This window comes from Adiantum capillus-veneris, chromosome 13, assembly GCF_014529385.1.
Source record: "Adiantum capillus-veneris isolate H3 chromosome 13, ASM1452938v2, whole genome shotgun sequence".
Taxonomy (NCBI): Eukaryota; Viridiplantae; Streptophyta; class Polypodiopsida; order Polypodiales; family Pteridaceae; genus Adiantum; species Adiantum capillus-veneris.
In genome coordinates this window covers 380,724-669,081 of record NC_140943.1, presented here as the reverse complement: position 1 = coordinate 669,081, position 288,358 = coordinate 380,724, and the positions used below count along the sequence as shown (strand labels likewise).

The 288,358-nt window shown below is 44.2% G+C and overlaps 1 protein-coding gene and 2 pseudogenes across 5 annotated transcripts; 1 reads left to right on the top strand and 2 right to left on the bottom strand.

Moving 5' to 3' along the window:
* Positions 1-91,664: 91,664 nt before the first annotated feature.
* On the bottom strand, positions 91,665-264,170 carry LOC147443491 (uncharacterized). Of its 4 annotated transcripts, none has more exons than XM_086526302.1 (14): positions 263,392-264,168; positions 262,836-263,279; positions 210,940-211,234; positions 210,736-210,860; positions 178,083-178,262; positions 177,749-177,997; positions 177,406-177,658; positions 177,228-177,332; positions 177,013-177,085; positions 160,353-160,623; positions 159,785-160,257; positions 159,553-159,664; positions 159,259-159,450; positions 91,665-94,923 (listed from the first exon to the last, which is right to left on the bottom strand). In XM_086526302.1, the coding sequence occupies exons 1-14, from the start codon at positions 263,584-263,586 to the stop codon at positions 94,672-94,674; spliced, it is 3,219 nt and encodes a 1,072-aa protein (XP_086382428.1). In that variant the 5' UTR covers positions 263,587-264,168; the 3' UTR covers positions 91,665-94,671. The 4 variants fall into 4 exon arrangements, with proteins under 4 accessions (XP_086382428.1, XP_086382429.1, XP_086382431.1 ...); XM_086526303.1 differs by having other exon boundaries at positions 160,353-160,602; positions 263,392-264,167; XM_086526305.1 differs by lacking the exon at positions 91,665-94,923 and adding an exon at positions 158,872-159,086 and having other exon boundaries at positions 263,392-264,170.
* LOC147443493 (uncharacterized) lies at positions 121,244-125,444 on the top strand (annotated as a pseudogene).
* LOC147443492 (uncharacterized) lies at positions 140,363-142,356 on the bottom strand (annotated as a pseudogene). The gene is made up of 4 exons (XR_015189961.1): positions 141,806-142,356; positions 141,338-141,704; positions 141,010-141,171; positions 140,363-140,866 (listed from the first exon to the last, which is right to left on the bottom strand). The product of XR_015189961.1 is annotated as an uncharacterized LOC147443492 (transcript).
* Positions 264,171-288,358: the final 24,188 nt, after the last annotated feature.

The following is a 288,358-nucleotide window of genomic DNA, read 5'->3' as shown; positions in this document are numbered from 1 at the left end:
TGGGTGATAGAAAGGTTACACCAGTTTCCTCTTTTTATTGGCACACACACACACACACCCACACACCCAAGAAGAAGAGAGTTTTAACGTAGTAGGAAACTATCCCAAGAGACCTTAAAGATCTAGCCGACGAGGAGTTGAACTCAAGACCTGTTGAAGAAAGAGAAAGAGAGCTAGAGAGAATAAAAAACCAAAGAGAGAGAGAGAGAGAGAGAGAGAGAGAGAGAGAGAGAGAGAGAGAGAGAGAGGGCGAAGACGAAAAAGAGAGGTAAGGGGAGAAAACAAAGAAAGAAAGAGATTATGTTAAAATTTAAATTAGATTAGGTTATATTACATTTAAATTTATGTTTATGTTCAGTTTAAGATTTTGTTAGATTTAGATTTACGTTAGATTAGATTTAGGTTTATTTAAGTTAGATTAGATTAGATTTAGGTTTATTTTGAGTTAGATTTTTGTTAGATTAGATTTAAGTTTATTTATGTTAGATTTAGATTTACATTAGATTAGATTAGATTTAGGTTTATTTTGATTTAAGATGAAATTTGATCTAGATTTATGTTCGATGGACCATGCGGACTAGCAATTCCACCTGCATGTTTGACAGCTGCTGCTGAGAGAGAGCGAGCAAGAGCGAGAGCGCGCACGATCGAGAGCAAACGACGAATTTGAAATTTAAAAGCATGTTATGAAGTGAGGCCCATTCACATCTATGCAGCTAGTAGCCCCATTGGTATGTCTTTTACCCTTCAATGGAGCGAATCACCACATGTTCACTTAGGTTAGATTTAAGATTAGATTTTGGATTGAGTTTTTATATTGGAGTCTACCTTCGAGATTATGATAAAAAAATTAAAGTTAGACGAACGGTGATCCCTCTCTTCCTCTCTACGGGTGCGACCTTAAGCCGGAAAGCTTTCAACAACATAATACTTAGATTGGAGGCCAACATATAATGTGTTAAGTAATCCTTCGAACAAAGATCTACTTTAAAAAGATGTTAAGATGCCGTGAAATGCTACAGCTAGAGAAGAGGCAGAGAGGTTTTGTCCACTACATGCACTATCATGTAGATGTGGGTGTGTAGATTTCTTGTACCCACAAATATAGGCATTGACCAATACAGACGAGATTATAACCCTATGGTTCTGATCTCCGAGGTGTGCGGGGATTGGAAATGAGTAGAGAATGTGAGGTAGTTTACAGTGTGAACAAAGAGAGAGAGAGAGAGAGAGAGAGAGAGAGAGAGAGAGAGAAGACGGAGAATGCCAATAGAAGATTAAATTTGTTGTCCAAGTTATAAGGTTTTTACCCTCATTATGAGTAGTGAGGAGGATGTGGGGCCGTCCAACCAAAACACCTATCTCTCAACGAGGATCTTATGTCCTTGTAATCAATGCAAGCATGCTGTGCGACGGACAAGACATGTTTCTTTGCAACACGTTGGCGAATTTGGTGAGTTTGATCCATCTATTATAGATCGAGTTGTTGCCAATTATAACTCGTCGGACTCTGACGTTGGCCAACATGAAGCAATCTTGCAACCCAATAGACGTGTTCACAGGCGCTTTGGTCAAGCAACATATGTGAGGCCACAAAATGTAGCCTCTGACAGCTCGAGGAATGATCATGCAGACCACATTCCCAACGAGGCAATGTTTGAGCTCGAGATCAATGAAATGATCGAGACGATCATGGATTCAGAAAGGCTTATCTATGATGATATGAAAAGTGAAGCCAATACGCCATTGTATGATGGAGCACGTGTGTCTAGATTGAAGGCTCTCCTGGTTCTTCTCAACATGTAGAAAAAATTTGGATGGAGTGACACTAGCGTCACAATGCTTTTCAGGTGATCTTCTACAATGTGTTTACTTTAATAAAAAACTCTAGATGTATAATGATCTGATAGATTTTTGCACAATTGTACGTATTTTTTTCGTTGTGTAGATTGCTCAAAGAGCACATACTGCCAACTGATAATGTGATGCCAGATTCCAGAGAGGAAGCAAGAAAGATCTTGCAAAAATTGGGGATGGATTACAATTCGATCCACGCTTGTCCTAACAACTGCATTCTTTTCAGAGGGGAATACATAGACTGGAGAAGAGTCCGAAATGTGATTCCGAGAGTTATTGAGTAGATCTCCACGGAACAAAAATTCCACAAAAGGTTTTGTGAAATTTTTCTCTACTTCCTCGCATCAAGCATTTCTTTGAATGTAAGTCCATGGCCGCCCTAGAATCATGGCATGAGGAGAATAAATCTTTGGATGGTGTGCTACGGATTCCTGCAGATTGCGCAGCCTAAAAACATATAGATGAAACATGGTCGGATTTTTTCGGGGAAGCTCGAAATTTGCACCTATGCTTGGCTATGGATGGCATAAATCAATTTGGTCAAAGATCAACATCTTATAGTGTATGGCCCATTGTCAACATCAACTACAACATTCCCCCGTGGTTGACTACGAAGAAGGGGCACCTATGGCTAAGCTTGATTGTGCCTGGGCGGTATAAATTGAAGAATATGGATGTGTATCTTCGTCCACTATTGGAAGAGCTACAACAATTGTGGATTGGCATAAGTGGTGGATATGAGCCGACACACAGGTCGACGGAATGCTTTGATCAGAGGAATTCTAATGTGGACCATGCATGTCTATCCCGAACTAATAGAATGCTCAGGCGATTTCCACTTAAACTCAAACACTGTAAATATTGGTTTTTCTCAAGATTATCTATTATCATTTATACATGCAGGGCTTCAAACAAGCGAATACAGAGCATGTGTCACATGTGGACCTAGACTGAATGCACGTTCGGCGCCCTCATTGAAGAAGAAAATTTACGAAGGTTATCAAGCGTATCTTCTAGAGAATCATGTGTTACATAACGTATTTTTGAGAAGAGAGCCACCGAGGATGTATGGTTAGAGCAGAAGGAGATGTGTGATGACGGTTTGCCCCCGGGGATGAAGAGACTCTCTCTATGGTACGAGTTACTATATTGGCCCCGACTCATGATCAATCACTTGCTCGATCCAATGCACATATTCAAGAATGTGGTAATCTGCTATGGGACCATCTGACCGGCAAGAAAGATACTTTGGGAGCCAGGGTTGACCTTAGAAATGCGGATCGTATGGAGCAATATTGGCCGCAGACAACATCCGATGGATAGATAAAACTCCCTAAAGCTCCATGGATTTTCAATGGAGCCCAAGAATCCAAAGTAAAAGAGACCATTTGATCTGTGCAGACCCCCACTGGCATAATGCACTCGCTTCGAACGTGTTTTACTAAAGAAGGAAAGCTTACCAGTTTGAAGTCACGCGACTGGCATAAAATGTGACAGGTATGTTCATAGTGGAATATATCATAGTGGGAATTGTGTAACAATTCATTTGTGGACTTTAATATCATTGCTGCATGTGTTTTGCAGTTTATTTTACTGGTGGCCATTGAGGGATAGTTGTCTCTTGACGTTAGTAAAATAATCTACAAACTTGCAAAGTTGGTGCAATGGATCTCACAAAAGGAGATCAACATAGACTCCATACCATTCACCAATGGATATGTGCGTCAGAAGGCATGTCTGGAGGGTAGCATGGCAGAAGGTTGGTTGGTATCAGAGTCCCTAGTGTACATTGGAGAGTGGCTAGACGGATTTGATAAAGCCCGGGACACGCTATGGCGAACCATAGATGATGAGCGCATATCTGGGATTGTCATGTGCAATCTCGGTGTTGAGAAGAAGATGACGGAAGATCTAGAGGCTAAAATCAACCGATTTTGAATGCTTCACAATCCAGTCATGCAGAAGTGGATTTCACAATATGAGGATGCAAAGCAAGAGCAACAAAGGGTACGAATCGAGTGGAGATGGAAAAGACGACCACCGATGCACTATCCCACGGGTCTGGAGAGCCTACCAACATTCATGAGCTTAAGATGGTTGCACAACCAATTGAAAAGTGCACAACAGTGCGGTGAAGAAGTGACTGAGGAGGAGTGGGAGTACTCTCGGGGTTGCGCGACCAAGGTAAGTTTGCAACGTACGACTAGTGACTTTCTAGATGTTTGAATAGCCACTCATAATCTTTGTTGGTTTTAGTATAAGTCATACACAACAGCATGGTGTAAAGGTCGACATTTTAGGGTGGAACGGATCGACAAAAAGCGTTTTACTCAAGATTGTGGAATCATGGCAAAATTTGAACAGTCTAGTCGACGACGGTCCTCTGATGCAGATCCTGTGGTGGAGGAACTCACTTACTTCGGCACGCTATAAAAGATTTTGAGGATCGATTATAGAGGATTTTTTGTCGACTTGTTCAACGTGCAATGGTTCAAGATAATCATGGAGGGTCGCAACGCTACTGTGCGTAGAGGCCTGAGTCTGGTTTTCTTGAGGCGGATTCAACTAAGAAATGGACTGACCTAAGAGACACTTTCGTACTACTCGAGCATTGTGAACAAGTAAGTATGTAAAAAGTTAACATCCAATTTTAGAAGTTATGTGCTTGGAAGCTCTCATGTAAGTTATGTGGCTCTGGCAGGCGATATTTCATCCTACAAAGTCTGCATCAAACTGGTGGTACGTCATAGAGGTAGCCCCTCGTAGTGCACGGACATATGAAGGCTACCATTTGCCAATCACAGCGGCATCAATGGAGGAGATCGAAGAAGATTCTCAGTCAGAAGCCGCTGAGGTGGTACCAGACGAGCATCAAGCTGCTACTCTCTATGGGGTGCATGCAGAGGATCTACAAAATGAAACGGAGGACATCTGTTTAAACGAAGAGCTCTATATAGATATAGAAAGTTATGCTGAGCTTTGCGAGGATGAGAGAGAGACCTCTTAAAGCCATAAATATTTTATTTGAACAATTTAGCTCCATTTTATAATATATATTGTATTCACATGGCTTTTTGTCCATTTCTGTCTATATGCGTCATTGCATCATTTTATTTAATGGTCTTTGCGTCCACTCCAGGTACGTATGCTCTAGGTATGTTTTCACAAGTAGGGACAATGACCACTGCGCTCCGAGTGGGTTGGAGACTGAAGTTGCAATTGCGAAGGTCTGCTGAATATAGATGCTGCTCGTCCCACAGCTAGATCTAGCTAATCGGGTGAAAGAGACACTAAGAAGCACTACTACTGCTTGTCAGCGTCTCTTTCACTCGATCAATTAGATTTAGTGGTGGGGCAAGCAACTTCTATGAGCAGACCTTCGATGCAGCTTCAGTCTTAATCCCACAGCTAGATCTAGCTGATCGGGTGAAAGAGACACTAAGAAGCACTACTACTGCTTGTCAGCGTCTCTTTCACTTGATCAATTAGATTTAGTGGTGGGGCAAGAAAATTCTATGAGCAGACCTTCGCGATGCAGCTTCAGTCTTAATCGCACCAGAAGCGTAGTGCTTTTACAAATTCACAAAAATTCAACGAAATCTTTCTACATAGAAATCCCTCCCCCTTTATGAGTCCCCTTTCTCTCTCTCTCTCTCTTCTTTTCCATGTTTTCTTCTCCATTCATTCAATATTAAGATTAAATGTTCGTGCGTTTAATGCAGGTATGGATGATGGGGAGTTTCTTTCTTCTTTGTCACCCCAGCAGAGACAGTGGTCGTGGAGTGTCATCGATATGGAGCACCATCATGCGTTCCTACTCCTTTAGCATCTCCCTCTATTTCGGAGCATTCAACACGCTTTGAAGCTTCGATGTCGACGAGACAATCTTCACACTCGTATAGGCACCAGGGCTCTAGGGTGGCGGCGGTGGTTGTTGTGGGGATGCCACCGCCGATGCCTCGACACTGCCTCGTGTTCAACGAGGCTCTTTACCCTCCCCTTCTTTGCCCACCTCCACACCAGCCATGGCATCGCCTCGTGTTCAACGAGGCTCTTTACCCTCCCCTTCTTTGCCCGCCTCCATACCAGCCATGGCATCGCCATCTACACCAGGTTTTATGCGGCTGACGGCCGTTCCTAGCAGCTACACACCACTAGCTACTCCTCCAGAAGTCACTCCAGTCGATACTCCTCGCTTCGGGGCCCAGACTCTAGTGGAGACACCTGACGTTAGTACCCCCACCGATACGCCGCTAGAGACCTGTGCCGGGACACCCAGGTTCACGCGTCACCGGCGAGAGGGCTTGCCTTACTCCGTCGACTTCAGTGGCGGCATCATCTTGGATGATGAAGACAAGAAGGTGATCGCGTGCATGCGCGGTCTTTGCTCTCAGGTGTTTAGACACTACATAATAAACACATGGAGTGAAGAACCAAGGGATTTAAAAGACAGAGTCATCCGCATGCTGCATGACGAGTTTCCCATTTCAACACGGGATGTCCGCTTCAATGAAGACTTGATGAAGGTTTGAATGCACAAATACTGCAAGCACAAGCGTTCCAAAGTGCAAAAAGCAATTAAGCATGGGTGGAACACACCAGATTGGATGGCCAAAAAAGATTGGAAGAATGCGAAGAAAGCAGCGCGCGAGAATCCCGACAAGTGGAAGCAACAAAAGGAGGCAACCACAGTGCAAGTAGAGGCAGGGAGCTTGCACCACTTGAGGAGTGGCGGGTGGGCATTATTTGAGGCCGATTTTGTAAGTGTTTTCGCATTGCTCTTTAGGTTTGATAGTTTAGGGTTTAGGGGTTTTTAAATTCTAACATAATGGATTCTTTGTATGTTTTGACAGTGGTCGATGAGACAGGACGTGACCCCACACCGTATGAGTGCGAGTACGCAGGCAGGAAGGGCTTAAACGCCCCGATGGACATTCTGAGTTCTCACGACGGTATGGTTAGTATTAGGGTTTACTCTTTTCTATTTGTTGTATTGTTTTATAAATTATATGTTTATACTTACAAAAAGCTGTCTTATTGTTTTTTTTTAAAGGATCCGACAGATACGTCGCTTGGACACGATGAGACGTCTGATTAGACGACATCAGTCTCACCGTAGCTAGATAGCATTAGTTTCCTTTTGTCATAGCATATGTATCATGAGATGATGTTTATACTATTGAAGCTATATATACCAACCCCTGTGCTACATATAGCTAGGAGTCCCCACTATATAAGTGTACTCAGTGTGTGCACTCCACACACTTTGGGGATTGCATATGATGGTGTCGTCTCTCTCTCCTCTTGTCTACATGCGCTCTCTCTCTCTCTCTCTCTCTCTCTCTCTCTCTCTCTCTCTCTCTCTCTCTCTCTCTCTCTCTCTCTCTCTCTCTCTCTCTCAACATGGTATCAGAGCCATCCTTCCAAGACAAGGTTTGTTTTGCAAGACATCTAAGGAGAGGCTGGATGTTCGATGATGTGGTGCGCAACACAGGGCTTCCAAGGTAGAATTTTGACCAAGGAAAGGGTCGATGACTGTGACGAAGCTTTGGGACACAGCAATCATCATGCAATCATCGCAACACAGATCATCAAAGATAAGTCATGCTTTTCTTGTTCGTTCTAAAAGTTCTTTGCCAGTGAGTGTGACGAAGCTTTGCGACAAAACAAAGGCAGTTCTACGTCAATCTGCCTTGCTTTCAGACGCTCGTAATAGCTAGCTGGTGGTTATGCTTGCTTGTTTTTCTTAAAATAACGCGTTGTTTTTCTTAAATATGGGGCGGTCTGCTCGAGGCAGCTCTACGTCAATATTTTGCGTTGCTTTTAGATGCTCATAATGTTTTGGTAGACCTGCTGCAGAGGCTTACGTGGCTTACAAGTAGAAATCTTACGCAAGCATAGAGAAGCAAGCAAGTGCATAAAATTGCGACAGGGTTGGCGTTTCAGTAGAGAGAGTAGAGAGAAAGAGAAACAACTTGAGTTGGAGCACGCAAGCTGAAGCACGCAAGCATGGATCAATTGAAGCGGTGGAGGTGTAAGACGGTAAAACAGACCCGGATTTAAGCGGCTCTACACAAAACGAGCGTAAATTAGACACAGAGAGGATCTCTCTCTCTCTCTCCACACAAACAAACCAAGGTGGAGACGCAGATCGTTGCTGTGAGTGAAAAATCTTGTTACGCGTTTGACGATGGCTAGCATGGGCACCAGCAACATGCAGGAAAAACTATTAGCACTCTAGTGTCTGGGAAGCGTGATGATTACGTAGTGCAGTCTGTTATAATATCTATTGTAGGTCTAGCCTATGCTTGATGCTAGTTCATGGACACTTGAAGCAATTATATTAGGACTAATGCATAGCAATGGCAAAGACCACCTGATTTGTGTCTTGTGAAGCCCGTGCCTCACGACGGCGACAAGCCCCATGCGCCCCTATTTTTGACAATTGGCAGTAACGAGCAAAGGTACGATGGTACACCGGCTGAGGAAGGTAATTAGAATGCTGCTATGTCATGTCGTGTCAGTAACGAGCAAAGGTACGACGGTACATCGGCTAAGGAAGGTAATTAGAGTGCTGCCATGTCATGTCGTGTATGCGTCCGGTTATTTTTGTTGCCATAATTTGAACGTACTAATCTGCCTACTATATTTAGGGCGATAAATAAGCTCGTCGTCCAAAGCGAGCACTGTCATAGCAGTTCAAGAATAGCGTCTTAGGTGTTTTTGCTCGCTTTCTTTATAAGCGCTTTGCCATGTTTAGCACTACCCTTCATGTTCGCCAAAGAAAAAGAATTTGTTTACTAAGCTTCATTTATTTCATTGCTTTGGGATGCTCATATTAAATAAGAGGTCATACAGGGATGGTGGTCGTCTATTGCATGGCATCAAACGATGATAAGGTTTAAGAGCACAAAAGCATGTCGCTTTATGTTGGTATTCATCCATGCCTATCACAACTGACTGTTACACGTTTTTATTTATTTATTATGATCATATATGGTGTAGTCATGGCGTACCTGCTTGTCACCCCCTGCAGACCACCATAAAACAATTTCAAATTTACACTTGTTTTCATAAGTGATTGTACTGATTATTTTAGATGCAGGATGAAGTTACATGATGTGTCTTCATCCACGGTTCAAGAGATGACAAGATTTACCAAGCCATTATCTATTGACTAGTCATTTTCTTGAGGTTTTGCAGATTTTGCACAAAATTAGCGTCTCTGATGCCATGGTATGTAAAGCCATGATGATTGCTATTTCGAAGTTTTTTCTGAGCGTCTCTAATACCAAACTGAATACTGTGATTCCAAGGTACGCAAAGCTATGATGATGATTATATTACTATTTCAATATTTTTATTTGTTGAAAGCGTCTCTGATGCCATGGTATCTAAAGCCATGATGATTATTCTCATTTCAAATTTTTGTGAGCGTCTCTAATGCCATGGTCAGAATCATGATGCCATGGTACATGAAGCCATGATGAAAATAAAAATAAAAAAATTGTTCCGCAATTTGTTAAAAGCGTCATTAATGCCATGGCAAGAACCATGATGCCATGGAACGTGAAGCCATGATGACCATAACTGTTCCACAATTTTTATATATATATATATATATATTGGAAAACGTCTCTAATGTCATGGTACGTGAAGCCATGATGATGGTTACTATTACATAAATTTTCTTAGATTCGTTGAAAGCGTCTCTACTATCATGGTGAGGTGCATGATGCCATCGTACGTGTCCCCATCATGTTTATTTTGTGTCAACATTGTTTATATGTGTGCACATATGATTACATCGACATTATGTTTGTTTATCTGTTGTCTCTAGAGCGGCGTCGCGAACCGTCTCTAAGGACAATGTGGAGTGATTATTTCTAACCTTCACATCTTGATATGTTTCTTGAGTTGATGTTGTTTACAGGATAAAAATCACATCAAGCAGCATGTACAGGCACTCAAAGATATTGAAGTTGTTCAAAGAGATTGAAGAATTTGCATCCTCGAATTGTATATATAGGTTTATTAAACTTCCAAAGATGCTTAAATCACACATTGTATATTATGGAGTGATGTGGCTCCTGAAAAATGTATTTTGAAAACTTTGATAATTATTAATATAACAGTGCATGTATATGGTGCTGTGGGTTTTTCCCTTGTACCCCCAAGGGTTTTTTCATCCACGGTTAGGGACTCCTATTTGAGTGGGGGTGTTGAAGCTATATATACCAACCCCTGTGCTACATATAGCTAGGAGTCCCCACTATATAAGTGTACTCAGTGTGTGCACTCCACACACTTTGGGGATTGCATATGATGGTGTCGTCTCTCTCTCCTCTTGTCTACATGCTCTCTCTCTCTCTCTCTCTCTCTCTCTCTCTCTCTCTCTCTCTCTCAACATATACGTCTTTTTGAAAACCATGTATATTTTTTAAATAATGACAATGGTGTTGTAACTATTACATTTGCAAAGTTTAACAATCAAGTGATTTTGCCTATGATGTGTACAATTGTCATTGATTTACTTTCATCAATTTACTTTTGTCAGTTTTTTTATTCTGCAAACAATACTATGGATGATGGAGGTTATATTGTCTTGTGGGTGACTACTTTGGGTCTATATTTAAGCTTGCACTTTCTTTCAAAGGTGAATTTGGGCTTATCTTGGATTCATTTAGGTTTACTCAATTATTGAAACATTCAATATGGCTGATGGGTGAATGCGCTGCCACCAATTTTTTTTCTCTCGGGCGTCGTTATGACCGTCGCTATATAAGGCTCTGCAACGTCGCTATAGGTGGCCTATAAACATTGCTATGATCATCGCTATAGGCGTTGCTATATAGCAACCATTATAGCGACGCTCATAGCGACATTCTCGTATCGACGCTGTTAGCGACGGTCTTAGCGGCATCGGGGAGTATAAAAACCCAATGTATTTCTGTCGCACAACCTCTTGTAGTGTATCTATTAGAAGTCACTCTTCTTCTTCCGTAAGGTTTGTGGCAATGTATGGTGGTTTAGGTTCCTTGCCTAGTTCTGCTAAGTTTATGCATTTGGCTTTTTCAGGCCCATCATATAAAGTTCCAGGCTCTTTTGGGTCTTGTTTGGGCTTCTGTACTAGAATTTTTCTATCATGAATAGTATATTTTTTGTACCGAAAAGGTGCATCAAAATTATCATCATTTGATTCATCATCAGTTTCCAACTCTGTCATCCAAACTTCTTTCAAAGTTTGTTTCAATTCATTGTATTTGTGTTTGCGCTCAGTTTTGGACAACTTCGTGGCCTTTTCAGAAATACTCTTTGTATGTGGCTTTTGTTTGTTCTCCTTTGTCAGTTTTGTTTTGGTTGAGTCGGGTTTTATGTACCTCTTCGAGATCCCATCTTTAAGGCAATCAGTTGCTTCAACCAGCCTTAATACTTTGTTTTGTCAATTAATAGAGGTGCTTACTACTGAATATTCTTTTGTCTTGTTTTGTTTGTTCATGCATTTATACAAATATCTACGCTATCCTCGAGGATTTTGGTTTGAAAAATCATAGTAGATCACTTGTCGATCCTTCTGTTTGATGTCCTGATCTAAAATACTAGAAAGCTTGTTGTCCGTGTTGACTTCTAAAAATTTATCCATGGAGTCTTGGAATGCTTTCTCATCAGCTTGGTCAAGGTCCCTTACGAAGATCTCATCCACTATGCATCGGCAATCTGCAAACCCTTCTCTGTCAGAGATTTCCAATCCTGATTTTGGACTTAGGCTGACACTCGTCATCTGGAATGGAATGATATTGTATCCTTCCTCATCACACAATTTGGTCAGGGTCACCTCATTCATGTACACATCAAGAGTGGCCAGTATCTACTGCCATCCAAAAGGTTCAAACCTCTCTTTTGGAAAAGGCTTTGGTACATATGCCTTGTGTTGTATTGACCTATCATGAATGTAATTCTCTTTTTTCAAACTGCCACCCTCGGAAGCTCCACATGTCTATATTGTAAGCTTTGTTTTGTAGCCAAGTAGGTATTTCTCCTTCTTGGTCAGTTGTGGAGTTTATCTCCTCTCTCGGGGTTTGATCCACATCTCTATAACTATGGTCCATGACCCTGATCTTCAAAGTGACATCCTTGTTTCTTAGGTAGATATAGTCGTAGCCCCAATCTTGTACCATTTTGAGCTGACGTATAAACCATCTACCCAATATGATATCAAAATAGCTGCTCTCATCAAAATTCATAATAGTCAATGTGTGTTCATATGTGATCCCGCAAGAGGTTACTACGATTTGCTCCAAAATGCCAATAGGTCTCTCTAGGTACCCATCCGCTAATTGAATTTTCATTCTAGTTTTTTTAAGAGCAACTTTTCCCCATTTTTCCCACATTACTTTGGTGGCTATGGAAATTTTGCCTTGTACTATCCAATATTGGTACCGATTTCACGTCCTTGTACTCCACAAACAAGGTCGTGTTTCCTTCTTCACCTTCGCAATAGTCTCCTACCTTGTTCATTGGCATTCGATCATGTTTAGTTTGTTTTGAGGTTTGGTTGTTAAGTGTTTTTGGAGAAACATTTGGTGGTAGAATTACCAGCCCTATTTTGTCCAAATATTTTCCCACCTCTTCTCAAAGATGAGTTCTTATTTACAATAACTTAGATAGAGCTAGCGTACAATGGATAGGAGACAATAGTAGCTCATGAAGAGTTTTTGTATCCATCATCTTAGGATTAGCCTTCCATTGAGATGGTAATTTATTCATTTTTGATCTGGTTTCATGGCTACCAAAAAATGAAGGTAACGTCTTCAACGAGTGAGGTTTGTTGTCTTTCTATATCTCGATACCTGCATCACCATACAATGATCGGATATCATTTGGGTAGAGCGCATGTTGAAGGTGGATCTCCATGATAGGGGCTGACTGAAGTGTTGCACGTCCATCTTTTCTATTATGGATATGCTCCCACAGATCGTGTGGCTGTTGTTCTTCCACTTCAGGAATTGGCATAGGTGCTTGTGAATACATTCCATCTATCATATTGGCTGCCATACTCGTATCCAAGGGTGTTTCCTTTACCGATCCCTCTCTCCTTTAACCCTTGATTTTTTTTTGCAAATTAACACCTTAGTTTTTGGAGCAATCGGAACTGGTGGTTCCATAAACGCATGAGCGGCTTGGATGAGCTCCTTGCACATCTTTAACCTCTAGTTTTCATACCTCGGGTGAGGGTACATTAGCCATCTATCCTCCTGGGTTTGGTTAGGCTTTAACCTAGCATCATAAGCTTGTAAGATCACATCCAAGGGTTCATAGACCTTGTCCACCAAGACAGATCCTCCCGACACAATCTCATTGATTGCCCCCGGTTTATCATTTTAAGATTCATTTTCGTGGTCCAAACTGCTTTCAAGGTCCATTTCAGTTCCTTCTATTTTTCCTTGCCTTCAATTTTTATCATTGGGGGTTCTTTTCCTTTAGTCCTATCAAGATGACCCGATTTTTGTTTCTTTTTGGTTCATCAATTTGAGTTTTTCATGTCTAGATATCGCCCTGTTGTCTTTTATGTAGTCCTTTGCATCCACTTTCATGAAGAATTGAATTTTGTTTTCCATTGTAGGTTTTGATGTTTTCCTTTTCATGTTGTTTTCATGTTTTCTTTGATATCTTCGTTGGCATCTACAATGCTAGTTTGAAAATTCACAAAACTTTTCTTCTCCTCCTCTTTCTAGGAGTTTTGCTCTTATGTGTACTTTTTTAGAGTTTGATTCCTTTGTTGTAAGTGTTTCTTCTTCCAACTCATTTGTGACATCATAATAGTGATAAGAGAAGACCTGTTTCTCCTCAATCATTTCAATAAATACCATTGGGATAGGATAAAAGTGTGTAGGTGTAGCTTTTTTTAACACACATATCCATAGTGGATAAAATTTGAGTCCACTTAAACGGTACAAATGTTCAGAGAATGGTTCAGGTATATATTCCTCATCATTCACTTCTCTATCTAAGGCAAAGTCTTCTTGCTGTAAACTGCTTGATTCAGAAGCCCCACACACAACTTGGAGTGTTTTTTTGTATCCACGATGATAGCTTAGTCTCCATTGAGGTTTCACAGTCCACTTCCTGTATAGGTGTCCTCAAGACATCCTTGTAAGAATGGTTCTTCAAATTTACTAGAGTAACTGCTCCCACTTGTTTGAGGTAAAGGTAGTCATTTCCCCATTCCAAGATCAATTGTATTTGTCTCATGAATGGTCCTTCCAATATGATTTTAGAGTTGAATTTTTTCCAACATCTACAATGGCAAAAGTGTGTTGGTAGTCAATTCCACAGGAGTTTTTGGCTTCCCAACTATAGACTCCAAGCCTAGGGTTGTCAGTCGATATTCTCTTTAGAGGTTTATTATCTATCTAATCCTATCCTTCTAACTCTAGACCAGACGTGGTCCTTCCTTCACGGTCTTGTTTGGAATTAGAGTGTCAACTTCCAATCCCCATTTGTCTACCAAATCAGGATCTTGTATCTTGAGGTATTGCACACCATTTTGGTCCATATAAAAGGTGTCTTGTTTATTTGTCCTAATCTCCTCTTCAAACTCAACAATATGGTCATCTATCATTACGAAAAACTCCTTATTAGGATCCAAACAAATATGTGCTTCATACTAGTTAGTCTTAAAGAAGGTAAGAATATGCTTGAACTTGAGTGAGGTCCCAATCCCTGATTGAGTAAGGGGAAGTGTGGTACTTCTTCCGCTATGATCTATAAAGTTCTCCCTTGGTTTACACTTTCTTCTCTCAACACTCTGCTCTTAGTTTTGTGATTATAGCCTTGATTTGCAACAAAATGTCCTCACCTAGGATACATAAAGACTTGAACCATCAATGAAAAAGAATATATGGCTTCCCATACCACTACTAACCCTTTTTAGATGCAATCCTCTCAATCTAAGACAATGACTTGAAGATTGATTTTCCAACTTTTAAAGAAAGTGTAAAAGATGACCCTTATGTTCACATGAAATATTAGAAATATTACACTGACCTCAAGCATATTGCAAAAGAAGACTGGAAGGTTATTTTTGTTGTATGTTGAAAGGTGTACCTAGAAAGTTATATTACCTCCGTCCAACATGTAAGTTGAGAACCTACTCTAAACTAAAGAAGGATTTCATATTGGAACACAATGAGAATAGAGCTATTGAAGACATCCTATGCGAATTGGGTAAGATACAACAAGGGAGGTTATCTGTCAAGAGGTTGTGTGGAAAAGAGTAAGGATTTGAATAGGAAGCTAAATGAATTGTCAACCAAAAGAAAGAATGCAAGGTTTTGTTTTTAGTGGATTCAAAAGAAAAAATCTAAGAGTTCAAGAGGTACCATATCCAATTAAAAATTTCAAAATCCCAGATTAGATGTCTCTAAACTTAAAGCAACCCGCTAAGAAGGAAGTGAGTCACAAAGCCAAATTCATCTCTAGTTTGAGTGAAAGCTCTTTCAAAGGAACTTCATCAAACTCTAGCTCACTTGACACTAAGAGTATCAGAGGATGAAGAATAAGTAAAATCAAAGAAGAAGGGAGCTTGGAACAAAAAGATCAAATCAGTAGATATTTGAGACTTTCAAAACTAGACCATCTTTGGGCAAGGTGGAGACCTCGTGTGTTAGATGCAACACATGCCAACATCACACTAGCAAATGTGTCTAGTACGCTTATTGTGCAACTTGTGGTCAATTGTGAACTAACTGCAAGATAAGGATACATCATTTTAAACATGATAAAGATGTATTTCTCAAAGAAGAGAAGTGTTAGTAGTATCTTAGCTTACACAGGATGATCTGGAGACACAATGAGGATGTATTATTTTATTTTTTATACAATCTAGACTCTTATAGCCATGAGCCGTTCTAATTGATTGATTCCCAATGCAAGTACTTTATTAAAAATGTAATTATGAGTCTATTCTAGCGGGGTTATAAGCTTCCAAATTGTAACTTTTGATGCCTCAATTCCTTACTTTTGACCTAAAACCTTATGGCAAGGTATAGAAGCCACCTTTTGTAAGGGTTTTTTGAAAGTTCACTTTGGAAAAACGTTCATTTATAGAGAAAGCTGCGTATTCTTTATCTTCCTTCTGAAGCTCATATCTCCCTCATGGATGGTATGTTTGAAGTGCCAATTCTTGCATTGCATTTGCAGGTGAAAGCTCTACGTGGCATTGTAAGTTTATCCCGAGGAAACACTGATTTTGTTATCATCAAACTCTTCCTGAATCTACTCATAACTCACATTTTATGTATAAGAAGGGTAATAGGGAATCATTGCTAAGCTTATAGGTGTATTTTGGATAAATAATAGTTAGGTTGAATATGCCCTACAACTATTAGGTATTGTATACTCGTCCTATAAGTTTTGTCTCTTTTGGACTTCGTTCGCTTGGTGAAATGATGAGATTTTCTTGCAGTGTCGTAACTAGTTTTCACTCCTTGATATGAGATTGAGTGCTATTTTGGATAAGTAGGGATTGAATGTTCTCTTTAACAACCTCTCGTAGCCTCCATGCACTAGTCAAATCAACTCCATCACACGGTATGACATTTGTGTTCGTGGTTCTCACTATCATTACAATAAGATAGTAGGCTTGGTAAACAAAGGGCCCAACATTATGGGGCCGTTGTCGAGGATGACATGACCTAAATTTTAATTTCCTTGCCTTTGTAAGTTTTCAATATTGCTTCAAAATGTCTAAGTTTATGTCTCCTTGATTTGTCGATACTAGTGATGGCCTCAGCCTTGTATTTCTTGAATGAGTGTTACGAATTGTGTAAATGACAGTGTCTTTCAAACCTTTTTGAATGCGCTATTCTTGATACCTAGATTTCCATAAATCTCAATGTGCTTCAAGTTCTCTGTTACTTGGGTCCATTTTTGTCTCCTCACTATTGAAGCGTGGCTGAATATTATCAAAATCCTACTTTGATTTTTCAACAACAGCACTAATGTGACTCCCTGGCCTCTTCAAAAAATGATCAAGTGGATCTCCTTTATCTTACTGAACAGTGTTTGAATGCGCCCTTCTTGGAAACCCAAGTGTGGTTTAATATCATCAAAATCCTACTTTGATCCTTTAACAAAAACATTGATGTGGCTTGTCTCTTCAACAAATGCTCTAATGGCTCTCCTTTGTCTTGGTGAAAAATGTATAGGGATGACATATAATAGGCATTGTGTCGGTAATAAACTCTAAATATATGTCACAAGCTTTAGCTCACCATTATTATTGCCAAAATGGAAAGATTTGAAGCTTGGTATCTTTCTAAATTTGCAATTATAACTAATAAAGGGGAAATTTGAGTATCAAATAAGCTAATCAAGTGTAATTAATTGTTCATACCTTTAAATACAATATGATCAGATGACATAGAATTTGATGGGATAATATAGACAACATAGATTCAAATGATTCTGGTATGAAACTTTAGATTAATGGAACAGATGATCAGATCATAGAGCATCAAATTAGTATAGCAAGAATCACTTGAATGAATAGACAAGTTTAGATTATAGAGACATTGAATGAGACATAATTGAAAATGTCATTCGGATTACAAATGGATACAAACACTTCAAGTGACATAATTGAAAATGTCATTCGGATTACAAATAGATACAAACACTTCAGTTCATACTCAATACATTAGATGGAAGACTTTGAAAATGATTGTCTAACCACTTGAGATTAGGTTCTAGCTAAAGGCAATACAAACTATTCAAATGGTTAACAATAGTTTCACATAAGCTCTTCTAGAAGTGGTAAGGAAATTAGGGTCTAAGAGGTACCATAATGAGATTAGTGGGTTCTATTTATATGCATTGCCACTAAGTATTTGACTATTCCATCAACGTACAATGTAGAATCACTACCAAATTTGTATGGAAATTGTTGCAAGACCTCAAGGTTCTGGGAGTCATTCTTGAGGAAAGACAAATATCCTTAAGCTTGAGGTTGACAAGGAGACTATTCCCACCATCTTCCTAAAATCTAAAAAATATATTTTGAATTTCCTTAATTCATATTCATCATGTAATTTTTACAATACAAAGAAGGCGTTATAATACCATAAATTTTCAAGGCTTCATCATGTCATCCATATTCTATGCACCAAATATTTCCATTTTGTTTTAGAATATAATGATTTCAATAATGAGAAAATAAAAAATTAAAAATGATATACAATGGATTTGTAAAAAAAAAGCTAAACGTTCTTGATGACACTTCATATTTAAGTGCTTTAACTTCAAATACATAGATATTGTGAATACATTTAAAACTCTAGAAGAGTGTGATGTATCCTGTATTGGGGCACACACAATTACACTAGGAGATAGGGTTCATGGCTCGGTCAACCACATCTTATAGTTTTAGACAATGGGGCTTCAAAGTAATGAAGCCAAGTGTGAATGGAGGAGAGAGACTACCCATGCATGAGGGTAGTTCTCATCTAGGGCCATGAGAGGTGGTGGCAACATAACATGCTACGTGTGTCATCTCATTGTGTGTATGTGTGTGTGTGTGTGTGTAGTCTGAGGGAAGTTTGATTCTCACTAGCTCACCATAACTCAAGCACACCACGGCTAGGGAAACCTAATACTAGTGTGTGTGTGTGTGTGTGTGGTCTGAGGGAAGCTCGATCAATTCTAACTAGCTTTCCATAGCTCAAGCTCGACATGGCTAGAGAAACCTTATACCTATATCAAAGCCATGTTCCTTAAGTTGCAGCATCAGAGGCCAAGTTTGCCATTTTTTAACTTATGATTATTGGTTCCAATAGCTTCTAGGTCAAAGTTTAGCTCTTGCACTCTGCTTTTATGGTTGTGACCCTCTCTTACTGATATGATACCATGCACAAATCAGGGTTGTTACCTATTTCTACGCAGTCAACCAGGGAATGATGTTCAGCCACCAAGGATGTCCTACTGTGAGCTCTGCAAATTATTTCAAAACTGCCCCACCTTGCCACCATTTCTCTTTTAATAAATCATTGATATCCATTACTTTATATTCCCTTCCTTGTTGGCATCACATGTATTATTGTTAGCCATAATTAGTAATACCGATAATGGAATTATTTACGCACACAAAATGAAAAGAAACCATGATTTTTGCTTGATGAATCATAAAGGGAGTCAAAGAAAAGGCATCAATGTCGATACTTTCAAGACATGCAACATAGTTGTAGTTCACAAATAGAGAAAATCTCTCACTTGTACAAGATTGGAAATACTCGGGAATCTAGTGCATTTGTCGAGAGATTTCGGTCACCAACGACACTCTCTATCAGAGCCATCTTTGGCACACTTTAGGAAGTAATCTGTATATTTGTGCATACCTTTCTCAACATACTTTTTCCATATTTTTCAAAGCTTTTAACACTAGGTTGGTAACGTAACAGGACATAAAAGCATCCTTTCAAGATTTAAAAAAAAAACCTCTAAACTCATGTAAGATCCATTATAATTTAATAATAACTTCTTGTGATTGAAGTTAAGATATCACTACTTATGGAAAAAATGAGAAGATTTGAAAATTCTTCACTATTTGGTCATGGTAAGCCTCCAAAGTTAGTGTACCATAGCATTTCACTCTTTTTGCAATCAATTTCATACTAACAAGGTTGAGGATTGTTCTAAACCATATCCTAATTCCCCATAAAATTCAATGAGTTAGTAATCATATTTTATTGTTCTTTTAACCTCACCAATTTTGTTTTGAGACAAAGAATAAGGTTATAAAGAGTCGCATTTTTTTTCATTCTTCTAACCTCTCATCAAAGATTATATAGCTATGTTCATTGGTGCTACTTAGTGCATGTTTTCTCATGTCCCCATGGGACTTTACATTCATAATTAGCCATGGACCCCATTAAAAACATAAAAAGAAGTTTCACCATTGATAATTTTGTGCATAACACAAAATTACTAAAACAACAAACATGAAAAACTAGGCTGCACATTTTGATCTTTTCAATTTCCCCCCTAGAGAATGCTCAATATATAGGTAAATTTAGAAATCATTATTAGATATGGATATAAGATACAAAGTTTGCATATTTGGTCGTTAAAATTAGCAATACATGAAGATTAAACTGTTAATGTATAATGACTCCAATTCTTGTTAGATCAAAAACTTCAACCATGCTTGTATAGTTTGATATATCAGTGATTGGGTGCCCAAAACCCAAGGAAGAGTCAAAATATACATTCATAATAGAAATTGTCTTTAGATTTTATTAAAGTCCCTAAAAAAATCATCAAACTGCAAGATTTGGCAATAAATCAGGAGTAGGAAATTCTTGTATTTAGCTCATAATCTGAGATTGTGGGGAACAACACATGCAACTCTCCACCCAACCTCGCTATATATAGGACCGTAGCCATCTAAATATACCACCTCTTGATCGTGTGTGAGTTTTGGCACTTGGCCTTGCATTACTTCCCCCTTGAAGAAGCGTTTTCATATTCAAAAACAGAAGTGGTGTTATCTTCGTAAGAGCACTAGTGTTTTCCACAGTGGCATCCTTCATGGATCCAGCTGTCCATTTGACTGGAACATGGCTCAGTAGAAGTTTCAATGAAATGAAGAAGAGCATCTTGATTTTTCACATTGTTGTCCCTTTGCAATCATCTTGTGTAACTGGCCCATATTCAACATAGCATATAGACTGTTAAGTATGGAGCCTGATTTACCCCTTGTAGTTTTCTATGGTAAAAACGCACATTTGTAAGGCCCCCATTATGAGGAGAAGCCATTGTGCATGAAGAAAAATCACTCACTGGAAATAAAAATCACTCATCGGAAACCAAAATTTTCACGGCCAATCTCGAGCAAAGCTCGAGATGGGCTTCGCCGGAATATTATGGCCGGACGGCGGTCGGAAAGTGGTCGAAAAATGACCGGTCGGTTGGTCGGTGGCCGGTAGTCAATGGCCGATGGCCGGTGGTCGGAAGTTGATGGCGGGTGGCTGGTGGTTGAATTCATTGGCCGGTGGCCGAATTCAAAAGCGGACTTGTCTTCTCAAGGGCGGCCACACATGGGCAGATTGGAGGGTCCAATTTGGACTTATCTACACAAGGGAAGCTACACATGGCTGCCTCTCATGAGAGAGGGCAGCCCTTTTGGCCTATAAAAGGAGGCCATTTCTGCACACATTTTACAGTGTGTGAAGTTGATGCAACAAGGTGGGTGTGAGGTGGTGAGAGTGAAGCAAGGCAGGAGCTCCAAAAGGGTATAATCCCCTTGTAATCTACTTCTTGCTTTGAAGTACTAAAGCCATTGAGTGGCTTCTTTCCCGTGGACGTAGCCCACATTGGGTGAACCACGTATATCATGTGTACTCTCTCTCTCTCTCTATACTCTATAATCTCTTGTGTGTGAAAATTATCTCTCTCCATTCAGCAATCTACTCAATTATCTACTTAGCTACGTCATATTTCCTAACATAGACTGCATTTAGAATTCACTTGAGTATGCTAAATGAGTTATTACAACTAAGATGTGTCTAAAAGAATACCTCTTCTCACTTTCCATGAAAATAACTGGATGACATAACTCATCAACAAAGTACAAGTCCTTGCCTTGTTATCAATCTTCTTTAGTAAAGAACCCCACCATAACTGGTGATTGAGGATGAGAACCTGACCTAAACACGAAGGGACTAAACTTAGTCATAACATGCTTTGCTTAATGCTAAGAAAACTCCAACTATTCCCAATTGGATTTCTTGGTGCTAACATTTATGCTTAGCATATCATTTAGCACAAGATTATTAACACTTGTAATTCTCCCTATCCTCAGTAGTTCTACCAAGAGAAGACCCCTGGTTCCCCACTATCCCACAACTCCAGACTTTCCTTCATGCTGTCCCAGGCCATCTTCTCCCCACCATTGATGACCACTCCTTTGCCTAAAAAAATTTAATGAGAATCTTCCACCATATTGAAGTCTCCTACTATCACGACATCTCTCCTCAACTGAGAGAGGTCCGTACCCTTTTGGCAAGAGTCAATGGAGGGGGGTGTTTGTGTATGAGTAGGTGAATCATAACAGATTTTTCATGCCAATGTGAAATCTGATATAAAGCCACATAAGAAGCATAGCCACAAGATCCAATAATGCTTTCTATGTCTAAGATCCCTTTTTCTCCCCTCTCAAAGGTGAAGGGGCCAATGATATTGTAGTAAACTTGAGATAAAGTGGTGTTATCTCTCATAAGATTTTTACATGTTTTGTGCACTTTGCATGCTTCGCTAATTCTCTACACTTGGCGACGAAAAAGCCTTGTGTATTGATCATCATTAGCTTAAGAGATTGAGTGACTAAACGAGGCCAAAAAGTAATGTTGCACCAAGGAAGAGGAGGATATGAGCCCTGGACTCGAGCATCGAGGAAGATACTGATCAATTGCTTGGGTAGCGTGTGTTCCATGTAATGCATTTTCGCATGCAATCATTATAGACCCACAATAGCTCTTGTAAAAGCGGTCTCTACTATATCGCTCTCCTTACCTTATAAGGATGTTTTGCAATGTCAAGGATGAACATGTTTCAATGCTAGAAAAAACCCAAGGTCTAGTGTAAACCCACCTATTAATTTTGAATTTTAATTCTACATTTTAATTCAGAAAAGTAGATAACCTTTAAAAATTAGAGAAAAATAGTGTAGATACTTAAAGTACGGTCAATTTACAAAGCTACAAGCCTACAAGTTCAAGTTTTCAAAAGAGAGTTTTTTCTACTTGGAGCACTTGTGAACAACCATAATTTGTAAAATGTAAAGACATTTCGTCCCTGTGAGCGTGAGGGACGCATGTTAAAACATGTACTGAAAAGTTAGACATGCTTGCATGCTAAAGGGGAGACAACCTGGGGACAATGCTGGTAGCAAAAGTACAAAGGAGCCTAGACAGCAAACAATCTAGTCCAGCAGCCCCTAAACAATTAGCATTGTGGCAAATAGTCGAAATACATTAAATTTTCTCTTGTCAAAGTTGCAAAGTAATCAAGAGAAAATTTAGAGTCAAAATATATGGCTCAATTATCTTTGGGATGAATGAGAGAGAGAGAGAGAGAGAGAGAGAGAGAGAGAGAGCAAGCTACAAAGGAGAAATTGAATGCTGTCCGCAACAGTTAACGTAGTACATTAAGATTAGACAATGGAAGGTTCTGGTTTTTCTTTGTTACGATGCTACATTATGCAAAAGGTATTGTCAATTATATTCCAGGACGGCGTACCTCGCTCATGAACGTGGCCGGAATGTAAGCCCTTAGCAGCTGCGTCTGCTGCTGATGATGATGGGCTTAATAAAAGGAGGAGGACTCTGGGTGCACTACGTCTAGAGCTTCCTCAATTAGGAGCTGCCCCTCATTACTTAATTTCCATTCCTGCGCATATTAATGTTCCATCACTAACTACGCATGTTGCTCCATCACTAACTAGGCCTAGCGGCATAAAATTGCAAAGGAAGTCACTATCTATCTCTATGCTCCCCTAATTAATGATCTTCGACACGAATTCTTCAGCATCCCCCGGCGTCCTCACTGCATGACGCCTCCACAATATGCAGGCCCCGATATATCAACATCAGCAGCTTAATTAAATTCTACAGCAGCTCTCGGCAAGAGCTTCAACCTCCCGTGGTCGACCCTCCCTCCCTGCAAGATTAATGTCCATGCCTGCAGCTGCAGGTGCGAATCACCTCCTCCTTTGTACTGTCATGAAGATCCTGCTGCTGCTGCAGCTGCTTGCTTCCGGTCAACTTGGCATGTCCGCACGGATCAATCTAATATCGGCATCGCAGCTGATCAATATTATGCCTGCAGTATTAACCACAGCTATTGACCCAAATAATTATGCCCCGCAGTATGTCCCACCCATTTCAATTAATTCAGGCACTCATATGCGGACGCTTATAACGTCAGAAGCAGAAGCGGGCTCTGATCACCACCATCGACGTGCTCCGGCCTCAAAATCGTACACAGCTCACAACTATATCTGGCCCGGAATTAGTCGCCTGAATATAAAACATAGATATCATCAGTACAAGAGATTCTTCTCCTCAGTGCAGGTGGATGATGATATCAACGGCAGCACCAACGTCAACGATTGGATAAGGGGTTACAAAATCAGCAGGCGTCCTCCGGTGCCGCCGTCAGGCCCCAACCCCGCAGGCAACGAGAGCATAGCACGACAGCAGCCTGCCCGCATTGGCCAACCGTAGTATGGCCCCTCATACCCTGCTAGCTGGCCTAATATAAGTGCTGCCATAGGCGTTCCCACCACATCCCACAGACACACATTACATAGCCATGCGTATAAATGCAAGCTTCTTGCAGTTTTTGAACAACTTATATTAGTGTTAGCAACTCCAAGTACCAGCATTCCTCAATGGCATTCTCAATATATGCAGTCGTCTAGATTTCCAATTTGGGTTAGAAGATGCCCATACCTCGATATGTTAATTGCATAGAAGTCTAAGGTACTGTATAAATACGCCTCCAACAACATTGCCATTCTTTCATACATATATTCTGCGACCCCTGTACACAAGAGCCATTTTTGAATCTAGAACATGTGAGTCTTTCTCGGCTACTCATGGATATTGGTGTAATTCCATCGTGTCAATGGCACAAATCTTTCAGCTATCCCTCTTCACAAAAAACTCTTCTTCGATATTCTTGCCTACTAGGATATAAAGAGCTAGAACGATCAACACATTTATTTACCGAAGAATCCATTTTTAAGCCTCCATATCAAATAATTAGATGACTTAAATGTTTTCCTTCGGCATGGTGGACACCAAGAAAGAAATAAAATGCCAACATTGTTTTAAACACAAATAATGCTCAATGTTATCTATTTACATGCGCACCGTGGAGAAATTGGGGTTCCAAAGAGTGCCAACAAGGTAGATCATCTGTTTTACTACAATCTCATGCCCATGCATATATACCCCTAGTATACCATTGGATAATCTAGCACACTCATCGAGTGAAGCCTTTACCACTATGTCACTCCCTCTAGCATGATTTCACTGGGTCTAGAACAAAGTGCTTCAGAGATGGACATGTATCATCTCTCTCATGTACTGCTAGTACTAGTGATCATATGTGGTGTCCAACATTCACTTCCTCCTGAGCTTTGAACAAAATTTCTAAATGGCCTTTATCTACACTCATGGTCCCTATAGAGGTCTTGCCTTGATGATTATGCCATGTCAAGGTTGAAGCTCGGTATCCAATGAGATGGAGATAGAATGACAAAAGAAAAAAACAAGAGTGCTCAACAAATCAAGGAAAAAATATGATGAAGTCAGGGTGCAATTATGAAAATGTTGCGGAAAGCCTGATTCGGTCAATTTTTGGACGAAGTCTAAATAAAGAAATTTTTGAGCCTAAAGTGCATTTCATGATGGGACAGGACCACATGTCTAATTTCATGACAACTAGCCTGGGGACCTCCTATATAAGATATTTTGAGCCCACTTATTCTCTCATTTCTACTATTCACAAGTTAGAGAGAGCTAGAGAGAGTTAGAACACGTGGACTTTCTACAGCTTCATATGACACACACAAGAAACCATCTGGCTCTAGATATGAGAGGTAGGCTCCTCACCGTGTTTTTTCCTTGTTCTACACTAAATTCATCGTGAAAAACCTACGAAAATGGCAATGAGGCATCATCAGGAAGAGACTGAAACAAGGCCGCAATACAACAACCACTAGCCCGATAGCTATGAGACTTGATAAGGGGTTAACCCTAGGCTAAACATCTCAAATTTTTTGTTGAAAATTAGCAATTAGAGCTTAGGCACAAGCACAAAACACCCCAAGAAATCAAATTCACTTTTTATCAAGAAAGACATCATACGCGTGTGATGTCTCACAGTCAAATTTTGCACAAAAATTGCTCACTTGACTTCACAAACACATTGTGCATACCCTAAATATGAAGCACACAAAACTTGATAAGATTTGAAGCTAATTAGGGTGCTCAAGATCCCAAAAACACAAAGTCTTGGCTTAATTCCACAATTTGGGCTTGAACCTACCAAAAGTGCTCCAAACCAAGTGAAATTTTACAAAAGGCACTCACATAACATATATATCACGTCTCCATGCTCAAATATCCAATTTTCAGGAAGAGGCATCATACGTAATGTCTAGACATGTCCCAAAGGGATTCTCTCAACATATTGGGTATCCAGATCTGTATAGCATGACACATACAACCTCTACACCAAGTTTGGGCACCATCCAGCTTCAATTATAATCACACCAAAGCAATGTACATGTCATAATCACCTTCAATGAGCTTGGGCACATGAACCTTCATCCAACTTCAATTATAATCACACCAAAGCAATGTACATGTCATAATCTAGCTACACACCAAGTTTGAGTAGAAATAGAGCAGATAGACATCATATGTGTATGATGTCGAGCCCCTATAAAATGGCAGGTTGTAGAGCTTGTGAGGTTACCAACTCTTTCCACATATCCTTGTGAGCTTGTCAACCAATCTTCACTATGTCTGGATCTCATTTGACCTTATTAGACCCATTTAGTGGAAATCTAGATGCACAATTCTCTATTATGGCCGTTGGTGTCAAAACGCATGTCCAATTTCAAATCTGAAGCTACCCAACACATGCACATGCTATGGACATATTACCCCATATATTTTAACATGTTTTGCATCAGAGACATCATACGCGTATGATGTCTCAAGGTGTTAAATTGTCAACCAGAGAAGGTTTGAGCCTACCCAATGTTCTTACCATATGCCCATGAGCCTACCCACCAAGTTTCATCCCATTTGAACCTCATTTGCCTAAAACTAAGCCAAAATAAAAACTCAAGGTCTGAAAGGAGCTATATTGGTCATATCTTGCCCAAATGCCATGTAAATTGAAATACAGGCATATATCCATGATGTACATGCTAGGAGCTATGCACATATGAGAAATCACTCAATTCTAAGCACTTAGATATCATACGTGTAAAACGTCTCACAGTATGAATCTGCACCCAAAATGCACTTTTGACCACATGCATAGCACCCTTAGGCCCTAATTAGCTTGTGTCAAAGTCATTTGGATAGCCAAAAACTGAGAAAATGCTAGATTCTGTAATAGATTTAACCTCTGTACTTCGAGTGCATACATGATCTATGGATGCTAGCATGCCGCCAACAAATAAAAAGAGACTCTCATAGAAAGACATAACACTATCCCTGACAAAACACTAAAACCGACCAAAGCTTGGATAGATGAAACCACACTGGAAGATGAAGGAATCAGACTTTACCAAGGTACATTCAGAGATCCGCATGACAATATAGTCGATGTGCCCATGATCTTTAGAGATCCTAGTGAGTATCCCAACAAGCAAGGTATCCTCAACCACCTAGAGAGGGCTGATTTGCACAATTTATTTGTAGCAAAACCAGTAGGTATGGACACACAGAGAATCTATGAGCTAGCAAGCTCAATTCAGAAAGACGACAACCCAGTGATCACTACTTTGGATGGCCAGAAGACCAAGGTGGTAGTCACACCTCAAATCATAGCAGATGCATTGGAACAACATAATGAGGGAAGCTCAATCAAAGAACAGAGAGATGATGTAAAGGTCTATGCTCACAAAAAGACAAATCCCACATTCGAAGACCTAATGGATCCAAGGGCTACAAAGATTTTCAAGCTTTACAAAAAATACTTTCATGTTTTCAACCAAACGGCCGCAGAAGTATATCATACCACCACATACAATGGCCACCACAATCACATGGACACTAAGAAGCAGTGTGCCCAAGATGTAAACTATATCCAGTGTCTGCAAGAGCAAGTGCTTGGAATGGGAACAGATAAGCCAAGGTACATAGTGGTGTATAAGTTCTCACAAAGATTGCCTATGAAGTAATAGGAGCAAGAGGGCGCATGTCAGAAGACTATCACTTATGCTTCTTAATTTCCATGGGCTAGGCCTGGGGAGGTCCAATGAGATGTGATGATGAGCAAATAGCTTGCAAGAGGGGTCGACCAAGAGAGAGAGGGGGGGCTGATTTTTCAAAGGCATTATTGACTTACACACTCACACAATCTATGTGTGAAGCAAGAAGACTCTCCCTCTCTCCTTCTCAAGCTTTAATGAAAAGCTTACCACCTACTCCAAGCTTGTGATAAGGGAGGCATACACCAACAACTCTTGGCTCTGTGATGCAAATCCAACCAAGAGCCAAGCTTCAATGCATGATCATCTCCTCTACCATGCTAATTACTAAGCTAAACTATGCTAATAAGAGTGATTATGTGAGGAGATGTATATCTTTATCGTAAGAATACTCCTTCTTCCTCTCAATCTACTCTCATACCCCGCTAGCTCTCACCATCTTTGAAGGTGTGTGAGGTCTTGGCTCTGAGACCGTGAGGGAATTGATGTTGTGTTTAATAAGTGCTGTGCTTAGTGCATGAAGTTTCCATCTTCATAGCACTAGCTAGTATTGAAGGAACACAAAGAATTGTATTGTAAAATGTCTCTCTTGATGGGAGAAACCATAATACAAGGCCTTTTGGAGGGGGGACCGGCTTCATGTAAATCCGGTCCTCAACTGTTGTCAATGCTTAATTTCTCTCTCTTTTGAAGTATTCTTCATGCTATCTAACTAGGTGTTATGCTTTTTGTTGCTCTCTCCACCCAAGCACTCTTGTTATTCTCATTAGGAATCTATTCTAATGAAATGCTCACTATGTTCATGCTATTTTCTGCTACACACAAGTTACTAGGCCTTAAATATTACATTGGTATCAGAGCACAATGTTTCTCTTTTCTTGCTCAAGAAGGGAGGTCCTCAAGCTAGCTATAAATGGTTGGTATTATTAATTGCATGTGAGTAAGTAGAATAGGGATTTTTCATCCTTGTAGTGCGTTTACCTTTGTGCAGTTAACGGGGCGTCACCGTCGAGAGCTATGGTCTTAATAGTGGAGTCCTACGGGGCTTGCCTACGGCTTAACCACTATTGAGATATTAGAACGGTGCTGTTTTGGTGTTGGACGACCCTCTCTTCTATTCCTTGCAATTAATGGTATTCAAGCCATGGGTACAATAGCTTGAGTGCTTTTTCTAAAGGGGTAAAGAGGAGTAGCAACCAGGGCTTGAAGTGCCAAAGTACACCTAGAAAGTTTACACCTAAAAGTTGTTAAAGTGGCTGACAATAGTAAGGAGAGTGAAATGATTGTTGATAACTTTGATTTTGCTAATGAGTAGGCTACTAATGATGCCCCGATGCTTGTTAACTATCTTGTTTCTAGGATTCAACAAGCCATGGGCAATCCATCCCTCCAAAGTGAAGTGCAACGGCAACTTAGTGCTCATGGGATTCTCCAAGCTCCCCACCATGATGAGAGAGCACCTAGGAAGCCTCCTTGCAAGACTTCCAAAAGAGGCCTCTCTCCGATTCGGGAAGAAGAAGAGGATCCATATAAAGGGCTTAGAAATTTGCTCCTTGATGATGCATCTCCTTCTCAAAGGAGAAATCAAGAGCCTTCACCGAAGGAACGAGAAAGAAGTGAGTCTCCTGCCACCTCGGCGGAGATGGCTCCACGAAGATGGCGGGCTAAACGCTCTCCATCACCTCCAAAACGGAGAAGACCATCGCACACTTCTCCACACCATAGTTCAAAGAGGGAGGATAAAAAGCAAGAGAAGAAAAAGGTGAAAAAGAGGACACCCTCTTCTCCATCTTCTACATCCTCTTCCTCTTATGAAAGTGATGGTGAAGACCAAGAAGATCAAGGCATGAAAAAGGCAAGAAATAGGTCACCATCTTCTCCACCTTCCTCAAATTCTTCATCTTCTGAAGAAAGTGATGGTGCAACTTTTGAACCATCAAAAGGAAGAGGCCATAGGAAATCCTATGCCGCGTGGAGGAGGTCGTCCAAGCTCAAGAAGTTCAAAGAGGGAGGGAAGAGCATCTCTTTCCTTGCCTATGATGACACCTTTGGTGCTACGGACAAAGTTTTGGCCTTTATCCAACAATTTGATGAGGCGTTTGGAGATGAGGGCTTCACGGAGTCCTCTAAGCTACACCATGTAGCTATGCACTTTCAAAAGTCCGCGAGGCAGTGGTGGTCTAGCCTACGTGCCAACGGTGAAGATCCACGAACATGGAAAGATTTAAGAGCTTCCATTATGAAGCAGTTTTTGGCCACCGATACCAAATACAAAGTACTCATCGAATGGCGAAGCATGAAGCTCTCTCCCTATGAACCAAGCTAGGCATACAAGCCTACGAGATGGGAGATGTCCTACCCGCAGATGGTGCTTTCAAGGGGCAAGAAGCTTCAGTTACTCCCTTAATCGGGAAATTGAGGCTCTATGTCCAAAGCTATGTGGACAAAGAGGACTTCTTTATCTCTCCTCTCAAGCATGAGGATGTAATCCTAGGGGCACCATGGTTTGATCGCATGGTTGACAATGTCAAATTCCTTGAAAGGAGAATCTCCTTTAAGTTCAAGGAAAAAGATATATACATAGATGCTAAGGAAATGGGTAACACCATATCCATTGTACATACACCAGATTTCAACAAGTCAATAAAGAGCTCTATTTCTGTGTACATGATTTTTGTTAAAGACTCTCAAAATGAACGTAATGTTTTAGCAAAAGAAAATATACACAATCAAAAGGAATTAGAGTTATCCAATTTTCTTGAGGGGTTTCAACATATCTTTATTGATGACATCCCTTGTGAGCTACCTCCTAAACGAGGCAATGATGACCATGCAATTGAGATTCTTCCAGGAAGTTCACCCCCTAACAAACCTCCTTATAGAGTTTCTCAAGCTTAACAAGAGGAGATTATGCGGCAAGTGCATGAGTTAGTCGAGAAGGGCATGGTTAGGCCTAGCTCATCTCCATTTTGTTCTCCTGTGCTACTAGTGCAAAAGAAAGACGACACATATTGTATGTGTGTCGACTATAGAGCACTAAATAAGATCACTATCAAGAATAGACTTCCCGTTCCACGGGTAGAAGACCTATTTGATAAGCTACAAGGGTCCACCTACTTCAGTAGGATTCACCTAAAAAGTGGCTATCATCATATTAGGATAGTTGATCAAGACATTGTAAAGAGTGCATTTCGCACTACATTTAGTCTTTACGAATACATTGTCATACCTTTTGGCTTGACCAATGCACCAGCCACATTCAACCGCTTGATGGAGAAGCTATTCAAGCCTCACCGAACCTTTACTGGAGTGTTCTTTGATGATATTATCATCTACTCTAATTCATTAGACGAACACAAGCAACAACTCCACGTAATATTTCAAGTTTTAAGAGAGAATAAACTTTATATTAATCAAAAGAAAAGTGAACTTTTCTTACAAGAGATTCAATATTTAGGTCACATTATCTCTCAAGATGGCATCCAACTGGATCCATCAACGTTAGAGGTAATAAAAGGATGGCCTAAACCAAGGAATCTTCATGAGCTAAGAAGATTTATAGGTATGTGTGCATACTATAGATGCTTCATAGAAAAGTTCTCACTAATAGCAGGACCATTACATGACCTAGCAAAGAAAAACTTTAGGTACACATGGTCTGGCAAGGAGAAAAATGCTTTCAAAAAGCTTAAAGAAAATCTTATCTCTCAACCTATGCTTACACTACCGGATCTCTCAAAGCCATTTGAGGTCCAATGTGACGCTTGTGGTGATTGCCTTGGAGCTGTTTTGCTCCAAGAAGGGCACGCCATAGGCTATGAAAGCCGAAGGCTCGACCCTGTTGAGCAAGCTCTAGGCATATATGAAAAGGAGCTCCTCGCAGTTCTACATGCTCTAGACTCATGGAACCACTATTTATTGGGGGCTCCTTTCATTCTGCAAACGGATCACCAAAATCTTAAGTACTTCGTGACGTAGACCAAGCTCTCCGACAAACAAATGAGGTGGCCAAAATTTCTTTCGCAATTTCATTTTCATATTGCTCACATTGATGTCAAGCATAATCAAGTAGCTGATGCACTCTCAAGACAGCCGAGAGTGAATGCGGTTTCCATAGCAACTCACAATGATCTATCTTCTATGATAGATGAGTATGCTATTGATCTTGATTTTAGAGATGTGATTTCAGCCCTTGCATTAGGGAAGAAAGAGGAACCATTTACTTTACAAGATGGTTATCTTCTCTATGGCACTAGACTATGCGTTACTAACTCACTACGTGAGAAAGTAATGTATGAATCTCATGCTTCTCCTTATGCGGGGCATAGAGGGATTCAGTCTACCCTAAAGGGGATTGAAACATATTTCTATTGGCATACCATGAAATCAAACATACAAGAGTATGTTTCTAAATGTGTGGTATGCCAACAGACGAAGTTTGATAGAGGGAAGCAACCTGGATTGCTTCAACCTTTGCCACCTAATTCACCATGGGAGAGCATATCCTTGGATTTTATCTTTGGATTTCCTAAGTCTATCCATGGGAATATAGGAATATGGACAATAGTAGACAGGTTCAATAAACAAGCTCATTTTATACTTGTCAAAAAGACTATCAAAGCCCATCAAATGGAAACCCTCTTCATTTCACAAATCTTCAAGTACCATGGCTTGCCAATGTCCATAGTGTCGGATAGAGATCCTAGAATGACCAGTAATTTCTGGAAGGGTCTCTTTGAGAATTTAGGAACAAGGCTAAATTTCTCTTCGGCCTATCACCCGCAAAATAGCTAACCTAACAATTCTCGATCTACTAAAAGCCTATGTAATGGAAGTAGACCAAAGATCCCAATGGGAGAAGTACTTACCCTTAGTGGAGTATGCCTACAATAACACTGTACATACTTCCACGAGAAAAGCGGCTTTTGAGGTAATAGAGGGAAGATCAAAAAGTCCATTGCTACTTAAGCTACACGGGAAGATCTTGGCTGCAGATGAGGATAACAAAGACCTATAAGAATCTTTCCAAAAGATTAAGGATACTATCTCTATCTCACAGAGAAAAGGCAAAAGGCTGCTGCTGACAAGCACAGAAGAGCAAAAGCCTTTAAAGAAAATGATTGAGTCTTACTCAAATTTCCCAAGGCTCGATTAATGCACACAACAGGCAATAATCCTACGGGACACCAAAAGTACTATGCTAAGTTAGCAAAAAGGTAGTATGGTCCCTTCCACATTTTAAAGCCAATCAATGAGATCGCCTATCAACTCAAGTTGCCCAGCTGTTGGCTCATACACAATGCCTTCCATATGAGCCTACTAAAGCCTTACAAAGGAGAGCCACCTCAAGAACCAACTATTGAAGACCTACCGGAGATCAAGGACCAAGAAGAGGTGTTGCAGCCCGAGTCCATTCTCCGACATGAAGACAAGGTACTAAGAGGTGGTAAGACTATTCGACAATATCTTATTTTGTTTAAGAATTATCCTTTTGAAGATGCTAGATGGATGCAAGGCATATAATTAAAGGATAACCTAAACCTTGTCAATGCTTACAATGCTTCCCTAGAGTAAGCAAATGTACAAATGTTAAAAATGAACAAAATTTTTGTCTTATAAGACTCTCTTTTTCTTTATTGTGCACAAAAATGAAGTAGTATGCATGCTTAGATCAAGTTTGCGGAGACGACGTCTCCCAACACCAAGTAGAGCTTGTCACTCTACTATGGTACATTGATAGGACTAATGTGCAGACATGCTTGCGGCAGCTTAGGCTCTCAAGCGCCAAATGGACTATTCATCCATTCTAGGGATCCTCTACCCGCTAGGAAAAAAGACTAATGAATATGCTTTAGCTTCTCTACCCCGTAGTCGAGGACGACTATGATTTCAAGAGAGTGGTAATGCCATAATAATCCATATCTAATTCTTGTAAATTATTTTCTCATGTTAAACTGATCATTTAATATGGGGAAGTTCCAAGGGAGGAAAAGCTAGAATATTGGTTAAGTTAGCAGACCGGCCATAATAGGGATCCAAAGGAGGGAAATAGGGATCCAAAGGGGGGGGACCATCTGCAAAAGATCTATGTGCATAAATGGGCTCAAAAGACCCTAAGGTTCAGCCCATTAAGTCTTCCAAAATTCTAAGGTTCCAAAATTCAAAGGTTGTGTCCAAAGGTCAAAAGCCTAGGGAAATTGGATGCTTTGTGTGTGTCCCAAAAGTCTTCAACCATGCCTACATAGGAGGGGGCGAGCCCTAGAAGTAGGAGATGAGAGAGAAACACACACACACACACACACAAGCTCCCTTTACATAAAGGGAATGAAGGACACATGTCATCTCCCTAGCCTAGATGCCCACAAGGTGTACTCAATTCCCATTGGATGGCCTTGGAGGTGGACCAATGAGAATTAGGCTAGAGTAAATCTAGTTTAATTAATTTAAAAACACTTAACAAAAGAACCAATAAGAATTAAGCTCTCTAGAAGACTATTGGATAGTCTCCCAAGGGGTCCAGTTAGCATTGAACAGCCTAATGGCTTGCCTGATTCCTATTGGCCAGGATGCAAAGGGGTCCAATGAGAGTTTAGTTGAATTAAGTAATTACCCAAAGCTCTCACAAAAGGGATAAGGGGGACACATGTCAGAAGACTATCACTTATGCTGCTTAATTTCCATTGGCTAGGCCTGGGGAGGTCCAATGAGGTGTGAGGATGAGAAAATAGCAAGAGGGGTCGACCAAGAGAGATAGGGGGCTGATTTTTCAAAGGCATTATTGACTTACACACTCACACAATCTATGTGTAAAGCAAGAAGACTCTCTCTCTCTCTCTCTCTCTCTCTCTCTCTCTCTCTCTCTCTCTCTCTCTCTCTCTCTCTCTCTCTCTCTCCCCTTCTCAAGCTTTAATGGAAAGCTTACCACCTACTCCAAGCTTGTGAGAAGGGAGACCTACACCAACAACTCTTGGATTTGTGATGCAAATCCAACCAAGATCCAAGATTCAATGCATGCTCATCTCCTCTACCATGCTAATTACTAAGCTAAGCTATGCTAATAAGAGTGATTATGTGAGGAGATGTATATCTTTCTTGTAAGAGTACTCCTTCTTTCTCTCAATCTACTCTCATACCCCGCTAGCTCTCACCATCTTCGAAGGTGTGTGAGGTCTGGGGTCTGAGACCGTGAGGGAATTGATGTTGTGTTTAATAAGTGTCGTGCTTAGTGCTTGACGTTTCCATCTTCATAGCACTAGCTAGTATTGAAGGAACACAAAGACTTGTATTGTAAAATGTCTCTCTTGATGGGAGAAACCATAATACAAAGGCTTTTGGAGGGGGGACTGACTCCATGAAAATCCGGTCCTCAACTGTTATCAATTTCTTAATTTCTCTCTCTTTTGAAGTATTCTTCATGCTATCTAACTAGGTGTTATGCTTTTGGTTGCTCTCTCCACCCAAGCACTCTTGTTATTATCATTAGGAATCTATTCTAATGAAATGCTCACTATGTTCATGCTATTTTCCACTACACACAAGTTATTAGGCCATTAAATATTACATTGCTCATGCACTACTTCAAAACATTCAAGTCCACGAGAGAACATTTACATTCCTTGACTTCTTCTTCAAGTTTCATCAAACGTGTTGTTTGCATCTCAAGTGTCCTCTTGAGATTCTCATCCTCAACCACAAGGACCCTTTGTGTTCCATACTCCATTGCAATTGCCCCATATGTCTTCACCTTAATGTTTGTTTACGGTCTCTTGCAACGATAGCAAGTATGCCATGATCATGGTTTTCAATGTCGTTGGCTGAGTAATTATGTTGCTATCTCCAAGCTTAGGAATCTTGGATCATCTTCTACAATAGTTGTGGACCTTGTTGAAAAGAAAAACCCTTGCGAGTGCCAAAAGACATTGTATGTAAAACAAGAGATGCGAGTAGTCTTTCACGAACCTATTCACTTCAAAAATGCTGTTGCAAATAATCCTTCGATAACTCTGATTTTTTTAATTTTTACATCAATGTGTAGAGGGCACCGTGCTCTTTGATTAAGGCTATACATCACCCAAACCAGAGTTCAAATGAAGAATTTACATTCAAAAGAGTAAATTGTTGTCTACCAGGTCAAAAACGGTTGCACGAGAGAGAGAGAGAGAGAGAGAGAGAGAGAGAGAGAGAGAGAGAGAGAGAGAGAGAGGGAAAACAAATCTTGCTTGAGAAGCTTGTTCGAAAAACTGTTGGAGGAAGGTTTTTTTTATTAATATGAAATTTAAGGAAAAAGAGAGAAAAAATTTATCCAAGAGGAAAACAACTCGCTCCAAATTCCTAGTCCTTTCCAATGTAGTTTCTAGAGAACGTAATGGCAAAATTAACCAAGGTGAAGATGGCCGAACTAGTTCTAGTGAGTGTGATGAATCGGATATCTTGTGTTGTCATGATCGTCTAGGATTTACAAGAGGATTCAATCAGTCAACCCAAACAAAGTGCAGAGGGTTAGAAGTGGGAGAACCAGAGGGTTGTGTGGAAAGATGATGGAAAATCCAAAGAAGTGGAAAAAGGCAAGAGCAAAGGGTTTTTGCTACTCAAATCACTCAAGAGATGGAGCAAAGAAATCCAGAGAAACCAAAGTGCTCAAAGGCCAATATCATTCAAAATCTTTTTCTAGTAGCTTCAATGACCCATACCAAACTACTCTTTCCAAGAACTTGTCCCAATAATTAGAATGCTCAAAAGGAGGTGTTGCAAGTCAAAGTTGACTTAGTGCACATTGATAAATAGAATCTAGAAATAAAAAAGGTTTAAAAAGAACTAATTGATGTTTCACTCAAGTATCCACAAATAAGGACAGAAGGAAAGCATAGAAATGGTATTGGGAATGCAATTATCTTGAAGGAAGGCCTTCCAATTCTGAGATGAGTTCAAGGAATGCGGAGGAATGAAATATATGTAAAGTGATGAGATTACTAGGTCTAGTTATGGCTAGGGCTAGACTAGGTTAGGGTTAGTCTATGGAGGTTTAAAGTTTGTGGATTTCATGTTAACCTAATTTTAATGCTAATGACACAAGGATGCAATATAGTTGATGCAAAGAGTAGATTTGATTACGAAAATGCACCATGATTGTACAATCAGGAGAGTGTCAGACTATATATCACAAGTAGAGGGTTCTCTATCTTTGTAAGGAGTGATGTAGGCAGTAGAAAGAGAGATTCATGGATGTGGAAATACATGGGATGGATATGGAAAAATGTGTACCATATAAACATATCGATAATAATGTCATAGAGAGAGAGGCCATTTCCATAGCACTGCATGACTAGGTTAATACCAATAAAGTCCTCCTTGAACTAGTCATGGATACTTTAAGGTGATTCATCTAGGGTTTGTAATAGAGTTTCATCCCACCATTGACTTGCATAGGTTACTAGACATAAAAGCCATGCTCTGTAAAGAAGCCCAAAATTTGGGAGACACTCAAATATAGCCATTTTTTGTAGCATCTATTGCAAAGCACTACTGAGTGTTGGAAGTCTTGTGTATTTTTTCAAACCTTATGGGGGTTCTAGTACTTCAATAAGCCCCTATAACCACTACATGCGCTCCATGGGACCAAAATCTTTGGTGGCTCGAGCCCCATAGCTTCTGCAATTGCTAGGTAGGATGGGGCTCTAAGTCCTTTGTTAAGGCCACAATAGAGAAGGTGTATGAAGAGAGAAATGTGGATGCCACTTGGGGTATAAGGTGCAAGTGGATGCCTCCTACTATTAAGGTTTTGCAAAAGATGAAGCCTTATTAAAGTTAGCCTTTAATTATGGCTTCTCAAAATGCAATGTCTCCAAATTAACCTACTTCTTAGCATTTTTCTCATTTGAATTTACATTTGAACTTTGACCACAAAAAAGAGGCAATAAACTATCATAAATGTCCTACGAGCTTACATTACTGTCTCTACTACATGATAGTAAAGGCTGAACAAAATCTTCCACAAACACAAAACATCTTGTGAAACCAAGATACACTTTGTTTGCGGATGGTACATCCTGTAACCTTTTTTTTGAGCACTGTAACCAACAAAAATGCACTTGACAGCCTTATCATCCAATTTTTTACACTACGTTTGTAGCACCAAGGCATAAGCCAAACAACCAAAAACACGCATGTGCTCAATAGAAGGCTTTCTATCATTCCAAGCTTCATATGGAGTCATAGACTAAAGAGCTTTTGTAGGACACGTATTAAGTACATAAGTAGCACACATGATAGCCTCAAGCCAGAAAAAATGTGGCAAAGCTTGAATTTTGACCATACATCGTGCCATTTATGTAAGTGAATTATTTTTCCTTTCAGCAACACGATTTTGTTGAGGTCTATACAACACTATACTCTAGTGTTTTATCCCATGACTAGCCAAAAATTCCTTAAATTCACGACACATACACTCCCCCCTCGATTGAAACAGAGGGTTCCCATAGTACATTTCAAGACATTTTCAGCTATAGCCAAAAATTTCTTAAAGCACATAAACACTTTGGACTTTGCTTTGCATGCCTCAAGTAATCATAAATGAAATTCATGAAGTAAAGGTAATTGTCCAAGGACAGAGTTTGCATGGGCCCACAAACATCACTATGCACAAGCTACAACCTACATGTAGCCCTAATTGAACCATCCTTTGGAAACTTTGAACGTTGTCATGTCTTACCCAAAATACAGCCTTCACAAACATGTTCGACAGGTGCTTCAAGAGGTGGCAAAGAAGGAACCATATCATATTGTTGCAAACGCAACAAACTAGAAAAATTCAGATGCCCAAAATGTACATGCCAAAGTTTTGCATCTGAAAAAGCCTTAGAATCCATATCTGCATTTGCAAAAAATTTCCCACACTTGCCATACAATGTGAGCTTATACAACCCACACCATAGAATACATGATGCAACAATCTCATCACCAAAACTGAGATCATGAATTGTACATATATTATCCACAAATTTCACAACAAGACCAAGTCTAACAAGTGCAAATATAGAAAAAGGATTCTTCTTTATCCCAGGTATATAAAGTGCATCAACCAGTGTGAAAGAACTACCGTTTGCAGCAATCAACACAATCTTTCTAACTCCCTTGACCGGATAAGAGGAATTTTTTGGACAATTGACTGAATTTCCATGAGGGATATCCTTGAGAGAGGTAAATAAGTCACAATAAGAGGTAATGTGCTTTGTAGCACCATTGTCAAAGTACCATACATGAGCTTCTGTAGCAACTGACATACATGCATCATAGACATAAGGATCATTAGTGCACTCTACACGAAAATCCCATATTACATAACATCAACATCACAATATCCTTTCACAGAAGACTCAACAATAGCTTGATTTATAGTGGAACCAACCTCTTTCTTCTTAGCCTATTTTGCCTTCAACTTAGGACACTGCTTGATCAAGTGATCATTAGCTTTACAATAATGGCATTGAATCTTCTTTTTTCCCTTTCCACCAAAATTTTTAGAAGAATTTATGTCAATAGAAGCATTAGAAAGACGTGATTTACCACTCACAGAAGAACCATGAGAAGTGGCTACATTATTGTTACCACCTTTTCTTTGAACAACAGTAAAGGCCTGTTCAAGTACACACTATTTAGCCTTATTTTTTCTGGAAAGTAAATCCTACAACATCAATGTGCATAATGTATCAAAATTTAAAACTTCTGGATTTCCTTCTAGCAAAAGTCTGGTAAGAATTTGTCAAAATATCAAGAACAGTCTACACAAGAACATTGTCAGATTTTTATGCAAAAATAAGTTTCTCATTTATATCCTTGACACCAGCAAGGAAAGTGAGTATTTCATCTTCCTCATGCATAATCTTTGACTCTAGATCTTTACACAAAAATGCAATTTTAGCCTCATTGCCACTTGCATAAAGACCATCCAGAAATCCCAAGCCTGTTTTGCAGCTTTTGCTAAATGAATGTGAGGAGTAATAGTGCACCTCATAGATAATTCAATCAATGCATGAGCCTATGCATCTCTTACATTCCATCGAGCCTACTTAGCCATAGGCAAAACAGTTCTAACAGTAGAAATCCTGCCAACAAAACGTGCAGCATCCTCAACATTGCATGTATCCACAGAACCAGGACATACATCAATGCCCTGCACAATATTCCAAACACCCTTTGACACAAGAGGGTGAAAGCATATATTGGTGGTATCGCTATTTCACTTTTGGTGGTTGGCTTAGCAAAAAGTAGAACATGATAATATTTTTGCAAATCTTATCAAAAGTTTGTGGAAATTTCACTTTTGGATTCTCCTTGTCAATATCTTTCCAATGATATACAACATGGTTGGTATGTTCATATGGGACACATGAAATTGGGAACTTTAAGTTGCTATCAAAGTAGTGGTCACCACTTTTTGGACCACCAATACATGCTTTGGCCCAAGAACATGCTGCATTATATAAGCCCACATAAGGTAATTGTTCCCATCTAATCGATCCTCATCAGAAAACATCTAGAACACATTGGGTTGTTGTTAGTTATGAAAAATGATGCACCTGATGTGAAAACTACCCGAAAAGACGAGAAACAAAGTGAGAAAAACACGTGCTATATGTCACAAATCGTAGAAGACTGTAGGGATCCTGTTATGCAAAAAACAACACTAATAGCAATTTTGCACAAAAGGACAAAACAACATGTGTAGTCCAGTCTGTCGTGGAAAAATAGGCCAAAATGAGCCCGAATAAAAAATCTGAGCAGACTGAGATCTACGAGCACACCCAAAGTATTTGTCAACCTGCTAATGCTCACCAAAGCTTGCAAAAACTGGAGAAATGAGCAGGCGCGTGCTGAAGCTGCTAGCGACTAAGTCTGAGAGGATGCAACCTGCTCTGATACCAATTGTTGGAAATAGGGTTGCAGAGAAACACATACATCTTGGATAAGACAAAGGAATCTCAATACACACAATATAGATATGTATTACTAATAAGTGTGCAATGGAAAGATAGGATAGCCCTAGAGTGATGAGCATATATACAATGCACGGGGGGCGGGGGGGACTTCCTAGTGAGGGAAAAAATGCCCCGACGGTCCTAAGTGTGTTCACACACATGGTAGCATAAGATACAATAGACCACACAAAATTCACTAGTAACATATTCATCATCAATAATTATGAGGTTACAACTTCATTTTAATACAGTTGCAGGCAAACACAAAGAGTGCCTAGCTATATAACCCTACCTAAATGTAATGGTATAAAAGGTTGCATTGTTTCCAATCAGTGTTGTGAATACAGACATACACTAAGTTTTTCAATAGCCTAACATTTTATATGGAGAGAGGACCTAATCCCACATACAAAGAACTAACCACCATCAAAAGAATCAGGATGTGGAGGAAAAGGAGGAGGCAGGTTAGAGTTGACGTAAGGCTGCAAGGCAAAAAATTATGGTTGGTATTTTGAATTGTGCCACCTTAACAGGTTAGAAGCCTCATTCCACCAAGGGCGAGTCAAAGGGTTGTACAAACTCAAAGAATTGACACACTAATTAAGGCAAAATGCAGTACTTTGAGTTTCTAGCTCCACCTCCATCATTCAAAGTTCCATTTTCACATTCTTCAATCAATTAGTATTGTCTGCATCATATAGGGTTTTTAAAACTAGCTCTTTGTGGAATTGGGTCAAAATCATGAGCCTTTTTCTTATCTTGATCTGCCAAAGCCAAAAAAACAAATGATCCATTCGGTTGAACTTCTGGGTGTGAGGAATCCCAAAATTCAAGCAAACCAAACCGAGAAAAACCCACAATGTTTTTGACATCCTTGTGCAATATCATCATTGCATGACTTTGTGATTTTTGTTTATTGGAAATACATCCATTGTCAATTTCTATCCTTAAGAATTTCCTTTTGCTTAGAAATACGGGCCACAAACCTTGCATGAAGGATTTGTATTAATAAATAGAAGCTCTTCTTACAATGGTAAAGCAACAATAAAAATGGCAAAAAGATCATTATGAAGATATCAACCAAAACTTGTTCTTCACCATCAAAACTACTGCAATGATGAGCATATTCAACTTAAAAGTTAAGGCCCATGATTACAAAACGTTACAAAAATCTCTCCCTAGAATAGTTGCAAAAATCTCTTCTCTCTCTCTCTCTTATATATATATATATATATATATATATATATATATATATATATATATATATATATGTATGTATGTATGTATAGACACACACACACACACACACACACACACACACATGCATGCAAATTCTTCATATAAAAAACATTTGTTATAATGCACACCACAATGACCTCTCGAAAAACTCTATGGTCATAGTCCATCCAAGTCAAAATTGCTCTAAAATTCCTTTGCTAACTTTGACCTCGACTTTACTATCTTTCCATCTTTGATTTGGGGATGGAAGCCACTAGCAAAGCTTTGGGTTATTGTAGCAGTTTCATGGATTTAGCAGATGTGCCTCTTGATTACAAAACATAGCCATTTGGATTGCAATAATTTTCCTCTTGAGGTTGCAGAGTTGTTCCCTCCATGACCACTCAAACATTTGGAGCATGACCTTGTGGTGCCTCAACCATGTCATGAACTTTCAAACTTCCAAGTGTGCATATTATTGGAGTTTGAAAACCAAATGAACCCTTGCACAAACCCAAAAGCTCGATATTTCCTAGAACCCCAAAAGCACAAAGATACGTCCACCCCGTTTTTGAAATCCATTGAATTCTCATTGATGAACCACCCACATCAATCACCATCATCTTTTCTACATAAGACTTTGGCCATGGCTCAGACCCATCACTACATGCACTTGATGTATTACGTTTGTCATCAGTCTTACTAATTGAAGTTTAAATTGTAACAAATTCTAGTATGCAATTATCCTCCTCCAAGAAAAAATCTATGTCAAAAAGATTATTTCCTAATACTCCTCTCAAAGTATTGTTCTGTTCATTTTAATATCCATTTCATGCATTGACAATTGTGTGAGGTCAAGTACTTTAAAATTCAATAAAAGCAGTTTACTTATTTTTATTCCTCTATCTACGTATGTGGAATTTTACCCAAAGAGACTTTTTAAAATGCCTTTAAAAAAAAAAAAAACTATTGTAGAAGTAATAAGAATAGCAACATGTATTATTCATTGCAACTCACCCATGATGTAGATTTTAAAGCTTGCAACAATAAAAGACCACAAACTACGTGAGTTTGTACACTTGAAGTACACAACTGAACCAATGTTATTTTATAGATGAACTTGACCTAATGCCTCATAATATATGCCAACTATACTCAAAATTTCCAAGTGATGTGCCAAATTTAGAATCTAGCATGAATTTACACCTCAAAATATGAAGAAATGGACTTGAGTTCAAGTTAGTCCTCTTGGGTTAGGTCCTACAATGTAAAAACTAGAGCTATCTTGTGATGATACCTATAGGCTACAATTTCTCTTCTCTACTAATTTTCCTTCTTCTACACTAGTGGCTATTTGCAAATAGCATTAGGCTAGTAGATACACAAGTAACACGACAAATCTATGTGTGCCCATCCTTGTTGGGAGTAGGCATGCTATACATACTGCGAGTCTTATTTTATAAATTTGGACGCATGTGTTAGCAAGGTAGGGTAATTTACTAGTTGGAGCTCAATACCAAAAGCTCAACCTTCACCAACCGTAGGCCTCCATGTTTACATACCCAACCTTGGGCGGGTGATGTGTAACCAAGCTAAGGCACATGTCGTAGACCATATGTAACAAGGCCTGAATTGGATGGTCGATCTTGGACAGATTCCCTATAGGGTTGTGTGACAAACTAAGTCACATTGGGTGATAATTTTCATGTCATCGTCACAGGCCATATGTAACGAGGTCTTACTTTGATGGTGCCCTATAGGGCAGCAAACGATCCTCACCAACTTCAAAAAAATTGAAAATAATTTCCATGTCGTCATCAATCAGTATGGCATCCTGGGCAAGGACAAGGGGAAGATGTCGGCGCAGGTGCTACGAGAGAGGGCCCATGGGGAGATTGAACTTTGAAGTTTGAAGTGTGGGATCATGATGATGAGCTGCCAGCGTCGTGCAAGGAGCACAAGCAGTGGGGTGGTAATGGCTGACGAGCAGGACTCTATTGAGTGCAATGGATACGCTGATCGAGAGGCGATGAAGAGCAGATTGACCAGGATAACGAGGGGAAGAGAGCAAAAGACTGAAGACCGCTTCTATTGGGCTAGCTGTAATTCTCGTCCATCTAGACTCGTCCGCCATGGGCTCTATGTACTTCTCTTTTCCTTCTACAACAGTGAGTATGTGCAAATAAATCTACCTCTATGTATTTGACTTATGTTGCCCCCCATCTGCTAACATCACCGAGGTGTACCAGGTACCTTTACACACCCCTAAGTATGGTGCAACTAATGCATGCAGTTGTCACCTTACTTTGCATACGATGTCTCGATTGGTGAGCACTAACGAGAAGCTGTTTCATTATTTCTTTGGGCATTAGAGCCCCGTCCAATAGAAAGTCAGAACTCGGTCCTTGTCATGCTCGTGCGGGGCACCGTTTTGTAGGAGCTATCGGGTTGTGGTTGAATCCATGAGAAGTGATTTGCACTGAATCAAATTATGAGTCCCCTTTCATGCATACAAAGTTTGTGTTGAAGGACAATCATGACATCGGCAGCTTCATGCCCTGAAGCTTCAAAGTTCACCTACACTTTTGGCACGGATGGCTAGAGGCAGTTTCATATGCTTAAACATAGTCTTGAATTTTATCAAATGTAGGTTTGAATTTATCGATGAATTTTCCTCTAGAAATCGGCAATTTGACATGCTCAAATAGTCTTGAATTTGATCAATGAAATTGCCTCTAGCCATCCACGTTGGCGTGGACGGTTGAGGCAATTGCAAGAGATAGAAAACAAAGATTTTGAACCAAAATAGCATGCTTTTGAAAAGTCAAATGTTAAGATTTTGAAGCTTGTCCAATGATGACTTTTTGACTCCTTAGCAGGGCCATAGGCCTTGAAAGTGAAACGTGGCAAGTCTTGGCTTTTGAGTTGTGCCTCTAGCCATCCACATCGACGTGGATGGCTAGAGGCAATTTTTGATAAAATTTAGGATTATATTTAAGCATGAGGAAATTGCCTCTAACGGCTTGAGGCAGTTAAAAAAAATCATAAAATGAAGATTTGAGTCAAAACAACACGCTTTTGCAAAGTCAAACATCAAGCCTTTGAAGCTTTTTCAATGTTAGGCTTTTGGAATCCTTAGAAGGGCCATAGACCCTAAAAGTGAAATGCAATGAGTTTTGGCCTTTGAGACTTGTGCCTCTAGCCATCCACGCGAGCATGGATGGCTAGAGGCAGTTCTATTTGCAATCAACTTGAAAATAGACTTCAAAGAAATTATAAACCTCAAGGAAAAGCATGTATTTTTTTCTTTTAAAACCTTGATTTGTTTTGTATGATGAAGGTGAGTATCCAAGAAGTTTGGGTATATGCTACCACAACTCTCTTTAAGGTAGATCTCCACATTCAGCTTTTAAGGTCATTAGTGTCATAAATTGCTCAAGATTTGTTTCATGTGACTGCGTTTAAGATGTCATTTGTGTTTAGCTAGACAATGGTATGTGTGAACATTTCCTTTCCAACAGTTTCAAGAGGATAAATTTGTTTTGGATAGGGTAAAATGAATTATTAATTTCTATTTATATTTAACTTCCCCACTAATGCTAATTGCATCAAAATATCATGAAAAGAAGCAATCATTCTAAGTAGGCCTATAAGTCCCACTTTCATTGCATAGTTGCAAGAAGGGTCTTAAAAAGAGATGCTAATGAAACTACAGCTAGTGTAAATGCACCTAATATTTACTAAAATTAGTGGATTTTTGAATACATAAAAAGAATCATCCTATCACCCAATCAACCTAGCAGATATACATCAGTAGATTTCTTTATGCTCTCATTTGGAAAGCTAATAATATCAATGCTTTTTTCATGTCATGTTTCACAGCTTCAAGTACTTGTGTTTATTGCATAAGATATTACATCTACCCACCCACACCGGCATGAATGGCTACAAAAAATTTTCCTTCAAATTAACAATGGCATTTTGAACCAATCAGTTCATTAGAAACTTGATAGAGAGAAAGCTCTTGCAAAGTTATATCGAGCTTTTTTAGCATCATGTGTCTTTTGTACATGCATCATTGCTTATTTTCATTTATCAAAACGAAATTTAAGTGGATGTGTGTTGTTGACCGTTATTTACAATGGCACGGTGACTTACAAAGAGCACAAAGAGATAAGATAATGATGAAATATATGGAAATGAAAATAAACACGATGTGATCTTGAAATGAGTCGTTGTCAACATTTATATTGCTCTTTGAAGGAAGTGCGAAGTTCAACTTTGTTTGTTAGGAACATGGTTGAGGGCTTAACAAACAAAAGATAGTAGCAATAGAGAGGTGCTTTTACATTTATATGTCCAAGATCTCAGTTTGTTCTTTTTTTGCAATGTTTGCTAGCATTGTTCCCTATTCCAATGCGAATCCTTACCCAACATCAAATTTGAAGTCTTGGAAAAGTATTTTGTGAAAGTTTAGTCTTTTTTTATATAGTTTTTACTCTATGAATGAAAATTGGGTTGATTGAACTACATATCTATACAATCAAGTTTTTCTATCTTTTTCAATAAGTTTTAAAAAATAGTATATGAATTTCAATGTTTTTTTGGTTGTGATGTTGTCCTTTGCCAATTCATCTCCATGTGAAGAAGGGCTTAGAGAGGCAAATCTCCTATTTCAAGATCTTCTAGTATGATGGAGAGTAGTGATCAGGTTAGTGCAATCCCTATCATATATATTAGAGATATTTTAAAGAGGCAAGAGGACCAGATGCAAAGTAAAGACCCATATATGAGGTCGATGAATCTTTTGCTTCGCAAGAGGCATGCTTACAAATAGTCCCTTATGTGGACAGGGATGAGGTGACAGCAGAGATAGAGATAGGATATGAGCACATGCTCTACATGTATTGTGGGGGGGATATTCCACAATCCACTTATATGTTTAGCTGCCTTTTAGATTGGCCCCTGCTCCTTTAGGTTGATTGATCCCCCATGTTAGAGTGAGAGGTTTGATCTAGATGATGTGAGAGGCTAGAAAGCAGCTTTTGCAAACGATAGCTATATGCAAGAAAAATAAGCATATATTGTTCCAGAGTGAACTTACAAGAAGGAGGAAACTATGGTGACATGTAACTTTAATTTCTTGGTAATCTTCCTTGTCATCATGGATGCTAGATGATCTTTTTCACTTGGTTGTTGTTTTCATTTATGTGATTTTTCAACAGATGTTCTTTCTTCATGGGACCCAATATGGGTTGACATTCACATAGAGTTTGAGGTAGATTTTGTGAAAAGAAATGTCCTTGAAATATCAAAAAAATATTTTCTTTAAAAGGATAGTAGTCATAAGATAGTGTCTTGGTTAGCCACTAGTAGAGATATATTCTCTAGTAACAGAGATATACATTGATCCTGCGGAAGTGTCACACATAGCCTTGCTTAGTACTTTACAAAGAAGAAATTTGTGAGAAAACACTCTCTCTATCTCTTTAGTGTTAGAGCTTTCAAATGTCTCTTGTGTTTTTGACTTTTTTGGGTGTATTGATGCCTATGTTGGATTATCATGAACACACATATTCAAGTTGTCACTCACCTTAGGAATGAGCTTATAAATTGTTCCCATATATGTGCAATAGATCATGAAGCCTATGTAAGGAGTCTTCACGAGAAAGATCAAAAGTTGATCGATGCGGTTTAGAAGAAGTACTCAAAGGATGCAGAGCCTTGGTATCCACTCACTCATCAGTATTTAGAAATCTTTTATACATATGAATATTTTGTTTTCTTTCTATTGGAAGCAACTTAGTTGTGTGTTTTTTTTTACAAAAGTGTTATTTTTTATTTGTGTCGTAGGTTAAAATGTCCTAGAGCATACAAGACACACAATGATTTGATTTGTAATGTTTAGCATGGTTTCTATAGAACAATGCATAAGTATGTGGCCAAACATAACATTGAGCAAAACACTTAATACCACATAAGCCATAACCATCTCTTCATTCGATCGAGTTTTTGTTTGCTCGCTAGATCTCGCTCGAGCTATGGTAAGACTCTAGGGTGCAGGTAGAGCTGGTATTCAAGATAGAGTCCTCAGAGTTGATTGTCACTTCTTCATCTCACCCACCCATTGAGCTTAGATATCATCTTTCAAGAGGGACACCACCACATTTGAATCATCAAATTGGCCTTTTTGTAAGCAAGTTTGAGAGAATATTTTGTCTGATATCTTGTCGACTCCTCTAAAATGTTTTAGGCAAACTCCTCTGAAACGCTTTAAGTGAACGCTACTTGCTATTTCTCTAGTGTTTTAGCCACTTCCTAAGCATCAAAGACTTCTCCTTGTGCTATTTCAAACAAAAGGCACAACACTTAGCTCGTTGCAATTGTTTTTCCATTTCCTCAAGTCACTCCGTCAACATCTGATTTTGTGTAGCCAACTCAAATATTTGCTCCCTTTGTGACGGGATCATCTAAAACTACTAGCTTTGTTCTTGCAACTATGAACTTTGGTCCATAACATGTTGCACTTATAGTGTGTAGCCGGGTTGTAACCAGGGATAACATGCACTCTGCTCCAAACTAGTCAATCTCTACTGAGACTCTACAAAAGTAGAGATCATTCCCAACACCTACATTTTCTCTTGTGACTAAGGCACTGCTCTCAATGTAGACACCAAAGTGGACATCATAGAAACCACTCTTGTCATGACATGCACCAAAATTGTAGAGGTAGCCTTAATATAAAAATATGGGACTGGCACCGTCTGACTTGTCTCATTGCTTGCTCCGACACAAACAACCTGACTTGCCACCAAAGCTTGCAATTGTCTCTTTTGCATTTCCAATTTCCATCATTTAACAAGATGTTGTTGGACTCCTTCTACTAAACGAGAAACGACAAACTGATTGGGAGGTAGTAGTTATTGGAAAAATGCTATTGGTGGATGCAATAGAGGCAGATCCCTATGCACCACCCATACTTACTATAGCCAAACAGTTGGACTCTCCCTGTCCAAATGTCATCAGCATAGAAGGAATCAGAAATCAAGAGCCAACAATAAAATATATGTCATAGCAAGCACAAAAGGTCAAAAAAGAGGGCCCTCATAACCTTAGGGTCCAAGAAACAATAAATGCAAGATTTTACCCACTTTAGTGTTTACAACCTTCCGCCTATCCATCGTGCTAATAACATGCCTGGCTTTCACAAATAGCTACCTGATTTTTAAAAAAATCCCAATGTACTCCTGTTAATTTTGCATCAAAAATCATGGCATGGACTGCCCTAGAAATATTGTAGACTTTAGCCATATGCCACACTCCTTACACCACCCCTCTTAGGCATTCCAAAACTTCCAAATCTAGCACCCGTGTAAGTGAAACTCGTTGTTGATTGGGCTCCAATACGTCGACACCATATCCTACATTGATGTCTCCTCTACTTGTGTCGTCAGTCCTATGGTAGGTAAGTGGCACTTTTCTGCACGACTAATTGTGCAGAAAGCTTGTGGGGTTCACCATGAAGGTGTACTAATCCTTGGCTATCCTTGGCGGCGAGATCCTATAAAATTAAGAGGGTATGCAAGTGAGGTTGTACTTGTGTCCAATCAATGAGGGTGTATGCTAATAAATTCCTACTCTCAAGCCATATCTTTATGCTCTCTATCATTTGATTTTTGATAGGAATGAGAGCCTTCATGCCTGTTGATCCTACTGCTAGTGCCATGTCTATATCTACAGAGAGCTAGAGAAACTACAAAAATATGTAGAAGCGCTTTGCAGTAGCTTGCAAGTAGAAAAATTGGTCAATAAAGTGCCAAACTCTCATGTAGGGAGCAGAGAAGTGTGCAATATGCAAAATTGAGTAGTTAACGGACCACAATGCCATATCATAGTTACACTACTTATTCTAGTATCACATGATGCCTCAAATATTACCCTCAAGAATAGACTCCACATTCAAAGTTGCTTACCAACATAATTACAACGACAAAAAGAATGTTGGTGCCATCCAAATTTTGCAAAATGAATGCATTGGCACTAACGCTTTCATGAACATAGTACGAGCCTAGTCACTGCAACTTAAGCTTTTCCCTTTGCTTTCCTTGCCATGAATCAAATATCAGCACCAATTTTCTTGGTATAAATATCTTAAACCGCATTTCACAATTGACTTGTTTCTTTTTCTTGGTCTAAAATTTTCACATCAGTATAAAACTAGTATAACTATCCTCCTCCAGCTAAAGCAACTCATGGTCGATATGATAGACCATCAAATCTTTTGTTGGTAAGAGTTTCTCTGAAGCCGCAATCTGCATGCTGGGTACAAATGCAAATTTGAATGGAGTGAACCATGTTGCCTTTTACAGGAAATGTGATATGCTCATAGTGTTGTGAAACGTTTCAGATCCCAATCATCTCATTTTACAGCCACCCATTAACTTGGTCAACATCCACATAATGTACTTATTGTTTCTTCTAGTCAAACTATTTGCTTTGTGGATAATAAGGATTACTCTTCGTATACATGATTTGAAAAGTTTGTAACAACTCCCTTATGACCTTATTCATGCAATGTGTACCCCAATTACTGAGTAATTCCACCAGTAACCCAAATCATGGAAACACATCTCGGCATAGGTATTTAGCAACTGAAAACGCATTATCTTCCTTCAATACCCACGCTTTAATCTATTTTGTACAATAATTTTTACAAGTCAAAGTGTATCTGCATTACAATCATTTGGATGTTATTTTGATGATTGGTTCTAGAAATACAAGGCTCCGATTTTGAAGTGGCTCAAGTAGTAGGATTGGATTCAATGGTAATTGATCATTTTTAACGAGTTGGCCAATTCATTGGTAGACATTGCACCGGGCAGCAAACATAATCACATCCGCATGAACTGTTAGCCACCATAGTCTTCCTTGAAACACTTTTCTTGCAGCCAACCGTCCAAAAAAATGTCCACTGGCAATACTTTCATGAGTCTCTTCAAGAATTGCTTGTTGTTTAGGTTCAAGAACACATCAAAGTGATACACCCTATAAATATCGGTAATAGATCTTATATAATAAGAATTTGAACCTATGGCTCTTCAGTGCTACTCTCTTGCATTGGTCAACCATCAAATGGGCTGGCATAACTTCTGTTTTGAGAAAAATCATCATCTCCTCATACCAAGTCCAAGGAGGAGGTTCCAGAATTGGAACCACTTCCTATTCAGCTTTTGATCCAAACAAGTGTGTATCCAGGAGGAGGTTCCAGAATTGGAACCACTTCCTATTCAGCTTTTGGAACCACTTCCTATTCAGCTTTTGATCCAAACAAGTGTGTATCCAGAAACACATGTTGCACACCACATTGATACACCACCTCAAAATAAAATTTTTATAATAGAATCATCCATCTATCCAATCTCCCAATCAAATTTTATTATTGGGCCAAAAATAAAAGTGAAAAATGATTGACATGAAAGTAGAACAATTTGCCAAGCAAGTAATGCCAAAACTTCTTTATCATACCATACCTAGATACTCTCTCTCCATCAGTGAATAATTCTTCTCAGCTATGGAATGTCTTCTACTAGAATAATACACCGCTCTAAACCAGTTGTTAACTATCTCTTGCATCAATACACTTCCAATTGCAAAATCAGATGCATCCACAAAGACATGGAAATATTTTTCCCCAATCTAAAGATAAAAGAACAAGCACTCTAGTTAGCATCAATTTAAGGCGTTGGAAGGGTAGATCGCATTCAGGATTCCACTTAAACTCCTTCTTGTACAAATGTGCCATTACATTCAGCAACATTTGCATATGTGCCAAAAATTGTAGATGTCAGCCATGCTATCGAACATGAACAAGAAACCTCAATGTTGCCTTTGTTGCTAGGATTATATGGCCTAGCAGCATTCCACTAGCCATCGCAAACACACATATCATCGGATTTAGACTCCATTTGGTTTCCTAGCATTTCTCAATATAAAGCCACAAATGATGAAAATGCTTCAATTTATTCTAAAAAATGGATAAAATCCACAAAAATGCACATTAAATCAGTAAGGTACATACCAAATATCTGATGCATATCCCTCTGGAAAGTACTGGGTGCATTCCTCAAACCAAACCACGTCACTGTGTAGACAAAAACTCCCCATGCTATTATGAATTCGATCTTTTTGTTACCATACACATGTAGAAGTGATATGTATGAACACACTTAAGACCATGGGGGAATTTTTCCCCTCACCAGGAGGTTTTTTCTCCCTGTGCATTGCATACACATCCATCATTCTAGGGATGAATTATCTTTCATTGTGCACTAAGCAATATAAACTCTCTATTGTGTGCCTTGATCTTCTTCATCTTCTCCAAGCTGTGTCTGTTTCCATGTAACCCTATTTCCAACAATTAGTATTACAGCAGGTTGCGTCCTCTCGGGCTTAGTTTCCAGCATTTCCAGCACAAACCTACTCACTTTTTCAAATTTTGGTGAGCTTTGTTGAGCTTCAGTAGGTTGACAAATACTTCAAGTAAGATTGTAGAGCTTGATCTACTCATAATTTCCATTCAAACTCATTTTGGCCTCTATTTCCACTACAAGAAGTACTATGTAGGCAATTTCATCCTTTTGTGTAGAATTTTTGTCAGTGCCATTTTCTACATAACTGTTGGACGGATACGCCGCGACGGATGTTAGCACAGCGAGAACTCACCTAACAAGAAATGTCAGCTAAGGACGAAGCTCGACCCGCAGGCGCGTGGAAGCAAGCATAAGGTGTCAACCTACACTCGACCGACTCCTAACTAATTCCTACAAAGGTCCCTACCAATTGTCTAAGTCACAGCCTTCAAGAGTGCAAAAGAGGATACTTCCTACAACGCTTGCTAGAGCCGAACACCCATCAAACACTTTCAAAACACCATAGAACTTGAAGGAGACCTTACTAATACCTATAGGCCGCTCTCCCTAAGGTCTATGAACCAAAATCACGACCCAAAACACCCGATGTAGAAACACGTAGGATGTCTAGCCGAAATCTGCAGGTCTTTGTTTCCAAAATCTGAAGTGCCTAATGTGTAGCTCTAATCAATGTGAATGCGTGGATATGCTGCAATGCGAAATCAGATAACGTATGCTCACCCAAACAACAGATGAAGCTCGTAGAAGGAGCTCCCAAAGCCGGACCGTACGCGCGCAATGTTGGTATCGGCTCGTAGCTCTAGTCGGGGGCAACACACTGCACTTCTCCGCACTCGATTCCGACCACCGTAGCACACGTAGCGTCAAGACGAAGCTCACACTCTCTCTCACGTACAGAGTACGCTCACTCACAGACTTCAAACTTGTTTTAAAATGACAAAAGGTCCTTCATTAAGGTCAAAAAGTGGTATATATACCTTACAACTTCTCAAACCCTAAAGTTCCAAAATCAACCATCTACTCAATCTAACTATCAAAACTGGGATACAATCTGGAAACTTCTGTAAGTCCCAATATTTACAAGGTGAAAAATCGGGTTTTCCTCAATGAATGAATAATTACAAAAATAATAGTCCGCCGAGTAGTTAGATGCCGTGGGGTGTGTCCAGCTTCTAACATCCCCCCCCTCCTTGTTCATGTCGTCCCCGACATGGCCTTGATCCTTTGCTTCATCTTATGGTCTCCCGCATCTTTAGCAGTGATTCGTACCTTGCATGTAGATTCAGCATTGTTGGGACAAAGATATCTGTATGCATGGTGAAGAACCCCGTGTAGAATGCTTCTTCAAAAGCCTGGAGGTGATAGGATGGTAGAAACATAATTCTTTGATACAACGCATGTATCACCTCCTTGGAAGGCTGACCTGACATATCATAAGCACATCTGTATGTATCCTGGAAGAAGAATATGCTGTCAGTCACCTGGCCTGGCTTGAAGATCTCGAACACTGCTAGGATGGTTCTGCAGATCTTTCTCATCATAATGTATGTAAGGTCAGGTGAGCCAGTGAACAACTTTATGGCGCCCGTTAGGGTTTTCACCATGTATTGTACACTTATTCTCTCACCTGCCTTCACGCCCGGCAGCTTTGGGTAGTTCAGCCAAGTGGGTTGGCTTCTTTGTAAGATTTCTTGTGTCTTCCACGTTCTAACCCGTGGTAGAGGACGGAAGCTAAGGTTGTCCCTGATATGTTTAGGTGCCTCTACCAAGTGGATTAGGTATTGTGGGTACTTGGTAAGCCAAGCCTTCCTCCACTTTGGCTGAGAATCTACTATGAGCTTAACTCCTTCGGGCCTCGAGGTGTCTGCATTGTAGAGAGGGACCGTTGGCTCTTCTTTGATTCGCCTGTTTATTGTTGCTGTCTCATATTTCAGCAATGGATATGGGAGAGAGGGTTGAATCCACTCACGCCTGAGATTTCTGGCGTCGATCTTCTGAATGGTCATAGATTTGAAGACCCTCTGCTCCCATTCCAAGGCTTCCTTTGTGCTTTCTCTTAGCTCTGCCTCTATTGCCTTACACAATTTTTCCTCCTGTTCTTGTGTTAGATCCTATGGCTCTTGAGAGGATCCTGCTGTGCTTTCCTCTGGCATGGGTGTGTCCACAGGATCTGCCACATTGTCGAGGTCAATGCCCTCATTGGCAGTTGGCCCTGAGCTTTCTGCTTCAGCTTGTTGCCAGCCTTTCAACTCCTCAATTTGCTTGAGGAGTGTCTGCTTTTCCGCTTCGGCTTCTCCGCCCATAGTCACGAGGAGGTCATTGAGTTCAGCGTTTACTTTTTCAGCCTCCTCGAGCTTTATCTTTATGCTCCCCAATTCTTCTTGTAGGGCTTTTTGGCTGTCCTCCATTCTTGTTTGCATTGAGATAGAACCTTCAGCCATCATTAACCTCTGCTTATTCTCGAGAGTCAGTTGTTCTGGAGTTCTTTCATCTACTCTTCATATATTTGACTCTCGGAAATGATTTGAGTCGAGCTCGTAGCTCTAACTCTAGCAGGTGATGCTCGCAGCCTCTGGATGGTTTGATCTTTGACTTTTAACTGGTCCTTGAGCTCAAGGACGTCATCCAGGCTTGCTTCTTATTCTATCTCTGCCTTTTCCTTGGCATTCCTCATGGCCTCTACTTCTTTAGTTTCCTTTGCTAGCTGGAGTGTCAGATTATCCCGTTCTTTTTTAGCATCTCGGAATGACTTGCTGAGTTGCAGACACTCTTCTTCCGCTGCTTGTAATCTTTTTGTTGCTACCTCATTTGATTCTTCCTTTGCTTGGCAGTTTTGTAGAGCCGTTGCCAAGCTGGCCTGGAGGTCAGCTTCTCTCTCTTTTTGTCCTTGGCTTTGTGCCTGTAGAGTATCCCTTTCCATCTTGGTCTTTTCTTCGGTGGCCTTTAGAGTTATCAATTCTTCTTCTGATGCCATAGATTGTGCTCTTATTCTAGCTAGCATTGTCATCACCACGTCCCAATCATTAGAGGGCGGGTGCAGGTCTACCGTGTCGGTAGCAATTTCCTTTAGCTCAACTAGCCGGATGCCTGGCATCTGTTCTTTATGCCATGTCCTTGCCAAGTCGAATGCGACTGTGGCGGCTTCTTCCCTTGTATAGCCTGCAGCTAGCAGGTCCAAAAATGCATAATATGCCTCATCTAGTCCTTTTTGCTCAGACGCAGGCTTGGCCTCTTCTTTGGGCTTAGGTTCTTGCCTTTGCTCTTGCTCCTCAGCCTGGTGTTCTTCTTGATTGTCCTTAGCCTCCTTATCTTCTGGTGAAGGGCTGCTAGGAGGTGGTGATGGCTGTGCGCTGGGTTTAGGGCTATCTGGTAAAGCTGCAGGTTTGCCCTTTAAGTCTCTGTCTGCTTTCGTTTTTCTTTCCCTTTCTTGGCTTTCTTGTTCATCTAGCAATGTCTGCCTTATCTGCTCCACTTCATCCTCGGTGAAAGGGACATGGGGAATGTTTTCCGTTGTAGCATCAAGAATCTCAAATTTCTGATATAGTCTTCAAAGTGGTCCCTCTGCACTCTTCTGGATGATCCGGACATAGACTCGAGAGAGGGCTTCCATAGTTCGTTTAAATCACCCTTGAGGGCTCTTTCTCCTCGGAAACTCTCCATCAGCCTCTCGAGTCTAGCTGCTTTTTGTGATCTTGTCTCTTTGGCCGGCACTTGAGCAGATTCCTGTTTTCCTTTTTTCCTTTTTTCTGCTTAGGTTGCTCCTCTGCAACTGGATCTAGCCGTCTCTTCAACCTCGAAGCCACCCTTGGTGCTCGTTGTGGCTCGTCTTCTTTGTCTTCCCTTACCCTTAGCCAATCATTCTGAGATGGGGGGTCAGGCCACCTTCCCTTGGCGTGTAGTGCTGCATAAATTACCTTGGTTATCATTTCTCCTGGCACTATGTAGGTTGGCTTTTTGTTGCCCATTTTTACCAAGCTGTCATGTATGTATGCCGCATAGTTGATTATCTTTGGGGTGACTTTTGTCATTGCCCAAGTAAACGTTGTGGCAATTGCACCTGGCGGCATCCTGTACTTCTGTGGCCTCTTCGTGCACATGTGGAAGTACTGGTTGTACAATTGGCTCATGATCGCCACCTTTGGGTTGGCGATGTCTTCAAAGGTGTAGATGACCTTTTTCTCTTTGTACACATTGACTTCATCCCTTCGTTTTGTCACACTGTCTCCCGGATTGGAGAGATCTAGTGCATGGGCTACAACTCGCTCCGTGATAATGATCTCTGTATCGGGTCTGCCGTGCAAATCCGTCACCTTGGCCACTCCATCCTCTTTGATGCTTGTTACAAACTTCCATACTCTTTTGACGTCCACCCCTGCTGGTATTGCTTCGAAATAGTTATGGAGGTCAATTTTCTCCAAGTAGCCGGCCATTTTGCTTCGGACAAATTCATTGAGCTCTCTTGGCAGCATTGGCAGCTCTATTACATTGCCTTCATTGTCTTTGACCACTCCCTGGTAGATCTTTAGGTAGTTTGACTCTAACAGATCTTCCTGTATCCAGGTGCCGGTGGGCTTTAGTGTTCCCTCTGGAATGACAAAAGGTTCCACCTTGTCCAGATAATCTTTGATTGTCATTCTTTTCTTCTTTGCCAGTAACTTCAAGGCTGCCATAGATCCTGTTGAACTCAGTAATCCAAAGTTAGCGTTTTTTTTCATATTAACTGCGAAATTGAGTTTTACTTATCCAAATGACTTGAAAATTGAAATTATAGCTTAAAAGGAACTTGTGAAGCTGTGCATGTGCTCATAGTGCAAATCTGGCCAAAAAATTCCATCTAGACATCCTACGCGTAGGATGTCTTTTTCTTCAGAATTGGTTCATACTTGACATGCAGGTAGTGTAAGGCTCATGGAACATGGTTATAAGCTTGGATTTGAATTTGGATGTCAAAAAGTGGATTTTTGGGCTGATTTAGGCTTTAGGTCACAATTTGGGTAGGTTGTCCATAATGGGTAGCAATTGATGTCCAAATGGGTTGAAACTTGGTATTTGGGCTCAATGCATCATGGTATTGGCTCCTATGATGTCATTTCTTGTACAGAAGGCTAAATATGTGCTGAAGACATCCTATGCATAGAATGTCTTTTTCATCAGAATTGCATGAAACTTGTTCTGTGGGTTGTCCTTGGCCTATGGAACATGGCCATGTTCTTGGATTTGAATTTGGATAAGATTTGATGCCTATAGGGCTCTGTGAGGTGTTTTTAGGCTCAAAAAGTGTATCCTGAAGGTGTTGGGGGTCAAAAGCGATTCGAATGGCTTCAAACTTGACATATGGGCTCTTGCTGATGAGGTTATTAAATCTGGGATGACAAAACTTCCCTTCCATGCCAAAAAGGTCCATTAGACATACTACGCGTAGGATGTCTAATTCATCATTTTTACTCACTGACCACACAGATGGTTTGTTGATGTGTATGTGAATGTGTTGTGCAAGTTTCATGAGATTTGGACAAGATTTGGTAGGTCAATGGCCCATTATTGCCTCTATGCCCTAACTTTGCGTTTTTGCATGCATATGAGGTCAAATCTGGTCCAAATGTGATGAAATTTGGTGTAGGGCTTGTAAATGTCATTCAGAACATGTGCATGACAAAAATTGTTGGGTTTTGTGCCAAAAGTGCCTTTGAGACATCCTACGTGTAGGATGTCTCCTGATGATTTTTTCAGTGTTAGTGCTCCCAGTGCTTGCCCTTTGCCCCCCTAAGTCCCTTTTGAGCCTAATTTCAACAAAAAAGTCAAATGGATAGAGTATAACTCCCTGTGTGGACTTCAGAGCCTCCGAGCCATTTTCTGACTTTTGGAGTGCTTTTTGGCGATGAAATTTCTCGATGTTGGTCTCCATAGCTTCCCAATCCCTTGGGGATCCTTGTCGTATGGTTTTTGTCGACTTTGGCTTCATCGGAGCTCCATTTGGCAATTTGTCGCTCTAGAAGCACCCGTGGTTGCGTTTACATACCTTTGATGATTTATGGTGGTCTACCACCATAGGACTTGGTTGTTGATGGTCTAGGAAAGCCGCTCGTGAAGTTTGGTGGCAAACGGACTTGCAGTTTGGCCGCAAGTGCCTTTTGACGCTTTGTGTGTCCGATGTCATTTCTGAGGTTTAGTGCCGCTTCGGGTCACTTTTTGGTCATGCGGGTCATATGGACTTTGTCGAGCATGTCGAGATGCTCCTACCCATAAATTTTGGTAGCATTTGGTCGCCGTTTCGCCGATTTCCCATTTGGTGGCCTCTTGCGGGTTTCTGGGAATTAGGGTTTTTCCTGATGGTTTCCCACTGCCTTTGGCTATCCAGGACTAGTCTCCTAGACTAGGGTAAGTTGCCGATGAAGTCTTGTTGCTTTCAGGTTAGCCGTTAGGCCGCCGTCTCTACTTTTAGGTCTCTACCGCTCGCTTTGTGTGTGACCTCTACACTAGTTTTCCCGACATAATGACAAACATGCGCGAAAAGCTCAAGGTGGTGAGCCTACCTCTCATGTCTGGAGCTGGTCGAGTAGACGTGCGAGTCGTAGAAGCTGCTGGAAGGTCGATCCGCTGTAGGTGGCAGAAGCTCTCTCCACAAGGTCAATAGTGAGAATGAGCTAAAAATGGGGTGGAAATTTCTTATAATGGAGGTCCCCGAACCATTTTTCATGAAATTTGACATGTGCTCCTATCTTTTTGCGAGATGCAGTTTAGGCTCAAAAATTTCTTGATTTGGACTCGATTTGTCCTGTTTACCAGAAATTTGTCATTTCGGTCAAAACCTGGCCAAAACACGCTTTCCGCTCCAGTCTCATAATTGCACCCCCACTGTACCATAGGTTGTCCTTTAGTCACTGGTCATCCCCATATTTTTTTTTTCATTACGACTGTTTTTCACCTGCTTTTTGTATTTTTGAAAATTTTCGGCGGAAAATTAGCAAAATTAAAAGGAAAATAGCAAATCAAACCCAGAAAATTCCCAAAAATCATAATAGATCACAAACATCACCGCAACACATTACATACACTCACATGCAATTTTTATGGCCGAATTTCTCCGTTTTACCAATATTTTGCCTGAAAATGGCTATTTCTACTTATATACACACTCCTAGGGGCTTGATTTGGCGTTTGGCCCCCTATACCTGTAGCTTCATGCTGTATAAGGGCATATATACTTGGGTTACTCCAGAAAATTTTGCAATCAAACGTCAACCCTTGAAATAGTCGAAAATCATGCCCTTTTTTGTTGTTTCTGTTATTGGTTCCGCATTGAGAATGCCTCCCCCCCTCCTAGTCGGAGTCCTCCCGGATGACAAGGTTTTGCCTCGGAGTATGTGCCGTGCATAGGTTGAAAAAGTTGTGCTAATGCCTGGCCGATTAATGTGGCCCTATTTTATGCATACTCGGTCAATGCATGGAAAAACTAATGCTGTGCAAGAGAAGGGAATAAGCAAGATGCTTATTGGCATTCGCCGTCGAGGCTTCCTGCTTTCTTTTCAAGTAGCAGCTGTAACTCTACTGCTCTCTGTTTAATTGTCTTTTTGCCAAGAGGCAATTGCTTTGCCGACACGGTTGATGGAGTCGTAGCTGTTTCTGAGGATAGAATTGGCTGGGATGTGATAGCTATGGTTCTTATGGCCTTGGCTTTCCATTGGTAGTTTGGTGTTGCTGAATTTTGTAGATGGTCTGGCACTTTCTTGTTTGCCACTGGTTTGTCTGTCATCGGTATCCACATATATCGGTTCTCCTTGTTGACCTGCAGATGTCTGCTTTCCATTGTTGCTTGTACCGTAGGGATTTCCTTTGGCTTTTGCTTTGGTATCCAAATGTGAGTGACATTTGGGTTATGGCTAAGCATTTTCTTTGGGATCCATATCTGTTTTATGACCTTGGTTTTGGGTTGCACCGTCTGCTTTGTTGGAATCCGGTTGTTACATTGTTTTTTTGTCGCCATTGCATTTCTATCCTTCCGCATCCATACTCGTTTACCTTGTTTTGGTAGCCTAGATTTTTGCATTGTGGCCAGTGACTTCAATTGTCTGTGATTAGCATGGTTGGATTTTACCTGGTTGTTAGTCTCAGGTTTCATGGTGGTCTTTGATGGTATTTGTTCTTTTGTCTTTGTTGCCAGTGATTGCATGGCTTGCAGTTGATCATGATGGTATTTCTGAGCAAAAGCTATCACCTGTTGTTCATGTTCGTGCTGAATTTTGACCACCTTTGCTTTCCAGTCTATCTGGACATTGCATGCTTTTTGCCAAGGTTGCCCTAGCATCATTGGGTGTTGTGTGCTTTCATCTGTCACCACATAGAATTTGTGTGGGTAAATATATTGAGGTAGTTGTACATGCAATATAGTCCATCCTAATGTTTTCAATGGGTGTGATGTGCTATTTTCCAGCACTTGGGGGGTAGGATGAAGTTGATCTGTGACTTTGAGCTGTTGGTATAATCCATAAGAGATCAAATTTGCTTGAGCACCTGAATCAAGCAAGGCTGTTGATTCAACTTGATTGTTGCCCACTTTGACTGTAATTATTGGCTCTACTGTTTCCTCCTCCAAGTTCATCAGTCGAATGGCATTGATTCTCAATGGTGGTTTACTTTTTTTTTTTTTTGTCGCAGAAGCCGTCTTTTTGCAATGCGTTCTTGTGCTTCAGCTTGAGCTTCCTCCCGTACTCTCTCTTTTTCCTTCATTCTTTGCTTTCCTTGATGAATTTGTTGGAGCATCTCCTGTGTGCGGGGTAGAAGATATTTCCTTAGTCGACACCCACTAATCCAGTTTGGCATTTCTTCACCTGCTAACGTAGCAAGCTTGATAGCTCCACTTTGTGATAGATCATGAATCACAAATGGTCCCATCCCTCGCTTTTGAAGTTTCTTGGCATGTTGCTTCAAGGTATAAACAAGTACGTAATCACCTGTTTTGAACTCTTTGGTACGCACATGTTTGTCAAAAATTTCCTTTTGTCTTCTCTTTTTAGCATAGATTGAAGCGACAGCTCGTAAGCGGAGTTCATCTAGCTTTTCAAGATCATTAATTCTTGAAGAGAGTTCATGCCCTGTCCATTCCAAGCTTGTTGCTACTCGTAGAGTTGGGATTAAAAACACTATAGGTAGTATAGCATTTAGCCCAAACACCATGTTGTATGGTGTTGTTCCTATTGATGTTTTGTAAGCTACCCTGTATGCCCATAGTGTTGAGTGTAGCTGTTGATCCCAATCGGTTCTTGATGCTGACACTATTTTAGTGAGAATCGTGCATAGTGTTTTATTTGCGGCCTCAGCTTGCCCATTGGCCTGTGGATGGTATGGTGCTGATTTCCTATGTATGACCATGAATTCCTCTAGTAGATATTCAATGACTTCATTGAGGAAGTATGTTCCACGGTCACTAACAATTTCTATTGGTAACCCGTAACGTACAAAAACATTCTCATACCAAAATTGAGTCGTGGTGCGTGCATCAGCTTTTTGTGTTACTTTGGCTTCGACCCATTTTGTGAGATAGTCCGTAGCCACAATGATATATTGGGTATGGGTGCGATATGCAGGGGGTGATATAGGTCCTACAAAATCAATGCCCCATTTTGCAAATTCCCTTGCCCCCATCATTGACCTTAATGACATCTCATCTCTTTTTATTGGTATCTTGGTGCGTTGACACGCATCACAACGCTTTACAAACTCATCGGCATCCATGTGCAATGTAGGCCACCAAATTCCTGAGGTTAAGACAATTTTTGCCGTCTTATTGTCCGAAAAATGGCCTCCACTTACTCCGCTATGTGCATGTTCTAGAATCAGCAGGTATTCGCTTTCACTTGCACAGATTCTAAGTTGATTGTCCTTTTTCCGCTTATAGAGTTGATTTTCAATTAACTGAAAGTCACGAGCTTCCAGCTCTATAGCTTTTTCCCGTGCTCTTGTAATGTTCTCACGGAACGTTCTAGTGGTTAGGAAGTCAATGATATATTGACTCCATGCAGGTGCTATGTTCACCCAAAACAAAGTTGCGTGATCCACTGGTCGTTTGACACTACATACTGTACAATTGGTGACATAAGAATGTGTATCCGCATACATAGTTGGCCAATAAACCCCTACCTATTTCAGTCTCTGGTGTGTTTTCACTGTCGAACAATAAAATGCACAACCCTAGACATGTGCCTCTTCAAGGTAGTACTCAAATTCTTCCGGATTTATACATAATCGTAGGATTAGGTCAGATTCAAGATGATACAACCGTCCTGCTATCAACTGGAAGTTTTTTGTTTGTCGAATTGTTTGGTGTTTGGATCTGTATCCTGTATTATCAAACTCACTTCCGAAGGAGAGAATGCTAACTATTTCCTGAGACCATTTGGGTACCATTTCAATGTTGAAAAGATAAGCATCTGGTATGTCATCATCTACCCCTTGAGGAGCTTCCCCGTTGTGTATTCTTGAAAGATGATCAGCTCGCAGATGGGTTTTACCCTTTTTGACCACCACTCTGAAGTCAAATTCTAGCAATATAATAAACCAACGTACGATTCTCCCTGTATTGCAAGGTTTATTTACTAGGTACAAAAGAGCTTGATGATCTGTGAAGAACACAAATTTGTTTGCAAGCAAATAATGCCGAAATTTCTTCAAAGCATAAATCATTCCTAACCCTTTCCTCTCGGTGGTTATGTAGTTCTTTTCTGCACTGTTTAATTGTCGGCTCGCATAGCAAACTAGAAAGTCCATTGTTCTGTCTCCAGGTTGAGCTAGAATACTTCCAATGGCATATGCTGAAGCATCAATGTGCACATGGAATATCTTTTTCCAATCTTGTGCCTTTAGTACAGGTGCTGATATAAGGTTTTCCTTCAGCTTTTGGAATGAAGTTTCACACTCCTTGGTCCATTCAAAATTGACTAGCAAACGATACAGAGGTTGTGCGATAACCGCATACATGTATATGAATCTTCGATAATATCCGCAGTGCCCCATGAAGAATTGCACTTGTTTCGCATTAGTAGGCCTGGGCAGGTCTACAATGACTTTAACTTTGTCTAGGTCTGTGGTTATGCCGTTTCTTGAGACAATGTGTCCTAAGATTCGTCCTTGCTTAACCATAAATACACACTTTTCCGGGTTTAGACAGATTCGATATGTTCTGCACTTTTCAAAGACCTTTTGCAAATGGTCAATATGTTCCTCTCGCAGAAGAGAGTGTACACACAGGTCATCCATGTAAATTTCTAAGAATATTCTTAGGTATTCCTTGAAAGCGTGAGTCATTAACCTCTGGAAAGTGGCCGGTGCATTTGTTAAGCCAAATGGCATAACTCGATATGAATAAATCCCCCATTCTGTGGCAAACACTGTTTTGTGTTGATCCTCCCTTGCTATTGCCAGTTGGTTGTATCCTGAAAACCCATCCAGAAAGGAATAAGCTCGTTTTCCGGCCACTCGCTCAAGGACATGTTCTGTAATTGGCAAGGGATAATTATCCCTTATGGCTGCTGCATTCACCTTTTTGAGGTTTACACACACCCGCAGTTTTCCATTCTTCTTGGGAACTACCACAATGGGTGACACCCAATCTGTATGTTCAATCTCATAGATGAACTCCGCTTCCATCAGTTTATCAATCTCTTCTTTGATTCGTTTGGCAAATGTGTCATTATAGGTATAAGGACGTTGTTTGCTAGGTTTTGTATCTGATTTCATAGGAATTGTATGTTGGCATATCAATGGATCAACTCCTTTGAGGTCTTTATAGGACCAAGCGAACACATCTTTATACTTGGTGAGAAGTTGTGTTAGCTGTGCTTCCTCCTCAGGCTCTAAATCGTTAGCTATATAGACCGGCTGAGGCTTTTCACCTGGTTCTGCGAGGTCTATTCTTTTTGCATTTTTAGGCCCATCGTAAGATTCTTGGTTGGTTCTCTCCCTGATTGGTGGTGTCATGATGATTTTTCTATCTTGGATAGTAAATTTCCGATAGTGTGCTTGTACGTTCATGTTGCCCTTTTCTAACTCCCCTTTACCATCACTATCTTCTTCAGTAGTCCATATCTCTCTCAAAGACCGTTTCAGTTCTTGGTATTTCTATTTACGCTCCAGTTTGGTCCACTCTTGGTCTTTCGTTGGTTCTTTTTTTTATTTTTCAGATTTTTGAGATTTTGTTTCGGTTTTAGCTTTTCTTACCTGTTTTATTTCTTCTCGCGTTCGTTCTTTTCGATTTTTTGAAAATTTCCTTGAAATTTGATCTTTCACACAATCCTCTGCTTTTACAAGCATCAAATAGTGAGTTTTACCTTTTATCCTGGGCATCAGGTTCTCTCTCGCTTTCCTTCCTGCTCTTTTCCTCCTATAGCGTTCTTGGCGTCTAGGGAGTTGATTAGCAAAATCATAAAACTTGATATTCTCGGCTTCATTCCCACGCTCACTTGAGGTGTCTGAACACTCATTATCTGCCTCATCATTTACTTCCAATTGTTCAGAGGAGTTGTAAAACTCTTCTTGTTCTGGAGGTTCTACCGTCTCTTTTTCTGGTACAATGCTTACCATGTAATAGGGTAGCACATCGTAGCCATCCTTATCGCAAAATTTTGTTGTTGGACTGTCGGTAATGGTACAAACATCTAATGTTGCCAGTATGTGTTCCCATTCTAGAGGTTCCAAGGCATCTTCAGGGAAAGGTTCCGGAATATACTCCTTGTCCTCAATTGTTCTTTCTAAGACGCATTCCTCTTTTTTAAGCTTCCACAATGTGAAGCTCCGCACATCCATAGCTCTTTTGGTTTCCCTAACCATGCTGGTAGTTCCGATCCTACTATTGTAGCCAAATCAAACTCTTCCACTGGTGTTTGGTTTACATTTTTGTAACTATGGTCTTTCAGGTGTATTTTAGTTGTCGTCTCGCCATGTCTGAGGTATATGTGGTCATAACCCCAATCTTGGACCATCTTCAGTTGTCGCATGAATGGTCGTCCCAAGATTATCTCATAATTGTTCTTTTTGTCGAAATCGACTATTGCAAATGTATGCTCATACTCGATCCCGCACAAAGTGACAATTACTTTTTCTAAGAGTCCGAGAGGCTTCTCCATGAACCCATATGCCAGCTGTAGCTTCATTCTGGTAGCCCTCAGAGCTGGTTTTTCCCATTTTTTCCAGATATCCTTGGTGGCGATAGCAACTCCCGCTCCACTGTCAAGAATAGCTTTGGAAACTACTCCTTGGAATTCTACCGATAGCGTCGTGTTTCCGTCTTCTACCTCGCAATATTCTCCAACCTTATTCAATGGTACAGGTCTAGTGTTCAGGTTAGGTCTGTCCAACTCCCTGATTCCTTCTTGTAGCTTCAAGGTAGGGTCTTTCACTCCAAATTTTTCTAGGCATTTGCCTACTGTGGTCCACATGTTTGGCCTTAACCTTAGGAGTTCTGCTAACGTGATTGTGCATGCCACCGGGGTGGATAACAGCTCAATCAATCCTTGTGAATCCATCACCTTGTTAGAAGGAAGTCTTTGAGATGGGAGTGCTCTCACTTCCGACTTAGCTTCATATTCTCCCAGGTAAGAGGGTAAAGTTCTCAAAGAGTCTGGTTGGCTGTGCCCTGAACTAATAGATCCTTGGTCTCCCCCTTGTGAATGTATCTCAAAGTTCATTCGTGATGTTACCTCAAATTCTTCAATAGGAGGTAAGATCACGTTCTTTTCTTTTTTCGTGCTATTCATGTGGTTACTCATCCTATTAGCCTCGTTGGCCTCTCGGATTTGCTTCCACAGATCATCTAGACCGTTACCGTCCTTTCCCATTTCTGCCAATATTTTAGGATGGACCCCGTCACTTGCCCCATCGGTTGTATTTGGCACTATGATAGGCTCTCCTCTGGATTCATAATCATTAGTGAGTCTTTTCTTTGTTTCTTCATGTTTCTCTAACGTTGGTTGGATAGGGGTTGGAGCTGGTGCGTCATGACAATTTGCCGGTTTACCCAACGAGTCTTTCATCAATGATTGAGCCGTCTCGATCATCTTTTTACACATATCCAACCTTTGTTTTTCTATTTCTGCATATGGATAAGTCATCCACCTTTGTTCCTGGGTTTGGTTCTTTTTAAATCGAGCTTCATAAGCTTTTAGAAGCACATCCAGTTGCTCGTTTACCTTGTCTGCTAGTACAAATCCTCCTGATCCTGCACTTTTGGGCTCTGCTATTTCCTTGGGTGCTATGGCTGCTATGGTGTGTGAGCGTAAGCTAGCTAGATCTTCTAACCGCTCCAATCTGTTCTTTGTATGTTTCAACTCATCGGATAGGGCTGTTTGCTCTCGTTCTTTCCTGGCTTTCCTACGCGCCTTTCTCGCTTTCCAAGTGCTTCTCTGATTTTTCGTTTCTGTTTTTGGTTCTTCTATTATGGGTTCGTTCGTCCTTCTTTGGGCTTAGGCTCGTGTTACCGCCCGAATAGGTATGATTGTTTCATTTTCCGATCCTCCACTGGAAGGTACTATTTCCAACAGGTTCAAGGTGGTTTTTGCTCCTTTGCTCGGGTTCTTAGGGAAATCGGGAATCAAATGAGTAATTCCACATTCTGGGCAATACGCATTGACTCTAATGATTTCATCATGAAGACAATCTCTCAGCCAATGGTCTCCACCACACTTGTAAGAGGGTCCCTTGGGTTGTTGAGGTGCTCCTTGAGCCCCTCGTTGCTGGCCGTAAGCCTGTCTCTGTCCGCCCATGCCTCCATTGGCTATGAACAACAATGTTCGTTCATCTAAGCTATATCTTCCTTCTCCTACGGCATGTGCAGCAGTTGGAGGTCCTTGATTCCCTATCATGCTCCATGGTTCTGGTGTCGAGGGTTCTTCCGGTGGATAATAGACAGGGTTTGCCGCATATCCATTGGGATCTTCATAATATGCATGCATAGGCACCAAAGCCTTTTCTTCTGATTCAGTTACTGTTGGTGTGTATCTTATACCAACTGGTTGTAAACTTGGTAGGGGTGGTTGTTGCCCCAACACCGGTTGTGGTCTTTCTACACCTACAGGTCCTGGTAAGTTTCCTGCTTGATATCTAGGCATCGGTGGAACTTGAGGGGAAGCTACGGGAGCTTGGGGAGCGTAAGGTCTCTCCCTCACATATCCCTTGTTATAGTAACATTCCTCGGTCCCATGGTTTGTCCATTTTTGTTCAATAGCACACCACTTGGGCTGTTTAGCCTGAGGTTTGGCGTACAAGTTGATCTTTTTTAGCACTTCATCTATGAGCTGCTCATGGTTTACCGCTATTTCTCCTTTCAGTGTTGTCCTGGAAGACTTTCTCCCACTTTGCTGTGAAGATGAATCGTCATCAAGGTCGTTGAACTCCCCTTCTTTGTAGACCGCACAATTGTCCACAAGGTACAGAGCCTCCTTGGTCAACTCATTCAACGTCGTGCTCCTCTTCATATGTAAGTCTTTCTGGAGATCTGCATTCCTTAGTCCTTGGATGAATATCAGCATAAGTCTGGACTGAGTTGGCAGTTCTTCAACAGGACAGAACTTAACATATCTTTTTAGTCTTAGGGCTACCTTCCGTACAGATTCTCCATCTTTTTGTTTGAATTTATGGATTTGTGAGACGGTATTATGAGCTATTCCCCTTTGAAAGAATTCCTCAATAAACTCGTCAAACACTTCCTCCATCGACTCAAAGTCTCTATGCTCCATAGAGTCAAACCAAGTTGCAGCATCATCCTCTAGGGTTAGTCCAAACCCTGCCAATTGGGTAGGAAAATCTAACACCTCTTCGGCTCTAATTACACGCACAAAGGCTGCCACATGATCTCTTGGGTCTCTGTTTCCTGTGTATTTCTTGTTTACCCAATTTTGCACTTGAGAAGGTCTAATTCTGCGATGGTCTACAAATCTCATCATTGGATCACCCCGTCCAAGTCTATACACCTCCTCAGGTCTTCTGTAATAGGCTGGTTCCTCTCCTAACGGTGCTCCTAAGACATAATTTCTAACGGTTCTTGCTGGAGGTGGTTCTTCTCTTCGAACTCGTTCGATGGGTGGTCCTCCAAGCTCGGTCGACCCTTGTGTCTTTGGCTTACTCTCTGCTTGATACCTTGAATAGTGTGGTGGTTCTTGCAAATCCCTGAGCCCTCGTGCGGCTTGATAACCATATCGGTTTCGGTCTGGTTTCATTGTTACACTCTGTCGAAGCCATGCCTACAATGATGGCTGGTTTGCTGGTTGGTCTTGGTTGTTGAATACTTGCTGTCTAGTGGAATGTGAGGTAGTGTCATACTCATCTGAAAATGGATTTGTTGACTTGCTTGGGGTGTGGGCGGCTCTCGGCATTTCCTCAGGGGCATATGTTGATGCTCCTAGACCTGTTGCTCTTTCTACTTCCTCTGGGAGAATACGTTGGTATTCTCGCTCGTATCTATCAACAAAAACTATGCCCTTCCCCGTAGCAGTTTCATAAGAGAATAAGTAAAGAACCTTGTCTTTGCTTAGTTCGTTTACGTATGGTTCTTTGCTGCGAAAGTAAGAGACAATACCCTCGCTCTCGTGTTTGTAGATTCCCACATTCTCGTTATAAGTTGGAATCCTGATTGTTTTCTTATCGTACATAAAAATAGCTCCGTGCCGATCAATGTTTGGTGGCGGCTCTTGAGTTTCTGAAACCATTTTCCCTTTAGCCACGTTATCTCCATATCTGTTGTAATCTTCAGGGTTGCTAACTATTAAATAGTGGTTCCCCTTTTCGTCTCGGAATCTATCTTCATCATCATACACGCGGATTATCTCCAATCTTTGTGCTGGCCTCTCTTTGATACAAATGCACTTGCAGCCTCGATAGTCAGAATAGACAAGGGCTCCTCTTGAGTTTGTTCCCTCTAAGAAGATCACCGTAAGCCTGGGATCATTCAAATGATTTTGGGAGGTGCTTCCTCCTCGCATAGGTCCATCATAGGTGAAATCTCCTGGCTGTTGACTACCCATCATGAAGAAAGATTTGTCTGACGAAGTGTCAGTATCATTACCTTCCTCAATAATCGGTGCTAGTGGATCTAGCCTTGCCTGAGTTACACTCTCTTCGGTGGACACTAAGCTACCTTGGTCACCTGTCACCTTCTGGTCTCTAACAATGTATCTTCCTGATCTTAAATTCATCAAACTTATCAATGCAATTTAGCACAAATTCAACCACTCACCTGGCAGCGGGTCAGTTTCTGCACAACTTCTTGCTTTGTTGCTGAATATACCTGTACACAAGAGTTTTAATTTCGGCAATTGAATCAAAGCATTTATCTGCTAAAGGTTATTTTAGTAATGATTGGTATAACTGGAGAGTTAATCTCAACCACTACTGTATTTTATACACTGCTGATGTTCTGGATTAGGTTGCTAATCTGAAACAGTACTTCCTTCTGGTGTTGGCCAATTTACGCGAAAAAGTCTGAATTCAGTCTTTGCTTTTTCAAATGGGCAACCAAGGTCCAAATTCACTTCTGAAAGAAGTTCTGGAACCCTCAAGCCAAATGGAACCTCACTGCCTAGGCAAGGTCAAATTTTCTCTGCAGTATGCCCCAATAGACATCCTACACGTAGGATGTCTCCTATTGTATTTTGCCTGGATTTTTGCACTGTTGTTTCCCCTTGTTGTGCTGAGCTTACAGCTGCTTTTACTTTTTTAATTTGGACTTCTATAAGCTGGTCAATGAGTCAGGAATCTGTTTCGACGGCCTGTTGATGGTATTGATCAGTCTAATCAACTCCAAATTGGACCAAAATTGACTAGCTGTCTTGCCTTAGGCTATATAACACCTTACAATGCTCTAAGTCAAATTCTGGCTTCATTTCTTGCATTAGACATCCTACGCGTAGGATGCCTTTTTCATCAGAATGGATTTAAACTCAAGGCTTAAGCTCCCCTTGAGTTGCTAATCACCTTGGTATACTCAGATTTTAGTTTGGAGTCCTAAATCACTCAGAAGACATCCTACGCGTAGGATGTCTTTTTGGCCTGTTTGACCCCAGATTTGTTCCACCGCTTCCCCTTGATGTTAGTATCCCAGAGGTATGCTTAGATTTTGATTTGCATGTCAAAAGTCTCAAACTTTAGCTTTTTTTGTTTTTTCAGTCAAAAGTGCTAAAGTCCACTTTAAACCCAATTTTCTTACCCAAATGAGGTGAAACCCTTTTCAGTCACTCAATATATCATGCAAGACACACTCATGCAGCCATCTTATGGTTTTGGTCTCAAGTTAATGTTTTGGCACTATTTGGGTAGGATGTCTTGCAATTTCAGTCTATCTGGCCTTCTCCTGTCAAGATATGGCCAAATTTCCACTTTCCAATTGAAATTAGGGTAAATCCTACCTTCTGAACACACTGGTCAACTCAAATTCCCAAAATTCCTCCCAGATTGGCCTGTAGACATCCTACGCGTAGGATGTCTCCTGGCTTAAAATTAAAGTTTTTTCTGACAGGAATGCTCCTGATACTCTGAAGACCTATTAGAAACACTCACAGTAACTTTTGGACGTCAATTAGGCTTTCAACCACACTTTTGCGTCTTTTTGCGTCTTTTACAAACTTGTAATGATTCTACCAAGCAAGTGTACATGCATGAAATGCTCTAGATCTGAATCATGATGTCCTACTTACTTTACTCCTACCTATCATGAAGAAATGGTGATAATGGTGTTTTTGGTTGCTTTTTGGCCTCTCCGGAGTCTCAAGCTCTCCTCTCACCGCTTCTACCACCCCAACTCCTACTCTAGAACTCGACTATTACCTACAACTACCTAAGTCTACCTCTTCTACCTAAGTCGAAGGATCTAGGCCAGACACACGCTTCCTAGACTCCCTCTAAGACCTAGAGAGTCCTCCACCCTCTGATCCTATCTAAATGTAAGGCGAAACTCTTGGCAAGCCAAAAATCCCAATCCTCAAGGATTAGTCTCGGTCACCTACCTAAGGTTTTCGTCCCCGGCAGCGGCGCCAATGTTGGACGGATACGCCGCGATAGACGTCAGCACAGCGAGAACTCACCTAACAAGTAATGTCAGCTAAGGACAAAGCTCGACCCGCAGGCGCGTGGAAGCAAGAATAAGGTGTCATCCTATACTCGACCGACTCCTAACTAATTCCTACAGAGGTCCCTACCAATTGTCTAAGTCACAGCCTTCAAGAGTGCAAAAGAGAATACTTCCTACAACACTTGCTAGAGCCGAACACCCATCAAACACTTTCGAAACACCATAGAACTTGAAGGAGACCTTACTAATACCTATAGGCTGCTCTCCCTAAGGTCTATGAACCAAAATCACGACCCAAAACACCCGGTGCAGAAACACGTAGGATGTCTGGCCAAAATCTGCAGGTCTTCGTTTCCGAAATCTGAAGTGCCTAATGTGTAGCTCTACTCAATGTGAACACGTGGATATGCTGCAATGTGAAATCAGATAACGTATGCTCACCAAAAAAAAAGATGATGCTCGTAGAAGGAGCTCCCAAAGCCGGACCGTACGCGTGTAATGTTGGTATCGGCTCGTAGCTCTAGTTGGGGGCAACACGCTGCACTTCTCTGCACTCGATTCCGACCACCGTAGCACACGTAGCGTCAAGACGAAGCTCACACTCTCTCTCACGTACACAGTACGCTCACTCACAGACTTCAAACTTGTTTTAAAATGACAAAAGGTCCTTCATTAAGGTCAAAAAGTGGTATATATACCTTACAACTTCTCAAACCCTAAAGTTCCAAAATCAACCATCTACTCAATCTAACTATCAAAACTGGGATACAATCTGGAAACTTCTGTAAGTCCCAATATTTACAAGGTGAAAAATCGGGTTTTCCTCAATGAATGAATAATTACAAAAATAATAGTCCGCCGAGTAGTTAGATGCCGTGGGGTGTGTCCAGCTTCTAACAATAACAGTCTCTTACAGTCTTCTTTGGGCTGTGCTATATAGCACATACTAGTCTTGCTTCGGTTCTCCTCTTCTCGGGCAATTTTCACATAAGGTGTGCAGGCACTTGCCATGGCTGACAACAACACAAATGTGTTCAAGATGTTTACTGTTGGATGGGGACAATTACCTAATGTGGTCTTACATGATGAAACATGGTCTTGTGTAAAAGGGTGTTTGGAATTTTGTATAGCGTATTGATGTACATCCTGGTTTTGTGGATACATGCAATGTTGAGGATGTTGAAGGTTTTGGCTGCAGTGTTGTGATTGCTAGAGTTGTTTTGTGAGCATACTCATTGGGATGTTAGATATGTGTAGGCTCATGCATTAATTTCACTATCATGAAGTGCACTACTATTCCTCACAGTATCTTGGCTAAATCAGTTAAATAGGCTTGGGATATTATGTCTGGTCTTTATGGAAGTTGCAATGAGGCTAAACTTGCACTGTTGCATAAAGAGTTGGAATCGAAGATTATGCATGAGGAAGATGATACGAAAACTTTCCTTGTTGATATCAAGGATATAGATCACAAAACTGATTTTTATAGGTGGTCATTTTTTAGAGTTCCCTTGTGCAAATTATTCTTGATGCTTTGTTAGATTCTTGCTAGAATTTTGCTAGTACTTGGAGACCTATGACCCAAGGAAATCATGATGTTTTTAAGTTTGTTGAATCATGCACATTGATATTGTGTAAGAGTCACTTTTAAGAAACAACAGGGCTAAACAATGTGTGACTGAATAGGCCTTTATTTCTACTCAAAGAAAAAGTGGTAACAGCAATGTAGCCACTTCTCATGGTTCTTCTGTGAGTGGTAATCATATGTTCCTAATGCTTTTGCTAATAGCAATTTTCTAAGAGTTTTGGTGAAAAGGGCAAAAGGAAGATGTGTTTTCATTATTGTAAAGCTAATTGTCAATTCATCAAGCAGTGTCCAAAATTAAAGGGAAAAGGGGCTAAGAAGAAAGAGGATGGTTCCATTACAACTACAACAATTGTAGCATCTTTTATGAAAGAAGATTGTGATGATGATGTAGATGTAGAATGGACTTTTAGTGTAGAGTGAACTTATGATCCTTCTATCCATGGCATATGTATGTCAGTTGCTGAAAATTCACATGTGTGGTACATTGATAATGGTGCTACAAAGCACATTACCTCTCATTGTAACTTGTTTACCTCTCTCAAGGATGTCCCTCATGGGAATACAGTCACGTGTGCCAACAATGCCTCTTATCCGGTCAAGGGAATTGGAAATATTGTATTGACTGCTACAAATGGAAGTTCTTTCAAACTTGTTGATGCACTTTATGTACCTGAGATAAAGAAGAACCTTTTTTTTGTATCCACACTTGCTAGACTTGGTCTTGTTGTGAAATTTGTGGATGATAGATGTACAGTCCATGATATCAACTTTGGTGACGATGAAATTGTTGAATCTAGCATTTTATGTTGTGGGCTCTATAAGCTCACTTTGTATGACAAGTGTGGGAAAAATTTTGCAAATGCATTTGTGGATCAAAGTCCATTTCAGATGCAAAACTTTGGCATGCATGTTTTGGGCATCTAAATTTTTCCAGTTTGTTGCAATTGCAAAAATCTGATATGGTTGCTTCTTTGTCGCCTCCTCTTGAAGCCTATATTTTGTGAAGATTGTATTTTGGGTAAGATGTAGCATTCAAGTTTCCAAAGGATGGTTCATTGAGGGCTACATACAGGTTGCAGCTTGTGCATAGTGATGTTTGTGCGCCTATGCAAATTTCATCCTTAGGAAATTACCTGTACTTTGTGAATTTCATTTGATGATTACTCCATGCATGCATGGGTGTATCCGCTTAGCTAAGTCAAAAAAATTTATGTGCTTCAAGCAAAATTTGGCTATGGCTGAAAATGTCTCTAGATGTACTATGGGCACCCTCCATTCAAATTGAGGGGGGGAGTATATGTCTCATGAGTTTAATACATTTTTGGCTAGTAGTGGGATAAAACACCAATGTACTATGTTGTATACATCTCAGAAAAATGGTGTTGCTGAAAGGAAAGACAGGTTTCTTACAAAGATGGCAACACGTATGGTCAAGTGTCAAGCTTTACCACATTCGTTTTGGCTTACTTAGCACGTATCCTACAAAAGCTTTGCATTCTATGACTCCTCACAAATCATGACTTGATAAGAAGCCATCTATTGATCACATGCACATTTTTGTGGTTTGGCTTATGCTTTGGTGTCACAAACAAAGCGCAAAAATTGGATGATAAGGCTCCCAAATGCATTTATGTTGCATATAGTACTGAGAGAAAAGATTACATGTTATATCATCCACAAACAAAACGTATCTTGGTGTCACGAGATGTTGTGTTTGTGGAAGATTCTATTCAACCTTTTTTCTCATGTATTTTAGAGATAGTAATGTAAGCTCACAAGACATTTATGACAATTTGTTACCTCTTTTTAGTAGTGGAAACTTGAACGTAAATTCCAATGAGGCCAATGTATAGCCTATGGGGGTTTCAAAAAAATCTACGAATCAGCCTCTTTCTAATGCAAATGTACATAATGTTCTTGATGTGGAAAGGGCTAAGAATGAGTATGCTAGAGGTATGTCGATATGGTTGGTGCATACTTTGCATGACAATAAATTGGATGGACCTTTGTTTGGTCATACTCGTGCAAGTTCTCTCCATGCATCTTATGCATCAAATTGTTAAGCTTTGGTTGCTTCTAGCTTGTGTGATGTAGAGGAACCTTTGACTTTTGATGAAGCACAAAATTTTGAAAATTGGATGGACGGCATGCAATCAAAATATGATGCACTTCTAAAAAATGACACATGGATCTTATGTGATTTGCCTCCTGAAAAAAAGTCCATTGGTACAAAGTGGGTTTACAAGTTGAAACGTAATCTAGATTGTGAGCTTTGTCCTCGATTTGTCTTATAAGGCTCAACTTGTTGCAAAGGGTTATGTATAGTAGAAAGGCATTGGTTATGAAGCGACTGCTACTTCCACTTGTTGTATGACAACTATGAGTTTTCTATGTACATTGGCAACTCATTTTGGATGGAATGTACATCAATTAGACATTTTTACAGCTTTCTTGAATGGTGACATATTCAAGGAATTTTATGTAACGCAGCTTCACGGCTTTGTTTAGAAGTACAAGAAGGTAAAGTGTGCAAATGTAAGAAAGCTTTGCATGGATTGAAGATGTCTCCTCATGCTTGGTATGAGAAACCTATCACACATTTGGTTTAACGAGGATTTTGTAATACTCCAACAAAAAGCACTTTCTACGTAAAGTGTGAGGGTGATGTACTTCTCATTTTTGCTCTTTATGTTGATTATTTTTTGGTCACTAGACCAAATGAGACACATATTGCTTAATTTAAAGCTAATATGACTGCTAATTTCAAGATGAAATATTTGGGGTTTTGCATTATTACTTGGGCATACAATTTGAGGAGTGTCATAGTGGTATTGCCTTGTGTCAAACACGTTACATAGAGACATTGCTATGTAAGGTTGGACTTCAGGAATGCAAGCATATTTCCAATCCCATGGAAACAAGATTGAAGTTGAGTCTTCATGATGCTAGTGATCCTGTTGACGTCACTCTTTACCAAACTACCATTGAATGCCTTATTATGCACCACATCAACACTACCATCTAAGGGAATTTGGATTTTCATCAGATTGCCCACAAATTTATCGTACTTGAGATCATGATGCTTACTTCCTATTCTTGTCATATCAAAATCTCTAGAAAGATATACGGTCCAATCGAAACAGGGACTACCGAACCCCTAGGTGGGACTCTCCCAGATGCAATTAGCTCCCTCATCAGTGCCACCCCCACCAAGATCACAACAATTGTTGGGATTGTACTTGCAATTGTGGATGCCATTTCTTCAAGGATAAATCCCACTGGCAAAAGTTGTTTGGGAAGGCCAAGATCTATTTCATAAACTCAATCCGGAGAAGGAGGTGTGGTTTGCAAAAAAATTGGAGTGGAATTAGATCCGTGTCGTATGTCGGCAAACCGACCCAATTCAATAGTGTCTACTTCAGTGAATGTATTCATGACTTCAATTGTATCCACTTCCAATGCCCTGTCCCCTCTGAAGGAGTACGAGTGGAAGTGCGACGCAAGAGAGAGTGCGAGAAGAAGAGCACGACGATATGGTGAACTCGCTCTACTGTAATGTGTAGAGCATAGTGAGTTCTTATTAGGTTTTAACAAAAGAATATGTGTACATACCTGGCGGCCCGCCCACTTACCTGGGCGACCACATTGGGCTTTATACCCCAACAACCTCCCACTTAAAGTCCAATGTGGTTCTTTAAGTGTGAGAGAAGCTACTATACAAGCTAATATACAAGAGATGTAGAGAAGTGATGTACTACCCTACACCTAACTGCTTGCGAAAATGCGCAAAGCTCTCTGAGGGAAGTCCTTTTGTAAGTAGATCAGTAGGATTTTCTGTGGTGTGAACTTTGACAAGCTGAAGTTGCTTATCCTCGAGAATTTCCCTGATGAAATGATACTTCACATCCACATGCTTTGTCTTTGAGTGATAAACTGGATTGCGAGCCAATTGTATAGCTCTTTGATTATCACAATATAACACAGGCATCTCTTCTTTGATTCCCAAATCTGTTACTAGTCAATTAAGCCAAATTGATTCTTTGCATGCTTCTGATGCTGCAACATATTCAGCCTCTGTAGTAGACTGACTAACACAATCTTGTAATCTAGAACGCCATGATACTACTCCACCAACCAATGTAAAGACATACCCTGACGTAGACCTTCAGTTGTCTAAGTCACCTGCATAATCTGATTCTGTAAAACCCTTTACACTTAGCTCCTGACTCCCATAGCATATACGCATACTCTTTGTAGCTTTCAGGTATCTCAATATTCCTTTCACTCTCTCCCAATGTTTCTTGCCTGCGTTTGACATGTATCGACTTACTACTCCCACTGCAAATGCAATGTCTGGGCGAGTAGCAATCATTGCATACATCAAACTACCCACTGCAGACACATATGGAATCTTATCCATTTCAGCCTGTTCTTCCTCAGACACAGGACAATCTTGTTTGCTAAGTTTCACATATGGTGGCAATGGAACACTCAGTGCCTTTCCCTTCTCCATATTGAAACGTTGCAAAACCTTGTCAATATACTCTGTTTGAGATAACCAAATCAACTTCTTTGATCTGTCTCTCTCAATGCGCATACTAAGTATATGACTTGCCTCACCCATGTCTTTCATGTCAAACGATTTTGCCATCTTTGACTTCAAAGCTGAAATTTCTTCCAAGTGCTTGCCAGCAATCAACATGTCATCCACATACAAAATAAGGATCAGCCAACTACCATCCTTAGCCTTCTTTGTATATAGACAGTGATCGAACTCACTACGTTTGTAGCCTTGAGAAAGCATAAACTTGTGGAATTTATGGTACCATGCCCTCGGTGATTGTTTTAAGCCATAAAGACTCTTTAACAAATGGCATACCCAATCTTCCTTGCCTTTCTCAACAAACCCTTCTGGCTGCTGCATGTAAATTTCCACATCTAAACCACCATGCAAGAACGCTGTCTTGACATCCATTTGGTGCAACACCAAATCTAATATGGCAACCAATGCAAGAAAGCATCTCAATGTAGTCATTTTGACCACCGGAGAGAAGACTTCATCAAAGTCAATGCCTTGTTCTTGCTTAAAGCCCTTGGCAACAAGCCTTGCTTTGTACTTTGGCTGACTATCATGAGCGGTGATCTTATACCTGTAAACCCATTTACAGGGTAGAGCCTTTTTGCCCCGTGGTAATTTAACTAGCTTCCATGTCTGGTTTTTATGCAGAGCTGTCGTCTCTGACTGCATGGCCAATTGCTAATTCCGGAGTCCTTCATTTGCACTGCTTCCTTGTAACATGAAGGCTCATTGCAATCAGTCAACATGACATAGTTCATAGATGGAACAAACCTATCAGGAGGTCGCGTGACACGTCCAGATCTACGCACAATAGGTGGCTCAGGCTCGGCCACAACCTGTGGTTCCACTCTATCCTATCCTTGCTCCTCTTGAACCCTGACATTTTGTCTTGCACGTGTAGGTCCATCTTCTTGGAAGACAACTCTTCTAATCTCCTCAACCCTCTCTGGTTTAGAATGATATTTGGATTCATTAAAGTGAACATCATTGTTGCGGACAACCTTTCTAGATTCGGGATCCCAAAGTCTGTACCCCATCTCACCAGAATTACCATAGCCTAGAAAGATGCACTTTCTACTCTTTGGCTTTGGAACGTGAGTATATGCCTCACAGCCAAAGACTCTGAGATGCTTGTATGAGGGCATTTTGCCTGACCATACCATCTCTGGCACTGAATCCTTCTGCAAAACCTTGCTAGGAGATCTATTTACAAGATGAACAGCTGTTGATACAGCTTCAGCCCAAAACCCATTTGGCAGCTGTGCATTAGACAACATACTTTTGACCTTCTCTTGTATGGTCCTATTCATCCTCTCAGCAACACCATTTTGAGGAGGATTGTAAAGAGTAGTAAGTTCACGTTTTATACCTTTTGACTCACAAAAGTCCTGAAAGGCCTTTGAAACATACTCTCCACCATTGTCATTGCGTAAGCATTTAAGCTTCTTGCCACTCTGATTCTCCACAAGTGTCACAAACGTTTTGAAAACACTAAACGCTTCATCCTTGTGCTTGAGAAAGTAAACCCATACTTTCCTCGAGTAATCATCTATAAATTTCATAAAGTAAGAAGCTCCCCCTAGAGATAGGTTAGGCATAGGTCCACACAAATCACTATGAACAAGTGCCAACTATGTATCTCTTCTACTGCTTCTATGCTTATGTGGCTGTTGTGTTTGCTTACCATACAGACAATGTTCACAGAATTCAAAATCATTAAATGAAAAGCCAGGCAAATAACCAGAACGAGACAAGATTTCCATTGCCTTCTTGTACATATGTCCTAACCGGCTATGCCACAAAGAAACGTTCGGCTGCTCGGTTACATTGATTACATTTTTAGAGACATTTGATACATAAATCATGTAAAGTCCTCCAGACTTTACTCCATGTGCTACTATCATAGAACCCTTGGATATCTTCCACATGTTCTGTCCAAAAGTGGTGACGTAGCCAGCATCATCAAGTAAACCTGTGCTGATCAAGCTCTTTGTAATTGCGGGAACATGTCTCACATTCTTCAGCGTGAAAGAAGAGCCATTCTGAAACTTCAATTGAACATCTCGAACACCTAAGATCTCACATGTCTACCCATTGCCTAGCCGAACATGATCTTTAGTGGTCACATAAGAGGTAAACCACTCCTTGTTTGGAGACACATGAAGTGATGCCCCTGAGTCTATAATCCAGTCACTCAGTGCATTTCCATCAGATGCTGTAAGAAGAGTTGAGTCCATTGTATTCTTCAAGAAGTAGATGTCTCCTGACACTAGACTGTCATCCTCTGCAACAGTGTTTGTCACATTTATTTCTTGAATCTTCACTGAGGACTTGTTCTTCTCACTATGGTCTTCAGCTTTCTCTTTGCCTTTTTCTCCTTTCCATTCTCTGCAGTCTCTTTTCATGTGACCCTTCTTTCCACAATGGTAGCATTCTATGTCACTCTTGCCTTTAGCACTGCGAGACTTGCTACGAGACTGATTCCTCTTTCCACCTTTGTACTTTTCTTTGTTCCTTCCCCTGACAACTAAGGCTGTTCCTTTGCTTTTGTCCATTGTCTTTCTATTGGTTTCTTCAGTAAGCAGACTTCCTTCTACACCTGCTATGTTCAAACCATTTGGAGGTGCAGAATTACTCAAAGCTGTGCGAAAAGTGTCCCAACTTTTCGGCAATGTGATCAACAGGAACATAGCTCTAACAGGTTCATCAAACTTGACACCTTGAGCTGACAACTGACTATAGATTGTGTTGAATTCATTCAGATGATTGGACATAGGTGTCCCTTCTTTCATCTTCAAGTCAACAAGCTTCTTAAGCCAGTATACCTGTGAAGCTGCACTCTGCTTCTCATAAAGATCACTCAGCTTTAATCATGCTTGATAAGCCGACATCTCGTCTGCTACATTGAAGTAAACGCTTTCTGCCAAAGTCAGCATAATGGTAGAAAGTGCCAATTCATCCATTTCGCTCCATTCATCTTCGTCCATATCTTCTGGTTTTATCCCCTTGATCTTTATAGGTTTTATCTGCTTCTTTTGTACCAACACGTGCCAAATCTGCTTCTTCCACAATGGGAAATTGGTTCCATCCAGCTTCTTGATATTGTAAAGAGCAGTGTCCTTTGATCCAGCCATAGCTACGCTTCACAGTAGTTTACTTTCCTAGGAAAAATTCGACAGAGTTTCCCCTGTAAACTGACCTCTAAACCAATATCAACCTGTCAAATGAACCAAGAAAGCTTCAGATTCTGCATAAATTTTGGCAGAGTCTCCTTTGTAAAATGGCTTTGGTGTACTCAAAAAACAGCTCAAAACACACTGTCTCTCTGACACTGTAAGCTGTGGGTAAACCTGTCCTGCACATGTACTGTCTGTGACTGTCCTGTCACTGTCCTGTAAGCATAAATTGCGACAATGCCTCAACGGCAGTAAAGCAAAGATGCAATCCCAACTGTCTAACTCACAGTCAATACATCCTAGCTGCCTATCTAAGGGTGCTCGAGGGATCGCTCCAAGACCTGTATCACCGAAAGGATCTCAACATTCGAGAATCCCCCAGCTCAATAAAACCTCACTTGACCCTCAACAAAGGCTGCAGTAAATCTGACAATACATAGACTTCCCACAAAGTTATACATCCACAAATTTCCCACTGTATGCTGTAACCGTTGCGGCGGTTGTTTGCTGCGTGACTCACAACCAGCAAACCCTCAACAGACATACATCATCTCTGACAATACATCCCATGTGGAAGTACCTGCAATGTCAGGATGAAATCTGGAATATCAAGCAGCAAACACAAGCTACCTGATGAACTAGTGGATGTCGGCTACAGTCTGTGTAGATGCGCCCGTGTCGTATGTGACACGCCTCCAAGAACTGTGAGCCGTCCTTCGATGTGTAGACAGCCACAAATCAACACTCTGGGAGTGTCGATATCCTTAGCACCTGCAGTCGTAGGCCGAAAACCCCAAATTTGCAGAGTCGGATCTGCACCCGTCGAGACCACGTAGTCGAAAATGGCCTGCGCAGACCTTTGTCGAAGCCGAACGGTGGCCGAGATGACCTCAGAATGAAATTCTGACAACACCTAGCCCATCGGGCTTTCCCACGAGATTTGGGGCCGTGTCTTCGCCTGTCGAATTTCACTCCAATCTGAGTTGGTGACTCTAGCCTCTTGCAGTGCTGCCCCGAGCCTCGATCTGAGCTCTGATACCAATTGAAGGAGTACAAGCGGAAGTGCGATGCAAGAGAGAGTGCGAGAAGAAGAGCACAACGATATGGTGAACTCGCTCTACTGTAATGTGTAAAGCATAGTGAGTTCTTATTAGGTTTTAACAAAAGAATATGTGTACATACCTGGCGGCCCGCCCACTTACCTGGGCGACCACATTGGGCTTTATACCCCAACACCCTCATGGGGCCACTTAAAAATTATGTGACTTTCACGTGAGGGCAGCAAAAGGCGTTATTACATTTTTTTTTCTCACATTTTTGCATATATATAAAAAGATACCATAAATTGGAATTGGAAAAACAAATTACAGATTGAATAAGAAAAGAATGTATTCTATTTGTCAAAAATTCACAGATAAGGATCTTAATAAATAGTCCTTGAACACACATGATATACACAGTTTATACATAGTGCCCCCCCCCCCCCCCCCCCCCCCCCCCCCCCCCTTTCCCAAGCCTATCCCCCCATTGGTCTTTCGGTTCCGCCAGTGGCATTGTAGGTTAGGCAAGAGTGATGTAATCAATGTTGCTGCAATGGTGAAATAGGAAAGGGAGAAGGTGGGGCCTGAGACCGTGACTGTCAAGGCATAAAATCTCTCAAGCCTTATTGGTCAACACCATGAATAGCAAATCTGCAACTACCACTAGTTCAAAGTCGATCATGGTCACCAATGTTATCTGGTGTATAAAGATGCTTACAAAAAAAAATTGCGATCATATCATTATACACAAATAAGTTACAAGAGACCACAAAAAATTCACCACTACCATCATCATCATCATTAATCATCACATTACAACTTCATCTTTATACAATTGTAGCACACATAGAGAGCGCCTATCTGTATAACCTCACCTATAGATAACGATCCAAAAGGTCACACTATTTTCAATCAGCATTCCTACTTAACAAGGCTAGATACTCACAATATAAGGCCAAAACAATGATATCGGGACATGGAAAAAGTCTATGCCACCTAAATAGTTGTGCAAGAAGCATGGGACAAAGAAGAGAAAAACAATATCAATTTGGCCTCGATGAAAATATTTTGCATAGTTGAAATTGACATGCACATAGTCCTTTTAGATTAAGAAAGGGGTTAAGAATAACAAGGGTAGTATCCCGAGAGTTTGGAATTAATGAGAGGTAATGGCCAATAAGTCTAGCTGGTAGATCCTCAAAGGAAGCAACAAATTATACACCTCTAATAGCAAATTTCTCCCATTCTTTCAAGAAACTTGAATATTCATAGCTTCAATTTCATGTAGTTGTTCATTCTCAAGTCTATATATAAAAATATGAGTCACATAGATAGGGGCTAAGTGCTTCCAAGTTGTATTAGCTTCATTCTAGCTGCATATGGGCTAAGGGATCATTTATTTTAGTCGCATATATTTTGGCTAATCTATTAAAGATATGGCGATGGAGTAGCCTAAACTAGGGAAAACCTCAATACTTGGATAGCAATGTTCATTACTTTCTCTAGATTTACTTGGGGAAAAACATCTTTAGAAATTGCATAGTTGGGGAGTGTCATCTTCGGTTGTGTAGATGTGACTTGGGAGTAATTCTACCCTAGGAGGACCTTGTAGGATTAGATTATGTTGTTTCTTGAGCGATTGACGGGCTGGACTGTGAGTCTGAAATTTGAAACTCAAATCATAAAAAACAAGAAAGATTAAATGTTTGTGGACACCTCCCACTATCCCTATGGCATTTTTTGATTAGGAGAAGGTTAAGTTATCATCAAAAGAGATTTCCAATCTATCTTTCTCTCTAAAGAATCATCAATGAGGTGTTTCTATGATTTTCAAGGTTTTAGATTTGGACTCGTAAGCAAGCACAAAAAGGCACCAAATAGTGGTTTTGGTCAAAATTTGACCTTATGGAAGCTATATAAGTATCGTGGTTACATTTCAAAGGATTGCAAAAATAGAGATTATTGTCTCCTCTCTAATACGTGTATAAAAAATGGTCTTCTAGCCACAAGTATTCACGTTGTATAGAGCATGTTCAACATCAAACTTGCAAAAAGTTCAATTCCACAGCAAAAGATAATAATTACACTTATTTTCTTGGTGGTGATTTTGAGCTTTGGGTTAAGGCTTAACTTTGTCAAATTGAAGTTAAGAAGTTTTGTGAAGTCTTAAGAAGTTTTGATCATATTTGAGTGGAATTTGATGTCAAATCTTATTTGGTCTCTAATCTAGTAAGTGAAGCTAAGCATAACAATATTAGTAGATCTTAATACACTCTATATTAGCTATGATAATCATCATAATATTGAGAACCTGCAAAGTTAGGCGCCTAGTTAATAATTGTGCTTATCATATCAGGGTCCTTAGAATTGCTAGAGATTCATTAATTGATTCTACTACATGATAGACATTGAGCCCATGTTTTAAATTTGATGTCTTTTGGAGCTATATAGAGCGTTTTTTATGCCAAATTTTCTCTGGAATCCAACAACAGGTACAAAAAGTGGGCTAGAGACTTAAAATTTGGTCCAAACCTTGTCAAACTTTCCAAGTGACCAGCTCATAGTGTGTGCAACTAGTGAGGGTTAGAAATCTTCAAAAAGATCTTCATTTTGGATCAAAAGAAAATAATCGTGCTTGTTATCTTTTGATAAAACACAAGATTTTTGAATTTCAAGGTACTTTGAGCTACGATAGTTATAGAGTCCATATGTCACATTTCAAGTGATGTAGAATATCTTTGTGCGAGGTTAATATCAAAATCTACAAACTAGTCTAGTCAATAAGCCATGTGACATCGATAGGATTGTGACATGGTTTGTCATTTTACTAGAATTTGACTTTCAATGGTTATTCGAAAGGGTATCACACTCAAAAATGGACTCTAATCACTTGTTCAAGATCACCTTAAGAGAACCTTCCAAGGGAGTTGACGATGATTTGCCTGATACTTATATATTTTTCATAGAAATGATCCCTAGATGGTTGGAAAGCTTACTTATTTTGATGACCAATACACAAGTAGACTCCCAAATACATCTTCCTATAGCACCATCATTGATCAAGCAATCGGCTATGTATCAATTTTGGAAACTAGAAAAACAAGGATGGAGTTTGTCTTTTGTGCTTAAGCCCAGGAGAACAAGCTAGCTCCTTAAATCAAGTGTTTACCCTAGTAATTGGATCCATTTTGTGAAAGACCAAACCATGAGAAGGCTTACATGGTCGGAGGTATATTGACCATCCATGAAAGGAGATGTTCATGTTTATGTAGAACAATGCTCTCAATGAGAAAACAAATCTCTTATGCTCATGCTAATTTGTTCCAAATATCCATTGTACCAAAATGGACTCAATATGTGGTAGAGTACTTGAAAAATTAGATTATACTTAATGATATGAGTAAACATCGTCAAAATGTCTATTGAAACTTAAGAAATTAATTATACATTGATTGGAAAACAACTGTATAAATGAGGCAAAGATAAAAAAAAATGACTATGCACCGATGAATATGGAAACATCACAATCCTAGAGCACGTGCATGTCGGTCTTTTGGGTGGGGGGAGGGGGGTCATTTTTCTCATGAAACCACTGTAAGAGAAATATTGATGGCTCTCATTTGGTGGCCAACATTGTTTGTCAATGGTAAGGAGTTTGTACAGAGATATGATGCATGCCAAAGGGTTAAATTTCTAGCTCAAATGCATAGCATGTCACTATGGCCCATGATGAGAGGTAGAACATTTGCAAAATGGGGAATAGACTTTATAGGCCCTATTCAACCACCAAGATACAAAACATAGGCATAATATATCCTCTCAACTATAGAATATATGACCCAGTTGGCTAAAACAAGGGCTACTAGGAAGAATGATACAAGAACCATACCCGCATTCTTGTGTGAATGTATCTTCACAAGGTACAAAAGTCTATTCAGTATTGTGAGTGACCGTGGTACTCATTTCTTAATGAGGTGATAAGAAATTTACTAAATAAATTCATGGTTATCCACAATAAATATGCACTGTATCACCCTCAAGTTAATGATCGAGTAGATCATATGAATAAAATTTTCAATTTTGATGATTGTAGGTTTGGACGTACATTCTACTCTGTGAGCTTATAGAGTTTTGTTTGAAATGCTTTAAATGCAACACTCTCCAAACTAGTCTATGGATTAGATATAATATTGCCCATGGAATTCTTGCTTCCAACACTTAAAGTTGCAAAAGAACTAGAGTGTATGGGCCACAAAATTTTCGAACAACTAGAAAACCTAGAACAGTTGGATGAGAAAAGACTTATAGCTGTTGCACACATATATACTTAAAAAAGGAAACAAAAACAATTCTTTTAGTCATACCTAATTACCAAAATCTCTAAACAAGGAGATCTTGTGTTGGTGTACTCCTTACACTAGTTTCGTAACCTAACAAGACATAAAAGTGTCTTTATTAGGGTTTTGGAAAAAAAGCAAATACTCCTCTCATATATATGTATTTGTGGACAAAGCTAACAACACACTTTACGTGGGAAAAATAAGAAACACTCACAACTCTTGATAGTATGGGCATGAGGAGCTCTCAAACGGTATATTTGCTAGGTGGACCCCATTCTACACAAGGTAGAAAAATCTATAGACAATGAGACTATTTTTTCCATAAGCATCAGTGATTTATTGGCCAAATTCTATGGTTAGTGTAGGCGCAAAAATTTTCTTTTGAACACATTATTAAGTTAAAAAAAAGGTGCATTTTTTAAATTCTCCTAAAGTATCATCAATGTTTCTATCTGTACGCCCATCATTATCTTTATAAAGGCTTCATTTTACAACACTTGGTTACTTACTTCCATATTTAGGCAGAGGAAGCATCAAAACATGTCTTCCTAAGACAATTTGGAACGCGCCTATGAAGTATAAAAATTGCACGGATGAAAAAACTAGCTTCGCCAATGTGGTCTTCTATATGGCATATAAACCTATCAAGCTAGTGCCAAATTGGAATTACACACTTAAATTTAGACTTAAGCTTGAAGTTTATCACCTTGTTGAGTGAAATTTAGCAATTTGAAGACAACATAGTATTAACTCAAAATGAGTGCGATTCTCGTAAGATAGAAAATCACTTCTACCTTTGTGTTGTTTGCTACTTATGATATTAGGTGCCCCAAAACTCAAGGAATAAGATTTACATAGTGACAAGTCCATTCATAGACCCAAAACTGCCTTTTGATTACAAAGACACTTCCAACATATTCATCAAAATGTGAATTCTAGTAATTAATCAGCAAAGGAATTTTTTGTTAATGGAAATAACTTCCAATACATAGGATTTCCATTTTATAGAAGCACAAGAGAACCTTTAGAAACACCTGTTAGCTATGTAGCACTTTAGAGGTCAGTAAGTTGTGCTTTAAGGTTATCTAACGCCAATTTCATGAAAATTGGCCAAAAACACCACTTTTTTTTTTGCTCGAGTTAGGTTTGAAAAATTTTATTCAAACCCGACTCTAAAGGTGGAATCAGTAACCCCAAAAAGTTCCAAGTTTTTTTTTTTGAGTCATAAGCTAGCTTTGTGGATTTAGAGCACTTTAGAACCTCCTTGGCATCTCAAGCAATAATTCTAGGAAGTTGCTGAGTTAAGAGGACATAACAGTGTCCAAGAAAATAAAAGTCTCCTGTCACCAATCACTCTTGAAAGCAGCATATTCCCAAACTCAAAAAGAAGGGTCAAGATCCATTTATGATTGTAAGTGTTTCACCTAGTGGGAATGCTAAATTGGCCACTCTAAATGGGGAAATCATGAAAAATTGAATAAGTGGTTATCGATTAAGTAAATATAATCAATGAACTCCTAGAAAGAATGCATGCAACCAAAGAACATAGGAGAAAATGCCATCATATCGTAGATAATGCTAAAGAAGAAGCTCAAATCAAAGTATTGAAGAATAAAGAAGTGATGCAACCTGTGCAAGAACCAATTCTAAACAACACATTGCAGATTTATGCTCTACATTTCATTCAAGCTCTAGTAGAAGATAAAGTAGAGATGGATGACAAATGGTTGGATGGACTTGACATGAGGATAACAGTGGCGTTAAAAGATGGAGTTAATACATTAGTGGATACAGGTGTTACGATCGATGCGATAAGCTATTCAACATATAAAAAGACCACTAAAACTCTTGGAATATTGTAGACCCAAAATAAAATCTTGTCATAAGGAATTGACTTCAATTTTCGGTATGATTATCCTCAACACTCTGGTGAATGGATTCCTCTTGTGTGTACAAGTTTATTTGACCATATGAATGAAGATATGGTAGTGGGAGCTCCTTGGATAAGAACGTACAGGGCACTTTAAGATGGAAACACTAAAATTATTGCAAGTACCGTTTGCATACACCAAGAAAGAGTGGAATGCTTTACTACGGGATTCTGAATAAACACTCATGTCAAAACACACCATCTACATCACACGAGACTCTGCACTACAATATCCTACCCAAAATATATATTCTCACAAAAGAGGCATGTAAGGAATTAGGCAATATAGGTAACAAAGTCTCAATTGTAAAGAATTCCTAGATAGGTTTGCATGCCCATAGAGCTTAACTCCAGTTACAAATAGGATACATACAAACTTCAAACTCCATCTTGTGGAGGAAAAAATAGGTAACGAGCACCACCACTTGCAAATAAATGGGTTTGCCAACCAAAGAACCATCCACAAGTCATAGCACCACCCCAAGCATCATACAAGTGGTGCCAAATATTTAGCAACCAAATCATTAGCCAATTTCTCAACCAATGGAACATTACCACAACCACAATAGTGTTCAAAGTTGACTATCAAAGAGCAAATGCATGAAAATTTTGGTGCCAATGGATTGATCTAAAGAAAATTCGAATCCCATGATTGTTAAATTGTTTATGGTTTATAATTTTGAGTATTCAAATTGTGTCGAAATGTAGTCATAATTATGTTACAATTTTGTGTGTGTGTGTGTGTGTGTGTGTTTTTTGTTGAGTGATTGTGCTCAATGTGCAAGTCTATGCACTTCAAAATTGCTTTGTATGGGTAAATTGATGTGAAAATAGAATGATTGATACATTGACTTGATAGTGTGTTTTATGAATGTGCATCTCTAATAAAACCACTAATTAAACTAATTTTTGGATGAAAATTGAGTTAAAAGTGCTAAAAATAATCCAAAACCATTCGATTTTGGTAAGCACTTTTGTGAATGATTGATTAAAATCTCTAAAAACATTAATAAGTACTGCATTTTGAGTTGAATCGTCTACATATTTGTGAAATGTTTTTGGTGATTTCTCTTGACGTTGTTTGTAAATTTTTGCTAATTTTATTGCTTAAAATTTGTTTTTTTACAAAAATATAATGAAATTAGAAAAACTTGATGCAAATGGTCAAACAATCCAAAATGCGCACTGAAAATTGGTGATTTTTCACTAATTTTATGGTGAATTTTTTCATTTTGCATATTTTTTGGAGTCTTGGGCAAAGTTTTCTAATGTTTTTGCATTCAACAAAAAAAGCAAAAAAAGAGCCACCACCATAACCACCCAGCTTTTATGTTTTTCTGTTTTTTATTATTTTTCTAGTTTTTTGGCATATGTTTCAAATTGTTTTCCTAGTTTTGGGTTTTATTTTCAATTTGCGCAATTTTCTTTTGTTTTTTGCATTTTCTTTAGTTTTATTTTTAAAAAATTCATTGAATTAAATCTCTCATAGAGCTTTCTGAAAGAAAAATATGTTTAAAAAAGAAAAAATAACAAAAACGAGAAAAACAAAAGAAAAACTTAAAAAATAAAACTCACACACCCACTCATGCATGCGCACCAACCTCTTTCTCTCCCTTTCTCTTGCACAGAGCCCCACAACCTCCCTTTTTTTGTTTTTTAGTATTTCACTTTATTTATTTGCCTCATTTTCATATCATTTCAATTTTTTAATTTCATTTTATTTTATTTTAAGTTGCATTTAATTTAAATTTTATATTGCTACATTTTCTTCAGTTAGCGCTAATTTTTTATTTCAGTTTGCATTAGATTTAGATTTTGTTTAAATTTGATTAGTCAAGATGTTTTTGTGTAAGATGCAGTTCAACCCTTGTTAGCATGTTGTATTTTTTGCTTAGTTGAGATGTCGTTTTTGTGGAAACCGCAAATCAGCCATCGTTCACATGTACAATGTATATTATACATTGTAGCCTCTATTTAGTCGTGTGAATACATACATAAATCTCAATGAGGCACGTGTGCAACCTATGCAAGTTTCAAATAATATTACAGATCATCCAATTTTTAAAATAGCTTTACAAGGCTAAAAATGAACAAGCAAGTGTACGCCAAAATAGTTGGCATACACCTTGTGTGACAATAAATTGGTACACCTTTATTCCAACTTGTTTAGGTCTTCAACATGCCTCTTGCATCAAATTGTTATGTTCTCATTATGTTACGTATGTATAATGAGGAAGAGCCTCTGTCAATTGATGAAGCACAAAATTCAAACTTTTGGTTAGCTATGATGCAATTTGATTCTGATGATTTTTTTGATGAATGCATGTTGGTCTTTATGTGACTTACCTCTTGGAAAAACGCCATTGGTACAAAGTGGATTTTCAATTGAAACATAAGCCCGATGGTAGTGTTAATTGTTATAATGCTGAACTTGTGGCAAAGGCCTATGCTCAAGAAAAGGACATTGATTCTAATGAGAGTTTTGCTTCCACTTGTCATTTCATTGTAACATTTGTGGATTGGAAGATCATAATGGCTAGAATGCATATCAGCTAAAGATACAAGACTACATTTTTGAATGGTGATTTACATGAAGTCGTCGATGTATCACAACCTCCTAGTTTGGTTGAAAAAGGGCACGCTTTAAAACTATGTATGGTTCAAAGCAAGTCCCACATACTTAGTATGAGAAAATTCATGCTTGTTTGACTCAACATTATTCTTAGAAAAGTCCAACTACGAGATTTTCTCATGCTTGTTTGACTCAACATTATTCTTAGAAAAGTCCAACTACGAGAACTTTGCATGGAAACCATGGGGATGATGTACTATTGATTGTTGTGTGCTATATTGCTGACATGTTTCTCACTGGACCAAATGAGGATTGATCTCAAACCTCCTTTGAGATGTCAAATTTGGGGCTTTTGCTTCATGATATGGGTCCGAAAGAGCGGGGGAGACTCCTCATCACTGACTCACACGGGCATGGACAAGTTTTGCTAAACCCGAATTTACCTATTTTTCCAAATTTACACACAACATCGGACGGCTTAGATCGCACCCGATCTCCGAAATGGGCGTGGGCCATTGATCCCCTCCTGCCCATGCCCGTATGAGATAGTGAGAAGGCAGAACACCCTTCCTTCACACTACTGGTGCTAGCAATGGTCTTTGTCATCTGACATCCTCTTAGTCATCGGACTCTGCCAACACGTCCAAAGCATGTCTGTCCCATTTCATTTCTTCCTCACTTCCAATGGCATGCAATTGCACAATGACTATCACACTTGTACGCCGCTAAGGCACGCTGACGTTATTCTTGTTCCCGATCACAAGGTGATGTGCTTAGATTTGGTAGTCGTGTTTTAGTGTTAACTAAACAGCGCAACTTGCTCTGAGAAAGCATTTGCAATAGCGCGCGCGCACACACACCACACACCAGAGAAAGAGAGAAAGAGAGAGAGGAGTTTCATGCAATTCCACTGTTCTGACATTGCGGCATAGGCCCACTATAACATGCTTGGAAGCATTATTTTGCGGAGGGTGCAGTAATGAGCTTTATGATCTTTTTTACTTTTCAGCAGTAATGAACTCAACTGTGGGAACAAATCTTGTCAGTCCCATGAACTTTTATACAAAACTTTGCTACAGCAATGACGTATGAAGGCAGAGAACTTTTTTACAATGATGGGCATGGAGCGCTTTCTGTATGTTACAATGCCCTCAGCAGGAAGCAAGCCGGATAAGATAATGAGGAAGACTTTCCTGGAGCCCTGTTTTTTGTCAACGCGACATTGGGCTGACCCTGTGTTAATGATCAAGGCATTTGCCAATACTACATGCCTGCGTCATGCACAGCACATTTCCATGCCCCCTCTTGGAAGGGAGAATTTGTTTGCAAATGCCCCACAAGAGCCGAAATCTGAAACAAAGATAGACATCAACGTTGTTTGTCAACACTGTACACATTGATCGAGCTGGTGGCTACATATTGCAGAAGTTCTTGTAGCTTCTTCGCATTCAAAGGTTTGGTGATGTAATAATCCATGCCAGCTGCAATACAATACTCTCCATCTCCCATCATTGCATGAGCCGTCATAGCAACAATTGGCGTGTTCCTTTTCTTTTGGGCTCTTTCAATCTCCCGTATCTTTGCAGTGGCCTCAAAGCCATCACAAATAGGCATTTGAACCTATGTAAAGAAGTTCCTCTCTCTCTCTCTCTCTCTCTCTCTCGGAAAACCCACAGATTTTTTTGTAAACAAACTTAAGGAAAGAACCCCACAGATGCGATCAGAATTGGAACTGTGCTACGTCCCTCAGTGCAGCAAAGAGACATGCAGTCTTTAGAGGCTTGCTACCACAGTACTTAAGTGGCATCTCTCTAAAGCCTTCTTATATGTCTTCAGTAGGGGTATGTTTTGCCTGTAGCATAGGTAGCTCTTTTCCCTTGCGATCTACCTCAAATCCCTGCAGCTTTGTCGGATATTCCACCATCGTCTGGTCTTCTTTTACTAAACCCTGCCTCTTTTGAGTGCAAGTCCTCCTTGTATATTCTTCGCCGCTAAGGCACGCTGACGTTATTCTTGTTCCCGATCACAAGGTGATGTGCTTAGATTTGGTAGTCGTGTTTTAGTGTTAACTAAACAGCGCAACTTGCTCTGAGAAAGCATTTGCAATAGCGCGCGCGCACACACACCACACACCAGAGAAAGAGAGAAAGAGAGAGAGGAGTTTCATGCAATTCCACTGTTCTGACATTGCGGCATAGGCCCACTATAACATGCTTGGAAGCATTATTTTGCGGAGGGTGCAGTAATGAGCTTTATGATCTTTTTTACTTTTCAGCAGTAATGAACTCAACTGTGGGAACAAATCTTGTCAGTCCCATGAACTTTTATACAAAACTTTGCTACAGCAATGACGTATGAAGGCAGAGAACTTTTTTACAATGATGGGCATGGAGCGCTTTCTGTATGTTACAATGCCCTCAGCAGGAAGCAAGCCGGATAAGATAATGAGGAAGACTTTCCTGGAGCCCTGTTTTTTGTCAACGCGACATTGGGCTGACCCTGTGTTAATGATCAAGGCATTTGCCAATACTACATGCCTGCGTCATGCACAGCACATTTCCATGCCCCCTCTTGGAAGGGAGAATTTGTTTGCAAATGCCCCACAAGAGCCGAAATCTGAAACAAAGATAGACATCAACGTTGTTTGTCAACACTGTACACATTGATCGAGCTGGTGGCTACATATTGCAGAAGTTCTTGTAGCTTCTTCGCATTCAAAGGTTTGGTGATGTAATAATCCATGCCAGCTGCAATACAATACTCTCCATCTCCCATCATTGCATGAGCCGTCATAGCAACAATTGGCGTGTTCCTTTTCTTTTGGGCTCTTTCAATCTCCCGTATCTTTGCAGTGGCCTCAAAGCCATCACAAATAGGCATTTGAACCTATGTAAAGAAGTTCCTCTCTCTCTCTCTCTCTCTCTCTCTCTCGGAAAACCCACAGATTTTTTTGTAAACAAACTTAAGGAAAGAACCCCACAGATGCGATCAGAATTGGAACTGTGCTACGTCCCTCAGTGCAGCAAAGAGACATGCAGTCTTTAGAGGCTTGCTACCACAGTACTTAAGTGGCATCTCTCTAAAGCCTTCTTATATGTCTTCAGTAGGGGTATGTTTTGCCTGTAGCATAGGTAGCTCTTTTCCCTTGCGATCTACCTCAAATCCCTGCAGCTTTGTCGGATATTCCACCATCGTCTGGTCTTCTTTTACTAAACCCTGCCTCTTTTGAGTGCAAGTCCTCCTTGTATATTCTTCGCCGCTAAGGCACGCTGACGTTATTCTTGTTCCCGATCACAAGGTGATGTGCTTAGATTTGGTAGTCGTGTTTTAGTGTTAACTAAACAGCGCAACTTGCTCTGAGAAAGCATTTGCAATAGCGCGCGCGCACACACACCACACACCAGAGAAAGAGAGAAAGAGAGAGAGGAGTTTCATGCAATTCCACTGTTCTGACATTGCGGCATAGGCCCACTATAACATGCTTGGAAGCATTATTTTGCGGAGGGTGCAGTAATGAGCTTTATGATCTTTTTTACTTTTCAGCAGTAATGAACTCAACTGTGGGAACAAATCTTGTCAGTCCCATGAACTTTTATACAAAACTTTGCTACAGCAATGACGTATGAAGGCAGAGAACTTTTTTACAATGATGGGCATGGAGCGCTTTCTGTATGTTACAATGCCCTCAGCAGGAAGCAAGCCGGATAAGATAATGAGGAAGACTTTCCTGGAGCCCTGTTTTTTGTCAACGCGACATTGGGCTGACCCTGTGTTAATGATCAAGGCATTTGCCAATACTACATGCCTGCGTCATGCACAGCACATTTCCATGCCCCCTCTTGGAAGGGAGAATTTGTTTGCAAATGCCCCACAAGAGCCGAAATCTGAAACAAAGATAGACATCAACGTTGTTTGTCAACACTGTACACATTGATCGAGCTGGTGGCTACATATTGCAGAAGTTCTTGTAGCTTCTTCGCATTCAAAGGTTTGGTGATGTAATAATCCATGCCAGCTGCAATACAATACTCTCCATCTCCCATCATTGCATGAGCCGTCATAGCAACAATTGGCGTGTTCCTTTTCTTTTGGGCTCTTTCAATCTCCCGTATCTTTGCAGTGGCCTCAAAGCCATCACAAATAGGCATTTGAACCTATGTAAAGAAGTTCCTCTCTCTCTCTCTCTCTCTCTCTCTCGGAAAACCCACAGATTTTTTTGTAAACAAACTTAAGGAAAGAACCCCACAGATGCGATCAGAATTGGAACTGTGCTACGTCCCTCAGTGCAGCAAAGAGACATGCAGTCTTTAGAGGCTTGCTACCACAGTACTTAAGTGGCATCTCTCTAAAGCCTTCTTATATGTCTTCAGTAGGGGTATGTTTTGCCTGTAGCATAGGTAGCTCTTTTCCCTTGCGATCTACCTCAAATCCCTGCAGCTTTGTCGGATATTCCACCATCGTCTGGTCTTCTTTTACTAAACCCTGCCTCTTTTGAGTGCAAGTCCTCCTTGTATATTCTTCAGTTCTTGAAGCCAATAGAGCTCCCATGACAATGGCTTGCTAGTGCATAGTGGGACAGGCGAAGGGTTGTTCCTTAGAGCAGTTGCAAAGGTTACAAGAGTACCCTTACTCTTCATTGTGATGTTATTGTTGCCACGAGGGTACTATGCTAGGGAGAAAAGAACTCCCTCCCCTTCCTCCTGCTTCCAATCAAGGGCACTCTTTCTGGAACCCTCTGTAATGTGCTACCGCCCAGGGGTGTTCACAAGCTGGCTGCCGGCCAACGTGGAGATGAAAAGTGTGCAGGCTATACAACTCAAGGACTGCAAAGAGAGAGAGAGAGAGAGAGAGAGAGAGAGAGAGATGAAATAAAATGAAATGATATATTATCGTCTTCAAAAGGCCAAAGTGACCAATGGGACCAATCCGTTACAATCTCGTGAATGTGATACAATTACAATGTCTGGGTACAAGAAAAGAGATACTAAAACGAATCTAGAATTACTACTAACTGTAATTGTGTGGGATATGTGTGACAATTCATACAATGGGTGCCCAATACAAGAGGGTGATATAATGGGTCATGAATCCATCCTCATATGTACTCTGGATGTTGAGATAGTATGGCTCAAATCCTCTGTTGTAATCTCCGTCGATGCTGTGAAGCTCCTCTCCTCAATCATGGGCGTCTTGATCTCCCTAGCTCTAACGCTCACTCAATGAGAGTATCATAGGTGTGAGCTGCTCCTCAAACTCAAGTAGATACAGTCCATGATATCTCTAGTCCTCATGGCTCATGACTATAGAGAAAGGTCCAAAGCCCTCTCTAAATAGCCATTGGACGCAACCCCGTATCTCGTAATACATTATGCCATAGTAACATGGAACGGTAGGTCGGGGTCGGGGTCAGGGTCAAGGACGGGGACAGGGTCAAGGACGGGGACAGGGACAAGGACAGGGACAGGGACGGCAAAAGTTAGGGAACGGGGACACGGTCCGAACGGCAAAAAAAAACACAGTTTTTTAGGCATTTTTTGACCTACACATGCCACACACATAGATATCACTTTGACCACAAATTTACACTAAATAGACCAAAGAACATAAGTTATATAGAGGCAAATGTGCCAATAAAACATCGATGGCACGAGAATCAAGATGGATACAAAATGAAAAGTACATGCCACAAGGGCTCAAAATGAATCAAATTTCAGTGTCATCTCAATGACAAGGATAATAAAAAGACTAAGTAAAAGGGGGTAGACTTTGAAGTTTAAACAAAAGTGTAAAGAGCTATGTAGAGGAGTAGACTCTAGACTCTAGAGTCTAGAGTGATCATCAAACTCCGGAAGTGCTCGCCTGCTGAATCTCCACATCATTGTTGTAGTCGAGGTTGTCAGCGACATGTGAAGACTTGCGGTCTTCCCCTAGCTCCTCCAAAAGTGTCTTGGCCGTAGATGGATTCTCTTGTGCCATCTCTCACTCAGTGAAGGGATCTGCGTTGTGTGACGCTCTTGGAAAGCATTCGCAAGTTAGCGCTCACAAACACCAAATTATTGGTCCTCTCTACCCCAAGGCGATTCTTCTTCTTAGAGGCAATGACTGTACACATTCCATAGTTGCTCCAAGAAACTAGTGGTACATGCTTGGCTAAGGACACGATCGGCCAAGCGCTGCAAATGTGGGCCATCTCCTCCATAGTCCTCGCACCACAAAACCGAGTCAATCTTGTTGCAATCAACCTATGCTTCTACACATCCATAGGAGCTCTTCTTTTGCTTGTAGTTGAGTAGCTCATCTCTAATCTTGCGCCTAATGTAACTGCTAGGCTCAAGGCGCTCCAATGCAAGCCGCCATCCTTTGCTCACTTTCTTGTCGGACTCTTGACGTCTTCCCTGAAACTCAGGATCAATCACATAAGCCGCCGCATGAAGTGGAGAGTAGTATGCATTCCACCTGGATTCACACAAGCCATGAATCTCCGCATACTGAATAGGGTCAGGCACAAGCTTCTCAAGTGCCTCTATCATCCTATCCATGGCCTCGTAGACTTTGGCAATGCGTGGTTCCAAGCTATCCACAGCTCGAAGTACGTGTAGAACGAGCTTGACCATGGTGTCAAGAGTCTTCACCTCCTCCCACCAAGGGGCGTCGTCGGCCCATTCTCGGCATTTCAACCCTGTTGTTGATGTAGACTCCGGCATGGCATGGAACTCATCACTGAGAAAGAGGCCCCTTAAGGCTCTGCCACATGTAGACAACCGGCCTAGCATAAGCAAATTGAATGCAAATCTTGTCTCTAAATATTTGAGCAAGAACAAGTGGCTCCTCTTTGAGAACTCGTGGCGCACTTTCTGATGGTTGAGCACAAAGGACACAATTTGACTGGCGTCACTAATGGTGGGTGAAATCCATGACAAGCTCCCTATGTCCTTGAGGAAGTTGTTGAGGCAATGCGCCATGCAAAATGTGACATGGATAGTGAGATACATGCCCTCAATGATAACCCCGGCTGCCCTATTTGACGGCTCTCTATCTACAACCATACAAAGAACATTCTCCGGACCTATGATCTCTATGGTGCTTGTCCACTCCGCAGCAAGCATCTCCACATCATGTGCCTGCACAAAGTACCTCTCTCCCTGAGAGTAGACCGCCATTCCATGGATTGACTACTTGCGGGTGTCGACCGCCTAGAATTGTAATGGATCTATGCATCTTAATATGGGTGCTTTTATGGATAGTTTTACTTGAAGAGACATCATCTTCTACTCTGAGACACAGCAAGCCCCTGGGCAATCTATGCCTCACATCAGTGGATACAGATGGGAGACGCAATCAGAGCACAGAGGATGGGGCTCAGGGGGAGTGGCAGTGTTATTGAAGGGAGGAGTTGCAGCCATCGATACATATAGCTCGCAGGGATGAGCAAGCTAGGTACATGTGGGTGAGATTGAGAGCAGAGATAGGTTGATATCTTTACGTTGTTATTTGCTACTTTCGCCCGAGTACGTCAGTCTATGCATCACCCAGAGGACAGTCCCCCTTTTCTATTTTGAATGATGACATATGGGAGTTCTCTAGAGACGATGAAATTATCATTCTGGCGGACTTCAATGCTAGGACGGCCCATCACCACATAGTATTTTACGATACTTCAGAGTAGATGCTAAGAGAGCTAAATGTTGTAGAGACGGGCCTGTCCAGACTATCACAGGATGTGGAATATACTGAGTATGGGCGACACTTGATAGACATGGGCACTGCACATGGGTTGGCCATCTTGAATAGCCTACAGAGATTTCCCGTTGCGGGAGGTTTCACATGCTTTCCACACAGACATGGAGCCAGCACAGTGGATTATGTCATGGCACAACCAAGTCTCATCTCTAGTATCCAGGATCTCACAGTTGGGCCCAAACCGGTTGGGGTGGCAGTGGATCATGCTCGTGTCGTTGACCATCTCCCTTCCAGTTCAGTGTAGCACACAGGCCACAGGTAGTAGTCCCTTCTTGCTACACCTTCACGCGGGAGACGGATTTTGTATATATAGACAGGATCTACAGACGCCTATGCATTGAGGAGCCAGGGCGACCTCTGGAGGAGCTTACTACTATACTGACACAGACATTACATGATGCAGCAGCAGAGGCATACCCACACACCCACCCTGAGCAGACACCCGTTTAGGGAGCATGCCTCAGAAGAGCTAGTATGATGAGGAATGCCGCCAGACTAGAGCTAGACTTCAAAGGGAGGTGCTTTTGGGGGACATCATTCACAGACAGTCACAGATTGACTTCCGATGCCTACTGCGACCGAAGAAGAGGGCATTTTTGGCTCGACTAGAGCAGGATCTATACCAGCTATCCTTGAGTCAGGGCTCCCGTGAGGCGTGGGCGCTCTTTCATGAGCACTCCCCCCCCGGCCATTACCTCTACAGAGACCTGGGGTCAGTACGAGTCATCTTTGTACACAGTACCTGGATAGCCGTCCCTTTCCAACCCTCCCGATCCATGCCCACACACATCTGCTTTTTTCACCGCTGAGATGGTGAAGAAATTCATTGACAGGATGAGGACTGGGAAAGCATATGATCATGATGGCCTAGTGGCTGAGCATTTCATGCATGCTAGAGATCTACCAGTAGAGCTTCTGGCAGTCATGTTTAACCGTGCCATGTATGAGGGCTTGCCTGATACTTGGAGCCTATCTACGATTGTAGATATCTTCAAGCCAGGAGACGCTATGGAGCCTGGGAATTATCGCACTATCATGATTGGACACACACCGACACGGTTGTACGCATCCATTCTCGAGTAGCAGTTGAGTAGATGGGCGGAGAGGCAAGGAATGCGTGCAATTGGCAGGCAGGGTTCAAGAGAGGCTTTTCTACTCTTGACCATATGTTGACACTGTAGGCCATCATTGAGCACGGCAGATCTCTTCGGAGACGGATTTATTGTAGCTTTGTGGACTTCCGCAAAGCCTTTGACACAGTACCCAGAGCTAGATTGATGCGCAGATTAAAGGAGATGGGAGTACCCACAGAGCTCATTTCGGGGATCATGGCATTGTACAGATCAGTAGTAGGGCATGTACGCACCTCTGAGGGTATATCTACACCGGTTCACTCCACTATTGGGGTGAAGCAGGGCTGCCCACTCTCTCCTACTCTATTCAGTATGTATGTGGATGAGGTTGCAGACTACATTGAGAGCGATGGTGTCACATGACACATCCCAACCCTATGTGTCCGTGGACAAGCTACACCACAGCAGGGTTCAGTCAGTCCGATCAAGTTAGATTAGCAGTGATCGGGCACTTTTGTGAGTCTATTCATAGACCGTGCATGCCCAATCACTTAGCATAGATGCATATCCTCTAGTTGCACACAGCATGATCATCGGAATTCCCATCAGAATCCATTAGCATCAGTTAGGGGAATTTTCCAGTGCATTTAGCCTATTTTCCTATTTATTGGTATTTTCACTTATTATTTTTAAGTGACTTTCCAACAAAAGTAGGTAGGGCAATTTTGCTAAGTTAATATATAAGCAAACCCAAGTTAGCACTAAATGGCAGAAGAGGCAGTAGGAGCACCTTGCTCAACAGGCAACTTCTCAACAAGACCAACCCCCGCGACTACTCTGGCGTTTTCTCCACAGAAGACCTAGCGTTTTTGCATCAGATCAGCCTTGGCGATTTGTGCACAGCAGATCAGCCCCGGCATCATCACGACACAGCAGATCAGCCTAGCGTTTTTGCATTTGCAGAACCCCGGCGACAGAAGGAACAATTTCAGCCCCTGCCTTTTTGGATTTCAGCAGCAAATTAAGACCGGCATTATTCACCTAAAGTGTAGCAAATTCAGCCCGTAAAGACCATCAGTTTTCAGCCCTAAGAAACCTCATTTTTCAGCCAAGAAAAGGCAGCCAAAACAGTCATTTTCAGCCACCGAAACAGTCCCGAAATTCAGCGATTAGAAGATCTCAGATTTCAGCCGTCGTCGTCGTCGTCATCGTCATTGTCGTCGTCGTCACCGTCGTCGTCATCGGCATAGACCAAGTTGCATAGTCCATTGCATACGCATTGTACACCTTTGTGCAATCAAAGAATAGACCACTCTCGCCGACGAGAGTGGGGCCTTCGGAGGAGGGTTTTACAAACCTCTCGGTGTCGTATCTCTTCTCTCTCCTTCCCTTAGTCTCATTCACTTGCACACATAATCCACTCACTTTGTTCGTGACCACAGCACTCTACAAGACGGAAATCTCTCTCTTTCCCTAAGAATTAAAAGGAACCTTGAGCAGTAAAGATCACTAATCTTGAGAAAATACAACATTCATTCCGCAGCACCTAACATTGGTATCAGAGCTTTGGAAGTGTTCTGCATTACTCAAGGAAAGAACCACATGAATTTTTTTGCTACTTGTGATCGCACGAACCCAAGTTTACTTGGGCGTGGCGATTCCTAATCGTGTTTTGTTGAAGAGTGACAGGAATCCCAAGAAAGAAGGGCTTGTCCAGCCTCCCCTTGTGTCTCTTTTAACTCATTGAGAGCGGATCGTGCACTTAGCGGCCGGCCAATCGACGTGAGGTGGGAAAAAGGCTAAAGCAACCTAGCGTTTTTGCATCAGATCAGCCTTGGCGATTTGTGCACAGCAGATCAGCCCCGGCATCATCACGACACAGCAGATCAGCCTAGCGTTTTTGCATTTGCAGAACCCCGGCAACAGAAGGACCAATTTCAGCCTTGGCGTTTTTGGATTTCAGCAGCAAATTAAGACCGGCATTATTCACCTAAAGTGTAGCAAATTCAGCCCGTAAAGACCATCAGTTTTCAGTCCTAAGAAACCTCATTTTTCAGCCAAGAAAACACAGCCAAAACAGTCATTTTCAGCCACCGAAAAAGTCCCGAAATTCAGCGATTAGAAGATCTCAGATTTCAGCCATCGTCATCGTCATCGTCATCGTCGTCGTCGTCACCATCGTCGTCATCGGCATAGACCAAGTTGCATAGTCCATTGCATACGCATTGTACACCTTTGTGCAATCAAAGAATGGACCACTCTCGCCGACGAGAGTGGGGCCTTCGGAGGAGGGTTTTACAAACCTCTCGGTGTCGTATCTCTTCTCTCTCTTCCCTCAGTCTCATTCACTTACACGCATAATCCACTCACTTTGTTCGTGACCATAGCACTCTACAAGACGGAAAGCTCTCTCTTTCCCTAAGAATTAAAAGGAGCCTTAAGCAGTAAAGATCACTAATCTTGAGAAAATACAACTTTCATTCCGCTGCACCTAACAGATGGTGATAGGGGTGCGCAGTTGGCAGGGACATGGATTCCACTATTGTTATATCCTAATAATATTGTGTTGATCTCCGACTCTCCAGAGGGAATACAACGTCACTCGGATGGTCTGCATAGGACGTTTGCCCACGAAAGTGATTTGTCTATCAACCTTGGTAAAACCAAAGTTATGGTGTTTAATACCACCCCACAGTGGATCAGGAGGTCGGCACCTACATTCACATATGGCCAAGAGACGGTGGGGTATACAGATGCTTACAGTTACCTTGGAGTGGTTTTTAGCGGACCTACTTTTTCACTGAGGAGAGCAATAGAGACCAGATTGACTAGAGCCCATGCAGCATTGGGTAGATTGGAGAGGATGTGTTCACAGGTTCAGTTTCAGGAGCCTCGGACAAAGCTCTGGCTCTTTGACACTTTGGTGGCTTCCGCATTGCTCTCTGGAGCTGAGATATGGGGACCTTCATTGGATCATCACGGGAGGTCGGGTCGCACTAATGGATGGGGGAGCATGGAGAAACCTCTTGTCTCTATGATCTCGCAGCTCATTAGAGCCAAGGCTTCAGTACCACGTGCCATTATTCGAGCAGAGCTAGTGGCCCCTCCACTACTGGTTGAGGCGCTCACCAGATTAGTCTCCTTCATAACCGCATGTGGGAACTTCCCAGAGACAGATATGCCCGCCTTGCACTTGAGTCCTCTCGACAGTTTGGAGATATAGCATTCTGGTATGGGGAGATGACATCATGGTTTTAGGCACATGGGTTCAACATAGACAGGTTGCCACCCTTCCAGTACTCACTGGATGCACCATCTCTCACTCTTACACAGTCAAAGATCACCAAGCTCATCCGCCAAGACTTGACTCAGCTAGAGACCAGGAGGACATGGATACACCCAGCACAGGAGTTGGGCACGAAGGTGGCTTTCTACAAAGAGCATCTTCTCCAGCTTACGGAGGACGGTCTTTGTGACGAGACCCAGATACATGGACACCCACCTGCTATTGGCCGGATACGCACATCTTCTCACCAGCTACGGATTGAGACTAGGAGATACAGCGGAGTACCAGCAGAGGCCAGGACATGCCCCTTGTGTGACATGGAGCCTGTGACAGCGTTGCATTACACATGCCGCTGCCCCGTCTACTACGAGATACGAGGCCGCTTCCATTGCTTGTTTAGAGAGGGTTTTGGACCACTCTCCATGGGATACGAGGATCAGAGATGCCTAGGTTTGGTCTTGCTCGAGCTGCGCAGACACAGAGCGGGCTCGTGGGATGCTAAGACGCGGTTTTACTCCACGCAGACCACCCCACTGAAGACAGTGCTCGTAGGATGCTGAGACGCAATTGCACTCCACGAACACCAACCCACTGAACGCAGTGCTCGAGGATCTATGTGCTCGGCTCGACTGCACAGCCAAGGCATTGCGCGTGGGAAAGGGAGCCACCAGTACTTTTCCTTCTGCCGAAAATTTCGCCGTCGAATATAGCAGGCTAATAAATTAATGGGCGCGTCGTTAGACCCAAATATGTTGAATCATTGGATTCAACATATTTAATGGAGATTATGCATATCCATGGGGGGTTGAGCTTGCACTTTGACTTTTGAGTTTACAAAACTGACATTACTTACTTATCCACACCTCCATATAACAATCATGTTTGACACCACCGTCGGAGGCGACAAGAAGTCCCATTCATATGAAATAAAATGTGTTAAAGTAAAGAACATGACATGTTTGTTATGGGAAAAAAAGCTCACTTGAGATGGACCAACTCTCGCTAAGAAATGTTCACCAAAAAATGGTGTTCTTTGACATCCTTGAAGCTCCTCTTTTTTTTTTTTTTTGGCAAATCTCACATGGTGTGAGAGATTACGTTATAAAAAGAAAAACTCCAAGAGCACCATGCTCGACATGAACCATGGCCAAAATATTTCCAAGAGTCAACATGGATAATCAGGGAGCCACTCGCAGATAAACATAAATTGTTCAGGGGCTTATACAGGGAGCCCACAAACCCTGGATACAAAGAAGTAACATATGTCAGGCTTTATAGGGAGCCACCCTCACATATAAAAAAATCTTGGACACAGTTGCCAATGGTAAGGAACCGATTTCCACTCTGAACCTCACCACCTCCACTTCATCTTAAAAAAAGACCAAAATAGTGCCGACGGCGGGGCACATAGGCCCCTCTAGAAGCCACCAAAGCGTAACCACCACTAACACGACCAAGCACTCCTACGCGTAGGAGGAGGGGGCATCCTACGCGTTAACGAAAAGAATTTTACCTCCTACGCGTAGGAAACCTTGGGGGACATGTTACGCGTAGAGGAAGGGGTGGGGCCCCGCTGACGCTGAAACTGGGGCCCACCTAGTCCCTGCACGTTCCATGAGATGATCCTCATGGGGAGCGAGAGAGATCAGATGTTGCCGCAGCAGCTAGACAGGCTATCTTTGAGGCTGGCTTGGCTAGGGAGTAATCGGTATCCGAGCGTCCTCTAGATAGGCGTGACTGCAGTGAGTGCCTAGCCCAAGCCCAAGCAGAGCGAGCCGTGCGTAAAGCAACCTCCTCTATCCAGGAGTCCTCATGAATGTATACATAGCATGGCCCGTAAGAAAGGCTGACCCTCTCTCGCTAGGCGACTCGTGGCAAAGGCGCTACCAAGAGATCTCCTAGCCGCCGGCGAAGGCCCTGCCCCCTGGGTCGACTATGGAACTGGAGTAGGAGGGGGGGGAGAATGAGGTAGGGGGAGCAGTGGAGATGAGGGGCGGGAGGGGGCGACAGAGGTAGAGGGGCGAGGTGAAGAGGCGACGGGAGCAGAAGGCAGGGGGGAGGATGAGGCAGAGGGAGGGAACTTTGAGGGGGGAGAGGCTGTCGAGGGTGAAGATGGGGTGGGGGCTAGAGCAGGGACCTCCTCCTGCTCAAGAGGACCAAAGCGGTTCCCCGTGGGAACCCACTGCTGCTGAGAAGACGCTTGAGGGCCACTCTGAGTGCCAGGCTGACGTTGTGGCCCTTGTCGTCGTCTACCACGGGCCTACTGCTGCCACCCCTCCTCCGCTCGAACCCCAGGCTCGGAGGGTGGCTCTGCATGTGTGCGTTCTGTGGCTGTTTGTGGCTGCAGGCTAGCCCTGGCAGACTGGGGCTGAGGCTGTGGTGCAGGTCTAGGCCTCCTCCATGGACAAGCCTTTGCTAGATGGCCCATCTGTTGACAAATGAAGCACTGATTGTAGCGCGGATAATGTGTCATGCTCTCTACAGTGAGTGGTCCTCAGTGCAATGTGCGTGACAATCTCACTCAAACAGACTGAATCTTCCTCAAACAGACCGAACAGAAAGGAAACAATAGACGTCAACAGAGCTCGCAAAGACACAACACAGCAGACCAGAACATATGACTCGACTATCTCAAAGACTGATACAGACTCTGGCGTGGCAGCACACTCAGCTCCAGCCCAGGACTCTCAGGTACAATGGGGGTGTCGAGCCTCAGATGTGGTGGGATGGTGAAGACGTGCTCTGTGTAAAGACCCACTCTAGACGACTACGTACAAGATAATCCCACTGTCCCAAAACAACTACTCATATCTACCGTCATCAAGAGCCACCAACGGCTCATAAAGAACATCATCTAAGTCTATCCCCACTGGCGGTGGTAACTTGGCCACGATGTCCACTAGACCACCTTGCCACGTGTCTGCCCAAGTGTGAACCGACCAGACCAAAGACCAACTGACCAAAGCCCAACTGTAAACTACTGTCATATGAAAGTGAAAGTGACACTGTAGCAGGCTACAGGTTGCCCGCCACAAGACCGCTGCCTGTCCCGAAGAGTGGAACTGAAGAAGTGAAATATCGGCGATCTACTGTTGGTGGTCGGATGATGGAGGAGGAGGTGGAGGAGGTTGATAGTAAGGTGGGTAAGGCGATGGAGGCCAAGTGTACGGTGAGGGGTAGTGGCCATGAGGAGGGTACATCGGGTATGGAGTAGCCACCCCATGAGCAGCAGGCTGCGTCATGTGAGACGGTTGAGGGTGAGTAGGTGAAGCTGGTGGAATCCCAGGAAAAGACTCCGCATGCTGCGAGGGTGGAACAGGTTGTTGGAATCCCGGGAAGCCGTATATGTGCTGAGGAAAGGATGGAGACTGGGACGGGGAGGCCATAGAGGCACCCTGAAATTGTGATGAGACCGATCCTGTTGGTTTAGACTCCATTTTGGTAGGATCTGCTTTCTCTGCTGTTTGAGAATCCCGTGAATGTGCTTTGGAAACGTCCGTCTGTGTCGGTACCTGTGTTGCCATAGTAGGAACTTGCTGAGAAACCAAGGTTGTAGTTGTAGCTGTAGCTGGAACTGCCTGTGAAATGGCTACAGCTTGGTATTTTGCGCAAGGACATAGTGTATGTACCACCGGAGAGAGGTCCTGAACTGCTGCGGTCATATCATTTGCCTCTTTTAATTGTTTTTGCTGAGTGTGGACAATATGTTTGAGGTCCACTGCCTGTTGAGTTAAGATTCTTATGCGATCTTGAGTTGTAGCAATGAAATTGTCCCTATCCATCGCTCGTTGAAGATGCGTTTGCACTTTCCTTGTCATATCGTCATAGCAAGCGCGATGCATACCGTTGGTACCTTGCAATGAGAGGGCTACATTGATAATCGTCTGCCTCTAAAAGTCTGTCGGCCTGGGGCGCAAAAGTATCATACATGTCATGCTTGTCAAATGTAGGCGCCCCAGAGCTAGATGCCCCTGCAATATCCTTCGGTGCCCCAGCAGTAAGAGTAGTACGTGGTGCTGGCGACACAACTGGAGGTTGTGTTTTAGTGACTGCAACACTACTCACAAGAGGTGGTGTGAAAGTGGAGGTGGCCACAAGAGTAGACATACGCTCTGCAGGTGTTGTAGTATGGACGTCCGAGATTTTGACCTTTGATTCTGAGAAAGATAGTGTTGCCAGCTGCTCAAATGAATCGTTTTGTACCTTTGCCCTCTTCCACAAGATGCCTTTCCCTTTGGCCATTTTGGAACGTTCTTGCTCTTTTGGATCATCTTGAAGGGTGAGAACTACTTTTGCATCTGTCTTTTGCTGCATAATCTATAATACCCAATACATAATAGGCGCTGCATAGCAATTGAACCTTTCCGCTTTGCCTTTACGATGAGTCCGAAAACGCTTTGCCCTATCCTGTAGCGCTTTAAACAGCAAATTGTGAAATGGGTATGGCAGACAGTGGTAGAGACAAAAAAGAGCATCGCATATTGCTGGAGAACCTGGAGAAGATGGAACCCTTGTTCTTTCAGGCGCTCGCAATAAAAAATAATACTATAACATTGAATACAGTTGCTGACTCTTGTGATAGTCTGGATGTGAGTCCAGCAAAAGTTCCTGACAAGCATTTGCAGTTTCTTCTGGTGAGAGATTCAAGAAGGTTTTTGTTGCGGGCAGAGGTGCCAGCACAGTCAATATTCCCATAGCCTGTCCGATATCCTCCGCTGTAAGTGCAGTATCATTCAGCTTTGGAAAAGTAAGCAAGAGGGAACATAGCTTGGCAGTAGAGATATTGGCAGACAAATCGGTCTGAGCCAAATTTTGAAGACCCAAGTGTATCAGTTGTTGCTGAGAGAACACATCCTTGAGTACTGGATTCGGAGCCTGTAGATGATATACCATTATTAAAGGTACCTTGGAGAGGGCACCAGACGTGCGAGGCACCTGGAGAGTGGTGACTCTGTCAGCAGTGACTGACTGTGGTGAATCTTCCTCTGAAGATTCCTTTGAAATATGCTCTGAACTAGGTGTAGTCTGATTTACTGTCAGAGCTATCCCCAGATACAAAGGACTCTTCCTCTGATTGCAGATGCTTTTCCCTATTTCAAGTACAAACCATCTTACTAAACTGTGCGGGGACTTCCAGTGAGAAATTTGAGTATAGCAGTGCTCAGAAGCTTCGGAGGCACCGGAGGCACTTGGCGCTGGGAACTGTGAAGACTCTTGGCGCTTCTGATATGAAGAAGTGGAGACTGGTTTACTTTTAAATTGAAGCTAAAGTAGCTTTTCAGTTTTTTAAAAGGTGCTTTTTAGGTTTTTTGCTTTTGCGCAAGCCAAGGTTGAGGGCGGGCAAGTACCAAGGCCGAGAGTGGGCAGGGCGAGGACCAAGGCCGAGAGTGGGCCAAGGCGAGGGGCTAGGGGCAAGGAACAGGGCAGGGGCAAGGGGCGAGAGGATGGAAAGGGGCTAGGGCGAGGGAAAAGGGGAGGGCGAGGGCGAAGGGATGGGAGAGGGTGAGGGCGAGGGGGAAAGGGTGAGGGGGTGGGAGGGTTTAGGCGAGGACGAGAGGGAAAGTCGAGGGGCGAGGGGATGGCAGAGGGCGAGGGCGAGGGGGAAAGGGCGAGGACGAGGGCGAGGGGAAGGGCGAGAGCGAGGGCGAGAGGGTGAAAGGGGGAGGGGCGAGGGGATGGGAGAGGGCGAGGGGGTGGGAGGATGAGGGCGAGGGCGAGAGGGTGAGGGGGGCGAGGGCGAGGGGGAAAGGGCTAGGGCGAGGGAGAGAGGACGAGGGAGAGGGAGGGTTAGGGCGAGGGCGAGGGGAAAGGGCTAGGGCGAGGGAGAGAGGGTGAGGAGGCTAGGGAGAGACGGTGAGGGGGCTAGGGCGAGAGGATGAGGGAATTTGGCGAGGCATAGGTAAGGGGGTCTGGGGGAGGGGAAAGCTAGCGTTAGGGGCGAGGGGCGAGGAGATGGGAAAGTTAGGCGAGGGCGAGGGAAAGGGGAAAGGGAAGGGTTAGGGCGAGGCTAGGGTCTAGGGAGAGGAAGGTAATGGGTAGGTTTAGGGCTAGGGGAGGGGGTTGAGAGGAGAGACAATCTGAGGGTAGAAAAAAAAACAGGTAGCTCTAACGCTTCGGAAACTATCCGAGAGACCTTAAAGATTTAGCTAGACCAAAAGAATAGAAAGCATTGATAAAACCGAGGTACCAGAAAGAATCAGCAATTCCAGATAAAACGCGAAGTATCATCCTACATAAATACCCCACTCAAAGCATTTATGCATCTCCAAGAACTGAGTTTAACTTGAGAGCAAAATCTGAGAAAAGGAACTTAGTCAGATTGAGGAGATTAGGTTATGTCCAAGAAAGACAAAGAGTGAAGACAGAGAGAGTGAAGGATAGAGTTGATCCAAGTCCAGAATCAAATCTATGAGCTTAACAGTCTGTAGAAGGAGAGCTGCCTAAGGAGAGGGTCTAAGAGATAAGATAAAACGGAACAGCAAGAGGTGGAAGATAGTGATTCCGAAGCTATTTAAAGGTTCAGGAGTCGGCGAAGCTCAACACTAGACCCTTGAGCGGCTTCTTAAGCATGATAGCACTTGATCCGAGATCCATTGACTAAAGGCAACGTAACTCCTTCGAGAGTGGCTAATTGTACAGCGCCGTGGGGTAGAATCTCCATCACCTTATATGGTCCTTGCCATGCTGGGACCAACTTCTTTGCTTTTTTCAGAAACTTGGCCTGATAAAGTAGGACCAGTGCTCCTTGCGTTATTTGCGGCTTCCTGAGATGGCGATCATGCCAGGCTTTACGATAAATCTGCTCTGCTTCTAGAGCCAGTGAAGCCAAACCTCGGGTTTCCTCCAAAAGGAAAAGACGAGAGACAGATGCCGACCCCAAATTTCCATTGGCACGAAGAGTCCCCACTCGTGGGGATCCTGAGTTGAATTCGAAAGGTGCTATCTCTTCTAAACCGAAAGCCAATTGAAATGGGGTGTGATTGGTTGTGGCTTTGAAAGAAGTTCGATAAGCCCAAAGTGTAACGTGGATAGCTTGAGCCCAAGTCGAGGGATGAAGATGACATGCTTTCCGCAGGAGTGACATCAGAACATTATTAGTGCTCTCTGCTTGCCCTTTTGATGTAGGGTAATAGGGACAAGATTTTCTGTGAAAAATCTTGCAGTTGGCCAGCAAGGTAGAAATTGTTTCATTCACAAAGTGACTACCCCTGTCACTGGTGATTTCCAAGGGACATCCAAACCTGCACAAAATATTTTCGTAGAGAAACTTGGCTACCGTAGTGCCACTGCAGTCCGTTGTTGCAAGTACCTCAGCCCACTATGTTGCATAGTCGGTAGCCACCAAGAGATACTTCCGATTGCAAGGTTGGGCAGAGGGAGTAATTGGGCCTACAAAATCTATGCCCCATCTCTCAAAGGATTGCCATGCCATAGAGACCTGCAGAGGACGGTTTGACAGTTTGCTTGGTATAGGGCCACAACGCTAACGTACATCACATACCTTTACATAGGCAATTGCATCGCGGAAAATATAAGGCCACCATAAGCCACACTGGAGAATCTTTTGTGCAGTAATATGGCCAGGGTAATGGCACCAATGGAGCCACTATGGGCATCCTCTAAAATATACTCGACTCCATGAGGGGAGACACACCGCCTCAGAACACCATCCTGCCCTGATTTGTATAGCTGGCCCCCAATGAGAGTAAAAGGCCTAGACTTCAGCAACAGGCGTCTCTTCTGCAGAGGAGAAGCATTCTCTGGGTAGAGTCCAGTAGAAAGCAGATGCAAAACATCGCCGTACCATTCCGGTGTGGTATCCACCTTAAAGAGACTGCTATCCGGAAAGTCGTCAGCAACCCCTCCTGTTGCTTCTTCACCAGTGTGAACGCGAGAAAGGTGGTCGGCAAGGACATGATGTTTGCCAGGCTTGAGTACCACTTCGAAATCCAACTCTTGAAATAAGAGTAGCCATCGCCATACTCTACCTTCAACCTGCGGCTTGTTGAGCAGATATCGCAAGGCATGGTGATCAGTAATAACGGTGAAGTGGACCCCTAATAAGTAGTGCCGAAATTTTTGCAGAGCATACACAGTAGCAAAACCTCCCCTTTCTGTCGTGCTATAGTTGCACTCTGCCTTGGTGAGTAGGCGACTTGCATAGTGAACAGGGCGATCCAGGTTATACTCCTTACTGGGTTGAGTCAACACCGCACCCACAGCCAGTTGATTGGCATCTGTATGCACATGAGAGGTGAGAGACCAATCGGGAGCTACTAAGATAGGCGCTTCAATGAGGCGTTTTTTAAGGTATGCAAAAGCTTCAGCCTCTGCCTTTGACCATTGAAAGGGAACAGCAGCACTGGTTAGGCGGGTCAGAGGGGTTGAGCCACCTGTGCATACATGCGTATAAATCTGCGATGATACCCTGTGTGGCCTACAAAGCTCTGTACCCCTTTTGGGTTGATGGGAGGTGGTAACTTTAAGATTGCCACAATCTTCTCTGGGTTAGGCGCTAAACCTTTAGCAGACACCACATGGCTTAGAAGTGTGCCTTCAGTAACCAAAAAATGACAGTTGTTAGGATTTAGCTTTAGGCGTGCCTCTCTGCACCTGAGGAAGACAGCAGAGAGCTGATCGAGGTGTTCCTCTAGGTTTTCCACTAGGGTTGAACATTGAGCACCTGAGAATGTCGAAAAATCGTCCATGAAGATGCGAAGATGATCCGTAGGCAGAGGACAAAAGATGAGATATACCGCCCTATTGAAGGAAGGTGAGGCATTTTTCAACCCAAAAGACATTCAAGTGTATATAAAAATACCCCAGGGAGTCACAAAGGCCGTTTTCAGCTGATCACCTGGATGGATACCCAACTGATTGTATCCACTAAACCCATCCATGAAACTGTATGATACATGCCGTGCTACATCTTCGACCACACGCTCAGTGAAAGGTGTTGGGAAACCATCTGGGATAGTTACCTTATTCAGAGCACGGTAATCGACGCACACGGATTTTGTTGGATTGCTTCTTAGGCGCTATCACCATGGGTGATAACCACTCAGAGTGCTCCACAGCTACTATGATCCCTGCTTGTAAGCTCGGCCTCTGACAGGCTTAGCCCCTTCAACCAGAGGTATAGTGTGGACACCCAATTCTGGTGGAATCCCCTCTAAATCCTTGGAGGACCAAGCAAAAACATCTTTAAAAGAGTGTATGAAAGAGACTACCTGATTAAGTAATGCGGGATGCTCCCATAACCAAGTTGCTAACAGTATGTGTTGAGGGTTGTCAGGATCTCCCACGTTGACTTCTCTGACCGGGTCTAGGGTTGTAGTTGGAGAGGGTGCTTCTGAAGATGAGAGGTGAGCTGCCTCTTGGAGCTTCAAGACATCATGTGCAGGTGTTTGATCGATTGGAAACTCTGCATACTCTTCTTGTAACCATCCCTGTGGGAGCTCCTCAAAGGGTAAATCTTCAGATGCAGACGACATGACAGAGTGCTTTTGAAGGGGGTCCGACTTGGGAGATGTTCCAGGAAAGGGAAATTCTTTGGCGAGTGCATGCAGAGGAGATTTCTTCCCCCTTCGGTGATGTGTTATAGGTTCCCCAAAACCGAGGGCTTCCATCGGCGGGTCATTCGAAGCATGAGAATTTGGGGTTGACACACTTCTTCGACTGTTGTACTGTTTGCTGTAGGACTTTAAACATCTGTGTCCTCCTGAGGATTTTGAAGAGAAAGTGTTACTGGCGGCACAGGTAAGTTTTGAGTAGAGACCATGTAGCATGGCATCGAAGTGGTAGCTTCCAACCACTCTAGCAGGTCCTCGTCAGACCCATCAGGTGGGATGGGCTGCTCAGGGTCGGGGTTGGACTGTACTAACAATGAGCTATGCTAAGCCACTGGATCCATCCCTCCTTCAAGCCGGATTGGTTGCATTTGGGAGCCGGGAGTGTGTATCCACATGGCGTCGTTTTCCCAATCATGAAGTGCCTTAGTATGCCACAACCATGGTCTACCAATCAGCAAAGGAAATCCTCCCTCCACCTGAGGAAGACTGACCACCACAAAATCCAAGCTAAATGTGAAGTCTTGTACCTTCAAAGGCACCTTCTCTACTATGCCCACAGGATAGACTGTCCTTTGGTCTGCCAATGTAACAGTGAACGGAGCACGGCGAGTAGGCTGCAGACCTAAGGCTGACATGGTAAATTCAGGCATTAGATTGATTCGAGACCCACCATCCACTATCACGCCTGAGAATGACTGCCCAAGAATAGATACAGTAAGACGTGGACTTTTATAGTCGGTGAGGGGAGCAGCTGGATATGAAATCATGTAGGACTCCAGGGGCTGCACAGGTAGGTGCCCGCCACTAGGCCCTGTACCAGGGTACAAAGACTGAATTATTGAGAGGGTGTCACTTCTAAAGGTTGCATCTAGCCGGAGCATCTCATAAAGAGACACTTGCTGAAAGGTGTTCTTCAAGATTGCTTCCGATGTGGGCCTAGCTTCTACAACCTGGGTCTCCTCGGAAACTTTGACCTGTTGCAAGTCACCTACTGCTGCCAGGAAGGCTCCATCAATGTCCGAAAGCATAGAGATTGGCCTATTCTTTGCACCACTTACGGGTGCGACATTTTGAACAGGTTGCTGAAGTGTTGGACCGGATGGTCCCGTTGGAAAACTTAAACCCCGGGCTGCTCTTTGTGCTCGAGTGAGCACCCAAGTAGGCTCTGCTGCTTGTTGTGGCTGAACTGTATGTGTAGCAGGTGCTGGCTGAGGGGTGGTGTTCACTGTGATCAGATTGATTTTCGGGAATGTAAACTCTTGTTGATTTTGATTTGGGCCTGAAGATGAGGATGCCCTTTGTTTGGGACAATCTTTACTGTAGTGGTCCTTAGACTCCGGACAATGTCTGCAAGGAGAAGACCCTTCAGGTAAAGGACACTTACTTTGGTAATGCCCATATTCACCGCATCTGTAGCATAGGATTGGCCTATTAGACGGACGAAACGGGGGACGAGGTGGTCGCTGCTCTTGTTGTTGCATGATGCTGGAGGCTGAGGTGTAGAAACTTTGGGGAACTGAGGGCGTACTGGCATGATAAAAGCTGTGGGGTGCAAAGTTATTGTGCATACCTTGCTGCATAGGGGGTGTTGTCAGCAAAGGAGGCAACGGGTTTTGATGGCCGTAGGGTGAGACCATGTTGGATGCAGGTGCTAGCCCTTGTTGGAGAGAAGGACCTAGATTATGTTGTATTTGCCGCAATCCTTTGATATAGTAACAATCCTTATCTTCGTGCCCAGATTTTTCGCAGAAGTGCCAATAAGCCCAAAGGGGACAGTCCTATGGAGGATGTCCAGGAGAGCGACAAGAGCTGCACCATACCATAGCTTTGGTCTCCTGCTGAGACCGAAGCTCTTCTAGTTCTCTCTTGATTTGATCGAAAGCCTCCAGGTGCGATGGTTTCTCTTGTCTCAGAGAGATTAATTTCTTTTCTTGGAGGGCGAGTTGTAGTTTGAGGGCTTCGAGTTCCCTGCGCAAGGAAGTCAAAGGATCAGCAGGGCTTCCTTCAGAGAACACAGAGGGAGTATCTATGTGAGGAGAGTTGTTGAACAGCTTCCTAGCCCCCTCTATTCTAGTAGCAGCTGCGATGAATTCCTCCAGAGTGGCGTCAGGTCGGAGGCTCTTCCGGAGTTTTTGCTGAGAGGTTTTTGGAAGCGCCTTCTCCACCCACTTCTTCACCATGAATTCACCGGGTTGCTCGGGAAGCTTGGCAACCAGAGACTTGGTTTTGGTCATAAGCTCCGCAAAAGTCTCCTCTTGCTAGAGCACCATGTTGGCCAACTCATCCAACACTTTCTCTTGGTAGTCGCCCGGCTTGAAAGCTGCACAGAACTGTTGTCTTAAGTCTGCCCAAGTTGCAAAATGATTCTCTGCAAACTGGCTGTACCATTTGTCTGCTAAGCCATCCAAGGTGGATGGAAAAAGTACCAGATAAGAATCTTCCCTGTTAAGACCACGTCCTCTACAGAGAGATACGAACCTCCGTGCATGGTCGTCCGCATCTTCCGAGGAGAGTCCTTTGAAGGTGGGGAACTTGATGTTTACCTTGGCCAACACGCTAGCCAACGCCTACATGGCCCCTTGTTGTAGCAGAATAGGAGAGGCTTTACTAGAGAAGGTGATGAAGATGTGGAACCGGATGAAGGAATGGGAGAAGAAGGAATGGGGGATGGCGTATGTGGAGGTAAGGTTGATGAGTTTAATGGACTTCTACTAGATACCACCGGGCGTCTTCTGTTATAGTGCTTCAGAGGGCTTAGAAGTGCGCTTTGACGCTCAACTGACCGCCTTGTATGTGTCATGTAGTGAACAGTGAACAGCACAGGTCTAACACAGAACAAGTGAGGATAGTGGCTAGACCACCTAGTCCAGGACCAGTGACTAGACCACCTGGCTGGCAGGACGAGGAGGACTGGACCAGGGCGAGGACTAGACCAGGATAAAAGACCAAGGACCAGGGACGAGGACTAGAACGAGGACCAGGACTTGGACTAGGGCGAGACAAAACCAGACTTGCAGACTATCTACACAGTGTAAGCAAGTGTGCAGAGCCAGGTAACAACCAATTAGCTTCACGATTTTATCCCCACAAGAGTGAGCCTTCCTTTGAGGTCCCACCGTGATCGCCAAAATGAGAGCACCTATAGCACGGATAACGTGTCGTGCTCTCTACAGTGGGTGGTCCTCAGTGCAATGTGCGTGACAATCTCACTCAAACAGACTGAATCTCCCTCAAACAGACTGAACAGAAAGGAAACAATAGACGTCAACAGAGCTCGCAAAGAAAAAACAACAGACCAGAACATATGACTCGACTATCTCAAAGACTGATACAGACTCTGGCGTGGCAACACACTCAGCTCCAGCCAAAGACTCTCAAGTACAATGGGGGTGTCGAGGCTTAGATGTGCTGGGATGGTGAAGACTTACTCTGAGTAAAGACCCACTCTAGACGACTACGTACAAGATAATCCCACTGGCCCAAAACGACTACTCATATCTACCGTCATCAAGAGCCACCAACGGCTCATAAAGAACATCATCTAAGTCTATCCCCACTGGGTGGTGGTGGTGACCTGGGCAGGATGTCCACTAGACCACCCTGCCACGTGTCTCTGCCCTAGTGTGAACCGACCAGACCAAAGACCGACTGACCAAAGCCCAACTGTAAACTACATGTGGCTCAGGCTCAGGGCAGAGACGGGAAAATACCTTTACATTGCTATCTGTTACTTTCCTCCTAGTACGTCAGTATATGCATCACCTAGGGGACAATCCCCCTTCGCTATTTTGGATAATGACATATGGGAGTTTTCTAAGGATCGTGACATTATCATACTAGGGGATTTCACTGCTGGGACTGCCCACCCCTAGACAATATTTTATGATACCTCCGAGGAAATGCTTAGGGAGCTGGACGTTACAGAGATGGGTCTATCCAGATTATCACAAGATGAGGAATACACGGAATATGGCAGATACTTGATAGATATGGGAACCGCACATTAACTGGCCATCTTGAATGGCCTACAAAGATTTTCGACAGCTGGATGTTTTACTTGCTTTCCACACCGACATGGTGCCAGCACAATGGATTATGTTATGGCCCAGCCAGGTCTCATTCCATTCTTTCAAGATTTCATGGTGGGCACTAGGCCCGTTGGAGTAGCAGTTGATCATGCTATCCTGTCCTTCACCTTGACGTTTCAGTTCAGCACAGCTCCATTAGGAGAGGTCCCTACACACATCCGGTATACCTTCATGAGGGAGACGGACTCTGAGTATATGGATGAGATATACAGGAAGCTATGCACCCAGCAACCAAAACGGCCACTAGATGAACTCACTCAGATACTGACAGAGACGTTCCATGATGCAGCATCAGAAGCATACCCCCACAACCACCCTACACAGAGACGATCTAGAAAAATGCCCCAGAACAGTTGGTATGATGAGGAGCGTAGAGAGATGAGAATCAAGTTACAGAGGGAAGCTCATGGGTATTACCACACAGAGACAGTCACGGACTATCTTTTGCCGCCTAGTGCGACGAAAGAAAAGGGCTTATTTATCCCAGCTAGAGCAAGATCTGTATCACCTATTTATAAGTCGCGACTGAGGCAAAGCATGGAGGCTATTCCACGAACATTCACCACCACCAGCGGTCACCTCCACCGAGACATGGGGGGAATATGCCACATCTCTCTACACAGCACCAGGAAAACCACCTCTGCCGGACCCACTAGAGACATGCCCGGAGACATGTTCTTTCTTTACTGCCGAGAGGGTAAGGAAAGCTATTGACAAGGAGAGCACATGATCATGATGGTCTGGTAGCAGAGCACTTAATCCATGCCAGAGATATGCTTGCAGAGCTCCTGGCTATGATGTTTAATAGAGCCATGTATGAAGGCTTCCCCGAGACTTGCAGTATGTCCACGATTGTGCCTTTTTTCAAGTCAGGAGATCCCATGATTCCTCGGAATTATCGCACTATCATGGTTGGTCACACACTAGCTAGGCTGTATGCATCCATTCTTGAACAGGAGCTGAGTAGATGGGCAGAGCGAGAGGGCATAAGAGCACCAGGGGAAGCAGGTTTCAGGTGAGGTTTCTCCACTCTTAACCAGATTCTGACACTCAAAGCTACTATGGAGGAGGGTAGACACCATGGCAAGAGGATCTATTGTAGCTTTGCGGATTTCCGAAAGCCTTCGACACAATGCCGAGAGCCAGACTTATACGCAGATTACAGGACATGGGTGTGCCTACAGAGCTGATTTGGGGGATTCTGGCTCTATACAGGACAGTGATGGGGCGGGTACGCACCACTGAGGGAATGTCTGACATGGTCCTCTCCACTATTGGAGTAAAGCAGGGATGCCCCCTATCACCAACTCTTTTTCGGATGTATGTGGATGAGTTTTTGGACTATGTAGAGCGTCAGGGGGACACGGGGCTCAGCTCGCAGGGACATGGATTCCGCTGTTACTATATGCTGATGATATTGTGCGGATTTCTGACTCTCCAAAGGGGATGCAGCGTCATTTGGATGCTCTGCATACATTTGCTCGTGACAGTGGATTGTCTGTCAATCTGGGGAAAACCAAGGTTATGGTGTTCAACACCACACCACAGTGGGTCTGAAGGTCGGCACCCACATTTATGTATGGCCAGGAGAGAGAGATCACCAGACTCATATGTCAGGATCTGATTCAGCTAAATACCAGGAGCACATGGATACAACTGACACAGGAGTTGGGCATGAAGATGGCCTTCTACAGAGAGCATCTTCTCCAACTCACGGAGGACGGCTTTGTGACTAGGCCTGCATACATGGACACACTTATCTCATGGGATACGATGCGCTATTGGACAGATACGCACATCCTCACATCAGCTCCAAATCGAGACTGGCTGTTTTCGAGGGGTGCCGACAGGAGCTAGGATACGTCACCTATGTAACTTAGAGCCGAAGACAGAATTGCACTACACATGTCACTGCCCGGCATACTATGAGATACGCGGCCGCTTCCACTACTTGTTCAGAGAAGGGTTCGGATCTTTTTCTTTTTCTAGAGTCATGAGATACAAGGATCAGAGGTGTCTCGAATTGTTCCTGCTAGAGCTGCGCAGACTTAGGAGAGCTTGCTAAGGACATCAAAGAAAAGACAATCTCAGAGACGAATCACAGATTTCTTTACACCAGCCAGAGAAGAGCCAACGGGGCAGTCATTACAGTAGATCTCAGAGCCTACTCATACTAGAGGTACACTGCTTGATAGAGCCACGGAGCTTGGCAGATCCAGACGTCCACGACCTCGGGGGGTCTCCCGCTACCGACGAAGGCTCCAACAAAAGATACACATCCCTCTAGCTCGACATGCAAGACGCCCAACCAGAGTACTGACCATGGAGGAGGTCGATGAGACCCGACAGCTACCGATGAGAGATTTCATATGAACCCACAACCCCCCCCCCCCCCCCCCCCCCCCCTCTTTTCCTTTCTCCTTAGTGTTTTAGATTTGGTTCTTTGTAACTCGTAATTTTCATACTCATACATGGTATCAGATTCACCAATTGTAACTTTTTGGTCTCATAGGTCATTTTGGCCTTTTGAAGACGTTAATATAACATTTCATCTCTCTCTCTCTCTCTCTCTCTCTCTCTCTCTCTCTCTCTCTCTCTCTCTCTCTCTCTCTCTCTCTCATTATATTGACACAGGAGGAGATAGAGGTGCTCAGCTTGCGGGGACATGGATCCCTCTTTTATTATATGCGGACGATATTGTGTTGATATCAAACTCACCAGAGGGTATGCAGAGACATTTGGACGCATTGCATAGTTTTGCAGAGGATAGTGGATTGTCTGTCAACCTTGGTTCATGGTATTTAACACCACGGCACAGTGGGTTAGGAGATCAGCACCTACTTTCACATATGGGCAAGACAATATGGAGTACACTGATGCATACACATATCTTGGGGTGGTCTTTAGTGGACCGAGGTTCACACTGAAAGTGGCAGTAGACACTAGATTGACTCGTGCCTATGCAGCCCTAGGCGGTTTAGAGAGGATTTGTTCGCAGGTTCAATTCCAGGAACCTCGAACAAAGCTCTGGCTTTTCGACACTTTGGTCGCTTCAGTTATGCACTACGGAGTTCAGGTTTGGGGACCGTCTGTTGACAATGCTGGATGGAGTAATATGGAGAGACCATTGATATCTATGATTTCTAGGCTGATTAGAGCCAAGGCCTCAGTCCCACATGCCATCATACGAGCGGAGCTGGCTGCCCCACCTATGGAGGGTGAGGCTCTCACCAGATGAGTATCATTTGTACACAGCTTATGGGACACCACCAGGGACAGGTATACCAGGCTTGCTCTCGAGTCATCTAGACAGCTGGCATTACAGGGAGATACATCATGTTGGTATGCACAGATGAGCTCATGGTTTCAGAGGCATGGTTTCAGCATGGACAGGCTGCCCCCTTTCCAGTATTCTCTTGATGCATCATCTTTGGCTCTTACACGGATGGAGACTACTAGACTCATTCGGCACGATCTTATCCAGCTTGATAGCAAGAGGACATGGATAGAGCCATCACGGGAGTTGGGTACGAACAGGGTTTTCTATAGAGAGCATCTTCTCCAACTCACGAAAGACAGATTTGTCACACGGCCCAGTTACATGGACACACATCTATCTCATGGGTTACGATGTGCTATAGGCCAGATTCGCACATCTTCACACCAGCTTGGGATTGAGACAGGTAGATTCAGAGGCATACCAGCAGACAGTAGGATATGTCAGTTATGCCATGCAGAGCCAGAGCCAGAGACAGAGTTTCACTACATATGTCGCTGCACAATCTACTATGAGATACGGGGACCCTTTCATTGTTTATTCAGAGATGGTTTTGACTCGTTAGATAGAGTCATGACATATCAGGATCAAAGATGTCTCGGATTATTCCTACTTGAGATACAGAGACATAGACGCTCTATTGAGTGGGCAAAGACAGAGACAATCCCAGAGACACATCTCAGATTTCTTCAGCCTGAGTACCACAGAGGCAGAGGGGACACCACCATCACAGAGCTTGGTTCCCACCCATACACACACCAGCGGTACGCTCATTGATCGAGCTATAGAGTTAGGGAGATCGAGACGACCGTGACTGAGGGGGGGAGCCACGCAGCACCGACGGAGATTGCGGCAGAGGATCCACAGGATTCTAGCACGACACCCAGAGTGTCGATCAGGATGGGCTTCATGCTACTGCTATATTGTATCATGGTGACACTTATCCCCACTTTGTACCTTTATGGCATGATACCATTGATCAGCCTACCAGCCAGCCATAGGAGTCGGTAGCACTCCTATCAGTTTCTTTGTTTGTAGTCTTCTTTGTTTGTACCCAGACTTGGTACTAGACTCATCATTGTAATCAGTTGGTCTCATAGGTCATTTTGGCCTTTTGTAGACGTTAATATATCATTTCATTTATCTCTCTCTCTCTCTCTCTCTCTCTCTCTCTCTCTCTCTCTCTCTCTCTCTCAACACCCTCTTCTCGCATGTACAGATGCCATCTCTCTCTCTCTTCTTCTTCTTCTTCTTCTTCTCTCTCTCTCTCTCTCTCTCTCTCTCTCTCTCTCTCTCTCTCTCTCTCTCTCTCTCTCTCTCTCTCTCTCTCTCACAGGCTCGCGCCACTCCCCCCCCCCCCAGCTTGCGCCAGCGCCACCCTCCCCAGGCCCCTACCTGGTCAGCAGCGGGCTCACTTTTTAGTACCTGCTGCATTTTTGACTGCTCACACCAAGCTTGGACAGGTCCTACACGCAGGCCCTTTTCCATGAATGCAGGTCCAGCCATACACACAGGAATTACACACAGGAATTCTGTGAGAAAGAAGTTTTCAAAAATACAATTTCTGCAATTTTTCACAGAGATTTTGCAATTCTTGCAACTTTTTCAGAAGTACAGAACAGGTGCTTTGTGCAAACCTACACCGAGACGGGCCCGACATGGCGAAAGGAGTGACCAAAGAAGAAATGGCCAAGATGGACGACAAACTCCACACCGCAATCAAAGAGAACAAGAAGTTGGTGGACTCCACCATCAACACTATCATCAACCGCCTCTCCAAGCTTGAGAAAGAGGTGGAAGCCTTGCATAAGGAAAAGAAGAATGGACCAAGGAGAAAGAGACTAAAGAACAAGAGCACAAGAAGGAGACCAACAAGTGGAAAGGAACCCAAGAGGAATGGAAAAAGGAGGAGGAGGAAATGCAAGAACAAATGGCCATCCTCAAGGCCTCCATCGCTTCCCTCACCCCCGAAGAAGGGGAAATCAATAATGAAACCAAAGAGGCCATTAAAGAGGAGCTCACTAAAGCCCTCACCGAACGCTTGGAAGACACTCTCGAAGCAACGAAAGAGGGATGGGTAGAAGTGGTCAAGAAGAACATCAAGAAAGAAGCAAAAGAGGATGCACACAAGGAATAAGCTCTCCTTGTACACACCACCTTCGAAGAGGAAAAAATGCGCCATGCCCGTCGCCTCAACATACGAGTCACCGGCATTGAAGAAGTGAAGGACTCCACCCCCGAGAAAGATGGCAAGACTTTTATGTACCACTCTTGGATACAAAATAGAGGAATCAACCCCCTTCACCAAAGCTTGGCGAGCCGGCAAAGACCATCAAGACAATGCCTCTTATCCTCCAATTTTCATCGGAGGAAGCACGGACCCTTTTCATTCGAAAGAGGGTAATTTCACGAGGTCTCACGGGGCCCCCCATCTACCTAGATGATGACCTCACAAGGATGCAAGTAGAGCATAGAAGAGCATGCATGCCTCGGATACAACAAGCGCGCAAAGAAGGAAAACGGGCCTCCTATCGCGACGGTCGCGTCATCATTGATGGCAAAGCCGTAACATAGGGATTCGCGGCCTATGAGACACTATACGAGGAGATACACATGGCAGTTTGGAACTGCAATGGCTCTTTGTGGACACATCCAGGGAGACTGGAAGAGGTGATGCATGGTAGAGACATCATTCTCCTCACAGAGACACACGAGAGTTCATAGAGAGGCCTACCCCGAGTACAGGATTACCAATGGGAGTCTACACACAGGAAGTGTACACGGCACAACACTTCTAGAGGATCTGGCAGAGTAGCAGTCCTCTACCGCCACTCACTTCATAGCAGGATACAGATAGTAGCACGCGATCCAGAGGCACACTACATGTGGATACGGATTGAGCTATCTGAGGAGCACATCCTCTACATCGCCGTATGCTACTTTGCACCTAGAAGCACAAGGTTTGCACAGACAGGTGGAGGGGAGACAGAGGAGGTACACACACACGGAGGAGAGGAGGAGGATGATACACACTCACCATATGCATGTCTTAGGGACGAGATCATGGAGTACTCTAGACTGGGTGAAGTCTTCCTCACGGGGGATTTCAATGCCAGGACACAGAGGAGACAGTGTGATATTTACGACTTCGACGACTATGGAGGACACAGGGGCAGAGAGGATCTCTAGTGATACCACCACACCCACACCATATGGGAGGCACCTACTTCGCTTGGGATCACAGCACCGTCTCGTTATCTATAACGGGATGGCGCAATGGCCATCATCCGGCGGCCTGACTTGTATACCGCCATCAGTAGCCAGCGGAGGTACTACAGTGGACTACATCATTGGCTTCAGAGAGACAACCCACCTACTCACATCCTTCACCATCCCACCATTGCCTATTGGGGCTGACCACGCATATCTCGCCCTCTCTCTCACTGGCTCACCAATCTCACATACACCACCTACATCCACACCATACACCACTATACACTTCACACATGAGCTAGCCCACGTTTACTCATCACATGTATATGAGGGGATCTACACTCTCGACCCACACACACCACTCTCTACACTCACTAGCCAGCTCTCAGCAGTTCTACACACCTCAGCCCTCAGCTGCTTTCCACACACTACCCACAGTGGCCGACCCCCCCCCCCCCCTTCTGGGACGATGCCCCAGAATTGCTGGAACGACGGGGAGTGCAGAGATCTATACAGACAGCTACGGGCTCCACGAGCCTTAGAGGAGATTACTGAGAGCGAGGTCAGACGACATGTCACAATTGTGACTTGTTACACTCTTCTTGATTCATTACAGATGCACATGCGAAGTGTGACTAACCCAGGAGGACTCCTGTTCTCGAATGGTCACACCCCTTCGCCCAAAAAACATACCTCTTCGCCAAAAGCCACACTCCTTCGACGACTGGTCACACCCCTTCACCATACGGATGCGACTCTTCACCCAATGGTTGCAGCTCTTCGCCGAAAGGAAGTGTCTTTTCGCCTAAAGTCATGTCTCTTCACAAAGAGACATGCCTCTTCACTGACGACTATTCAATTCCTATAAAAGGAACCCTTGTATCACACTTTCAATCAATCAAACACAGAGTCTTCTAAGTCTTGTTCTAAGTTCAATTTCAGTTTCTTAAGTCTTAATCATGAGTTTAAGTACTTAATTAAGGATTAGTGACTAGAATCCTTACAGTGGTATCAGAGGAAATTTTTCCCGGGACCCGAAGGTTGTGAGCCTCTCACCCTCACCGCTACTCTCCCCCTTCCCGGAGTTGTATGGAAGCCGAAGAAAGATGGCCATGAGGTAATTTTTTTTCTCAAACACATACATAAAGCTAAGCAGAAGATGGCAGAAAGCATGGGTGTTGCGGCATCCCAGTTGCACTTCAAGAGTAAGTCTCTCCAATAGTAGGTGACGCTTCGCGTGGATCTCCCTTGCGCATCAGCCGCGAGCCCATGCATCCAGGCCGCCCCTTCACCCGGCAACTCGCTCTCACGGCAGCCCAAACATGGCAGCGCTGGCTGTTTTTCCAAGAGGCAGCAGCGTGCGTTTTAAAAAGCCAGCAGAGCAGCGTTTCACATAAAAAAAGCCAGCGCTGGATTTTTTTTAACCAAGGCCACCCTTTTACTTTAAAAGATTTTGGCCGGCCGCCCAACTTAATTTTAAGTGGGCACCCTTGGGCAACCCTTTGTGGAAAAATTAAACAAAAAAAAATACCAAGAGGCTAGCGGCAGCCAGCGCAATGGCCAAACAGCGCCATCATGAGAGAAATTCAGCGCACCCTCTTCTGCTAACTTCCAGCGCCACCAATTCTGGCCATCAACAGACGCGCACGCGGGCTTTTTCAGAGTCATGGACGACGATGCCTTCGACGTTCCCGTCAATTTTCTCTCGTACATAGACAAGGTACCCGAAGAAATATTGCCAGAAAATCCTTCTCCGACTCCCGAAGTGATAATTATACCAGATACCCCCGAAGCAGAACCCGTACCCGAAGTGGAACCTGCATTCGAACCGGAAGTCATTCTTATTTCGGATTCCCCGTCTCCACTTCCAGTTCCAAAGGAAAGACAGGTTCCCGACTTCATTCCGGCACCCGAGCCTGCTCCTATACCTGCTTTACAGCCAGCAGTGTTGCCCCAAAATTACCTGGTTTATGTCACTCATCGGCATGCCTCGCGCTCAATCACAGGGCTGGGTGGTGTGGCATATCATCGTTACATGCGAGCCTCTTCATTTGCCACACTACGAGCACATACTGAGCCGGTACCCCCACTTGGCCTATTCTCTGACGGAGTGTCGCGTAGATTCAGTAAACGACATCCTTTCCCAACACCCTTTAGTTCGGGTTCACAACGAGTTACAGCTTCCGGACTACACGCCTTTGACGCCAGACGACACACCTCCTATCGACGAGGTGGAAGATATCGAGGATTCGGATCTTGGACCAGATTTCTTAGAGGAGTGGGACGCAGCATCAGCAGCAGCTTCACCTTTTTACGGCAACCACACCTCTCCAGCTTCTCCGAGATATTCCCTCTGAGCCGTCAGAATGTCAAGCCAGGCAGTGCTGCACCAGACAATCCGATAGCCATCCTCAAAGAACAAATGTCCATCCTCCAGGAGGCCCTCTCCACCGGTCTTGCATCGATGACCGCACGTTTGGATGTCCTGCAGGCCTTTTCTTCTTCGAGGACGCAGCCAGCTACCCGTTCAGTTTCTTCGGTAGCAGAGTCAGTTCCTAAGCAAGTCGACGCTCCAAAACCAGAGGTAGACAATCCTGAATTGAAATATCTTTTTAAGATAATAAACACAACACAAAAAAAGAAGATAGATGCAAGCCATACAACGGTCGTCGCGATAAGCGCGTGCTGGACCATTGGCTTTTCAAAATGGAGGTCTACTTTTCAAATACTGATCTCATTGAAAGCAAGAAAGTTGCTTTGGCTAGCTCTCTACTAAAGGATACTGCATTCCTTTGGTGGCGTCGCCGCATCAAAGATGGAAAAATCACCGCTACTTGGGACAAATTCCGGCGCGTTCTTTGCAAGGCTTTTGAGCCTGCAAATGCCGATTTCCACGTTTGGTCTTCTCTCCGCCGCTTGAGCCAAACTGGCTCCTTGGCCGCGTACATCTCAGAGTTTCAGAAATTAACTCTTGAGATAGAGACACTCAGTCCTTCCGACAAACTCCACAGTTTTGTTGACGGACTTGAGCCTTCCCTGCGAGATGATGTCCATAAATTTAACCCTGCCACACTGAATGCTGCAATCGCTTATGTTGAGCGTCTTGGTGACAATCGGCGTCCACTCAGAAGTTTCCTTCCTGGTGATCGAGTTTCCAATTCTGCAAGCTCTTCACAACGTAATTACCAAGGACAAGGTGGTCAAAATCAGCGTTCTTTCTCAGGAGCTCACTCTTCGAGACAATACTCTGTTGGACAAACTTCTTTCCGACCCCAATCTTCTGGACAAGCAGCCACTTCCAGAGCCTCCTCTTCGGTAATTAGAATCGACGAAACCATCGTCCCAATCATAGAAGGAATGGTCGTCGTAATTTTCGGCCGAATACGTCCTCTAGACAGCAATCCTCTTCATCAGCTCCTTCAACCTCCAACTCCAACATTATGTACAATTTGTCATGGAGATCACAGATGGTATGAATGCCCCAAGAAGCCAAATCCTTCAAATCCTCGCCAGAATTCTCACATGGAGACCACAATTGCAGAACCTATCCACAACCAACCTCCTGCCCCATACAAACAGGCAGCACGTTGTGTTCGAGTTTCCAAGGTTGTAAGTGCCTTAATGATGAATGCTCGGAATCACATTACTACTCCAGTGGATCTTTCGAATCAGATTCTCAGCCTCCTTGGCTTTGTTGGCAAGCAGCCAATCAACGTTCTTGTGGACAGTGGGTGTTCTACTAATTTCGTCAACACATCTTTGATTACTAAATTGCGCCTTCAAACTCAACCTAGTGAGGCAGCTTACCAAGTAGAACTTGCTGATGGTTCCTTCCTCGAGTGCAACAAAAGGATTGAAAAGCTGGATTTTCAGATACAGGATTACCAAGATCAGCTTGGTTTTTCAGTTATGCCCTTGTCACATTACGACTTGATCCTTGGCCAATCTTGGTTATTTCAGTATGATCCAATAATCAGTTTCAGAGATCACTCAATTCGGCTCTTTCACAAGCAACAGGAAATAGAGCTTCGTGGTCTTTTCAGTGCCAAACCCATTATATTGGTATCTGCTTTACAAGTCAAACGGCTGGTTCAAAAATGTGATTGTGCTACTGCCTTAATCATGTTAAGAGATGTTAAACCCGGTGCAGAAGAAGCAGAAGTTAAATCCTCCTCAAATATTGCCTATTTGCAACAACCCTTCTTTCAACCACATTTGGACTTGTTTCCCGATGAGCTACCAACAACTTTGCCTCCTCGGCGTCCCGTGGATCATCCCATTGATTTGATCCCCGGCCAACCTCCACCAATTCGAGCCCCTTATCGAGTTTCATACTCAGAGTCTCAAGAGATACACCGGCAGCTAGAAGATTTGTTGGATAAGAGTCATATTCGCCCAAGCAAAAGTCCCTTTGGAGCTCCTGTTCTATTGGTCAAAAAGAAGGATGGATCTATGCATCTTTGCATGGACTATCGTGCTTTGAATAAGTTGACGATCGAAAACAAGTTCCCCCTACCTCGCATTGACGAGTTATTTGATCAGTTACTGGGAGCAAAGATCTACTCCAAAATTGATCTAAAATCAGAGTATCACCAAATTCGCATTTGTATTGGTGATGAGTACAAGACAGCTTTTCGCACAAAGTATGGTCACTATGAATTTCTGGTATTACCATTCGGGTTAACCAATGCCCCGCCTCTTTCATGACGCTGATGAACGAAATATTCGGACCATACTTGGACAAGTTCGTGATCGTGTATTTGGATGACATTTTAGTTTTCAGTCGAACGATGGCTGATCACAAGGAACATTTGAAGCTTGTCTTCCAAGTTTTGCGAACCAATGTGCTATACATCAATAAGAAGAAAAGTGATTTCTTCAAGAATCAGGTGGAATACCTTGGTCACATTATTTCTGCCAATGGCGTTGCAGTCGATCCCAAGAAAATACAGGTCATAGTGGATTGGCCTTTACCGCTCACCATCTCATATGTGTGCTCCTTTTTGGGACTTGCAAACTTTTATCATACCAAGGTCCACAAATTCTCCGACATTGCAGCTCCTTTGACTGAACTTACCAAGCAGGATAAACTTCAATGGACTGAAGAAGCAGAACAGTCGTTCAAAGCCCTTAAACATGCCTTGACGACAACTCCAGTTTTGGCTATTGCAGATCCTACTCAACCTTTTCAGGTCATGACCGATGCGTCAGATCGTGCTTCTAGAGGTGTTCTTATGCAGAATGAGCGTGTCATTGCTTTTGAGAGCCGCAAATTTTCAGCCATACAAATGAGATACCCAGTTTATGACAAGGAATTTTTAGCCATTGTTCATGCTTACCGCACTTGGAAACGTTATCTTCTTGGCGCAGATTCCGTGGTGCAGACAGATCATCAATCATTGACATACATTTTTACTCAACCGGTGATGAATCCTCGTCAAGGACGATGGGTTCAGTTCTTGGCAAATTTTCATATGATTATTCAATACGTGCCAGGCCTTGCAAATGCAGTTGCAGATGCCTTAAGCCGTCTTCCTCGAGCCATCAACTTCGCCATTTCCGGTGTGCAGATAGAGATACCTGCTTGTTTCAAGCATGAGTATTTGACAAATCGAGATTTTGGGGATGCATTTCAAGCCCTTAAATCCTCTACTCCGACTCCTGCAGAGATGAATATGTTTACAGCTTACACCATTGTCAATGACTTGCTGTATTACATTGATCGCATTTGTGTTCCACACAATACACCATTGCGGAAAATTTTGATCCAAGAACATCATGAAGTCCCTTTTGCTGCTCATCCAGGCATCAACAAGACATACAGATTGTTATCTGCAACATATTTTTGGCCACAAATGCAGCAAGATGTTATCAAGTTTGTCAAAGCTTGTCATTCCTGTCAAACAATGAAGGCCTCTCGACAACTCCCTCAAGGGTTACTTCATCCTTTGCCCGTACCTCAAGAAAGATGGGAAAGTGTCAGCATGGATTTTATCACTACATTGCCTCGTTCTCAAAAAAGCAATGCACAGATTCTCGTAGTGGTGGATCGGTTTTCAAAGATGGCACATTTTATTCCTTGCAAGAAAGCTGCCTCGGCACCGGACGTTGCGCAATTGTTTGTGCAACACATTTTCAGATTACATGGATTACCAAAGTCTATTGTTTCAGACAGAGATCCAAAATTCACAGGGCATTTTTGGACATCCCTTTTCAAATCCCTTCGTACAAATTTGTTATTCAGCTCAGCATACCATCCTCAAACTGATGGGCAGACAGAAAGAGTGAATCAAATTTTGGAAGAAATGCTTCGACATTACATACAAATTCGATTGGGATCATGGGAAGAGTCTTTGCCACTAGTAGAGTTCGCATACAATAACTCTATCCATTCAGTAACTGGCATGACTCCATTCCAAGCAGCTTATGGGCATACTCCTCTTATACCGACAAACTTTATTCTTCAACACAAAGTAGCTCTAGCAGATCAGTTGGTTCAAGAAATGCAAGATGTACTTATTCAAGTACGTGACAAGTTCGTTCATATCCAACAAAAGTACCAGAAACAAGCCAATAAGCATAGACGACATGCAGATTTCCAAGAGGGAGATTTGGTTTTATTATATGTAGCACCTCATCGCTACAAAACTGTGAAATCGGTCTTTCCAAAGTTGCGCCCTCGCTTCTATGGACCTTTCAAAATAATCAAGAAGTACTCAGTTGTCAGTTACAAGTTGGAACTTCCACTCTCATGGGGAAAACTTCATCCAACTTTCCACATTTCTTGGCTCAAACAATACATACAAGGAGATTCGCCAATTCCAGACTTATCTTCTTATGTGCCAGAAATTGAAGATGAACACATAATTCTTGTTCCAAAAAAGATTCTTGATGTAAGACAAAAAGAAACAAGACGAAAGATCACAACAGAATTTCTTATCAAGTGGATGGATCATGATGAGTCAGACTCAACTTGAAAGACGGATAAAGATATGCAGCAGTACCCAAACCTCCTTCAAGAATTCTTTGAAAAGCGGAAGACGTTCATCTAAACACGGGCTTTTAATGTAAATGGGAGGGAATGTCACGATTGTGACTTGTTACACTCTTCTTGATTCATTACAGATGTAGATGCGAAGTGTGACTAACCCAGAAGGACTCCTGTTCTCGAATGGTCACACCCCTTCGCCCAAAAGACATACCTCTTCGCCAAAAGCCACACTCCTTCAACAACTGCTCACACCCCTTCACCATACGAATGCGACTCTTCACCCAATGGTTGCAGCTCTTCGCCGAAAGGATGTGTCTTTTCGCCTAAAGTCATGTCTCTTCACAAAGAGACATGCCTCTTCACTAATGACTATTCAATTCCTATAAAAGGAACCCTTGTATCACACTTTCAATCAATCAAACACAGAGTCTTCTAAGTCTTGTTCTAAGTTCAGTTAAGGTTTCTTAAGTCTTAATCATGAGTTTAAGTACTTAATTAAGGATTAGCAACTCGAATCCTTACATTAAAGGGGAACTTGCAGCTTGCAAAATTATGCCCAAAATGGAGGGGGAAATCAACCCTCGATGTTAAAGGAGCTCGAAGAAATTAAAGAGCAGGTGAAAACTCTGCGCGAAGGGGAAGAACAAAACTCGAAAGAGGCTTCCTCATGGGCGGAGCGCCTTTTTAAAACACAGGAGAAGGTTGACGAAGCAGAAAAAATGGATTGAAGGTGCAAAGAAAGGGAAGGCCCGGATGCCAGAAGCCGCACAAAATTCTACCATCATCAATATGACCATTGAGGAGGAACAGAAGAGGAGAAATAGAGCCCTCCATGTGCGTATTACTGGTATCGAAGACACCAAAAATGTAGAAGAAGTGAAGGAACTCTTGCAACGCATGGGCATCCCGGAACCTATGCCCACAGGTGCTTGGAGAGTAGGAAAGAAGGGAGTGGATGAGAAGGGAAACGTCAAAGAGAGCACTTATTTTGCGTTTCCCGACTTTGGAAACAAGGAAGGAATTCCTGAAGAAGAGACCAGCACTTAAGAAAACTGGGATATTAATGGGGAATGACTTTACTTTAGCACAAATAGCACATATGCAAGAGTTGATGCCAGAGATCAAGGCAGCAAGGGAGAAGGGAAAAATTGCCTTTTATAGAGGAGGAAAAGTAGTGGTTTGCCTTTGAGGATAGCTTCAGAGATAGAGACATTGTCTTTTACACAGAGACACATCAGAGATCTGGACAGTTGATGCCAAGTGTGATTGGTTATTCATGGGAGACAACTTGTCAGCCAGACACTAGATCCCAGCATGGGAGTCGAGGCTCAAGAGGGGTAGCAGTCTTATTCAGGGAGGAGTTGCAACCGCTATTACAGATTGTTCGGAGAGATGACCAAGCGAGATACATGTGGGTGAGACTGAGAGCTGAGACGGGCAGATTCTTATACATTGCTATATGTTACTTTCCCCCTAGCACATCAGTCTATACCTCACCTAGAGGGCAATCCCCTTTCTCTATACTTGATGATGACATATGGGAGTTCCCTAGAGATGGAGATATCATTCTCTTGGGAGACTTTAATGCCAAGACGGCCAACTCCCAAACGATATTTTATGATACCTCGGAGGAGATGCTTAGAGAGATGGATATATCGGAGATGGGGCTGGACAGACACTCACAGGATAGAGAGCACACAGAGTACGGGAGATATCTCATGGAGATGACGACTACGCATGGTTTGGCCATACTTAATGGTCTAGAAATTTTTCCTTCGTCTGGGGGATTCACATGCTTTCCACGCAGACATGGGGCCAGTACAGTGGACTATGTCATGACTTCACCGAGCTTCACCTAGTATTCAGGATCTCAGTGTGGGACCTAGACCTGTTGGAGTAGCAGCAGACCATGCTCTCCTGACTTTTTCAGTCTCTTTCCAGTATAGTGCCTCTCAGACACCACGGAGGATTGCACACACACGGTATACTTTTACACCAGAGACGGACTCAGTTTATGTGGAGGAGATTTACAGGCACATGTGGGTAGCCGAGCCTGTATATACCGTGGAGGAGATCATCACTCTATTGACGGAGATCTTGCATGGGGCAGCAGCAAAGGCATACCCACACACTCAACCAGATCAGAGAAGACGTTCTGGGAACATGCCTCAGAATAGTTGGTATGATGAGGAGTGCAGAGAGATAAAAGTTCAGATTCAGAGCGAGCTTATACTTGGAGTCATTACATATAGACAGTCTTGGATTGCCCTTCGGCGTTTAGTGCGAAGTAAGAAGCGGGCCTTTTTAGCCCAGATGGAACGTGATTTGTATCAGCTCTTTTTGAGTCGAGATTCAGGTGAGGCCTGGCGTCTCTTCCATGAGCACTCACCTCCTCCAGTGATTACTTCTCCCGAGAGTTGGGGTCAGTATGCAGCATCATTATATATAGTACCTGGGCAACCACCATTAGCAGACCCTCTAGAGCCATGTCCAGCCACTAGTACCTTCTTTACCACTGAGATGATGAAGAACGCCATTGACAGGATGAGGACTAGGAGAGCATATGATCATGATGGTTTGGTGGCAAAGCACTTGCTACATGCTAGAGATTTACTGTCAAAGGTTCTTGCACGGTTGTTTAACCGTGTCATGTGTGAGGGACTACCCGAGTCTTGGAGATTATCTACTATTGTACCTCTCTTCAAAGCAGAGGACCCCACGGTGCCAGGGAACTACCGAACTATTATGATAGGGCACACATTGGCACGGTTGTATGCATCCATTCTTGAACAACAACTAAGTAAATGGGCCGAAAATGAGGGCATACGAGTAGCAGGACAGGCTGGATTCAAGAGGGGTTTCTCCACTTTGGACCATATTCTTACATTCAGAGCCATTATTGAGGAGGTCGGGCACATGGGAGACGGATGTATTGTTGCTTTGTGGACTTCCGCAAAACATTTGACACAGTGCCGAGGGCCAGATTGATGCGCAGGCTACTCAAGTTGGGAGTACCCACAGAGATCATATGGGGGATCATGGCTTTATACGGCTCAGTGACTGGCCAAGTACGCACTCTTGAGGGGATTTCCGACATTGTTCATTCCACTATTGGAGTGAAAAAGAGGTGTCCTTTGTCCCCTACACTTTTTGGTATGTATGTAGATGAGGTCTCCTACTACATTGACAGAGAGAGCGACAGAGGCGCTCAGCTAGCAGGGACATGGATCCCTTTATTATTATATGCTGATGATATTCTGTTGATATCAGAATCACCAGAGGGCATGCAGAGACAGTTGGATGCATTGCACACCTTTGCAGAGGATAGTGGATTGTCTGTGAACCTTGGTAAAACCAAGGTTATGGTGTTTAACACCACACACAGTGGGTCAAGAGATCGGCACCTACACTCGTATATGGTCAGGACACTGTGGAGTACACAGATGAATATACATATCTGGGGGTGGTATTCACGGGACCGAGGTTTACTCTGAGGAGAGCAGCAAAGACTAGACTGTCCAGAGCCTATGCGGCATTGGGAGGGCTAGAGAGGATGTGTTCGCAGGTTCAGTTTCAAGAACCACGAACAAAGCTATGGCTCTTTGATACTTTGGTTGCTTCAGCTATGCTTTATGGGGTCCAGGTTTGGGGACCATCTGTGAATCATGACAGTTGGAGGAGCATGGAGAGACCCTTGGTACTTTTGATATCCCAGATGATTAGAGCCAAGGCCTCCGTACCACATGCAATTATTCGAGCGGAGGTAGCCGCCCCACCTATAGAGATTGAGGCTCTTACCAGATCAGCGTCCTTTATGCACAGTCTATGGGATACACATAAAGGCAAATATACTAGATTGGCTCTTGAGTCTTCTAGACAGTTAGCAATGCAGGGAGACGCATCATGTTGGTATGCGCAGATGACCTCATGGTTTCAGAGGCATGGTTTCAGCATGGATAGATTGCCTCCTTTTCAGTATTCCCTGGATGCACCCTCCCTGCCAATCACACGGACGGAGATCACTAGACTCATTCGTCAGGATCTTATACAATTGGACACCAGGAGGACATGGGTAGAGCCGATGCAGGAGTTGGGCACGAAGATGGCTTTCTACAAAGAGCATCTTCTCCAACTTTCGGGCGTTGGGTTTGTGATTCGTCCGAGCTACATGGACACTCATTTGTCTCATGGCCTGCGATGTGCTATTGGTCAGATTCGCACATCCTCACACCAGCTGGAGATGAGACGGGTAGATTCAGAGGGATACCACCAGAGTCTAGGATATGCCAACTATGTGATAGAGACAGAGCTACACTACATATGCCACTGCACTGTGTATTATGAGATACGAGGGCGCTTCCATTGCTTATTCAAGGAGGGTTTTGGACCCCTAGATAGAGTCATGAGGTATCAGTATCAGAGATGCCTTGGCTTATATCTACTTGAGCTACATCGACACAGAGATAGTCTGCTAAGGAGACGTGGAGTATGACAGTCACAGAGACAGATCTCAGACTTCTTTGGATTGAGGGAACCAGGAGACCAACCACCAACACAGGGTTGTACCCACATTCATACCAGAGGCACCCTCATTGACAGGGCGACTGAGCTTGGGAGATCGAGACGACCATGACCGAGACACAGGAGCACACTCCATCCACGAAGACTCTAGCAGAGGATCAGAGGCATTCTAGCACGACACCCAGAGTGTCACTGAGAGCCTATTCTACATTTTCACATTTCACATTTCACACTTCATTTTCAATTTTTATTTTTTACATTCAGTACTTTTGTACTTGTACTTCAGACATTGTATTAGATTCACCACTTTGTATCTTATGGTCTCATAGGTCATTTTGGCCTTTTGAAGACGTTAATATATCATTTCATTTCCTCTCTCTCTCTCTCTCTCTCTCTCTCTCTCTCTCTCTCTCTCTCTCTCTCTCTCTCTCTCTCTCTCAATAGCGGCCCTGTGCAGCACGAAGCCACGGCAGCTCGAAGCACGAAGTCATGGCAGCCCTCTGCAGCACGAGTAAGCCCTCCCCCCCCCCCCCCCCCCACCCCCCCCGCGCTGCCCTGCTCCCGTCGCCCCTACTGCATCCCCCCCCCCGCTGGCCCCATCTTGTGCTCCCGCGATGCCCCCTTCACCCCCGCCCTTTGCTCGCGCACTCTCTCTCCCCCCCCCCTCCCCCAATGGCGGCCCCGTGCAGCGCGAAGCCACGGCAGCTCGAAGTCATGGCCTCTCCCTTCGCGTGCCTCTCCCTTCGCCCAAAAGACATACCTCTTCGCCAAAAGCCACACTCCTTCGACGACTGGTCACACCCCTTCACCATACGGATGCGACTCTTCACCCAATGGTTGCAGCTCTTCGCCGAAAGGATGTGTCTTTTCGCCTAAAGTCATGTCTCTCCACAAAGAGACATGCCTCTTCACTAATGACTATTCAATTCCTATAAAAGGAACCCTTGTATCACACTTTCAATCAATCAAACACACAGTCTTCTAAGTCTTGTTATAAGTTCAGTTTCAGTTTCTTAAGTCTTAATCATGGGTTTAAGTACTTAATTAAGGATTAGCTACTAGAATCCTTACACGACAGATGAAGGCCATCACACGCCGTAAACGGCGGGCCTTCCAGGAGGCACAGGAGCTTGAGCTATACCACCTTCTTATGAGTACAGACTGCGCCACAACATGGAGGATTCTGAGAGAGCCACGCCCCACCACCCCCCTAGAGGACCCCCAGATTTGGCATGATTATGCCGAGCGCTTGTACCATATACCTGGGCAGCCACTGATCCCAGAGCCATCTGATCCTTGACCTACCACCTCGACTTTCTTCACATCTAGCATGGTGGAGAGGGCCATCCGACGCCTTCAGCATGGCCGATCAGCAGATCACACTGGACTACAGAGTGAGCACTTGATATATGCAGCAGACACTCTTTCCCCCTTGATAGCACGTCTCTTCAACCGTGCCTTGGTTGAGGGACTACCAGAGGAGTGGACTATGCACACCATCGTGCCTATCCACAAGTCTGGCGACACCCTGGATCCAGGGAACTACAGGACTATCATGATTGGCCACACACTGGCCAAACTATATGGGGCTGTTCTTGAGGCAGAGCTTAGCACGCATCCAAATTCATCAGGGATACGAGCGTCACGACAGGCAGGCTTTCGACGCACTTTCTCGACTATCGACCACATTTTCGTGCTTCGCTGCCTGATCGATGGAGCGAAAGCACGAAAGAGGAGACTCTACTGCTTCTTTGTGGATTTCCGCAAGGCCTTTGACACTATCCCTAGAGAGAGACTCTTCGAGCGCCTTCAAGAGCTACAGATACCATCTGAGATAATATGGGCCATTCATTCTTTATACGCACAGGTCTCTAGTAGAGTGCGCTGCCCAGGTGGACTATCGGATTCCATTGCTAGCACTATTGGTGTGAAGCAAGGATGTCCCCTCTCCCCGACTCTATTTGGTCTCTACATCGACGAGATATCAGATTACATTCTACGCGCAGGAGGGGCGGGATCATACTTGGATCACAGATTTCTTTGGATCGAGGGAGCCAAGAGACCAACCACCAGCACAGGGTTGTTCCCGCATTCATACCAGAGGCACCCTCATTGATAGGGCGATTGAGCTCGGGAGATCGAGACGACCACGACCGAGACACGGGAGCACACTACATCGACGGAGACTCCAGCAGAGGATCAGAGGCATTCTAGCATGACACCCAGATTGTCATTGAGGGCCTATTCTACATTTTCACATCTCACATTTCACACTTCATTTCAGTTTTCATTTTTACTTTCAATACTTTTTGTACTTGTACTTCAGACATTGTATTAGATTCACCACTTTGTATCTAATGGTCTCATAGGTCATTTTGGCCTTTTGAAGACGTTAATATATCATTTCATTTCATCTCTCTCTCTCTCTCTCTCTCTCTCTCTCTCTCTCTCTCTCTCTCTCTCTCTCTCTCTCTCTCTCTCTCTCTCTCTCTCTCTCTCTCTCTCTCTCTCTCTCTCTCTCCCCCCCCCAATAGCGGCCCTTTGCAGTGCAGGCCACGGCAGCTCGAAGCGCGAAGTCATGGCAGCCCTCTGCAGCACGAGTAAGCCCTCCCCCCCCCCCCCCCCCCCCCCCCCCGCTGCCTTGCCCCCGTCGTCCCTACTGCATCCCCCCCCCCCCCCTGCTGGCCCCATCCTGTGCTCCCGCGCTGCCCCCTTCACCCCCGCCCTTTGCTCGCGCACTCTCTCTCTCTCCCCCCCCCCCCCCCCCCCCCCCCCCCCCCCCCCCCCCCCCCCCCCCCCCCCCCCCCCCCCCCCCCGGCCAAAACCCCCCTGCTCGTGCACTGTCCCTGCCCTACCCTAGCGCGTAGAGAGAGAAAGAGGGTAGAGCCTAGAGAGAGAAACTTTCCGAGCGTAGAGAGAGAGAGAGAGAGAAGAAAAAAAAATTCATGCGCGTAGAGAGAGAGAGAGAGAGAGAGAGAGAGAGAGAATAGCCGAGTGCCTCTCCCTTCACTCCTATATCCCTCTCCCCCTCTTGTGGCAGCCTTCCGACCATGAGGAAGCAGAATGGGAAAGATGACCCGATGGAGGATGCCATCCAAAAATGCAAAGAAGAGTTGAGCGAGTCCATCAGCATGATCAACTGCCACCTCCTAGGTACTATCAACATACTCGACGCACGCGTGGCATCACACGAAAGCACGATACATACACTCGAGGATCGCGTGAAGGCCCAAGATGAGGAAATCGCACTACTCAAGAAAGAGCTTGCAGAGGTGCGATTGCAAAATATCCTCGAAGAGGGGGAGCTTCAATCCTCAGTAATTGAAGAGCTTAGCACGATTAAGGAACAAGTGCGGGCCATCACAGAACGTGGGGAGCAACAAAAAGAAATGACGACCTCGTGGGTAGATGTCATCACAAAGACCCAACAAAAAGCATAAAAGGCCGAAAAATGGATCGAGATTATTAAGAAAGGGAAAGGCAAGGAAATAACCCCTACCCCCACACCAACCATCATCAACTTGACACTAGAAGAGGAGCAAAAGAGACGTGTGCGGGCCTTACACGTAAGGATATGTGGCCTCAAAGACCAAGATAATGTGGAGGAAGAGGTGAAAGAACTCATGACTCTGGTGGGGGTGAATGAGCAGATGCATACGAGGGCCTGGAGAGTGGGGGCAAAAAAAAGCGGGAGCAACGAAGAAACCCCGAAGGAAAGGGCACTCATTCTCCGCTTCCCCTCCAAGAAGGACTTCCTGAAGAAGAGACCGACCCTAAAGAAGACTGGCATCTTTCTTGGAGATGACCTCACCCTCTCGCAGATTGCTCATATGCAAGAAGTAATGTCGGAAATTAGAGCAGCAAGGGAAAAGGGGAAAATTGCTTTTTTACAGAGATGGAAAGGTGGTGATATTGGAGCGACGTCCCGCATGACGGTGCGAGACCTATGGGACCACACTAAAGATGGCAACCTGGAACTGTAACGGGTCACTTCGTCTTGATGTAGGGGCCTTTGAGGATAGCTTCACAAGGAGAGACATCATCTTCTACTCTGAGACGCATCAAGCCCCTAGGAAATCCATGCCACATGTGAGCGGGTATAGATGGCAGAGAGCCTGCAGACAAGAGACAAGATCGGAACACCGAAGACGAGGCTAAACCTCCCCTTTCTGTGGTGCTATAGTTGCACTCTGCCTTGGTGAGTAGGCGACTTGCATAGTGAACAGGGCGATCCAGGTTATACTCCTTACTGGGTTGAGTCAGCACCGCACCCACAGCCAGTTGACTGGCATCTGTATGCACATGAAAGGTGAGAGACCAATCAGGAGCTACTAAGATAGGCGCTTCAGTGAGGCGTTTTTTAAGGTATGCAAAAGCTTCAGCCTCTGCCTTTGACCATTGAAAGGGAACAGCAGCACTGGTTAGGCGGGTCAGGGTTTGAGCCACCTGTGCATACATGCGTATAAACCTGCGATGATACCCTATGTGGCCTACAAAGCTCTGTACCCCTTTTGGGTTGATGGGAGGTGGTAACTTTAAGATTGCCACGTTCTTCTCTGGGTTAGGCGCTAAACCTTTAGCAGACACCACATGGCTTAGAAGTGTGCCTTCAGTAACCATAAAATGACATTTGTTAGGATTTAGCTTTAGGCGTGCCTCTCTGCACCTAAGGAAGACAGCAGAGAGCTGATCGAGGTGTTCCTCTAGGTTTTCCACTGGGGTTGAACATTGAGCACCTGAGAATGTCGAAAAATCGTCCATGAAGATGCGAAGATGATCCGTAGGGAGAGAGGATATGCAGACTTTGCACAGTAGAGGTTGAGAGCGAGGAGCATTATGCAGATGTAGAGCATATGAGGAGATTAGAGGCAGATATCTGACCTTCTTTGCAGATCAGCCCACTGTACATCAGATCTTTGAGTCCAGAGACCAGCGACAGCTCGGCCGCTTCCTCATAGAGGCACAACAGCATCGGGACTCCCTCCTCCAGGCAGCACTAGGGATGAGAGACGACCGCCAGACACAGCTCACGGACTTTTTCCAGAGGACCATAGCAGCACCATCACTTTCGACCACCCAGAGAGGAGTGACTCTACAGCAGGCTGAGGAGATCCGAGCTCGCAGACGCCCACGCACACATGGACGTAGGGCACCCCGCCTACACCAGAGAGATCCAAGAGATCCAGGAGCACTACTATAGATCCTTGGAGGAGCAACGTACTCGGGCTTTTGCAGATCCAGCCGCCATCTTACGCGTATTGTCCGCACCCTACCCATCCATGCATCATGTATTACACCCTGATTATGGGACTGGATGGAGTTAGAGATAGGATAGCATCTCATGATTGTATTTACCCCAGCATATAGGATTGCATCTCTCCCCCAGTTTTTGGAGCTCCACCCCCACCCTCTTTGTATCACCTCCCCCCACACATTACACAGGATAGTTTACTTCATAGTTGACACGTACAGTCACGTACGATGGTTACACGTACGAAGACGTGCGGTACTAATCGAACTAAAAAAAATTAGACGTATGTTGAAGTAACGTACGATGCAAAAAAATAAATCATATATTTTTCAGAGCTTTTACTCTATTATGAGTAACTACTTAGTATTAAGTACATACAACTTAAAGGAGATGTCTTACAAGTAAGAACATTAAAGATTTGGCCATGGACATTGGAAACGGCAATGTTCGAAAAAAGATGATCATGATTGCATTTGATTTCATAATTCATTACATAAGTAGAGAGTCGAGGCTCGAGAGATACAAGTGACAAAAAGTAGTGACACAACTCATAGTCTCATGGCCCATGGGTGGAAACTTTAAAGCATAAAGAGAGAGTTCTAAGTGCTCATATCGCTCTCATCACCGGAGTTGTGGTCCGAGCTTGAGCTAGAGGTAGTTGCATCATCCTCATCACTGCTTGCATCAGATGCACTAGATGCAAGACCATAATCTCCCTCACTAAGGATGTTGCCCTCATCATCAAACTCTGGCTCTCTAGGATCCGCAGGCCTAGAAATGGACACATTCTCCAAAGTGGTGTCCGCCATAGTAGATCCGCTACCCGAGCCTCGCCGCACATAGGTCCTGGGTGTCCGTGCCGACGCTCTTCCACTCCCACGAGCAACCAAAGTGGAAGCTCCTCTACTTGTAGTTGCCAAAGCTCGCACAACCACCTTCTTGCGGGACCGTGTGCGAGAGACACGGCGATCAATCTCCTCCAACTCCAAGTAGAGGTCTCGAAATATTTGCTCCTCCTCTGGATCGCGATCTTTGTTGAGACTCTTAAGAGTCTCAATGGAGAGCTTGCATTCATCTACATTCACCTATTTGTCATTTACAACATGCAAGAAGATTAATGGAGTTAGCAATTTGGCATGCCAAAAATATGAGCACATGATACATCATACATATTACATCATACATGTGAAAGCATAAATAAAGAGTATGATGTAGCCAACTCAATTACCTGCCTAGCCATTGGCATCTCATGCATGGACCTCAACATGCGTAAATTGGAGCGACAATAGATAAGCCGCTCCAATTGCTTCGTAGAAAGCTTGTTGCGGATCTTGGTGTGTATAAGAGAATATGCCGACCAATTCCGCTCACATGCACCCGATGAGCAATCCTAGAGCACATAGATGATAGAAGAGAGGCATGAGATTTGAATTGTGGGAATTGAGAGGTGACTTATGTCACATGAATGATGAATGTCAAATGATGACATGATTGAGATTATAAATTTATAATTTATGGTATGGTATTATGTATAATTATTAATATATATGATATACCTGTCCAAGAACCCTCAATGCCACCCTTTGAAGGTGAGGCAATTGATAGCCAAAACATTCCCACCAAAAAAGAGGCTTCACTAACGAATCCCTCTTTCAACACACCGAGGAAGCGAATGCCATGCCTCTTTGGTCTCCATAGTTGATGAGCTCTTGGAGAAACTCTCCATGGTGTTCTTCATTGAGTATCTTTGGAAGGTACTTGTCGCGCTCCTCTTGAAGTGCTTGATCCGCAAAGATGGATGGCTTTTTGAAAGCCGGATGCAAGAGGGTAGCAAAGCCATGGATTGGTCGCCTCATCCAATCCCACCGCTTTTTAACAAGGAAGAGAATGTCATCTCTCTTTGGAGAGTCCTCCAACATATCACTACAAAGAGAGAGAGAACGATAGTCAAGCATGGAAGGGTAGAACCGTAGATGGAAAAAGACAACTTACAATGTACATAAATCATAAGGTGAAATGTTTACCGTGAACCATCGGGTGCTCCATCAAGAATGGTGGATCTCTCAATCTCCTTGTAAGCCTCCTCCATGAAGTGGTAAAGGAGACCTATGGTAGACCCTTCCATGTCGGTCATCCGAAGCACCTTATACAATGGCAATACCACCATGACAAGACCCTTGACCTCTTGCCAAAACTCCTCCTTCAAGCAAAGCCGTTGGATGGCCTTTGCATCTTGTTGGGATGATTGGGTCTCTTCTTCAATCCATGCTTTGAACTCATCCGAGACCATTGTCTTTTGCAAGTTGGTTTGCACATCATAGAGGCGCTCAAGGAGGAGCCACATAGCGGCAAAGCGTGTGGCGGAAGGCTTCTTCAACTCTAAGCCAGAGTAAGTGCGATATATCGCAAGTACTCTCACCTTTTTGTTGATGAAGTTGACGATGGAGAGGGCTTGGGATAGAATGTCCTTCACCCAAGGTAGGTCGCCAATGTCCTCCAAGAGGAGGTCAATGCAATGTGATGCACATGGAGTCCATACTGTGTGTGGATACTCCGCCTCTAGCTTTTTGGCCATGGAAGCACAATTGCAGGCATTGTCGGTGATTACTTGAATGACGTTGCTTGGACCGATCTACATACGGAGAAAGAAGGGAAAGTGAGAAGAGCCAAGGCAAAAGACAAAATTGAAAATAGTAGATACTTGAGAGTGGAATCAAAAATTTTACCTCTTTTATGGCTTGACGAATGTGGCAGTAAATAAAGGCAGCCGTGACCTTTTTCCCCCTTGCTCCCGCATCAACCGCTCGCAAGAAGTAGGTGCCAAGAGGGCATGAGACAAGGATATTAATGATTCCCCTCTTCTTGCGGTCACTCCAACCATACTTTACCCGTCCGGCACGCACGGGGTCAAGAGACTTGTCGATTCGTGCCCTCTCTTCATCAAGCTTCTTGGTGCGCGTGTCATGGTACGACACTCCCGTCCACCCTTCACATGGACCAACCGCGGCAATAGCCTTCACCATGCGTTTCCAACGATCCGTGCGAAGAATATGAAAAGAGAGATTGCACTCAATGATGGTGCGTGCAATCTCTATCTCCGCTTGTCGTTGCCTCTCTTTGAGGAAAGACAATGGACCAGAAGTTCCACCCACCGTTTGTGCAAGAGTAGCTTGCTTTGGAGGCCGCCCACCATGACTTCTTTTGCTCTTCTTTGAGACGCTACCACCCTCGGTGGAGGCCATGGTAGCGGCGCTGGATGCAACGGACATTGATGGAGAAGCATCCTCTCCCGAATCGGAGAGATCATGGTCGGGCGAAACCACCTCCTCCGATGCCTTTGCAACCCCCTTGCGCGTCTTCAAGGGGAGATACTTTGCTTTGCACTCTTGGAGAATGTCGTCGGGGATATTCGGACAAGGACCCGCTTCCCCTCCCATCTTGGTCAAGTGGATGATAAGGCGAGTGGAGCTTGAGATCATGGTCTTCAAGCAATATTTGCAATACCATTTGCAAACATTTCGCTTGTTCTTCACCCTTTCAAAGTAGCGGCAATGCTTGTTGAAGGCTTCATGAAGAGCGGGCGGCATTATGGAGAGCTTGAGGGATGGGGAGTGATGAGAGAACTTTAGAGTAATGGAGAGCTTGAAGGAGATGGATGGAGATTAAGGGAGCTTAAGGAATAATGGAGAGCTTGAAGGAGATGAAGGGAGCTTGAAGCCTTGATGGAGTGCCAAAGCTTGAAGCCTTGGCCCTTGATGAATGGAGAGAGCTTGAGGGAGCTTGAGTAGGGAAGGAGATGAATGAGAGAGCTTGAGAGATATATGGAGAAGAAGAGAGGGTGGGCAACCTTATATAGGTTTTGAGGAGAGAGGGAGAAGAGTTAAAGAGAGAGCATGCTTCAAAATTCAAATTCCATGTGCCATGGCCATGGCCCATGTGGCTTTGACATTTGTGTGTGTGTGTGTGTGTGTGTCTATGTGTGGATGTTGGGGGTGGGATGGCACATTGGCTTATGATGCCCCAAGGGCCAAGGCTCCAAGGCACCAAACGTCCAAGTTTTAGCGTTCAAAAACTGCCAACACGTGGCGCTACAAAACCGGTGTAAAAACGGTCAAAAAGTCTGCCAACGGTCATTTTTTTTTATCATACGGAACCCAGACAGAACGGACGGATCGTTCCGTTCGACGGACGTGGACAACCCTGGAACTTTACTTTTACTTTTGTACCCTTTTATCCTTTATGGATACACAGAGGACACCCACCTCATGTACTTTGATTTGTCTCATAGGCCGATTTCGGCCTCTTTATAGACGTTAAAAAATATCTCTCTCTCTCTCTCTCTCTCTCTCTCTCTCTCTCTCTCTCTCTCTCTCTCTCTCTCTCTCTCTCTCTCTCTCTCTCTCTCTCTCTCTCTCTCTCTCTCTCTCTCCCCTGCCCCTTGCGCTCTCCCCGCAACTCCCCAACCTAGCGTAGAGAGAGACGTGGGGGGGGGGGGGGGGGGGGGGGGGGGACTTCCGTAGAGAGAGAAACAGAAAAGCGTAGAGAGAAAGAGAGGATTCTTTCAAGCGTAGAGAGAGAGAGAGGTGAGAAGCGTAGAGAGAGAAAGAGACTTAGCCGCGTAGACAAGGAGAGAGAGAGAGAGAGAGAAAGAGGTGAGAAGCGTAGAGAGAGAGAGAGAGAGACTTAGCCGCGTATAGAGAGAGAGAGAGAGAAAAAAAAACTTAGCCGCGTAGAGAGAGAAAGAGAGACTTAGTCGCGCAAACAGAGATAGAGAGAGAGACAAAAAAAAAACCTCCTTAACCGCGGGGAGACTTTCTACCTCTGTTGGGACGGCCTTCCGACTACGAGGAAGCAGAGTGGCAAAGATGATCCGGTGGATCATGCCATCCAAAAAACGCAAAGAAGAACTGAGCGAGTCCATTAGCGAGTCCATTAGCATCATCAACCGCCACCTCCTAGGTACTATCAACATACTCGACACGCACGTGGCAGCACAGGAAAACACGATAAATACACTCGAGGATTGCGTGAAGGCTCAAGATGAGGAAATCGCACTACTCAAGAAAGAGCTTGCAGAGGTGCGATTGGCGAATGTCCTCGAAGAGACAGAGCTTCAACCCTCAATAATTGAAGAGCTTAACACGATTAAAGAACAAGTGCGGGCCATCAAAGAAGATGGGGAGCAAAAAAAAGAAATGACAACCTCGTGGGTAGATGTCATCACAAAGACCCAACAAAAAGCAGAAAAAGGCAAAAAATGGATCGAGATTGTCAAGAAAGGGAAAGGCAAGGAAATAACCCCCACCCCCACACCAACCATCATCAACTTGACACTAGAAGAGGAGCAAAGGAGAGGTGTACGGGCCTTACACGTAAGGATATGTGGCCTCAGAGACCAAGATAATGTGGGGAAGAGGTGAAAGAACTCATCTCTGATGGGGGTCAACGAACAGACGCATACGAGGGCCTGGAGAGTGGGCACAGAGAAAAGCGGAAGCAACGGAGAAACCTCGAAGGAAAGGGCACTCGTTCTCCGCTTCCCATCCATGGAAGCGAAGAAGGATTTCCTGAAGAAGAGACCGACTCTAAAGAAGACTGGCATCTTTCTTGGAGATCACCTCACCCTCTCGCAGATTGCTCATATGCAAGAAGTAATGCCGGAAATTAGAGCAGCAAGGGACAAGGGGAAGATTGCTTTCTACAGAGATGGAAAGGTGGTGATATTGGAGCGACTTCCCGCATGACGGTGCGAGACCTATGGGACCACACTAAAGATGGCAACCTGGAATTGTAACAGTTCAATTCGTCTTGATGTAGGGGCCTTTGAGGATAGCTTCACAAGGAGAGACACCATCTTCTACTCTGAGACGCATCAAGCCCCTGGGCAATCCATGCCACAGGTGAGCGGATATGGATGGGAGACACCCTACAGACAAGAGACCAGATCGGAGAATCGAGGACAAGGCTCAGGGGGAGTGGCAGTTTTATTTAGGGAGGACTTACAGCCATTGATATATATAGCGCGCAGGGATGAGCATGCTAGGTACATGTGGGTGAGGCTCAGGGGAGAGACGGGCAGATACCTCTACATTGCTATCTGTTACTTTCCTCCTAGTACGGCAGTATATGCATCACCTAGGGGACAATGCCCCTTTGCTATTTTGGATAATGACATATGAGAGTTTTCTAAGGATGGTGACATTATCATACTAGGGGATTTCAATGCTAGGACTGCCCACCACCAGACAATATTTTATGATACTTTCGAGGAAATGCTTAGGGAGCTGGACGATACAGAGATGGGTCTATCCAGATTATCACAAGATGAGGAATACACGGAATATGGCAGATACTAGATAGATATGGGAACCGCACATAGATTGGCCATTTTGAATGGCCTACAAAGATTTTCGACAGCTGGAGGTTTTACTTGCTTTCCACACTGACATGGTGCCAGCACAGTGGATTATAGTATGGCCCAGCCAGGTCTCATTCCATTCTTTCAAGATTTCAGGGTGGGCACTAGGCCAGTTGGAGTAGCAATTGATCATGCTATCTTGTCCTTCACCCTGACGTTTCAGTTCAGCACAGCTCCATTAGGAGAGGTCCCTACACACATCCGGTATACCTTCATGAGGGAGACGGACTCTGAGTATATGGATGAGATATACAGGAAGCTATGCACCCAGCAACCAAAACGGCCACTAGATGAACTCACTCAGATACTGACAGAGACGTTCCATGATGCAGCATCAGAAGCATACCCCCACAACCAGCCTACACGGAGACGATCTGGAAAAATGCCCCAGAACAGTTGGTATGATGAGGAGCGTAGAGAGATGAGGATCAAGTTACAAAGGGAAGCTCATGGGTATTACCACACAGAGACAGTCACGGACTATCTTTTGCCGCCTAGTGCGACGAAAGAAAAGGGCTTATTTATCCCAGCTAGAGCAAGATCTGTATCACCTATTTATAAGTCGGGACTGAGGCGAAGCATGGAGGCTATTCCACGAACATTCACCACCACCAGCGGTCACCTCCACCGAGACATGGGGGGAATATGCCACATCTCTCTACACAGCACCAGGAAAACCACCTCTACCGGACCCACTAGAGACATGCCCGGAGACATGTTCTTTCTTTACTGCCGAGAGGGTAAGGAAAGCTATTGACAGGATGAAGACAAGGAGAGCACATGATCATGATGGTCTGGTAGCAGAGCACTTCATCCATGCCAAGGATAGGCTCGCAGAGCTCCTGGCTATGATGTTTAATCGAGCCGTGTATGAAGGCTTCCCTGAGACTTGGAGTATGTCCACGATTGTGCCTATTTTTAAGTCAGGAGATCCCATGATTCCCGGGAATTATCGCACCATCATGGTTGGGCACACATTAGCTAGGTTGTATGCATCCATTCTTGAAGAAGAGCTGAGTAGATGGGCAGAGCGAGAGGGCATAAGAGCAGCAGGGCAAGCAAGTTTCAGGAGAGGTTTCTCCACTCTTGACCAGATTCTGACACTCAGAGCTATTATTGAGGAGGGTAGACACCATGGCAAGAGGATCTATTGTTGCTTTGTGGATTTCCGCAAAGCTTTCAACACAATGCCGAGATCCAGACTCATACGCAGATTATAGGACATGGGTGTGCCTACACGGCTGATTTGGGGGATTCTGGCTCTATACAGGACAATGATGGGGCGGGTACGCACCACTGAGGGAATGTCGGACATGGTCCTCTCCAATATTGGAGTAAAGTAGGGATGCCCCCTATCCCCGACTCTTTTTGGGATGTATGTGGATGAGTTTTCGGACTATGTAGAGCATCAGGGGGACAGGGGGGCTCAACTAGCCGGGACATGGATTCCGTTGTTACTATATGTTGATGATATTGTGCTGATCTCTGACTCACCAGAGGGGATGCAGCGTCACTTGGATGCTCTGCATACATTTGCTCGTGACAGTGGATTGTTTATCAATCTTGGGAAAACCAAGGTTATGGTGTTCAACACCACACCACAGTGGGTCAGGAGGTCGGCACCCACATTTATGTATGGCCAGGAGACTGTAGAGTACACAGATGCATATACTTATCTTGGGGTAGTCTTCGGTGGCCCGGTGTCTTCACTAAGAAGAGCATCAAAGACTAGACTGACGAGAGCATATGCAACTTTGGGAGGACTGGAGAGGATGTGTTCACAGGTTCAGTTTCAAGAACCGCGAACAAAGCCTTGGCTTTTTGACACTCTAGTGACTCCAGCTATGCTCTATGGAGTTCAGGTATGGGGACCTCAGTAGACCACCATGGCAGATCTGGCAACACAGATGGATGGAGATGTATGGAGAGGCCTCTGGTCTCTATGATCGCTCGGATGATTCGGGCTAAGGCCTCAATACCACATGAGATTATCCGAGCCGAGCTAGCCGCCCCCCCCCCCTCGTGGTGGAGGCGTTGACGAGATCAGTTTCTTTTATGCACGGTCTATGGGATCTCCCCAGGGACAGATATGCTCGGCTTGCCTTGGAGTCATGTCGACAACTAGCTCTACAAGGCGATACAGCATGTTGGTATGGACAGATGACAGCATGGTTTCAGTTGCATGGTCTCAAGATGGATAGATTACCTCCGCTTCAATACTCTTTGGATGCACCCTCCCTGTCTCTCACAAGGACAGAGATCACCAGACTCATACGTCAGGATCTGATTCAGCTAAGTACCAGGAGCACATGGATACAGCCGACACAGGAGTTGGGCACGAAGATGGCCTTCTACAAAGAGCATCTTCTCCAACTCACGGAGGACAGCTTTGTGACTAGGCATGCATACATGGACACACACTTATCTCATGGGATAAGATGCGCTATTGGACAGATACGCACATCCTCACATCAACTCCACATCGAGACTGGTCGTTTTCGAGGGGTGCCGACAGGAGCTAGGATATGTCATCTATGCAACCTAGAGCCAGAGACAGAGCTGCACTACACATGTCACTGCCTGGCAATGTGGCATACTATGAGATACGCGGCCGCTTCCACTACCTGTTCGAAGAAGAGTTCGGACCTTATTCTAGAGTCATGAGATACAAGGATCAGAGGTGTCTTGGATTGTTCTTGCTAGAGCTGCGCAAACTTAGGGAGAGCTTGCTGAGAACATCAGAGGAAAGACAGTCTCAGAGACGAATCACAGATTTCTTTACACCAGCCACAACAGAGCCAACGGTGCAGTCATTACAATAAATCTCAGAGCCTACTGATACTAGAGGCACACTACTTGATCGAGCCACGGAGTTTGGCAGATCCAAACGTCCACGACCTCGGGGGGTCTCCCACTACAGATGAAGGCTGCAAACAGAAGATACAGATCACTCTAGCTCGACATGCAAGACGCCCTACCAGAGTACTGACCATGGAGGAGGTCGATGGAGACGTTAATATAACATTTCATTTCATCTCTCTCTCTCTCTCTCTCTCTCTCTCTCTCTCTCTCTCTCTCTCTCTCTCTCTCTCTCTCTCTCTCTCTCTCTCTCTCTCTCTCTCTCTCTCTCTCTCCATATGTTCACCTCTCTTGCAGTGAGAGGAACTTGGTATTGAGACAGGATCTGTGGCAGCTATACACTAGGAGAGTCTGGGAGTCACCTGGCTTGGGGACGAGGATGTCAGATTACAGAGACCAGTTTCTCACCATATTGTCTGGGGGGTTCATACAGAGACCACGCTACATGGACACATATATGCCACATAGCTCACGGGTGGCGATTGGTCAACTGAGAGTGGCTTCACACAGGTTAGAGATTGAGATCGGGAGACATACTGGTGTTCCCAGGGAGGAGCGAGTCTGCAGAGCCTACACAGAGGAGGTGGAGAGTGAGGAGCACTTTGTATGTAGATGCAGAGCATACACTGAGATCAGAGGCAAGTATGAGGCCTTATTCAGAGGATAGCCCACTCTCCGAGAGATCATGGACTCTCGAGATCAGAGACAGCTCGGACGTTTCTTACTAGAGATACAGAGCCATCGGGACACACTACTACAGCCACACACAGCTACACAGACAGAGGGGAGACAGTCGCAGCTCACAGACTTCTTTCAGAGGATTGCCGCCCCCCCCTCACCAGACACTCAGAGGGGAGTGACACTCCCACAGGCGGAGGTGAGCCGAGCTAGACGACGACCACGAGTCACAGGCTACAGGGGCGCCAGCTCCCACCACCGACAGATCGAGGAGATCCGAGCCCGGGAGCGCCGTGCCACTGAGGAGGCTGCTCGCATATAAAGCATTTGTTCTCAGCCATTAGGACCTTCTTTTCCTCGAGCGACTTGCGCACAAAAGGCTTCCTTTTCTGTTTCTTTGCCTGCGCTCCAGAAGTCCCAGCTGAATCCTTGTCTTTGGTGGCCTGTTCAGACCCCTGTGACGCATCAGGAGCCGTCTTCACAAAGGGCTTCTTCGCTGAATTTTTCTTTTGCTGCCCTCCTTTATCACTGCTCGGAAATCCACTGTCCTCTCCTTTCAACAGGGCAAGACCAGTGTTCGCAACTTCCATAAGCTGAGTAAGGGTAGCCACTCTATTCTTTGTACAGTAATCGCGAAGCCCTTTAGGCAGCCCACAACAATACTTCTCTATCTGCTCTGTCAATGGCACAAATCTGTAGGAGGTCACTGAGAGTAATGCTTTACAAAACCTCCTATTGTACTCCAGCAAGCTCTTGCACGAAGCTGCCGTAAGCTGGTGCCAATCTGTCAAGACATCGGCTTCAAATTCATTTGATAGCCAAGCAGATGCAAACATTTGCTTGAAGTAAACCCAAGTGGCGGGTGCCTGTCCTTGCATTAACAATGTCGTCCACCATGTAAGCGCATTGTCCTTTAAGAAAGTGGCAGCTTTCCTAACCTTCGAGGCCTCTGTAAAATTCCCTCCCGCATAAGCTGTATCAAACTGCTGGAGGAAAGTGAGTGCCTTTGTCTTATCCTCGAAACCACTGAAGGTACTTGTGGGGGAGCAGGAGAGAGAGCCCACTTGCTACTCTATGCAATGAGAGTGAAGGAGAAGAGGAGAGAGGTGCAGAAGAAGCTCACGCAGAGAAAGGCGTGAGAGAGAGAGAGAGCTCGTTGAGTTTTTTGGAAAAAGCCACGCTAATAACATTTGGGCTTGACCTTTGAGTATATGAGTAAGTGACTAGGGGGCCATTCACACTTGGGCCCCCTCACTTATAAGTCTTTTAACTTATAAGTTAATAAGTACAAGGCACTTAGGCCTTTATTCCCTAACAACCTCCCACCTAAAGGCAATGTACCTTGGGAGATCAAAGAATCAACTAACTATAATACATCAGCTGATCATGCACTTACTCATCCAACACCCATCATCTGACGGCAATATGCAAACCGCTCTGCTAGAAGACTCTTGGTCAAAAGATCTGCAGGATTGTCATCTGTGTGCACCTTGACAAGTGTAATGCTCTTGTCATCAAGCACACTCCTGATAAAATGATACTTCACCTCTATGTGCTTTGTCTTGGCATGAAAAACAGGATTCCTTGCAAGCATAATAGCACTCTGACTATCACAGTGTAGCACAGGAACCGGTGACTTAATGCCAAGCTCTTCTACCAAACGCATGAGCCACAAAGCTTCTTTGCATGCCTCAGTGGCAGCCACATACTCAGCCTCAGTGGTAGACAAAGCAACACATTTTTGCAGTCTAGAAATCCAAGAAACTGCACCTCCTGTGAATGTAAACACATATCCAGAGGTAGACTTCCTGCAATCTGGATGTCCAGCAAGATCTGCATCTGTAAAGCCATGCACAGATGTCTCACTCTTCCCAAAACAAATGCACAAGTCTTTAGTGCCTTTCAAGTATCTCAAGATACACTTCACTGCTTCCCAATGCTTTTTGCCAGGATTGCTCATGTACCTGCTTACCACTCCCACCGCAAATGCAATGTCCGGACGTGTAGCAACCATAGCATACATCAAACTGCCAACGGCTGATGCATAAGGAATCTTGGCCATTTCAGCCCGCATATCATCTGTGTTTGGGCAGTCATGTGCAGTCAGTTTTACATATGGAGGCAGCGGAGTACCAAGTGCCTTTCCCCCATCCATATGAAAACGATGTAGCACCTTATTAACATAATCTCGTTGAGATAGATACAGACGCCTGTTAGGTCTATCTCGAGAGATACGCATGCCCAAAATATGATTAGCATCACCAAGATCCTTCATGTCAAAGCGATTCTTTAAGCTTTGCTGTAATGCATCCAACTCCGTGACATTGTTACCCGCAATAAGCATGTCATCAACATACAAAATCAGCAATAGAAGAGATCCATCACTTGCCGTTTTGATATACAAACAGTGATCAGAATTACTTCTTTTGTATCCTTGAGACCTCATGAATGTATCAAACTTGTGATACCATGCACGGGGAGACTGTTTCAAACCATACAAGCTCTTCAAGAGTCTACATACTTGCTTCTCTTGCCCCTTTGACACAAAACCTTCTGGCTGCATCATATAGATCATCTCAAGCAAATCGCCATGCAAAAACGCTGTTTTGACATCCATTTGCTTTAACTCCATATCTTCAGAAGCAACCAGGCCTAAAACAAGACGTAATGTGGCAAGCTTTACAACAGGAGAAAAAATCTCATCAAAGTCAACACCATGCTTTTGCTTGTACCCTTTAGCAACCAAACGTGCCTTGTACTTTGAAGAAGCATCAGATGTGACCTTGGTCTTGTAAACCCATTTACATGGCAGAGCCTTATGCCCTTTAGGCAAATCAACCAAGTCCCATGTATGGTTTTTCTCCAAAGACTGCATTTCCGAAACCATTGCTTTGAACCATTTCTTACTGTCTTCCCGTTGCATAGCCTCTTTATAGCAAGACGGCTCACCACAATCAGTAAGCATGACATAGTCCAAAGACGGTTCATATCTATCGGGGGGCCTTGTCACCCGAGTAGACCTACGCACCCAGTGATCCATAACAGGTGGATTTTCAGCCTGTAAACCATCAAAAACAGCAGGCTGTTCAGCCGGTTGCATCGCAACAACGGGCGGTCTAGGAGCATCAACCTGTTCCCCTACCTGTGGTGCATCAATGGCAACTTGTTGGGGCTGAGTTTCAGCAGCTAATGGCTGATTTTCAGCACCATTTTCAGCATGTAAAGGCTGCTGAACATTGGGCCTTCTTGGCTGTCCATACGTAACATCTTCACGAAAAACAACCCGGCGCACTTCCTCGACCTTTGTGGGCTGTTTGTGCATGCAATTCTCATTGAAGATGACATCATTGCTGCGTATGATTTTTCGTAATGCGGGATCCCATAATCTATACCCCATTTCACCATCCTCACCATATCCTAGGAAAATGCATTTATGAGACTTTGGTTCTAGTTTGGTGCGCAGTTCACTCCGGATGTGAACATAGGCCTCACAACCAAACACTCTTAAATATGCATATGAGGGTGGCTTGCCAGACCACACATCCTCAGGCACCTTTCCACCCAAAGCCTTGCTAGGTGAGCGATTAATCAAGTGAATAGCTGTTTGCACAGCTTCTGCCCAAAAACCATGAGGTAATGCAGCATGTGACAGCATACTCCGAACTTTCTCTTGGATAGTCCGGTTCAACCTCTCTGCAACTCCATTCTGAGAGGGATTAAAAGGAGCCGTGAGCTCTCTTTTAATACCTTTAGTAGCACAAAAGTCAATAAATGCTTTTGATACATACTCCCCCCCATTGTCTGAGCGCAAAGACCTAAGCTTCTTGTCAGTTTGATTCTCAACAAACGCAAGAAACTTCTTGAAAGTATCCAAAACATCGCTTTTAGCACGTATTGGATACACCCACACCTTACGTGTAGCATCATCGATAAACGAGACAAAATATTTCTTTCCCCCTAAGGACAACTGTGGCATTTCACATACATCGGAATGCACTAAGTCTAACCTGTCAGACCTCAAAGAAAGTGACCTTTTGTGCGGTGTTTGACTGTGCTTACCATAAATACAATGCTCACAATGAGAAAAATCAGCATACCTCAAACACGGCAAATAACCACAACGAGACAGAGTTTCCATTCCTCTTTTACTCATGTGTCCCAACCGGCCATGCCACAAAGAAACACTTGGCTGCTCGGTTACGGCGACAACATGGTCACGCACACTAGATACATGCAAAGGATACAAAGTGTCCGATTTACAACCCTTGGCTACAATCCGGGCCCCTTTACAAATTTTCCACTTGCTATCACCAAAAGTGGTGTGATAGCCTGCATCATCTAGCTGCCCTGTACTAATCAAACTCTTCTTGAGTTGTGGCACATGGCGCACTTTGTGCAAAACAAAAGTCATACCATCATCAAAGGAAAACTGGACACTGCCAATACCTGCAATGTCACATGCATAGTTGTCTCCTAAATAAACAGTGCCCTGCACCTCACCTGAGTACTGTGTAAACCAATCCCTATGAGGTGTTACATGAAAGGAGGCACCTGAATCAAGAATCCAAGTATGCATGTCCATATCAGAACCCATAGCAAGGGTATGTGTATCCACAGAAGAGGCATTGAGTACATCAGTGCTGCTGTCACTGTCACAACTACTAGCAACATTGATTTCCTCAATCAACACAGTGCTCTTCTTGGCATGTCCCTTGTCCTTTGCATCAGTTTCAGCACCCTTGTTCTTCTCTTTCTTCCACTCATAGCATTCCCGTTTATAATGCCCTTTCTTTCCACAATGATGACACACAACATCTTTCCTACGAGATTTGCTGCGTGCCCTGTCCTTACTGTCAGATTTCTCCCTCTGTTGAGACCTGCCTCTCAAGTGCAATGCATTAGAAGACCCACCTGTGGTGTTCTTTCTGTTCATCTCTTCCATCAAGAGAGAACTCTCTACATCTGCATACTTAAGTGACGCACTTGAGTTACTAAGAGCTGTCCGGAATACATCCCAACTCTCGGGCAATGTGCATAGCAGAAAAGTAGCTTTGAACTCCTCATCAATTGTGAATTTCAGCTCTGTCAGTTGGCTGAAAATAGAATTGAATTCATTGAGGTGCACTGACATGTGCGTGCCCTCCTTCATGCGGAGATCCATAAGCTTTTTAAGCCAATACACTTTACTGGCAGCACTCTGCTGTGCATACAACTCGTCTAAACGCTTCCACATGCCCCATGCTGTCTGCTCATTCTCTACATTGAAGAGTAAATTGTCAGACACCGAAAGCATGATCGTGGAACGAGCCAACTCGTCCACTTCTTCCCATTCTTCAACCTCCATATCAACCGGTTTCACACCCTGTAACTTAATAGGTTTCGCCTGTTTCTTCTGCAACATCACATTATAACATTGCTTCTTCCATATAGCAAAGTTATGGGCCCCTTCAAGCTTGCGAATATGCAACAAATTGCCACTTTCACTGCTAGAAGCCATTCTGAGTGATTGCAAACACTGAAACCCTGATTTGCCGACCTAAACACGCCCAAATGTGCGCAATCGGGTTAAAAACAGCTTGCTGTTACAGAAAAACAGCGAGCAAATTTCACGTGAAATCACCCCAAAACGGCGTACATTCACTGCCAAACCCTTACCAAAGGTTTCCACAAGGTGTATACATCATTTGCTTGCTGAAATTCCCTGTTTTAGGGAAAAAATCAGACCTGTAAACACCTGTTTTGCTGAATTTTCAGAACCTCGTTGGTGGAAACACCTGTAAGATTGACCTGTGAGACTTGCCCCAATGAAATTGCATCAAATTGACCCCGAAATTGACGAAATTGGTCAATTTCAGCAGAAAAAGGCTGCTGTTCGCCAGTTTTTGAAACCCTAATTTTGGGGAAACTGTCACCGGAGGTCGATTCTACACGGTGAGAGGATCCCTTCGCGACAGAGTTGATCGAAAACGGTTGAATATCCTTCCCGCAGCGAGCAAGAACAGAATTCTGATCTGTGTTGCGAAAATGGCTCTCTTGGAAACCCTAAAGCTCTGATACCACGTGTGGGGGAGCAGGAGAGAGAGCCCACTTGCTACTCTATGCAATGAGAGTGAAGGAGAAGAGGAGAGAGGTGCAGAAGAAGCTCACGCAGAGAAAGGCGTGAGAGAGAGAGAGAGAGCTCGTTGAGTTTTTTGGAAAAAGCCACGCTAATAACATTTGGGCTTGACCTTTGAGTATATGAGTAAGTGACTAGGGGGCCATTCACACTTGGGCCCCCTCACTTATAAGTCTTTTAACTTATAAGTTAATAAGTACAAGGCACTTAGGCCTTTATTCCCTAACAGTACTGAACTTTACCGCTGCACCACCTTCTTTGTAAGCCTTCGGCTTCTCTAGTGCCCCCAAGTTGTCATACGGAATGGTCTGCAACATGGGCACTGTACTAGGCATGATCGGCACGTGTTGGCCATTCACATTTTGCGTCCGAGGTGCGATATCTGGCTGCTGTCCAGAAAAACCAGCCATGCCAAAATGACCCTGTGGCACCCCAAACTGGCCTTGGTTGCCGTGGAAACCTTGCTGCATGCCGATAGTACCATACATGGGGTTTGGCATGATGCCTTGCATACCCCCGAACACTGTTCCTGGCATGTACGGCTGACTTCCAGACGCATAACCAGCCATACTTTGGAACACTGATCCAACCCCGAAATACCCAGGATGTACCGTGGGTGGTGGAAAAACTGAGTGCATAGCCTGGTATCCAGCTCCCTGTCCATTCAAGACAGCATGCTGGCTCTGAAAGGTGGCGGGCTGAACTGGCATAACCTGTGGAATAGGCGTTCTAGCCACCTGTTCAAGTACGGGAGGAACCTGCTTTGGAGCCCCCGACTCCGCAACATGCGAGTGTTCCCTTTCCTCCTACGTCTCATGAAGTACCTGGGCTTGAGCTTCAACAAGCTCCGTACGCGGCGTAGGTTGCCTATTTTGATGTTGCACAGGTGGCGCTTGCAAGAATTCCATAAACCTCGGATTCTGCACCAGCTGCGAAAAGACATTCACCGCGGCAACTAACTGAGTCTTAAACGTATCATCCTCAAGTTGCCCTGTCATAAAGCCCTGTACTACTGGAGGGACATTGACGTTGACAGGAGGTACAGACTGACGTGGCCGTGAGCTCTCGCCAATCTCAAAAACCATAGGAATCTCCTGCCTGTCCTTTGGAGAGGAACCCTCTTCCATAATTCCCTTCCCCTTGTCGGCCATAGTGTAATCCCCGTGTTCTTGCACTGTGTGTCTTTACCCTGAACAATCCAGGCTCACTCTTTGAGGAAAAAGTGATTGATATCCCGGCAATGGAACCATGAAACCGGCCCGTAGGGCGGTAGGCGTTGGCTTTCACCCGAAATTCTTTACTTTATACACACACACAGAGCACTTTGCAAAGAGAACCTGCGACGGGAGTTAACACTTGAATACACACACGGCTCAGAAGCTAGAATGCTCCGAGCAGACGCCGACAACCTGTAGGCCCCAAAATTGGCGCCCCTTTCGGTATTTCTTTATTCTTATGGAGGGTAAATTACAAGGTAAGGTCCTGGGAATCCTTCACGTGTATCCACCTAGATACCATTTGATTTGGCCAAATTTCGGCAGCATAACAACCCCAAAACTTGCGCGAAACCAATTCCCCTGCTGGAACTCGCTTGCACTGTCGTATACCCTCTGATTCCTGTCCAAAAACAGTAAATTCAGCACGCTGTATTTACTGGTTTTTGCCCTGTTTTCAGCCCCAAACAGTCCCCTAACTGTCCTTTGCCAGTGGGGCACGATTCCCAATGATCCTGGCGTCCGTATGGCTGAAAAACAGTGAATTTACAGCGCATACACAGCGCTGATTTTGCACCTGTACGGTGAGGTTATGACCCTCACCAGTGCCTGCTTTGGAGCAGCAGTTAGCTACCCCTGTTCCTGCTCAAGGAGGCTCTTGCCTCAGCACAAAAGCATGAACCCACACAACTGTACATCAGTCAAATGAGTAGCCCTCTTGTGGGGCATCACATAACTGCACGTAGGGGAGAAAGAGAGCAATATGTAGCGTGCGGGGCATCACTCCCGTCACCATACTGTGCATAGAGGGCAAGGTAAGCATTCCATAGCTTTTGTACCTGTTACAATCCGCCTGTGGCTGAAAATGGCGCCCCCTTTGTTGATATGCAGCTCGTTTTTGCCTCCCAGAGTGGCAGAATCGCTCACAAGCTGACACGTCGCCCAGTTTCCGAGTTTGGGCTTTCCCTGCTAAAAATATCTTAACTGGTGCGTCAGTTGACTTCGCGGCAGAGTTGTAAAGTGTTCCCCTAGTCATACCGAAGGTAATGACGCGAACACATTTCGTGGCCCAAAATAGCAGTTCCCTAAATTTTAGGAGATGCTTCCGTTGGGCTCCCACTGATCTTCTGACCATCTATCCTCATTGGGACCGCATCCAAAAATGCAATGTGGCCCTACTGTCGGATACTTTTTGTTGGAAGTCCCACCTTGACTTTACGCCTTAATTGAGTTCACTTCCTAGTATCCACCAACTTGCTAAGTGCGACGGGGGGACCTATATGATCTTGCTCTGAGCCTAGACATCCTCTTACCATACGAATTCCAGTGCCGACCACTTCCCGTCTGCGGGTGAATCTACCGTTCACATTGGCCATACAATGTCCGACCGTTTGCTACTTCAAGAAGAGGGTCTTAAACAAATAAAATAAACCCCATTGGAAAGAAACCAACAACCAAGGTTAGCAGTTGCCACATCTCTGTGACATGGTTAATAACTGCCACGTCCTCGTGACAGTGTGTGTGTGTGCGCGCGCGCGCGTGCGCGCGCGCGCGTGCGCGCGCATGTGGGTGTGTGTGCGCGTGTGGGGTGTGGGTGTGGGTGTGGGTGTGGGTGTGTGTGTTCTTATGATTACTTAGAAGTTAATATATCGCTACATGGAAAAAAAGAGGATTTTCTAAATCCTAAAAGCTTATCGTTTAATACATAATCATGATTATGCAGTTATCTTACAAATCTGACCTCCCTAGGGCTACCCGATTCGCATAAGCAGATGCCTTTGGGAGGAGGGCCAGTATTGCAGGTGCAAAGTGGACAAAATACAGCTACTAATTACCCAAGTTGTGAAGTGCTAAGCCTTCACTGAGAGCGGTAATTAACGAAGAACTCAATGGATTAGCATTTCTTGTTACATGTACTTGTTATTCTCATCATAATGGACAAGTCCTTTCAAGGGACGGGATCCGCCTCAAAAATCCGACTGCATTGTGTCGATGTCCAATTTTCTTGTCTTGAATGTCTACTGCAATCAATTAGTATAACAATTACGAGATTCAATATTTACAATTTAGTTACCAAATTAGTTAGAGAAACTTGAAACTTAACAGCATTTCATATAAACAACTCAATTCAAGGTCCAAAGTAAGCATTAAGCTGAAGTCAAATTTCAGAAGGAATGAAAGAAAGCAACTGACATCCATTAGAATAATGTCGAACTGCTGAGTTACAGCTTGTTCGATGGCCTCTGCTCCATTTCCAGCAAGTACAGTCGTATGTCCCCATTTGTGTAGTAGTTTAATGGCCACTCGCTGATTTACAGGGTTATCTTCCGCAATCAAGATATGTAAGCATTTGTTTGGAGTTTTAAGTTCGTTCACATTTTTGCTCTGGCATGATGGCAATGTAAATATATCATATTAAAGCATAACAGGTTGATCTACTAAGAGTTATTTCAATTTCTTGTTAGATTACATGCATATTATACGCACCTCATCATTGGGCATCTTATCTTGAATACCCAATGTCAATTGCAATACCCTACTGAGTAAAGAGCGCTTGATTGGTTTTGAGGTATGGGCAGATATTCCGAGTTCTTTACACCTGCATAGCAAGAACCTATTGAGAAACATGATGGTGGAAGACATCAAACAAACCGCACTTCCAGTTCAAAATAGCATGTAGCATCTAGGTGTGACTCTCTGCAGAATTATTAGTAACTACCTGACTGAGTCTGTATGATTTACAGATGTCAGCATAATTATGGCAAATAGGACAGTGTCTGCAGAGTGAAATTCAGTTCTCGAGTCAAGATTTTCAGCAACTTTCTGCACATCTTGATGTTCAATGTTTTCCTGTGATCCAGAGCATTTTGACTTCACAAGTTGAGTGTCTTTTAAATCCTTTTCTTGTTCAGCATCACCATTGTGTCCATCACAATAAAAAGATGGTGATGGCTTATGATTACTATCAGATTGCACACTTTGCTTTCTTTTGCAGTTTGCAGCTGACTGGTACTTTTCTAAAAGACTGGGTCTTCCCTGAAGATAATAAACCAGTTCAGAAGACTCACTTCCACCCAGCCACATGTCCAATAATACCACAGTGTACTTCTGACCAGCAGCATCCTTTCCATTTTCTAGCGCTAACTTGGCCGCTTCGGTGCTCTCAACCCCATGAGCTGTCACACCCCAGCTCTAAGCCAGGAAACAATAAGCAAGATTTAAACCTTGGTGGTGAAAAACTATAAAGCCAAAAAGCTGAGTACCCCTTCAAAAAATAAGAAATTCACCTTTAATAAGTCAACAATAATTCTAAGCGTAGTCATATTGTCATCCACAACAAGCGCCCGAACACCTTTAAACATATCTGTGTCTATAACTGAACTGTGGCTGCTCGACGGACAAAGCTTAAACTTGGCAGTAAACAGGAACGTGCTTCCCAGACCCTCTGTCCCTTCACTTTCTACCCACATCTTTCCACCCATCGCAGTAGCCAGTTTTGAAGAAATTGCCAATCCTAAGCCTGTACCTCCATATACCCTACACAAAAAGAAATGCACTCTTCAAACATGCCAAAAACCAAAGTCAGAACCTTCTGAAATGAAAGAGAAAAGACCAGAGTTGAACAGAAACAAGAAAAAAGATGAAGAATCCAAGCCTGTAAACCATTAAGCTCTGAGACATACGCATGCACACACAGCAGGTAGTACGAAGGGCCTAAGCTCTGAGATGCAGGCATGCACATACAGCAGGTACTAGGAAGGGCCCTACAAGAGGCCAAATCAGATTCACAGAGAAGCCTGCTTGAAAGGTTAAGGATCACTAACTGCTGCTTCATGTTGGGGAACTCTACCATTGTAAATGACTGGTTATATTACTGGCTTGGCCAATCCCTAATATCGAAGTTTGACTTTTCACATTTGAGCATTCACCAGGGAGGCATTGGGTCAACCCTACACAGAGCTAGAGCTACATGTTTTCTTTTCTCACAAGAAAGACAATTCATGGTATCTAACCAACACATAATGAAAAATAGTGCAACTAAAGGGAGTCATCAATGAATGACAGAAATGGAACACGGGAGCCACCAATGGTGACCAGCAGAGTGACTGGTTATATACTGGCTTGGCCAATGCTTAATATCGAAGTTCAACTTTTCACATTTGAGCATTCAGCATGAAGGCATTGGGTCAACCCTATACAGAGCTTTAGCTACATGTATTTGCATGGCCAAGAGGCCAATCTCACCAGGGTAGAGCATACTTTATAGACCTTTTGTGGGGCATTGTTATGTCCCGCTTATAGGAGAGGGGATCTAGCCTAGACACGGTCGGGATGGGCGTCTAGTGTCCGAGTGGACGTAGTGTGAACCCGGCCAGTGTTGCCATCATAATAAAAGGGAGGCCAAGGCCTCATTTGTAATTATCGACCCCCACTGGTTGAGTGCCAATGGTTAGCCCGTGAGACTAGGAGAGCGCGAGGTCACCTCGAGGAGGTGAGGCAGAGAGAGAGAGAGAGAGAGAGAGAGAGAGAGAGAGAGAGAGAGAGAGAGAGAGAGAGAGATTTTTTAACGCCTATAAAAAGGCCGAAGTTGGCCTATGAGACAAATCTAAGTAGTGAGGTCGGTGTCCTCTCTGAAAGGTACAAAAGTAAAAGTAAGCAATACTGTGTAATGACTAGGGGAGGAGGTAAGTGATACAAGGGTGAGGGGGCCCGGGGGAGCTCCAAAACTCGGGGAAAGATGCAACCTATATGCTGGGGTAAACACAAGCATGAGATGCTATCCTATCTTTGGCTCCATCCAGTCCCATAGTCAGGGTGTAATACATAATGCATGGGCGGATAGGGTGTGAACAATCCGCGTAAGATGGCGGCTGGGTTTGCAAAAGCTCGAATGCGTGGCTCCTCCAAAGATCTATAGTAGTGCTCCTGGATCTCTTGAATCTCTCTCTGGTGTAGGCGAGGTGCCCTACGTCCATGGGTACATGGGCGTCTGTGAGCTCGGACCTCCTCAGCCTGCTGTAGAGTCACTCCTCTCTGGATGTTCGGAGATGATGGTGTTGCTATGGTCCTCTGAAAAAAGTCCCTGAGCTGTGTCTGGCGCTCGTCTCTCACACCTGATGTTGCCTGGAGGAGGGAGTCATGATGCTGCTGTGCCTCTATGAGGAAGCGGCCGAACTGTCGCTGGTCTCTGGACTCAAAAATTTGATGTAGAGTGGGCTGATCTGCAAACAAGGTCGGATATCTACCTCTAATCTCCTCATATGCTCTACATTTGCATACATAATGCTCCTCGCTCTCAATCTCTACTATGCAAAGTCTGCATATCCTCTCTTCTCTGGGGACATGTGCAGCTCTCCCTGCCTCAATCTCTAGCTGGTGTCATGATACTCTAAGCTGTCCAATGGCGACCCGTGCTCTATGTGGCATGTAGACATCCACGTATCTCGGTCTCCGGATGAACCCATCTGCTCAGGAAGTGGTCTCTGTAGTACTGTCTCTTCGTGGGAAGAGACTCTCTGGGTGTGATCCATGTCTCCCTGATGTATAGCTGCCAGAGATCCTGTCTGAGAACTCGATTCCTCTCGGTGGGTGAGAGGCGTATGTGAGGGGAGTCAAGATCATACTAAAAAGGAGGCAGATCCGTGATGTCCAAGCCACGGGATGTAAACCACTCTATGACATGTGAGTACCATGCCCTCGTGTCCCCCTCTTGATGCAGCTGTATCAATGCCTCAAAAGCTCTGCGGGTGAGTCTGTATGGTGGGAGCTCTCGCATGCGCTGGATGAAACAAACTGTCTGAGAGAGAGAGAGAGAGAGAGAGAGAGAGAGAGAGAGAGAGAGAGAGAGAGAGAGAGAGAGAGAGAACTTCTATTAGAGGCTGAAATTGACCTATGAGACAAATCAAAGTACATGAGGTGGATGTCCCATGTGTATCCGTAAGGGATAGAAGGTACAAAAGGAAAATGTAGTGTCCTGTGTACAAAAGGTACAAGGTACATAAGGTGGGTGTCCTCTATGTATCCGTAAAGGATAAAAGGTACAACAGGAAAATGTAGTGCCTGTGTAATGGCTGGGGGAGGAGGGGAGTGATACAAGAGTGGAGCTCTAAATCTAGGGGAAAGATGCATTCCTATATGCTCAGAGGAAAATACAAGCATCAAAAATGCTATCATATCTTTAGCTCCATCTAGTTCCATAATCGGGGTGTAAAACATAATGCATGGGCGAGTAGGGTGTTAACAGTCCACATAAGATGGCGGGTGGATCAGCAAAAACCCGGGGAGTAGTGCACTTGGATCTCCTCAATCTCTCTCTGATGTAGTTGAGGTGCCCTACGTCCATGGGTACGTGGGCGTCTGCGAGCTCGAACCTCCTCCGCCTGATGTAGAATCACCCCACTCTAAGTGGTCGGGGTGGTACTGTTGTGGCCCCCTAGAAAAAAATTATGTGAGTTGTTTATTGCTTGTTATGCCTCCAGGAGGAAGCATCCCAACTGTTGCTGACAAGCATAATATGCAATAGTATACCTGCCAAGTCTGATCCAGCTCCTCCTGCTCGTAGGATGTAATTCGATATCTCGTCGATGTAAAGACCAAAAAGAGTCGGGGAGAAGGGGCATCCTTGCTTCACACCAATGGTGCTAGCCATGGGATCCAATAGTCCACCGCACTCTGCCTGTGACCCAGGGCATACAGGGAATGAATGGCCCATATCATCTCAGACGGTATTTGTAGCTCCTGAAGGCACTAAAAGAGTCTCTCTCTCGGGACAGTATCAAAACCGTTGCCAAAATCCACAAAGTAGCAGTAGAGCCTCCTCTTCCGTGCTTTCGCTTCGTCGATCAAACAACGAAGCACGAAGATGTGGTTGATAGTCAAGACGGTGCGTCTAAAGCTCGCTTGTCTTGGTGCACGTTGCCCCGATGCCTCAGCGTATGTGCCCAGCTCCTCCTCAAGAACTGCCCCATATAGTTCGGCCAATCATGATAATTCAGTAGTTCCCTGGATCTGGGGTGTTGCCAAATTTGTGGATAGGCACAATGGTGTGCATAGTCCACTCCTCTGGTAGTCCCTCAACCAAAGCGCGGTTGAAAAGACGTGATATCAGGAGGGAGAGAAGGTCTGCTCCATAGATCATGTGCTCACTTTGTAGCCCGGTATGACCTGTTGAGCGGCCATGCTGTAAACGTCGAATAGCCCCTCTTCACCATACTGGAAGAGCGAGGTGGTGGGTCGAGGATCGGATGGCTCTGGGATCAATGGCTGTCCAGGTATCTGGTATAGGCGTGGAATAGTCATGCCATATATGTGGGTCCTCCAGGGGGGTGGTGGGGGGTCTCTCTCTGAGAATCCTCCATGTTGTGGCGCAGTCTATACTCATGAGGAGGTGGAATAGCTGTACTCCCTGTCGTACCATCGGTTATGGGGCATCGTCCCAGAGGGTGGGGGTCGGCCACTGTGGGTAGTGTGTGGGAAACAGCTGAGGGTTGCGGTGTGAAACTGCGGAGAGTTGGCTGGTGAGTGTAGATAGTGGTGTGTTCGGGTCGAGAGTGTTTATTCCTTTATAATATCCCCTCATATACGTGGGACGAGTAAACTTTGGCTAGCTCATGTGTGAAATGTATGGTAGTGTGTGGTGTAAATGTAGGTGGTGTATATGAGATGGGCGAGCAAGTGAAAGAGAGGGCAAGATATGCATGATCAGCCCCAATAGGTATTGGTGGAATGGTGAAGGATGTGAGCAGGTGGGCTGCCTCTCTGAAGCCAATGACGCAATCCATTGTACTACCCCGGATAATGATGATGGTATGCATGTCATGCCTCCAGATGATGACCATTGCGCCATCCCACTATAAATAATGAGATGGTGTTGTGATCCTAGGCGGAGCAAATGTCCCCTCTGTCTCCTCCTCCTCCTGTGTGTATGAGTCTCCTCTGTCTCTCCTCGTCCTATCTGTGCAAATCTAGAGCCGCTGGGTGCAAAGTAGCAAATGATGATGTAGAGAATGTGCTCCTCAAATAGCTAAATCCATATCCACATGTAGCGTGCCTTTGGATTGCGGGTTACTATCTCTATCCTGCTGTGGAGTGAGCGGCGATAGAGAACTGCTACTCGACCGCATCCTCTAGGGGTGTTGTGCTGTGTGCACTTCCTGTGTATAGATTCCCATTAATAGTCATGTACTCTAGGTAGGCCTCTCTCTAGGCTCTCATGTGTCTTTGTCAGCAGAATGAGATCTTGGTCATGCTTCACCTCCTCCAATCTCCCTGGGTGTGTCCATAGAGAGCCATTACACTTCCGAACAGCCATATGTATCTCCTCGTATAGTGTCCCATAGGCCGCGAGTCCCTATGCTACGGCCTTGCCATCATGATGACTCGACCGTCACGGTAGGAGGCCCGTTTCCCCTCTTTGCAGGCTTGTTGTACTCGAGGCATGCATGCCCTTCTATGTTCTACTTGCATCTTTGTGAGATCATCATCAAGGTAGATGGGTGGTCCCCTGAGACCTCGTAGGATAACCCTCTTGCGGATGAAAAGGGTGCGTGCTTCCTCCAATGAAAATTGAAGGATAAGAGGCCTCTTCTTGGTGGGGTCTTTGCCGGCTCGCCAAGCTTTGGTGAAGGGGATTGGGTCTTCTATCTTGTACCCAAGTTTGGTGCAAAGGGATTTGTCATTTTTCTCATGGGTGGAGTCTTTCCCTTCTTCCGTGACTCGTACATTTAGGGAGCGAGCATGCCGCATCTTTTCCTCTTCAAGCATGGTGTGTACAAGAAGAGATTCTTCCTTGTGAGCGTCCTCTTTTGCTTTCTTTTTGAGATTCTTCTTGACCACTTCTACCCACTCTTCTTTCGTGGCCTCGAGCTTGTCTTCCAAGCCCTCGGTAAGGGCTTTAGTAAGCTCCTCTTTAATGGCCTCTTTTGTTTCATTGTTGATTTCGCCTTCCTAGGGGGTGAGGGATGCAATTGAGGCCTTGAGGATGGCCATTAAAGAGGAGCTTACTAAAGCCCTTACCGAGGGCCTTCCTAGGGGGTGAGGGATGCGATTGAGGCCTTCTCTCTCCTGCATCTCCTCTTTCTTCTTTGTGTTAGGCTTAGCCTATGGCGGATGATGGCGAGGTGCCATGACGAGAGAGAAGGCAGCAGAACGAGCGAGAGAGGAGGAAGAGACAGAGAGATTTGACACAGCAACTAAAATAACGCTATTTTATTTGATAAAAGCCACTCCTTTATTCATGCAAGCTCCTCTTACCTAATGTGCAATTGCATGCCACAGGAAAATGCTCCCACAGATTCGACCAAGTGGGCTTGAAACCCAACAATTCCCCCCTCAAGCCCGAACTAAACAGACCACTCTCATGATACCTCGAGTTTTTGGTGTACTCGTCAACCATTAGTTTTAGGTTCTCTCCCAACCAAGGATTTTGGTGTATCCCTAACTTGGTGCTATGATATAAAAACGCCCCTTGAACAGATAGGGTGTAGGTTGAAAAATTAGCTACCAATAAATGGAGTTTTTGGTGCACTGCCAAACCTTGGGTTTAAGGTGTACCCAGTAACTTCATGAGAAGCAGAACAAAATAGGACTTGAACAAAAAACTGATATTTTGGAGGTCTTACCACTCATGTGTGGCAGTGTCTACAGCCCGTACATTTTATTTTGACTAGAAAAAGGGTTGATCTAAAAAACATCATTGTCAACAGAAAATATTGGAGATTCAGTGTCTCCCTCAATCACATGAATCTGATTTTTACCCTCTTGAAAGCATTTATTTGAAGGGTCATTTGTTTTACCACAATGAACACAAGGATTCTTTTTGAAACAGTCTTTTGTCTGGTGATTGTTGCGCCCATAAATGGCACAAGATCTGGTACCAATGGATGGTCGCGATGAAGCTGAGGTAGAAGCACAATTAATGACTGCATAGGCACTGGGAGTATCAGAAGAACTGATGGGAGATACTGCATGGGAGACAGTATATGCACTAGGAATAATGGGACATTGGTACAGGATAGCCTTCTTTCTTCTTCCTACAATGAATTGATGATACCATCCAAGGAGGGCAACGGATCTTTCTCCTTTAAAATGGTAACAATATGATGGAATTTATCAAGCAAACTTTTTAACAAAACAACTATGAGATCTTCTTCTGGCACTGGGGCTTCGACATAAACAAGTTGAGTTTTAATACTCTTCAGTCGGTTAACTAAAGATGTAATGTTTTCCTCAGCACACATAGCAAGAGAGTACAACTCCATCTTTAGACTCATCATTGAATACTTAGCGTTAGCACCAAAAACCTTCTCTAGTTGTATCCGGGCAACGTTGGCAGATTGCATGTCATCCAGATAATGAATAAAATCATCTTCAAGAGATGTCAGAATAATACCTAATGCTTGCTCGTCCTTGCATTGTTGCTCAACAGATAGTGCTCTTGTAACTGCAACGGATGTGCCTGCTTCGTCGGTTGATAGCAGCTTGACGACGCTCCACAGATTCTTTCGCATCAGATATCCCTTTACTTTGATTTGCCAGGTGTGGAAGCCGGATCCATTAAACTTATCGATTTTCGATGCCATATTGAAGCTTTCAAGAAGCCTGGTAACGAGGGTTATTGCACCATATTTACCTTCGTGTTTATAGGTTGACTTGTAGCGTTATGTGCATGCAAGCTACTACAGTCACACCTTGGCAACTGCAGCCTTTTGAGATGCTTGCAAGGAAGTCTAGTTGTCAAGCTCAACCTTTGCAGTAGCGTTTTGAAAAGATCTCGCCAACGCACTCTACACAACTGCTATGCCATGCGTTTTGAAGCAACTGCAGCCTTTTGAGATGCTTGCAAGGAAGTCTAGTTGTCAAGCTCAACCTTTGCAGTAGCGTTTTGAAAAGATCTCGCCAACGCACTCTACACAACTGCTATGCCATGCGTTTTGAAATTCCTGCAGGGGCTGCGTTTTGAGAAGCACACTGCCAAGGCACCGTCTTGAGATGCTGCAAGGTCCCCTACGTCTTGAGATGCTGCCTCTGCGCCTATGGCCTTTGCCCGCGCATCTTGAGATGCTGCCATCTGCGTGCGTCTTGAGATGTTGCCTTTGCGCTCAGGAACAACCGCCCTTTGAGACGCCTGCGTCTTCACTGCCTGTAGACAATTACCCGACCGCCTTTGCAACGCCCTATGGCTCTGATACCAGTGTTAGGCTTAGCCTATGCGGGATGATGGCGAGGTGCCATGGCAAGAGAGAAGGCAACAGAACGAGCGAGAGAGGAGGGAGAGAGAGAGAGATTCGACACAGCAACTAAAATAACGCTATTCTATTTGATAAAAGCCTTTTACATATATATATTCCTTGGCCATGAGTATTAGCCACTCCTTTAGTCATGCAAGCTCCTCTTAACTAATGTGCAATTGCATGCCACAGGAAAATGTTCCCGCAGATTCGACCAAGTGAGCTTGAAACCCAACACTTCGTCCATTAATCTTGGGCCTTCTTCCATGCCTCAAGCTTCCTCCTTTTCTCCTCTTCTTTAGCTTCTCTCTTTTGACCACTCTTCTTTCTACTCCTTTCTCGAGCTTGGAGAGGCGGTTGATGATGTTGTTGATGGCAAAGTCGGTCATCTTCTTGTTTTCTTTTATCATGGCGTGTAGATTGTCATCCATCTTGGCCATTCTTCTTTGATGGCGCCTTTTGCCATGGTAGGGGGGCCTTCAATGTGGGGCAAGCTCAAGCTCAACCACCCAAAGCCGTCATGGTGATGACCGGGATGTGATATGGATGTATATGTATGTGTGCGCGTATATGTGCATGTGTTTGTGTGTGTATATGTGTGTGGTGTCTCTGTGTGGCGGCGAAGGGAGAGCCGCGGGAGGTTTTGGTGGCCCTTGTGGATAGGGCGAAGGACTATGGAAGCGGGCAGGGGGTTAGCGCGACGGGCAGAGGTTGGTAACGACCGCACACACACACACGACGACACAGTGACAACCACTAACCTTAGTTGCCGGTTTCTTTCCCTGTATTTTATTTAATTTTTGAGACCCTCTTTTTTAAGTCACAAATGTCAGGACATTGTCTGGCCAGTGCGAAACAGCCGACAACCGACAATGTCACTAGCAACAATGAAGGCCAGGTCCCCAGGAGTTGGTCGGGCCAATCGGCACTGAAATCCGAGTAGTAAAAGGTTGGCTAGGCTCAATTCAAAGTCATTTAGGTCCCACGCGACACTTCATGGGTACTAAGAAATTTGCAAATAGGACACACGGCGGCTCCAAGTGCAATTGCTAGACTCATCAACAAGAGGGGGCGTCCAAAATCAATCATGAAGAAGAGAGAGGTTACTCTTCAATAATGACCTCCCTAACACCTAGGCCTTTGCCTCCAAAGGGATTGCGGTGTTGAAACATGCCTTCACGCATATATCTTCCGTAAATAATCGTGGTTCTCGCTAATACTGCAATAAGATAGGATCGTGAGGTTAGACATGCGTCCCACAGGCAGGGCTTGACATAACACTGCTACGTGTTCACTCTCTCCCTTAGGATCAATATCGACCCTCACCCCGTGTAACACGAGTCTTCAACAGTTCCAACACCTGTGTGCGCGTGCGCACGCTTTTCAGCAATTCTATCTCTACCTAGCCTAGAGCCTACGTAGGATTTGTTCCACGATTTAATTAAATGGCCCATCGCGTTGATAAGACCACACTCAAAGAGACACTGAACCTAGGATACATCACACCCAGCTAAACCAACACTCTAATGTTGTAGGCCCTAGCAGGGCTAGAAAAAAACATATTTCCTAACCGAAGAAAATAAGGGCATACTTAAAATTCTCCCGGTTTTTAGCTCAAAATTTGAAGCTTTTACCGGTAATTACACTAAAACTTCTAAGAATTTCCTGGTTTTCTTCAAGGCATGCTCAAAATCTAACCGGGATTTTAAAATTTCAGTTGGTTAAAATACATTGGATCCTGGTTTTTTTCTAACAATGGCCCCTAGCAAGCCCAATCTTTTTGTCAATTTTTTAGTGGTGGATGGAAAAGTATCAAAAACAAAGAGCTTCTACTGCTTGAAGATTGGATCGTGGATCATAAATAGAAAGCATCGATGAAAGCATCGATGAGTATAACTACCAGTTTATCACTTTTCCCATTGGGTGTCTTTGTAGAATGACCTTTTGGTGTTTTAATGTTAAATCACTATCTGAACATTGGGTGTCATGTGCACCTAATCACGAATCACTAAATTGCCTAGTTTCAATGGGTTTTGAATGGGCATCATAATGTTTTGAATTGGCATCATTATGTATGAGAGATTCAGCAATGTGGGTGTTTGTGTGCATGCTAGCACACACACACACACACACACACACACACACACACAGAGAGTGTTTCAAAACTTAAATTTTAGGAAAAATAACCAAAATATCCCTCTAATTTGTGGAAATTCTTAAAATACCCTTCAAATTTCAAAAATTCCTAGAATACTCCCAGTATTTTGTCATAAATTCTTGAAATGTCCTTCAAATTTTCCAACATCCCCATGGTTGTGAGTTTCTCCAAAAATAAATTTTTTGCAGGTTTTCATAAGCAGACTTGTCGTCTATCATGTAAGATGCGCAAACTAGAATTTGGGTTGGTAATGTAGGTTTTGGAGATAAATTGCTTCATTATTTTTAGACATAATTACCTTTTTTTGTGAGGTAATTTGTGACAACTTACGTTGCACGCGAAACACTCATAAACGGATCTCAATTGTGAAAAGGAACACTCGTCACACCCCCCCCGGCAAGTAACCTAAAAAGGTCTGGGCCATGAGTTCAAAGGACTGATACAACCAAATGTTGTCACAGATTGCTAACGTGTCAAGCCACTGAAGAACGGAGCTGACTTGCAGATCCCGACCGAGGGGCCTAAACCCTAAGAAGCAAAAGAAGTCGAAGTTCCCACCAACTTATGGGACCCCATCCGATGGGGCCCAAGTGACATAAAAGCATTCAAATAAAGATGGACCCTCACACACAAAAGACAACGTGGAAAATTGATGATGCGGCAAAACTGTACGGATTTTTGCATTTTGCGTTGATTGACGTGGCAAAGATGTACGGAATTCCGAATTTTCCGAACTTGCTGACGTGGCAACCTGTACAGATTTCCATGTTTCACACTGGCTGTGCTGACGTGGCAGCTTGTACGGATTTCCATGATTTATGCTAGCTGATTCTCAACGCCAGCTTTTGGGCCACTTGCTTTTGAGTTTCAAGCTTTTCACGTAAATTGCTTTTCAAGGCCAAGACCTTTAAATAAGTGCAGAGGACTCGGTCTTTAGCACTCTTATAGGTGAATGTGCAGAGCACAAGTACCGGCATTGTACATAGTTGAAGTAATATAAAGAAATACCGAAAGGGGCGCCAAGGTTTGGGGGCCAATACTCTCTGGGGTGGTATTCCACCACTCCATGTCGTGTGTGCTCTCTCTCTCTTTCAGTTTTAGTTGTTATTGAAGTGCTAAAAGTTTGTTCAGTCTGTTCTTTTCTTTTGGCACGTCGTGCCCGTCTTGTGACAGTGGTATCAAAGCATCAGGGATGTGCTTTTGTGAAAGCATAACGGTCCTACAAAAACGCAGACAGAGGAAACTGGAGCTTCCAAAGGCTACTGAAAATTTTATTTGAAGAATATTCGTGTCCCGACCCCGAACTTATCAGCCACTCCCATCCTTGTTTCAATATTCACCACTCATGTCTTACAAGGCATAAGCCATAAAGATCGCTTGCAAGAGAAGGATCCAAGATTTGTTTCAAATCATTGTGTTTCTCAAAAGCAGTGCCATATAGAGGTTGATGTCTATAGCTACCAAGCCGCACACTCCAAGGACTTGGCAAGCTTTCAAGAAAATTTTTGCCCAAAGTTATATGGTTTCTGGCAGCTTCTGGCAAAGTGGGATATCCTAAAATGCTTGCCATGGAAACCCTAGCAGATTATAACTTGAAATTCCTCGACATCTTTCAGTACGTCTCTCTTTTTGAGCTGATAACCTTGGAGGTCTGGTGTAATTGCTATGGTTTGGGACTACCATAGCCGCCAGAGGAACATTGTCTGTCCAAGAGCGGATTGGACCATGCTGTGGTGGTCGGCTACAACCTTATGGAAGGAATTTAACCCTAAGTTTTGGTGCAGGTCTCAAGATGGAACGTTAGTCAACTTTTCGAGCTCGACTGATGTCGAGACTACTTTTTACATTTGAATTTTATATGAGAATCTGTTTGAGAACTTGTTTGGTGATCCTGTTTGGAATTCGTTTGAAATGGATGGTATCTGTTTTGGACCTGTCTTGATGCCGATTTGAATTGTTTGACTCTGATTTCAATACTTGTTTCAATGATTGGTGATTTTACTCCCGGGTGTAGTGAGAAATGTTGTTTCGGTATTGTTTGAACCTTGCAACGACGCAGACGGGGTATCAGGGGAGAGTTTCGTTGTATGCTTGAAAACCTCGAAATGACGCAGGCGGGATGTTTGGGGAGCGTTTCATTGTATGCTTGAAAACCTCCGAACGACGCAAACGGGATGTCTGCGGAGCATTTCCTTGTATGCTTGAAAACCTCCGAACGACGCAGACGGGATGTCTAGGGAGCGTTGGTTGTATGCTTGAACCTCCAAGCGACGCACGTTGCGGTCTGGGGAGCGTTTGGTTGTACCAGTCCTCTGAGCTCCTAGCCTGGACCTTTTTAGGTTATTTGCGGGGGAGTGACGAGGTAGTCGTTGAGTAGCTTCATACCGCAAACTGTTTGTCTCAAGGGAGTGCTCAGCGACGACGTTTGTTGTGTCTATGACATGCATATGTGAGCATTTGTGTTGCATAGTGATGCCAACCACTGAATATTTCTAATTGGATGAGATTGCTTGGGTATATAATTTTAGTGCATCAAGACACCCGTGGAAGATTAGTGTGGTCTGGGTGTGATGGCTAATTTTACTACGCCGGAATATCAAGAGTTCCGATCTGGACGAAAGGAGAAGCCAACTCCTTAACAGAAGAGCCGAAAGGAAAAGCCAACTCCTTAACAAAACGAGCAAATCGATTGTCCCTCGGAATGTCCCTCTGAAACTTTTTAGCTAACTTGAGTTGTTTTGCAGATATACGATAATTGAGGACCATCACCCTCTTTCAAGAAGAGGGAATGTCACAAATTCTTGACGTGTCAAGCCACTGAAGAACGGAGCCAACTTGCAAATCCCGACCGAGGGGCCTAAACCCTAAGAAGCAAAAGAAGTCGAAGTTCCCACCAACCGATGGGGCCCAAGTGACATAAAAATAAAGCTGGACCCTCACACACAAATAACATCGTGGAAAACACATGACGTGGAAAAACTGTATGGATTTCCACGTTTTACGTTGACTGCTGACATAACAAAGCTGTATGGAATTCCGGATTTTGCATTGACTTGCTGATAAGGCAGCATGTACGGATTTCCACGTTTCACGCTGACTGTGCTAACGTGGCAGCCTGTACGGATTTCCGTGATTTACGCTAGCTGATTTTCAATGCCAACGTTTGGGCCAGTTGCTTTCGAGTTTCAAGCTTTTCATGCAAATTGCTTTTCAAGGCCAAGGGCCTTTAAATAAGTGCAGAGGGCTCAGTCTCTGGCACTCTTCTGGATGAAAGTGCAGAGCGTGAGTACCGGCATTGTACTGAGTTCAAGTAATATAAATAAATACCGAAAGGGACGCCATGGTTTGGGGTCAGTTCTCTCTGGGGTGGGATTTCGCCACTCCTGTCGCGTGTGCTCTCCCTCTCTCTTTTAGTTTCAGTTGTTATTGAAGTGCTAAAAGTTTGTTCAGTCTGTTCTTTTCTATTGGCACGTGGTGCCCGTCTTGTGACAAACGCTCCCTAGACTGCAGCCTACGTCCCTTGAAGGTTCAAGCATGCAACCAAACGCTCACCAAACATCCCGTATGCGTCTTTCGGAGGTTTTCCCGCATACAACGAAACGCTTTAATGACATCCCGTCTGCGTTGTTCGGGGATTCAGACAAATACCAAAACAGCATTTCTCACTACTTACCCGGGAGTAAATCACCAAGCATTGAAACCAATATTAATACCAGAGTCAAACATTTCAAATCGGCACCAAGACAAGTTCAAAACAAATACCATCCATTTCAAACAAATTTTAAAAAGGATCACCAAACAATTTCTCAAACAAAGTTCAAACTTTAAAAGAAATCTCGACATCACTCGAGCTCAAAAAGACGACTTGCTTTCAATCCTGAAACCTGCACCAAAATTAGGGTTAGATTTCTTCCATAAACTTGTAGCCAATAGCAACTTGGTCCATAAGCTCTCGAATAGTCAAAACAAGCCTCAACAGACAGTGTTCCTCTGGTGGTGATAGTAGCCCAAAGCAATCACACTGGGCCTCCAACGTTTTTTGCTCGAGAAGAGACACCATTCGGTCATTGAAATCCCCTAGGAGGAGGATGTCACCATCCTTGGCAAACTCCCATATGTCATTGTCTAGGATAGAGAAAGGGGATTGACTTCTAGGCCAAAGATAGACTAATTAACTGGGAGAAAGTAGCATATGACAATGTATAAAAATCGTCCTTTGTCCGCTCTCAACCTCACCCACATGTATCTAGCATGATCATCTCTTCGTGCAATGTCTAGAAGTCGTTGTAGCTCCTCTCTAAATAATATTGCTACTCCCCCCGATCCTCTGTCTGGCAAGCTGTCTCCCAGCTATCCCGTCATATTGGGCATCATCTATCTAGGGGCCTGATGAGTTTCTAAGGAGAATATAATGTCCCTATCCCGAAAGCTATCCTCAAAGGTATACGATCCATTACAGATCCAGGCTGCCATCTTCAGTATGGTCTCATAAGTCTTACACCGTCATGTCGAGCGTTGGCCTACAATCACCACCCGACCATCTCTATAGAAGGAAATCTTTCCCTTCGCCCTTGCTACTATAATCTATGGCATCACCTCTCTTATGTGAGCCAACTGTGAGAGGGTGAGATCATCATCGAGAAAAATGCCCGTCTTCTTGAGGATTGGCCTCTTCTTCAAGATCTCTTTCTTTTCTTCCAAGAAGGGGAAACGTAGTATGAGTGGTCTGTCCTTTAAGGAATCTCCCTAGCCTTCACACTTTTTGCCCACCCGACATACCTTTGTGTATAACAGCTTGTCCATCCCCATCATGGGCATGAGGCTTGTGACCTCTTTTTCAACATTGTTGACATCCTTGAGGCCACTGACCCTCTTTTTCAACATTGTTGACATCCTTGAAGCCAATGACCCTCAAATGTAAGGCACCTACCCGCCTTCTTTGCTCTTCTTCGAGGGTCATGTTAACGATGGTAGGTGTAGAAGCAGCCTCTTTACCTTTCTCTTTCTTGGCGACCTCGATCCACTTCTTGGCCGCCTCCACTTTCTTTTGTGTCTTGGTAATGACCTCGACCCAAGATGACTTCTCGGCCGCCTCAACTTTCTTTTGTGTCTTGGAGAGAGAAATGAAATAAAATGAAATGAAATAAGTCTTTATAAGGCCCAAAAAATTACATCTCGGGAGCATCTAATAAAGTGTTTGGAAGAAACTAAGAGAAACTGAAAATAAAAGCAAAGAAAGCTAAAATAGAAGTGTGGGGCACTATGAGGGGGTGCCTAGGAGCTCTCTAGCAAAAACAAAGATACAATCTTGTGAGGATCACGAGGGTAAAAACATAATCATCATCGTCGTCGTTGTCATCCCAAGATGTCGAGCATCAGTCGTTGACGGATCTCGTTAATGTCATCCATGGTAAGTACTCTGGAGAGTAGTTCTGATCTTCTTCTATAATCTTCGTCAATGTCATGATGCCCCTCATAGTCATGGGCGTCTCGATATCCAGAGCTCAAGGGCTCAGTCAATCAATTTACCTCTGGTACGGGTGGACTCTAAAATCTGCTCAGGTGGCTGCTCCTCTGGCTGCATCGTAGCTAGTCTGAAGAAGTCTATGATCTGTCCATGGGACTGTCTCTCTCCGCTTCACCCCCTCAGTAAACCCCCTCTGTGTATGTGCAGCTCTAAAAGACACAAAGCAAGGCATCTTAGATCCTGGTATCTAATAACTCTAGACAATCCACACCTCTCTCTGAAAAGAGAATGAAAATGGCCCCGTATCTTGTAGAAATGAAATGAAATGTTATATTAACGTCTTCAAAAGGCCAAAGTGACCTATGAGACCAGAAAGTGACAATGTGGTGGATCTGATACCAAGTCTGAGTAACAAAAATAAGAATACTATGGAATCCTAAACTGCTAGATGTGAACTAAGCAGCTAGCTGGGTTAGTTAAATCACAGGAGATCCAACATCGGTCGCTGGCGGGTCTCATCAATCTCCTCCATGGTCAGTAGTCTGACCGGGCATCGTGCATGTCGGGCCAAAGTGATCTGAATCCTCTGATGCAGCCTCCGTCGATACTGTGTAGTCCTCCGCAGTCGTGGGTGTCTGGATCTCCCCAGCTTGGTCGCTCGGTCGATCAACGTGTCTCTGGTGCGAGGCGAATGTGGGCTCCGTTGTGGTAGTAGCTCCTCCGAGTGTCCAGTGTCTGCTCTAAAGAAGTCTGTGATCTGTCTCTGAGACTGGCTAGCTTCTCCTCTCATCAGGCTCTCTCTGTGTCTGTGCAGCTCGAGCAAAATAAACCCAGGCATTCATTGGTCCTCGTACCCCATGACTCTGGAGAGTGGTCCAAACTCCAAAGCCCTCTCTAAACAAGCAGTGGAAGAGAGAGAGGGTAGAACTTTAGGCTCAGTATACACATCCACCGAGCATGCGCATTGTACAACTGTAGCATATAGAGGCAAGATGCATGGGACAGGCTTAGATCATGATGCCAATCTCTAGCAGTGGCTTATCATGTACATGGTGATGCAGCATAGTTTTTTTTCCAAAGATTTAATGAAATACCTTTGAGTTGAAGAATCTACTTGTGAGAAAGCTTGAAACAATAAAGACTGCTTGCTGTGAGGTATACCCAAGCCTTCACATGAAACAAAATGTGTCAAATCTCTGCAAAATCAAGGAGATAATAGAACTTTTAAATGCATTTCTAAAGTCCTAGCTTTGATTCTTTTTAAAGAAAAAAAAGAGTAGATACACGTATGAAGAAAAGACAATGATACCTGAATCTTTTACAGCAAACAAAAGCTCCACCATATTTTCAGCCTTGGATTTTACAGAGACAGAAACCACCACTTCTCCTCTTTTAGTGAACTTGATTCCATTACCTACAATACAGGGCACATGAGTACTCTCTGATGCTGTGTCCTGACCAAATGTGTTTCTGTTTTGCTAACTTACCAATTAAGTTCACAAAAATCTGAAGAAGCCTTCCAGGGTCACCTACAAGATGATCAGGTGCATCAGCACTAAAATCACAGCAGAGCTCAATGCCACTTTCCCATGCACGTGCAGCTAGCACAGACAAAGATTGCTCCAGCTGTTCAAACAACGAGAACTGGATTTCCTCCATCTCCAACTTTCCAGCTTCTATCTTGCTGAAGTCCAAGATATCTGTAATAAGCCGTAGTAGATGTTGGGCACCAAACCGTACCTAAAACAAGTAAAACAAACAAACTTTAACATTTGTACATGCAGAATAAATCAAGTATTTTCTCCAAGCTTACACAACACTGATCCATACATAATCAAGATGTTCCTGCTGTTCTGGTGTGATTTGTGTGTCTAAACACAACTCGGTAAAATTTATTATGGCATTCAAAGGTGTCCTGATTTCATGAGACATATTTGCCAGAAATTCTGACTTAGATCTGTCCGCTGCCATAGCAATATCCTTGGCCTTCTCTAACTCTAATTCTATTCTCCCCCTTTCCTCAATTTCCATTGCAAGTACATCATTGGCGTGGGCTAAATCTGATGTTCTTTCTCTCACCTGTATTGTAAAACAAACCACAAAATAAGAGTTCAGCTTTTACTACTGAGGGACGGATGCCCTTTGTATGAACACATTGTACAACCTTATGCTCAAGTGTATACTGATGGCTAGCAATTTGGTGTGCCATTCCATTGAATGCATCTTTCAAATTAGAGATCTCATCTTGAAAGAGAAAAAAGCCCTTCTTCACCCTCGTTCTCATTTCTCCTCGACCAAGAGCAAATGCAGCCCTACCAAGCTCAATTATTGGAGACGTGAAAACCTGAAAGGCATGACCAAGGTTCTCAACTGAAAATTGTACATCCAAAGAATGCAAAGCAATTTTATTTACCCTTGGATGTTTGTTAAACTAACAGGTTAACATATTTGATTGCAACCACTATGGATCAACTGAATTTGGAGAAAAGATGTGCAAAATTTGTCCAAATCAATGAAAGCACGGTCTCGCAAGTATACCCATAAATCGTAAGCAAAAGAAGGCTGAGAAGTGCCTACCTTACCACAAACTGTGTTTTGACCCCATGTTGAAGCATGCACTGCAAACACTTTGACTCTCCCAAATTCAGAGAACATTTGTTGATTTTGTTAGAACACGAATGACAAGAGAGTGTACGCTGTAACACATATTTCAGCTACCTTCCCAACACAGCTCAGAGCAATGCAGAGGGCCCAAAATAGTAAATCTCTCTGTGTACAACCACCGGACGGCTAAAAGCAGAGAAAAAAACAGCAATATAATGCCTGCCAAATGGAAGGGAACTCGTCCAGTGATGTCACTGGATGCCTAACAGGGTATGGAGTGTAGAATCTCACATGATCTGGGGCCTCTAGATCTCCTCTGTAACACCCCCCCCCCCCAATCCTCCCCCCTAAATCCCCTCCAAAATATGCAAATCAGACCATTAGCCAAAAAAATATGAATCTGCAAAAAATATGCAAATGTAGGCAGAGGGAATTTCCTGAAGGGAAAGTGCTCAAGAGGCCAGCACCAGGCCTGTAGGGGGCAGATCTGAAGAGAGTCTTTACAACATATCCACCTCCTGAGATTGCTCGCTGCTGCTAACGCGCCCCCCCCTTCGCAAGCACCTGTTGCCCCTTCCCCTGCTGTGCGCTGTCACTGCTGCGCGCTGCCCCCGCCTGCTAATAACAGTTCGCTGCGCGCTGCAGTTTCCAGCCAGCACGCCCCCGCCTCCTGCTTTTCGCCATTGCCGCCTATTCCCCTTCCGCTCGCTGCCCCCAGCCCCCTCACAATTCCCCCCCCCCCCCCCCCCTCCCCCCCTTGGTTTTGCTCGGGACTCGCCCTGCTGCATATTCGTGGTTCGGTGGGCTATCTTCAGCAAGGCTGGGCCTCGCCCTCATCCCTACCGCTCTTCTATTAGCAGCAGACATAGATGGAGGCTCAAGCTCCGCCACAAAGGGACTCTGATGAAGTACCCTCGCCCGACCCCGCTGAGCCCACCATTCGACTTGCTCTCACACCGACAGAGCAAGCGAGCCTAGCTGCAGTGGTGGAACGCCTTCAGGCGAATTCCGTCATCTGCAAGATTCTCGGCAGAGGAGTGCGTGATCTTCTCTAGGCCCACCTTCTCACAGAGGTGGGCAAGATCTTGGATGTTCACTTCCTCGAAGGCGGCTACTATCAGATAGAGTTCGAGACTTCCGAGATGGCGTCCAAGGTCATCGCGATGAGCCCCTTGGCCATCCAAGCAGTTCGAGCCCACTTTCGATAGTGGAGGCATGATTTCGATCCAGCTACATATGTTCTGGTAGAGGAGGCAAACCTTCCCATCTCCGTCTACTTTCTTGGTTTGAGGAGGGAGTACCTGCCACTTTTGTACAGGATAGGCTCAGAGATTGGGATTGTCCTTGAGACACCTCGCACAGCAACCTTAGTAGCTGCCAAGGCGGACGGCATCCCCTCAGTACGTGTTCTGGTTAGGGACACCCACACCCTCTCGAAGGTCATCCTACTACCTCGGGTGAGTGGGGGTTGGTTCCGCCAGAGCGTGGAGTATTCGGGCCTCCCGAATCAGTGTTTCATTTGCAGACAAATGGGCCATTTGGCAAAGGCATGTCCTCGCAGGACCTCGACCCACAACGCATGCGCAGCCTCCTAAGACTGAGCAAGCCCAGCATCCAGACACACATGACGCACACGCTGGTACCTCGACTGAGACCAGCGATCAGACAGCTAATGGTTGGCAACAGGTGCCCTGGCCGCCGTTGACAGGGGCGGGCTCGCCCCACTGCTCCCCCTCGTGACCGGTCTTCTTCAGCTCAACAACATTGGGTTTTGACTGGGAACCATTTTGACCCCCTTCAACAGGACCCGCCTGAGGAGGCCCCATCCACTTTAGTTCCTCCACCTCCACCCCCTCCTCCCTCAGACGCAGCCACTCCGCCTCCCCCGCCTCCTCCCCCTCCCCCACCTCCACCTTCGCCTCCCGTCCCTCCTCTCTCCCCGATGAGGCCCACAGCCTCATCTCCAAACCCCTCCACCTCTCCACAAACGATGGGGACTGGCCACGCGTCTGCCGCGAGGCGATCTCTTGGTAGTGCTTTCGCTACGAGCTGTGTGGCTCACGAGGGACAGCCCCACTTGACGCCGCCTTTCTTTGTGCAGACTTCTCCTTTTGCAGCACTCCCTAGAGGTTTGACTAGCTTTGATATTCGCAGACGCTGGGACTTCTTGGACTACGGTTTCACTAGGTTTCTGGGTGACTCTTCTCCTGACCTAGAGGAGGCTTGCTTTTGAGTCTATGTCCTCTTTCGCAGCTAGAGGCATTGAGGCTTTGGACACAAAGGTGGGTTTCTCCTTCCCGTTGTGCGATAGGGATCTCACAAAGTGGATCCAGCACACAGTTCTTGATTGGCTCCAAACTCGGGCTACTGAGTTCTCACACCACACAAGGGACTTAGGGGTGATAGAACTGGTGCAGACACTTTGGCCTCTGGCCAAGTTCAACGTGACGCCTCCGGATGCAGTGGGTTGCAAGCACATTGTGGTGCATTTGTTTGCTGACACTCAGAACCCTACTTGTTATGTATTTGTACATGAGGATTCTTGGAAAATCCATCTGGTCGAAGGTCGCCAAGGGCCACCAACCTGAGGTACTATAGCACTAAGCCGTTGAAGCAAAAACTCCTTCCAGGGCTCCTCCCCTGGAAGTAATCCTCTAACAACAAACTTCCCAAGAAGGGCTCTGCTCTACTCTGCTGTGCTGGGTCTATGAGAACAAGGAAGAATGATGACCTGCCAGCCCACTTTGGCCCGGGCTATCTAAGTGTCTCACCCAGACCAAAGGAAGTTCCTGATCAACATCTCAACCTGGCTGATGCAAGAACTCGAAAAGATCCAACAAAAAGTGATGTACCACATAGTAGCCAACAACACGTAGTTGGCCACTACAACTCTGCCTGACAGAGAAAGTCGTGCGGAACTCCAATGTAGCAGCTTCCTCCTGATGGACAGGAGGAGGGGAGCAATCTGTTGCTCAAGAAACAAGTCCAAGCCAACCTGACAACCCAAGTACCGAACTGCAGTACCTAGGGGAATCCATCTCAAAGTTCAAACCCTCACCTCGCAGCCAATCAGGCGTAGCAGCACTACCAACCGAGAAAGCGAGTGTCTTTCTCCAGTTGATCAGTGCGCGTGATGCACAACAAAAGGTCTCAAGAGCCTGCTCACACCTGTGAAGGTTGGCCTCCTAGCCGTCCAAGTACAAGGTTGAGTCGTCTGCAAACTCAGCATCCAATAGCTCATCTCCCCGGATAGGAAGCGCTAAGCCACGTAGACCAACCTGCTGTGAAACCAATTACCTACTCATCGCATCAGCATAGAACAGAAAGAGGAACGGGGCAAGAGGGCAGCCCTGTCTGACCGAACGTGGAGCATGAAACGACCTCCTCTACCACCTCACAAAAGTACTTGACTGTGTGCCCGTTTGTAGAGAGTTGACACACCTCTGACCCATGCATCTGAGAAGCCCATCCTACGTAGGGTGCCCTCAAAAAAGTCTCAGTCAACTCTATTGTAAGCCTTCTCAAAATCGAGAAAAAGTATCACCAGATCCTCACCACAGACGCGCGCAAGGGCAGATGCCTCCTAGAAAGTAAAGATGTTGTCAAGGATACTACGCTCCTTGACAAAACGTGTCTCTGTCCCATGTATGATGCTCTCTAGAAGTGGCTGAATCCTCAAACTCAAAGCCTCGGCGAGAATTTTGTAGGCTGAGTTGAGGATGGTGATAAGCCGCCACTGTCGAATCTCATCCAAGGAGCCACCCTCCTTTGGAATGATGTAAATCATGCCTTCACTCATGCTATCAAGCATCTCTCCTGTGTGTAGGATGTACTGAAAAGCGCTGCAGAGATCTGAGCCAAGCAAGTCCCAATACTCTAAGAAAAGATGGGAGTCAAACCATCGTCACATGGACAGCTACCACGGGGAAGTGCTCTGTGGGCCGCCTGGAGCTCCTCTAACTAAAGAGGCAGCTCAATCCTCTGGCGCATCTTCTTAGTCACAAGACAAGGCATATGTGCCCAAACCTGCTCTCTGCATGCATCTTGGCGCTCTCACTGAGGCTCTGCTGACAACAGGTCACAGACGAAGTCAGTAGCAAGCGCTCGCATGTTCTCAAGCTCTGAAGCAAAAGACCCGTCAGGCTTCCTCAATTGGCTGACCCTAACATGCGCATGTCTGGGCCCCACTGTCTCAAAGAAAGCCCCGGTCACTCTGTCACCCACCTGGGTCCACTGAGATGCCTGTCGATGAAAAGCAAACTCCTGGTGCCTCTCCTTTGTGCTGACAAGCTCGTGGCAAGCTTGCTGCAACTACTCCTTCAACCAAGGACTGTTTGGATGGTGATCCTGCATCCTCTGGAAGGAAGCAACGCCCCGTTGGAGATGCTACTCCTCCTCTCTCACTGTAGCCAGGCGGGCCGTAGACTCTTGGAGAAAAAGCCGACTAACCTGAGCAAGTCCAGAGGCCACTCTGTCAGCAGGAGAGTTGCAAGTCTAAGCCCTCTATCCAAAGAGTCACCACTCGCTCTCTGAGCGCAGAGTCCAGCAAGACCCTCTCAAGGATGCGAAGCATCGTGCCCTCCCCCTCTTCTGTCTATTTGTCACTGTGAGGATCATTGGTGCATGGTCTGAAAAAGAAGTCCCAGCCAGAATGCCAACTGACCCACCCAAGTCACAGAAGTGGTCACTAGTGTAGAAGCGATCTATCCGATATAGATTCATTAAGTTGTCTGGAGGCCTCACAAAGCTAGAGTGCTGCCACACATCTGAAACCCGCAGTCATACATAACCTTTCCCAAGCTGCCAACTCAGCTCCATGCACAAAAGTATGGCTATCTCCAATCCTGTCAGAGGGATCCTCCAACATCTTGAAGTCACCCCCAATGCACCATTGCTATGCCTGCCGCAGAGACTCGACAATATGGGACCAAAACTCTGCAGGTGCACTCGCCACATTGGGCGCGTAGATGTTCAGGAAGCCCATGAGGCAACCCTGAACCTGCATAGTAATCCACTGAGCCCTACCTTGCACAACAATCCCTCTGCCAACAATGGCCTGCTGCAAAGAATCGGCAATAGTCATACATATCCCACCATGGATGCCTCCAGGTCCAAAAGCAGCTGACCAAAACGTCTCATAGCAACCATGCAAAATCTGATCACACTGTCTAATGCGACTCTCACAAAGATGATGTTCCTGTAGCATAAGAATGTCAATCTCACCAGCCACAAGGCATCTGTGAAGCTCCTGACACAGCCAACCCCACTGACACTGAAACCGGGGCCCACCTAATCCCTGCACATTCCATGAGATGATCCTCATGGAGTCAGTGGGAGAAAACCGATGTTGCCATAGCAGCCACCCTCGCTATCTTTGAGGACGGTCTAGATGGGGAGTAATTGGCATCCGAACGACCTTTAGACAAGCGCGAAAGAAGTGATTGTCCCGCCTAGGCCCAATCCCTTGATCCGCTTATCCACTTGCTTGATCTTCAGAAGCTCCAGCCTTCACGGCTTCTCCCATTCCATCTTCCGCTTTCTGACTTTCAATTGTATCCAATTCTGCATCCACAATCTAATCCGCTGCCTTCTCAATACCTTCCATAGCTTGCTCTTTAGAACCTTCCACTTGTCTATCCAAAGCTTCTACCAACAAACTATTCCTCTGCATAATCACATCCTTTCTTTCTGCTTCTCAACATCTTTCAGTGTCCAAGGAAAATACTCCCCCCATTCATCTTCATTGATGTCTTTCAACTTAGCATATTGCTCAAGTGCTTGAATATGCACATCTCGAATATCCGCCTTAACTCCCTTGAATACTAAAAATATAATCTTTACTAACTTTTGGTTATTAAACGGGCTTTCTTTCATCAAAAAATTGTTCTCTCTCCTCTCATGGATAGTGATGCAGGGGGTCCACCTACACTCCAACTTGCTACAGAGCTTACTCCACAGGAGTGGTGCAGTGAGAGAGAGGAGTGTTGGGAACTCATTTGCGGCCTGACACTCTGGTTCATCTGGCGGGCCCGCTGCTTCCGCATCTTTGAGGCTCACCCTGTACCACCAGTAGAGACTGTTCGAGATCTTTGGCTAGAGTTGATCCATACTCTCAGAGGACAATTCGAGAGACTCCAAGGAAGCTCCGACCGCATGCGGGAGCGCAGAGAGGCTTTCCTTCGACTCTGGCGCCCTGGGCCTTTCTTCACCATGGTCCAGGGTGTGATGAGATGCCACTACCGCCCACGTGTGTGGCTCTTTCCTCCTCCCATCTCTTGATTTAGCCTCATTGTACATATGTTGTTTTTCATTGGGAGTCTCCCCCTTATGATTGTTGTAGTCCTCTCTAGCAGAGGTGGTTGTAGCCCCATGGGCAGTTTCAGTAACTAATAGAAGGATGATAGATCGCTATCAGATTTCAAACTTGAGAGTAAACATGTCGTGAAGAAAAGGTGCACCCGGTCCCAATATCAAAAGAGTTGTGCTCTGATACCATGCGAGTGTGCGAGAACGGAGAGAAATGAAATGAAATGAAATGATATATTAACGTCTTCAAGAGGCCAAAATCACCTATGAGACCAAACCATTACAAAGTGGTGAATCTGATACCATGTTTGGGTACAAAAAATAAAATGAAAGTCGAAGTGCTATTAGCTAGAACTGTGTGGGTATGTGTGATCATTGAACCCATCCTCATTTGTACTCTAGATGTCGAGACAATATGGCTCCAATCCTCTCCGTCGATGCTCTGAACCTCCTCTCCTTAGTCATGGGCGTCTCGATCTCCCAATGAGAGTATCGCGGGTGTGAGTCTAAGCTGAGCTTTGTAGTAGTGGCTGCTCCTCGATCTGTTCAGTGTCTAGTGTGAAGAAATCATTTATCTATCTTTGGGATTGTCTCTCTCCATATCTCCTCGGTAAACTGTCTTTGTGTCTATGTAACACAAGCAAATACGATCCAAGATATCTCTGGTCCTAATAGCTCATGATTCTAAAGAAATGTCCGAAGCCTTCACTAGATAGAAAGTGGAAGCGACCCGTACCTCGTAATACACTGTGCACTGACATATATAATGCATCTCTGTCTCTGGCTCTGTGTGGCATAGGCGGCATATCTTGTTGGCTGCTGGTATCCCTCTGAATCTACCAGTCTCAATCTCGAGATGGTGTGAAGATGTCCATATTTGACCAATGGCACACCCTAACCTATGAGATAGATGTGTATCCATATAACTAGGTCAAATCACAAATCCATCCCTTGTGAGTTGGAAAAGGTGCTCTCTATAGTAAGCCATCATCATGCCCAATTCCTATGCTGGCTCTATCCAGGTCCTCCTAGCATCCAACTTGGTTAGGCCGGTAAGTTGTTCATGTTGAAGCCATGTATCTGGAACCCTGCTGAAATCTGTGCATACCAGCATGATGTGTCCCCCTCTGAAGCTAATTGTTTGGAGGCCTCAAGGGCCAATCTGGTATATCTGTCTCTGGTCACTGGTGGTATCCCATAGGCTGTGCATAAAGGAGACTGATTTGCTGAGCGTCTCTATCGCCATAGGGTAGGGGGCCGTGCTAACTCTGCTCTAATGATCTCGTGCGGCACGCAGACCATGGCTCTAATCAATCGGCAGATCATAGATACTAAGGGCCTCTCCACCCATCCTTACCCATAGAGGGTCCCCAAACCTAAACCCCATAAGAGGATAGTTGAAGCTAAGGTATCAACGAGCCGGAGTTTTGTTTGGGGTTCCTGGAACTGAACTGGCGAACACATATCCTCTTCCTTCTTCCCAAGGCCGCATAGGCGCTGGCCAGTCTAGTCTCTACTACTCTCTTCAAAGAAAACCTTGGCCTAGTGAAGACTACAGTGACCCAGTGTGACATGAAACGTTTCGGGTTTCGCGCATTTTGAGGTTTCAAGGTTTCTGAAACATTTCGTTTCACAGCTCAAAGAAAGTGAAACACAGGTTTCGTTTTACATGTATGTACCTATATTTATACATTGAATATACATACAAATTCATCCGTCAAGACATGTGAAATACCAAAATCTAGATGTGAGACTAAAAAATCCCCAAACGGGGGGTTTGAGGTCAGCTAGTCAAAAGGGGGCCAAAAAAAAAAAAAAAACGACTCGTTTCATATGATACACCAACACGTTTTGGTTGTTTTGCCGTTTCGGGGTCTCAAAGGGTACAAACGCGTTTTTTAGTCACTATGAGACTACCCCAAGAGACGTGTATGCATCTATGTACTCCACGGTCTCTAACCATAAGTGAATGTAGATCCTCATCTCCTGATCCACTAAGGTGTGGTGTTAAACACCATAACCTTGGTTTTAACTTTTACCAAGGTTTACATACAATCCACTATTCTCTGCAAAGCTATGTGAATTTTACCTCCACCTCTGTCCTCACAATAGCTTGCATCTCCCCTTTTAGTGCCATGTACATCTCATCACGCTTACTGAGCATCTAATTGTCCAACTCTTTCCTCATATATGCATACATACCAAAGATAAGATACTGACATGGTCCAATAGGAAGAGGGTGCAATAGCATTGGCCAATGATCGTAAATCATCAAGCCTAAGATACCAATTGATAGGAGCAGATCACGCTCTCCAAGCTTCAATGGTGAGCAAGCAAGCTACGGAGAGTATAACCTCAAGCTTAGCATGTTGTTAGGGTTTGAGTAATGAAGATTAGAGTAAGAGTTGCACTTAGAGCAAGAGCATAAAGGTAGAGTGTAGACACAATGATAAGATTCTAAGTGCAATTGATTCATTAGAGAATAGCCTCTTGAATAGCCTTAGTGCTTTACATCCATTGACTAGCGAGGCTGCACCCTCTTCTTATTGGACTATCTCATCTTCTATCCTCTCCTAGGTGTCTTTCCCACATGGTGCCATTAGCGTAGGCTTACCCTAATAATCGCCCCCTTAAGCCAAGCTTGGGGAAAATTACAAAGGTTTGTTTTGTCATAAAATACTACTAGGTTTATAGAATTCAACTACCCTGGTTCAATATGATTTACCATCATGGTTCAATGCCACATGATTCATCATAGCGGTTCTCTACCAGATTCTTCGCTATGTGAGACTTAAGATAGGTTATCTAATGACCTAGGGTATTACAACATTTATATCATGGGTTTTTAATACATTAATGGAGAAGGGTTGTCAATGTCGTTCTCTTCATGTTGATCTTCGTCTCATTTGATGTTGAATTGCTTGATCTTCATTGATGCCGTTGGTCCTATTTGTAGAGGGTGCGGCCTTCATGGCTGATGGTGCATGTATAGCGCACACACATTTCAATCACAATGCTTGTGTGTGTGCTCATGATGATGGGCGGTCTTACCATACACGTGTCATGTAGGTAGTGTTTGGAACCTGTGGTTGCATGATTGTGCTTTCATGCACAAAACAACATACGTTTCTTTTATGCTTGTATTGCCATTAAGGTGTGTTTGTGGGCTTGTGTGAGCCAACACTTCACAAAATTCAGTGCAATATGATGGAGCTATCAACTCAAATATGGCATACACATCAACTAAATCCAAAAGACAACAATGTCATCACCATAAACGAGTATGGTAGGGGCCATAGATGAGAAAATGGTATGGCCGTGAAAGTTTGGGCTCGTTTGCAAGGCTGCTTATGATGGCATGAGCAATGCACGCTTGGAAAATACAAGGCCGAGGAGCATATGTGAGAGTGTTGGCTTGGCAAGATGCAAGGCCAAAGAGTGGGAACGGCAGCTTGTCCTTTTTTTTAAGAAAACGCAACCAATGTCTAAAGTCAATAGCTTGATAACTCAGTGGGCATCCGAGGGGCAGCGCGAGGAAGGAGGTCAAGTACTGACGCCAGTTGTTGATGATGTATTCAGCGGGCGGTCCAGCAAATGGCAAGCTACAAACTAGGCAGCTTGCAGCTCTGCACTTGTTTGCTTGGTGTAGGACCCGGGTGATGGCCAGTAACAAACTGCGAGCTAAGAACTAGGCAGCTTTGCTCGCATGACGAGGGCGAGTGCTATAGGTGCCGACCACGACTTGCTGTAGGTAGCTAACAAGCCAACTGCGGAGAGCGTCTGTAGCACTATGCAAAGTGTAGGCTCATAAGGTCTCGTGCAAGTGGGTGATGAACTAAAGCGGCAACTCTACAAGGATAATATTGAGGCAGTAAGATGCAACTACGACCACCCTGACGGAATTAGCACCAATGAAATGCCTTGTAAAATGGAAAATTGAAAACCTGCTTTTGCGAAATGGCCCCACTTAAAGTGAATACACACACACGCCTATTTTCAAGATGCAATTAAAGTTGTGACAAAGTGATGGCGTGGCATGGCCGAGTGGACGAGAGACACTAAACAGACTAGCTTGAAGAACTTCTGAAGCACCGGCCGTGGGGCTCTAAACCCTAAAAGACAAAAGCTTGAACCCTGAAAGAGATTTCCGTAAAATGCACTAACATGCTGACGTGGAAGATCGTACGGACATAAGTGCCTTACCTTCATCCACACTCATGAAATTGGCAACTTGATCGCTTCCCAGTACGTTGTCAAAGATGGCTTGTTGCAGGCAGCGTAGACCAGGCTGATTGGCCTCTGCTCGAACATTGAGGATCAGGACAGACCCCTCAAAGTTCTTGTAAATGTTGTTGAGAATAGCGACTTAACAAGTGTGGTTTTCCCCAGGCCTCCCATCCCTACTATGCCAATCGATATTGTTTCACCTGAGGGGCTTCTAAGGAGACTTTCCAACTCTTGGTGTCGCTCCATCAGACCTACTGGCTCTTTGTTTATTATATTCATATATTCAGGAGATTCCTCCTCTTTCCCATCTTGCCGTTTCATTGCCAACGTTGAAACTGACTCTCTAAAAGGAGTGAGGGATTTGAACATAGTCACCGGCACGGATCACGACCTTCAGACTACTCGCATAAAACATGACAAGGTTGTTCGGATTTCCGTGTTTTGCGTTGCTGGTGCAACATGGCAAGCTGTACGGATTTCCGCAAATTACATTGGCTGCTTTTGAGAGCCTCCAACACTAGCTTTTGAGAGCATATGCTTTTGGGGGAAGTGCTTTTGAATTGATTGCTTTTGGGACTTTGCCCTTGGGCATCCCTTGTACTGTTTATAAGAGCCCCTGGGCCCTCACTCTGTAGAGTATCTCGACACAAAGTCTAAGAGCATAGAACACTCGGGAGTTGAACCTTGTTGTGATCAATAATAAAGAAATACCGAAAGGGAGGCCAATCTTTCAGGCCAGTGTATCTGGGCGTGGAACTCCGCTGTGCCGTGTCATCTCTCTCTCTCTCTCTCTCTCTCTCTCTCTCTCTCTCTCTCTCTCTCTCTCTCTCTCTCTCTCTACCAGCGACCGATGCGGGATCTCTATCCCAGCTAGCTGCTTAGTTCACACCTAGAAGTTTAGGCTTCCATAGTATTTTATTTTGTCATTCTGTCATTTTGTCATCTTGTTACTCTGACTTTGTATCAGATCCACCACATTGTAACTTTCTGGTGTCATAGGTCACTTTGGCCTTTTGAAGACATTAATATAACATTTAATTTCATTTCTCCCTCTCTGTCTCACGCGCTGCCTCCTGCTGCCTGCATTGTTCACCCCCAACACCCTCTCGCCCAGCCAATCCCCCCCCCCCCCAGGGCAGAAATTAAGAATTACAGGGAAAACAGGAAATTCCAAAAAAAAAATCAGATTGGAGAATTTTGAAAGAAATTGCAAGGACCTGCAGGTTTACAAAAGGCAGAGATTGCAAGGATTTTTTTGGCAGAAATTGCAAGGACCTGCAGATTTACAAACACAGAACAGCTTTGCCAAAAACTAGCAGAAAATCAGAAAATCAAATATCAAGAATGTATGATTGATATGGGGAAAACAGATGTATGTGTGATGTGGACATAGTGGGTTGGCCTAGCATAAGTGCAGATTGTGTTTTTGATGGAGGTCATGAGCGCTTCGCCAGTGTGTAAGCCCCATCCGAAGGCAACCTTTGTGCTTACAAACAAGCGGATAACACAAATGGAAAGGGAGATGTAAGACTGGAAAGCAGATACAGAGGGATGGTGGAAAGAGAAGGCCAACATTCTTCAAATGTTTCTCAACGAAGGCGCGCAGTGGAAGAAAGAGAAAGAGGACCTGCACGCACAGCTACAAACACTTAAGGCGAACTCCAAAGCACTTAAAGAAGAGGTCTCAGCCCTCAAGCGAGAACTTGCTGATAGAGCAAGCAGTGGACTAGAGGAAGGGGAATTCCAGCCTTCGGTGATAGACGAAATAAAGGTCATCAAGGAGCAGGTACGGATGATCAAAGAGGAGGAGAAACAAAAGGTGGTAAAGACGTCTTCATGGATGAATGTGATCACGAAGACGCAAAAGAAGGCGGATGAGGCCGAGAAATGGATAGACGTCGCTAAGAAAGGAAAAGGGAAAAAAACCACATCTGTCCCCACTCCTATAATCATCAACTTGACTCTAGAAGAAGAGAAGCGAAGGAAAACTAGAGCTTTGCATATAAGAGTAACCGGTCTAAAGGACAGAGATGATGTGGAAGGGGAAGTTGAAGAACTTCTCCGCATGATGGGTAGTGAGGCTACTCATACAAAGGCATGGAGGGTGGGGAAGAAGACACAAGGCAATGGGGAGACTTCAAAAGGGAGAGCTTTAATCATCGGTTTCCCATCCATGGAGACAAAGAAGGACTTTTTGAAGAAGCGTCCTACACTAAAGAAAACGGGCATATTCCTTGGAGATGACCTCACTCTCACACAGCTTGCGCATATGAGAGAGGTAATGCCAGAGATTCAAGTGGCAAGGGAGAAGGGAAAGACGGCCTTCTACAGAGATGGCCGGGTGGTGATTGTAGAGCGGCGCTCCACATGACGGTGCGAGACCCATGGGACCACACTCAAAGTTGCCACTTCGAATTGTAATGGATCTATGAGACTTGATGTGGGCTCTTTTGAGGATAGTTTCACGGGAAGAGACATCATCTTCTACTCTGAGACACTTCAAGCCCCTTGCAATCTATGCCTCACATTACTAGATATAGATGGGAGACAGTCTGTAGACAGGAGACACGATCATAGTATAGAGGGCGGGGATCAGGAGGAGTGGCAGTGTTATTCAGGGAGGAGTTGCAGCCATTGATAGATATAGCCCGCAGGGATGAGCAAGCTAGGTACATGTGGGTGAGATTGAGAGCAGATACAAACAGATATCTTTACATTGCTATTTGCTACTTTCCCCCGACCACGTCAGTGTATGCACCACCCAGAGGACAGTCCCCCTTTTCTATTTTGGATGATGACATATGGGAGTTCTCTAGAGATGGTGACATCATCAGTCTAGGGGATTTCAATGCTAGGACTGCCCATCATCAGACACTACTTTATGATACTTCAGAGGAGATGCTGAGAGAGCTCGATGTTGCAGAGACAAGCCTATCCAGACTATCACAAGATGGAGAACACACTGAGTATGGACAACACTTGATAGACATGGGGACAGCACATGAATTGGCCATCTTGAATGGCCTACAGAGATTTCCCGCTTCGGGGAGTTTTACATGCTTTCCACACAAACATGAAGCCAGCACAGTGGATTCTGTCATGGCACAGCCAAGCCTCATCTCTAGTATCCAGGATCTCACAGTTGGACCCACACCAGTTGGTGTGGCAGTGGATCATGCTCATGTCGTTGACCATCTCTTTTCAATTTAGAGTAGCACACAGGCTATGGACAGCAGCCCCTACTCACTACACCTTCACACGGGAGACAGACTCTGTATACATAGATGGGATCTACAGACGCCTGTGCACAGAGGAGCCAAGGCGACCTCTGGAGGAGCTTACTACTATAATGACACAGACACTACATGATCCAGCAGCAGAGGCATACCTACATACCCAGCCTTAGGAGAGACGTCGCTCGAGGAGCATGCCCCAGAACAATTGGTATGATAAGGAATACCGGCACACTAGAGCTAGACTTCAGAGGGAGGTGCTTTTGGGGGACATCACTCACAGACAGTCACAGATTGACTTCCGACGCCTAGTGCGGCGGAAGAAGAGGGCATTTTTGGCTCGCCTAGAGCAGGATCTATACCAGCTATTCTTGAGTCAGGACTCAAGTGAGGCATGGCGGCTCTTTCAGGAGCCCCCCCCCCCCGCCATCACTTCTACACAGGACTGGGCCAGTACGCATCATCTCTGTACAGAGTTCCTGAGCAGCCCCCCTTCCCGACCCCCCCGATCCATGCCCACACACGTGTTTTCTTCACCGCGGAGATGGTGAGGAAGGCCATTGACAAGAGGAGGAGTGGGAGAGCATACGATCATGATGGCTTAGTGGCTGAGCATTTCACGCATGCCAGAGATCTACTAGCAGAGCTTCTAGCAGTTATGTTTAATCGTGCCATGTGTGAGGGCTTGCCTTATACTTGGAGCCTATCTACTATTGTACCTATCTTCAAGTCGGGAGACCCTATGGAGCCTAAGAATTATCGCACTATCATGATTGGACACACATTAGCACGGTTGTACGCATCTATTCTTGAGCAGTAGCTGAGTAGATGGGCAGAGAGGGAGGGGATACGTGCAGCCAGGTAGGCAAGGTTAAGGAGGGGTTTTTCTACTCTTGACCATATCTTGACACTCAAAGCCATCATTGAGGAGGGCAGATCGCGTGGGAGACTGATCTATTGTAGCTTTGTGGATTTCCGCAAAGCATTTGACACCGTACCCAGAGCTAGATTGATGCGCACATTACAGCAAATGGGAGTACCCACAAAGCTCATTTGGGGAGTCATGGCACTGTACAGGTCAGTAGTGGGGCATGTACGCACCTCAGAGGGCCTATCCACAGCGGTTCACTCCACTATTGGGGTGAAGCAGGGTTGCCCGCTCTCTCCTACTCTGTTTGGTATGTATGTGGATGAGGTTTCTGACCACATTGAGAGGGATGGTGATAGAGGTGCACAACTGGCAGGAACATGGATCCCACTATTGTTATATGTTGATGATATTGTGTTGATCTCCGACTCTCCAAAGGGGATGCAACGTCACTTTGATGCTTTGCATAGGTTTGCTCTGGCTCTTTGACACTCTTGTGGCTTCTGCATTGCTTTATGGAGCTGAGATTTGGGGACCTTCATTGGATCATCACGGGAGGACAGGCCGCAGTGATGGATGGGGGGACATGGAAAAGCCTCTGGTCTCTATGATCTCGCTGCTCATTAGAGCCAAGGCTTCAGTACCACATGCTATTGTCCGAGCAGAGCTAGCTGCCCCCCCACTAGTGGTTGAGGCGCTCACCAGATCTGTCTCCTTCATACACCGCATGTGGGAACTTCCCAGAGACAGATATGCCCGCCTTGCACTTGAGTCCTCTCCACAGTTAGCCATGCAGGGAGATACAGCATGCTAGTATGGGGAGATGACACATGGTTTCAGGCGCATGGGTTCAGCATAGACAGATTGCCTCCCTTCCAATACTCACTGGATGCACCCTCTCTGACTCTTACACAGTCCGAGATCACCAGGCTCATCCACCAGGACTTGACTAAGCTAGACACCCAGGAGGACATGGATACAGCCAGCACAAGAGTTGGGCACGAAGATGGCTTTCTACAGAGAGCATCTCCTCCAGCTTACGGTGGATGGTTTTGTGGCGAGGCCCAGATACATGGACACCCACTTGTCTCATGGGATACGATGTGCTATTGGCCAGATACGCACATCTTTACACCAGCTGCGGATCGAGACTGGGAGATACAACGGAGTACCAGCAGAGGCCAGGACATGCCCCTTGTGTGACATCGAGCCTGAGACAGAGTTGCACTACACATGCCACTGCCCCGTCTACTACAAGATACAAGGCCGCTTGCATTGCTTGGTCAGAGAGGGCTTTGGACCATTCTCCAGAGTCATGCGGTACGAGGATCAGAGATGCTTGGGTTTGTTTTTGCTCGAGCTGCGCAGACACAGAGAGAGCCTGATGAGAGGAGAGGCTAGCCAATCTCAGAGACAGATCATAGACTTCTTTAGAGCTGCCACTAGACACCCGGAGGAGTTACTACAACAGTAGAGCTCGTCGCCTCACACTAGAGGCACAGTGATCAACCGAGCGACTGAGCTGGGGAGATCCAGACGCCCACGTCTACGGAGGACTACACAGCATCGACGCAGGCTGCATCAGAGGATTCGAATCACTTTGGCCCGACATGCAGGACGCCCGGTCAGACTACTGACCATGGAAGAGATTGATGAGATCCGCCAGCGACCGATGCTGGATCTCTTGTGATCTAGCTATCCCAGCTAGCTGCTTAGTTCACACCTAGCAGTTTAATATTCCATAGTAGTTTATTTTGTCATTCTGTCATTTCATATTTGTCATCTTGTTACTCTGACTTTGTATCAAATCCACCACATTGTAACTTTCTGGTCTCATAGGTCACTTTGGCCTTTTGAAGACGTTAATATAACATTTCATTTCATTTCATTTCATCTCCATCTCTCTCTCTCTCTCTCTCTCTCTCTCTCTCTCTCTCTCTCTCTCTCTCTCTCTCTCTCTCTCTCTCTCTCTCTCTCTCTCTCTCTCTCTCTCTCTCAAACACCGTTCGTGCTTAAACACAGTTTTATTGGTTGCCTCTACTATGTTATATGGGGTGCAGGTTTGGGGACCTTCTGTAGGCCAGGAGGGTTGGAGGCGTATGGAGAAGCCCCTGGTATCTATGATCTCTCGGCTGATTAGAGCCAAGGCTTCCGTACCACATGATATCATTCGAGCGGAATTAGCTGCTCCCCCTATGGTGATTGAGGCACTTACTAGATCAGTTTCTTTTGTACACAGTCTGTGGGATACTAGCAGAGACAGATATGCCAGGGTGGCTCTAGAGTCCTCCAGACAATTAGCTCTTAATGGGGATACATCATGCTGGTATGCACAGATGGCATCATGGTTTTAGACACATGGTTTCACCATGGACAGGTTGCCTCCTTTTCAATACTCTCTACAGGCACCCTTGAGGTCTTTGACGCGGGTAGAGATTAATAGACTCATTCGTCAGGATCTGATTCAGCTGGACACAAGGAGGACATGGATAGAGCCGATACAGGAGTTGGGCACAAAGACGGCTTTCTATAGAGAGCATTTTCTCCACCTCACAGGGGATGGGTTTGTGATTCGACCTAGTTATATGGACAGGCATCTTTCTCATGGTGTCCGATGTGCCATTGGCCAGATACGCACGTCCTCACATCAGCTTGAGAATGAGACTGGCAGATTCAGAGGGACACCAGCAGATAGCAGGATATGCCGCTTATGCCTTCTAGAGCCAGAGACAGAGGTACATTACATATGTCATTGCACAGTGTACTATGAGATACGAGGCCGTTTTCATTGTATATTCAAAGAAGGTTTCGGGCCACTATCTAGGGTCATGAGTTATGAGGATCAGAGATGTCTTGGGCTTTATCTACTTGAGCTACTTGGGCTTATCCCAGAGACAGATCACAGATTTCTTTACACTAGATACTGAACACCCAGAAGAACAGACAAAGGAGCAACCAACAGTGGAGAGGTCTACCCGCACTACTGGCATTCTCATAGACCGTGCATTTGAGCTAGGGAGATCTAGACGACCCCGATGGAGAAGAGGAGCTACACAGTTTCGAAGGAGGCTACAGCAAAGGATTCGAGCCATACTTTTTCGTCGCCCAGAGTGCAGATGAAGATGGATCTCTATGCAGATAGATCTCTACTTCCCTCCCAAATTGTCTACACATTGTATAGCTCAGTTCACACGTTTCACGCCTCTCGCCTTTCACACCTATCCGCTTAGTTTAGGATTCCGCAGTATTCTAGTTTAATTTATTTTGTTAATCTGACTTGATATCAGATACACCGCATTGTAACTTCCTGGTCTCATACGTCACTTTGGCCTTTTGAAGACGTTAATATAACATTTCATTTCATTTCTCTCTCTCTCTCTCTCTCTCTCTCTCTCTCTCTCTCTCTCTCTCTCTCTCTCTCTCTCTGGGGAGCTTATTGGGAGGCTGACATCGAGAGTCGTTGCGAGGGCAATAAGGAGCTCTTTTGCTAGGGCAGCAGTGAATCTGACAGTGGTACCTGATCAGGGAGCTTAGTGTGGTTCTGGAAAACAGTGACGGCATGCAATTCAGAAATTTACAAAGTTTTCAAAATCTCAAAGAATTTACAGAGCTTACAGAAATTGCAGAATCGGTAGTTGCAGAAAGTGGGAATTTGTAGAAATTGCAGGAAAGGCAAAAACGTATGCCATGTATGCTTAAAGTGGGGAAAACATGTATGCATAGTGCGGGGCATGTAAGGCCCTCTCGTACTACCATCGCAAATTCCCCTCTTGTTTTTTGCGGCAACCAAGAATGCGGAATCGAAGTGACAAGCTTGACCCTTTAAAGGATGCAGTTCAAAAATGCAAAGAAGAAATGACCGAAACAATTAACAAGATCAACCGCAACTTACTGGGCACAATAAAAATGCTCGACGAACGTGTGTTGGCCCAAGAAAGCAAGATAGCTACACTCGGAGATCGGGTGACGACCCAAGACGAAGAGATTGCGTCACTCAAGACGGAGCTCGCAAAGGCACGATCACGAAATACACTTGAAGAGGGAGAATTGCAACCTTCAGTAATAGAAGAGCTAAACACGATCAAAGAGCAAGTGCGAGCCATCAAAGGGGAAGAGCAACACAGAGAAATGACGACCTCTTAGGTGGACGTTATTACAAAGACCCAGCAAAAGGCAGATAAGGCCGAGAAGTGGATTGAGGTTGCCAAGAAAGGCAAAAGCAAGGAAACAACTACGTCCACACCCACCATCATTAACATAACACTTGAAGAGGAGCAAAGAAGGCGTGTGCGCTCTCTACATGTGAGGATTTGCGGTCTTAAAGACAAAGATAATGTGGAAACAAAGGTAAAAGAACTCATGGCTTTGATGGGGATTCATGAGCCGATGCACTCAAGAGCTTGGAGAGTGGGCAACACGAAAAATGGGAGCAAGGGGGAAACCTCGAAAGAAAGAGCACTCATCCTTCGTTTTCCCTCTGTCACAAGGACGTGGCAACTGCTAACCTTAGTTGTTGGTTTCTTTCCAATGATTTTTGTTTAATTTTTGAGACCCTCTTTTTGAAGTTGGAAATGGTCGGACATTGTATGGCCAATGTGAACGGTAGTTTCACCCGCAGACGGGAAGTTGGTCGGCACTGGAATTCGTACAGTAAGAGGATGTCTAGGCTCAGAGCAAGATCATACAGGTCCCCCCGTCGCACTTAGCAAGTTGGTGGATACTAGGAAGTGAACTCAATAAAGGCATAAAGTCAAGGTGGGATCACCAACAGAAAGTATCCGACAATTGGGCCACATTGCACTTTTGGATGCGGTCCCAATGAGGATAGATGGTCAAAAGACCAGCGGGAGCCCGACGGAAGCATCTCCTAAAAATTAGGGAACTGCTACTTTGGGCCGTGAAATGTGTTCGCGTCATTACCTTCGGTATGACCAAGGGAACATTTTAGTACTCTGCTGCAAAGTCAACTGATGCACCAGTTGAGAGATTTTTAAGCAAGAAACCCAATGCGGGGAAATTGCATGCATGAGTGCCATGTGGCACTTTTTGGTCAATTTACCAAGTTTGGGAGAAGAGAGCTCGTAACTGACTTTCTGGAGTAGTTTTGGAGGCTGTTAACTTGGATTTTCAGCCATTTCTCTCCATTTTTGAGCTTCCCAGGACTTTACCTAGGTTCAAGGAGCTCATTTTCAGCATTGGAAGGCATCAGATGCGTGTTTACAAGGCTGTTTTGCTGCGTTTTCAGTGATACGCAGGTTTTGGCAGCAATGGAAATCTTCTCCTTTTTGCATCTATTTGTTCACAAATGCATTACAGGTTAAGGGCAGAAGAGGGGATGCTCGATTTATGCTGGGAGGATGCTTCATTGAGAACCTATCACAGGTTAAGAGCTATGGAGTGCATGCTTTCCTCTCTATGTACAGTGTGGTGCTAGGAGTGATGACCTGCACACTACACACTGCTCTCTCTCTCTCCCCTAGGTGCAGTTATGTGATGCCCCACAAGAGGGCTCTTCATTTGACTGAAGTACAGCTATGTGGATTCATGCTTTTGTGCTGAGGCAAGAGCCTCCTTGAGCAGGAACAGGGGTAGCTAGCTGCTACTCCAAAGCAGGCACTGGTGAGGGTCATAACCTCACCGTACAGGTGCATTTTCAGCGCTGTGTATGCGCTGTAAATTGACTGTTTTTCAGCCATATGGATGCCAGAACCATTGGGAATAGTGCCCCACTGGCAGAGGACAGTTAGGGGACTGTTTGGGGCTGAAAACAGGGTAAAACCAGTAAATACAGCGTGCTGAATTTACTGTTTTTGGGCAAGAATCAGAGGGTTTATGCCAGTGGAAGTGAGTTCCAGCAGGGGAATCGGTTTCGCGCAAGTTTTGGGGCTGTTATGCTACCGAAATTTGGCCAAATCAAGTGGTATCTAGTGTGATACATGTCAAGGATTCCCAGGACCTTACTTTGTAATTTACCCTCTCAAAGAATAAAGAAATACCGAAAGGGGCGCCAATTTTGGGGCCTACAGGTTGTCGGCGTTTGCTCGGAGCATTTTAGTTTTCGAGCCGTGTGTGTGATTAAGTGTTAATTCCCGTTACAGGTCTCCTTGGCAAAGTGCTCTGTGTGTGTGTCTAAAGTAAAGAATTTCGGGTGAAAGCCAACGCCTACCGCCCTATGGGCCGGTTTCATGGTTCCATCGCCGGGATATCAATCACTTTTTCCTCAAAGAGTGAGCTTGGATTGTTCAGGGTAAAGACACACAGTGCAGGAATACGGGATTACACTATGGCCGACAAAGGGAAGCGCAATATGGAAGAGGGTTCCTCTTTACAGGACAAACAAGAAATTCCGCATGTTCGCCCTGCCAAAAAGTGGTCAAATTAGGGCTGATTTTCTGCTGCGTTTTAGGGTTTGCAAGTATGAACCAAGATGAGATAGGGAGAGGTCTCACGGTGGTAGATTGGCCACTAGATCTCCTGCGGAGTGATGTGGGTCTGCCAGGTGACATGCTGCTTGCCGATTCTCTGAGACGATTGCTTGGATTCTATGACGCATTGGTAAATCATCTTGAAATTTGAGCTTGCTTGGTCGTGGGTAGTACGCCACAATGTTGGTGGAATTATGCTCGTTTGCAGAGGCAAGAGCCTTTTGCATACGTAAAAGTTAAGGGACAGGTTGCAAGATGCTATGGTGAAGTTCAAGAACTATCCACCTATGGATGCAAAGTGGATGGAAGAGCATGAACTGTCAGAGTCACCAAATGTATTACAGCTTTACCTTGAGGCCTTTGGGTTACAGCCTACGTATGCCCCAACCCAATGTTTGCAAAGGAGGGGTAATGATAGAGCTAGCACATCAAATGTACTCATGGATTCAGTGCAACAGCAGTGTACAGTTTGACAAAAGTATGAAGGTCTCATTAAGTCATTTGTACATATGTTTTGACAGTCTTTCTTGCGCATACATGTGAAGATAAAAGGGTGCTTACCTTACAAGATCATCTATGGCATGTATTTATTGTATGCAATCGAGGATGTTTGCGATTTCAAGAGGGGGGTATGTCACGAGGACGTGGCAACTGCTAACCTTAGTTGTTGGTTTCTTTCCAATGATTTTTGTTTAATTTTTGAGACCCTCTTTTTGAAGTTGCAAATGGTCGGACATTGTATGGCCAATGTGAACGGTAGTTTCACCCGCAGACGGGAAGTTGGTCGGCACTGGAATTCGTACAGTAAGAGGATGTCTAGGCTCAGAGCAAGATCATACAGGTCCCCCCCGTCGCACTTAGCAAGTTGGTGGATACTAGGAAGTGAACTCAATAAAGGCATAAAGTCAAGGTGGGATCACCAACAGAAAGTATCCGACAGTTGGGCCATTGCACTTTAGGATGCGGTCCCAATGAGGATAGATGGTCAAAAGACAAGCGGGAGCCCGACGGAAGCATCTCCTAAAAATTAGGGAACTGCTATTTTGGGCCGTGAAATGTGTTCGCGTCATTACCTTCGGTATGACCAAGGAAACATTTTAGTACTCTGCTGCAAAGTCAACTGATGCACCAGTTGAGAGATTTTTAAGCAGGAAACCCAATGCGGGGAAATTGCATGCATGAGTGCCAAGTGGCACTTTTTGGTCAATTTACCAAGTTTGGGAGAAGAGAGCTCGTAACTGACTTTCTGGAGCAGTTTTGGAGGCTGTTAACTTGGATTTTCAGCCATTTCTCTCCATTTTTGAGCTTCCCATGACTTTACCTAGGTTCAAGGAGCTCATTTTCAGCATTGGAAGGTATCAGATGCGTGTTTACAGGGCTGTTTTGCTGCGTTTTCAGCGATACGCAGGTTTTGGCAGCCATGGAAATCTTCTCCTTTTTGCATCTATTTGTTCACAGATGCATTACAGGTTAAGGGCAGAAGAGGGGGTGCTCGATTTATGCTGGGAGGATGCTTCATTGAGAACCTATCACAGGTTAAGAGCTATGTAGTGCAAGCTTTCCTCTCTATGTACAGTGTGGTGCTAGGAGTGATGACCTGCACACTACACACTGCTCTCTCTCTCTCTCCCCTACGTGCAGTTATGTGATGCCCCACAAGAGGGCTCTTCATTTGACTGATGTACAGCTATGTGGGTTCATGCTTTTGTGCTGAGGCAAGAGCCTCCTTGAGCAAGAACAGGGGTAGCTAGCTGCTACTCCAAAGCAGGCACTCGTGAGGGTCATAACCTCACCGTACAGGTGCATTTTCAGCGCTGTGTATGCGCTGTAAATTGACTGTTTTTCAGCCATATGGATGCCAGAACCATTGGGAATAGTGCCCCACTGGCAGAGGACAGTTAGGGGACTGTTTGGGGCTGAAAACAGGGTAAAACCAGTAAATACAGCGTGCTGAATTTACTGTTTTTGGGCAAGAATCAGAGGGTTTATGCTAGTGGAAGTGAGTTCCAGCAAGGGAATCGGTTTCGCGCAAGTTTTGGGGCTGTTATGCTACCGAAATTTGGCCAAATCAAGTGGTATCTAGTGTGATACATGTCAAGGATTCCAAGGAGCTTACTTTGTAATTTACCCTCTCAAAGAATAAAGAAATACCGAAAGGGGCGCCAATTTTGGGGCCTACAGGTTGTCGGCGTTTGCTCGGAGCATTTTAGTTTTCGAGCCGTGTGTGTGATTAAGTGTTAATTCCCGTTACAGGTCTCCTTGGCAAAGTGCTTTGTGTGTGTGTCTAAAGTAAAGAATTTCGGGTGAAATCCAACGCCTACCGCCCTATGGGCCGGTTTCACCCTCCATGGAAGCGAAGAAGGACTTTTTGAAGAAGAGACCAACTCTTAAAGAAACGAACATCTTCCTCGGGATGACCTTACCCTCTCACAGATAGCGCATATGCAAGAGGTAATGCCAGAGATTAGAGTGGCAAGGGAAAAAGGTAAGATTACTTTTTACCGAGATGGAAGAGTGGTGATATTGGAGAAGCGCTCCACATGACGGTGTGAGACCTATGGGGCCAGACTCAAAGTTGCTACCTGGAATTGTAATGGATCTATGCGTCTAAATTTTGGTGCTTTTGAGGAAAGTTTTAGTGGGAGAGATATCATCTTTTACTCTGAGACACATCAAGCCCTTGAGCAGTCTATGCCTCACGTTAGTGGGTACAGATGGGAGACCGCATGTAGACAGGAGACAAGATCAGAGCACAAAGGGCGGGGCTCAGGTGGAGTGGCAGTGTTATTCAGGGAGGAGTTGCAGCCATTGATACACAGCTCGCAAGGATAAGCAAGCTAGGTACATGTGGATGAGATTGAGAGCAGAGACAAGCAGATATCTTCACATTGCTATTTGCTACTTTCCCACAAGTATGTTAGTTTATGCACCACCCAGAGGACAGTCCCCCTTTTCTATTTTGGATAATGACATCTGGGAGTTCTCTAGAGATGGTGACATCATCATTCTAGGGAATTTCAATGCTAGGACTACCCATCATCAAACAGTTTTTTATGATACTTCAGAAAAGATGTTGAGAGAGTTGGATGTTGCAGAGACAGGCCTATCCAGACTATCACATGATGGGGAGCATATTGAGTATGGACGACACTTGATAGACATGGGGACTGCACATGGATTGGTCAGCTTGAATGGCCTACAGAGATTTCCCGCTGCGGGGGGTTTTACATGCTTTCCACACAGACATGGAGCTAGCACAGTGGATTATGTCATGGCATAGCCGAGTCTCCTCTCTAGTATCCATGACCTCACAGTTAGACCCAGACCTATTGGTGTGGCAGTGGACCATGCTCCTGTGTCGTTGACCATATCTTTCGAGTTTAGTGTAGCACACAGGCCACAGGTGGCAGCTCCTACTCGCTACACCTTCACGTGGGAGACGGACTCTGTATACATAGATGGGATCTACAGACGCTTGTGTACAGAAGAGCCAGGGCGACCTTTGGAGAAGCTTACTACTATACTGACGCAGACGTTACATGATGCAGCAACAGAAGCAAACCCACACACACAGCCTGAGCAAAGACGTCGTTCTGGGAGCATGTCCCAGAACAGCTGGTATGATGAGGAATGCCAAGAGACCAGAGCTAGACTTCAGAGGGAGGTGCTTTTGGGGGACATCACTCACAGACAGTCACAGATTGACTTCCGACGACTAGTGTGGCGAAAGAAGAGGGCATTCTTCGCTCGCCTAGAGCAAGATCTATGCCAGCTATACTTGAGTCAGGACTCACGTGAGGCATGGCGGCTCTTTCATGAGCACTCCCCTCCCCTGCCCTTACCTCCACACAGGCTTGGGGCCAGTACGCGTCATCTCTGTACACAGTTCATGGACAGCCGCCCCTTCCTGACCCTCCCGATCCATGCCCCCATCCATGTGCTTTTTTCACCGCTGAGATGGTGAGGAAGGCCATTGACAGGATGAGGACTGGGAGAGCATATGATCATGATGGTTTAGTGGCTGAGCACTTCATGCATGCCAAAGATCTACTAGCAGAGCTCCCAGCAGTTATGTTTAACCGTGCCATGTGTGAGGGCTTGCCTGATACTTGGAGCCTATCTACTATTGTACCTATCTTCAAGTCAAGAGACCCTATGGAGCCTGGGAATTATTGCACTATCATGATCGGACACACATTGGCACGGTTGTACGCATCCATTCTTGAGCAGCAGCTGAGTAGATGGGCAGAGAGGGAAGGGATACGTGCAGCCGGGCAGGCAGGATTTAGGAGAGGTTTTTCTACTCTTGACCATATCTTGACACTCAAAGCCATCATTGAGGAGGGCAGATCACATGGGAGACGGATCTATTGCAGCTTTGTGGACTTCCGCAAAGCATTTGACACCGTACCCAGAGCTAGATTGATGCGCACATTACAGCAAATGGGAGTACCCACAAAGCTCATTTGGGGAGTCATGGCACTGTACAGGTCAGTAGTGGGGCATGTACGCACCTCAGAGGGCCTATCCACAGCGGTTCACTCCACTATTGGGGTGAAGCAGGGTTGCCCGCTCTCTCCTACTCTGTTTGGTATGTATGTGGATGAGGTTTCTGACCACATTGAGAGGGATGGTGATAGAGGTGCACAACTGGCAGGAACATGGATCCCACTATTGTTATATGTTGATGATATTGTGTTGATCTCCGACTCTCCAAAGGGGATGCAACGTCACTTTGATGCTTTGCATAGGTTTGCTCAGGAAAGTGGTTTGTCCGTCAACCTTGGTAAAACCAAGGTCGTGGTATTTAATACCACCCCACAGTGGATCAGGAGGTCACTGCCAACATTCACATACGGCCAGGAGACAGTGGAGTATACAGATGCTTACACTTACCTCAGAGTGGTTTTTAGTGGGCCAGCATTTTCATTGAGGAGGGCAGCAGAGACTAGATTGACCAGATCCGATGCAGCATTGGGTAGATTGGAAAGGATGGTGTTCACAGGTTCAGTTTCAGGAGCCTCGGACCAAGCTCTGGCTCTTTGACACTCTTGTGGCTTCTGCATTGCTTTATGGTGCTGAGATTTGGGGACCTTCATTGGATCATCACGGGAGGACAGGCCGCAGTGATGGATGGGGGGACATGGAGAAGCCTCTGGTCTCTATGATCTCGCGGCTCATTAGAGCCAAGGCTTCAGTACCACGTGCTATTGTCCGAGCAGAGCTAGCTGCCCCCCTACTAGTGGTTGAGGCGCTCACCAGATCTGTCTCCTTCATACACCGCATGTGGGAACTTCCCAGAGACAGATATGCGCGCCTTGCACTTGAGTCCTCTCGACAGTTAGCCATGCAGGGAGATACAGCATGCTGGTATGGGGAGATGACATCATGGTTTCAAGCGCATGGGTTTAGCATAGACAGATTGCCACCCTTCCAGTACTCACTGGATGCACCCTCTCTGACTCTCACACAGTCCGAGATTACCAGGCTCTTCCGCCAGGACCTGACTCAGCTAGACATCAGGAGGACATGGATACAGCCAGCACAGGAGCTGGGCACGAAGATGGCTTTCTACAGAGAGCATCTTCTCCAGCTTATGGAGGACGGTTTTGTGACGAGACCTAGATACATGGACACCCACTTGTCTCATGGGATACGATGTGCTATTGGCCAGATACGCACATCGTCACACCAGCTGCGGATCGAGACTGGGAGATGCAGCAGAGTACCAACAGAGGCCAAGACATGTCTCCTATGTGACCTGGATCCTGAGACAGAGTTGCTCTACACATGCCACTGCCCCGTCTACTACGAGATACGCGGCCGCTTCCACTGCTTGTTCAGAGAGGGCTTCGGACCACCTTCAAGAGTCATGCGGTACGAGGATCAGAGATGCTTGGGTCTGTTTTTGCTCGAGCTGTGCAGACATTGAGAGAGCCTGATCAGAGGAGAGGTCAGCCAGTCTCAGAGACGGATCACAGACTTCTTTAGAGCAGACACTGGACACCCGAAGGAGCTACTACCACAAGAGAGCTCGCTGCCTCACACTGGAGGCACACTGAGCGACCGAGCTAGGGAGATCCAGACGCCCACGACTGCGGAGGGCTGTGTGGAGGACTACAGAGCATCGACGGAGGTTGCATCAGAGGATTCGGATCACTTTGGCCCAACATGCACGACGCACGGTCACGCTAATGACCATGGAGGAGATTGATGAGATCCGCCAGCGACCGATGCTGGATCTTTTGTGATCTGTGATTTAGCTATCCCACCTATCTGCTTAGATCACACCTAGCTGTTTCAGATTTCATAGCATTTTATTCTGTCACATCCATCTTTCCATCCATCTATCTATCTATCTATCTATATATCTATATATTAAAGTTCAGTGATTTTGAAGTTTTTCTTCTTGTGTTGCTATTGATCGCAGGCATGGACTGTCCAAGCTTATTAGAGTGGTATCAAAGCTCAGCAAGATTCTTTTTCTATGGAGGATCCTATCCCTTCAACAACACACAACACACATTGATTCTCGAGAAGAATCTAACAGAATGGACAAGATTTTTGTCCCACCCTTCGTCCATCGCGCATAGGGCACGCTTTTGTCTTCATCGCTTTGTCTAAAAGGGCATGTCATAAAGAACCCAAGAGTACCCATGGGTTTTCAGAGATACATTGGGTGACTACTGCCAGAGGTTTTGGGATGCTTATTTGCCAACGTCTTCATTTCCGAAGATTACTTGAGAGACCAGATTGAGCGGTTTTGTTGTGGTTTGGATTCGAGAGCATGGTCTATAATAGAAGTGTGACTCTATTCAGAGACTTATGGGACATGCTAAGGAAGGATTTGGGATGCATGCCGGCTCATGGACACACGGTATCTACCTCATTAGGCAAGAGTCTTCCAGTTAAGAATATGAATCGGAGAAGCCGAATGACAGATTAACACGAGATTCCAGAGCAACACGGGAATCAGATGGAGAATGACCCTAGTGAAAGAGCTTTTAGAGAAGGGTCTCATTCAGCCCAGTTCATCAACTTAGTGTTCACCAGTGCTGTAGGTTTTAAAGAAAGATGGATCTTGGAGAATGTACATTGACTATAGAGCGCTCAACAAAATCACCATCAAGAACACACTTCCTATTTTGAGGATCGATGATATATACTAGACAGACTTCGGGGTTCTACTTGCTTCATCGGAATTGATCTGAAGAGTGGTTATCATCAAATCCGAATTGCTCTTGGGGAAGTCTATAAGACAACATCCAGGACATCTCTAGCTTGTACGAGTATTTAGCAATTCCTTTCGATCTCACGACTACTCCAGCAATGTTTAACAGGGTGATGGACAAGATTTTCAAATAGTATAGGTCATTTGTGGGCACCTTTTTCGACGGCATCGTCTTCTTCTCCAAGGGTGAGGCGGAGCACAGACACCATCTGTTACAGGTTTTTCCAAGCACTAAGGCAACATCGGTTGGTCGTTGATGGGAAGAAGAGCGAGTTTTTCTTACCCGAGATCCACTTTTTGGGACACATCGTCTCTGCGGAGGGTGTCAAAGATTGGCCGGATTTGAAGAATGTCCAAAGCTTTTTGGGTTTGTGGAGATTGCTTCTCCTCTACATGCTTTGACACAGAAAGGGGTTCCTTTCGCATAGGGGACCATCTAAGATTGCAACCTTCAAGGCTCTCAAGAAGTTGACAATTGGCCCAGTATTGGCTTTGCTAGTCTTGCAAAAGCCATTTGAGGTACATTGGGGTCGTAGTCTGAGCTTATGAGAGCCGAATGTTTTCTAGACCAGAACGGGTTGCACAGATTTTCGGGAGGAGCTTTTGGCACTCATCCATGCTCTTACTCAATGGCAACACTTTCTACTTGGAGCCGATTTGGCAGTGTTCACCGATCATCAAAGTTAGCCCTATTTCTTGTCTCCAAAACAGCTTTCGGACAAGCAGATGCGGTGGGCAAACACTTGGTCACAATTTTACTTTCAGATTGTGCTTGATCAGAGACAAATGTGCTGGCAGATGCACTGTCTCGTTAGCCTTAGGTTTGCTATTTTGGCAGTTCATCACCACAACTCTGAGGATATGGTAGATTAGTACGCCACAGATCCATATTTGAAGACATCTTTGACCAGCAACACAGTGGGGAAGCGGTTGCGGGCTATCTACTCATGGAAGGCTATTTTCCGGAAAAACTACTTGTGTGAGACACAAGCGTTGAGAAATAAGGTTTTGACAGAGTGCCAATGTCCATCTTTTTCGGGTCATCGCACCATAGAAACCACCTAGGTGTGCAAGAGTTCTTCTACGGGCCAAGGATCAAAAAGGATGTGGACGAGTTTGTTTGATATGCCAAAAGGTCAAGTTTGACACGCATAAGGCACCAAGTCTTTTGCAACCTTTATCAGTCCCTAGCCAATCGAGCGACCTCGAGATAATGGTGTCTGGAGTGTCTGTTTGACCCATACCCAAGCGGGGCGTGCAATCCGTAGAGCTACATCCTCTGTCCAAGAGTCCTCATGAACATATACATATCAAGGTGCACTACGAGTGTCTGCAAAGAAATATACCACAATGTGTCTACATACTACTGCATTTAGTGGTGTCATAGAGAGCTTGGCCAACGGCCACGGAGTCTGTATCAAGTTTGTCACCCCCAAGTCTCTTGTGTGATTAAAGAACTCGACAGCCTGAGCAAGGAGCCAGTCCATCACTACATGCATGGTTCACTCTCTTTGATCCCTGCCACGCAACAAGAAGGAAAAACCAACCGTTGTGTCATGGGCCTCTATCCATCTGGCTGTCGAAAACAAAACATGTACTCTGAAACAAGTTGCCTCGAGGTCAAGAGAAGAGTCGTCGAGAAAGCGTGTAAAGTTGTAGTCGAAAAGGTCTCATCGACGGTGCATGTCAAAACTAGTCAACCCGTGAGGGACAACCGCAAAGGGCGAAATCAGTCCCAAAAGAGGCGTCTACACGTAGGGTTGCTCCTCTTGCGCCAGGTGGCTTGTGGCAATGCAGTGCCAAGTGACCTCCGAGCTATCGAAGAGTGGCCTTTCACCTAGGTAGGTGGCAGGGTATGACAGTCGTTTGGGGATAAAGCGAAGGGACTAGCGGGAGGGATGGGAGAGGCGGGTGGAGGAGTTGGAGGTGGAGGCGGACAAGTGGGGACAGTAGGCCGAGAGGGGGGGTGTTTGCGGTGGGGAAGCTGAGGTGGAGGGGACATCCGCCGGTTCATCCTATTGTAGAGGGTCGAAACGGTTTCCTGCGGGAAACCCACTACTGTTGGCTTGGTATAGGCCAACCACCAGGGGTGCCAGGGCCCAGCCTAGCATGCTTGTCCCTAACGGCAACGGTCACGAACCTGCTGTCAGCCCTCGTCTGCCTGGGCACCTGTCTCAAAAGAGGTACCCATTTGTGTTGCCTGTGTCTCTGCCTGCTAAGCCTTGCCAGCCTTGGTAGGTTGGGTCCGTGTCAAGGATCGAGTCCTCCTGCGTGGACAAGACTTCGCAAGATAGTCCATTTTTTGTCTACAAATGAAACATCGGTTCAAGAGGCCTGAATACTCCACGCTCTATCTAATCCAACCACAGGGGTGCCAAGGCCCAGCCTAGCATGCTTGTCCCTAACGGCGACGGTCACGAACCTGCTCTCAGCCCTCATCTGCCTGGGCACCTGTCTTAGAAGAGGTACCCATTTGTGTTGCCTGTGTCTCTGCCTGCTAAGCCTTGCCAGCCTTGGTAGGTTGGGTCCGTGTCAAGGATCGAGTCCTCCTCCGTGGACAAGACTTCGCAAGATAGTCCATTTTTTGTCTACAAATGAAACATCGGTTCAAGAGGCCTGAATACTCCACACTCTATCTAATCCAACCACCACTCTCGAGGCAGTAAGACCACCTTTGGAAGTGTATGTGTGTCCCAAACAAGAATCCGCACAGTGGGTAGCCTTGCGGCCTTTGCCGCAACTGAAACTGAAGTGCGCGGAGTCTCCAAGACCGTCCCAAACATGGAACCAATCCTCGACTATAGGGGGAGGTACTCCAACCTCAAGCCTGGGAAGCAAACTTAGATAGGAAGATCTACCTCCTCCTTCGACACATCTACAATTGGGTCGAAACCGTGATGCCACTATCTAAAGTGAGCTCGAGCCGCCCAAATACCGAACGAGCTCATCAAGATCACTTTGGCTGCCATCTCTAGAGACTCGAACTCTATCTGATAGTAACCTCTCTCGAGAATCTACACATCAATGATCTTGCCCACTTTGGTGAGGAGTCGAGCCTGGAGCAGGTCCCGAACCTCGCCTCTACCGGGCCGTATGCCGACGATTTTGCATATGACCGAGGTGGCTTGAAGCCGTTCCACCTCAGCCATCAAGCTCGCTTGCTCTTCCCCATTTTGTGTCTGTCGCTCGAGGCAGGGAGGGGCGAGGGGGTCTGTCGCTCGAGACAGGGAGGGGCGGGGGGTGCAGCCAACCAGTAGCCAGTTTTTGAGAATGTGATAGCTTCCACAGTAGTAGGATATCTCCCATGGTGCTACTATAAAAACCTCCTTAATTGCCAGGAATGGGAAGGGAGCCTACTCCACAAAGTTGGCAGGAGGCAAAAGAGAGGCACAATAACCAATTTTCAACTCAAGGATCATTCCATGTTACCATCTCGAGGAGTCATTAAGTTTCTGTCTGCACAATGCATATGGTGAGGTCATAATGAGCCAAGATAGAGTCTTTACAAAAGATTATAAACACGTCTGAAATGCTCCCAGTTATGCAAAAGATTTAAGCTCCTCCATGTAGAACCTCTTTCAATGAGACTTCTTGCTATTGATTGGGGTCAAAAATCTATTTGAATGGCGTTTTATAGTTGTCAGAATGCCCAATGCACTCAACTTTCATATCATAAAAGTCCTTAGTCAGATGTATAGAAAAATGTGCTACAGGAAATATCAATAAAGAGACACACTTTGCAGGTTACCATTTGCAGCCATCACATAGCAGGCTGCGTAATTGGGAAGGTAAAATAAACTAAACTTCCTAGACACTAGTGACCTATAACAAATAAATACTTCTCAATAATGCATGTCTCCTTTGACTGAATTGGGGGCAATCATTGTATGTATAAATTGAATAGCCTCAAGACAATTCACTACCTTTGCTAATCCAAGAGATGCCACAGCACCTACAAAGAGCAGGACAGAAAAGGTAACCAAAATCACAAAACGCACATTCCGAACAGGTGCATAAGCCTCCTTCATTTCCAGCTGTGCTAACAAACCTGCACAGGAAGATCACTAAAACAACCTCAGCTCATCAGTATTTAAGCGCAGCAACTCTCAAGAGGAAATACAGCATACCCCAACGCAAAAATCCAGCAGGCCTATATGCTGCAATGACCCTCTTCCCACTGTAATCTGTCTCTTTCACAATTCCAGACTCCCCATTAATTGCACGAGTCATGGCAGCAGAGTATGTCAATACTGTAACATTTGGGTTACGCATTGCTGGAAGCAAGAGACGTATTCTATCTTGCACATCTGGGACACCTATCAATAATTCACCTGTCTTCTGCAGCCCAGTTCTGTCATAGACCAAGCTCACTAGCTTTGTAGAATTTACCAAAACCATAAGTATACCTATCCGTGCTTCCTTCTGCAAATAAACCATTTCAGGCACTTGAGTATTTAAATGCATATTTCCACACTGAAAACTAAAACCTAGTATATTCCAAAGGATACAAAAAGGAAAATTGAATGTTACACACCATATACAAGTGATAAGGTAATGGATGTGCCAGTCATTATGATGCAAAATGTATGCACAGCTTCACCTTGCATTTATCTCGATCAGCACAGAAGAAAATTTTGCTCCTCTGTTTTTAGATATTTTTGTTAAAACGAAATGGCACATAGGCTAGAACATTAACCCTAGCAAAAGATGGGACACAGGTCTGTAAGGTGTGAGCTTTGTCCTAGAGTATGAGTCAAGGAGAGAAAAGGTGGAATAATCCCACATGCAGTGGTGTAAGGCTGTAAATCTACTTAAAGCTCATTTCATGAATGAATAAACACAAGTCTATTTTTGCATTACATCTCCCATTTTATGGTGAGCTTGTGATGGCTTAGCAAATACTGATGAGTCCAAGTTAATTGATCTTGGAACCTAATTCGCTTGAGTGATAATCTAGCCAACACACACTCACTTGTGTGCACGATGTTTCTCTTTCATCCACCCTAGCTAGCATGATCGCATTCCCATCAAGTGGTATCAGAGCACGAGGGTATACTAGTTAGATTTATTATTATGCTTTTGTGTTAGTGATTAGCGTTTTGTAATTAGTATTCGTCAATAGTATTCACTAACTTATTTTTCCTTAGCTCAATAATCTCGATCCCTAATCGCCACTTGGGCAAGAACATGCTCCACTACCCTTTGGCGATTAGGTGAAGGGGAATTGATTGGTTGTGTGAGCAAATTTTTCAATTAGTGTGCATTTCGTGCTCAAATTTTAGCCTATTTTATGTTAATATAATTCTTATAATAATCGTTATCACTTTGTGCAACGAGTGTGTGCGCAAAGCCATTGGCAAGAGCTCTCCGACGAATGTCTGTTTGCTCTTATCGGGTTCCGATAGTGTGATTAATTGCTCGATCAATTCTTGCAATTAGTGCCATTCATTCTCTGGTTTTCCTGCAAATCAGAGGCTCAAAAGTGTGTGTGTGTGTGTGCGCGCGCGCACCTAAAGGAGCATTCAATGCTCACCATCCCTCTGTAGAAAAAGAAGCCCCAAAAGCCTTCAAAGACTGGCCCTCCCCGTGGTGGGAACACCCTTTTGGGGGTTGACCATCTTATTGTTCAAGAGGCCACACACAAGACAAGCCAATTTTTCTTTGGGCGCCCAATGGGCGGACTTCAAACCATGCACAAAGCTAAATTTGATTCCGTTGTCAAGTCCCACTGGACCGTCGCCGGCCGCCAGTGCCAAACTCTCCCCGTTCGGTGCTCACACGGTGGCCTCCCACACCTGATCCTGCTCCCACGCAGCGCGCTCGCTCCCGCTTGCTCCAGCCATCTTGTGTAAGGTGCAGCTGAAGTGAATGTTGAACTTTGCTCAAGATGAGTGCTCCAAACTGTGCTCAAGGCTCCTTTTACTTACGGAAGGGGGAGCCTTCCGTTCCTTTAGTGAGAGAGTGCAAATGATCACAAACAAAGTGGTAAACACTGTAAATGAAGGTGTTGAGACTGAGAGATAGAGAGAGAATGATACGACACCAGAATGTTGTCAAACCCTCCTCCGAAGGCCCCACTCTCTATGGCGAGAGCGGTCTACTATTGATTGCACAAATCTCTACAATGCTTTGGACTTGCCGACGCTGTCGACGACGACGAGGACAACGACAAGACGGGCTGAAACTGAAAACGCTAATAGCTGAAATCTGCAAATCTTGTATCTGCTGAATTCTGACTCTATGACGGTGACGACGGCGATGCCGAGGATGTGACGACGACGTGCTGAAAACGCAGATGCTGAAATCTGCGTTTTCTGGGCTGAATCTGCAAACTTCGGTGGATCTGACCGTGCGGTGAGGATCTGCTGCGCGAAGGTGAGATCTGCAAGGTTTGGGACTTATTCTGCTGTCTCGAAATGCTGAAAACTGAAAACATTGATGCTTCTAGTTGTTTTGTCGCGACGAATCTGCAAAACGCTATGTGATCCAAAAATGCTACGGCTGATTCGGATCTTGCTGCAAAAATGCTGGGGGATCTGTTGTTTCTATTGTCGCCAGGCTACTATAAATGCAAAATGCTGGGCTGAATCTGCACTTGAAGAAAACGCTAGGCTTGTTCTTGGCTGAAAACGCTAGGTGATCATGCCAGGGAGGTCTTGCCGAGAAGGTGCACTGTTGGACGCCGAGTCCCTACTGCCTCTTCTGCCAGAAAGTACTAGCGCTAGGTTTCTTATATACTTGCTTGTCAAAATTGCCCAACCTACCCAGTTTCCCAACAAAGTCACTTATTAATAATAAGTGAAAATGGCTAAAATAGGGAAAATAGGTCTATGCACTGTAAAAATGCTCCTAATGGGTTCTGACTGTAATCTGATGATCATGCTGTGTGCATGTCACCAGCGTGTGACTACTATCTATCCTTTTTGTTGATTTCTTTCTTATTATCTATTTACTTTCACTTTTTGGAAACACCCCTCGGGAAATCTAACTGCCCTGCATTGCATAGCTAGTGTGGAACTGTCCAGAGGGAGTCCAGGCCTGAGGGCAAGAGAGCACTAAGGTTGGACAAGGACTATGGTTAGCCAAGTGGGATCATTGACTAGCCAAAGTGGAATCCTTTGCTACAGAGGCTACATTTCAGTTCTGGATGTGGCCGCAGTGTACAAAGAGGGTCGGATGACCTAGAAAGATATAATGGCAGCATCTCCTAAAATTTAGGGAACTGCTATTTTGGGACCTGAAAATGTCTTCGCGTCATTACGTGCAGTTTGACATGGGGATCATTTTGTTACTCTGTGGCCAAGTCAACAGAGGCTGCAGGTGAGATATTTTTAGACCCGAGGGTCTAAAGCGGGAAAATGCACAAATGAGTGACACTTGGCACTTTGAGGCCAGTTTACTACTTATAGAGAAGGCAAAAACGTGATTTATAGCTGGGAGGCTCATTTTGCAAGTCTCTGTCACAGGTTAAGAGCTATGGAGTGCTTGCTTTCCCTCTTATGCACAGTGCGGTGCCAGGAGTGATGCCCTGCACGCTACGCACTGCTCTCTCTCTCCCCTTTGGCAGTATGTTATGCCCCTCTAGTGGGCTCTTCATTTGACCAATGTACAGTTGTGTGGGTTCATGCGCGATTGCCGAGGCAAGAGCCTCTTGCACAGGTACTGGATTAGCTAGCGGCTAATCCCCCCGCAGGTACAGGTGAATTCGGAGAGGTTTCACGCCAGAAATCTCGTCCAATTCAAAGGGCAAGTAGCCCAACAGGTGCGGGAGCTCGAGGACTTGCTAGGGATGCGACCGGCACGCGAAACGGAGCCCGAAACAGTGAATTACAGCCTGCTGTGTATTTTTGCAGGTTTAGGGTTTTGGCCCTAAACGGACCCTAATACCCCCAGGAGGTTCGGGGACGCAAGGGGACCGCTGTACAGGCGATCTGGAGCATTTTCAGGGCTGAAAACAGAGAATTCAGCGTGCTGCAGATTCTCGCCAGGTTTTGCAAAGTGCCCGTATGCGTCGGGAAAGTCAGTCAATGCGTGGGAATACTGACCGTGAAGGGTTCTAGTACAGTTATGCTGCCGAAATCGGGCTGGAACAGTGGAAATTCAGCCGAGTTTGTGCGGGGCAGCTTGTAGGAACCACAGCGTTTATTCCCTCTTTTGAACAATAAAGAAATACCGAAAGGGGCGCCTAAGTTAGGGGCCAATCTGGTGTCTGTCTACTCATACAGGTGCAATCTAGCAGCCTGTATCCCTCTCCCCTTTGATGTGTCTTGAAAGTACAGGTAAAATAGACGACTAATAATGGGTGAAAGCTAAATCAAGGTTTAAAGTAAAGTCTACCGCCCTTTTTGGATTGAACAGGCCGGTTTCATGGTTCCATCGACGGGATTAAATCACTTTTTCCCATAGAAGTGAGCCTTGGTCAGTTTTTGGGCTTGAAGACACAGGGGATCATAGACGAGACACAGGGAATTGTAATTATGGCTGACAGACCAGATGATGTGACTGAAGAGGTTTCCTCTTCACAGGGTCAACAGACACATGAAGTGGGTGAGTCCTCAAGACCACCACAGACTGATGATGATATATTCAGGACCCAGTTGGTTACTGCTGTGGCTATGTTTACACAAGTAATGCAGAATCCGAGGTTTTTAGCCTTTCTGCAACCTCCGGTTCCGTCTCAGCAAGTTGGGTCACTGGATCATATTCAAAAGCCTGTTAAGGCTCGAACACAGGTGATTCATACCGCACAGTCAATGGAAACACCTATACACTTGACGGAGAACATGCAGTCTCCACAACCTGTGCCTAAGGTGCAAGAACAGGTGGCTGAGATGCCAGTTTTTCAAGCTGTACCAATTCAGCCCGCCACCTTTCAACAGCCTATAGCTGGTTCTAATGGGCAGGGAAGCAACTTACAGGCTATGCAACAGGTCTTCCCACCACCTTCAGTACACCCTGGCTATTTTGGAGGTGGATCGGTATTCCAGAGCATGGCTGGTCATGCACCTGGAAATCAGTTTTATACGCCAGGAACAGTGTTTGGGGGTGCTCAAACGATGATGCCTAACCCCATGTACAGTGTCATGGGTATGCAACCAGGGTTTCAAAGCACTCAGGGACAATTTGGGATGCCACAAGCAAATTTTGGTATGGCTGGAATTACAAATCAGCAGCCAAATATGGCATTTCCAGGTCAAGTTAATAGCGGCCAAGGAACACAGATGAACCCTATTAGTGTTCCCATGTTTCAGTCACTTCCATATGACAATTTAACGCCGCTGGAGAGGCCAAGTCCGTACAAAGAAGGTGGCAAAGGAGTGTCATTCACGACCTTTACAGGGTTTGATGACAGGAAGAAGGCTCTTTCATTCCTCCAGCAGTTTGACAAGGCCTATGCAGGGGGAAACTTTACAGAGGCTTCAAAGGTCCGCAAGGCAGCCACTTTCTTGACAGGGAATGCGGGACAATGGTGGACAACTTTATTGCTTCAAGGGCAAGCTCCGTCCACATGGATTTACTTCAAGCAGATTTTTGCAGCAGCATGGTTATCTGATGATTTCGAAGCAGATGTCATGACAGAATGGCACCAGCTTAATGCTGCCACTTGCAGAAATCTGGATGATTACAATCGGAAGTTTTGGAAAGCTCTACTTCCAGTAACTTCCTATAGGTTTGTGCCATTGACAGAACAGATTGAAAAATACTGTTGTGGCCTACCCAAAGGATTGAGAAAATACTGCACAAAGACCAAAGTCACTACTTTGACGCAGCTCATCGAGGTAGCAAACACTGGCAATGGTTTGCTCAAGGGAGAAGATTGTGAATTTAACACTGGCGTCAAGGCAGGATCAGGCAAGAAAAATTCAGCCAAGAAGCACGTTCCCAATGAGGCTCCTAAAGGGACTCAGGAGTCAGCCAACGCAGGGAAAGACAAAGCTACGGCTGAATCAGAAAAAGGACCAGCAAAGAAATGGAAAAGACGTTTTCCTCGCAAGTCAGAAGAGCAAAAGAAGGTCCTGAGGACAGAGAACAAATGCTTTATATGTGAGCAGCCTGGCCACATTGCTTACAACTGTCCTACAAAGAAAAGGCCAGCTGATTCTGAAGACAAGGAAGACAAGAAAGGAAAGAAGCCCATGGCTGGTCTAGTGCCAGATATGGTGGGCGACAAGCCAAATTCAGATGCAAGTGAGCTTTGCAGAGCATGGGGAAAGGTTAGGGATCAAACAGTGCTTATCTTCTTTGATCCAGGTGCCAAAGCCAACTTTATTTCCCCAGAATTGGCTTCAAAGTTGGGAATCAGACCTGAAGAGATGGGGTATACAGCAGAGGCAGGTTTGGCATGTCCTGGCCATACAGAGGCTGTGACACCCATCATTGGAAAGTTGCGTCTACATATCCAGTCCTATGTAGATGCTGAAGAATTTTACATCATGCCACTGGACGGATGTGATGTGTTGTTAGGTATTCCTTGGTTATTTCGTGTACAGGGAATCATGGATGCCTACAACAAAAAGATCACTGTACAGAGCAGGGGAAAGACTCACATTCTAGATGTAAAGCTTAAAGGGGAGTCTATTCCTACTGTATCAGCTTCTGCTATTACTTCTGTAATGAAAAAGCATCTTTCTGCGTACTTGGTTTTTGCACGTGAAGTGTCAGATTGTGATGAATCAAATTTATCTGTGCTAGATAAAGAAAGGTCAATGTTTTTACAACAGTATAGTGACTGTTTTTCCGATTCATTACCATCTCAATTACCGCCAGAGAGACCCGAGGACCATGCGATAGATTTGGTGCCAGGCTGTAGCCCACCAAATAAGCCTCCGTACAGGGTTAGTGCGGCTCAGCAGAAAGAGATAATGGGCCAAGTACAGGAGCTGTTAGAAAAGGGGCTGATTCAGCCCAGTTCATCTCCATTCTGTTCTCCAGTGTTGTTGGTGCAGAAAAAGGATGGCTCATGGCGTATGTGCATCGACTACCGTGCACTGAACAAGAATACCATCAAGAATAGGTTTCCTATACCTAGAATTGATGATATTATGGACAAATTAGAAGGAGCAGCTATGTTTAGCAGGATAGATCTAAAGAGTGGGTATCATCAGATCCGCATTAGATCAGAGGATGTGCACAAGACTGCTTTTAGAACAACGTTTGGCCTTTACGAATTTTTAGTGATGCCCTTTGGTCTCACAAATGCTCCTGCTACGTTCAATAGGATGATGGACAGAATTTTCCGTCCACACCAGCAGTTTGTTGGTACATTCTTTGATGACATGATAGTCTACTCAAAGAATGAAGAGGAGCATAGGCATCAGTTGGCCATTGTGTTCAAAGAGCTACGCAGTCATAGGTTGCTCATCAATGCAAAGAAAAGTGAGTTTTTTCTGGAAGAGATTCACTTTCTGGGACACATTGTCTCAAAGGATGGTGTCAGAATGGATCCTGCAAAAGTTGAAGCGATCAAGTCATGGCCAAATTTGAAGACGGTGCATGATGTCCGAAGCTTTTTGGGACTATGCTCCTATTACAGACGGTTTATCCGAAATTTCGCTGAGATTGCTTCACCTTTACATGCTCTTCAAAAGAAGGCAGTCACCTTTAGATGGACACAAAAAGAGATTTCAGCTTTTAATCTCTTAAAGGAAAAGATGACTTCGGATCCAGTCATTGTGTTGCCAGATCTTAGGAAGTCATTTGTGGTCCAATGTGATGCCTGCGGTAGTAGCATTGGTGCTGTGCTAATGCAAGATGGCAGGGTAGTAGCCTATGAGAGCAGAATTTTGCAAGGGCCAGAGATGACCATGCAGGCCTATGAGAAAGAGTTACTGGCTGTGATTCATGCGCTCTTAAGTTGGAAACACTACCTGCTAGGTGCAGATTTCGTTGTCCAAACGGATCATCAGACCTTGCCAGACCTTTACGAGGACGTTTGAGATTTCAAGAGGGGGGTATGTCACCAGCGTGTGACTACTATCTATCCTTTTTGTTGATTTCTTTCTTATTATCTATTTACTTTCACTTTTTGGAAACACCCCTCGGGAAATCTAACTGCCCTGCATTGCATAGCTAGTGTGGAACTGTCCAGAGGGAGTCCAGGCCTGAGGGCAAGAGAGCACTAAGGTTGGACAAGGACTATGGTTAGCCAAGTGGGGTCATTGACTAGCCAAAGTGGAATCCTTTGCTACAGAGGCTACATTTCAGTTCTGGATGTGGCCGCAGTGTACAAAGAGGGTCGGATGACCTAGAAAGATATAATGGCAGCATCTCCTAAAATTTAGGGAACTGCTATTTTGGGACCTGAAAATGTCTTCGCGTCATTACGTGCAGTTTGACATGGGGATCATTTTGTTACTCTGTGGCCAAGTCAACAGAGGCTGCAGGTGAGATATTTTTAGACCCGAGGGTCTAAAGCGGGAAAATGCACAAATGAGTGACACTTGGCACTTTGAGGCCAGTTTACTACTTATAGAGAAGGCAAAAACGTGATTTATAGCTGGGAGGCTCATTTTGCAAGTCTCTGTCACAGGTTAAGAGCTATGGAGTGCTTGCTTTCCCTCTTATGCACAGTGCGGTGCCAGGAGTGATGCCCTGCACGCTACGCACTGCTCTCTCTCTCCCCTTTGGCAGTATGTTATGCCCCTCTAGTGGGCTCTTCATTTGACCAATGTACAGTTGTGTGGGTTCATGCGCGATTGCCGAGGCAAGAGCCTCTTGCACAGGTACTGGATTAGCTAGCGGCTAATCCCCCCGCAGGTACAGGTGAATTCGGAGAGGTTTCACGCCAGAAATCTCGTCCAATTCAAAGGGCAAGTAGCCCAACAGGTGCGGGAGCTCGAGGACTTGCTAGGGATGCGACCGGCACGCGAAACGGAGCCCGAAACAGTGAATTACAGCCTGCTGTGTATTTTTGCAGGTTTAGGGTTTTGGCCCTAAACGGACCCTAATACCCCCAGGAGGTTCGGGGACGCAAGGGGACCGCTGTACAGGCGATCTGGAGCATTTTCAGGGCTGAAAACAGAGAATTCAGCGTGCTGCAGATTCTCGCCAGGTTTTGCAAAGTGCCCGTATGCGTCGGGAAAGTCAGTCAATGCGTGGGAATACTGACCGTGAAGGGTTCTAGTACAGTTATGCTGCCGAAATCGGGCTGGAACAGTGGAAATTCAGCCGAGTTTGTGCGGGGCAGCTTGTAGGAACCACAGCGTTTATTCCCTCTTTTGAACAATAAAGAAATACCGAAAGGGGCGCCTAAGTTAGGGGCCAATCTGGTGTCTGTCTACTCATACAGGTGCAATCTAGCAGCCTGTATCCCTCTCCCCTTTGATGTGTCTTGAAAGTACAGGTAAAATAGACGACTAATAATGGGTGAAAGCTAAATCAAGGTTTAAAGTAAAGTCTACCGCCCTTTTTGGATTGAACAGGCCGGTTTCAGTGCAACCAAAGGATATGCATCTACTCTAAGTGCCTGGACATGCACGGTCTGCGAACAGACTCACAAAAGTGCCAGAACACTTCCTACGCTAAGCTAACTGAACTGAATTGAACCCATGTCATGAAGTAGCTTGTCCACATACACATAGGGTTAGATGTGCACGTGAAATCCCCTCCTTTTCAAAGTGAGGTACTAGTACCGAACTGTATGGCGTCGAGGGAGATCGCCAACAACGTCTGGAATCCTGGAAAGGACTCTTCGCCGGCCCACTCTAATGCGTGGGTCCTGCAATACTTGAACTTCAGAAAGGTCTGCAACGCTTGCTTCTTTGGGCCGCGTCGAAAGCGACACAAAGTCATATGTGGCTCCTTCAATGATTCAACTTCGTCTATAGTCATGCGTCTACTTTCTTGAAAATTCAGGATGAAAATTCCTGAAACCACTTCCAACACAAAAACATGAACATACCCATTCCATGTAAAGTTACTGGAAAAATTCTAGTCTTCTTTAAAGACTGTGCATGCAATGTAGATGAATATATAGACGGAGTGTCAAACCGTTCATCATAGACACGCAAACAATGGGGTCGAAACTTCTGTTTTTGATCTAAATCTATCAACTGTGGCAAATCACAACGGAAATGCCGATGCTTGATGCTCAATCCTTCTTGTGCTCTTTCAGATACTGTGTCATGCCAAGGAAGAGAAATGGAATGTAAATTCCTTGAATGCAAACATTCCTACATCCGTGCTCATTCATGAGTGAATCGTGTTCATCATGCAATATGACATGCCTGTGGAAAGGGATCACATTAGGACGGTGACTAAAATACACGAAAGCATCACGAATGAAACACTCAAACAATGCGTGCTAACTAATCATTCGAACACATAATACTTCCTGTGGGGGTTCTATGGACCTTAACTCGAGAGCCAAGATCGGTTCTTCGTGATCGATCGAAGCGGCAATGAGGTTAGCTTCACTAGACAAAGTATTAACTAAACCATCATCCTTGTGAACAATCACATCTTTATCATGCAAATCATCATGCTCGTGAATAATCACATCTTAATCATGCAAATCATCATGCTTATCATTATCATGCAAATCATGTGTCGTGCTTTGGAGAAGCAAAGACTGAGAGAGTCTCCTTTTCCCTGATTCTTTGCAATCTATGCCTGCACATTAGAAAAAAATTGGACCAACTCTTGCATGTGTTGGATTCTCTGTTCGGACGCCAAGCGCGCTTACTTACGCTCACGCTCCAAGGCTACCCTTCTGTCTTCGGCCGCAAAGCGCGCTTGCTCGCGCTCACGCTCAAAGGCTAACCGTCGTTCTTCGCGCTCACGACCCAATTCGGCTTTTCTTTCTTTATGCTTGAGATCCAATTCTGCTTTTCTTGCTTCTATTCACGATCAAATTCTGTCTTTCTTGCTTCGCGTTCTAACTGCCTAAGTCTCCATAGGAGTTAGTGCAATCCTTGGCGTAGATAGAAGAGGAGGAGGGTCGGAAAAACCTCCTCGTGGGGAAAACTCTTCTTCGCCGCTACCATGCTCATCATCTCCATGCGAAGTATCCATTCCACTTCGGGTAATGACCATACACTGAAGTCTTGGGTTCTTAAGTTCACGAGAAACTTGGGTTCTTGTGGGTCTTGGGTTCTTGGGTTCTTAAGTCTTAAGGTTCTTGAGTCTTGAGGTTCTTGAGGTTCTGGAGTCTTGAGGTTCTTCTTTAGCTTGCAATCTGTGTTAGAGAAGGAGCTTCCCTTACTCAAGCTCTTCTCTTTCTCGCGGACCCTTTGGCGGCCTTGCGCTCACACCAAGGTTGCTTTTTCCCGCCTCACGTCGATTGGCCGGTGCTAAGTGCACGGTCCACTCTCAATGAGTAAAAAGAGAAACAAGGGGAGGCTGGACAAGCCCTTCTTTCTTGGGTTTCCTATCACTCTTCAAAAACACGATTAGGGATCGACACGCCCAAGAGGACTTGGGTAACGTGCGACCGCAACAAGCAAAAAAAATTCTTGTGTTTATTTCCTTGAGTGATACAGAACACTGTCAAAGCTCTGATACCAATGTTAGGTGCAACAGAGAACTTTACTCAAGATGAGTGCTCCCAACTATACTCAAGGTTCCTTTTACTTACGGAAGGGAGAGCCTTCCGTTCCTTTAGTGAGAGAGTACAAATGATCACAAACAAAGTGGTAAACACTGTAAATGAAGGTTCTGAGACTGAGAGATAGAGAGAGAAGAATACGACACTAGAATGTTGTCAAACCCTCCTCCGAAGGCCCCAATCTCTATGGAGAGAGCGGCCTACTATTGATAGCACAAATCTCTACAATGCTTTGGACTTGCCGACGGTGTCGATGACGATGAGGAGGACGACGAGACAGGCTGAAACTGAAAACGCTAATGGCTGAAATCTGCAAATCTTGTTTCTGCTGAATTCTAACTCTACGTCGGTGACGACGGCGATGACGACGATGTGACGACGATGCGCTGAAAACGCAGATGCTAAAATCTGTGTTGTCATAAAATCTAAAATCTAACCAACCCAAATCATTTTCTCATATTAAACTTATCATTTAATGTGAGAGAATAAACGGGAACAAGGATTAGAATATAGACATGTGTTTATGGATCTGTCTCAACACGGGGCCAAGGTTAAAAGGGAACCAAATGAGAGAGGGTATGTAGAAGAGCATTGCTACCTAATGGAGCTTAAAAACCGTAGGGTTAGCTTCATTAAAGACCTCTAAAAGTTAGTGTTCAACAATCCTTTGACCTTACGCAAGCTAGGGCTGACCTTGAGGTGAGAATCCTACCCAAGTAAAAGGTGCTTGTTGGCTTGCTAAGTGTTAGTGGGTACCTTACCAAAAGCTTGAGGTGTTTCTCACATGCTTAAATGACTAAAGTTCTTGAAGTATTCAATTCAAAGATACCTTTCAAGAGGCATGAACGTTTCCATGCTTGACTAAACTAAGTCCTTGAAGTATTCCATTCAACCAAATGACTTAATAAGCATAAAAGACACGTTCAAATGATCCTCCGCATGTGGCCCTCATGATGTGTTTGAATGCTATCGGATAGGTTTTAAAGGGGTCCAATGAGAATTTAAATACATAAAAATAAATAATTAATTTCTTTCTCTCAAAGAGAAAAAAAGAGGAAACATGTCCAAATGAAATAATAAAATAATGAGAGAGAGAGAGAGAGAGAGAGAGAGGTGGATCAAGCATGAGAGGGGGGGTATACTCTCCCACACACACACACACATTCTCTCATTGTGTGGAGTGCAAAGTGCAAGAGCTCCATCTCCTTCTCTAAGCTTGTTGAGAAGTGGAGAGCTTACACCAACAATCTTGGCTATGGAATGCAAATCCAAACAAGAACCATGCTTCAATGCTTAAGCTTGCCATCTTCTTCATCTTCATTACTATGCTATTATGCTATGCTAAGCAAGAAGAGTGATGATAAGTGAGGAACTATTTCTTTCTCCTATGGATGATTCCTCTTCCTCTTCCCTACCCTCATTACCCGCTAGCTCTCTCCACCTTCGAAGGTGTTTGAGGCCTTAGGATTGAGGCTTGGAAGAGTTAATGCTTTTTGCAAAGTTTATATTAAGCTCGTGATGCATGAAGCTTTCCATCTTCATAGCATCACCAAGGTCACAAGGAACACAGAAATTGTATTGTAACAAGTCTCCTTGGATGAGAGAATCTATAATACAAACGCCCTTTAAAGGGGGAACCGGCTCCAAGTAAATCCGGTCCTCAACTATTGTCATGTTCTCTAATAATCTCTCTCTTGCAAAAGTATTGTTCATGCAAAGTTAATTACGTACTATGTTTATGTTGCTACCATCCATTAAGTTCACCCTCCATGTTCTCAAAGTAATCTCACAAAAATGCTCACTCTAATTCTCTTGATTCCGCTATTCCCAAAGTTCATAGGCCATTTCCATTACATTGGTATCAGAGCATTTGGTTTCTCTTTTCTTACTTAAGAAGAGAGGTCCTTAAGTAGACTATTAATGGTTGATTTTGTTAATTATATTAGGGTAAGTGAGACTGGGATCTATTATCGGTCTTGTTGAGCCCACTATGTGGGATATGGTGCACGCCTCGGGAGTTTGGTCTTGATAATGGGGTCTTTTTAGACTTGCCTACGGTTTTACCATTATTGAGCCATAAGAAGTCCGAAAGGAGCTATCCCTCGACAATTCTGCTATGTTAGACCCACCTCACTACTCTCTATAATTAACCAATTCGAGCTGTGGGTATAGATACTTAAGTGCTTATTTTCAAAGGCTAAGAGGAGTAGCAACTAAGGTTGTGAGTTGCCAAAGAATACACTAAGTAAACGCATAAGTATAATTACCATGGCTGACAATAACCAAGAGAGTAGAATGAACATTAATAGCTTTGATTTTGCACATGAAGGTGCTAATGATGATGCCCCCATGTTTATCAATTATCTTGTTACTAGGTTGCATCAAGCTATGGGCAACCCTACTTTGCAGGCCGAAGTTACTCAACAACTTCGTGCTTATGGGATCTCCCTTCCTCTCCAAGAGAAGAGAGAGCTTAGGAGGCCTCTTGGTGAGACCCCCAAAAGAAGACTCTCTCCCATACGAGAGGAGAAATCCAAAGAGCAAAAAAGTAATGAATCCTTAAGTTCCTCTGAAGATGTGGCTCCACGAAGACGGCGGTCTAGACGATCGCCATCTCCTCCCAAGAGGAAACGGTCAACACACAGTCCTTCTCGTCACTCCGAAAGGGAAGAGAGGAAACAAAGGAAGAAAAGGTCAAGAAAGAGGTCACTCTCTTCTCTTTCTTCTTCACCTTCCTCCTCTCCCAACGAAAGCTATGGCTATTCTCCTAGAGAATACAAGAGGGGAAAACATCGCAAATCATACACTGCATGGTAAAGATCACAAAAGCTCAAGAAGTTCAAAGAGGGAGGAAAGAGTATCTCTTTTCTCACCCATGATGGCACCTTTGGTGCCACCAACAAAGTATTGGCCTTCATCCAACAATTTGATGCGGCCTTTGGAGACGAGGGTTTCACGGAGTCCTCCAAGCTACGCCATGTAGCTATGCACTTCCAAAAATCGGCTCGTCAATGGTGGGCTAGCCTTCGTGGCAACGGTGAAGCCCCAAAGAGATGGAAAACTCTACGAGTTTCCATCATGAAGCAATTCCTTGCAAGCGATGAAAAGGACAAAGTACTTACCGAATGGTGCACTTTGAAGCTTCTCTCACATGAGTCTATTCACAAATATGTTGTCACGTGACACATCCAACCCTATGTGTCCGTGGACAAGCTACAGCATGACCAGGGTTCAGTTCAGTCAAGTCAGTTTAGAATAAAAAGTGATCTGGCACTTTTGTGAGTCTATTCGCAGACCGTGCATGACCAGTCACTTAGATTAGATGCATATCCTCCAGTTGCACACAGCATGACCATCAGCAGTCCCATCAGAATACATCAGGGGAATTTTCCGGGGGATTAAACCTATTTTTCCTATTTTTGACATTTTTCACTTATTTATTAAGTGACTTTTGTTGGAAACTAGGCAAGGCAATTTTGCTAAGATAATATATAAGCAAACCAGTTAGCACTTTCTGGCAGAAGAGGCAGCAGGAGCACACACTCAACAGGCAACTTCTCAGCAGAACCCCCAAGAGGCCTAGCGTTTTTGCTCCATAGCATAAACATAGCGTTTTTTACCAGATCAGCCAGCGTTTTTGGATCTTGCAGATTCCTGGTGATAGCAAGAAGAGACTCCCCAGCGTTAGCAAATTCTCCACAGCAAGACCATTTTCAGCCCTAGCGTTTTTGCATCGGCAAGACACTTTAGCGTTTTTGCAGATCTTCGCGACAGAATCCCCACAAGCATCAACGTTTTCAGTTTTCAGCAGTCAGACTCTGTCACTAGGAGGTGTATTTTTCTTGTTGCCTTCAATAAATAAGTACTATATATTTTTATTTATTTTTATTTTTACTTGTTTCCCGGGACCCTTGAAAAGGTGCAAGTGGACATTGCATGGCCAGTGTGAAACGGCTGCGGCCGAATAGGTTTCTCACATCAGGAGTCTAGGTCGGTCAGTCTGGGACTGGTCGGGCCAATTAGCACTGAATTCTGATGAGTATGGAAGCCTGTGCCCGCCAAACGAAGTCTGGGCCACTCAGAAAGTCACTTCCAACTTTATAAGTCAATGGAAACTAGAGAATTAACTCAAAGGGGCAAACTGGACACTTGGCAGAAGGAGGGCTGCCTGCAGGACACCTCAGCTGGAGGAGGCGCCCAAGAGAGAGAGGGGGCTGATTTTTTACTCACAAGTGACCTACAGTGTGTGTGTGAGTAGCGGGTGCAGGTCTACAGCTTTAATGGGAAGCTTGCCTTCTCCTCTGTCTCATGTAGCGCGATGACTTGCTCTCGTGCATCTCTCTCTCCCCTTTGGCACATATGGTAATGCCCCACTAGTTGGGCTACTCAGATGAACATGTACAGTTTTGGGGGTTTATGCGCGTTTGCCAAGGCAAGAGCCTTCTGAACGGGAACCGGATTAGCTAATTGCTAATCCCCCACACGTACGCACTCCATCGTGAAAGATTGCGAGTTCTAAGAGTTTTCTCGCGTGAAAACTCGTCCAATTCACAGGGGAACTGTCCCATTGCGTGCGGGAGCCCTTGGGACACGCGTAGGCATGTTGGCTCCGCTAAAAACGATCCAAAACAGCAAAATACAGCCTGCTGTGTTTTTCTGCAGGTTTAGGGTTTCGCACCTAAACTGCAAGGGAACCCCGGGGGAGCCTCGTGAGAGCCTTGGGATGCGTGTACAGGCTTGTGGGCACCCGGCAGTGAAAAACAGGGAATGCTGCCAAAATCAGGTCGAAAACCTGCGTTTTCAGCCCTCGCCAGGTTTGGACAGCTTTGTGAAAGCTTGTGCTAAGTGGTCGGATCGTCTACCTTAATTTGAATGAAGAAATACCAAAAGGGGCGCCAGTCTTTGGGGCCTACACGGTGTCGGTCTCGTGTACGCAGTGACATTCTAGTCGCTGGATGCAACTGTGTTCTCTTCTCTTCTCAGTGCTCTGTGTAAAGTTAACAGGTAATTGAAATAGTACCGCCCTCTACGTTGTACAGGTTAGTTATATGGTTCCATCGACGGGATAGTCACTTTTTCTTCAAAAAGTGCAGCGTGGATTGTTGTGGGTGAGAGCAACACAGAGCTTGTCCTTATGGCAGAGAAGAGAGACCAAGTACCTGAAGAGGGATCTTCCTCACATGGCACGGAGAAAGTTCCTTCAACTCTTCAAGAAGAGGACAGGTTGTTTAGAACTCAACTGCGTTGCTGCATGGACATGTTTCAGCAGTTGGCTAACAACCCAAGGATGCAGGAGTTCTTACAGGCTCCGACACAGGGTTTTCAGCCTCCTACACAGGGCATGACTGAGCCATTGCAGGAAAAGGAGATTTCCAATGTGCAGAGGACTCATGATGCTCGAGGGAAAGCCCATGTGGTTGAGCAACCAGCGGTGTCCAATGATCCAAAGCAACTTGCTTTAGCTGGACAGGAACCGTTTGTGAATGGTCAAGGGAGTAATGAACACGCTATGCGTCAGACCCTTCCATTACCTATTACTTATCCTGGTTATTTTAAAGGTGATTCAGTGTTTCAAGCTATGGCTGGACCTTCCACAGGTTATATGCCAGGGAATGTGTTCAGGACAATGCAAACAGGCATGGGTAACCCTATGTACGCGAACATGGGTGTCCAACCAGGTTTTCAGGGTGCCTACGGCCAGTTTCGAGTGCCTGGAACACAATTTGGTATGGCTGGTTTTTCACAACCATACGTACAAAATGTGAATATGACAAGTAAAACAGTTGATGCGAGTGCTGGAATGAACAATCATGGAGCACCACTGTTACAGGCACCTTTTTATGATAATGTGGCTCCTTTGAGTCAGCTGAAGGATTACAAGGAAGGTGGGCAGGGAGTGAAGTTTGAAACTTTCAGAGGAACTGAGGATCAATTGAAGGCTTTGACCTTCATACAGCAGTTCAATGCAGCTTATGCTGGAGGAAACTACACGGAATCTTCAAAGATACGCAAGGCTGCCACTTTCTTGAAAGGGAATGCGCTTCAATGGTGGACCGCATTGTTGAACCAAGGTCAAGCCCCAACAACGTGGGTCCAATTCAGACAGCTTTTTGCGCTTTCATGGCTGACAAACACTTTTGAAGTGGATGTGATGACAGAATGGCACGAGTTGAATGCTAAACAGTGTGCAAATCTGGAAGAGTACAATAAACAGCTTTGGGCCGCACTGTTGCCAGTCACCTCTTACAAGTTTGTGCCATTGTCAGAACAAATTGAGAAGTATTGTTGCAGATTGCCCATGAAAATCAAGGACTATTGCACAAAGACTACTGTCATGAATATGTTTCAATTGATAGAGAATGCAAGAGTGGCCAGCAATCTGTCGAAGGGAGATTCCGATGGATTTAATAGCCACAAGAAAGGGTCCCAAGGCAAACAGTTTTCAGCCAAGGGCAATGTTGCAGCAAAGCCTTCTGAGCCTCCCACAAAGAAGCCCTCTGCTGAAGAAGGTGATACATCCAAGAAGCAGTCGAAGTCTTCTTCGGGACGAGGACAAGGACAAAAAGGCATTTTTCTGGCAAAACTTTTGAAGAAAGGAAAGCTCTTAGACAAGCCAAGAAATGCTACATTTGTGAACAGGAAGGACATTTTGCAAATGAATGCCCACAGAAGAAGTCACAGGATAAGGATGACAAGTCAGACGATAAAGGGAAGAAGCCAAAGCCAAGTGCAGGACTAGTACAGATTTGGTTGGAGACCAGCCAAACACAGATGCCACGGAGCTGTGCAGAGCTTGGGGCAAAGTTAGAGACCAGACAGTGCTGGTTTTCTTTGATCCAGGAGCCCGTGCAAATTTCATATCACCAGAATTGGCATCAAAGTTGGACATTCGTGCAGAGGAGATGGGTATGACAGGGGAAGCAGGTTTGGCATGCCCAGGTCATTCAGAGCCCGTCACTTCCATTTTGGGGAAGCTTCGTCTGCACATTCAGAGTCATGTGGATGCGGAAGAATTTCATATTATGCCACTTGAGGGCTGCGATGTGTTACTGGGTATCCCATGGTGTTACAGGTTACATGCTATGGTGGATACTTACAACAAAAAGATTACCCTTGTACATAGAGGAAAGACTCATGTCCTTGATGTAAAGCTTAAAGGCGAGTCTATTCCAGTTGTTTTTGCTTCTGCTATTTCATCTATAATAAAGAATCATCTTTCTGCGTACTTGATCTTTGCAAAAGAAGTACCTCAAGTTGTATCTAATTTGTCTACCTTAGATAAAGACAGGTCAACTTTTTTGAGTGGTTTCAGTGATTGTTTTTTGGACTCTTTGCCAGGGGAGTTACCTCCTGAGAGACCTGAGGATCATACCATAGATCTTGTGTCAGGTTCTAGTCCACCGAATAGACCACCATACAAGGTTAGTGCAGCCCAGCAGAAAGAGATTATGAGTCAGGTCAACAAGCTTTTAGAGAAGGGGCTGATTCAGCCCAGTTCATCCCCTTTTTGTTCGCCTGTACTCTTAGTGCAGAAGAAGGATGGTTCATGGCGCATGTGCATTGACTATCGCGCTTTGAATAAGAATACCATCAAGAACAGGTTCCCCATACCGAGGATAGATGACATTCTTGATCGGCTTGAGGGAGCGTCATTGTTTACAAGAATAGACCTAAAGAGTGGTTACCATCAGATACGCATTAGGCCAGAAGATGTCCATAAGACTGCGTTCAGGACAACATTTGGTCTTTATGAGTTTCTTGTCATGCCATTTGGTCTCACAAATGCTCCTGCCACGTTTAATAGAATGATGGACAGAATTTTTAGACCACACAGAAACTTCGTGGGTACCTTCTTTGATGACATGATTGTCTACTCGAAGTCTGAAGAGGAGCATAGGGATCACTTGACTCCAGTTTTCAATGAGTTACGTAACAACAGGCTACTCATTAATGCGAAAAAGAGTGAATTCTTTTTGCAAGAGATTCACTTCCTTGGGCACATTGTTTCAAAGGATGGGGTACACATGGATCCCGCTAAAGTGGAAGCAATTAGGTCATGGCCAGACTTGAAGTCCGTACATGACATTCGAAGCTTTCTAGGCTTATGTTCCTACTATAGGAGGTTCATCCGAAATTTTGCTGAGATTGCTTCTCCACTCCATGCACTGCAAGGAAAAGGAGTTCTTTCAAGTGGACAGCCAAGGAAATTTTAGCGTTCAAACACTTGAAAGAGAAGCTGACTTCAGATCCGATAATCATTTTGCCAGACCTTTCGAAACCTTTTGTGGTTCAATGTGATGCGTGTGGCCATAGTCTTGGTGCAATTCTTATGCAGAATGGCCGAGTAGTCGCATATGAGAGCAGAATTCTTTTGAAGACTGAAAGGAACTTGCAAGTCTATGAGAAAGAATTGTTGGTAGTAATTCATGCTCTCACTAGTTGGAAACACTATCTGCTAGGGGCTGATTTTGTTGTCCAAACGGATCATCAAACCTTGCGATATTTTCTCACACAGACGAAGTTGTCTGAGAAGCACATGCGATGGGCAAACATCTTGTCAATGTTCCATTTTCAGATTGTGCATGTGCAAGGAAAAAAGAACGTGGTGGCTGATGCGTTGTCACGAAAGCCCCAAATTTCAGCAGTGTCAATCCCGTACCATTGTGAACTAGACGAAATGAAGACACAATATGCTGAAGATTCAGATTTTGCAAGAATCTATGACCAGCTTGTTGATGGGCAACATCATGAGCACTATATGCTTAAGAATGACTTTCTCATGATGCATGGAAAGTTATGCGTTACTAAACAGTTACAGCCAAAGTCATGCTCCACCTTATGCTGGCCATCGTGGAATTGATGCGACAGTGAAAGGGGTTGAGGCATTCTTCTATTGGCCAGCTTTGCGTCAAGATGTTGACACGTTTGTAAGATCATGCTTAGTATGCCAAAAAGTCAAATTTGACAGACAAAAGCAACCGGGATTGTTGCAGCCATTGCCGATCCCAGATAGGCCATGGGAAAGCATAGCAATGGACTTTATTTTTTATCTTCCAAGGACGCAAACAGGCAATGATGGGATTTAGACTATCATTTGTAGGTTCGGTAAGCAGGCCCATTTCATTCCTGTGAGGAAGAAGATAAAGCCAGAACACATGGTCAAGATATTCATGAGCAATATCTTTAAATATCACGGGATGCCTCAGTCAATTGTCAGTGACAAGGATCCACGTGTGACGAGTCTTTTCTGGAAGGCATTGTTTGAGAACATGGGCACTACGCTAAAATTCTCTTCTTCGTTTCATCCGCAAACTGTGGACAGTCAGAAGAGGCAAATTCTACTGTCCTGGACCTCCTCAAATGTTATGTGTCAGAGCACAAGGCAACTTGGGAACACCACCTTCCTTTGGTTGAATATGCTTACAATAACACTGTGCATACGTCAACAGGTAAGGCACCATTTGAGATAGTGGAAGGAGGGAAGAAAGTCCCGCCCATTTTGCAGACTAAGGACAAGATATTTGAGGCAGACAAGTATGTGCAAGATATGGATGAAACATACAGGAAGATAAAGATTGCTCTTGAGAAGACTCAGGCTAAGCAAAAGAAAGTTGCTGATCGTCACTGTCGTGAACTTGTATTTTCACTTGGTGATTGGGTGCTTTTGCGCTTTGAAAAGGCGAGGTTAGGGAGAGGGAAAGGCAAGGAACGCTTGTTTCCTAAGCTCATTATGCGATATTATGGTCCTTTGCAGATTTCAGAAAAGATCAGCGATGTAGCTTACAGGTTAAAGCTACCAGAAGGCTGGAAAATACATAATGCTTTTCATGTCAGCCTTCTAAGACCCTTTGTTGGTAATGTGCCAGAGAATATGCTTGATGAGGAACAACCCGAAGTGAAAAAATTGGATGAGATCCTTGTTCCTGAACAGATATTGGCACATAAGGAAAGAAAGGTTAGAGGAAAAGTTGCAAGACGCTATTTGGTGAAGTTCAAGAACTATGCATCGTTGGATGCCAAATGGATGGAAGAGTCTGAATTGCTTGATTCACCTAAGCTATTGCAATTGTATCTTGCAACCTTTCAGATGGAACGCACAGTGACTTGATGTAGCCCTTTGGAGCAAGGCAAGAGCATGGTTCATGATGCTCAAGAGAGTAGTTAAGAAATTGTATCTACTCTTTCGATACAGAATTTAGCTACAGAAGTTTGTGCTTCAGAGTACACTAGAAGGCTTCTATGCTTGATATATGTGTCATAGCCAGGTTGGTGAGATTGTTTAATCGTCCAACGCTACATTTCCAGAAGCATGTATATCTTGGACTCCCATCATAGAATATATGTGATATCAGGAGATACCGCATGTATTATTGGCATGCAAGCGAGGTCGCTTGCAGTATTTCAAGGGTAGGGTGTGTCACCAGGAGGTGTATTTTTCCTGTTGCCTTCAATAAATATGTCACCAGCCAGTGGCAATTCCATTTTTGTTTATTTTCTCTTTCTTTGGGGAATTTGGTTTGTTTTACCTTTTGGAAACACCTCTCTGGAAATCTAATTGCCCTGCATTGCATAGCCAGTGTGGAACTGTTCAGAGAGAGTCCAGGCCTGAGGGCTAAAGAGCACTAAGGTTGGACAAGGACTATGGTTAGCCAAAGTGGGGTCATTGGCCAGCCAAAGCGGAATCCTTTGCTACATAGGCTACATTTCAGTTCTGGGTGTGGCTGCAGTGTACAAAGAGGGTCAAATGACCTAGAAGAATGTAATGGCAAAAACTCCTAAATTTTAGGGATTGCTATTTTTGGACGGCAAAATGTCTTCGTGTCATTACGTGCAGTTTGACATGGGGATCATTTTGTTACTCTGTGGCCAAGTCAACAGAGGCTACAGGTGAGATATTTTTAGACCCAAGGGTCTAAAGCGGGAAAATGCACAAATGAGTGACACTTGGCACTCTGAGGCCAATTTACTACTTAAAGAGAAGGCAAAAACGTGATTTTCAGCTGTGAGCTCGTTTTTGAGTGCTGTCTCAGGTGGGAGAGCTTCAATGGAGTGCTGGCTTACCCTCTATGTACAATGAGGTGCAGGATGTCATGACCTGCATACCTCTCACTGCTCTCTCTCTCCCCTATTCTTTATGGTTATGCCCCTCTAGTGGGCTCATCAGATTGACCATGTACAGCTGTGTGGGTTCATGCGCGATTGCCGAGGGAAGAGCCTCTTGCACAAGTACTGGATTAGCTAGCGGCTAATCCCCCGCACATACAGGTGATTCGGAGAGGTTTCACGTGCGAAATCTCGTCCGATTCAAAAGACAAGTAGCCCTACAGGTGCGGGAGCTCGAGGACTTGCTACGGATGCGACCGGCACGCGAAACGGAGCCCGAAACAGTGAATTACAGCCTGCTGTGTATTTTTGCAGGTTTAGGGTTTTGGCCCTAAACAGACCCTAATACCCCCAGGAGGTTCGGGGACGCAAGGGGACCGTTGTACAGGTGATCTGGCGCATTTTCGGGGCAGAAAACAGAGAATTCAGCGTGCTGCAGATTCTCGCCAGGTTTTGCAAAGTGTCCGTATGCGTCGAGAAAGTCATCCAATGCGTGGGAATACTGACTGTGAAGGGTCCTAGTACAGTTATGCTGCCGAAATCAGGCCAGAACAATTGAAATTCAGCCAAGATTGTGCGGGGCAGCTTGTAGGGAACCACAGCTTTTATTCCCTCTGTTAAAGAATAAAGAAATACCGAAAGGCGCGCCTAATTTAGGAGTCAGTCTGGTGTCGGTCTTCGCATACAGATGCATTCTAGCATCTGTATCCCATTCCCCTCTCTTGTGTCATTATAGCACAGGTAGAATAGACGACTAATAATGGGTGAAAGCTAAATCAAGGTTTGAAGTAAAGTCTACCGCCCTTTTTGAAGTTAACAGGCCGGTTACAAAATAAGTACTAGATATTTTTATTTTTACTTGTTTCCCCGGGACCCTTGAAAAGGTGCAAGTGGACATTGCATAGCCAATGTGAAACGGCTGCGACCGAATAGGTTTCTCACATCGGGAGTCTGGGTCGGTCAGTCTGGGACTGGTCCGGCCAGTTAGCACTGAATTTTGATCAGTATGGAAGCCTGTGTCCGCCAAACGAAGTCTAGGCCACTCGAAAAGTCACTTACAACTTTATAAGTCAGTGGGAACTAGAGAATTAACTCAAAGGGGCAAACTGGACATTGGCAGGAGGAGAGCTGCCTGCAGGACACCTCAGCTGGAGGAGGCGCCCAAGAGAGAGAGGGGGCTGATTTTTGACTCACAAGTGACCTACAGTGTGTGTGTGAGTAGTGGGTGCAGGTCTACAGCTTTAATGGAAAGCTTGCCTTCTCCTCTGTCTCATGTAGCGCGATGACTTGCTCTCGTGCATCTCTCTCTCCCCTTTGGCACATATGGTAATGCCCCACTAGTTGGGCTACTCAGATAAACATGTACAATTTTGGGGGTTTATGCGCGTTTGCCAAAGGATTGCACTAACTCCTATGGAGGCTTTCGACAAGATGCTGATGGACATGAAGTTAGAACGCGAAGCACGAAAAGCAGAAAGAAAGGCAGAACACAACGAAAGAATGGCAGCCATAGAGCGTGAGCACGAGCAAGCACGCTTGGAAGCCGAAGAAAGAAAAGCAGAATTTGATCGCGAGACCAAAGCAAGAAAAGCAATGAACGACCGACACATGAAAGAGATGTTGCGACTCTTTTCTCAAGTACAGGCACAGATGCAAGAGAATCGGGAAAAGGAGACTCTCTCCGTCTCTTCTTCTCCAATGCATGACACACAGGAATTTCATGATGAATTGCATGATTATGATAAGCATGATGATTTCAATGACAATGATAAGCATGATGATTTGAATGATAATGACAAGCATGATGATTTGCATGATGATCAAAGATGTGATTTCTATCACGATGATGATTTGCATGAAGATGATGTAATTGTTCACAAGGATGATGTGTTAGTTGATACTTTCTCTAGTGAAACTAACCTCATTGCAAATTCGATCAATCACGAAGAACCGATCTTGGCTCTCGAGTAGAGGTCCACAGAATCTCCACAAGCAAATTCGATCAAACACGACGATCAGATCTTGGTTCTCGAGCCTAGGTCCAAAGAAACCTCACGGGAAGTATTGTGTGTTCGAATGATTAGTCAGCACGCATTGTTCAAGTGTTTCATTCGTGATCGTTTCCTGTATTTTAGTCAGCGTCTTTATGTGATCCCTTTTCCTAGGCATGACATAATGTACGTTGAGCAGGTTTCACTCATGAATGAGCACGGATGTATGCAGATTACTCATGAAAAGATGAAATGTTTGCACCCAAGGAGTTCACATTCCATGTCTCTTCCTTGGCACAACACAGTTGTAGACAGAGCACAAGAAAGTATGAGCACCAAGCATGGGCATTTCCGTTGTGAATTGCCAAAGTTGATTGAATTAGATCAGAAAGAAAAGATTCGATCTCATTGTTTGCATGTGTTTGATGAACGGTTTGGCACTCCGTCTCTATGTTCATCTACATTGCATGCGCAGTCTTTAGAGAAGACAAGAGCTTTTCCAGTCACTTTACATGGAATAGGTATGTTCATGTTTTGTGTTGGAAGTGGTTTCAAGAATTTCAGCCATGGAGATTCTTGAAGAAAGAAGAAGCATGACTCTGACGAAGTTGAAGCATCGAAGGAGCCACAGACGACTTTGTGTCGCTTTCGGCGCGGCCAAAGAAGCAAGCGTTGCAGACCTTTATGAAATTCAAGTATCGCATGACCCACACATCCGAGTGGGCCGGCAAAGAGTCCTTTCCAGGATTCCGGATGCTATTGGCGATCTCCCTCGACGCCATACAGCTCGGTACCAGTACCTCACTTTGAAAAGGAGGGGATGTCACGTGACACATCCAACCCTATGTGTCCGTGGACAAGCTACAGCATGACCAGGGTTCAGTTCAATCAAGTCAGTCTAGAATAGAAACTGACCTGGCACTTTTGTGTGAGTCTGTTCGCAGACCGTGCATGACCAGTCACTTTTATTAGATGCATATCCTCCGGTTGCACACAACATGATCATCAGCAATCCCATCAAAATCCATCAAGGAAATTTTCCAGGGCATTAAACCTATTTTCCCTAATTTTGACATTTTTCCCTTATTTATTAAGTGACTTTTGTTGGAAACTAGGTTGGGCAATTTTGCTAAGATAATATATAAGAAAACCAGAGTTAGCACTTACTGGCAGAAGAGGCAGCAGGAGCACACGCTCAACAGGCAACTTCTCAGCAGATCCCCCAAGAGGCCTAGCGTTTTTGCTCCACAGCATAAACCTAGCGTTTTTTACCAGATCAGCCAGCGTTTTTGGATCTTGTAGATTCCTGGCGATAGCAAGAAGCAGATTCCCCAGCGTTCGCAGATTCTCCACAACAAGACCATTTTCAGCCCTAGCGTTTTTGCATCTGCAAGACACTTTAGCGTTTTTGCAGATCTTCGCGACGCAATTCCCACAAGCGTTAGCGTTTTCAGTTTTCAGCAGTCAGACTCGCAGATCTCGCCTTCCCGGAGCAGTTCCTCATCACACGGTCAGATTTCGCAAGGTTTACAAATTCAGCCCGGAAAACGCAGATTTCAGCATTTGGGTTTTCAACGCGTCGTCGTTGCATCGTCGTCGGAGACATCGTCTTCGACATAGAGTCAGAATTCAGCAGATAAAGATTTGCAGATTTCAGCCCTTAGCATTTTCAGATTTCAGCCCGTCTCGTCGTCGTCCTCATCGTCGTCAACATTGTCGGCAAGTCCAAGCATTGTAGAGATTTTGTGCAATCATTAGTAGACCGCTCTCGCCATAGAGAGTGGGGCCTTCGGAGGAGGGTTTGACAACATTCTGGTGTCGTATTCTTCTCTCTCTATCTCTCGGTCTCATGCACTTCCATTCACAGTGTCCATTCACTTTGTTTGTGTCCATTGCACTCTCTCATTAAGAATGGAAGGCTCTCCCTTCCATAAGTAAAAGGAACCTTGAGCAAGTTCGGAGCACTCATCTTGAGCAAAGTTCAACATTCATTCCGCTGCACCTTACAGATGTGGACAAGTTTTGGGATTTACATCTCAAGGCTACTGTCTTCCAAAAGATAGACTTCGCCGAGCAAAAGCAACAATTTTGTGCGGGATTACCTGAAGAAATGGCCGAGTATGTCAACTCCCAACGGCCTGGTTCTATCACCGAAGTAATCCACCACACCATGGTTTCTTCTCGCATCAATTTCCAACAAGGGGCTAGACGGAATGTCAAACCAATGGAAAACAAAGACAAAAATGATGCAAAGGGGAAAACCAATGCCCAAAATTCTTCCCAAGGCACTTCCTACAACAACACAATAGGTCCAAGGAGAAGGGAGTTTACAAAGGTAAAAACAAACTCTCTCATGAAGAGCTTGAAGCTTTCGCAAGGGCCATAAGTGTTTTAAGTGTGGGGAGCAAGGACATGGCTATCGTTCTTGCCCGAAGAAAAATGCTCGCAATGAGACTCCTAGGGCTTCCACCATCGAAGCTCCAAAAGAGGACGCTCATTGCCAAAGATCATCTCTCTCCTATGCTTGGGGAAAGGTAAGGGAGCATGATGCCTTCATCTTGTTTGACCCTGGCTCTACTCACAACTTCATATCAATGGAGTTGGCCACCAAGTTGGGCATTCAAGCTTTCGAGATGGGAGATATTGTAACGGCTGACACAGCTCTCAAGGGACAGCAAGCCTCCGTTACTCCCTTGATTGGGAAGTTGAGGCTTCATGTCCAAGGCTATGTCGACAAAGAAGACTTTTTCATCTCTCCTCTCCAACATGAGGATGCTATCTTAGGGGCGCCATGGTTTGATCGCATGGCTACCAACATGAAGTTCCCTAAAAGGAGAATCTACTTCACCTACAGGGGAAAGAACATGTATATAGTTGCTAATGAGTCTGGTCGTACTATACCACTTGTAAATTCACTAGCTTTTGATGAGTCAATTAAAGCTCGATTTCTGCGTACATGATTTTTGTCAAAGAATCCACTAATGACGCTAATGGTTTATGAAATGAAAATCGTAGGAATCAAGAAGAGTTGACTTGTCTAACTTTCTAAAAGGATTCCAAGATGTGTTCATCGATGATATCCCTATGGACTTACCTCCAAAACGAGGGGATGATGACCATCGAATTGAGCTCCTATCAGGAAGCTCACCACCTAACAAGCCTCCTTATCGAGTTTCCCAAGCTCAACAAGAGGAGATTATGAGTAGGCAAGTACAAGAATTGGTAGACAAAGGGATGGTGAGACCTAGCTCCTCTCTCTTTTGTTCTCCAGTCCTTTTATAGCAAAAGAAAGATGGTACATACCGCATGTGTTAGGTGCAGCGGAATGATTGTTTGCGCTTTGCTCAAGATGAGTGCTCCGAACTGTGCTCAATGTTCCTTTTAGTTCTTATGGAAGGGAGAGCCTTCCGTTCTTAATGGAAAGTGCTATGATCACAAACAAAGCGAATGGACACTGTGTCTGCAAGTGTATGAGACTGAGAGATAGAGAGAGAAGAGAGATACGACACCAGAGACGTTGTAAAACCCTCCTCTGAAGGTCCCACTCTCGTCGGCGAGAGTGGTCTACTATTGATTGCACTATGTGGTACAATGCGGATACAATGGACTGATGCAGCTTGGGACTATGCCGATGACGACGACGGTGATGACGACGACGACTTTAGGGCTGAAATCTGTGGTCTTCTATCTGCTGAATTTCGGGGCTGTTTCAATGGCTGAAAATGACTGTTTTGGCTGCGTTTTTATGGGCTGAAATGGGGGTCTTCTGCAACCAACTAGGGCTGAATCTGTTGCTGTCCAATAGGGCTGAAAACGCTCACATCTGATGCATTTATGGCTGAAAACCAAAAACGTTGGCTGCCTCTGTAGCGTTAGTAAAACGCTATGCAAATCTGGGACTGCTGGCGATCATGGCTGAAAACGCCAGGGCTGTGGAGGACTTGGCGATGTCAACTGAAAACGCTAGGCTGAGTATCTGTCGGCGATGCACTGCTGTGGAAACGCCAGGGATAGGGAAGTGCTGAGGGTGTCCAAAAACGCCAGGGCTTGGAGAGGGAATCTGCAAACGCTAGGGTTGATGGGTTCTTGCTAAGAAGGTGCATGTTGAGCGGGGAGCTCCTGCTGCCTCTTCTGCCAGAAAGTGCTACTTGGGTTTGCTTATATATTAACTTAGTAAAATTGCCCTACCTACTTTTGTTGGAAAGTCACTTAAAAATAATAAGTGAAAAATGTCAAAAATAGGGAAAATAGGCTAACTGTACTGGAAAATTCCCCTAACTGATTCTAATGGATTCTGATGGGAATTTCGATGATCATGTTGTGTGCAACCAGAGGATATGCATCTACACTAAGTGACTGGGCATGCACGGTCTACGAATAGACTCACAAAAGTGCCAGATCACTTCTAATCTAGACTTGACTGGAATGACTGAACCCTAATCATGCTGTAGATTGTCCACGGACACATAGGGTTAGATGTGTCACGTGACATCCCCTCCTTTTCAAAGTGAGGTACTGGTATCGAATTGTATGGCGTCGAGGGAGATCGCCATTAGCATCCGGAATCCTGGAAGGGACTCTTCACCGGCCCACTCTGATGTGTGGGTCGTGCGGTACTTGAACTTCATAAAGGTCTGCAACGCTTGCTTCTTTGGGCCGCACCGAAAGCGACTCAAAGTCCTCTGTGGCTCCTTCAATGTGTCACCTTCGTCTAGAGTCATGCTTCTTTCTTCTTCAAGAATCTCCATGGCTGAAAATTCTTGAAACCATTTCCAACACAAAAACATAAACATACCTATTCCATGTAAAGTGAGTGGAAAAAATCTTGTCTTCGCTAAAGACTGTGTATGCAATGTAGATGAACATAGAGACGGAGTGACAACCCATTCATCAAACACATGCAAACAATGAGATCGAATCTTTCTCTTATGATCTAGAGCAATCAACTGTAACGGAAATCCCATGCTTGGTGCTCATACTTTCATGTGCTCGTTCGGAAACTGTGTCATGCCAAGGAAGAGACATTGATTGTGACTTCCTTACATACATACCTTTCAGCTTTTCATGAAAAATCCGCATACATTCGTGCTGATCCATGAGTGAAACGTGCTCAACGTACAATATGTCATGCCTAGTAAAAAGAATCACATAACGACGCTGACTAAAATACAGGAAACGACCACGAACGAAACATTTGAACAATGCGTGCGTATCAATCATGCGAACACATAATACTCCCTGTAAGGATTCTTTGGACCTAGGCTCGAGAGCCAAGATTTGTTCTTTCTGAATGATCGAATCGTCCTGTGGAGGTTCTTTGGACTTCGACTCGAAAGCCAAGATCGGTTCTTCGTGACTGATCGAATCTGCAATGAGGTTAGCTTCACTAGAGAAAGTATCCACTAACACATCATCCTTGTGAACAATCACATCATCTTCATGCAACTCATCATGCTTGTGAGAAATCACATCTTGATCATCCAAATCATCATGCTTGTGAGAAATCACATCTTGATCATGCAAATCATCATGCTCATCCTTGTCATCCAAATCATCATGCAAGTCATTGTCAATCAAATCATCATCATGCTTCACACAATCATGTAAATCCTGTGTGTCATGCTGTGGAGAAGAAGAGACTGAGAGAGTCTCCTTTTCCTGATCCTGGTGAATCTTTGCCTGCATTTGAGAAAAGAGTCGCAACATCTCTTGCACTATTGCTTTGTTCTCGCGGTCAAATCTTGCTTGACTTTCTTTTTCTTGCAAGTCGTACTTACGTTCTATGGCTGCCATGTCTTCTTCGTAGGCCTTTCTTTCTGCTTCTCTTTCTTGGTCCAACTCCTCCATAGGAGTTAGCGCAATCCTTGACGTAGATGGGGAAGCAGGGTCGGAAAACCTCATGGTGGGGAAAATTCTTCTTCGCCTCTCTCATGCTCATCACCTCCAAGCGAAGTATCCATTTTGCTTCGAGTGATGATCATTCTGAAGTCGTGGGTTCTTGTGGGTTCTTATGGTCTTGGGTTCTTAAGTTCACGAGGAACTTGAGTTCTTGGGGGTCTTGGGTTCTTGGGTTCTTGAGGATCTTGAGGTTTTCTTTCGCTTGCAAATCGCGTTTGAGAAGGATCTTCTCTTCACCCGAGTTCTACTCCTTTCTGCAGGCGCACCCCTTGGCGGCCTTGCGCTCACACCAAGGTTGCTTTTTCCCACCTCACGTCGATTGGCCGGCCGCTAAGTGCATGGTCCGCTCTCAATGAGTGAAAAGAGACACAAGGGGAGGCTGGACAAGCCCTTCTTTCTTGGGATTCCTGTCACTCTTCAACAAAACACGATTAGGAATCGACACGCCCAAGCGAACTTGGGTTCGTGCGACCTCAACAAGCAAAAAAATTCTTGTGATTCTTGTGGTTCTTTCCTTAAGTGATACAGAACACTACCAAAGCTCTGATACCAATGTTAGGTACAACGGAATGATTGTTTGCGCTTTGCTCAAGATAAGTGCTCCGAACTGTGCTCAAGGTTCCTTTTAGTTCTTATGGAAGGGAGAGCCTTCCGTTCTTAATGGAAAGTGCTATGATCACAAACAAAGTGAATGGACACTGTGCGTGTCTGCAAGTGTATGAGACTGAGAGATAGAGAGAGAAGAGAGATACGACACCAGAGACGTTGTAAAACCCTCCTCCCAAGGCCCCACTCGTCGGCGAGAGTGGTCTACTATTGATTGCACAAAGTGGTACAATGCGGATACAATGGACTGATGCAGCTTGGGACTATGCCGATGATGACGACGGTGATGATGACGACAACTTTAGGGCTGAAATCTGTGGTCTTCTATCTGCTGAATTTCGGGGCTGTTTCGGTGGCTGAAAATGACTGTTTTGGCTGCGTTTTTATGGGCTGATGAAACCGGCCTGTTCAATCCAAAAAGGGCGGTAGACTTTACTTTAAACCTTGATTTAGCTTTCACCCATTATTAGTCGTCTATTTTACCTGTACTTTCAAGACACAACAAAGGGGAGAGGGATACAGGCTGCTAGATTGCACCTGTATGAGTGGACGGACACCAGATTGGCCCCTAACTTAGGCGCCCCTTTCGGTATTTCTTTATTGTTCAAAAGAGGGAATAAATGCTGTGGTTCCTACAAGCTGCCCCGCACAAACTCGGCTGAATTTCCACTGTTCCAGCCTGATTTCGGCAGCATAACTGTACTAGAACCCTTCACGGTCAGTATTCCCACGCATTGACCGACTTTCCCGACGCATACGGGCACTTTGCAAAACCTGGCGAGAATCTGCAGCACGCTGAATTCTCTGTTTTCAGCCCTGAAAATGCTCCAGATCGCCTGTACAGCGGTCCCCTTGCATCCCCGAACCTCCTGGGGGTATTAGGGTCCGTTTAGGGCCAAAACCCTAAACCTGCAAAAATACACAGCAGGCTGTAATTCACTGTTTCGGGCTCCGTTTCGCGTGCCGGTCGCATCCCTAGCAAGTCCTCGAGCTCCCGCACCTGTAGGGCTACTTGCCCTTTGAATCGGACGAGATTTCTGGCGTGAAACCTCTCCGAATTCACCTGTACCTGCGGGGGGATTAGCCGCTAGCTAATCCAGTACCTGTGCAAGAGGCTCTTGCCTCGGCAATCGCGCATGAACCCACACAATTGTACATTGGTCAAATGAAAAGCCCACTAGAGGGGCATAACATACTGCCAAAGGGGAGAGAGAGGGCAGTGCGTAGCGTGCAGGGCATCACTCCTGGCACCGCACTGTGCATAAGAGGGAAAGCAAGCACTCCATAGCTCTTAACCTGTGACAGAGACTTGCAAAATGAGCCTCCCAGCTATAAATCACGTTTTTGCCTTCTCTATAAGTAGTAAACTGGCCTCAGAGTGCCAAGTGTCACTCATTTGTGCATTTTCCCGCTTTAGACCCTCGGGTCTAAAAATATCTCACCTGCAGCCTCTGTTGACTTGGCCACAGAGTAACAAAATGATCCCCATGTCAAACTGCACGTAATGACGCGAAGACATTTTCAGGTCCCAAAATAGCAGTTCCCTAAATTTTAGGAGATGCTGCCATTGTATCTTTCTAGGTCATCCGACCCTCTTTGTACACTGTGGCCACATCCAAAACTGAAATGTAGCCTCTGTAGCAAAGGATTCCACTTTGGCTAGTCAATGACCCCACTTGGCTAACCATAGTCCTTGTCCAACCTTAGTGCTCTCTTGCCCTCAGGCCTGGACTCCCTCTGGACAGTTCCACACTAGCTATGCAATGCAGGGCAGTTAGATTTCCCGAGGGGTGTTTCCAAAAAGTGAAAGTAAATAGATAATAAGAAAGAAATCAACAAAAAGGATAGATAGTAGTCACACGCTGGTGACATACCCCCCTCCTGAAATCTCAAACGTCCTCGTTTGCATCTATGTCGTACATGCTTACTGTCAACACTGATGTATTCAACACCTGTCGACACATATACGAAACATACATGCTCATTGTCAACCCTGGTGTATTCAACACCTCGTCGACTCATGTATTGCCTGCGTGTGAACCCTGTCCCAATGACATAGTGGTAGCTTCGCACTCTGCCATTGCTTTGAGTCACTAACTTTCCAATGACAAAATGGTAGCTGCACATTTTGCCACTGTCTTATAGTACACGTTGGATCCCGTAACACTTCTGAGCATACCCAAACCGACAGTTTAAGAATGCAGTTACACATGTACTCTTTAATAGAAGCAATCACTGTATCCTTGACAGACTGACAAGAAATACTCACTTCTATAGCACTAACCAAACTTTTGGACATTCCATAAGAGCAATTGCCAAACTGACAATCTGTACAGCTCTAACATTCATGTAACAGGTATTTGATTTGAGCTCACTTTAAATACCATGTACATCATTTGTTTCAAAAGCCATTGTCACACTGACAATCCATTTAGCTTTGAAACTCAAGGGGTCAAGGTAGGTTGCAAATCGAAGGCTTCCAGGTAAAGTGATAACACAGTTGGTGACTCTGCAAGTTCACCTTCTTCCATCCACTTAGCATCCATTGGTGGATAGTTTCTGAACTTTACCAAGTAACGCCTAGCAACCTTGCCTTTCACTTTCCTTTCTTTGTGTGCCAAAATCTGTTCAGGGACCAAGATTTCGTCAAGTTCCTCGACTTCCGGCTGATCTTCAGCTGGAATAGCTTCTGGCACATCACCCACATAGGGTCTGAGAAGACTCACATGAAACGCATTGTGAATCTTCCAGCTGTCAGGCAATTTCAGCCTATATGCAACATCAGTGATTATGTCGCACACTTGAAAAGGCCCATAGTAACGCATGCTGAGCTTTGGAAACAGTCTTTCCTTGCCCTTCATCTTCTTTAACCTTGCCTTTTCAAAGCGTAAAAGCACCCAATCACCAAGTGAATATACCACTTCACGACGGTGACGATCAGCTGCTTTCTTTTGCTTTGCCTGAGTCCTTTCTAAGGCCACTTTGACCTTCTTGTACATTTCATCCATGTCTTGAACATACTTATCTGCTTCAAATATCTTGTCCTTTGTATGCAGTATGGGAGGAACTTTCTTGCCACCTTCAACTATCTCAAAAGGTGCCTTGCCAGTTGATGAATGCACTGTATTATTGTATGCATACTCCACCAATGGCAAATACTGCTCCCACTTTCCTTTATGCTCTGACACATAGCACTTCAGCAGATCTAGGACAGTAGAATTTGCCTCTTCTGACTGTCCATCTGTTTGAGGATGAAATGACGAAGAGAATTTGAGCGTGGTACCCATATTCTCAAACAAGCCTCTCCAGAACAAACTTGTCATGCGTGGATCACGGTCGCTGACAATCGACTGTGGCATGCCATGATACTTGAAAATATTGCTCATAAACAAGTGTGCCATCTGATCTGGCTTTATCTTCTTCCTGACAGGAATAAAATGAGCCTGTTTGCTGAATCTGCAAATAATGGTCCAAATACCATCGTTTCCTGTCTGCGTTCTCGGAAGATCAAAGATAAAATCCATAGCAATACTTTCCCATGGTTTATCTGGAATAGGTAGTGGTTGCAATAACCCTGGTGCCTTTTGCCTGTCAAACTTGACCTTTTGGCATATTAGGCATTCTCGCACAAAGGCATCCACATCCCTTCTCAATGTAGGCCAATAGAAGAATGTCTCAACCGCTTTAACTGTAGCATCGATACCACGATGCCCTGCATACGGTGGGACATGACTCTCTTCCATAACTTTGCGTCGCAATGGCTTTGTGACACACAATCTGCCATGCATCATCATGAACCCGTCTTTAAGAAGATAGTGTTCATGACGTTGTCCATCCATTAGTTGCTCGAAGACCCTTGCAAAATCTTCATCATTTGCATACTGTTCTCTCATATCATCAAGTTCATGATGATAAGGAATCGACACAGCTGAAATTTGTGGCTTCCTTGACAAGGCATCGGCCACAACGTTCTTCTTGCCTTCCACATGCACAATCTGAAAATGGAACATGGACAAGATATTTGCCCATCGCATATGCTTCTCAGATAACTTTGTTTGTGTCAAGAAGTATCGCAAGGTCTGATGGTCCGTTTGGACAACAAAGTCTGCACCTAGCAGGTAGTGTTTCCAACTTAAGAGCGCATGAATCACAGCCAGTAACTCTTTCTCATAGACCTGCATGGTCATCTCTGGCCCTTGCAAAATTCTGCTCTCATAGGCTACTACCCTGCCATCTTGCATTAGCACAGCACCAATGCTACTACCGCAGGCATCACACTGGACCACAAATGACTTCCTAAGATCCGGCAACACAATGACTGGATCCGAAGTCATCTTTTCCTTTAAGAGATTAAAAGCTGAAATCTCTTTTTGTGTCCATCTGAAGGTGACTGCCTTCTTTTGAAGAGCATGTAAAGGTGAAGCAATCTCAGCGAAATTTCGAATAAACCTTCTGTAATAGGAGCATAGTCCCAAAAAGCTTCGGACATCATGCACCGTCTTCAAATTTGGCCATGACTTGATCGCTTCGACTTTTGCAGGATCCATTCTGACACCGTCCTTTGAGACAATGTGTCCCAGAAAGTGAATCTCTTCCAGAAAAAACTCACTTTTCTTTGCATTGATGAGCAACCTATGACTGCGTAGCTCTTTGAACACAATGGCCAAGTGATGTCTATGCTCCTCTTCATTCTTTGAGTAGACTATCATGTCATCAAAGAATGTACCAACAAACTGCTGGTGTGGACGGAAAATTCTGTCCATCATCCTATTGAACGTAGCAGGAGCATTTGTGAGACCAAAGGGCATCACTAAAAATTCGTAAAGGCCAAACGTTGTTCTAAAAGCAGTCTTGTACACATCCTCTGATCTAATGCGGATCTGATGGTACCCACTCTTTAGATCTATCCTGCTAAACATAGCTGCTCCTTCTAATTTGTCCATAATATCATCAATTCTAGGTATAGGAAACCTATTCTTGATGGTATTCTTGTTCAGTGCACGGTAGTCGATGCACATACGCCATGAGCCATCCTTTTTCTGCACCAACAACACTGGAGAACAGAATGGAGATGAACTGGGCTGAATCAGCCCCTTTTCTAACAACTCCTGTACTTGGCCCATTATCTCTTTCTGCTGAGCCGCACTAACCCTGTACGGAGGCTTATTTGGTGGGCTACAGCCTGGCACCAAATCTATCGCATGGTCCTCGGGTCTCTCTGGCGGTAATTGAGACGGTAATGAATCGGAAAAACAGTCACTATATTGTTGTAAAAACATTGACCTTTCTTTATCTAGCACAGATAAATTTGATTCATCACAATCTGACACTTCACGTGCAAAAACCAAGTACGCAGAAAGATGCTTTTTCATTACAGAAGTAATAGCAGAAGCTGATACAGTAGGAATAGACTCCCCTTTAAGCTTTACATCCAGAATGTGAGTCTTTCCCCTGCTCTGTACAGTGATCTTTTTGTTGTAGGCATCCATGATTCCCTGTACACGAAACAACCAAGGAATACCTAACAACACATCACATCCGTCCAGTGGCATGATGTAAAATTCTTCAGCATCTACATAGGACTGGATATGTAGACGCAACTTTCCAATGATGGGTGTCACAGCCTCTGTATGGCCAGGACATGCCAAACCTGCCTCTACTGTATACCCCATCTCTTCAGGTCTGATTCCCAACTTTGAAGCCAATTCTGGGGAAATAAAGTTGGCTTTGGCACCTGGATCAAAGAAGATAAGCACTGTTTGATCCCTAACCTTTCCCCATGCTCTGCAAAGCTCACTTGCATCTGAATTTGGCTTGTCGCCCACCATATCTGGCACTAGACCAGCCATGGGCTTCTTTCCTTTCTTGTCTTCCTTGTCTTCAGAATCAGCTGGCCTTTTCTTTGTAGGACAGTTGTAAGCAATGTGGCCAGGCTGCTCACATATAAAGCATTTGTTCTCTGTCCTCAGGACCTTCTTTTGCTCTTCTGACTTGCGAGGAAAACGTCTTTTCCATTTCTTTGCTGGTCCTTTTTCTGATTCAGCCGTAGCTTTGTCTTTCCCTGTGTTGGCCGACTCCTGAGTCCCTTTAGGAGCCTCATTGGGAACGTGCTTCTTGGCTGAATTTTTCTTGCCTGATCCTGCCTTGACGCCAGTGTTAAATTCACAATCTTCTCCCTTGAGCAAACCATTGCCAGTGTTTGCTACCTCGATGAGCTGCGTCAAAGTAGTGACTTTGGTCTTTGTGCAGTATTTTCTCAATCCTTTGGGTAGGCCACAACAGTATTTTTCTATCTGTTCTGTCAATGGCACAAACCTATAGGAAGTTACTGGAAGTAGAGCTTTCCAAAACTTCCGATTGTAATCATCCAGATTTCTGCAAGTGGCAGCATTAAGCTGGTGCCATTCTGTCATGACATCTGCTTCGAAATCATCAGATAACCAAGCTGCTGCAAAAATCTGCTTGAAGTAAATCCATGTGGACGGAGCTTGCCCTTGAAGCAATAAAGTTGTCCACCATTGTCCCGCATTCCCTGTCAAGAAAGTGGCTGCCTTGCGGACCTTTGAAGCCTCTGTAAAGTTTCCCCCTGCATAGGCCTTGTCAAACTGCTGGAGGAATGAAAGAGCCTTCTTCCTGTCATCAAACCCTGTAAAGGTCGTGAATGACACTCCTTTGCCACCTTCTTTGTACGGAGTTGGCCTCTCCAACGGCGTTAAATTGTCATATGGAAGTGACTGAAACATGGGAACACTATTAGGGTTCATTTGTGTTCCTTGGCCGCTATTAACTTGACCTGGAAATGCCATATTTGGCTGCTGATTTGTAATTCCAGCCATACCAAAACTTGCTTGTGGCATCCCAAATTGTCCCTGAGTGCTTTGAAACCCTGGTTGCATACCCATGACACTGTACATGGGGTTAGGCATCATCGTTTGAGCACCCGCAAACACTGTTCCTGGCGTATAAAACTGATTTCCAGGTGCATGACCAGCCATGCTCTGGAATACCGATCCACCTCCAAAATAGCCAGGGTGTACTGAAGGTGGTGGGAAGACCTGTTGCATAGCCTGTAAGTTGCTTCCCTGCCCATTAGAACCAGCTATAGGCTGCTGAAAGGTGGCGGGCTGAATTGGTACAGCTTGAAAAACTGGCATCTCAGCCACCTGTTCTTGCACCTTAGGCATACGTTGTGGAGACTGCATGTTCTCCGTCAAGTGTACAGGTGTTTCCATTGACTGTGCGGTATGAATCACCTGTGCTCGAGCCTTAACAGGCTTTTCAATATGATCCAGTGACCCAACTTGCTGAGACGGAACAGGAGGTTGCAGAAAGGCTAAAAACCTTGGGTTCTGCATTACTTGTGTGAACATAGCCACAGCAGTAGCCAACTGGGTCCTCAATATATCATCATCAGTCTGTGGTGGTCTTGAGGACTCACCCACTTCATGTGTCTGTTGACCCTGTGAAGAGGAAACCTCTTCAGTCACATCATCTGGTCTGTCAGCCATAATTACAATTCCCTGTGTCTGGTCTATGATCCCTGTGTCTTCAAGCCCAAAACTGCCCAAGGCTCACTTCTATGGGAAAAAGTGATTTAATCCCGTCGATGGAACCATGAAACCGGCCTGTTCAATCCAAAAAGGGCGGTAGACTTTACTTTAAACCTTGATTTAGCTTTCACCCATTATTAGTCGTCTATTTTACCTGTACTTTCAAGACACAACAAAGGGGAGAGGGATACAGGCTGCTAGATTGCACCTGTATGAGTGGACGGACACCAGATTGGCCCCTAACTTAGGCGCCCCTTTCGGTATTTCTTTATTGTTCAAAAGAGGGAATAAATGCTGTGGTTCCTACAAGCTGCCCCGCACAAACTCGGCTGAATTTCCACTGTTCCAGCCTGATTTCGGCAGCATAACTGTACTAGAACCCTTCACGGTCAGTATTCCCACGCATTGACCGACTTTCCCGACGCATACGGGCACTTTGCAAAACCTGGCGAGAATCTGCAGCACGCTGAATTCTCTGTTTTCAGCCCTGAAAATGCTCCAGATCGCCTGTACAGCGGTCCCCTTGCATCCCCGAACCTCCTGGGGGTATTAGGGTCCGTTTAGGGCCAAAACCCTAAACCTGCAAAAATACACAGCAGGCTGTAATTCACTGTTTCGGGCTCCGTTTCGCGTGCCGGTCGCATCCCTAGCAAGTCCTCGAGCTCCCGCACCTGTAGGGCTACTTGCCCTTTGAATCGGACGAGATTTCTGGCGTGAAACCTCTCCGAATTCACCTGTACCTGCGGGGGGATTAGCCGCTAGCTAATCCAGTACCTGTGCAAGAGGCTCTTGCCTCGGCAATCGCGCATGAACCCACACAATTGTACATTGGTCAAATGAAAAGCCCACTAGAGGGGCATAACATACTGCCAAAGGGGAGAGAGAGGGCAGTGCGTAGCGTGCAGGGCATCACTCCTGGCACCGCACTGTGCATAAGAGGGAAAGCAAGCACTCCATAGCTCTTAACCTGTGACAGAGACTTGCAAAATGAGCCTCCCAGCTATAAATCACGTTTTTGCCTTCTCTATAAGTAGTAAACTGGCCTCAGAGTGCCAAGTGTCACTCATTTGTGCATTTTCCCGCTTTAGACCCTCGGGTCTAAAAATATCTCACCTGCAGCCTCTGTTGACTTGGCCACAGAGTAACAAAATGATCCCCATGTCAAACTGCACGTAATGACGCGAAGACATTTTCAGGTCCCAAAATAGCAGTTCCCTAAATTTTAGGAGATGCTGCCATTGTATCTTTCTAGGTCATCCGACCCTCTTTGTACACTGTGGCCACATCCAAAACTGAAATGTAGCCTCTGTAGCAAAGGATTCCACTTTGGCTAGTCAATGACCCCACTTGGCTAACCATAGTCCTTGTCCAACCTTAGTGCTCTCTTGCCCTCAGGCCTGGACTCCCTCTGGACAGTTCCACACTAGCTATGCAATGCAGGGCAGTTAGATTTCCCGAGGGGTGTTTCCAAAAAGTGAAAGTAAATAGATAATAAGAAAGAAATCAACAAAAAGGATAGATAGTAGTCACACGCTGGTGACAGCTGAAATGGGGGTCTTCTGCAACCAACTAGGGCTGAATCTGTTGCTGTCCAATAGGGCTGAAAACGCTCACATCTGATGCATTTATGGCTGAAAACCAAAAACGTTGGGCTGCCTCTGTAGCGTTAGTAAAATGCTATGCAAATCTGGGACTGCTGGCGATCATGGCTGAAAACGCCAGGGCTGTGGAGGACTTGGCGATATCAACTGAAAACGCTAGGCTGAGTATCTGTCGGCGATGCACTGCTGTGGAAACGCCAGGGATAGGGAAGTGCTGAGGGTGTCCAAAAACGCCAAGGCTTGGAGAGGGAATCTGCAAACGCTAGGGTTGATGGGTTCTTGCTGAGGAGGTGCCTGTTGAGCGGGGAGCTCCTGCTGCCTCTTCTGCCAGAAAGTGCTAACTTGGGTTTGCTTATATATTAACTTAGCAAAATTGCCCTACCTACTTTTGTTGGAAAGTCACTTAAAAATAATAAGTGAAAATTGTCAAAAATAGGGAAAATAGGCTAAATGCACTGGAAAATTCCCCTAACTGATTCTAATGGATTCTGATGGGAATTCCGATGATCATGCTGTGTGCAACCAGAGGATATGCAGCTACACTAAGTGACTGGGCATGCACGGTCTACGAATAGACTCACAAAAGTGCCAGATCACTTCTAATCTAGACTTGACTGGACTGACTTAACCCTGATCATGTTGTAGCTTGTCCACGGACACATAGGGTTAGATGAGTCACGTGACAGCATGTGTGTGGACTATCACGCACCAAACCATATCACTATCAAAAATAGATTTCCCGTACCTCGGATAGAAGATCTGTTTGATAAGCTACAAGGCTCTACCTACTTCAGTAGGATTGACCTTAAAAGTGGCTATCATCAAATAAGGATAGTGGAGAAAGATATCCTAAAGACCGCGTTTAGTCTTTATGAATATCCGCAAGTTCACCGAAGTGCTCGCATCCGTCCATACCTCAAGAGGCAAGGATAAGACACAGCGCTTCTGTCACCACAACCTTGAGAACTGTGAAAGCCTCAACGGCTGCCTCGGGCAAAACAACGCGTTGTCAACGAGTTTTCACCCCTTTCATAACATCTATCATGGGTGCGGCAATGCATGCAAAATTCTCTATGTGCGAACTCCGCTCTCAATGAGTGAAAAGAGGAACAAGGAGAGGTTGGACAAGCCCTTCTTTCTTGGGTTATCTGCAACTCTTCAAAAACACGACTAGGAATCGACACGCCCAAGTGGACTTGGGTTACGTGCGACTGCAACAAGCAAAAAAAAATTATTGTGGTTCTTTCCTTCAGTGATACAGAACACTATCAAAAAGCTCTGATACCAATGTAAGGTGCAGCGGAATTGAATGTTGTTATTGCTCAAGATGAGTGCTCCGAACTGTGCTCAAGGGTTCCTTTAACTTACGAAAGGAAGAGCCTTCCGTTCTTAGAGAGAGAGTGCAATGACCACAACAAAGTGAATGCTATTGTGAATGAAAGTGCGAGAGAGAGAGAGAGAGAGAGAGAGAGAGAGAGAGAAATACGACACCATACGGTTCTCAAACCCTCCTCCAAGGACCCCCCTCTCTATGGCGAGAGAGATCTATGCTATAGTCGTCGACATCAACAGCAAATCCATTGCATCTAGACCATAGTACCAGATTTGTGCAATCTATGAAAAATAGGGAAATTAGTTATGTGCACTGTAAAAATGCTCCTGATGGGTTCTGATGGTCATATGATGATCATGTTGTGTGCAACCAGAGGATATGCATCTACTCTAAGTGTCTAGACATGCACGGTCTGCAAACAGACTCACAAAAGTACCAAAACACTTCCTAAGCTAAGCTAATTGAACTGAACGCTGGCTGATTTGGAAAACGCTGGCTGAATTCGGCGACGCGGTGAGGATCTGCTATAGAGGTTGAGATCTACGAGGCTAAGGGCTGATCTGCAGGTGTAGAGGCCTGAAAATTGACAACACTGGCCTAGTTTACTGATCCGGAATGCTGAAAACTGAAAACGCTAGGTCAAATCTACAAGTTGGAAAACGCTAGGGCTGATCTGCTGAGTTGCAAAAACGCCAGGCTGATCTACAAGTGCAAAAACGCTATGGATACTGAAGGCTGAAAACGCTGATGGTTTCATGTCGGTGCTGCTGAGTAGAGACACTGCAAGTTCGGGAACTTCTTCTGCTGCCTCTTTTGCCTGTACTGATAGCCCAAAGGTTTTCTTTTATAGTGAAGGGGATCGGGGAGCACCACAGACGGAGAGTGAGAGAGAGGAGACACACGACACACAGATATGGGTGGGGAGACTCCAAAGAGTGAGCAGCCCCCTATACACTTATGCTATGTATAAGGTATACAAGTCAGTGGGCGCCCAGACTCTGGGCGGCCGGGCAAGGCACAGACGCCTATACCCAACCTCCGACTTAAAGGCGACTGTGCCTTTAAGCAAGGAAACCTAGTCTAAAGACTACAAAAGGTGAGAGAAAACCGCTCTCAACCGATGCCCACTGGCTGGCTGTGATCGTGTGCATCCGGTTGTCCTGCTCCCGTGTAAGTCCATACACCACCAGACGTACCGCACACGTACTGCAAGTATGTACGCAATACCTGCATATCTCCCTCGTGCACTATGCCATCATCAGTCAACAAACGACTGACAACCCCAACTGCAAATGCTCCCACTGCAGTTGCGATATCCGGTCTCAAGATCAGCATCTCATACATGAGACCACCGAATGCCGATGCAATGCTAGCGGGCCCTGCTAGCTCTACGGAGCATGCATCAACATATATATCCCTGGCAATAGGCATCTCTGACTGACAAGGCGTGTCAACCACATGCATCTCCTGACTGTCCGCAAAAGACGCATCAACCTGTCGTGCAACCTCAGAGCAAACCAGTTGCTCTAGGTGTCTGCTGGAAGACATATCCTGCACAACTATATCCCCATGCTCACTTTCGAGCATAGAAAGGAATGATTGCATAATCGCTGACGTCTCAGCCTTCTCTGCAATCATCCACTGCAAACATGACCACTCAATCTGCTGTGACTCACTAGAGCTCTCATGCTCTAACTCCGTATGCATAGACTCTTGCACAACGTCCTCCTGTCGTGACTCACTAGAGCAAGACCGCTCTACCTGTCTATCTTGCATAGAAGTATCTCGCACAACTGACTCTCTGCTTTGCTCAGTCACTAGCAAAGCATGCATGTCTGACTCTGTCACCTCTCTGTGTGACTGCTCAAGTCGTGCCCCAACTGTGTGCACAACGAGCTCACTACTCTGCACTCCATGCAAAGCATCCTGCAACCCACAAGCAAAAGAGACTCGCCTGCTCTCTCGCTGTCTACCTGGCTGCATGATCACAGAGACAACACCGTCTCACGTGATCCACATGCAATGGGTAACCTGTACCACTCTTGGCACCTCTCGCAATCACTAGCGAACCCAAATGCATCACAAAATCTCGCTCTCGTAGCGAAATCTGACATCCACAATCTCTAAGCTGACCAATCGAGATCAAACTCACTGTCAAATCTGGTACATAGCGCACATGTCGTAACAAGTAAGATGCACCACTCGGTAATGACAGTCTCACATCTCCTGCACCTACTATCGCATGCACCAATCCATCGGTCAAACGTACACTGCCAAGCATCCCGCTAGAATAGCTACAAAACCATGCACGATGCGGCGTGACATGAAACATAGCACCTGCGTCTAACAACCATTGCGAAGGGAGTGCACTATCCACATGTATAGCATCTCACACATAGCTCGAGGTAAAAGTGACATCCCCGTCACTAGTATACTCCGTCACTACATGTGCCTCAACTGTCAAAGCAACTGAGTCCATGGCATCACTACATACATCTCTGAGACTGCCATGTCTCCTACGATGTCGCATACGACGAAAACGTCGTCGTCTAACGTGTCTAGAATGACCACAATACCAACATGTCACCTGTCGGCGTGCTCGTGAATGTACATGTCTCACACGAGTCCGTGATGACTCAGATCTACCATACATATCATGTAATCTGCGCCAAAGTGCTCTCGAAGTAGTCTCATACATAACAAGAGCATATACAGATTCCGCAAGGTGCAAAGAGAGCGTAGATAGTGCCATCTCCTCTAGCTCCTGCCACTGATCGTCAGACATGTTTGAAGGTCTACCTACATCACCACTCAATGGTCGATGCAACCCTCGCTGTGTCAATGCATCAAGCATACACTCTCTCCATGCCGCAAAGTCTGACCCATCAAACACGCGCATCTGTGAGAGGTCACAATCTGATCGATCACCTGTCTCTGCCATGAGCACAATGTAGCAAACTAAAAAGCAAAAACACCTCACCAACAACACCTGGAAACTGTCTACCAATATGGCCAGAAACACAATGTAAAACCTGTGAGACACTCCAAAATAGAGCTCCCGCAATGTCAATACAAGCCTCGCATGCTCTAGTATCACACTGCAATTTGTGAGCTAATCACCAAGCCCACACTATGCGGTATCCATGCATACACATGCACAAATCTCCCACCTGCAGAGAACACCGCACACAAATGCTGAGTGCAACCTGCAATCTCTACCTAGATCGCATAAATGATACGCATAAAACTCCTGGGAAAATTTCGCCAGAGTTTCGACGCACAATGGCTATCAACACAAAATAACCATTATCCTGCAAGCTCAATACAATGAGCAATCAATGTGCATCAAACTACACTCAACATACATGTATAAGCTCTGCAAAACTATGGCAAACAATGCTCGAGATCACAAGACTCTCCCACCCGAGAGCAAACCACTGTCTCAAGCAAAGAAAGATACACAACTCCTCACTCTTGCGAGAGTGGATACAAAAAACACAAAACTGTGTCCAAACTGACAAAACCTATCAAAGTGAGAGTAAACACTCGATCACAAACTATGGCGAGAATCTCAGAAAAATCGGACAAAATTTCCCCTGAAAACTGAGCAAAAACTCAAGTACAATCTCTACCATAAGCCATAACACTACTCAATGCCAATGAGTAGAAATGCTAAAATGGCTCCACATTTTCACATACAATGGCAATCCGCACTCAACGTACATCAACAGAGTGACCGCACATAAGCAAGCGCCAAAAGATTTGCAATCCGGAAACTTGATCAATGCGAAAACAATGCTCTCAAGAGAGCTCACCGGCACTTGAAAGTGCTCGCCAAAATGCATGTATAATGGGCATCAACCATGCGCCATAACCATATGCAAACCATCCGCAAAGACCATGAATCCAAGCACAAAATCACTGCTCAGTTGAGAGTGATGTATGCTCTTGTGGAAGCTCAGAAAGGAGTGTGGAAGATTGTGTGTAAGTGAAGGTGCTGCCCTAAAACTGTGTGCGCAGCAGCACAGTTTTCAGATTCGTTTTTCTCACGGAGAGTGAGAGAGAGAAGGAGACACACGACACACAAATATGGGTGGGGAGACTCCAAAGAGTGAGCAGCCCCCTATACACTTATGCTACGTATAAGGTATACAAGTCAGTGGGCGCCCAGACTCTGGGCGGCCGGGCAAGGCACAGACGCCTATACCCCAACATATAGTTTCTTAGCAGTTTGCCCTGCCCACTTTTCCAACAAAAGTAATAAGTGAAAAATGTGTATTTTGGGAAAAAGGGTTCTGTGCTCTATGAAATGCTCATGATGGATACTGAATGTCATGCTAATGATCCTGCTGTGTGCAATCAGAGGGTATGCAACTAATCTAAGTGCCTGGACATGCGCGGCTTGCGCAGAGGCTCACAAAGGTGTCAGAACACTTCCTGGGCTAACCTGAACCCTAGACCTGAGATAGCTTGTCCACATGCACATAGGGTTAGATGTGCACGTGACAACCGCTAACCTTAGTTGTTGGTTTCTTTCCGATGATTTTTGTTTAATTTTTGGGACCCTCTTTTTGAAGTTGCAAATGGCCGGACATTGTATAGCCAGTGTGAAACGGACGATGGCCGAGAGTTTCACCCACAGACGAGAAGGCCTTGCCGGTACGAGTTGGTCGGGCCAACCGGCACTAGAATTCGAGCAGTAAAAGGGTGTCTAGGCTCAGTTCAAAGTCATTTAGGCCCCCTCGCTACACTTACAAGTCGGTGGGTACAAGGAAAATTAACTCAAAGAGGCATAATGGACACATGGCAGCTGGGAATCGGCGCAAAATCCACTTAAGGGCTGCCTCTCTCACACATTGCGACTTACAGTGTGTGTTTGTATGTGTGTGTGTGAGTAGTTGGTGCAAGTGATGAAGCTAAAATGGAAAGCTTGCCTTTTCCTTTGCACTATTTCAAATGGTTGGGTCACTTTATTAGGATGTAAGGGCATCCAATCCTTCCGTTGTGTGGTCTTGTAACGTTGGCATTCATCACATCCTTTTGCAAAAAGTGATGCATCCTTGAATAAGGTGGGCCACCAATAACCTCATTGCAACACCTTCCTAACAGTTAGTTCTCCTGAAAAATGTCCTCCGGCTATGCCCATGTACGCTTCTTGCAGTATGTACAAATACTCATCCTCATGAGCGCATCGTCTAAGAATATCGTTCTTCCCTAACTATGGTTCGGCTCGCGAAACAGAGCCCAAAACAGAAAAATACAGCCTGATGTGTATTTTTGCAAGTTTAGGGTTTTGGCCCTAAACTGTCCCTAATACCACCAGGAAGTCCACAGACGCGAGGGGACCGCTGTACAGGTGATCTAGCACATTTTCAGGGCAGAAAACAGAGAATTCAGCGTGCTGCAGATTCTCGCCAGGTTTTGTAAAGTGTTCGTATGCGCCGGGACAATCACTTATTGCGTCGGGGTATTGTCTGTGAAGCGTCCTAGTACAATTATGCTGCCAAAATCGGGGCCTAACAGGTCATTTTCAGCCCGGATTATGCGGAACAGTTCGTAGGAAACCACAGGTTTTATTCCCTCTTTTAATACAATAAAGAAATACCGAAAGGGGCGCCAGTCTTTGGCGCCTACAGGGTGTCAAGGTCTGCTTGGAGCACTCTAGCTTCCGAGCCGTGTGTGTTTGAAGTAATTCCTTACAGGTTTATTTGCAAAGTTTCTCTACGTCCTAAAGTTTAAAGTAAAGCTTCGGGTGAAAGCCAAAGTCTACCTCCCTACCATAGGTTTCAGAGAGCATGTGATCATCCCAAGAGGGGGCGCCCAAAATTGGGGTTGAGGTGGACTTTTATCAGTGTGCTCCACAATGTGTGTGTGTGAGTAGTGGGTGCAGGTGATCATAGCTTTAATGGAAAGCTTGCCTTCTCCCTTGACTCATGTAGCGCGATGATTTTCTCTCCCACACCTCCCCTCCCCTTTGCAGATATGGTAATGCCCCTCTAGTTGGGCTTCTCAGATGACCATGTACAGTTCTGGGGGTTTTATGTCACAAAATGATAACGTGGCCATGCTACACGGAGAGACACACACACACACACACACAACAATCTGTTGATGTGGACAGCCAGTACGAACTGTCCGCAAATTACAGTGATAGATGATGACGTGGCAAATTGTACGGCAGCACCCAGATTTTGCGCTGACATGTGCCACGTGGCAACAGTAAGGATTTTCGTAATTTGCAATACTTGCTTTTTGGACAGATTTTTGAGTTTAACTCCTTTTGGGACTTTTGCTTTTGAGTTGGAAGCTTTTCGGGCTCTGCTTTTGGGGCATCCCTTGTAAGAATAAAAGGGCCCTAAGGGCCTCACTTCTCAGAGCCTCTGGACGCAGAGTCTAAGAGCGAGCACCCACAGGAAGTTGTACTATGCTCAAAGATTAACAAAAGAAATACCGAAAGGGGGGCTAGTCTTTGGGGCCAATCTCTCTTGGCACGGAACTACGCCAGGCCGTGTCGTCTCGAATTGAACTATGATTTAAAATTGTGAAGTATTTTAAGTGATTCTCTCTCGTAGCACAACACATTCTTGACTTGGGACCAGTGACATTTTATGCGTCTTTGCCAAGGCAAGAGCCTTCAATAAGTACAGGAACCAGATTAGCTAATTGCTAATCCCCTTCAAGTACGCACAGTTCCATCGCGAAGGAATGTGAAAACGGAGAGTTTTCTTATGTGAAAACTCGTCCGATTTATAGGGGAACTGTCCCATTGCGTGCGAGAGCCTCTGAGACACGCGTAGACGTGTTTGCTCCGCTCAACATAATACAAAACAGAAAATTACAGCTTGTTGTGTTTTTTGTAGGTTTAGGGTTTCGCACCTAAATTGCAAGTTATCGCCAAGGCAGCCTCAGAAAGCTATGGGTGCTTGTACAAGACAATTTAGAGAGATTTCCCGCTAAGAATCTCATCTAATTCAAAGGGCAAGTGACCCTACAGGTGCGGGAGCTCGAGGGCTACTCACAAAAGTGATCGGCACGCAAATCGAAGCACAAACAGAGAATTACAGCTTGCTGTAATTTTTTGCAGGTTTAGGGTTTTGTCCAATTTTGATGCCTTCAGGTCCTAGGAGCTTAGGGGAAGCTAGGGAATCACTGAACAGGTGTTTTGGCGCAAATTAGAAGCCAAAAACAGAGATTTCAGAGTGCTGTAATTTCTCGCCAGGTTTTGTAAAGTGCTCTAAAGTGCGCGAAAAGTCACTCATTACTTAAAATTTTGTCCGTGGAGACTTCTATTGTGGTTATGCTGCCGAAATTGGGCTTGTGTATGGGAATTTCAGCCCGATAAAAGTGGGACAGATTGTAGAAGTTTACACAGGTTTTTCTCAAGTGTTTTAAAACAAAGAAATACCAAAAGCGGCGCCAATCTTTGGGGCCAACAGGGTGTCATTGTCTGCTTGGGAGCATTCTAGCTGCCAAATTGTGGTTTGTTTGAAGTGTAATTTCCAATCACGTTTATTCGTGAAGTTCCTTTGTGTCGTAAAGTTTAAAAGAGTAAAGATTCTGGTAAAAGTTAAAGTCTACCGCCCTACGGGCCGGTTTCATGGTTCTGTTGCCGAGAGAGAATCACTTTTTCCTTAAAGAGTGAGCCTTGGTTGGTTTTCAACGAAGACACAAAGCGCAAGAACTTGGAATTACACTATGGCTGACAAGACGAATGACACCAGAGAAGACGGTTCCTCTTCACAGGACAGACAAAAGTTCCTCAAGCGTTCGAGGCTGGCGAGAGTTCATGACCACCATTGTTTGTGCCTTTTGTTGATGTGAATGCTCCACAAGTTCAAGGGTTTATGACTGGGCAACTAGACGAGGATGCGTGCACGACACAATTGGTTGTTGCTGTGAATGCGTTTTCTCGATTGGTGCGGAATCCTAGGTTTATGGAATTTTTGCAAGCGCCACCGGTGTCACAACAAACACGACAACTTTCTCATGCAGGAGAGCATGTTGAGGCTCCAGCCCAGGTCCCTTAGCGTCCCAGCAAGGCAAGGAGCAGTCTCATGTTGCGGAGTCAGTTGGAGCTCCAAGACTGCCTTCCTTCTGTCCATGAACAGGTGGTTAGGACGCGCTTTACCAATTAAGCCAACCACCTTTCAAAGTCCAAACGTGCATTAAATGGACAAGGAACCAGTTTCCAAGCTATGCAGCAAGTTTTCCACCACCCACGATACATCCTAGGTATTTCGGGGGTGGATCAATGTTTCAGAGCATGGCTAGTTATGCGACTGGAAACCAGCAATATATGCCAGAAACAATCTTTGGGGGTATGCAAGGCATGATGCCAAACCCCATGTATGGTAACATTGGCATCCAGCAAGGGTTTCAATGCAATAGAAGTGTACATCGTTTGACAAAAGTATGGTCTCATTAAGTCATTTGTACACATGTTTGGCAGTTTTTCTTGCGGATGCATGCGATGATAAAAGGGTGCTTACCACACTAAATCATCTGTGGCATGTAAAGTCACCAAATGTATTGCAGTGTTACCTTAAAGTTTTTGGTTTGCAACCCACCTATTCCCCAACTCAGGTCACTTCAGTAGAGCAAGGGTCAAAGGGCTTGATACGTGCTCAAAAGAGGGGTGATGATAGAGCTAGCACTTCACATGTACGTAAGGATTCAATGCAATAGAATTGTACATTGCTCGACAACAGTATGAAGGTCTCATTAAGTCATTTGTACACATGTTTGATAGTCTTTCTTGCGGATACATGCGATGATACAAGGATGCTAACCACACTAAATCATTTATGGCATTTATATATGGCATGCAATCGAGGACGTTTGCAATTTTAAGAGGGGGATATGTCACAGGATTGACAACCACTATATATATTTGCTAGTTTCTTTCCCTTGATTTTTAATTAATTTTTGGGACCCTCTTGTTAAAATCACAAATGCCCGGACATTGCATGGACAGTGTGAAACGGCGTTGGCCGAGAGTTTCACCCGCAGTCAAGAAGGACAGGTCGCCACAAGATGGACAGGCCAGTCGGCACTGAAATCCGAGGCGTAAAAGGTTGGCTAGGCTCAGTTAAAAGTCATTTAGGCCCCTTAGGAGGACTTTATAAGTTGGTGGGTACTAGGAATCAAACCAAAAGGAGCAAATTGGACACATGGCAGTAGGAGAGCAACCTGCAGCTCTACACTCAATCCATAATATCTCATCCCAAGAGGGGGCGCCCAATCAATCAAACACAGTCTCTTAAGTCTTTTGCGAGAGTTATCTTTACAGTTTTGTTCGGAAACATAGTAATTAAGCATGAATGATAGTCCCTAACCCAGATCCATCCTACATACATGGCATGACACAAGACATAGTGAGAGGACAGTAGGCTCCCCTCCCAACCATAGTGCCAATATAGGCTCACCCCCAAGTCTGGGAGCCTGCAGCCAACGGGCTAGCCTCTGCCACGAGCCGGTGTCCCATACCACCAAGCCCACACCAATACGGGTGTGCAGGCAGAGTTGCCTAGGCCTAGAGTCCAAGTGTGGTGATCACACAAGATGTCTCAGAAATGAGACTCGAGTCCTCTTTATAGGACTTCATAACCAAAGGGCCACGTTCACATTGGCCGGACATACTATAGCCACCCATCCTGATGTCTAGGGATGTAACAATGAAGTACTAGAATTAGAGCACGGTTCTTCACAATGGTATCAGAGAAAAAATTTTCCCAGGACCCGAACGTTGTGAGTCTCTCACCCTTGCAGCTACACTCTCAACCTCTCCCTCTCCCGGAGTTGCAAGGACGTAGAAGAAAGATGGTATATACACACCTCTTCATCGGGTTGTGCCCCTTCATGGAGCAACAGTCATGTCGCCATGATCACTACATGTCAATCATCTCGCAACCTCAGCCATACAAATAGCAATTGTTCTCCGGACTCCAAACTTCCCACTGATAGCATCTATTGATGTAGCCTCTGAGCAATGAAGCATAGATAAAGCACGTGTGCATGGCCATCTTGATCCATGACATAAGCCGCTTTAGCATCCACATAACCCTAAACCCTAAATCTCTTCTTGTTTTCAAGAATCCCATTAGCCATAAGTGAAGAGTCACTTAGTACTACACAAAGTATGCAGCACAATCCTCGTCTGACATGAAGCAAACACAATGGAAGGCCAATTTGTTCTCCCTGTAAACATTGATTCGTGAATGCACCTTAAGTGACAACCATACTATCAAAATACAAAGGATAACCGACGCTTACAGCAAGAAACTTCTTAAGCTTAAACGTGATGTCTTCAAATACGATGTATGAAGCAGATTGCATGATAAAGAGGGAGATGGGCTTAAAACATCATCTTGCAGATAAAAAAGCAATCGTATATGCACCTTAAATATGCCTCGTGAAAAAATGTAGGTCCACCCCTCAGGAGTCTGAACAGGAAATTGCAGCTTGGGTGTGTCACCCATGATCGAGTTCACATAAGTTTCTTGAATTTGAGATTGGAACACGTACTCGTCTGTCGCCAAAACCAAGCGGCCTTTGCTATTATATACTGCAGCATGCTTGAAATCAGAAATGACTGAAACAGCCCCCTTCAAGTCCAATTCTGCAAGAGTCTTGTTGCCTGTAGTCATGTTGCTCAAATAGTTATTGATTAAGATGCGAATAGATATCAACTGAGTCTTGTCAGCTTCACTAAATAAATAATCTTTGAGCTGCTCCTGCCGCAAGGTAGACACTGTCATAAGCCTGTGCTCTATCTGTCCAACAAGTTGCTGGTGCACCTTTTTCCATAAAACCAGCTCCGGAACTCCAGAAGCAATCATCACCTGTTGCCAAACGACAACAATGTATTAGCTAGTCCTTGAGCAAAACCACAAAGCCTTCTCAAAAGACTGTGTCATATGGGCAAAGGAGTTGCCAATGGAGGGCCAGACTTACAGACAAGCAGATAAAGAGAGTGAGCTTGACACAGATGGGAGCTCTCAGTTTTTTCTTCCTTCTGGTAAGGGTTGGAATTCTACCATTTTCTTCTGCTCCAACATTCCCCTGTGGCCCTTCTAAGTTGCAGCGGCCCAAGTTACAGAGGGGAGATGGTCCTGCACTGTTCAGGATCTTCACCTCGCTGGAAGTCATGTTCCAAGTACAATAATTGCTACAGAAGCATTGTCACATGCATCACAGCCCTGCCCTGCTCTGCCTGCCATGTCCATGTTCCTCTCACATCATAGTTTGCCAAGGGGGGCCGCGATCAATCAGCGGTCCCTGCCTCTTCTTCCTGCAAAAGAGACTCCGGCTTTGTTGACTTCTCCGTCAGGCTCTTCCAGCAATTTTCACGAAAAATGGTGACGTCGCAATCAAGCAATTGGCAGAGTAGCCAGAATGGACAGCACACTTGGGGAAAGCTTATGTTTGCGACAGCTGCTGCTACTTCAAAACCATCAGCGATGGTGGGTTAATGAATGTCTGCTGTGCGCTAGCCTATCTCTCTCTGAGCTTGTCGACGAGCTCCAAGCGCAGGAGAGCCTGAGAGGTGAGGATTCTGAGGAATGAGGATCTGTTTAGGCCGGCGTGGACCTTCTGTGCAAGCAGGGCGGAGTACGTGGGCGGGCTACGGCAGAGAGAGTCTACCGAGGAAGCTCATTAAGTTTGCAGTGTACTAAAAGTCTAAAACGGGACGCGCGCCCCCGCCGCCTCTGGGGAGAATCGAGATCATGCTTCACTTGAAAAACGAGCCAGTACTTAACGGGCTACTACGAGCTAGTTCCCGTGCGGGCTGGGTTCCCAACTTGTGCGCAACGATATTCATTTGTATTAAACTGGTTACTGAAGTGAATCTCGACTAATACCTTGAGTTGACATGGTCTTGTGTTTACAATGGCCTGATTTTCATGACCCAATGTTGATATGTTTAAATATGTCTTTAGCTTTTAGATTGTATTAATTCTTTGATTCAATTTTGCTTTATTCTATGCATCCTTAGCATTTGTATAAGAATAGTTGTGTCATTTGAAGATTTCACGAGAGTATATTTCCTTAGAGAAGAAAATGGAGAGAGACTTTGATACTTTTCACCGAAGCAAGTTTTGTTGTTTTTTAATTGGTACTGTCTCTAGTACATTACGATCGTGATGCGTCAATTTTGAATCATGTACCTCGCAAAAAAACCATAAGAAAGGTAAGAATTTATATAAAATGATGTTATGGATCATTTGAAATATGTTCACTTTTATATGTCGTTCTCTTTTTATGTTTGGAAAACAAAAACATGCAAGTCTCCTGCATGAGGGAGTTTGCATAGTCCTCCCCAAATTTTATAATGTGAGGGTTCGTGCCATTCCATGGCAGCATGCAATTTTTAGAGAGTTCGTTTCACTACGTCATTAGTATTGAGTATAGAATTCAGAGTATTTTACATGCCCTTTTGTTTCGACAGTTATTTGTCGATTATTGTAACAAACACGATGATGTTGGCTAAATCTTTGTGATTGAGTTTGCCGATATGATGTGTGTCTACTCCTATTGGTATATCTTGCAATCTTAGTCGTGGATTCTCATTCGTGTGAAGGCATTGTGTAAGGCCACATACTTTCAAAGAGCTGACTGAACTGGGCTAGTTTCTTTAAGCAAGCCCAAAACTTTGTCGCAAAAGCGCAAGCGACTTTGTCGGAAGAGAAACCCTGTAAAGACATGGGTCTTACGGGCAAGGCCACTGGCACGGCCGGACAGTGTGTATGCTAGGGAGAGGCTATAAGATAGCACGATTAAGTGGAGACTAACACACACATTACCACCGCCCTTTCACTGGTGATAGATCTTTGTTCAGGATACCACCAGGTACATATCCTTTTGCAAGATATCTCCAAAACTGCCTTCAAAACACAGTTCGAGCATTTTGAATTTTTGGTTATGCCTTTTGGTATAACCAATGCTCCAGCTACATTTATGACACTCATGGATAGTGTCTGACATCCCTATCTTGGAAAATTTGTTGTGGTTTTCATTGATGACATTCTCATTTACAGTAAGATTGAAGACGAACACATAGAACACTTACGATTAGTGTTCGAACAGCTACGAGTTCATGCATTGTATGCTAAGTAAAGCAAATGCGATTTCTTTAAACAGAGATACATTACCTCGGTCATGTGATCTCTTATTCTGGCATCAAAATGGACACTGAAAAGGTTGCTGCCATTCTTCGATGGCTACATCCCAACACGGTTGAGGAGCTTCAAATATTTTTAGGCATGGCTGGATTTTATCGACAGTATATTCGTGATTATGCCAAAGTCATTGTTTCTATGATGGGTTAACTTAAAGCAAACGGTAAAGAAGCCCAAAAACGCAGTTTTGAACAGCTCAAGGTAGCTATAGCCATTGCTCCCATCCTAGCAATTGTTGACCCACTTAAGCCGTTTGTGGTAGAGACTGATGCTAGTGATAAAGCAATTGGTGCGGTACTTATCCAGGAGGGAAGACCTATAGCCTTTGAAAGTAAAAAGTTGAAAAGAGCTCAACATGATTATTATGTCTATGAGAGAGCTCTATGCCATAATTCACGCTTTACAAAAGTGGTGACACTATTTATATGGTGCCGAGTTTGAAGTAGTTTTTGACCATGAGAGTATCAAATGGTTTACTACTCAAACGGACTTGAAGAGCCGTAAAGCTAGATGGGCAGATATCCTTCAAGATTATGATTGTAAGCTATGATATCGCAAGGGGCAATATAATGTAGTAGCAGATACACTAAGTCGGATGCCTAAGATTAATTGACTTGCTTCACGGAAATAAAGAGTGGATTTTTGGAGTCATTACGTGGCAAGTGTCCACAAGATCAATCATATGCTAAAGTGTGGAGTGCAGTTTTAAAAAGGGATCCCTCACACTTACATGTCTTTGTACAACCAGATCAACATGTCTCTGCACGCGCAAATACAAACTCCAACACACAGAGCTCCACCCCTACTCAGGAAGAGCTTAAGCGATGGAATAATTTTTCCATTGATGATGGCTACTTACTCCACAAGGGTAGATTATGTGCACCAAAAGGCTCAGACACTAGGCGCCAAATCTTATTTGAGTGTCACGATAGTCCAAGTGCTGGTCATCCAGGTATTCGTAAGACGTATGCCTTAGTTCGACGGCAATTTTATTGGTCGGTCTTACATCATGATGTTCAAGAGTACGTACTAAACTGTCAACAGTGCCAAGTTAATAAGGCAGAGCGCCTCGAGGTAGGTGGCCTTTTACATCCTTTAGAGATTCCACAAGGTAAGTGGAAGGGTATGTGTAAGGACATGGGTCCTATGGGTAAGGCCACCGCCACGGCCGGACAGTGTGCGCTAGGGGGAGGCTATAAGATAGCACGGGTTGGTGGAGACTAGCACACGCATTACCACCACCCTTTCACTGGTATCCGAGCTGTTTTTGGAGAAGGGGAAAAGTGGATTGCATGTGCATGCGAAGCGTTGCTTCTCTCCCACGTTTCGTAGACAGCGACATCTCTGCTGTGCAGCAAAAAGAAGACAGACACGTTTTTTTGTGCGCGACCCGAAGATAGACAGTGACAATCGACCGCGATCGCCCCATCTACGCCCTCCACAACGCACGACCAAGGCAGGCGACCAAGGCAAACTCGCCGGCACCAAAGCTACAGAGCCTTCTGTTGACTGTGCATCGGAAGGCTGGCTTAACCTTTGCATGAAGGAGGGTTGAACCCACCCCATGAGGGTAAGAGGCCAACACTTTACCATCAGGCTATTGACCTATTGACCCTTAAGGAAAGATAGCATACTTGTGTTGAAAGGAAAACTAAAAGGAAAAGGAAAGCTTCAAACTTCAATGAAGTAGTTTCACCCTTCGTTTTCACTTTGGAGGAAGGCAAGTTTTCCTCCAAAAATTATTTTTTCCTCAAGGAGGTAGCTTCAAAGTGAACAAAAGCTTTCACAAAAACTACGAGTTTTTGTGAAGAATCAACAAAGATGTTCTTACGATGAACGACACATGAAGCGCTACAATTCCCGCAAGGCGAGGTTCGCATGCAACACAAATCGCGGAGCATACAAAACGCAAAGACAAGGTACAAGTTGACGTTTTTTTTTTCTCTTTACATTAGTGTGTGTTTACCATGGCCAGTGAGAATATCCCACCTACACACACTTTTGATTTTGAGCACGTAGATCAAAATCAGGGCACCACGAGTGCTGCTGCTGACACTAATATGCATGACGATGATGATCTATGAGATCATGGCCTTGTAGATATGGCTGCTTTCAAGACTTTGGAAAATCGCCAAAGCATACAACGCAACCTCTCTACACTCAACGCAGATGTTACCAACCTTACGGAGTTACTTGTGAAATTTATGAATTCACAGATGGCTCAAGGAGCCGCAAGTGGCACGGTTCAAGGGAACCAAGCTCGCACGACTCAAGGAGTCCAAGAGACAAGTGCTTCCGAAGATGCAGAAGGTAGCAATGCATTACTTAAGAATATCACCATTCCTAAATTTCACGAGGAAGAGCGTGATCGCAACAAGGATGCGGTCAATACGTTCTTACACAAATGGAGTGATATTCAAAGATTGAGACACACCCCGGATATAAAGACGGCTGTGGAAACAAGTCTATCTCTTAAAGGCAAGGCCTATAAGTGGTGGATGACATTTCCAATAGATGCTCGTCCTCCGTCCTCGGGTGCTTTTCAAGCTTCTTTCTCCAAAGAATTTTTGCACTCCAATGAAGAAGATAGAATTGGTTAGCATGGGGTGCATGCCGCATGTCTAGCCTCTCTTTCACACTGTACCTTTCCAAACATCAAAAAATCATATTAAGACTAAAAGGTCTAGATGAATTCCAAAAGATACGGGGTTTTAATAGGGGTCTTGACAAAGACTATCGTCTTCATGTCAAGACCCAACATCCAAAAACCTTGGAAGAAGTCATCAGTCATGCCCAAAGATATGATGATGACCAAGAGAGGAAAGGAAATGTTCCATACTCTAAGAATAATTTTGCTAAGAGCAATGTGGCTAAGAGCCAATGGCGAGGTAGATCTCCCACACGTTCCAAGAGGAATAAGAGACAATCTACCTCTCCACGCCCGCAAGAGGCTAAGAAGCCTAAGCAATCACAAAATACTCCACGTGGGTCTCTCAGCACTGCTGATTTTGAGCGTGCGAAGAAACACAATTTGTGTTTTAGATTTCTTTCGGACCAACATAACAAGAAAGATCATCCTCTTTTGCAAGGCAAAGAAAAGGCCATGCACACGGTGCAATGCCTCTCATTAGATTCATCTCCTAAATATTGTGTTGTAGAGGTTCTTCATATGGAAGAAAAGCACAAGTGTTGTGTGCATGCTTCAATGTGATAGCCCACCTTTGGTCCCCATGATTTGATTAGCATGCATGGCACTATTAACGGACAACGTGTTCGTATTTTAGTGGATGATGGTGCAACTCATAACTTCTTGAACTATAAGCTAGTCAAGATATTGAAGCTTACACAGACTCCCTGCTCTCACAAGTATGTGGTGGAGCAGATGTCTGGGAATGATAAAGAAGTATGGGACACGGTAGTTCAAGGGTTTGAGCTTATTGTTTAAGATCATACGATGACCCTTGAATTCCAAGTTATGAACATGGACTCTGTTGATGTAGTTTTAGGAGGGGAGTGGTTGCATGGTTTAGGAAACACATTGTACACTAGTTATGAACACAACTCCTTATCCTTTATGGACAATGGTAAACATATGCATTTGCTTGGTGAGAAAAATATACCATCTGCACCTCTTATATGTACAGCCAAGTTTCTATTTTACAGAAAGCAAATTTAATAAATGAAGTCTTTTTTTGTGTTATTGCTTGTCTCCAAGTCCTGTGAATTCTCAAGAGCAAAGTGCAGTGAATTCTAGTAATGGTATGCAAAGTGCAATGAATTCTAATGATAAACAAAGTGTTAACAAATCTAACAAGAAAAGTGCTCTCAATTTTAATTTATAGAGCAACATGCAACTGTTGTAAAACAAACATTATAGGAATTACAAGATTCTCCATCCCAGCATAACTCTAGTTTACTTTCTTCTTTTGCACGGAAAAAGCTGACTCACTTACTCACGCACTATACCGATGTGTATTCTCAGGTGATTTATTGTTAGGTTTACCCCCTACACGTGATGTGCAGCATGGCATAGATGTCTTGCTAGGCACTAAACCGGTGAGTTAACCACCTTATCGTATGAGTGCTAAAGAAGCCAAGGAGGTTGAGAGTCAGTTGGCTGACTACCTCGCCTGTGGTTTCATTAGACCTAGCACTTCGCCTTGGGCATCACCAATTCTATTGGTAAAAAAGAAAGATAGTACTATGTGCATGTGTGTAGATTATCGCGGATTAAATGCCATAACCATCAAGAACAAGCATCCTCTGCCTCGAGTGGATGAGTTGTTTGATCAACTCCATGGGTCAAGATACTATATAAAGATAGCTCTTCGTTCAGGATACCACCAGGTGCGTATCCTTTTGCAAGATATCTCCAAAACTGCCTTTAGAACACTGTTCGGGCATTTTGAATTTTTGGTTATGCCTTTTGGTCTAACCAATGCTCCAACTACATTTATGACACTCATGGATAGTGTCTTACGTCCTTATCTTGAAAAAATTGTTGTGGTTTTCCTTGATGACATTCTCATTTACATAAGACTGAAGAGGTGAACACATAGAACACTTACGATTAGTGTTTGAACAGCTACGAGCTCACACGCTCTATGCTAAGCAAAGCAAGTGCGATTTCTTTAAAACAGAGATACATTACCTCGATCATGTGATCTCTTATTCTGTCATCAAGATGGACACTGACAAGGTCGCTACCATTCTCCGATGGCCACATCCCAACACGGTTGAGGAGCTTCAAATATTTTTAGGCATGGCTGGATTTTATCGAGAGTATATCCATGATTATGACAAAATCATTGTTCTCATGACGGATCAACTTAAAGAAAAAGGTAAGACCTTTTCTTGGGAAGAAGCCCAAAAACGCAGTTTTGAACAGCTCGAGGTAGCTATAGCCACTGCTCCCATCCTAGCAATCGTTGACCCACTTAAGCCGTTTGTGATAGAAACTGATGATAGTGATAAAGCAATTGGTGTTGTACTTCTCCAGGAGGGAAGCCCTATAGCCTTTGAAAGTAAAAAGTTAGATAGAGCTCAACAGAATTATTATGTCTATGAGAGAGAGCTATATGCCATGATTCACGCTTTACAAAAGTGGCGACACTATTTATATGGTGCCGAGTTTGAAGTAGTTTTTGACCATGAGAGTATCAAATGGTTTACTACTCAAACGGACTTGAAGGGCCGTAAAGCTAGATGGACAGAAATCCTTCAAGATTATGATTGTAAGCTACTATGTCGCAAGGGGCAATATAATGTGGTAGCGGATGCACTAAGTCGAATGCCTCATATTAATTCACTTGCTTTCACAGAAATAAAGAGTCTTTTGGAGTCATTACGTGGCAAGTGTGCACAAGATCAATCATATGCTAAAGTGTGGAGTGCAGTTTTAAAAAGGAATCCCTCAAACTCACGTCTCTGCACGTGTAGATAAAAACTCCAATACACAGAGCTCCACCCTTACTCAGGAAGAGCTTAAGCGATGGAAGAATTTTCACATTGATGATGGCTACTTACTCCACAAGGGGAGAGTATGCGTGCCAAAGGACTCAAACACTAGGCGCCAAATCTTATTTGATTGTCACGATAGTCCAAGTGCTGGTCATCCATGTATTCGTAAGACGTATGCCTTAGTTCGAAAATACTTTTATTGGTTGGGCTTACATCATGATGTTCAAGAGTACGTACTAAACTGCCAACAATGCTAAGTTAATAAGGCAGAATGCCTCAAGGTAGGTGGCCTTTTACATCCTTTAGAGATTCCACAAGGTAAGTGTGGGAGAGTATCTCTATGGATTTTGTAGTAGGACTACCTACTACAAATCGTGGCCATGATGCCATATGGGTAATTGTAAACCATTTCACAAAGATGGGTCGATTCATTCCCACTAAGACTACGGTTAAGACACCGGAATTAGCACGGCTATTTGTAGAGCATATATATAAACTCTACGGTCTTCCAGCTAGTATCATTAGTGACAAAGATCGAAAGTTCGATAATCACTTATGGAGAGCTGTGTTTCAAAAGTTGGAAACTAAACTTAATCTAAGTACAGATGATCATCGAGAAACAGACGGTCAAACCGAAAGAGTTAATCAAGTGCTAGATGATATGCTACGAGCGTACGTTAGCAAGAAGCAAACCACTTGAGAAGACTACTTACCCATATTGGAATTTGCTTATAATAGTTCAAAGCATGTGACTACAGGGTTTAGTCCATTTATGCTTTTATATGGATTTCAACCTAGATCACGCGTTTCAGTGGGGTTGGCTAAGGAGAAGATACAACAAGCGAAGGATTTTCTCCAAGACTATTTTGACATGCTTCGTGTTGCTCGACAGAATGTTAAGCAAGCTCAAGATCGATATAAGAAGTACACGGATGAGGATCATCATCTTGCTACTTTTGAAGAAGGAGACAAGGTTTTCCTCAAAGTTCTGGAGCATTCAAAAAGTCTGAAGACGGGAAAAGTTGCTAAACTTTGAACACGATACTGTGGACCGTTTACCATTCTCAAACGTATAAGTCAAGTGGCCTATAAGTTAGCTCTTCCAGAGCACTCACGAGTTCATCATGTTTTTCATGTTAGCCGTTTACGAAAACTGCTAGGACAGAATGATAATGTCATCGACACATGTGTGTTAGTTGACCTTATCAAACCGCCAAGCATCCCTCATGAGCCCGAAAATATTTTGGATTCTCATGAACTTCGCACCAGACATCATATCAAACGACAGGTGTTGGTAAAATGGATAGATAAACCTGAAGAAGGTTCTACATGGGAGAATGTCTCCACACTTAAGAAATGTTTTCCTACGTTTGTTTTCAAGGATGAAAACGATTCTCCAAGGGGGGGTAATGTAAGGACATGGGTCCTATGGGCAAGGCCACTGGCACGACCGGATAGTGTGTACGCTAGGGGGAGGCTATAAGATAGCACGGTTGGGTGGAGACTAGCACACGCATTACCACCGCCCTTTCAGTATGGATTTTGTAGTAGGACTACCTACTACAAATCGTGGCCATGATGCCATATGGGTAATTGTAGACCGTCTCACAAAGATGGGTCGATTCATTCCCACTAAGACTACGGTTAAGACACTAGAATTAGCACGGCTATTTGTAGAGCATATATATAGACTCTATGGGCTTCCAGCTAGTATCATTAGTGATGGAGATCGAAAGTTCGATAATCACTTCTGGAAAGCTGTGTTTCAAAAGTGGAAACTAAACTTAATCTAAGTACGATTGATCATCCAAAAACAGATGGTCAAACCGAAAGAGTTAATCAAGTGCTAGAGGATATGCTACGAGCGTACATTAGCAAAAAGAAGCAAACCAATTGGGAAGACTACTTACCTATATTGGAATTTTCTTATAGTAGTTCAAAGCATGTGACTACAGGGTTTAGTCCATTTATGCTTTTATATGGATTCCAACCTAGATCACCCATTACGGTGGGGTTGGCTAAGGAGAAGATACAACAAGCGAAGGATTTTCTCCAAGACCATTTTGACATGCTTCGAGTTGCATTTTCAATCATTCCAAGGGGCATCATTCCGAACAAGAAGCTCCTCAAAAGCACTTTTTGTGGTTTCTCAAGTGCATCACATTTGGCATACATATCGACCAAGATAGTGCCAAGCACAGCTTCTTTTTTCAACAGCCTCTTACTAACAATATAATTGTGAATTTTTGTGCCCATATTAGCATTTTTCATAGAGCCACATGCCGTCAAGATGCACGTGCAAGTGACTGCATCTAGAGAGGCCCTCCCTTCGCATCTGTTGAAAACATCCTAGAGCTTTTTGGCCTTGCTCTCGTTGTGCACATCACGCAATCAATGTATTCCAAAGATGACATTATGGACAGGAAGCTCCTCAAGCACTTTTTGTGCTTTCTCAAGCGCACTACATTTGGCATACATATCAACCAAGACATTGCCAAGCACGACATCTTTTTTCAACAACCTCTGACTAACAATATAATCCCGCAATCATTGCATTCCAAGAGGCGACATTCCGAATTGGAAGCTCCTCAAGCACTTTTTGTGCTTTCTCAAGCACACCACATTTGCCATACATAGCCAAGCACGGCATCTTTTTTCAATAGCCTCTAACTAATTGTGATTTTTTGTGCACATATCAGCATCTTGTGTAGAGCCACATGCCTTCAAGATGCATGTGTAGGTGATTGCATATGGAGAGAGGCCCTTGCTTTGCATCTGTTGAAAATAACCTTGAGCTTTTTGAACCTGCTCTCGTTGTGCACATCCCACAATCAGTGGCTTCTAATAGGCGACATTCCAGATACGAATCTACTCAAGCACTTTTTATGCTTTCTCAAGCTCACCACATTTGACATACATATTGACCAAAACAGTGCCAAGCACGATATCTTTTTTCAACAACCTCTGGCTAACAATATAATTGTGAATTTTGAGCCCATGTGAGCATCTAGCATAGAGCCAAATGCCTTCAAGATGCATATTGTTGGACGGAAGCGACTCACACACCCATGAAGTGCATGCAAACACTACCGAGATCAACATAATGTCAATCGAGGACACAGATGACACGATAGGCGCACGGAGGAAATCTCTTTAGCTTGTCAGGTTGAGACCATCCTACACATACAACACTCTGGAAGGCCAACTAAACCACAATCAAGAACCTCACTGCCCTCAACTACACCACCTAGCCACATACACACATACGGAAGGTAACTCACCTAATCATGCCAGATTCATACGAAACTTAAGGAATACCATCCCCTCACTAGGATACACCTGTCCCTAAGCTTCTACACTCAAAACCCTCACTCTAAACCCATCTGCGGAAAAAGCGTAGGATGACAGAACAGAATTTTGAAAGTGCCCGAAACTGAAATTTATGAGTACCTATGCGTAGCTTATGTCGCCACGATTCTATAGACTACTAGCATGTAGAAAACAGACATCGTTTGATACACTTACGGCCACAAATAGCTTGTAGATGCGTCGGCGTGTGCGCTTCGTCTCGCGTGGAATGCTTGGCGTTGTCGCGTAGCTCTCCTCGAGCCTACAACAATGGTGCAGTCGGATCTCCAATGTGTTGAGCGAGCCGGGCGTAGCGAGAGGATAAAGCTCACGCTCACCACCACCTAGCCACATACACACATACGGAAGGTAACTCACCTAATCATGCTAGATTCGTATGAAACTTAAGGAACACCATCCCCTCACTAGGATACACCTGTCCCTAGACTTCTACACTCAAAACCCTCACTCTAAACCCATCTGCGGAAAATGCATAGGATGACAGAGCAAAATTTTGAAAGTGCCTGAAATTGAAATTTATGTGTACCTATGCGTAGCTTATGTCGCCACGATTCTATAGACTACTAGCACGCAGAAAACAAACATCGTTTGATACAGTTACGGCCACAAATGGCTCGTAGATGCGTCGGCGTGTGCGCTTCGTCTAGCGTGGAATGCTTGGCGTTGTCGCGTAGCTCTCCTCGAGCCTACAACAATGGTGCAGTCAGATCTCCAATGTGTTGAGTGAGCCGGGCGTAGCAAGAGGATAAAGCTCACGCTCACTCTCTTTCTCTCACACACAGTAGATGGCAGTGCTAAAGTTTTGATTATGATTAAAGTCTCCCCTTACAAAATGACCTAGGTACCTTATATACTAAGGCTACCTTAGGTTTAACCAAAAATGGGTTTGAAAGGGTCAAATGGCTTTGTATTTACAATCTGGAAGTTCCATTGCACCCAGGCTTCTGAAACTAGAATAACTACTCATTACAAATGATGTTTATAGCCATAATCCGTAGCATTTCATAACTCGCAAAAGATAAGACTTTGGTACGAAACTTGAGTTATGTTGTGTTGTTGACCCAGCGGTCAACACATACGTAGGTGATTTCATTTGGAGAGAGGCCCTCACTTTGCATCTGCTAAAAATAGCTAAGAACTTTCTCTTGTGGAGCAAACCCTACAATTAGTGCATTCCAAGAGTCCACACTCCGGACGGGAAGCTCCTCAAGCACTTGTGTAGAGCCGAATTCCTTCAAGACTTAAGCCTAACCTTTAGGATGAAAGGATGGGTGACTAAATTTGGAGAGATACACTTTATTTGCATCCGCTGGAAATAGCCTAGAGCTTTGTGGCCCTACTCTTGTTGTGCACATTCCTCAATCAATGCATTCCAAAAGGTCACATTATGGAAAAGAAGCTCCTCAAGTTCTTTTTATGCTTCCTCAAGCACTCCACATTTGGCATACATATCAACTAAGACAGTGTCAAGCACAAGATCTGTTTTCAATTGCCTATGACTAACACTATGATTGTGCACATATCAACATCTTGTGAGAGCCACATGCCTTCAAGATACATGCGTAGGTGATTACATCCGAACCAAGACAATGCCAAGCACGACATATTTTAGCCTCTAACTAAAAACATAATTGTGAATTTTTGTGCCCATGTCAGTATCTTGCATGAAGACACATTCCTTTAAGGTGCATGTGTAGGTGATTGCATGTGGAGAGAGGACCTCGCTTCCCTTCTATTGAAAATAGACTAGAGCTTTCTGGCCTTGACCCTATGTGGCAAATTTTGCAATCACTGGATTCTAAGAGTCATCAACACTCCAAACAAGAAGCTCCTCGAGCGCTGGTGTAAAGCCACATGCCTTCAAGATGTAAGCATAGCCTTTAGGACAAAAGCATAGCTCACTTAATTTGGAGAGATATAGTTTCTTTGCATCAATTGAAAGTAGCGTAGAGACTTTTGTGCCTGCTCTTGTTGCACACATCCCACAATCAGTGCGTTCCGAGAGGCGATATTCCATACAAGAAGCATATCAGCATCTTGTACCTGCATGCATAGTAATGAAGATGAAGAAGATGGCAAGCATTGCTTTGAAGCATGAGTCTTGATTGGATTTGCATTCCATAGTCCTAGGTTTGATCGACCCCTCTTCCTAGCTCATGATTGAATTACATTCAATCACAAGCTTACGTCTTAACTAGCAATAGAGGTAGCATTTGGACAAGTGCCCTCCTTTTCTCTTTGAGAGAGAGGGCTTGAATAATGCTTTAATAAGTAATTAATTAAACTTAATTCTTATTGGACCACTCTCAAGGTCCTCCGATAGGCTTTAGACACACTATGAGGGCAACCTTGCTAGGGGCTTGACATGTGTCCTATACGCCTCTTATGGGAAGGGCTTGCCTTGAGAGTGTGTGCCCCTATCTTTAGGGCTCACCCCCTCCTTTGTAGGGATCAGGGTTGACTTGCACACCACAAGCACCTTGGCCTTCAAGCATGATAAGAATCTCAAGCACCTTAATCATCAAGCATGACAATCACCTCAAGCACCTTGGTCATCAAGCACGACAAGCACCTCAAGTACATGCCTAGCTTACCCTAAGGTCTAAGGACTTTTAACACTAACCTTTGGAGGTATTTAATGAAGCTAACCCTAAGGTCTTTTAAGATCCATTATTTACACATTGTTCTTCAATAAACCATCTCCTTTTGAGCCCTTATCAAGATGTAAACATCTCTCATTTTGGCCCCGTGTTGAGCTAGGTCTAACAACATATATCTATGTTCTAGCTCTTGTTTCCCTTTTACCTTCCCCTATTAAATGATCAATTTAACATGAGAAAATCATTCGTGTAAAGCTAGACATTAGATTTTATGAGAGTATAATTGTGACCAAATCGACATCTTGTATAGAGCCAGATATTGTGTAATGGAAATGGTCCATGAACTTTGAGAATAGCGGAATTAAGAGGATTGAAGTGAGCATTTTTATGAGACTACTTTGAGAGCATAGAGGGTGAACTTAATTAGCGGTAGAACCATAACCATTATACTTAAGTAACTTGGCATGAACAATACTTTTGCAAGAGAGAGAATTAAAGAACTTGACAACATTTGAGGACTGGATTTATGTGGAGCCGGGCCCCCCTCCAATAGGCTTTTGTATTATAGATTCTCCCATAAAGAGAGACTTGGTATAATACAATCTTTGTGTTCTTTGTGACCTTGGTGATGCTATTAAGATGGAAAGCTTCATGCATCACGAGCATAACACAAACTTTGTAAAAGCATTAACCATCCTCAGCCTCAGTCCCAAGGCCTCAAACACCTTCGAAGGTGGAGAGAGCTAGTGGAGAATGAGGGTAGGGAAGAGGAAGAAGAAACATTTATAGGAGAAATAAATAGTTCCTCATTTATTATCACTCTTCTTGCTAGCATACATAATAGCATAGTAATGAAGATGGAGAAGATGACAAGCTTAAGCATTGAAGCATGGCTCTTGGTTGGATTTGCATTCCATAGACAAGAGTGTTGGTGCATGCTCTCAACTTCTCAACAAGCTTGGAGAGGGAGATTGAGTCTTGCACTTTCACCAAGTGAGAATGTGTGAAAAATGAGTGTGTAAGAGAGTGTATACCCCCAAGCGCACCCGTTGCTTTCTATGTTCTCAAAGTAGTCTCACAAAAACGCTCTCTTTAATTCTTCTAATTTTGCTATTCTCAAAGTTCATGGCCAATTTCCATACGTATTATGCATGTGATTGGCTAGGCTTAGAGGGGTCCAATGAGCTTCAGGCTTGAGCTACAAGGAGGGGTCAACCAAAGAAAGAAAGGGGTGTGCTTGAGGGTATACACTCTCACACACTCATTTTTCACACATTCTCACTTGGGGAAAGTGGAAGAACTCCATCTCCTTCTACAAGCTTGTTGAGAAGTTGAGAGCCTACACCAACACTCTTGGCTATGAAATGCAAATCCAACCAAGAGCCATGCTTCAATGCTTAAGCTTGCCATATTCTCCATCTTCATTACTATTCTATTATGTACTCTAGCAGGAAGAGTGATAATAAGTGAGGAACTATTTCTTTCTACTATGAATGATTCTTCTTTCCCTTCCCCACCCTCATTCCCCGCTAGCTCTCTCAACCTTTGAAGGTGTTTGAGGCCTTGGGACTGAGGCCAGGGATGGTTAATGCTTTTACAAAGTTTATGTTATGCTCGTGATGCATGAAGCTTTCCATATTCATTGCATCACCTAGGTCAGAAGGAGCACAAAGATTGTATTATACCAAGTCTCTCTTGATGGGAGAATCTATAACACAAAAGCCTATTGGAGGGGGGACAGTGGCTCCACATAAATCCGGTCCCCAACTATTGTCAAGTTCTCTAATTCTCTCTCTCTCTCTCTCTCTCTCTCTCTCTCTCTCTCTCTCTCGCAGAAGTATTGCCATTCCAAGATAATTAACTAATGGTTATGTTGCTACTGCTAATTAAGTTCACCCTCTATGATCTCAAAGTAGTCTCATAAAAATGCTGTCTTTAATTCTCCTAATTCCACTCTGCTCAAAGTTCATAGGCCATTTCCATTACATTGGTATCAGAGCTATTGGTTTCTCTTTTCTTGCTTAAGAAGAGAGGTACTTAAGTTGTCCATGAAAGGTTGGGCATGTTTATTGCAATAGGGTAAGTGGGACAGGGATCTATTATCTTGGTTGAGAAGGACTTAGTTCGAGGTACACCGTTGGGAATTATAGTCTTAATAATGGAGTCTCTCGGGGCTTGCCTTTGGCTTAACCATTATTGAGTTACTAGCAAGCTCAACTGGAACTATAATCAACCGAGAAATGTTAGACCCTCTCCACTAGTCTTTGCAATCAACAGTGTCTAAACCACGGGTGTGGCTGCTTGAGAAGTAATTATCAAAGGTAAAGAAGAGTAGCAACTAAGGTTTTTGAGGGTACCAAAGCACAAAAAAAAATTATACATAAGTTTAATTAGCACGGCTGACAATAACCAAGAGAGTAGAATGAACATTGATAACTTTAATTTTTCACATGAAGATGCTAATGATGATGCCCCATGTTTGCTAAGTATCTTGTTACTAGGTTGCAACAAGATATGGGCAACCCTGCTTTGCAAGCCGAAGTTACTCAACAACTTCGTGCTTATGGGATTTCCTTTCCTCTCCAAGAGAAGAGAGAGCTTAGGAGGCCTCTTGACCAAAAGAAGTCTCTCTCCCATAAGAGGAGGAATCCAAAGAACGAGAAAGAAGCAAATCCCTAAGTTCCTCTAAAGATGTGGCTCCACGAAGAGGACGGTTTAGACGATCGCCAACTCCTCCCAAGAGGAAACGGTCAATCCATTGTCCTTCTCCTCGTCACTCGAAAGGAAAGAGAGGAAAAAAAGGAAGAAAAGGGTAAGAAAGTGGTCACCCTCTTCTCCTTCTTCTTAAGCTTCCTCCTCTTTCGATAAAAGCAATAGCTATTCTCCTAGAGAATACAAGAGGGGAGGACATTGCAAATCTTACCCCCCATGGTGAAGGTCCCAAAAGCTCAAGAAGTTCAAAGAGGGAGGAAAGAGTATTTCTTTTCTCACCTATGATGGCACCTTTGGTGCTACCAACAAAGTATTGGCCTCCTTCATCTAGAAATTTGATGTGGCCTTTGGAGACGGGGGCTTCATAGAGTTCTCCAAGCTAAATCATGTAGCTATGCACTTCTAGAAATCTGCTTGTCGTGGGCTAGCCTTCGTGGCAATGGCGAAGCCCCAAAGACATGGAAAACTCTACGAGTTTCCATCATGAAGCAATTCCTTGCAAGCAATGCAAAGGACAAAGTGCTTATCGAATGGCGGAGTTTGAAGCTTCTCCCCCATGAGTCTATCCACAAATATGTGGACAAGTTTTGGGATTTATATCTCAAGGCTATTGTCTTTAAAAAAATAGACTTCGCCGAGAAAAAGCAGCAATTATGTGCGAGATTACTTGAAGAAATGGCTAAGTATGTCAACTCCCAACAGCCTGGTTCTATCACGAAACCAATCCACCACACTATGGTTGCTTCGCGCATCAATTTCCAACAAGGGGCTAAAAGGAATGCCAAGCCCCTAGAAAACAAAGATCGAAATGAAGCAAAGAGGAAGAACAATGCTCAAAATCTTTCCCAACGCAACTCCCACGCAACTCTATCAACAACAATAAAGCTAAGGAGAAAGGAGTCTACAAAGGCAAGAATCGACTTTCTCCCGAGGAGCTAGAGCATTATCGCCAAGATAACCGATGCTTCAAGTGTGGGGAGCAAGGACATGCCTATCATGCTTGCCCCCAAAGAAAAGTGCCCAATGAGTCGCCTAGAGCCTCTATGGTTGAATCTCCAAGTGAGGATGCTCATTGCCAAGGATTTCTCCTTTCCTATGCTTGGGAAAAGATGCAAGAACATGATGCTGCTATTTTGTTTGACCCTGGTTCAACTCACAACTTCATATCCATGAAGTTGACCACCGAGCTAGGCATACAAGCCCACGAGATGGGAGATGCATTGAAAGCTGATGGAGCTATCAAGGGACAAGACGTCTCATTTACTCCCTTAATTGGAAACTTGAGGTTTCATGTCCAAATCTATGTGGACAAAGAGGATTTCTTTATCTCCCCTCTCAAACATGAGGATGTTATCATTGGGGCACCATGGTTTAATCGCATGGTTTCCAACATGAAGTTCCTTGAAAGGAGAATCTACTTCACCTACAGGGAAAAGAGCGTGTACATAGATGCTAATGAGTTGGGGAACACCATATCCCTGGTAAATACGCTTGCTTTTGATAAGTCCATAAAAAGCTCTACTTATGCGTATATGATTTCATGTTGGAGAATCTCTAAATGATTCCAATTTTTTAGAATTAGCAATAAAGGGAATCAAGAGGAATTAGAGTTGTCTTATTTCCTACATGGATTTCAAGATGTTTTCATTGTTGACATCCCTAGTGAGCTACCTCCAAAACGAGGGATCATGACCATGCAATAGAGCTCCTAGAAGGAATCTCACCGCCTAATAAACCTCCTTATTGAGTTTCACAAGTTCCACAAGAGGAGATCATGAGGTGATACCGGATTAGTCGCACCGCCCTCTAGCCCGACCAAAGAAACAGAAGTTGGCCAGTTTTCGAAACCATTCCGGCAGGAATCAACCCCATTCGGGGAGCCGAAGGTAAAAACAACCAAAAAAACGCTTTTTTTGTATTATTATTGCTGCCACCAGCTCGCGCGCGTGAAGTATGCCGCCGCGCCTCCTCTTGGCACCACACACTCCCTCTCATCTTTTATTTTCTCTCTCTCTCTCTCTCTCTTCCACCAAGCCCATAGGATGCATAAAATTATTTCATTCTCTCTCTCTCCCTCGGCCAACCTCTTTCTCTCTCTCTTGCATTATTTTCACACACACACACACACACAGTCTCTCCACCCTCCCAAGCTCTCCCCATCTTTCATTCTCTCTCTCTTCCTCCCTCTTTCTAACTCTCTCTCGCTCTCTGTCGGCCAGGCGCCCGAAGGTGTATTCTATTCTCTCTCTCTCTCTCTCTCTCTCTCTCATAACACCCCCCCCCCCACCCCTCACCCCTTTCACCCCTCAGCCACCCCCCCCCCCCCCTCCGGCCCGCTACTCCCTCACCTCCCCCATCCCGTTGACCAACCCCTCGTTTCTGTCGGCCACGCGCAACCCGAACCCGATATCTCTCTCTTTCTCTCTCGCGCTCTCTAAGTCAAGCCCGCAGGTGCAACAGCCAGAAGCCATCTCTCTCTCTCTATCTCTCTCTCTCTCTCTCTCTCTCTCTCTCTCTCTCTCTCTCTCTCTCTCTCTTTCACCCACCCACACCCCACACCACCCCCCTCACCCCCTCAACACTCTCTCTCCCCATCTCACTCCCGCCCTCTCTGTCTCTCTCCCCCTTGTCAAGCCCACAGGTGCCGCTCGAGTTCATCTCTCTCCCCTCCCTCTCTCCCAGCATCCGCTCTCTCCCTCTCCCTCTCTCTCTCTCTCTCTCTCTCTCTCTCTCTCTCTCCCTCTCTCTCTTAGTAGACAGCAGTCCACTCTTTTGATCATAACTTCTTCATCCGAACTCCGATTTGGGTGATCTATAGCCTCAATCGAAGAGCACAAAGTCCTCTACGCATTGATGTAAAGACAGAAATTTTCAGAGTTATGAAAGTCTTTTGTGTAGCAGCATTTCCGAAGTGAACAGGTTCAACAAAATTGATTTTCATCTCCTATTTTACATACAATGTCTTCCGGCACTCGCAAGGGTTCTTCTTCTTCAACAAGGTCCACAACCATTGTGGAAAATGATCCAAAATCTCCTAAGTGTGGAGATAGCAACACAACCACCCAACCAACGACATCGGAAACCATGATCATGGCGTACTTGGTATCATTGCAAGAGACCGTAAACAAACAAGGCGAAGACTTACGAGCACTTGCAATGGAGAATGGCACACTAAGGGTACTTGTGGTTGAGAATGAGAATCTCAAGAGGGCACTTGAGATGCAAACAACACGTTTGATGCAACTTGAAGAGGAAGTCAAGGAATGTAAACGCTCTTTTGTGGACTTGAATGCTTTGAAGGAGCGGATGAGCAAAGTAGAGCATGACCATGTATTGAAAGAGAAGAAATTTGACACTATGAGACGGGATGTATGCGACATGAAAAATGTATGCACAAACAAGTCTTGGACTGATGTATGTGGTAGCAATGTGGTTTCTAATTCCTCACTCATGCAAACTATAGTTCAAACAAAGAATGTTAAGAATGTGAATGTGGAGGAGTTGAAGGAACGGGAGCGACGTTCCAAGAACATTGTTATTCGTGGAATTCCCGAAGAGAAGTTAGAGACACCTCCTTCTCTTGCCATTGTTATTGAAGATTTCTTCAAAACCCACTTTGGCATGTCCGGAGTTATGGTCTATGGAGCACATAGAGTGGGGAAGCAAGGAGCTCCTCGCTCGGGAGAACGGCCAATTGTATGCACCATGCCGGATGAGACCAAGCGAAAGATTATCCTTGATAATAGTTGGATCTATTTGAGGGATACAAAATGTTTTGTATGTGAAGATCGCACTATTAAGCAACAAAATATGCGTCGCAAGGCATATGAGGAAAAGAATAATAAAAACAAGGAGATCTCTCATGAAGAAAATGTGCCCAAGGAGGAGGCAAGTCTCTCAAGCAAATAGGGATGCGTGACCTATGAGACCAAGTTACAATTGAAAATATGCTTTTGGAATTGTAATGGATACCCATGGAATGCGGGGTTTGGCATTGATGAACTAACAAGCAAAGCCGATGTTGTACTTCTTGTTGAAACTTGGGAGCATCATACACAAAGGATTAACGGCTTGGAGGATTACAATGTACATTCATTGATGTGGTCAAAGAATCTCAAGCAACGAAGAGGACAAGGAGGGTTAGCATGTATGGTTAAGAAAGGATTGGAAGATTTTGTATCAATTGTGAAAGATGACAAGTACAAACGTTATGTATGGCTGAAAATTATGACACCAAAAAGAGCACCCATTTTTGTAGCCGGTTGCTACATTCCTCATCATGATTCTCCCTTTTATGCTTGCATGGATAGAGATCAACCATTTTCTGATTTGGAAGAGGACATTGCTTATTTCAAAGGTGAAGGTGATGTTATTGTATTTGGGGATATGAATGCTCACACAAAAACATTACAACATGATACTCAACAATTTGATATGCCATACATTTCAAGGGATTTGGAGGAAGTTCACTTGTATGATCGTACTTCAATGGATGAGAAAGAGCCGGATCACTATGGAAAGTTACTTTTACACATGTGTAATAGCACGGGTATGCTGATTGCCAATGGTATATCTTTGTGGAGTGGAACCAATGGATTTACATGTAGGAGACATAATGGGGATAGTGTGATTGACTATATGCTACTCTCTGAAGCCATCATGTATCGCATAAAGAGTTTTATGTTTGGTCAATGCACCCCGGAATCCGACCATCGCACCTTATGTATTGGCCTTTCATGTGGAGAAGCAACTAAGCATGATAATCTCAGCCAAAGGAAAGAGAAGTTATCACTATGTATGGATTTCAAACGGGCACCAATGTACATTGAAATGGTTGAGCAAAAATTATGGATGACAAAGCTTCAATGTGATGCACCATTGGAAACTAAATGGGAAGCTTTCAAGAAAGCTATTTGTTCTTGTGCGGAAGAATGCTTTGCCATAAAGCATCTCCATGGTATCAACAAAGATAGATCACGCAAAAGGTGGTTTGATAAAGAATGTCAAGATGTTCGAAAGTCCTTGATAAAGCTTGATGCAACTATGGACAAAGACAACTATCAAAGTCATTTGCATACATACAAGGCATTGATTCAAAAGAAGAGAAGAAGATGGGAAGTAAAGCAACAAGAATTTCAAGTCCAAGAAAAGGCACATGCATGTGGAAGATTTTGGAGAAACTTGAGAGGCAAGCGGGTTGAGAATTTTGGTAACTTGAGTCTAGTGGATATGTACACACATTGTAGGCAATTATATGAGCAAGCAAATACTGAAAAAATGCCATTTTATGGTTCACTCCCATGTATTCCGTCTTTTTTTACTATTGAGGATGTATGCGGTGGGCTTGAAAAGTTGGCCACTCGCAAAGCGGGAGATCTTCAAGGTATCAAGCCGGAGATGATCAAATGGACGGGAGATTTTACCCATGAGTGGATGTGTGATATGTTCAACCTTGCACTTCAACATGGTATGCCTTATGATTGGAGTACTAATTGGGTTAAGCGTTTGCATAAAGGAGGGGATGTAAAGAATGTAAGCAACTACCGGACTATAATGATTGGGTCTCTTATGGCAAAGTTGTTTGGGTGCATAATAGAGATGAAATTGAGTGATTGGGCTGAAGAGAATGACAAGCGTGCAAAGGGACAAGCGGGTTTTCGTCGATGCCATAGCACCATTAATCATCTTGTCACTCTTCGTGTTCTCATGGAGGAAAGTCGGTTGAAAGGCAAGCGATTGTATTGTTGTTTTGTGGACTTTAAGAAAGCCTTTGATATGATTCCACGTAACAATTTGTGGAGAAGGATGGAAGAACTCCAAGTGCCAAGTGAGTTTATGCTTGCGGTTTCTCGAATCTATGAGAAGGTGATTTGTCAATTGCGCATGGGAAGAGAAATTTCAGAAATTTTTGTAAGCACTATTGGGGTTAAACAAGGATGTCCATTGTCACCAACTCTCTTTGGTCTATGCATCGATCAATTGGAACATATGGTACTTGACTTTATGCAAGAAGAAGGCATTGAAGAGGTCACTATTTGCAATGCAGTAATCATGCTTTTGTTGTATGCGGATGATGTAGTGCTTCTAGCACACACTTTAGAAGATGCACAAAAGCTTATGGTTGTCCTTGAGAACTTTTGCTTGCATAGTGGGCTGATTGTAAATGAATCCAACACAAAGGTTATGCTTGTGAAAACCAACCATAAGGAGAAGCCATGCATTGTGTACAACAACGAGACACTTGAAGTTGTTGAGAGCTTTAAGTACCTTGGCCTTGAGGTTCCATCCAATCACAAGTGGCATGAATGTGCTATGCGTCGTTTGGAAGCGGGAAAGAGAGCATATTATGCATTTGAGAACATGTGTAATGCGGGAAACATCAAGTGTTGGGTTCTCAAGAAGTATCTTTTTGATGCATTGGTGACACCGGTTCTTCTTTATGGAGTTGAAGTGTGGGGCGGGAGCATCTCAAAGTCTACTTGGAAAGAGTTTGAGAATGTCCAAAAGCGTTTTCTTACAAACTTTCTCCAAGTTAAGACACAAACACCATATATGCTCCTACTTCTTGAGTTGAGATCTCTTCCAATTGAGGTTATGGGCATGGAAAGGGTTGTGGAGTACATGATAAAGATGCGTCAAAACCCCTCACATCGACTTCCTACAATTGCATGGGAAGCAAGCAAAAAAGTTCAAAAGACGCATAAAAGCAAGATCTTGAGCACGGGATGGATGCAAGACATAAAGAAGTGGTTTGGGAGATGGGATGCATTACACTTGCTACATGATGCTTCAATTGACTCTCAAGTGAATGAAGCTTTTCTACAACGCCAATGTATTACGGCTTGGGAGAAATCCGGTGGGTCACGCTTCATACATTACACCACCTATATTGCCCCCAACTACAAAACCATGTTCTTCGCTGAGAGAGGAAACCGTACTCACACTTACATGCTTGAGCCTATTCCCTTGTCCGCGATACGCACTATTGCAGCAATTTGGCTTAGCTCCCATTTCCTTCGATGCGAGATAGGGCGTTGGGGCAATGGAGAAGAGTCAAATCGATTGTGCACATTATGCTCACTGCAAGTTCGAGAGTCTGAGTACCACACACTACTAGAGTGCTCAGCTTTTGATCACATCCGAACTTGCTTCTCTCACATTTTCAGCCATAACTTAGACCTACACACTTTCCTCTCCTAGCCAAAGTGTGGGCTCTCCATCGCGACTCTCATCACTACAATTTTGGAGCATCGAGAGTCACTCATCAGCCATACACATACTACATCACATGTAACTTTGGTCCCATAGGTCATATTTGACCTTCGAGGACGATAATAAAATCTATCTATCTATCTCTCTCTCTCATTCTCGTTCCCTCTCTCTGTTTCTCTGTGTAGTAAGCATCCATAAAAAATATAAATAAATAAATAAATATATATATATACATATATAATAAAGTTACTCCCTCTCTCGTTCCCACACACACGCACACTCGATACACACACACCCACACTTACACATCCACACACAACCTATATACATACACACACCCACTCACAAGTACGCCTACACGCAAGCATAACAACACACATTCGCAAAAACACATACACGTCATGCGCACAACAAGAAGTTCGACATCGACGCCATCAACAAAGGAAGAAGAAACACCAAAAGCACGAGGAAACTACGCCGAATCGAGAAGTGACGTCGAAGGCATGCCCCGGCCGGCACCGAAAGGAAGTGACACTTAGCATCTCGACATCATGCAACAAAATACCGATTTTGGCAGCATTAAACCTCACACCGGCCACCCGAACCATCAACAAAAACCATTGTAAATGCCCCGAACTCCACTCTTCCCTAATAACCTAGCCAGTGGCTAGTGGATTGTAAAAAACTCTCCCCACCCCACTCTTACCTCCTCTCTCTCTATCTCTACCTTCTCTCCCTCCCTATCTCTCTTACTAGAGCGGCATCTAGACTCTCTACAACGACCAATGGATCTTTGCAAGGACCATTAGGTAAGGACCACCTCTCAAGCTTATATAAAGAGGCCTCCGCTAAGCACAAAGGGGACAAGTGAAGGAGGAACACACTAGCTCCATGCACTCTACATTTCATGCACCACTAAGCACATAATGCACCTCCCAAGCTAGGGAGCTCATGGCATCATGCTTTGTCACAAGCATGGGCATTTAGCATTAGCAACGTCACCATCATCACCAATCTCCACCCATACCATCGTTGAGTTACTAGTCACGACCACCCCATGCACAAAGCTACCTCGGGCCACTTTGGATGCTGGTGATTGATGTCGTCGGTGGCTGCATCGTCTTGAGGTTTTCCCTCAACTAACCTCCCACTAACATGCTAACCCCGCTAACTCCAAACTTCGCCAAGCACCATATGGCGCTCGCATTCCATCATGCATCTCAAGTGCCAAGAGCAAGGTTGGTAACATTCAAGACCACTGTTTGTAAGTATCATCATCATCAATAAAAGTGTGCAATGCTGTTTTGATCTTTGAATCCATTCTCTTTTCTCCTTAGCTTTGTTTTCCCCACATTCACGGGATGTTTCATCTCTTGTATATCACTCTGC

Coding starts and splice junctions, on each gene's coding strand:
- LOC147443491 (XM_086526302.1), bottom strand. CDS start 263,586: ATGACTTCCAGCGAGGTGAAGATCCTGAACAGTGCAGGACCATCTCCC. Junction 211,235..262,835: donor TTTCACGAGGCATATTTAAG/GTGCATATACGA, acceptor GTTTATTTGCAG/AAGGAAGCACGGATAGGTAT. Junction 177,998..178,082: donor AGTATACACTTGAGCATAAG/GTTGTACAATGT, acceptor TTTACAATACAG/GTGAGAGAAAGAACATCAGA.